Below are 288,358 nucleotides of genomic sequence, written 5' to 3'. Positions count from 1 at the left end.
CTGGGGCCTGATGCTTTCTTTGTAGGATTATTTTAAACTACTAATTCTCTTATGTTAGATATTTCCTCAAAAAGTTTACTTTGTTTTGGTTGTATATATTTTTCTAAAACAGTGTCCATTTCACTGATGTTTTCAAATACGTTGGTGTACAGATGTTCATAATATCATCTTAGAGTTTAAATCTCTGCAACCTCTAGTTTTCATCATTAATTTTGTTGATTTTTTTGTACTTGCTTTATCTCTTGATCCAAGAATGGGAATGCTAGATCATGTGGTATACATATTTTTAACTTTATAAGAACCTTGAGGGTGTCTATACCATTTTGTATTCCCACTAGCAATGAAGAGTTCCAGTTTCTCCATATACTCACTTGGTATTGTCACTAGTATTTATTGTGGCCATTGTAATAGGTGTATAGTGGTATCTCATAGTGATTTTAATTTGTATTTATTTCCCTAATGGCTGATGTGCTTATTACCATTTGTATATCCTCTTTGGTGAAGTGTCTGTTCAAGTACTTTGTCTGCTTTTAGATTGGGTTGTTTTCTGACTCTTGAGCTTCAAGAGTTCTCTATACATTCTGAACACAAGCCTTTGTTGGACATGTGATTTACGAACATTTTCTCCAAGTCTGTAGCTTTTCATAGTGTTTTAATAACGTCTTTCACAGAACAAACTTTTTTTATATTGGTGAAATCTAATAACTTACTTTTTTTTTCCTTTTATGGAGCATACTTTCGGTGTCATATCTAAGAACTCTTCGCCTAACCCCAGACAATGAAATTTTTTTTCTTACATTTTCTCCTAAAAGTTGTATAGTTCTGTTTTATACTTAGACCTATGACTCATTTTGAGTTGATTTTATATAAGGTTTGAGGAATAGGTCAAGGTTCACATTTTTGGGAAGGGATATCCAATTATTCCAATGCCAGTTTTGAAAAGACTATTTTTTTTTTCTCCCTTGAATGAACTCTACACTTTTGCTTAAATCTATTGGCCATATTTGTGTGGATATATTTCTGGAATCTTTATTGTGTTCCACTGACCTATGTGTCTATCCCTTTGCTAATGCCATATGGTCTTGATTACTGTAGTTTTACGACAAGTATTAAAATTGGGTGGTGTACTTCCTTCAAGTTAATTCTTCATTTTCAAAACTGGTTTTGGTTATCCAAATTCCTTTGCCCACATATATTTTAGAATTAGCTGTATACATCTATAAAAGCTTCTGATGGCATATTGGTTAGAATTATATTAATCTGTAAGCCAATTTAGACAAAATTGACATCTTTATTATGTGAAAATTTCCAACCAATGAACAAAATAATGTCTCTCCCTTTACTTAGGTCATCTTTAATTTCTTTCTTTAGCCTTTCTTATGATCTATTCTATAATAGCTTTGCTCTCTGTCTGATTAATTTCGACTCATCTTTATTAATCCCTTTGTATTACTTACTTTGTGTTTACCCTATTGCATTTTTCTAACTTCTTCAGTTGGACATATAATATGGCAGTTTTAAAATATGTCCAGCAGTTTCTTGAAACTTTTCCCTTCAAAAGGCAGAGTTCTCCCTGTGATTGTGGACTGGACTTATTAAATCACTTCTAATGAATGGATTATAGCAGAGTGATGATGTGTGACTTCTGAGGCAAGGTCATAAAATACACTGTGGCCTACTTCTTGCCAGTCTTTAGATTACTCCCTCTGGAATAAGTCGAGCAGCCCTGTAGAAAGTTTAGGGTGAGCAGGTCTTCTGGTTTGTGTGGGAGTTTCCCAGTTCAGCATTGAAAGTCCTGTGTTCCTGATATTTCAGCCCTGAAGAAACTGGGATGATTGGTCACTAAAGAACAGGATCTCATGGAAAAATATCGAGGCTTCCAGTCACTGGCCACATGACTGAGCCATCTTGGAAAGTAAATCCTTCAGCCCCAGTCAAGCCTTCAGATGACTGGAGCCCTGGCCACTAACTTGACTGAGGTCTCATGAGGGAGCCTGAGCAAGGACTACCAAGCCAAGCCACTCCACACTCCTGACCCACGGAATGGTAAAATCATTGTTATTTTTAAGCCACTAAGTTTTGGGGTAATTTGTTATCTATCTACAGTTATTTCTTTCTTTTTAACATGAGCATTTATGAGTATGTATTTCTCTCCAAATTTTATTTAAGTTGAATCGTACAGTTTTGATATATTTTCATTATTATTCAGAAGTAAGCACTTTCTTATTTCTTTTGTGATTCTTTCTTTGCTCCATAGATATTTGGGAAGTAGTTTTACATTTCTAAGTATGTGGGATTTTCTAAGTTATCTTTGAGTCATTAATTTCTAAAATAATTTTATTATGACCATAATTTTAGAAATTGTTCTATATGATGCGGATTCTTTGATGTTTATTAAACCTTTTTTTATAGCCCAAGCACATGGTCAATTTTGATACATATTAGCATCTGTACTTGAAAAGAATAAAAATTGGGGGAGTTACAGTATTCTGTATATGCCAATTGGATCAATTAGATCAAGTTTCTTAATTGTGCTATTCCAATCTTCTATACTCATAATATATTTGTGTACTAATTCCTGAGAAAGCTATATTAAATTTCCTTCTATAACTTTAGGTTTGGCAAGTTTTCTTTCTATTTCTGTTAATATTTTGATTTATGCCTGAAACTATGCTGTTATGTACAAATAGTTTTGGAATTATGTCTTAAGAATGTAATATTTTATCAATATGCAATGATTCTCATTATCCTTACTAGTCCTTTTTTGTCATAGGAACTACTTTTTCTGGAAAATAAATCCATACTACTGATTATGCTTAGTACCTACCTGACCTATAATTTTTCATCCCTTTACTTTTAATCTTTTGGTGTCCTTCTATTTTAGTTATATTTCTTTTTAAAGAATAAATAAATGGATTTTTTTAAAAATCAAGATTGAATTTTAATCTTGTCTAACAATCTTTGTTTTGAACTGGAAAATTTAGTTTATTTACATTGATTATGATAACCAATATATTTGGATGCATGCCTTTCAACTTATTTATACTTGTTATCTTCCTTCTTTTCATTGTGGTAAAAAAATTACATAACATAAAATTTACCATCAGTATAGTTTTTTAAATATACAGTTCAGTAGTTTTAAAAATATTCATACTGTTATGAATCCGATCTCCAGAGCTTTTTCATCTTGCAAAACCAAAACTTTACACCCATTAACCCACAACTCCCCATTTCCTCCCACCCCAGCCTCTGGTAACTGCTATTCTACTTTTTGTGTCTACAAATTTGACTATTTTAGATATTTCACATCAGTAGAATCATACAGTATTTATTTTTTTGTGACTCGTTTATTTCACTTAGCATTATGTCCCGAAGACTCATCTGTACTGTAGAGTGTGATAGGATTTACCTCCATTTTAAGGCTGAATAATACTCCATCATATGCATATACCATATTTTGTTTATCTGTTCATCAGTCAATGGACATTTGGGTAGCTTCCACCTTTTGACTACTGAGAAAAGTGCTGCTATAAATATGGGTGTGTAAATATCTCTCTGAGACTCTGTTTTCATTTCTTTTGGCTATATACACAAAAGGGGGATTGCTAAGTCATATGGTAGTTCTATTTTTGATTTGGAGAAGCCATGTTAAATTTATATAGACCTAATAACATAGCTTCAATATATTTAAGAAAAATTGACAAAACTAAATGGAAACTAACATTAGCTTCATAAAAACACCAACAGTAATGTCTACTTAGTGGGGTTTAAAAAAAATCGAGGTATAATTAAAATCCCCCCAAATCTGCCTTATTGTTTTTCACAGAAGTTGCACCATTTTACAATTCCACCAACAGTGCACTAAGGGTCCAATTTTTCTGCATCCTTGCCAATACCTATTATTTCCTATTTTTTATAGTAGCCATCATAATAGATGTGAGGATTCCCCCCTTTACTATTATATTTTCCTTTTGTTTTTAACTTTCAAATTGATTGAAGTCCCCTCCCTTTTCTTTCTATTTTATCCTTCTCTTGGTTTGGAAGTTCTACTCAATTTAGTCTGTCCTTCTAGAAATTACTCCAGAAATTTTAACTTATATATTAACGCATGAAAGTGTTAAATTTATCAATATATTTATTTTCCCCTTTAAGCCATGTAAGAATTCAGAATACTGTAACTGTAAATGTCATTAGACTTTTTTCTTTTTGAGAGAAAGAGAGAGAGAGTGTATGGGGGGTGGAGGGGAGAGAGAGGGAGAAGAAGAGAGAGAATCCTAAGCAGGCTCCACTCCTAGTGTGGCCCGATGTGGGGCTTGATCTCACCACCCTGAGACCATGACCTGAGTCAAAATCAAGCGTCAGATGCTTAACCAACTGAGACACTCAGGAGCCCCTCCACTCATTGGATTTTAACTATACCTTGTTGTTTTTTTTGTAATCCCACTAACTAGACATTATTGTTGTTGTTTTTATGAAGCTAATGTTAGTTTTCATTTAGTTCTGTCAATTTTTCTTAAATATATTGAAGCTATGTTGTCAGGTCCATATAAATTTAGAATTATTTTATCTTTCTTGTAGATTGATCCCTACATATTTATAAACAGAGATATTTATTTCTAATTATCCTTCTTGCTATAAATTCCCTCCCTGGACATTTCTTCTTATTGCCTTATTTTGTATTAATCAAGTAATTTTTATTCCACCTCCTGTTAGCTTATTAGTTGTACTTTCTTTTAGTTAACCTAGAAATTACAACATGTGTCTTTGACTTATTAGAGTTTAATTTAAATAATTACTTTTACCACTTCCAGGGCAATGCAAAGGCATTAAAATATATCTTTCAATTTTTGCACTATTATTATCATATGTGTTCATTCTGCATATACTTAAATTCCTTCAGAATATTATTGATACTATTGTGTGTATCTAGTTTATGGAGTTAAAAAAAATCAAAGTATAATTAAAATCCACTGACTGGAGTTAGAGTATTCTGAAGTTCTTGTATGGTCTAAAGGGGAAAGTAAATATATTGATAAATCAAAATTCATTTAGATTTGTACATATATTTTATTATTTTTTTCTCTTCATTTCTTCTTTATTTTCCTTTCTACCATTAGGATGATTTTCTTCCGCTTGAGGAATTCACTTTAGATTGTATATTTTTTTTCTTTTTTTTTAGTGTGTATCTGCTGATGACAATTTTTTTTTTTTTTTTTTTATCAGCAACATTTTTGCTGGTATTGAATTTCAGGTCATCTCTGAAAAGGGTTTTGCTTGGTATAAAATTCTAAGTTTGCAGTAATTTTTTTAGTCAACACTTCAACTGTGTTTCGGGTTCCATAACTTCCATTAAGGAATCAGTTCCATTTTTGTGGCCTTAAACATAATGAAAATATTGTATTATTGAAAGTAATAGGTCCTTGGGGCCCCTCGGTGGCTCAGTCTGCTAAGCGGCTGCCTTCAGCTCAAGCCATGATCCCGGGGTCCTGGGATTGAGCCCCACATTGGGCTCCCTACTCAGCAGGGTGCCTGCTTCTCCCTCTCCCTCTGCTGCTCCTTCTGCTTCTGCTCTCTCACTCGCACTCTCCCTCTAATAAATAAATAAAATCTTAAAAAAAAAGAAAGAAAGTAATATGTCCTTAATATTATCCAATCGTAAAAAAGAATGAAAGCTTGCCATTTGCAATGACATGGATGGAACTAGAGGGTATTATGTGAAGTGAAATAAGTCAGTCAGAGAAAGACAAATACCATATGATGTCATGCATATGTGGAATTTAAGAAGCAAAACAAACAAAGGGAAAAGAGAGAGAGAGAAAGACAAATCAAGAAGCAGTCTCTTAACTATAGAGAATAAACTGGTGGTCACCAGAGGGGAGGAGGATGGGAGGATGCATTAAATAGGTGATGGGGATTAAGGAGTGCACTTGTCATGAGGAGCACATGGTGTTGTATGGATGTGTTGAATCACTATATTGTACACCTGAAACTAATATAACACTGTATGTTAACTATAATGGAATTATAATTTTTAAAAAATAATTAATTTTTTTTTAAAAAGAAAGTAATGTGTCTTTTTTCCCTGCCTGGCTGCTTTAAAGATTTTTCTCATTGGCTTCGATTTCCATGAGATTTACAATGATATGCCTTGGTTTAGTTTGCTTTGTTTATTTTCTGTTGCTTTGTTTTATTATATTTGGCTTTGTAATACTATTTGGACATACAATTTAATTTATCAGTATTAAAAAATTCTTAGTATCACTTCAGAAATGGTCACATTCTCCTACTCTGCTTCTGAGATTTCCATGCTCCTACCAGACTTTTCCACCATCTCACATCTTTTGGGATGAGTTTTAGATTTCTATTAGTTTGCTTGTTTTTGTTTATCTTGCTTTTCATATACATCTGTATTTCCCTTCTTCAGTTTGGATATTTTCTACTGTCCTATCTCCCCATTCATTAATCCTCAGTTTAGTTGAGTCTGTTTTGCTCTTAATTTGTCTACTGAGTTCTTACTTGCATATTTACATTTTCTTATTTTTCTCTTCTAGAATTCTCTTCTAGGATTTCCATTTTACTCATTCTCTAGGGTTTACTTATCTACTAAATTCCCCACCTATGTCCTTGAACATACAATAATCATTATATTAAAATCTGTATCTATTTATTCCAATATGTCAGTTGATCTGGATTTGATTCTGCTTTGTCTATTTTTGTTTAGTTTTTATTCGATCATTTTGTCCATGGAATGCATGGTAGTTTTTTAATGGAAAGTCAAACACTGTGATAAAAATTAAAAAGAGAAATTTAAGCTCTTGATAATGTAATTTCCATCTGAAAAACGATGTGTTTTGGTTACTGCATATGTCAGGATAAAAGCAGATCACCCCATGTAGTCTGGTACTGAGCTACTTTGGAATGAGTTTTGTTAGTCGTAAAGGCTAGTCTACTTCCATCTAGTCATTACTCCTATGGGATAGCCCTTCAGGCTCCTTACTGCAAAATCTGGGATATTTGCTGGGGTTCCCTTCTTGTTGGGGAGCCCCCTTGAACTGCTAAAAGCTCTGCTCAGCCTCTTGGGCCTCCAGGCCTCTGTTTTCTCCACCACCTCTAAGAGTTTCCTAGTCCTCACACATGTTTGATTTTAGCTTCTCACTTCTATACTCATGTATACATGAGTATATGCTTGTGTATACACACGAATATACATGAGTATATGCTTGTGATCAGGAATTCTCAGGAAATAATTTTCCTTTTTTTTTCCTCCTAAGTCTAAGAAAAACACGTATCCCTACTATTAAATTTTCAATGAGTTTTGTTGCTGTCATTCATTTATGAGGAGCATCGGTTTTCAGATCTGTCTTCTATCTTCCACCTTGCTTTAGCCTCAGGCTTTGTGTCCTGTCCCCAACTTGTACAGACCAATAAAACACAAGTTCTAGGCCATCAGGCCTTGGCAGATATCCCCAGGGTCAATACCAAGCAGCTCTGGACTTTACTTACCTTTCCGGATTAATGATTTCTATTCTCTGAGGGGTTCCCTCAATTATTTTTAATCACTTTAGTCCTAATTTGGACACATTTTAATGTCAATCCAGTATTTTAGGTATATTGTGCCAGCAGGTGTATTTCTGAACATCTGGTTTGCCATCCTGCCTTAAGTAGAGATCTAATCATGCTGTTTCTAAGTCACACTAAGAACATATCCCACATTTTCCCCACTTCCAGACCTTGATTCTACTAATTCTTCTTTATTTAAGAGTCATTGCTGTGTGGCAGTTAAGAACTTGGTCTTTGGATTTGCACATTCTGTGTTCAACTATTTGCTCTGCTGCTCTCCACATATATGATCAGGGGCCATTTACTTACATTTCAAGACCTCCATTTCTGCATCTATAAAACGGGGCTATTAATAGTATGCCTCTTACAGAGTTGTTGCAAAAAATTGAATGAGAAAATGCATGTAAATTGTTGACACGATGTCTGACATAGTGTATAAGCACGTCAAAGCCAAAGACAATAGCGGATAAATAAATGTTAGTTACTATTATAATTGCCTAGAATTTCCTTTCTTTGGATATTTATTTATTGAATTCCTATTCTCCCTAAGGACCAATACATATTCTACCTCCTTCAAAAGTTCACTCAGATTTCTCTAGAAATCAGTATTTTATCTTATATTTCCTTAGCGCATTTATTGCTTATAAATCTCTTTTCCCCAGATCCACCTGCCCTGGAGTTATACCAGTATTTACATGACTGTCCCCTCTACCAATTTGTGAGTTTCTCTAGTATGAAGACTCCCACAGGGAATACGTGTTAGATTTCACTGAATTGATTTGTACCCTGTACTCTAAACAGTTCAATGAGGTAGCATACATGTGAGTTTGAGAATAAAGAAAAGCAGAAAAGAAGAACACAAAATGTGGTAAGGTTTTGTTTGAAAGCTGTTTCACATATATTATTCAAATAATTCTTACAACTAATCCTGGGTGAGGCTTTCATGGAATCTTATAAGTCTGGTAGATTTCTTGGGAATTTATTATTTTATTTTTATTTTCTTGATAGGAAGATATACATATCCATGAGTTAATGGTTTTTCAATATGATCTAGAATGCATATTTTCTGATATCATTATACAAAGTATGATTATAAAGTAAGAAGTGAGGTAGAAATGGCTTGATACAGGAAGTTTGGGGGAAGATTGCTAGATCTTACCCCAGAGGAAGGTGAACTTCAAGGATAGAAATCAGAAAAGTGAGTGAGTAGGACAAGAGATTGAAGAAATTCATGGTTGCATTAGTCAAGGTTCCCAGGAAAACAGCATACAGGATAGATAGATAGATAGATAGATAGATAGATAGATAGATAGATAATAGATGATAGGGAAGTAGAAATAGAGATATAGATTTATTTATATTTCTTTATCTTTATCTCTATCTCTTATTGAGAAAAAGATTTGAAAAACTGGCTCATATGATTTTGGAGGCTAGAATCTAGGGAGCAAGCCAGCAAGCTGGAGACCCAGGGGGAAGTTGACATTGCACTCTCAAGACTGAAGTCAATGGAAGACGAATTCCTTCTTCCTGAGGGGCGGGGAGGGGGGAACCGGTTTAAGGCCTTCTACTGATTAGATTAGGCTCACCCACATTATGGAGGGAAGTCTACTTTATTCAGAGTCTACTAATTTAAATGTTAATCTTATCCTTAAAAATACCTTCACAGCAACGTCTAGACTGGTGTTGACCAAAAACCAGTATCAACACTAAGTTGACACATAAAATTAACCAATACAGTGGCTAAGAGAAAACTTACTTATTTACAAATTCAATCTCTTAAGTCATTTCTCTTCTTTCATTTAATTATGTTCCTTCTCAAATCTTGATTTTCCTAAATACAATTCTGTAAACTGACTCTCTTGATATTCTCAGCATCACTCTCAGAGATAGCTTAGTGTAGCCTTTTCCAGGAAGACCCTGAATCAAAATTCAAAGCATCCTTTTCCCCTTTCTCTAACCTCTTTCTTTCTACTTTTTCTTTTGATTTGGGGGAAAAAAAGGTTTTATATATTATCTTGAGTATAAGAGATCTTTTACAATTGAAATGAAGAGCAATAGAATGAAACAAGTAAAGTAGAAAGAGAGAGATGAAAGTGGTAACCCGGAGAAGAACTAACAGGGTTTTTGAAAGGTGAAAGCGGATTTATAGATCTAAGAATGTTAACAAAGTCTTTGCTGGGCTGAACTAGTTTGGCAATGCTTTAGGGCTTACTGGCCACAGGGAAGTTCACAGCTGGGAACTTGTGATAGTTTGATAGAAGGGGCAGGGCTAGAGATTCTGAAAGGAGCACTTGGCATGTCTGAGAGAATCAGTTACCATTACAATATGAGTAGAGAGTATTTGTCATTTAGTTCCCTTCTTTTCCTCTATAATTAAACAGTGAGACTGTAGTCAGCTCTTCTGAGGACCTAGCTCCTCATGAATTTAGCATCTTCATTTTTACAGCAAGTACCAATAGCAATAAGAGCTACAATGAGACTAAATAAATCTTGCGAAATTCCCTAAAACATAACGTTTTCAATCCTTTTCTAGGAAAGTTTGTCATGTTGTAGCAATCAGGAGCTTGATATAATACGCTTTGCTATTACTAAGATACAGACTTACTACCCAACAAATGAATCTTGCTCTTGTAAAGACTAAATTAAGCCTGATGGAGTAACCACTTCTCATGATAATCCTTAGATATAGCATCAGGAACTGTAAGGTAATTTGACCTATATTTTCTTTCACTGTTTGAATGAATTTTACAACATTATCAAGTTGTGCTTTAGTTTGAATTCAGATGTATCCATTGATGGGAACATTCTTTAAGCAGCCCATCTGAATTTTAGACAACTTTGACCATAACTTCTCTATCTTAAGCTGAAATCTATCATCCTGTGACTTCTATTCACTGATCCTCGGTAGAACTTTGAACCCCATTAGAATAGACCCAACACCTTTGACTCATAGGTTCTTAAAATATTTGATGAGAACTATTCTTCCCTTTTCACCTTGAATTAGGAGCTGTCTCTTTTCAAGATAAATATCCCCAATATCTTCAACTATGTTCTATTACTAAGTATGAAGCATATTTGCTTTACTGATTCCTATCACAGATCCAAAATTAGACAATTACCTAATATGATCTGACCAGCAGGCAATTGGAAAAAACTTTTTTTGAAATGTTTAGCACTTCTATTATTTCATTATAATATCTCTTTAACTTTTTGGTTTATTAAAACTCGACAGTCATTTTATCACATGCTGCTAGGCTACATCACTTCCAACTGCATTTGGGCAGTTGGGTTTTTGGACCCAAGTGTAGGATCTTATGTTAATCCCTGTTAACTTCTATCTTTTTAGAGATTCATCCCATTGCTACAGACTGACAAGATTTTTTTTGTTGTTTCAATTCTGGTTCTGACATACAATGTGTTCGTTCTCTTGCCAGGCTTCATGTCATCTACATATTTGATAAGCATGCCTTCTGTGGCTTCATACAATTCAATCTATAGGATTATACAGTCATAATTACATCGTTTGAGAACTTTCCAACCTTCTAAAGTTATATTTCCTTTCAAAACTTTATGTTATGGAGTAATGCAAACTTTTCACTAAACTTTTAGAAGTTCTGCTTCCCAAACCTCAGAGTATGTTCTTCCCTTCTTTGGATACCACACATTCTTGGATGACAGGTTCTCAAAAATTATTCATTCCATTAATCCCTAATTGGGATGGTTAAATTTATGTGTTGAGCCTACTGGACTAAGGGATGCCCAGACAGCTGGTAAAGTTTGTTTCTGGGGTGTGTGTGTCTATGAGGATGTCTTCAGAAGAGTTTAGCATTTGAATTGGTAGACCAGTAAAGATGACCACTCTCCCCAGTGTGGTTGGTCATCATGCAATCTGTTCAGGGCCTGAACAGAACAAAACATCAGAGGAAGGGCTAATCTGCTCCCTCTGCTTGAGCTGAGATGTCCATCTTCTCTTGCCCTTGGGAATAGGCACTCCTGGTTTTCAGGCTTTCAGGCTCAGACCAAAACTTACCTCATCTGCCCCTTCAATTCACAGGGTGATTCTCAGGTCTTAGGACATGGACCAAATTATACCACTGGCTTTCCTGGTTCTCCCGCTTATGGAGAGTAAGTCATGCGACTCCTCAGCCACCATAACTCTATGAACCAATTCCCATAATAAATCTCTTCTTATCTAGATCTAGATCTAGATGTATTTATATCTCCTATCTCTGGAGAACCCTGACTAATACACTAGTTTTTCTTTCACAATCATTGTTGATGCATAGCTTTATTTCCATTGTAGGTAAGACTTTGTTTAAAATTGTATTCATTTCCTATTGCTGCTATAACAAATTTAATGGTTTAAGACAGTATACATTCATTGTCTTATATCCCTAGAGGTCAAAGTCTGAAATGTGTCACTGGGCTAAAACCAAGGTGTTGGCAGGGCTGCATTTCTTCTGAAGGCTCTGGGAGATAATATGTTTCCATGTCCTTTCCAGCTTCTGGAGGCTGCCTACATTCTTTGGCTGCAGCTTCTTCCTCTGTCTTTAATCCAGCAGAATAGCATCTTCAGACTTCTCTCTGAATCTGACCGTTTCTCTCCCTCCATTCTGAAGTACCCCTGTGATTACATGGGGACTACCTAGATAATCCAGGAAGGTTTCCCTACAGTAAAGTCAGCTGATTGTCAACCTTAATTCCACCTGCTACCTTAATGCCCCTTGGCCACGTGACATGACATATTCACAGTTACTGGGGATTAGTATGAGGACATCCTCGAGGGTCATTAATTTTGCCTACCACAAAAATGTAGGCCAAGAATTTATTAGATGCTCTGTTTGCACTAAATAAATAATTAAGCATTTGTGCAAATAGTCAAAGTCACTAGTCATGACTTTATTTTGTTGCAGGATTAGACTTTCCTTATTTGGCTAAAAAATAGTACCATAAGCTCCTCTTCTTTTAGTCAAATAAACATAAGACTCTAACTGATGGTTTGTAAATGTTCCTGAAGACATACATTTTCTAAAATAGTGTATCATTTACCCTAGAGAAATACTCTTCACCATTTCCCAGCCTTTGCTAGTCCCCATCACACTTTCACCAACTCATAACAGATTGTTACAGTTTACTATCTGAATGAAATTAACATGAAATTTAAAATAAAATTCAATAACCATAATGAAAGCTTCATTAGAACAAAATAGAAGACACTGGTCCGAAAGTAAGCTCTGTGAAAAAGACAGGTTAAAGTTTTTAAAACACAACGGGAACTCCGGTTCTTATTTGTCTCTGAGATGAAACTTCTAATTTGAATTTGTCATGGTCACCTCAACGGTGACATTACGAAGTGAAATTTAGTTCATCAACCTCAGAAGGATGATGGAAAAATTATTGCATAGTATTCATCTGTGTCTGTGTACATATATGTCTAAACTTATCACTCAGGTGGGAAAGCTCGCTTTGAGGATGAAGAAGAATTTAAGTTTTTTCTGTTTTGTTTTACCCCTAGGGATCTTAATGATCTTCCATCTCATTAAACACCAGCAGGATGAATGAGCCTATCTTTGGGGAATGTATGATTGTCGTTCACCAAATACAGTATATGAGAAAGAGTTGCAATGTTTCCACCATCCAAAGGCTTTAGCCTAGGGCAAATATCTACTTTTAAATTTTATCCCCAAAGCAGTTCATTTTACCATTAACAGAGCTCTCTTTGTTTATTGTCTAATTTGGGTTCTGTCCATTTTAGAACCTGAAACAATCCTGCCTCCTTCAGCATTGCGGTGAAGCTGAGAGAAAGCTCAAGGGGTTCCAAACACAACTTCAGTCCCTCATTTAGCCACCACTAGCTCTGTCATGTTGGAAAACTCATTTAACTCTCAGCCCCACTTTGGTTATGTGTGAAATGTATCTGCAAAATGAGGGCATTGGACTCCTGTAATGTCAACTGTTTACCAATAGTGTTCCGTAGACCCTTAGGTCCATAGAAATGCCTCAGGCAGTGTTGAGGTGAAGCAGAGCAGGTGAGGGAAAGAGATGGAGAAGATGGGGTCCCTTGCAGCTCATCTTGTGGTATAGACATCAGAAGTCTTATTATTCATTTGTATTTACAAGTCATCTCTAAGCCTCATGTTAGATTTTTACCAAATTTAACAATTAAAAAAGCCAAATTAAAAAATAAACATTATAAAAATTTGGATTCTTTCTGATTCCTGAACTATTTGTCTTTGTCATAGTAGGTCAATCAGCATTCCAATAGCTTAAATATGGTTGCAAATATGGAGAAAAAAATAAACCCACAATTTGTAGAGTATTTAAGCAAATAAAATTAACCACATCTTTCTTTGGATAAATGGTCAATCCTAGGGCTAGGTCATGAAAGAGACAAGAAGAACTTGCAGGGCCTTGTGGTATCAGAAGCCAAGGAGGTGCTCCAGAGGATGGCAGCATTTCAAAAGGCAAAAGATTCAACCAAGAGGAGCTCTTAATGGCCAAAGCTGGAACAATACAGAAACAAAATAAAAAACAGTAGTATTGGATCCAAACACTAAAATAAATATCCATGAATTCTTACCGTGACAAATAAATAATGGAACGAGTAAATTGGAAAGAAGGAACAACTCCTTCTCACAGAAGAAGTCCAATCAATAAATGTAGAAGGAATGAGAGAAATTGCCATTAGGACACCACAGTAATAATTGTTGCAGATGAGATCCACCAATGAATGCTAAAATTATTCAATGAAAGGCTGAAGAGAAACAGGATGTTTTCATAGTATCAATGTTTTGCTCCCCCAAATACTTACTAATGACAAAGGGAAAAACATAGTAACTTTACAGCAGAGAAACACGACAGACCATACCTTCACCAAATGATCATCTTATATTAGAACACCAAATATTGGGGCTCCTGGGTGGCTCAGTTGGTTAAGCATCTGCCTTTGTCTCAGGTCATGATCCCAGGGTCCTGGGATCAAGCCCCACGTTGGGCTCCCTGCTTAGCAGGAAGCCTGCTTTGCCCTCTCCCGCTCCCCCTGCTTGTGTTCCCTCTCTTGCTGTCTCTCTCTCTCTATCAAATAAATAAATAAAAATCTTTTAAAAAAAAGAACACTGAATATTGTAATGAGCTGCACTATTACTCTACTTAATAATGATAGCCAATATATTTTAAGGCAAACTCTTAATACTACCATTTTAGAACTTTGCTAACATAATTCTAGAACTAGCCTTAAAATTTAAAAGTAAACAAAATTGAAGAAATGTTAAGAACAATATTGAAACACCATCACAAAGTTGTAATAATTTAAAAAGTATCTTAAGAGAACGTGGAATAGAGTAAATAACCTAGAATCATCTATGAATAGAAAGGTAATGATAGACCAAATAAGTACTGGATGAATTAGTCAATAATCCTAATCAATATGTTACACAGAGCAAATTTTTCTTCAGAAAATAATCTATTTAGATTCGCTCACATAAACAATGAATTCCATATATATTCAAAGGTTAAAAGCAAAAAATTAAGCCCTAAAATACTTGCAGAAAAACATAGGTGTGTCTTTAACAGATGTTTGGGTCAGGGAGGAATTTTTCAGGTAAGTGCAGTTACAAAGGAGAAGACAGAATTAATTACCTAAAAAGTAATTGCTGCTTTACATTAAAATACCATAAAAAATTATAAGATGTGAAACTAGGAAAAATATTTGTAATAACTGTAACAGGAAAGAGTAGTAACTAAAAAACCCATGCAAGACCATTTATTTGTTCATCCATCCAACCAGTATTTATTGAGCAACTCATCCGTGCCAGGCTAGAACACAGTAGCAACCAACCAAACCAAATCGTTCCTTACACAAGGCTTACACACTAGCAGAGTGGGGTGGGGTAAGGGGGTGGGGAGGCAGAAGCAGGAAACCAATAAATAGACAATATGTAAGATCATGGTGTAACGTAGAAAGAAAAAGAAAAAAAAGAACACGTTGGCTAAGGGGGACGGGAAGAGTGTAGTGGGAACAATGTTATTTTGTGTCACATGGTCAGGGAAGGCGCCAATGCCCTGTCTTTTGAGCAGATACCTGAGGAACAGGAGAGAGAAAGCTGGGGACAGGTCTGCAAAAAGGAGCTTCCTAGAAGCAGGGGAGAGAGGGTCAAAGCCCGAGGCAGGAGCTGCCCCCCAGCATGCCCAAGATTTCAGAGGGCCCCTTGTCAGAGCTGAGTGAGCCAGGGAGAAGGAAGAGAGAGCAGCTTGGGACGGAGAGGTGGATCACACAGGACTTCAAAGGCCATTACCAGGACTTTTGTTTGTATCTGGAATGAAGTTGGAAGGCTTTGGAGGGTTCTGAATAGAAAAAAAAATATTTTCATTTGTTCAACAAATATTTATTTTGCAATGTGTGCTAGGCCCTGGTCTGAGAGGTGCTGATACAGAAGTAAATAAATCCCTAATCTCACAGGCTTCTATCCTACTGAGGGTAGGCATGGAAGAATGTTTGAGTGTTAATTTTGAAGTGTGTATTTAGACAGCCACAAGATGTAAAAGAAGAGCAGGCACTGGAATCTAAGTTTTTAATGTGAGTGAGAAATCAGATATCAGTAACCTGTTTTCCCTGCTAGGGAAACACAGACACTCTGGATCATCTGGGTGCGGAGTCACGTGGTCCTGCCTCCTCCAATCATTAGACCATTTTCTCCTCAGGATAGATGTAAATGAGAGGAATGGGAACATTATACAGAGCATGAGAATGAACAAGCCTCTCTGAAAATGTTCAAAGTTGAGGTGGAGGCTCTAATTTTACCTCAGCTCTGCCATTTAGTAGTTCTGGGATCTTTGCTAAGTCTGCTCAGGGTCTGTCTCTCATTGATTTTTTTTTTCCTCTTTTTTCCCTCCCTCATTCCCTCCTTCCTTCCTTCCTCCCTTCCTTCTTTCTTTCTTTCCTCCCTTCCTCCCTTCCTTCCTCCCTTCCTTCCTTCCTTCTTTCCTTCCTTCCTTCCCTCCTCCCTTCCTTCCTTCCTTCCCTTCTTCCTTCCCTTCATCCTTCCTTCTTTCCTTCCTTCCTCCCTTCCTCCCTTCCTCCCTTCCTTCCTTCCTTCCTTCCCTCCTTCCTTCTTTCCTTCCTTCCTTCCCTTCTTCCTTCCCTTCGTCCTTCCTTCTTTCCTTCCTTCCTCCCTTCCTCCCTTCCTTCTTTCCTTCCTTCCTTCCTTCCCTCCTTCCTCCCTTCCTTCCTTCCTCCCTTCCTTCCTTCCTTCCTTCCCTCCTTCCTTCCTTCCTCCCTTCCTCCCTTCCTCCCTTCCTTCCTTCCTTCCCTTCTTCCTTCCCTTCATCCTTCCTTCTTTCCTTCCTTCCTCCCTCCCTCCCTTCCTTCTTTCCTTCCTTCCTCCCTTCCTCCCTTCCTCCCTTCCTTCCTTCCTTCCTCCCTCCCTTCCTTCCCTCCTTCCTTCCTTCTTTGCTTCCCTCCCTCCCTCCCTCTGTCCTTTCTTCCTCCCTCCCTCCCTCCTTTCTTTCCCTCCCTCCCCCTGCCCTCTTTTTTTCTTTCAACGGGACAAGTAAGACACTTCACTACAGGACCTTCAGCATCCCTGGAGAGCCATCCTAGGTGGCCAGGTGAGAGAAGCAGTTAGGCCAGGAATGAGAACTCAAGTGTTCCTCTTCTGTGTTTGCTTTATTTCTCCTCGTTATTTCTGAATAATCAGAAGGATGGCAGATTTTGATCAAAAGCTTTTCCTCAGGAAAAATGGCACCCAATTTTCAGGAGTATGTGACCTTCCGTTTCTTAACCTTATAGGGTGACCAACCATCCTTGTCTGCCCTGGACCACCCTGTTTTTAACACTGAACGTTCACAACCAAAAAACTCCTTAGTCTCCAGAAATTGAGGAGAGTTGGTCATCCTGCTACTTGTCACTAGCCAACACCATGAGAGAGAAAAAAAAAGGGAGGGAGGGAAGAAGGAAAAAAAGGAAAGAAGAAAGATAAAAACCTTTCCTTTCTTTTTTTTTTTAATTAGAAAGTATATCAGCTTGGACGTGCTTGGCTTCATTTAGTAGACCTTATAATAAATTTTGCGTTTTTTTTGTGTGTGTGAAATTTACTATTTCACCTAACAGGAGTTCAGAGATAGGGGTCAGTTTCAGGGTGGGGTGCACCAGTGCCCAGACAATGATGCATTTCTTTCTGGTTCTTTCCTCTGCTCACTGGGCATGAGTTTGGTCCTTTTACTGGTTCCCGTGTGGTCCTAAGTGGCTGCCAGTAGCAATGGAGGGATGTGATTTCTTGCTCTCATGGTGGGGAGGGGTGTAGAGAGAAGCGTAGAGTAGAATCCCTTTCCTATAGGTCCAGGGTAAAAGCCTCTCTTTACACCTCTCTGTCCCCAAAATCGGGGGTGGGGGGATGCAATGTCCTGATGGGCTTGCACCATCAGTGAAGCGATGGCAACCCTTCGGAGGGGAGAGGAGGTGAACATGGGATGACCCTAAACTAGAGGAGGTCAGCGAGTCAATATTTCTCCTCAGACAGACAGACAGACACCTTGGGGCAGTTAGGTGATAAAATAAATAATTGAGTTTTTATGATTCAAAGGGGATGGAGGCAGCATGATAACTTCTTTGTGGTCCATTGCTGCCCAAACGGAGTCAAGTGTGGGATGGGTGAGTGAGTGGAGTCCAGCTCTGCGTATTCAATAGGGTGCCCGGCCTCCAGGGGGCACCTCTCATCTAAGCAGGATCAGACCCTGTGGTGTGTGACTTTGGACATGCCATTTTATTTCATTTTATTCATTTTATTTCCTGTGGAAAAGGGTTGGGAGAGGCTTTCACCCATGTCCCTGCAAGTGCAAATAGTTCTCAGTTTGTTTCTTTACATTTTCTTATAAAATAGCCGCATCGCTCTTTATTCTGCGCGGTGTAACGGGTGTTCTGAGTGATGTAACAGTCACAGGAAATGGGAAAGGTTAAAAGAAACCAAGCAAAGGGACAAAAGAAAGGAGGGAAGGAGGAGGGTAGGGAGGAAGGGGAGGCGGCACTAGAAGAAAATGCTCCGGAGTTCTGAGACCACTGAAAAGTCCTGGAGGAGGACAAGACCCAGGTCTCCTTACTCCGCTGGTTGCCTCGCAGCCTTCCAGACAGAGTAGCAGCTAGAAATGCACGGTGTCCAGCTCCAGAGTGGAAACGGACTGTTGTCTCGTCCAGGTTAAACCGAGAAGTCCCTTGCTATTTTTTAAAGCGTCACCTCCTAAAACACCCAGAGAGAATTTTGGGGGCTGCTCAGGGTCTCTGTGATGGGAGATGGATTGTTATTAGCCCCCCCACCCCTCCCTTAGAGATGCCTCCTTGTTCAAAGAAAAGCCCTGAACAGTCACGGGCAAGAGGGAGCTGGGTGAACCGGGCTTTTTGGAAGTGTTTAACGTGGAAAATGCTGTGTGGCCAACTCCTCTGTAGACAAAATACTTTCATGTCTGTTATAAATTGGTTTCAAATGGTTAAAATATATAATGACATTAAAAAGGGGCTAACTTTTGCAGTGCTCTAAGGAATTTCAGACACACAACTCCTATTTATTTGCGGGAGTAGGGTGACTTGCTTGCCTCGGACCCCTTTGAAAATGAGCCCCTGAGTGTTAATATAATATTGAGATGGAGAGAATTCATAACAGATTGTATCATACAGCCCACTTGGCGTAAACGTCCTTCTCCAAAGGACAGAGAAAGCGCGCATGCCTCCTGTTCTTCAGGGCTTTCTCTTTAATGACCAACAGCATGTCCCCCCTTCATAATGTTAATTCCTGTAGTTTAAGTCACTTTCAAGTAATTTTTAGTTTTTTTAAGTTTCTCTTTTGAGGTTCATCTCCTTTCTTATCTTTTTCTTCTGTGGCCCTTTTGTACCATCTCCCTCCCTCCCCCTGCACCTGTCACTTGTAGGTTCCTGCACCCCAAGTAGGGCAGACTTGATCTCCCTTCTATGTCAAAAGTGGCCCTGGCTTTAGCCCCAGGTCCCTCGCACCTCTGTTTATTCTAGAAGTATATAAAGGGAAACGTGAAAACAAACGTTTGCTCAAGAAAAAAGTCAAAATAAAACAAAACAAAAAAACATGTGCACTGTTCACTTTTGACCACGTGGGAGGCTGCGCTCAGAAATCTGTTTCCACTATTAGGAAGAAGCCCTGACTGTTTGGATTCAGTAGCAGTTCTAATTTCAAAACTCCATGCTGCCGCAACCTAGCTTTATCGAGAAAGGCGGTTTCTCTCTCCTTTGTTTGAGCCTCCCCCACTTAGAAATTTATTTTTATGTAGCACCTAGAATTCATGGTCAAATCTACTAGCTTATATACTCATATGATGGAAAGTCCCCAGGAGGCTGTCTTTTTGTTGTTATTATTATAACTTATTTTCTTAATCTTTAGAATCTGTCATCTGCCAGACACACAGTACGTATCTAACAAATATTCGCTAAATCAATGAGTGATTTCGTCAAGCAAGTCAAAAGTAATAGGGCTCAAGGGCAAAACTGGGGGCCTCCTCTTGAGAAACTTTGTAATGGTCTTCACTTTTGTCTTAGGGCTTTTATGGTGAAACTTACAAACATTGATCCATTGATGCTGCAACTTGCACAAATCATTCCTTTTCTACTGTGTTTTTCATGATGTTTCTGCTTTGGATGGTAACTATTTATCTTTTGTGCATTAGCTTAAGTGTTTCGAATACACACAATATATAAAGTAATTATACACATAAGAATTATACTTAGATACAAATACAAAAGGAAAGGGTAATGTTAACACTTAGGTCCTCCTAGCTGCTAGTTCAAGCTCCTAGATGTTGCTAAATGTGTTCATTTTTCCAGTGAGAGTCCATTTCTTTCTAAGGAGACAGAAGTTCTTTGCAGCTACAAGTCTGCCATTAGCCAAAGGACCTCTCACATATTATATATAGCATATATAATATATATAATAATATATATTTATAACATGTATATAAATATATACTAATACATATTTAAATCACCAATCTGGGTGGTCGATTCTGTCATGGGGCTTTTTAATTTCAGGGCAAAATTAGTGAAATTAGCACTTTGCCTCATCAGAACAAGCAAGGAGATCACAATGCCCATGGTGGCTAACCCATCTGGGAGAAGCTTCTTTCTGCCACTGTTCTGTAAGGAGGAATAAAGGGACTCTCACTTCAATGAGAAGAAAATTGCAAATCGTTTGCTCAGTGTCTTGTTTTTGTTTTTGTTTGTCGAGCATGACCAAGTCATATTTGGTGACTGTCTACTTGTCGGCTGCCAGGGACAAGGGGCAAGAGTGAGAGACAACACGGCCCGGCTGAGTCACAGGGGACTCGTCAGTTTATCAAACCTCACAGACCAAGCACAGGCTGACTGAGAAGACAGTTTTGTGACTTTAGAAATGGCTGCTTTGATGACACATCTTTAAAAGATAAAATAATGAGTTAATAGGTCCTCGGGGAGTCACTTGGCTAAGGATTAAGGACCCAACCAAACAACTATCAGAAAAGTAGAAGTCTGACTGAATTAACCAATTGCTTTTGTGTGCCCAGAACTCATTTTCTCATCCCCTTTTTTCTTTCTCCCTTCCCTCCCTCTCATCACACCCACACCAGTTCGGTCCTCAAGTGACCGAAAGGAACATGATCACAGGTCCCTTCCTCTCAAGCTTATTTGTGCTCACGCTGCAGGCGCCAACATGACAACATCTCCACCCAATTTCAGCAAGCCACCAAAGCATACCCCCGCCCCCACCCCTGCCTGTAACCAGAAACAGTGACAGGATTATCTTGAAAATGAAGTAGCTGCCAGATACTGTTAAAATTTCCAGACCTTGAAAAAAAAAAAAAAAAAGGCATCTTCTCTCCAGATTGTGCCTTCGGTTAACAGAAGCCTCCATGTGACCATTTCCATGTGCTCACTCCAGTTTTGTGACATCTGGATGATGCCTGCAAGTTTGTGGTGCAAAGTGCCCATTTATTCATCATAAAAACAAATTGACCATGTTATAAACCAAAGGCAGAGCCCTTCATTAAGGTCAGACCAGACAATGAATTAAAGGAACTAATTTTTACTTCCCTAGGTATAGGTTTGGGGGCGGGTCACAGAATCCTCATAAGACGTCAAAGTGAGTTAAAAACTTCCAGCGGACTAAAAATTGCTTTTCCCAAAGAAAAGCTACCAAAATGAGACTCTAGGCTGAGATATAAAGAACTCGAGGCTTTGAAACAAAGGGGTAAAACTGGTTCCAGTTGCTTCCTGTAATATGTTCATTTTCCCTTGTGGAAAACAATGATTTCCAAATACAACAGTCTTTTAATCCAAGAACCTGTCTGAATATTTGTTCAACTGTTGTCTGAAAAGAGTTTGGCTTTCACACATCACTTACCACCCCTGGATTCAGGAGAGACTAAACAGGCTATTCAAACATAGTCCAACTTATGAAGGAAGAGATTTCAACTGGGTGACTTTCAATCCATCTTCCATCTAACAGTTGATATTCTGTAAGAATCTTTGCTAAAGATATATTCCCTTTCTACAACTTCAAAAGAAGTTCACATCTACATGCTCCAAAATCTATATTAATATATACGGTATTTTCAAAGTTTACTCTGAAGATAATCTAGTTTTTTTTTTTTTTTCCTTTTTCTGATTGTGAACACCCCTGCTGTTTCCAACGATTTGGGGCCATATCCTGTGATACCTAAAAATCAATATTAGGAACAAACAGTCAACTACTTTTCCTGAAATCTACTCTGAAAACTGAAAGTTAAAGAAAAGAACTAAACACTTATCCTGCCTTTTTACAAGAAACTGTAGTCGATGTCTGATTGATAAAAGAAGGCACTTTTCTCATAGAAGAATTCCAGCTACCAAGCAGAAATTATGAAATTTAAAAATTATTTTCTTCATGGTCAGTGGAATAGATTTCGACTTGGTGACCTTCAGTCCATCTTTGCATGTAGCAATTCATAGCCCACCAAGGATCCATGTTAATTCATAACATCCATAACTGAAGAAAGAGAAATGTTTGAAACCTCCAGTTTTCTAGATTTAGGCACGGAAACTCAATGGACGCCCAAACTACTAGGTGAAATTTGTTGGGGATTAGGATATTCTCAGATGCTAAAAAATTATCCCAAAGAGTATTTGCTAATCACAAAGAGGGATTAAAATGAGTGAGGTCAGTGCCTGAGCCAAGTGATTGAACATAGCAACACTGCTAGACAGGAAACCAGGTATTATGTAGCTCCTGCTTGCTATGAGGCAACATAAGGTGCACAGTGTCACTGTAAATATTCTTGCCAAAAATGAACAAGTTAAGCAATTTTTTAAAAAGCCAATCCAATCAAAGCCAAAATATGAAAAAACTGAATTGATCTGAAAAAAACTGAAAAGAAACACCGAAAAAGTTCAGAAGACTGATCTAGATTTTTAAAGACTAAAAAAAATAAGACAAATGCAACACACAAATCTTCATTGGATTGTGGTTCAAAAAAAAAACCAAAAAAAATTTTAAAAAACCGCTTATGGTACAATTAAGAAAATTTAAATAGAGACTCACTATTAGAAAATATTAAGGAATCATTGATTGTCCTTTTTCTTTCTTTCTTTCTTTCTTTCTTTCTTTCTTTCTTTCTTTCTTTCTTTCTTTCTTTCTTTCTTTCTTTCTTTCTTTCTTTCTTTCTTTCTTTCTTTCTTTCTTTCTTTCCTTCTTTCTTTTTTTTTTTAAGTAAGCTCCCTGCCTAGCATGGAGCCCAGCATGGGGCTTGAACTCATGACCATGAGCTGAGATCAAGAGTCAGACGGACACTTAACTGACTGAGCCCCCCAGGTGCCCCACTTTGATCATCCTTTTAAGTGTGATATTGACATTATCGGTTACCTGGGAGAACATCGTTTTTTGAGATGCTGAAATATTCAGCAGTGAAAAGTGAAGAGGTCTTCAAGATACAACTGGTTCAGTGTTAATCATATTTAATCAGGGAGTCTCAAGCTTGCCATTATTGACATTCTGGGTTGGACAATTCTTTGCTGTGGAGAATTGTCCAGTGCATGACAGATTTAACAGAATCCCTGGCTATGACCTATGAGCCTATGTGAGATAATCAGTCTCACATACAGCTCCCCTGCCTGGTTGTGACAACGAAAATGTCTTCAGACCTTGCTACATGTTCCCTAGAGGCCTAACCTGACCCTGGTTTGGAACCACTGACTTAGATAAAGCAAAACTGTATAGTTAAACAATTTAAAGGTAGCAAAATGTCAACAAGTGTTGGATCTAGGTATATGGATAATCATTAAACCAATCTTTTACCTATGGTGGATAATCAATATACGATTCTTTCAACTTTTCTGTAAATTTGAAAGTTTCTTAATAAAAAGATGGGGAGAAAAATCACATCTTGGCCTCACTCCAGAAATTCTTAGTTAGCTTTGAACAGGGGCTGGGCATTTTTAATTTTTGAAAGGTCTCCAAGTGATTGTAATATGCAGCTTGGGTTGGGGACAATCAGATTCAAATGATTTTGTAATATGTCCTCAGAGTTTTGATACGGCTGTAGGAAATATAAAAGGACTTTGAGACAATGAAAAATAATGAAACATAACATTTAATTCATACCTTGTGTATATTAAACAAGGAAAATATCTTTTACTAGTTGGTATCCATGGAAGAAAGTGGGATTAAGAGCAGGCAGTAATGTAATACCTTGCCACTGAAAATGTGGCCCAGGGCACATCAGCATCACGTGGAAGCTTTTCAGAAATGCAGACTCTCAGACCCCATCCCCACACTGACTGATTCAGAATCTGCCATTTGGCAAAATCTCTATGGGTGATCCTATGCACATTCAAATTTGAAAAGTGCTTTGTAATCCACCCAGAGAGAGCTGAGCTAATTGTGTCTTTAAGTAGGGAACGTCACTGAGAGTTAAAGTACAAGCCCAACGACCCGTTAAATGTAAAAAATATTTAGTCAAATAAATATCGCGTATAAAACCTCACTTGAACTCACTGAGAGTTTTGGTGTTTGTACAGGCCTGGGTCATGAAGCCAACACTTGCTTCCTCCCTCTGGAATGGTACCTTCTTGTTAGACGACTCTTTTCTCCTGACCAAAGATACCCCCAATCACTTTCATTCTCGAAACTTCATGAGTGCTGTTCCTTTATGTTCCATAAATTATCTGCGCTTGATATCATATCAATAAACTAAAAATGTACTGCTGATTTTTCTAGAACTAGAAATACCTTTAGCATTTGCAGTAGAATGATCTACTAACGGAAAGTAAGTAGCAGAAAAAGTCAAGAACACTTGTTTTTTCACTACACAAGACGCAGAAAGAAGGTTTCTCTCCACCTCCTCACACCTGAAGATTTGATCTCTTCTGATGATGGAGTTTCTGGTGTCCAGGCCATCATTCCATCCACCCTATTGGGTGAGCAGAAATAAAGGCCGGGAAGATGGACGATCTCCGCACTTACCCCACAGAAAATAGCTCTAAGATACACTTTCTATTCCTGCATCCCTTTCTCTGTTAAATGTTTCAAGAGATGAAATATTCATTGCATCCCTTTGACTACTTCAGAGCACAACAGGCTTCTCGTTAGGAAATATTTTTGGTAACTCTAACAAATTTTTTCCGTGTACAATTCCATCTAATTATCCTGTACTACAACCATTTAGAGTACCCAAGCCAGCCCTTCTTCTCTGTCTCTGCAGCCTCCAAATATAGCTAGAGGAGTCAGGCTCAGCTACCAGGGCCCCTCTTAGTCATAACCCAGGTGCCCAAGCCAAGGAGAAGGCAAAGACAAGAGGCATACTGAGTAGGTGAAATACTCCTCTTGTCTTTGTACCTCCCACATTGCATCTGAAAGATGAGGGGGAGAAGAATTCAGTGCGATTTCTCAAGTAGAGAAGGAATTTACCTTTCACATTGCTTGACATGCTTCAATATCTCATCTGCTCTTCCTTCTTAGGAATGTAAGGAATTTTTTTTTTTTTGGATAAAAGCAGCATTATTTGAATCTAGATTTTGCTCTCTACCTCCCAGTTTTCCAAGGAGCACTGTCTATTGCATATAAATTGCTCTGCTATTGTTGTCATTCAAAATAGTGGCCATCTTACTAAGCAGGACTTGAATATGTGCAGTGAGTAGAGAACTTCACTTCGTATTTTTTTTTCCAAATTTGTCTGTTTCTTCAAAGGGATGCCCTCCTAGGCCTAAAGGGTTAATTTGCTTTTAAAATCGAAAGAAATGCAAATGACGCAAAGCAAACAGAAGTAAACATTTAAATCTTCTGGTTGGAAAGGCTGTGTAGTTAATTAAAAAAAGAGGAAGCCACCACTGGTTTGCATGAGAATTTGTGGGAAGGCTGCCCATTGTTAAATTAGGATCATCCATTCATTGCTGAATTTGATTTCACCACACTCCTTGCTTTAGTTCTTGAGTGGGAGCTAAGCCAGTTCCGAGATTTACAGTCTTCCCCATCTGCTGGTGCCAACACATGGATCTTGAGAAGGTGTTCAGTGGTGTTTAAGATGTTTTCAATAAGAAAAACCTGTTTGTAGGGTAAGTTCACTTTTTGTCCCCTCCTTTTAACTTTCGTTTGGCTATGAACTTGGCTTCTTTGTTCTTTCATGACTAATATTACCATCTGTGACATTACATATCAACATAGCAATGTAACATATTAAGCACAGGAAAACCCAGAATGCTTGAGTTCATCCAAGCATTTGTTATACTTAAAGTTCCAGGCCTGCTTTCTAGCCACCTGAAGCACTTCCCAAGTTCCCACCAACATAATATCATATAATTAAGCAAAACAATTTTGTCTCATTAGGAATTGGAACCACAAAGTCTCCAGCACAACAATTGCTCCATCGTAAGTCTTTAACAGCAACGCCTAACCAGTAATAGCTTTTGCCACCATTGGTCATCTCAGCAGGAAACACTTTCTGGGGATCTACCCACTCCAATGAGAAGAGGTTACTGACAGAATCATCTTGATTCCCTTTTACTGCTGAATCTGAAGGGTTATGCAATGATTGCTCATCATGAGTCCAAACCGATTACATCCTTCTCCATGGATCATGGGTCTATCCAAAGGAGGCCTTGAGACCGAGGCCAGGAATTCAGTAGGAAACACTGTACTGCCTGGGGAGGAAAGACACACAGGGAGTTAAAGATAGAGAGCTTGAAAAATTATGTATTACAATGGACTGATCTTCAAGTATATGATTAAAATGAATAACCCACCTTGTGCTTAGTTTATATCTACCCCTCAAAATAATGTCATCCATTTGTACTTATGTGACCTAAACCAATAAAGAAATGAATGTTCTTTTTCATATCATACATTTCAATAAGTGTGAAATATGCCCTAGATTCTGCTGGGTTCTGCAAAGGCGCTATATAGCTCAGAGCACAAGTAGCAACCTATATTCTTATACTAACGATTTTCTAAAGTGGTTTTGGTTGCAGTTGACTTGTAGGTGAAAACATGCCACGAAAAGTTGGTTGCCATTTTGGGGAGTTCCCGAGTTGGAGAATCACTGCTTGCTCTTATTTTAAGAGTAGGTGGATTACACACATATCATGAGACAAAGTCCTATCAGGTTTGGAACATTCTTAAGCAGGACAGAGACTTATCAAAATTTACTGCATTGGCAAAGATGGAAAATTGCAGAGCTAACTCTGTCAGGCTAACATTTTCTATGACTAGACTAAATATTGTTGGTGCTTTCTTTTTATTATTTGTTTCTTAAATGTTTTTATACATTTAATTTCTATGAATTTGTTTATTTACTGTTCAGACTAAAGTGATATATTTGAATAGAAGTCATAAATGACATTTTCTCATTCTACCAGAAGAACATTTTCTAGTTTGTGAGTTTTGACTCATGGGTGGGTCATGAAATCAGTTTAAAGACCCTTGAACATCACTTTATAGTGAAGTAGAATAGGATAAAAAATATCAGTATGCATTGCACACAATGAAGGTGCGTAATATTTTATGCAAATGTTTCATTTTTATCTATATAGCCACTTTTTAAATATACATGCATATACTGAGTCATGCTTAAAAAATGTATTTCTTATGTTAAATCTTGGTCCAAAGTTCAAAAGCTACTGGTTTAAATTATAACTCCTCATTTTTCTTATTATGAGAAAATTTCTCTTAATATATGTGTGGGCGCACTTTACTATTACTTTTACTTTTGTAGAAAAGTAACCATAATCCGAACTGAGAGATGGGCTAGGAAGTCCTGCTAACATAGCCCAGCTTGTTCTATGGCCTTTGAAACAAAACTCCTAGTCCCAAACCTAAGGAGAGACCATAGAGTGTGGAAAATAGCATAGTCGAACCACTTTCGTCAACTAGGTCATTACCAAATGCCCACCGTGTGCTCAGCGGTGGGCCTTGTGACACCCAGACGAATATACCAGTTCCGCCAGCCCTGCTCACGGCTGTCAGTCCTCAATTTCTCACTGGAGTGAGAAGCCCCAACATCTTAATCAGTGTCCCTGTATCCAGGTTACCTCTAACTCCCAAACTCCATGCCGAGTCTTTTTAAGGGGCAAATCTGGTCATTTCACTGCTGCCTCTAAATCCTTTGAATGTCCATTCTAGAGGGAAAGTGGCTGTCCAGAGTCACACGACAAACCACAGTGAGGTGAAGTCTCTACTCTCCTAGTTTTTTATTCTCACCTCACAGTCTCCCCAACCCAAATGCTTCCTTGTCTGTCAGAGTCCACTTGTAGGGCATTTTCCCCTCCCATTGGAGGAAGAGTTGTTCTCTCCAAGTAGGCTGGAAAACCTCTAAGAGCACTGCCATCTGCTGCCTAATCTGTGTGTGTGTGTGTGTGCGTGTGTGTGTGTGTGTGTGTGGCTTGAAAATGGAGTCCATCATCAGTAAAGTCCGCGTTCTTTGCTCTTCCACCTTGTTTTACATTATGAGTATGGAAAGGGTTCCCAGGACCTCTTGCTCATGTTACTGTCATTATTCTATCACTGGCATGCTGGTAAACACTTAGCTGTCGGTGGAGGGTAGGGTAGGGTCAGGCAGACCTGACTGGTAGCATTTGCCAATTTCCAAGCTGTCAATGCCCCCAGGGTGGCTGATTTTAAGCTGCCAACATGATGTCACTGAACGTGGAGTTAGGAAGACATGCATGGTTAGCACACCATTAGGCCACATATCCACCCTACAGATAAAACGCACAATAGTAAAAGGTAATAAAATAGTCAGCGATACACTTTGTGCATTTATTACCCTTGTTTCTATTTAGTTCTAGTTGTATATCATTGAATTTTCAATAATGGCTGTGTTTAACAGCTAGCTTACAAAACTCCCTAAGTTTTAATAAGTCAAACTCAGTGCACCACTACACAATCATCGCAATTAATGTTACTCAGCCTTATGTTGGACTCTTCCCACAGAAATAGAAGTATCCTTAAAGGCAGCCATTTAGATTGGTCCTGCCAATTTATTTTTTTATATGAAAGTAAGAGTTGGAAGAATTTGATAACCTCTGAAAAAAAAAAACAACTACCTTTGTACAATTTCTGCTCTATCTCCTCTCATCTCACAACTTTTTTTTGTTTGTTTTAGTTTAAGGGCACTACGGAAAATATGCTTTCTAATATTAAAAAAACAGAAATCTTTATGCAAAGAGTACAAATCAAGTTAATTTGAATATTTAAAACTAAATATGCACATCATCCTTGCATTTGTAATTTCCTACCCGAAATCTTTTAGCTCCTGTTCTAATGTAGGATGAAATTTTAAAGGCAATTATAATTCCCGAGGGTGGTTCATTTCAGCTGCTGCCTGAGAAGAGGGAGAGGATTAATGAGATGAGCCTGCAAACTCTGGGTTTGAGGTGCGGGATTAATGAATGAACTGGGCTGTTTGTTCACTATGGCTCCGATAAACACCTGTCCAAATGCAAGCAGTTGAAAATCCTGTGCAGTTGAAAATCAGAGATGAAACAGTCAAGATACTTGCAGCAATCTGGAAATGTTCTAGAAGCTTGGTCTCCCCTAACCTTGGTTCCTGTCTACCACTGCATATAAAACCCCAGAGCAAGCAGCATTTGGAAACCACTCGTCAGTAAATAAGTAATCCAGAAGAATGACTCGAACTGCAGTGCCAACTTCGAACTTTATTCTGAAATGGTTTACAAAACGTGTCCAGCAAATTTTGTAGATCCAGTAATGGCACACTCTACTCAGATTCTGAATAAATTCCTAGAGAACAGAAAAAAAAAAATCCCTCCATTTCTCTCTCTCTTACTCTTAGTTTGACATCATATTTTTCTAGTCTTGGTGGGAAAAGGAGGATGTGTGGGAAGGAGGGACTCTGTCCTTCCTTGATGTTTCTCCAAAATATTTTGTTTGCTCCTGAGTTTCCTAAATTCTGCTGAGGCAAGGTTTCTCAGCCTTGGCACTACTGACCTCTCTGGCTGGATACCTCTTGGTTGTGGGGCACCCTGTTCCTGGGATGAGGTTTGGCAGCAACCCCAGCCTCTGCCCACTAGATGCTAGGAGCACTACGCCCTCCTTCAGTCATGCCATCCAGTGCTCCCCTTCCACCCCTGCCCCAACACGTGGGCTTTGGGAATGCCAAGGATGGAGAGAACTCTGTCCTGTCATATCCATCTCACAAGGCAGTGGGCTTAGTACGAGCCACCCCCATCAAATAAAGGGAGCGAAAGAGACGGCACAGAAATGGAGAAGCACTTCAGAGTGATTCTTGTAATATTTTTATTGTGCCATTTGTTGTGTAATTCAATTTAGGTCCAATCAAAAGCACTAACATTTGACCATTTTGACTCAAGAAAAGCAGTTTCACCTGGTTGAAACTGGTATTTTATAAGTGCACACAACTATGGACAAGTGATTATCCTGCTTCCTTCCCAAGCTAGCCCTGGGGGGTGGCCAAAGACAAGGGGAAAAAAAACAAAAAACATAATATCACCATAACAAAGATTATCAGACCAACAGGAGTCCTCAGAGATGAGAAGTGACAAAAATGGAATAGTCATTAACATCCAAATAAATTCCACAAGGGCCTCTTTGAAAAGATCAGTATGCCTTTCCCCACTCTTAAAGCTGGACCCTGTCTGAACAGTGAGGGCAGCAGAAACACTGGGTGGAACAGAAGGCGGACACTCCATGGCCACTTCCTGGACTTAGCCTGGGAGTAGCTGCGTGGCAGGACTGCAGAGACGTCTTCCATGAGAGCTTACTCTCAACCCTGCAAAGCTGTGGCATTGGGATCTCAGGAAGGTGGTCCGAGCACCCCGTCAGCCTCCTGTTTGCAAAGGCCGTCCTCCCTCATGGTCCAGCCATCTCCACAGACTCTGCTAGGGACGCTGAGCACCAAGGCTCTCTCTCAAGGACCCACCACCTCTCACAGTTTTGTCACACCCTGACAACAGGATAAATTCAGGGTGCAGTGTCTGCGGTGCTGACCCTACCCCCCAAGGGCTGGCAGCCCTCTAGAGCATGCTGGGCAGTGTCCAGGTCAGCAGGGCTTGAACAGAGCCCCTGCCTACTCGCCCCACCGTGACCCTGCACTGGAGCTGAGAGCAAGGGGGGTAGGGGGGGAGGATGCTTGAAAAAATAGCCATCTTTCCAGAAGAAGCACCTTTTCCTAATTTGTACAAAGTCCTAGTGGTGTCCTGCTCCCCCCCACCCCCACCACCTAAAGTCTTGGAGGGACTTTGGAACATAAGCACATACCTGGAGGACAACGATGAGGAAGCCCCAGATGAATTGTGCTGCCACCAGCCGATTGGATGCACAAAAGAGAAATAGAATTGTGGAAAAATAAAGGTATAGCACCTAAACTCAGGATTTTGCCGTCCAAGACTTCCATTCGCTGCAAGCCCTAGAGCCAAAAGGGAACTTTAATTGACTCCCACTCCCTCATTTTACACACAAGGAAACTGGACATCAGGAGACAAAAACTGACTTCCCCATCTAATATAGCAATAGCATCAGGGAGACCAAGGCACAAGCCAAAGCCCAGTCTTCCTGACTGCTTCATTTCGAATCCCAACACATTTAAGTGTGGTATCATGATTCAGAAAGCTTTTTCATCTCTCACAATCTGGTCACGATGCAAATATCCCAGACAGGAGTTCAGCCTGAAGGTGTATGATAGAACCTTTGCACCAGGTTTAGCGGTAATAACGCGGGGGTAAAGTATTCGGGGAGAGGTGTCCACGGTGGTGGTATCTGGAGACGGGAGCTGGTTGCAGGAGGAATGGAATGGAGAATCTACGCAGAGCCTTCTTCCATCCACAGGAGTTGGAAACCAGCAGCTCCTCCAGAACCAAGATGCTGTCACCTACCTGGTCATCTGGATGACCTTGGTATGGCATCTTCAGGGCAAGGAGTGGCCAAGGCACTAGGGCATAGTCTGAGGTAGCAACGTTTCCCGGAGGATATCTGAATAACTGAGGACTTGTAATGTGCCTCCAAAAATGAAATCTGTCCACTTTTTCTGAGGTCTGATTCAATTACAATCAAATCCGACTGGGATTTATTTCATGGAATATGTAAAATTATTCTAAATTACCCTAAAATGCATCTGGAAGATATCACAGGTGAGATTTACTAAGAACATTTGATAAAGAAAAATAATAATGGGGGAGATCTTATTCTTAAAACCACAAAACATATTTTAAAAATAAAATTAAAATACTACGCACTCATGTAGAAAATGAAAAATTGAAAAAGAACAGTCAATCCAGTCAGCCCCAAACAACCTATAGAAACACAAAATCATGTTCACACACATATTTTGTGCAGACTGTACAAAGCAATTGCAGTGAACTCTGCACAATCCAATACTCTCCATTCCTTCCAGAAAACAAAATGTCCAATGCCCAGAACACAGAGCACTCAGGGATTGAAATAAATAAATAAACTATATGTTTACTGCTTAAATAAATGTATAAATCGATATGTAATGTTAATACATTGAAGTAAATATATATATTGCTGAAATAAATATATAAATATATACAATTTATCGAAATGATATATAAATCATACATATCTGATGCCACTGATGGAGTTATTTGCTTCCCAAACCAGTGATGTCTCTCCACAACCTATTCATACTATTGTTTTCCTATTATAATGACTTTATTTCATTATTGTGTGGGACCAATGAAATGTGGGTAAGAAAGTAGCATTCTTGCTGTCCTGAACACTGTGCTGAGTGCTCTAGGAAGACTAGAGAAAACTAAGCCACCAGAAATAAAAGCATAAAGAAAATACAAAGCTTCTGACCTTGGTTTGTTTTCATAAGTTCTTTTTCCACCTTAAAGAAACTAAATGCAGAAAACATAAATGATGCAGTATCAGTGTAGCTTACCCAAGAAAAGGGGTTGAGAACTCCAATCAAATGGACACGTATCAAAAAGACCCTGGAACCACATTAGAAGATTGACAAATACATTTTATTAATATATATAATATTCAAGGAAGGTAAGAACCACATTTTATCATACTGTCCTTTACTTGGCTTGCCTGATTTACCAATTAACTGGGGGTATCAATAGATTCAGATAAACAATTTATCTCTCTCAAAACACACATATTTCTTATACAGTAGATTAAATATCACCAAATAACGAAGAAGAAATGAATTACTTACTAAATTGTTGAAGGGAATATAGCTCTTTGGAAAAAAAAATCACACAAAATCTCATTTTAGACTTTATGCAAAACTCAATTCCCAATCAATTTAATAAAATAAAGGTAAATGTACTTAGGGAGCAATAAAAGGATGCTGGACAAAGTTTTTCATTATAGAAGAGAAAATTTTTAGAATTTCAAATGTCTAAGTAAGTCTTAATAAACAAAATTAAATAATAAAATGACAAGCCAGATGGAAAATTGTAACAAATGAGCAGGCGAAGGGGTAATATCTTTAATAATAAAATGCTCTTACAGGTCAATAACATAAGTATCAACTTCTCAATAAAAACCATGGATATGAAGTTATCAAATGGAAAGCATTTGGGTGAGAAGAAAAACCAAAGACAAAAAACCTATTCAATCAATAGTAATTGTACATATTCAAATAAAGCCAATATAATAATAATTTTTCCCATAAAATTGAGAAGGAAGAAAAATAATAAATGCTATCAGGGAACAGTAAGATAGCTACTCTCCTAATCTGTTAGTGACAGTAAACTAGTATTACCAGTCAGAAAATTAATTTGTTAATATTTATCCAGAACTTTCAAAAATGTCACATACTTTGATTCTGTAATTCCACATCAAAAATTATCTTAGGGGGTGCAAGGGTGGCTCAGTCGTTAAGCGTCTGCCTTCAGCTCAGGTCATGATCCTGGGATCCTGGGATCAAGCTCCACATCGGGCTCCCTGCTCAGCAGGAAGCCTGCTTCTCCCTCTCCCACTCCCCCTGCTTGTGTTCCCTCTCTCGCTGTGTCTCTGTCAAATAAATAAATAAAATCTTAAAAAAAAATTATCTTAGAAAATAATTGGTTGTATGGATAATCTGTTTATGGATGTGTTCATTACATATTTATTTATGAAAAAGAAACTGTACATAGCTTAAATGTCCAATCAAAAGGGAGATCATTTAATGATCTAATACATCATCAAATGGATTAATCATCACTAATGTATATCCATCTGATAGATTATGCAGTCATTTAAAAAGTCACAATTTTAAAATAAAAAATGCTCTCTACTCATGTTATTTTTTAAAGGGCACAAAATATATAGACATATGACCCCAATTGCGCTAAGAAGTGTATGTGTGTGTGTGAACAGAAAAAAAAAAAACAAAACTAGCAGGAAATACATCAAAATAATATTAACTATCATCTCAGCAGAATTATTGTTTTTTCTTTTATATTTATTTTTTTAAGAATTTATTGTTTTAGAGCAGTTTTAGGTTCCCATCAATATTGAGAGCAAGGTACAGAAATTTCCCATATGCCCCCTGTTCCCACACATGAATAACCTCCTGATTATCAACATTCCCCACCAGAGTGATATATTTGTTACCACTGATGATTCTACACAGACACATTATTATCATCCAAAGTCCATGGGTTCACTCTTGGTGTGTGGGTTTGGACAAATGTATAATGACATGTATCTATCATTATAGTATCATACAAAGTATATTCACTGTTCTTCCTCCCCCTCCCCCAGGGAAGGGGAGGAGCAGAAGGAGAGGAAGAGAGAGAATCTTAAGCAGGCACCACACCCAACGTAGAGCCGGAAGCAGGGCTCTATCTCGTGACCTGAGATCATGACATGAGCGGAAATCAAGAGTCAGACGCTTAACCAGTACCCTCGGAGTATATACTGTTCTAAAAGTCCTCTATGCTGTGTGTATTCATCCCTCTCCCCACCCTGCTCCAGCAACCACTGATCTTTTTATTGTCTCCATGGTGTTGCCTTTTCCAGAATGTTATCTACTTGGAATCATATAGTATGTACCCTTTTCAGATTTGTTTCTTTCACTTAGTAACATGCATTTAACTGTCCTCCATGTTTCCCTGTAGCCTAATAGCTCACTTATTTATTTTTTCTTTCAAGATTTTACTTAAATTCAAGATAGTTCACATATAATATAATATTAGTTTCAAGTGTAGAATTTAGAGATTCATCAGTTGTATATAACACCCAGTGCTCATTACATCAAGTGACCTCCTTAATGCCCATCACCCTGTTACCCCACCCCCCACCCATCTCCTCTCCAGCAACCCTCAGTTTGTTCCCTATGGTCAAGAGTCTCTTATAGTTTGCCTCTCTCTCTGTTTTTATCTTATTTTATTTTTCCTTCCCTTCCCCTATGTTCATTGTTCTGTTTCTTATGTTATTTGTCTTTCTTTGACTGACTTATTTTGCTTAGCATAATACCCTCTAGTTCCATCCACATGTTGCAAATTGCAAATGGCAAGATTTCATTCTTTTTGATGGTTGAGTAATATTCCTTTGTATCTCTCTCCCCCCCCTCTCTCCTTTATCCATTCATCAGTTGATGAACATCTGGGCTTTTTCCATGTTTTGGCTATTGTGGATAATGCTGCTATAAATATTGGGGTGCATGTACCCCTTCAAATTACTATTTTTGTGTCCTTTGGATGAATACTGAGTAGTACAAATGCTGGGTCATAGGGTAGTTCTATTTTTCACTTTTTGAGGAACCTCCAAACTGTTTTCCAGACTGTACCAGTTTGTATTCCCACCAACAGTTTAAGAGGGTTCCCCTTTCTCCACATCATCACCAACATCTGTTGTTTCCTGAGTTGTTAATTTTAGCCATTCTGACTGGTGTGAGGTGGTATCTCATTGTGGTTCTGATTTGTATTTCCTTGATTCTGAGTGATGTTGAGCATTTTTCCATGTGTCTGTTGGCCATTTGTATGTCTTCTTTAGCGAAATGTCTGTTCATGTCTTCTGCCAGTTTCTTAATTGGATTTTTTATTTTTTGGGTGTTGAGTTTGATAAGTTCTTTATAGATTTTGGATACTAGCCCTTTATTCCGATATGTCATTTGCAAATATTTTGTCCCATTCCATGGGCTGTCTTTTATCTTGTAATGAAGTCCCAAGAGTTCAGTTTTGCTTTTGTTTTCCTTGCCTGGTTCACTTATTTTCATGCTGAATAATATTCCACTGACCAGATGTACCAACTTATCCATTCACCTATTCAAGGACATCTTGATTGGTTCCAAGGTTTGTCAATCATGAATAAAGCTGCTATAAATATCTGTGTGTAGATTTTTGTGCGGTCATGTTTTCAACTCCATTGAGTAAGTACCAAGGAATGTGATTGCTGGATCATACTGTGAGTATGTTTTGTTTTGTAAGAAATTGTCTTCAGGATCATTGTACCATTTTACATTCTCACCATCAATGGCTGAGAGTCCCTGCTGCTCCACATCCCTCCAGTATTTGGTGTTGTCAGTTATCTGGATTTTGGTCATTCTAATAGGTATGTAGTGGCATCTTGTTGTTTTAATTTGCATTTTCCTGGTGATATATGATGTGGAGAATTTTTCATATACTTATTTGCCATGTGTATATATTCTTCGGTGAGGTGTCTGTTAAGGTCTTTGGCCCATTTTTTAAGCAGGCTGTTTTCTTATTGAGTTTTACAACAATAAGACTGTTATTTGTCAGCTTTTTATCAGATGTATCTTTTATCAGATGTGCCTCTTACAAATATTTCCTCCCAGTCTGTGACTTATCTTCTCATTCTCGTGACATTATCTTTCATACAGAAGTCTTTAATTTTAATGAAGTCCAGGTTATTAATTATTACTCTAATGGATTCTGCATGTAGTTTGTATCTAAAAAGTCACTGCCAGGGCACCTGAGTGGCTCAGTTGCTTAAGTGTCCAACTTTTGGTTTCAGCTCAGGTCATAATCTCAGGGTCATGGGATCAAGCCCTGTGTCAAGCTCTGCGCTCAGCACTGGGCTCTGCGCTTAGCATGGAGTCTGCTTCAGGTTCTCTCTCCCCCTCCCTCCTGCTCGCTCTCTCTCTCTCTCTCAAATAAAAAAAGAAAGAAAGAAAGAAAAAGTCATTACCATACCAAAGGTCATCTAGGTTTTCTCCTGTGTTATCTTCTAGGAGTTTTATAGTTTTACATTTTACGTTTAAGTTTTTGATCCATTTTGAGTTAATTTTCGTGAGGGTGTAAGGCCTTTTTTTGCATGTGGATATCTAGTTGTTCCAGCACCGTTTTGAAGAAACTATCTTTTCTCCATTATTGCCTCTCTCCTTTGCTCCTACAAAGGGGCACTTTGTCAAAATCTGTTGTCTATATTTATGGGGGTCTATTTCTGATCTCTCTATTCTAATCCATTGTTCTATTTGTCTATTCTTTTGTCAATGCAACACTGTCTTGATTAATGTAGGTACATAGTAGGTCTTGAAGTCAGGTAGTGTCCATCCTTTGACTTTGTCTCCTTCACTGCTGTGTTGGCTGCTCTGGGTACTTTGCCTTTGCATATACATTTTAGAATTAATTTGCCAATATCCACAATAACTTTCTGGGATTTTTACTGAGATTACATTAAATCTGTAGATTAAATTGGTAAGAACTGACAGCTTGGCAAATTGAATCTTTCTATCCATGAACATAAAATATCTCTCCATTTATTTACTTTTTCTTTGATTTCATTCATCAGAGTTTTGTAGTTTTCCTCTGTAGATCTTATACATATTTTGTTAGACTTATATCTCGGTATTTCATTTTGGGAGGTGCTAATGTGAATGGTATTGTATTTTTAATTTCAAATTCCACCTGTTCATTGTTGGTGTATAGGAAAAGTGAATGACTTTGTATATTAACCTTGTAGCTTACCATCTTGCTATAATTATTTATCAGTTCCAGGACTTTTGTGTGTCCTTTTTTTTTTTTGTCTTATTGCATTAGTTAATACTTCCAGTATGATGTTGAAAAGGAGTAATAATAGGGGACATCCTTGTTTTGTTCCTGATCTTAGTGGGAAAGCTTTAAGTTTCTTACCATTAAGTATGATGTCGGCTGTAGGATTTTTATAGATATTCTTTACCAAGTTGAGGAAGTTCTGTTCCCAGTTTACTGAGAGTTTTTAACATAACTGTTGTATTTTCTTAAATGCTTTTTCTGCATCTATTAAATGGATCATGTGATTGTTTTTTCTTAGCCTTATTACATTACATTACATTTACATTACATTACATTTACATTAATTTATTTTCAAGTGTTGAACCAGCTTGGCATACCTGAAATAAATCCCACTTGATCATATGTATAATTCTTTTTATACAGTATTGGATTTGAGTTGTTAATATTTTATTGAGGGTTTTTGCATCTATGTGCTCTCATATTGGTATATAATATTCTTTTCTTGTAATGTCTTTATATGGTTTTGAAACTAGGGTAACACTGGTCTCATAGAATGCATTGGGAAGTATTCCTCCTTCTCTATTCTGAAAGAGATTGTAAAGAATTGGTATAATTTCTTTGTTAAATGTTTGGTAGAAGTCACCAATGAACCCATATGGGCCTGATGCTTTCTGTTTTGAAAGGTGATTATTTATTGATTCAATTCCTCTAATAGATATAGGCCTAGTCATATCATCTATTTTTACTTGTGTGAGTTTTGGTAAAGTGTGTCTTTCATGGAATTGATCCACTTCATCTAGATCATCAAATGTGTGGGCATGGACTTGTTCATGGTATTCCTTTACATCTTTTTAATGTCCGTAGATCTGTAGTTATGTCCCCTCTTTCATTTCCAGTATGAGTGAGGTATGTCCTCTCTCTTTTTTAATTAGTTAGCTGGGCTAGAGGCTTATTATTTTCATTGTTCTTTTCAAAGAACCAGCTCTTGGTTTTGTTTATTTTCTCTATTGACTTCCTGTTTTCAATTCCATTGATTTCTGCTCTAATTACTATTTTTTTCTTCTGCTTATTTGGATTTAATTTGCTGGGTTTTTTTTTTCCTAGCTTCCTAAGGTGGATTTTTATTTATTTTTAAAACTTTCTTATTTTAAAAGCATGGCTTCTAATATAAGGAAAATACAATTAATATTGTATATTAATTAATGACTTTATTAAATGAAAGCACATTTACGAAGAAAGCACAATCATGAAAGTAGTTATGAGAGACCTCGGGAAATCATCAACTTCAGCAATGCTAACGGAGATAGTTTTATATAGTTATAATACCAATAACATCTTTGAGTGATTATGTATGATGCATTGTGCTCATTTGATTTTGGGGTTATACCCATGGGGTTCACTAATTTTCATATAGAAGAAGGTTAAGTGAGTAGTCCATTCACATGGTTAGGTTTTAAGCAGAAGGACCAGGCCATGTGCCTCCAGAGGCCATTCCCTTTACTACTGTCATATTTTTCTGCCGCTCTCCCAAAGTGCCATAGCCAAGCCAGGAGAACTGGGAACCAGGAGACCACATGGTGAGAAAAGCCACAGAGGGGACCCAAACCCAGGTCTCTCATGTTTCTGTCAATTGTCTAACCCCTTCTTGATTATACTTTGGACTACCTTCCTAGTCAGTGTTCCAGGGTGCAGAAGCTCATTCTTTGGTCACATAAACAAAGTTTTGAAGCTAATATAGCACAGGGTCCTGCCAGAGTTTCCTGTGTCCAGGGTAATTTGCCTTTCTTGGATAGATACTGGGTCTGAAAGCAAGTTTATCTTTTTTCTATATGCTCTGAGATCAGCTCTTCCATATATGCTTTGTCATGAATGCCCACCCAACTAAAACTCCAGCCCTCCACCCGTACAGTGTGGATTTCCCCCAGCCATTCCCGGTATTGTCTGCCCAGCAGCCACTTCATCACCACCAATGAGTCTCCTTGGTGTGCATCAAGGTCAAATTTGAAAATGAAACAAAATCTCAAACTATGAATCTCTGGTAAGAAAAACAAATAGAATTCCATGCTGCTCTCAGCATTTTCTTACTGTGTATGTGTATAGAAGTGGGGTTGGGTGGTCAAGTAAAGGTAAAGGATTTATTTTAAGGTGTCTTGTAATTGCCTGAGAATTAAACAATAATGGAGATACATTAGCTCCTTTGTTAAAAAGTCAAACATTTCAACTGACTATACACTGCCAGGGGTTCCTACATTGACATTTTCCTGAAGTGATGTTGGTTTGCAATAGCATGACATATTAAGCTCCTAGTGCAGCAAGATGAATAGGTTCATCGGCCTGGCAGTCTGGCCATGTAATAAATCTGTTAGAAAGTGTGTGTGAGGGTCATACCCCCTCCTTTAGGGTGTGTAATGCAACATTAACGTGGTATGGTAGCTGTTAGCAGAAATAGAGTGCAAAAGCCATAAAAACTGATTTATACCTATTACCAAAGCAGCTAATAATGACAGGGTTGAATGGGGAGACTGGGAGAGACAATGGTGAGGGCAGAAAAAAACAAGAAAAATGTGTGGTACAACATATATATTCATGAAATATGGGTACTGCGGAATGTTGAACCTGACTTTGGGTATCCATTAATAAAGGAGTTAATTGGTGATGATAGCTGTGGACAATCAGAATTTCCTAAATGGCACATCGACTTCAGCAAAGTATAAGAGGGCACGTAAAAAGGTCTTAAGGAGTGTGCACACATCTCCTTTCCTTGCTCCCTGCTCCCTAACAGAGTCCTTGCTTTAAATGACAGAAGAAGAGTGGTCTGCCTGTGGGGAAGGATTGGATACCAGTGGTAGAGCTGCCTTAAACAGAGAAGTCCATAACTATGAGGCCTAATGTTCACGGCACATAAATTCAGCAGGAATTGTGGATGGGCTATATTGACTTCCTTTGCCAAAATTCATATGTTCCTGAATTTCAGGCTCAGTTTTCTTATGTGGGAGGGTGATCCAGGCAGCCTAAACCCATTCTCTTACACAGATGTTTTTCTTTTTCTTATTCATCTCTCACCTGTCTGCTTTTGACAATTTGTTTCCCCAGTTTTCCCTTTACATTGCTGCTATGGGTACAGACTGGATGTCAAAGATGAAAGACAACACCCTGGGACATGAGAAGGAAATTATTTGCATAGCAGTCAAGGCCATGTCCATGTGTCCATGAGGTCACAACTATTTTCAAAATAACATCAAAATATTATTTGTAAGAATAAGCACTGGGTAAGAGTGATGGCACCTTAGCATGAATTAAGCATGAACTCTACTCTTCACCACATGCACAAAGAAATGCCAATTTAGAATGTCCTTATGATGCAATAAAAATGATTAATTTTATGTATCTTAACATTTGAATGCATTTTTTTAAAATATATTCTGTATGATGAAGTGGGAAACATGCGTGAGAAGTCCTTTGGCGTATACTAAAGTACAATGGTGTCTCAAGGAAAAGAACTTGTTTGAATGGGTTCCCAGCTGAAGCAGCTACTTTTGTTCATGAAACACCATTTTTATTTGAAAGCACACCTGAAAGAGAAAAAGCATTTATTCAGATTTGTGTATGTGGCGTACATGTTCTCGAGGATAAACTTGTCACTTCAAGGAAAATAATTGACAAATTTGTTCATGAAACAATTTGAGTTTTACGCACCAATGAGAAATTTTGGAAAATGTGTATCTGCCCAAATGAACTAGACGGTTTCTGATTACATAAAGTGTTTTCAAGTGAGATTTGATGGTAATATTAATAGATATGACTTTTTGATATTGTTTAATGAAATGTACCAACATTGTTTGGAAATAAATATTTTCCAAATGACCAGTGCATGGTACCATAAAATCACAAATAGCTAAAAATCTACTGACTATATCAGTTAGATGAATGGATTTTAATCTCACAGAAAATAAAATTTTATTGTTATAATTTCAGATACTACATAAGTTGCAGATTCTGCAGCTAACATTTAAGAAATGACCACTTAACCAAGTTTTGGTAAAACAACAAAGAATAGCCATTACTATCTGTAAAGGCCATTAAAACACTCTTCTTTTCCAACTATATATCTGTGTGAGGCTGGAATTTCTTTATATACTTCAACCAAAACAACATATCACAGCAGATTAAGTACAGAAGCAGATGACCGCTTTCAGCTGTTTTCTATTAAGCCAGACATGAGCTTTGCAAAAATGTAAAATAGTGCCTCTCTTCTCACTGTTCTTTTTGTTTCATAAAATACAGTTACTTTTTATAATATATATATATATAATTGAAATACAATCACCATATAGCATTATATTAGTTTCAGATGCATGACATAATAACTAAATATTTGTATATATTGTGAAATGATTACCACAATAAAAGGTTGTTTTTGTTAGCATTGTTATATTAGCTAAATTAATAAATATTTTTAAGGTTTTATTTTTTAATTTCTAATTTGGTACATTTTGATAGATGTTGCCCATACACATGAACATTCTTTAGGGCCCTCAAAAGTTCTTAGAAGTATAAAGGGATGGGACCAAAAATTTGAGAATCACTAGACTGGATGAATAAAAAATGAAAATTAAAACTTGATTTGCTATTATTTTTACTTCAGCTATCACCTGAATAAAATGCTTAGGTGAACCTAATATGACTTTTCTTTTAATTTTCAATTTTTTCAACTTCCAATTTTTTTTTAAATTTTAATAATTAAGTAATAAAAATAATAAAAGTTCATTGAACACTTATTTTGTGGCAGCTCTTAGCTAACAACTTTGTTTACATTGCGGGTGTATGATTGCTATAGACTAGGAGTCTGTGTCTTATCCCCCTCTCCTACCTGCCAAAACTTAGGTTACATCTTAATCCCTAACATAAGAGCATGACAAGGTGGATCCTCTGGGAGGTGATTAGGTCATGAAGGTGGAGCCCTCCTGGATGGGATTAGTACCCTTATAAAAGAGTCCCCAGAGACCTCCCTCACCCCTCTTTCCACCATATGAGGACACAGAGAAAAGACAAGTCATCCATGAACCAGGAAGCAGGCTCTCACCAGACACGGAATCTGCTGGTGCCTTGAGGTTGGACCTCCCAGCCTCTAGGACCGTGAGAAATAAATTTCTGCATTTTATAAGCCACGTCTGTGGTATCTTTGTTATAGTAGCCCAAACGCACTAAGAGGGATCTACGCAACATAACTGAAAACTTGTTATTCTATGCCTGTCGTCTAGAGAACAGACCTGAACCTCAAGGCAGATCAAAAACCAGGACTAGCTCACATCTGGCAGAGCCAGTTCTGAAAGCTGCAGGCCTGTCTGGTGCCAAAGACTCTGACCTAAACCCACAAGTCACATGGGCAGCCTCCCAGTGGCTGACACACACTGGTGCTGACCATGTTCCAGAACAGGGCCAAGAGCTCACTGTACTTTATTTCATTTAATCCTAAATTAAAATAATAAGGCAGTTATTTCATCACCTCTTTCAGATCAGCAAATGAAAGCTGCATAAGGTTAAGTGATTTAGCCGTGAAGAACACAGCTGTGGAGCTCCAAGTATGTGATTGGGGTTCATCATACCACTGAGTCGGTGGGATGCTAATGATCAGTTTAGCAAGACCCCTCCTGTGCTTTACTTCATAATTTTTTCAACATTTCCCGATCCCCAGTGCTATTAATCTCTCCCATGAAGCCACCATTTTAAAGTGCTTCCGATAGCTTCTTGGATATTTACTTTTCCTCAAAAACATCACTCCCTAATGTAGGTTTTAAATTGGTCTAGGTGCAACTATATGATAGATGAAGTTCTGGATTTTTTTTTTTTTTAACCCCACACTGGCTTCGTGGTCTATCCATGAGGCTGTAAATTGTTAACAACTTCTGACTGTTACACAGTTTTCTTTCACATGTGCCACTACTCCTTTACCAGACATTCCCAGTTTTCTCCACATCACCGCTATCACCCTAACACAACAACCCCACACGTAACATATTATAGACCACAGTTTTTTAAAGATCTATTTTCAGGAAAAGATTTCTGAATCGCAAGATACAACATTATCAATTTTATTAGGTACTGCTAAAGAGTTTTCCAGAATGGACATAAAAGGACAGACTCTCACCAACTGAGCATGAAATTAACAATTTCCCATTTGTCAGCGACACTTGGTATTGTACAACTGTCTAATTTTACAACTGTGATAGATCTAAGGTTTTAGTTATGGTCTTAACTTGTGTTTTGCTAATTATTACAGATCTTTGCACATATCTTCATCCACCTGCTAGCCATTTGGATTCCTCCTTTGCATTGCCTACATTTGAATTGTACCCATTTCTCTATGGAGCTTTCTTTTTCTTGTTGGTTTGCAATTGTTACTTTTACATTGCGGTATTAATCTTTTATTTATATTAAACTTTTCTTTTAGTCTGTTATCCATTTGATACCTTTATCTAAGACAGCTTCCTTGGAGAATAATCCTTATCTTAAATGTAGTGAAATTTATCAATATTTCATGATGATAAATTCATGATTTTTGGATCTGGATTACAAATTTTCATCCAAAAGACGTGAAGATATTCTTCTGCCTTTTCTTCTATTAAGTTTTGTATTTTTCCTTTCACATTTAATTCACCTGGATTTCACTTCTATATGTGATGAGTTCTATTCTTCTCCATACAGTGAGCTAGTTTCCCTGAGACTTTTCACTAAGCAATCCATTTTTTATGTACCGAATTGTGGTGTCACTTTTATATCAGTTCTGGTATATATCAGGTCCTATACTTTATTTCATGGGTTCTATTTATTCTTGTGCCAAAAGCACGTTATTTTTTAATCCTTTTGATTTTGTAGTAGTTCTTAATAACTTGTAGAACAAATATGTTGCCCACATCATCTCCATATTCTGGACTGTTTTGTTTCTGTTTTTTAATTTGGGTACTAAACTGGCACATTTATTTTTATTTATCAATTTTGGAGTCACTTTTACAAATTCCATAAGAAAAAAAATCTGCTTAAATTTTGCCTAGAATTGCATGGATGTATAGACTAATTGGGGAAGAATTAATATCAAAACATGTGAAGTTGTCCCATTCATGGACGTGGTCATAATTATTCAAGTCTTCTTTTAGGCCTTTTATTAAGGCATTACATTTTTCTCCATGTTGTAAAAATTCTCTTGTGCTTTTTTAATAAGTTAATACCTAGGTATTTTAGAGTTTGCTATTGTTATTGTGAAGCAAGTCTTATTTTCTGGTAAGTTTCCTAATCAATTATTAGTAGCATAAAAATGGCTATTGATTTTTATAAGTTGATCTTATAATTGGCAACTGGATTTACACTCATAAAATCCAATAAATGTATTAATTCTGACAGGGTTTAGGGGTGCCTAGGTGGCTCAGTTGGTTAGGTGTCAGATTTTTGATTTTGGCTCAGATCATGATCTCGGGGTTGTGGGATCAAGCCCCGCGTTGGGCTCTGCACTGGGCATGGAGCTTGCTTAAGATTCTCTCTCCCTCTCCCTCTGCCCGTCCTCCGCACTCTCCACTACTCTCTCTCTATATATATATATAAAAATGTACATTTAAGTCTGCCAGGGTTTCTATGTACATAATTATATTATCTGGAAATAATAAAATGCTTCTGTCTTTCCTCCCAATGATTAAATTTACTTCTTTTTCATGTCTTTTGTTTTGGTGGGACCTTCAGGATTTATAGAAGGACAAGAATGACAGCAGATATTGTTGTCTTGCCCCCTACCTAAAAAAAAATGTGTCTACTATTTTAATTAACAAAAACTGGTATTTATCATAGCTTTTTTGAATAAATAGATTTTGTTAGGTTTGGAAAATATCTACCTGGTTCTTTACTGAGAATTTTATCATAAATAAGCATTGAACTTTAACAATTTTTTTCTATAATTACTGAGATAATAATGTGATTTTTTTTCCATTGGCCCATTTTTCTACCTTTAATAAGGTAGATGAAGTTAACAGATTTTCTGATATTAAACTATTTCAAAATATTGTGATAACCCCTTCTCTTTTCTAATTAACAAACTTTATTTTTTTTATAGCGGTTTTAGGTTCACAGCAAAATTGACTGGAAAGTACAGCGTTCCCATAACCTTCATCCCTACACACATACAACCTCCCCCACCACGGACATCCTGCACTACGGTGGTACATTTGTTACAATCAATGACACTGACACATTATTACCCCCCAAAGTCCATAGCTTACATCAGGGCTCGCTCTTGGTGCTGTAAATTCTGTGGGTTTTCACAAAGGTCTAATGACATGTATCTACCATTGTAGTATCACACAGAGTAGTTTCATTGTGGGGGTGTAGGTCGGGGGAAACTCAGGCCCACCCTCTCCTGACCCCTAGAGCACCTCCAATTTACACCAATTGGCCCAAGAAAGATTGGCCTTTCTGTGTTATAAGAACCTTCTCCAGGGTGTGAGGTGCAAATACTCGGAGTGACCTCAGCCAGAGCTGCTGGTTTGCACCCCTCAGAAGTAAAACTCCTGCTAATGTGCCTTCCCTCAGATACTTGGTCCACTTCTGCTCCTGCTTACTGTTTCTCTTCCCTTTCATATTTGTCTCCCCATGAGTTTTTCACACTTCTTAAGATCTGAGAGCAATCAACTCCTGTCCTGTTTTTGTTTCATCTCCAGAGTTGGTTTTGGCATCAAAAGCCAGCGTCTTATATTAGTTCCCTTCTTGTCAGCCAAAGCAGAGATTTAAACCTTAGTTTGTTTGACTCCAAAACCCATGCTCTATGAGGTAATAAATAGAGAGGACTCAGGGCATTAGAACAATTAGAATTCCAGATGCTATCTTGAAACGAGAAGCAAATAAACAATCGACTTTCCTAGAGAAATTCAAGGACACATATTTTTGTTCTCTGACCCAGATGTAATAAAACTTCATTGCCGAAATTTTGGAAACATGTTATTATAAGCTATAGATAACTACTATTTTACTATATTGTAGTATATTTCCTTCCAGTGTATTTGTATAAATTTTTTAAGGCATAAGGAAAATCAATTTACATTTTTCCTTTTGAGAAAAAGACAGCATAAAGGCAAAAATAAAAAACCCGAGGACAGTTCAAAGGGAGCCTCACTTCAACCCCACATACAGAGCCATATCCCACTGAGATCCTGGCGAGCATAATATCTAGCTCCTCGGAAAAGTCCCATCTTGTGCCAGTGATTGAAAAAGTCATTCAAGATCCACGTCCTAGGACCGTTCAAAACAAATTTAAAAGAACCCAAAAAGTTTGTCTACTGTTATAAGGACCTTCTACTTTGTTCCAGGGCTCTTAGATTATACCGAGTTTATATCCACAGTCCACTGTTTTGTGTTTGGGAGGTGATTTCTCCCATCAGGACCTGATTTCCTAGTATTTGCACCGCCTAGCATTGTACTCAGTTGCTTAATAAACAAGCTGTCTCTTAAAAGACTTAATAGTGGCCTGAGGAACTTTTTTTTTCTACTTTAGAAGAAACTTACTCAAAATTTAATTAAAATATAGAAGCAGCCACTGTTGTTTGCTCGTCACTTCTATGGCAGTCACTAACTAAACAAGACCCAAGAGAAAATTCAGGAAGTTTCGCTGACAACCTAAAGCTGCTGACCATCTTCTGAAAGTTTAATGTAGATTATCATTCAGTGTACACCTTCATACCTTTTAAAATTATGTCTCTCCACCTTTGTCCACCCTGTGGCTGTGGTATAACATAAGCAGATAATGAGGGAGAAACGTGTTAGAAACCGGGCTCATGGTCATTGGTTTTATGTTAGGCTCATCTGTATTTTTTTCATAGCCAAAAATGACATGTAAGAAAGTGACTTGACTTCATTAACTTTATTCTCATTTTTCCACAGGAAAAGGAGTTTCCAGGGAGACCAAGGCAGAGGAAACCAACCTCTGCTACTTTTCCACAGGCCTCCACTAATGGACTTCTGTTTGAATGCTGAATCTCCCAGCATCACTCCTTTCTCTTTTTTCCTTTTTAATATAACAGTGTTACTGAGATTCATAAGCCATAAAATTCATCCATTCAAACTGTTAAATTCAAATGTTTTTAATATATTTACAGTGTTGTGCAAACGATCCCCACCATCAATTTGAGGACATTTTCATCACCCTCAAAAAGAAGCCTTATATCCATTAGCAGCACCTCTCATTTTTCCCCAACCTCCTCACCCAAGCCCAGTAGGTCTGTCTACTTTGCACACTCTATACACTCTGCAGCCTTCATGTCTGGCTCCTTTCACTGAGCGCCGTGTCTTCAAGGCTCATGCCTGGTGGAGCACCCGTCAGAACTGTATTACCTTTAATTGCCAGATAACATTGCATTGTGTGGACATACCATATTTTATTGACCCATTCCTCAGTTGATGGGCATTTGAGTTCCTTCCGCTTTTTGGCTGTGATGAATAAGACCACTATGAGCCTTTGGGTAGAAGATTCTGTGTGGGTGCATGCTTTCATTTCTCTTGGGTATATAGCCAGGAGGGGAATTGCTGGGTCATACAGAAATTCTATGTTTAAACTTTGGTGGGGCCGCCAGAACTCCCATTTTTTGTTTGATCTGGTTAATTCCTCATATTTCAAAAGACACTCAGAGAAGATGTTCCCACCCCCATTTACTAGTTTCTCTGTTATACCCTAGCATAGCACACAGTATTTCATCGCAACCGTTGAGTTTGTGATTTCCCTAGTTGTTTGAATGGGCGCTCCATAAAGGCAGGGATCTCTGTGTAGTTCATCACTGGCTTCCCAGCCTGTGGCACAGTGCCATAGACATTGAGTAGACACTCAATACACACCTATTGAATGAACGAACGAATGAATGAATGGATGAATGAATGGGAGTTACCAAACCTAAGGAGCTGATATGCCAAGACATTTTATTTTTTTAACACATCTGAATGCCCCTTTTTTTTAGCCTGAAATTTCCCAATAATGACTTTTTCTAATTAAACTTTCTTAATAACTTTGAGGCACATTTTCTAGGAACCATCAACTGTATTGCCCTAGAAAACCAGGATACATAAGGAAAATATCACAGAACTGAAGACTGCAAATCATGGAAGATAGAAGGCTCAGCTCCAGCCTACGCCTGCCTTTAAAAGCACTTGCCCCGCCCCCGCCCCATCCCCATACCACGTGCCTACTTCTAGGATGCGGGCATACAGACCACCCCAAGTCAGTCCTAAAGTGGAAGTAACCAGATACTATTGCCTCACATGTCACAGTTGCACATGGTAGACAGTTATTCAATGTTATTTTGCCTGAACATGATTTATCCATGAAATCTATTTCTCTCTCTTAAAAAATTGAAGTTTATTTGATGTTTTTTGTATAGATTGGTGCAATATTCCTGGAGGGTAATTTGACTAAATATATACATTGCTTTTTTTAATGTACCCTTGATCTGACAAATCCACTTCTAAGACTTGAATTTTGAGAGATAAACCAAAAATTGTATGTTTGTGCATGAATATACATACACACAAAGATGTTTCTGCAATATTATTTTTAATAAGGGAAAATTCAAAATAAGCTCTCATTGTAATAATAAATTAATAAAATAAATGCTAACTCACCTCTATAAGGAGATAGCCTCAAGTTCTATGATTGATACTTCAGAAATGTATTGGCATGGAAATACTCCCCATATTGTTACGTGAAAAACCCAAGTTACAATGAGGCATGTAACATTTATCCTCACAGTATATAACAATTTTAACTTTTCAAAATCACGTAAGAATTTTACTAGGAAAACTGTAGCCACAACATTCCTTTATTAAAATGACTTTAGGAACTGCATGGTTTTATTAGGAAAATAAATCACGTGAAAAATGAGCGTGAATTTAAAAATGTAACGGCATATTGTTACATAGGCAGAGCAGAGCGGTTTGGTTCTTAAAGCATTTCTCCATCCCAATTATATCAGCACATTTTCGGAAACTTTTGGAGATGCTTCCCTGGCTGCTTATAAAATTCATCTTTGATCCTGGTGTTTTGTTTCCTGGAAAAAAAAATGTGTTTTTATTCAAGATAAATGTTACTAGTAAGAATGGAAGAAGGAATTTGTGTACTTTGATAATTTTAAGTCTCTGAATCATGAGGGGAAAGAATCAGAATATGTTATATTAAGAACTCAGTTGAGATTTTTCTGCCTGGATTATAGCTACATGTGGTGGCGTGGTACAGAAACCAAAGACCTTGTCAAGGCTCCATTGCCCCAACTCCCTAATTTCCTCACCCTCCAGCAAAGCGTGAGGGTTTAGCTGGGCTGACCTGCAAGAGATTTGCTGCAGTCGGACTCTCTGACCATCAGACTCCTGGTCAGTTAGTAGGAAGCAGAGAGGACATGAACCCTCAAATACCAACCTGGAAAGCAGAAAATCGGTTTGAAACGAGGCACCATACCTCAAGATTATTTAGACGAATAGGAGAAAATAGAATATTGACAGAATCGGGACCAGTCTGAGCTCTCACCTGTACCTGGAATCCACGGAAGCCACCTGAATGCCTCCGATGTAGATTTGGTTGGAAAATGGAAATGTAAGCTTCGATGATTTGGGGACTCACTGATTTGGGCTTAAGTTGCCATTTAAATGGACACTTTACCCCTAAGCTATCAGAATAGCGCAGCCAACAAATTTGTCTGTGAGGGGGAAGCAGAGGAAATGTATTGGGTCATTTGAAATTGAATCTCTTGCAGCTGACCCATGAGAGGTGCTGATGGCTTCCAGATGGAGCTTTGTCCAGTTCCCATTGGCCAGATGTTTGGGTCTGTCCAGCAGGATTGTTTTGTATGTAGAGTGGGGAACCATGGAAATAGCATCAGGATTGACCAAGGGTTTACCCTTGAAATAAGAAAATTCCAGTCAGAGGTGTGGTCTATAGCTTGAAGCTTATTCAGTGCACTGACTTGCTTTAAACTCCAGCTCTATCTCATCAGCGCTCTGTGCCTTTGGGTAAATTATTTAAACTCTCTGAGAATTAGTTACTTCATCTATAAGATGGGGGTAAAAAGAAAACTGCTGCACAGCAATGTTGTGAGGCATACAAGAGAGTAAAAACATATGATCCACGTGACAGGCTGACTCAATAGCACTTAATAAATGCTAGTCATTTATAATTATGAATATCACATCATCATCCTTCCACAAACATTGATTGAGTACCTGTTATGCACCTAGAACTGGGTTAGGTGCTGGAAATACAAAAATGCATAGAACATCATTTGGGCCTTCTGGAACCTCAGTCAGTTATGGGAGACAGGTAGATAAATAAGTAATTGCCCAGGGGCACCAGGGTGGCTCAGTCCTTAAGCATCTGCCTTCAGCTTGGGTCATGATCCCAGGGTCCTCGGATCGAGCCGGCATCGGGCTCCCCTGCTCGGCAGGAAGCCTGCTTCTCCCTCTCCCACTCCCCCCTGCTTGTGTTCCCTCTCTCACTGTGTCTCTCTCTGTCAAATAAATAAAATCTTAACAAAAAAAAAAAGTAATTGCCCAAAGCAAGTGAGTGCTGTTAAGGATGTGCACACAGTGGTCCGGGAGGGGAGAAGAAAATGGCGAGCACACGCACCCATCACTGCCACGCCCTTGGCGCCATGCTTGACGACGCCATCTTAGTAAGCTTAACACGACCCCATGAGAGCCACGATTTCCCCTACTCAACAGGTGAGAAACTGAGGCAAAACTAACTTAGTGGTGCTCCTCCGACTCGGCTCCGGCTGCGAGCGGCAGCCCTGCCCGCGCCCAGCGCCAAGCCGCCGGGCTCCCCGCGCCCGACCCAGCAGCTCGGCTCCCCGGGGCCGGACTGAGGCCGCAAGCAGCGCCGCGGGGTGTGGGGCGGACCCAGGAGATGAAATGACAACGTCAACCCTCCAGAAAGCCATTGATCTGGTGACGAAAGCCACTGAGGAGGATAAAGCCAAGAATTACGAGGAGGCACTCCGGCTCTACCAGCATGCTGTGGAGTATTTCCTACACGCTATCAAATATGAGGCACACAGCGACAAGGCCAAGGAGAGCATTCGAGCCAAGTGCATGCAGTACCTAGACCGGGCGGAGAAGCTGAAGGATTACTTACGAAGCAAAGAGAAGCATGGCAAGAAGCCAGTCAAAGAAAATCAGAGTGAGAGCAAGGGCAGTGATAGTGACAGTGAAGGGGATAATCCAGAGAAAAAGAAATTGCAAGAACAACTGATGGGTGCTGTTGTGATGGAGAAGCCCAACATTCGGTGGAGTGATGTGGCTGGGCTGGAGGGGGCCAAGGAGGCCCTCAAAGAAGCTGTCATTTTGCCAATTAAATTCCCACACTTGTTCACGGGCAAGCGTACACCTTGGCGAGGGATACTGCTCTTTGGACCCCCTGGCACAGGGAAATCCTACCTGGCCAAAGCGGTGGCCACAGAGGCCAACAACTCCACCTTTTTCTCAGTGTCCTCCTCAGACTTGATGTCTAAGTGGTTGGGGGAGAGTGAGAAGCTCGTCAAGAACCTGTTTGAGCTGGCCAGGCAGCACAAGCCCTCCATCATCTTCATCGATGAGGTGGATTCCCTCTGCGGGTCACGCAATGAAAATGAGAGCGAGGCTGCCCGAAGGATCAAAACGGAGTTCTTGGTCCAGATGCAGGGGGTGGGGAATAACAACGATGGGACTCTGGTTCTTGGTGCCACAAATATCCCCTGGGTGTTGGATTCAGCCATTAGAAGGAGGTTTGAAAAGCGGATTTACATTCCGCTGCCTGAGGAGGCTGCCCGTGCCCAGATGTTCCGGTTGCATCTGGGGAGCACTCCCCACAACCTCACAGATGCCAACATCCACGAGCTGGCCCGGAAGACGGAAGGCTACTCAGGTGCTGACATCAGCATCATTGTGCGGGGACTCCCTCATGCAGCCTGTTAGAAAAGTTCAGTCAGCAACACACTTCAAAAAGGTCTGTGGCCCTTCCCGCACCAACCCTAGCGTTATGATCGATGACCTCCTGACCCCATGCTCACCAGGGGACCCAGGGGCCATGGAGATGACTTGGATGGATGTCCCTGGTGACAAACTCTTAGAGCCTGTGGTTTGCATGTCGGACATGCTCCGGTCTCTGGCCACCACTCGGCCCACCGTGAATGCAGACGATCTCCTGAAAGTGAAGAAATTCTCAGAGGACTTCGGACAGGAGAGTTAAAAATTTCTTCACTTGGTGACGGTGAAGTTGGGGGGTCGATTGGGGTAATAAATCCACGGCACTCCCCAAGTCAGTGGCCAGACAGCGCTCCAGGGCTCGTCTTCACTTCACTGCAGCGTCCCCTCTGCTGTCTGGCTGCCGGCCAGGGAGCAGGCAGGAAGGGCCTCCCTGGCCGCAGAGACACAAGCACATTCAGCACTGGGTGGAGTACTGGTCCTTCCTCCTTCCTCTCCTTCTCCTCTTCTGGATGCTCACCAACTCCTTGTCCTGCCCCTCTGTGGTTTTTGGTTTTTTTTTTTTTTTTAAACCTTTCTTTGTTCCCCTAAATTAATGCTGCTTGGATTTTTGTCTTGTTTATAAATAAAGTTCAGATCTCCCAGAAAAAAAAAAAAAAAAAAAAAAAAAAAAAAAAAAAAAACTAACTTAGTGGTGCTCATGTAGCTGATAAATGGCAAGGTTTGGTTTGTCTCACCTTGTCTTCTCTCTGCTCCAGCAGGCTTGGTGCCTTGAAGCACCAAGGATGCCCAGACGGCAGGAAGTGCTAAAGACGAGTCAGAAAGTGCTTCACAAGCAAGGTGAAATTTTTTACTCCAGATGAATAAATAAGAGTTGTCTAAATGGGCAAAAGTTGAGTCTATTTGCTATGGTATGTGCCTTTCATCTAATTATCCCCTGGGCTTGGCACAAGGCATGGGGCAAACATTCAGTGAATCTCACTTCATGGCAGAATGGAGGCAGGAGCTGAGTTAACGGGAATTATGCAAACTTGAAGATCTCTAACACCTGCCCCAGGGGCAAAGAAGAGTGCTCCAGCCCATGCATTTGAATGCAATCCTTCGTAAATGCAGCCAATCCTGCAAAGAGTTATTGAACACTTCCTATGCAGCATGCATGTTAAGTGTCAGAGGTCTGTAGGCACGAACAGAACACGCAGGTTTCCTGCGTGTTCTGGGAGCTCACATCTTAGTCGGGAGAGTCAGAAACTAAATGTCCCAAATACATAAATTGCATAGGATTGTGATGAGAACCACTGGAAAAAGAGAGCAGAGTATGCGGAGTGCCTAGGGCCAGAGGCGGCAGCATTTGCAATTTTAGATGGGGTGGGTGGGGAACCCTCGCTGAGGAGATCACTGGAGCAAAACTTGGGGAATGGGAGGGAACGAGGCATATCTGAAAAAAGACAATGCCAGCCTGAGAACGATCTATGTGAGGCCTGGGGCCCCATGAGCTTACGGGACAGAAAGGAGGTGAATATGGCTATGTCAGAGAGAGTGAGGGGGAGTGGGCCACCCAAGGGTCAGAGAGGTACCTCCGGCTTCCCTGGAGAAGGCGCGGTGGGCTTCTGAGCAAATGAGTAGCATGATCTGACCTGGGTTTGAAAAGGCCCGTTCTGGCTGCTGCGGTTAGAATGGACATAAGTACAAATGTAAGCCAGAAGTTAGTACAAATGTCCAAATCAATGGCTCTCAAGCTTTTGGACCGTGATCCACGGGAAGATACACATTTTATATGATGACCAGTGTAAATGCCAGTCTGACAAAGAGAAAATGATAGGCTGAGATCCATTAATTTTAATGAAACTAAAATAATATTAAAGTTAAATCTAAATGATGACAATATTTCCCTCCAGTAATGCATGGAAGCAGAGCCCCAAACTATGGATTAAACTACCATACTAGACTAACTGTGGTGGTCTACTAAGTGGGAAATAAAATAATAAAGTACTAGTGCACATTAGAAATCATGTGTGATAATCTTTGAAAGTTGAATTACAGAATGAAATTTTAGAGGTGACTGCGTGGTTCAGTTGAGCATAGGACTCTTTGTTTTAGCTCAGGTCATGATCTCAGGGTCATGATCTCAGTGTTCTGAGATGGAGTCCCATTATGGGCTTGGAGTTCAGCAGGGAATCTGCTTGAGATTCTCTCTCTCTCCCTCTGCCCTCTCCTCACTCGTAAGCATTCACACATGTGCTCTCTCTCTCCCTCTCTCTGTGTCTCTAAAATAAATAAATAAATCTTTAAAAAAAAAAAGAATGAAATTCTAACTTTTCCTACTACTAGATACATATTTGTACTCAACTTAGTTGCTGGACGCTCTTTCTCTTTTTCCTTCTTTTTCTTTTGTCATGCAATGTTTTCAATTACAGATGACATTTTCTGTAGCCTTAGAGCATGCTTATTGAACTGAGCACACACCAGCTCGGTGCTACTGGAGACAGTCCGGCAATAGGAAAAGTCGCTGCTTACATGGCTGGACCTGTAATCAGTCACTTTTTAATTTATCCTAGGAGTACGTTATTTATGTAATGCTGAATGACCCTTTTTCAGGCTCTTAGCCACCCTTTGAAACTTTGCCCATGTATATTATCAACCTTCAGTTGATATGCTGAAATATTTGGATGCAGAGTTTATAGCAGGGACTAAAGCTGGGGGTGTCAAAACACGACAAGAAAGGCTTTTTCTTGTTTGATTTCTGGCAGGGATCAGAGTGGAAGTGATAGAAGGCTTGGGAAAGAGCCCAATCCTGTCAGTGGTTCTAGCCAACTTGGCCGACGCCATAGGTTTAGAGGGTTCAGATGAGCTTTGTGTCCGTAAACCTTTGAATACTTGTAGAGGAACTAATCTTACTGTCTGAACTTTTCCGAGGCTCAACACATCTAATTGCTCTGGAGCCAAACTTCTAGCTCCAAGCAGACACTTTTCCCCCACCACACACACACACACACACACACACACACACACACACACACACACACACACACACACACAAAACCATTGAGCTCCCATCCTATGTGCTAAACCTAAACTCACGGACAATGGCATGGATAGAGTAGATGCTTGTACCTCACCTACATTCCAATTGTTAATACTTGCTCTGCTTTGCAGCATGCATACCCCCAAAATGTTGGGATGCTTTTGTTCGTCTGTTTTTGTTTCATTTTTGTGTTTTTATATGTATTAGAGATATACAAGCTAAAAGAGCTAAAAATGGCCTCTATGGGACATATCTTTTTGAATGCAAATATTTCTACTTTTCCCCTAGAAGATTCAGGCTGATTTTTAGCATTTTTTTTCAGCAGATGAGATTATTTATTGATTTGTATTTTATAAGTGAATTGTGTATGTGTGTGTGTGCACATGTGTGTGTGTGTGTGTGTAAAATAAGCTTATGATCTACATATATTCTAAAGCTTCTTAGTATTTAAAAATATCATGATTCAGTTTTTTATTATCTGTATTATAATTTGTCCTAGGCAAACCTTCAGTAAAAACAAGATCTCCCAAGGGCACCTGGGTGGCTCTGTTGGTTAAGTGTCTGCATTCGGCTCAGGTCATGATCCCAGGGTCCTGGGATCGAGCCCCACATCAGACTCCCTGCTCAGAAGGGAGTCTGCTTCTCCCTCTCACTCTCCCTCTGTGCTCTCTCTCTCGTTCTCAAATAAATAAAACTAAAAAAAAAAAAGCAAACAAACAAACAAAAAAGATCTCCTAGAGAAACCATTGTATCTGGCAGTATTGGAAGATGAGCTTCTTTCTAAATTCATTATTTTTACATTTTGCAGATCTTGGACACCCATTTTGGGGCTTTGCAGAAGTCTGTGCAAGTCTCCCCTTAGATCTAAGTTATCTTCAAGACACACATTTCCTTGAGAGCATTCTTATTGAAACCATATTTCCAACTTGTACATCCCTGATATTACTGTGCCTATGATGCTGGCTCAGAATCAGGAATATGTCTCACATATCCCTGCCACATTTCCTGAGTGAATTCAGGGTTCCAGTTGTAGATGCATATTCTCTGAACTGGAGACACATTCAAGGAAGACCATGTCTGATAGTCAGAGAGTAATCACCAATGTCTTATGCTGGCAGGCGTACTTCCAAGAGGAATGGAAGGTTTTGCATGTCCAATACCACCACAGGGTCCTCTGGGTTTGTGCATCTTCCAGCTCAAGTGGCAGGGCAGTTGTCCTTCATTTCACTACACATACCAAATGTACAAGTAGGTCACCACAAGTGGCCCCTCATGGGTAAAAGCACAAGGCATTTACTAGAGAAGAAAAGTGGGGAGGGTAGACCAGTAGGAGCTACTTCATCTCCCATTTCCACGATCTCTTTCACAATGTCTAGCATTGAACTTCACATTTCAAATATCAGTAATGTGAAAAGTTTATTGGAACACCCAGAAGATATGTACTAGGCTTTAAACACCCAACAGAAATCACACTGAAATTGAGATATACTGCATTTGCTGTATTTCTGCAAAGCTATGGATTTGTTTTTTTTTTAAGCTACTCTATCATCAGTTCAACAGAAGGATGCCTCCATTTTACTTCAGCCGTTCACATTTGTGAATGTTTGTTTGCTTCTGTTTCTGCTGTATCTGAGATAGCTTTCTGATATGTTTATAGACTTTGACAACACTTGGGACCATATCAATAGGAGCTCACACATTTTAATTTCCACCTTGAACTTAAATTCACCATGTAAAACAAAATTGCCAAAATGGTTTTTCAAATAAGAGTTTCCGTACTTTTGAGTGCATTTTGTTGCACTTCATATGTAGATAATTATTAGAAGGTATTTAAGTGCTTTTCCTAAACCTTCACATTTCTAAGAGTTCCAAGAGCCACTTAACATAGAGAATTTAAAAAAAAAAAAACAAAAACAAAACAGAATTTCATGAACATTTTTATTATGGCTGTAGTACAAACAAAAGAAGTACATTAATATCCTGCCTTATAGAATATTGTATTGTATTTTTTATTTTTTTAAAGATTTTGTTTATTTATTTCAGAGAGAGAGATAGAGAGAGAACGCAGGAGCAGGAGGGGAGCAGCAGACTCCCCGCTGAGCGAAGAGCACGATGCAGGACTCCATCCCAGGACCCTGAGATCATGACCTGAGCTGAAGGCAGACGCTTAACAGACTGAGCCACCCAGGCATCCCTGTATTATATTTTAAAATCCATACTTGACTTGATAAACTCAGAACTTTACTAGAAAAAAAAAAGTTTAAAAAATAAACACTCACTTATCCACAATTTAGGAAACCTAAATTCCATTTCCATTGGTCTTTGCTCTCACTGAACTGACCAATTCTAAGAGTATCTACCTATCTACATTCTATTGTGGGGAGGTGGTAATATGGAGTATTTGCAGATTAAAACGGCTTCCAAAGGAATTAGACTAATGGTGCCATTTCTGAAACTGGGGCTGTCAGCTGGGCAGAGATGCTGGCAGCTGGTCCATCTGCCCACTGGAAAGGTCAGCCATGTCTGTTCCTTGGCAGAGAGGACTGTGGCTTTTTCCCTACCCCACCCCCATTCCACGGAACCAGAGCCAGTTCCTAGGAGCATACCAGGCGCTTAATGAACAATTTCTCCATTATTCTTTCAGGAGGGCACTAGCCACAAATCTAAGAAGTTTGGAGAAGAATTTTCCTTGCATCTATTTTAGTCTTTGCAGACTTAAATGTAGATAGACAAGAGGGCCCCCATTCATCCAGGGCATGTGTGTCAAACCACAGTGGAGGATCAGTGTTGCTTTCTGTTCCTATGGGGGAATGCAGATCAGGAAGAGAGTCATACAGGCAGAGACAATCTTGCCTGAGGGAGGCCTGAGGAAAGAGATCTCCCTTCCAGGCTGACATCCATCCTAGGAATGACTGCTTTCCCTACTCGTGGTACTTATTCAACAACATAACCAAACTCAGCTTATGTGATGAGAAAACAGAACGACTCTGGCAGTTTTAATTTGTGGATATGCTTATATAAAACAAAGAAGTCACAGCTATCCAGAAGGAAAATGAGACTGAGGTTCTCTACAAGTAGCAAAAGTGTGTTTTCTTCACCTATAGAACTGCCACAATAACAAGAGACAACACTGTAATAAAGCAGGGCTCAGCTTCAGAAAGAGCCTGGTAGGAATCTGGCTCAATATACACTAGCACTCAATCGTGCTGAGCAGTAAGAGCTTAGGGGTACATAACAGAATATACTAGTGAAACGTTCCTGGACTCCTACTCTTGAGAAACAAGCTTTCTATGGAGACATAGTAGGCAACCTTGTATGATTTACCATTTTTACCACCAAATAGTGACTGAAAGCAAAAGAGTTAGAAGGAGGGAAACACTGACCATGCAAGCTACCTGTTAATGTCTTACATTTATTTGGGGCTAGGTTTCTTGGGCACTCCTCACCTTATTTGATTTTTTAAGAATTTTAATTTTAAAAAGATTAACTAATAAATAATAACCAGTAGGTTTTCTGCATCAGATTCTATAACAATGATTAGGGAGACAGAAGAAGAGAGAGATCTCTAGAATAGTCATAATCAAACAGAGAAGGATCTCCTCATTCAAAGTTCTCTTTCCACAATAAATATCTCCCCCACCATGAGGTTATGGATAAGTTGGGGTGGGCGGATGTGTGGACAATCTCAATGCTATGATGCCACTCCATCAAGCGTCAGCATTCACTGAGCTGGTCTGGTGGGCCAGGCAGGTGCCCTTGACATTTCAAGATGGAGAAGTGCAGGAGAATTACCTGGCTTGAGAGAGATGTCTGCTCCCTAGAAAAGGGGTCCAGGTGGCCAGGAGGAAGGTAAACCCAAGGGCATGAGCAGGGTAACAATGGGTCTTAATTTCAGTAAATCAGAGAGGAAAGACTATCTTACGTAAATGGGCTAGGAAGTCCTCATCGTCAAGGCACAGAAAATTGGTTTTACAGTGGGAAAAAATGAGGTTGAAGAGGTGATAATGGGTTATGGGGCAAGCTCTCTGATGACGTAAATTGTGGGTGGATATACAACAAAAACATGAAACTATTTCTCCCAAGGGTGAGGCTGAGCTAACCTTAATAGTAGAGTCATTATGATTATGTAATTTAGGGGAAAATGACACACAAAACCTGTAAAATGAAAGTGTGAAAACAAACACACAACAAAGAAAAAGTAAAAGGAAGACAGCAGGACAGCAGAACAATGAAAAAAAAAAAAGGATATGAAATCAGTTCCTGGGTCTAAGGCAACATTTCCCCAATGTTCAAGTTAGATGAGTGATTTTTCAAAATGTTTCAAACAATTGCTTCATGTAGTGTTAAAAATTTTGCCTCAGGAAACCCCAAGGGAGGTAGAGCTAGGGTGAAGGATGAATGGAATAGGTTTCTAGGTCTGGGGCTCCACTGCCTCTCAAAAACAAGTTCCCACTGTGTATGTAAATGGTTACCATATAATTATTTGGCTTCTGGAGCATAAAACAACTTTCTAAATGATGGTACCTCATGGTGGCCATTTAACCCAATTCTTGAGATAATATCCATGATGGGGCTTCCTTGACATCCCTACAAGTCAACTGAAAAAAAGTTCAAATGGCTTAACTCGCCAACCAACTTGACTCTCTCATCCCCTCCTAACACTCAGTTACAAGAGTATATTTACACTGGCAACCAGCCCATGTCAGTTTTTTGCTTACTGTGAAGGGGCAGGCGCATAACTGTTAGTGGAAATTATTTTAGTTATTCAACTTTGCCCAGAAAAGTATAAGAACCAGTGAATCCAAACCCCTGGAGTTCTACCCTTGCCTCAGACATCAACTTGCTTTCTCAGAGGATGTTCTACGGTCCATTTTTATTTGTCTGGTTACTGAAGGAATCCTGCCACCACCACCAATTTTCCACCTTTGCAACTTCTTTGGAATCTTTGGCCAACTCCACTTTATCATCTGAATTCTAAATAAAAGGAAAACCGGTAGGTGTCTTTCTTTTGTACTTATGTGGTAAATTCCAGCCAGTGCCACAAGGATTCGGTTACTAAACTTGGTTTAAATGAAAACAGTTTTCACTGTAACTCTGACCTAAATTGGAATTGGCTTACAGACCTGTCAATACTATTGGTCAGAATTAATTCATGTGGAATGGGACAGGAATACTCCAAATTTCCTTGTTTCTTGAACTCCATAGCTTTCCAGTCCCTTGTAGAACATTCCTGATCCACTAGGTCTAAGTGTCATTGAGATGTCTCAAAATCCTACACATTTTGCCATTTCTAATTCTTAATAGATTTATAACTCGGTTCTGCACTATAGTTCGAGTATTATACTTCTAAATCAAAAACATTCATCAATTTTCATGTCCTTGTACCAGAATGTCTACATATAATAGAATTTCTTAGAAACCCCTAGATCTTTGCTAATCACATTAGTAAATTCTTCCTTGGTACCCTATCTTATTATGGCAACAACATGTGCTTCAAATTTTGGCCACTCAGAAGTTATTTCTTACAGAAGAAGGAGTACATTGCCCTCGACTAAATGATGAGCATATGTTAGCACGCAGACACACATATGAACATACTTTGAGTCAAAGTCTGCTATTGGGACCGTAATCCATCTGGCCAATGAAAGTTATAGATGTGCATTTGAGGGCTCGCTGTACTAATTCACATAATTAATAAAACTTGTTCAAAATGTCAGGCTCATATTGCTATATTTACTTAGAGTATCTCTACCTTAACTAATAGAGCCATTTACTGTTCCTCAATTCAAGCTGTGGCTTCTGTCCCTTGGAGGCTTTCTGTCTGAATCGATTGCAGTTTGCGGTCATCATGCCCTTGCATGCTCTAGCCACCATGTGCCCAGTTGCAATCTTTCTTTGAAGTACTGAAGACATCTCACCATACAATATTTACCTTCTAGGGTGCTTCGTCATTCCTTTGGACACCTGCTAAACCTGACCACACTTGAAATTTCAAGTGTTTTCTGCTCTTAAAAACAGGAAACATAAAAAGGTGAGGCTAAGCAGGAGTTGTGTATCATTCTTAAGTGAACTACTTCGCACATTGTATGCCCCTGGTTTATAATTTTACAGCAAAGAAGGAATACTTGTGTTTGGCGTAGGATGATTTAAATGCTTAACGAAGAGCAGACCCACACCACAACTTCTTCTCCTAGAACCCACTGAAGTCTGTTTCTTCCTAACCTTCACATTGGTAACGTCATTTTTGATAACCTGCAGCCATGATGGTAACAAAGACCTCTGAGGAGAGAACATTCCTTCCCCAGTGACCAAGTGTAGTGAGTTGAATTGTGGCCTCCAAAGAGATATGTCCAAGTCCTAATCCCTTAAACTTATTAACATGACTGTATTTGGAAAAAGGATCTTTGTAAATCTAATTAAGTTAAGGACCTCGGGATGAATTCATCCTGGGTTATCTGGGTTGGCCCTAAATCCAATGACAAGTGTCCTATAAGAGAATGGTAGAAGGAGATTAGAAATATGGACATAGGGGCCCCTGGGTGGCTCAGTTGGTTAAGCCTCAGGTCATGATGGCAGGGTCCTGGGATCGAGCCCCTTGTTGGGGTCTCTGCTCAGCAGGGAATCTGCTTCTCCCTCTCCCTCTCCCTCTCTCCCCAGCTTGTACTCACTCTATCTCTCCCTCTCTCTCTCTTTCTCAAATAATAAATAAAATCTTTAAAAAAAAGAAAAAAGAAAGAAATATAGACACAGACCCAGAGCAGAAGGCCATGTGAAGATGCAGCCAAAGGCTGAAGCAATGCTCCACAAACCAAGGAACACCAGAAGCCACCAGAGGCTGCCAGAGACAGGAAGCATTCTACTCCTGAATCTTCAGAGGAAGCACAGCCCTGTTGACACCTTGATTTTGGACATCTGGCCTCCAGAACTATGAAAGAATAAATCTGTTATTTTAAGACTCTAAGTTTGTGGTAAATTGTTATGGCAGCCCTAGGAAACTAATACACCATGACTTGCTATCCCTCTGATACAACAAACAAAATTATAGGATTATTGAGCATCAGCAAATGTTACCTTTCAGTATAGGAGAGGAAAAGCAAAACCTGGGTATAGGTATAGGGCTGGAAAGTGGAAAATTTTGTTGCATGATATAGAGCTGATGGTATGATAGGCTGTTCCATTTCAAAATAAGAGGAATTGACATAGTGACACCTGAACAGGAAAATCAAAGAAAGATCGTTGACTTGGAAGGCAGTTTAACATAGTCAATGATCAGGTCAGAATATTTTTTTTTAAAGATTTTATTTATTTATTTGACAGAGAGATAGAGCCAGAGAGCACAAGCAGAGAAAATGGCAGAGGGAGAGGGAGAAGCAGGCTCTGCACTGAGCAGGGAGCCCGATGCGGGACTCGATCCCAGGACGCTGGGATCACGACCTGAGCCGAAGGCAGACGCTCAACCATCTGAGCCACCCAGGCGCCCCCAGAATATTTTTTTTATAGATCTTGGGCTATAACAAAAAAAAAAAAAAACACTGCAAAAAGCAAAACCTTATAAAATCCCCCAGATACGAGACTGAATAAATAGCACATCTCCAGGAAAGTATAGAGAATAAAGGGGCCTCCAGTGTGTCTTGATTTTGGAAGAGTCAAGGGACTCTCAGTTTGTTATGATCTTGTCCTCAGATAGGATTTCATGAGATGGACACATATGCTTCCTGTAGCTTGATCCCAAGTGCATCCACTCACAGAATGCACTCTTGTGTGGTCTACCAATGTCAGCATGAAACTCCAAACTCACCATATATTTTAGTGTTTTTATTGTTCCTATTAATTTTTAGAAATACTGAATTTTTTTTTAGCTCAAGCTGTTCTATTTTTGGTTACATGTGATTATTTCTCATTAGTTGTAAAATAGGTCAGATGTCCCCCTGACTGCACTGGTCTCTGAGAACTCACCAGAAGATAGCAGAGACAAGGCTCTCACTGTGGGAGAAGTGGTCTGGGGTCATTTGGTCAGAGAATTCCTCTTCAGGGTACTCATCTTGCAATAGATGTTGGGGGAGGGAAGATGGGGGCTCTGCATGGTCACCTGTTTTTGGCTCTAAGACTGGTACTAGAGAAGGCTTAGAGGGCTCTGAGCAGAGTCATGAAATAACAGGACCTAAATGGTAAAAGAATCTCAGTAAACTACTCAGTGGAGAATATAGTAGCCTCCCTTATCTGTGGGAGATATGTTCCAAGACCCCCAGTGGATGCCTGAAATCATGGAGAGTATCAAATCCTATATATATATACTATGCTTTTCCCTATACATGCATACAAATGGTAAAGTTTAATTTATGAATGAGACACAGTAAGGGATTAACAACAAAAACTAACAATATTAATAAAGCAATTACTGTAATAAAAGTTACATGAATGCGGTCTCTCTTTCAGACCACTTCTCCCGCAGTGAGAGCCTCATCTCTGCTATCTTCTCGAGGTTAAAGTGCGGAGGACCTATGGACACCCCTAAGCCAAGAGGTGGGGTCAGGGTGTGACTATGGGCTTCCATTTGTCCTCTCACCCTGGCCCCAGAACTGTTAGAGACTGGTTTGTGCTTCCCATGTCACTCAGAGAAAAGTTTCAAGTCTTGTAAAATCCCTCAAGGGTAGATGATACCTCCCTCCCCTGCCTTGTATCTCCAACCTCATCTGCTCTGGGCTCCTGAGCCTTCTAATGGTCCCTGGGGCACTTAAAGGGCTTTGCATCTTGGGTCTTTGCATTGGTGATTGTCTCTGCCTGGAATTCTCCTCCCTTCTTCTCCTTTTCCTGCATTATTATTCTTCGCAGCACATATCACCTTATCATATGCCATATTATATACTACATAATATTGTATATAAATATATATGCAGATAATGCTAATATATTATTTTCAAAAAGGTAAAATTATGACTCTTCTATAAATATAAATAAAAACAAGTCAAAGATTTTATTTAGTTCAACAGTAAGTTGTTCCAACAGCTCACTGAGAATTCTTGAAGAGATTTATACTCTTTACTTAACAAAATTCATTTGCATTGCCATGCACAAGAAACATTTGCATTGCTATAGGTAGGAAACTTCTACATTCTGATAAGAATTTATAAGCTTCTACAAATTAAATTCTATCCTAACGGAATTGTAGAATAACCTCATCAATCAAAGGCAAGCAAGGTGCACACCTTATAGATTCAGATACCCACTTGAAGATCTTCCAAACAAGACATTCCACTGAAAAGACACCAAGTGATCTATTTTCCCATTCCTAAGTCTTGGACACATTCAATCCTACCGATAATTATATACTCATATTCTACACTAATATACTAACTAGCATATACTATATATGCTAGTTATAGTCATATATATATGACTCTCTTCCCATACTAGAATGTTCCTTGAAAAGCAAAGATTCTTATAATTTCTTTCACTATTGTATCTCTTGTTTCTAGAATAATGGCTAATCCATAGTATGCATTTAATGATTTTTTTGTTAAGAGTGAATACATGACTCCAAAAGTATATGCAATAACTGTATGGGCATAGAGGAGTCTAAATCTACATAGAGACAAATAATGGTTATCCCATCAAAGTACTATAGTCTGCAGAGATGTCATTCTCATAAAATTTGCCCTAAGTTTATATTGTTAAGTAGAATGCTTAACTACAGATCTTCAGCCCTCTTCAGAGCTTCAGTCAATCCCCCAAACAGTGGCTTCTCACATTACATTTACTTAATAAATATACCCTAGTGTTAATATGTATATAGGTATATATAAATACACACACACACACCCCAAAGGTAAACTTAAATTTTTACCCATTGGAAGCAGAAACTGACTTGGTTATTTCTCCACATCTTAAAAAATCTTGGGATCTAGAAGGCTAGGGTGCTTAATTACATTTGGTAGTCCCCCCTTATCCATGGAGGATACCTTCCAAGACTCCCAGCAGATGCCTGAAACCACGGATGGTACTGAACACTACATATGCTATGTTTTTTCCTATGCATGCATATCTATGATAAAGTTTAATTTATAAATAGGGCACAGTAAGAGATTAATGACAATAAGTAATAATAAAATGGAAGTTATTACAATATGTAATAAAGTTATGTGAATGTGGTCACTCTCTCTCGAAGTATCTTGTTGTAGTGTACTCACCTTCTTCTTGTGATGATGTGTGGTAGTGATAAAATGCTATGAGATGAGATGAAGTGAGGTGGATGATGAAGGCACTGTGATGTAGCTACTACTGACCTTCTGATGATACACCACAAGGAAGGTCATCTGCTTCTGGACTGTGGTTGACCATGGGTAACTAAAACTGTGGGTAAGAGGGTACTACTCTATATGCTTCTTATAAACTTTGAAGGATAACATTTAAGGACATGAAATGTTTTCTATAAGGACTTTTTGATTTTTGACTTTTGATTTTTGTTGCCCCTTCTTAAGAAATTATTGGCTATTCCAGAGGTAGGGCCATACCCCACCATGTCCCCCCACCTCCATAAAAGCATGAAGAAACAACCATTCTAGCTTTTGACATATTTGGTTTCTTACCAAAAGGGCTCTTCAAATCAGCTATTTGGATTCCAGGTCAGACTTTTTTTCAGTGGGCCTTTTTTTCCATTTTGGGGATGTCTCTATGATAGACCAGCTGCCTTTACAAATCTTATTAACTAGTATTAAAAACAACAACAACAACAACAAAGCAACAAACTAAGCCCTCTCTCCAAAAAGCTCATAAACACTCTAGAAACCTCAAAAATTTTAAAGATATTCTTATAAGCAATTGTCACAGAAAATTCTTCACTCAGGTAACTGCTAGTGCCTTGAGTGCAAGACTTAGAGGTCTAATTAAAATCCTACTTCATAAGGAGGAAATCCAAGATTTCTAAGAATTACCAAAAGGGGGAGTAAGTCTATTGATTTCAGCCCAAGAAAGATATACAGAAGAAAATATGTGGGAGGAAAGAAAATAAATGTTGATTAATTGTTTATTATGTCCAGTATGCTAGCCACTTTCAAACACTGTTTCATTTACTTTTCAGAATATTCCTAAGAGGTAGTTATCAGCCTCCTCCTCAACCTCATCAGCATCTTATAAATTAGGAAATGGGGACTCATAAGGTTGATATCTTGGCCAAGGTCATGGAGCTGGGGGGTAGCAAAGGCAGGATGCAGAACAGGTGTCTGGCGCTCCCGGTCCTTTGCTTCATGGGGGCAGGCAGGCTACAGCCAAGGTGATTTAACTCTGTTCTGCTTTGATGTGGGCATTTACAAATTAGTAGCAAGGCTTAAAATCCTGCAGAAAGAAGAATTATAGAAGGGACAGATTTTAATCATATTCATACTTAAAGGATATATTTTCAAGGATTTTACAGTGACCCATTGTAGATGTGTAGAAATGGTATCCAGTGAACTTCACATTAGGACTACAAAGGGTTTAATGGATGCCATTAATCAAAGGTTTCTCGCCTGGGAATTTCTTAACTTCTCTTGTTCAATCGAAAAGGGCATTGCTAGTAGAATTTGCCATTCCACTGAACTTAACCACTGTATATACACTATAAAGAAGGTTCTTGACTTGGCTCTAAACAAAATAGCAATGTGGCTTTGGGCCACACTTTTCTGTATATGTAATATTTTGCTCCAGTCACAAGGGAATGATCACAATTCTCTTACCTGGACTCACCGGGCAATTAAAGATACAAATGAGGTAGATGAGAAAATGTTTTTGAAAAGCTGATGATACATTTATTGAATGAAAGTATGGTAAGAAGTGATAGAATACAAAAATCAAGGTTTTGAATTTGCCCTTCTCTTCAATGGCCTAGCCTTGACAGCAAGTCCCCTATTGCTTAGGCTGTCCCTACCTGCAATAATAAGGAGAGTCATAAATGTGCACAGACCTGCATCAATTAATCCTCACAAAAATAAAGAATCCAGTATTACTTCCATTTTTTAGGTGAGACCATTAAAGACCCCAAATTTCAAATAACTGATTCAAAATCATCTAGGAGAGATTCAATCTTTTATCACTTAGCTCTAAAGGGTAGGCTTGCTTATCCATACCGTATCCCATAACTCTCGAGATTATTGTGGTTTAGTGCACACATCCGTACATAGAAAGCCTCATTCAATGATAGGGTTTGGACAGTGCCCCCGACAGGGTGACCAGCCTCCACTGCAGCCATGCTTAGAAGGGAGAGACCCCCCAGGGTCTGGGAAGAAGAATTTCTTGCGTTTGGGAGAGACAGCGTGTTAAGTCTCTCAGCTGCTCTTTAGCTGCTTAGCTCAATTGGCTTGTCTCATTAGCTTGTTGCTTCCCCCTATCTCAAAGGACAGGAAATGGAATGCTTAGTTTTTATCAGCAAGGAGTTGGGAAAGGCCAGCATTTGGAATAAACTCTGAACCTCACCCAACCCCTTCTGTTCACACAAGAGCCTGTGTTCAGTCCCGAAGCTTATTAGTTCATGATGGTGAAAGATGAATTTATAGGAAGATCAGTGGAAAAAGAAGTCTCTGCATTGAACACTTAGCTGGGAATCACTTAGCATAGACTCTGAAGGAAGTTTAGAAAGTTGGTTTGGATGAAATCAGTATCAAGTGCCTCTTTCCTCCATTTTAACGAATAAATCACATGACTCGACAAGGCAAGAATGTCTCTAGTCCTGTTGGATATGATGAAGGGCAGTAAGACAAAAGAAAAGACACTATGAGTTGAGAGAAACGTTTTTCCCCTTTCATAAAAAGCAGTAGAAACAGAGAAATGAATGAAAAAGAGTGGTGGCCATTTGAAAATCTGGTTTTGGCTATCATGCTTGTGTGTCTAGATCGACATTTTAAAATAAACCTGAACATTCTCTCAAGCCTAAATTTAGGTCCCCTATTATTTGTTCTGCCTGTCTTTATCATGATTCAGGCTTCATATTTCACTGTGTGGAAGGAGCATGTCGCAGGCTAATGGTCTAAATACCTACGTCTCATTTTATAAATATTTATTGCCAGCTGATGTGTTCCTATCTTTGAAGTCGCGGGCATGGCCCACTGTGGGCCTGCCCTTCCCTCCTCAGCCTGTGGAGAGTAACTACCCGGCACTCTTGTTTACATGAGGATCACTTCAACACAGAGTTAATTTTTTTTATCTACATCTTCTCACATCACTCATCTTTGTTTTGTTACATTTTTCTCCCTTCTTCACCTCACATCTTATGCAGCGAAGGCCAGAAGTAATAAACCAAGCAACATGATCTGTGCTGTTGTTGAGTTAAAGTAGTGGTTCACACTGAGCTGATCATTCATAACCTCTCCTGGGGTTGCTACAGGTACCAGCCAGGTCCAGGGGAGAGGAATAAACAAAACTCAGGGAAGAAACTCAGAATAAAACAGAGTGTGGAGGATCTTGACTATCAAACTAAAACCCCCGGACACAATCCTACTGGCCACAGACAGTCGTTGGAGATTTTGAAGCAGGGAAAGCAAGTGAAAAAACAGTGCTTTGGGAAAATTAACCAGATATTGCACAAGAAGCGTTGCCATAGTTTGGAGGAAGAGAGAGCAATTAGGAGGTAACTGTAAAAATATAAATGAGAGCGGATGAAGACCTGGACATAAATATAGTTCCATTAATATTTAGGCACTGGATTTGGACAGTGGAAATAGATAGGCATGCTGATGGGAAAGATGCAGCATCATAGAACTGATAAAATTTGGGACTGTTGGAAATAGGGCAAAGGTGAGTGAAAAATCTAGTAACAATTTTGACAATAGGGAATAGGGAAATGAGAGTGATATTAACTAAAACAAGGAAGAGAAGCGTGATTAGAACAGAGGTTGATATGACTTATTCATTTGGGGACATTATAAATTTTAAGTGTGACTAGAGCCTGAATAAAGAGTCATCCACAGAGGTAATGGGTGGGAAAGGCAGGCAGGAGTTAAGTGTTTGGATGGCTAAGACATGGCGGGTGAGGAAAGAAAAGCACGAGGATTAACTTCTGGATTCTGGCTCGGATGGCCATATGGTGATGCCAGAGTGAAGGGAAGAGTGTTGAAGAACAAGGGAGGGCGCCCACATATTCTTGTTGAATTTAAGTCTCTTGGGAGACCTCCAGGTGAACGTTCAGAAAGGTGAATTCACCTGCCTTGAGCTCAGTGGATGGTGTAATTGAGCAATCTAGATTTGGAAGAAGTGACAAGAATTTAAAACACCCTTTGGGGAGCAGAATTCCCTTCCGGAAAGATGGAGTAGACATAACTTTTTCTATTCCTCCTACTAAGTAAAGTGAAAAGCTTGGACATTATGTATAAAACAAACCTAAGAAAGTTCTTAGAGGTAGAAAGAAGACCTCAGGATGAGAGGGAAAATATGGTAGGCAGTTTCCTGGGTTTTCTTCTTTCTCCTCTATCTCAGACTTGGAGCTCAAGAAGTTGACAACCTGGAAGCAGCAACAGATGCAGATAGAGGAGCCCAAGAAAACCTGCTCTTCCTCATTAAAAGACCAGGACAAGGGCAGCCTGGCAAGTCAGAAAACTTAAGTTTAGACAATGACTGCTCTATTCCTTCCAGCAGAGCATCACAGAAAAAAACTGTAGCCTGGCCCCAACCCACATTAGCTAAGGCCAAGTGGGAAGCCCAGGCTTTTACCTGCATGAGGCTGTAACAAGGTGCCTCAATATCCTTGATTCCCACCAACCAATAATGAGCTCCATCCAGGCTCGTGGTATCTGAGAACAGCACCTGGGGAGCTGGGACAGCCAGCCCCACCTGGCAGTCATGAGACACCCCTCCCGTCTGCCTCCCTGCTGGGGGTGGTGGCACGGGAAGCCTAGTGGAGAGTGAGGACTGTCACCGTTGCCCAGCAGTAACAAAGCCATCCCAACCACAGTATCAATGAATATGTGGAAAATGAAATTAAAAAGGCGAAACCATTTACAGTCACTCAAAAAATGAAATACTTGGGTCTAAATCTAACAAAACCTGCCTAGGACTTGTATGTCAAAAGCAATCGAAGGGGGTTTAAATAAATGGGGAGACATATTGTGTTCATGGATTGGAAGACTCATCACCGTAAAGATGCCAACTGTCTACAAATTGATATACAAGCTCTTCATTTTCCATTAATTTCTTAAGTCAGAATAATCTGATTTCTGCCTCCACTGCTCCAATAAAACGGCTCTCCCAAAAGTTACAGGTGACCTCCTTGTTGCTAAATCCAACAGATAGTTTTTGGTCAATATCTTCCTTGGTCTTTTTATTTTTGTGGCATCTGTTTCTTTGGAGCACTCCTTTCTGGTAGACATGATCTCGCTACATTCTTTCCTAGATTCTTATCACTTGTAGAGACACATTCTTGAGCTTCCTTGAAAACTCCAATTCCTTGAATTTTTATGCTGCTCTAGGTCCCTCATCTTTCATTCTCTCCTTGGAAATGTGTCCAAACCCTTGGTTTAATTACTCCCACATCTATACAGGACCAAGACCTCTCTCATGTATGCAGAGCCACATATCCAGCTTCATATTTCACAGATTCATAAGATGTGCCATTTGTTCATTCATTCATTCATTTGCTCGTTCATTTAAATATTTATTGTGCTTTTTGTGTCAGACCTTTGTTGGTGTTAGGGCCAGAGCTCTAACCCAGAGCTCCTGCCATCAGGAGGCTCATACTCTGGAGTCAATACATTTCTTTGCACATCATTTCTGCTTCTCACTTGGGCTTATGAAAATGTCTGCTTTTCTTCTTCTTTCTCCACACGTCCTCAAGGTGTGTCCCTGCTACTGCTACTACCAGGCCCTCCCAGAGAGGACCATCCTCAGCTGGTACAGCTGTCCTGCACTGTGGGTTGGCCTCTCACCCTCAGGACACCAAAGTGAACCATAGCTGATGATTCCATAGAGGGGAAGAAAGATAGTCCTCTCTTAAATTCTGTACTGCTGATGTCAGATGCCTCTGCCCCAAGTCTTGAGCATCTCATTCCACCCAGCTCATCTAATAATTTAAGTGCCCAACCAGTTTGTGCCACATTTTAAGGTATATATAAAACTGAAATGGAACAAACCAGTCTCCTGATACTCAACTCACAAGACCAAGTATAATCTTCTAGCAGCTCCTCTAGGTGCCCCTGCTGTACCCCTCCACTACTTTCAGGCTTTTTCCCAATCTCTCACTTTTGGGTCCTCTGCCATCTTGCTGGAGTCACCTCATTTCCACCTCCCAGCTAAGAGGAGCTCTTCCGACATCCTACCAAACTTGCCATGTGTTTTTGGCTCCATTTTAACAACTTTCTTAGCCCTGACTGGCCTCACTGGCCGCCTCCTGGCTCTGGGTTCAAATCCACATGAAGTTCCTGGTTGGTCTTTCTCCTAGTGATGTTCATCAAGATCTCTGTCCATACTGCTGATCAGAAATACCCTCCATGCCCACACACACATGGTTTCTCTCCCCTTGCAACCATCCTTCTGCTCCCATAGCCCCCCACTTCTGTCTTTCTAGCATGGTGCCTCCACCCTTCACTTCACTCAGAGTCCATATGCCCCACATTTACTCTTTTCTTTCTCTATCACTTCCTGTAAATATGCCATTCCATACAGCCTGCCTCTGGTAAGTTGCCTTATGTTGGCATGCATCCCTTTGACCCAGCTGGAGGTTCCTTCCCTGCAGCGGTCACTGGAGGAGAATTATGGAGATTCCTGTAATCTATACAAATATATAACAAAAAAAGGAGGAAACTTGATTCAAATTTCCCATAGACATCTGTGCACACTAGTGGACAGTGGGCAGGCAATGGGTTAAGATGCAGACAGATCTGTTCTGGAATCCTATCTCTGCCACATACAAGCTGAATGACTTTGGCAAGGTTAATAAATAGATCAATAGTAATAGTGTCAGCTCTGATTCAGGGTCGATTTCTTATCCTGAACTTTATATATTTTACATCTAAATTCCACAATAACTCAAAGGAAGGTGCAGTTCTCTAAAAATTATAAATAAGATGTAAGACTTAAAGAATTTGGCAGGATTGAGTTCCTCATCACGTGTGCTTCATAGGGCTTCTCATGACACAGCAGCCGGCTTCCCAGGGAGTGTGTGGTGAGAGAGAGAGAGAGACAGAAATAGAGACAGAAACCAAAGGCTCTTTTATAACTTGTCTCAGATGTGACACACCATCACTTCTGCAGCATCCTATTGGTCACACAGATCAACCCTGAGACAATGTGGAATGTGGGATCACACCAGCGTGTGAATATCAGGAAGCAAGGTTCACTGGGGGTTATGTTAAAAGCTGGCTGCCACACCACAAAATCAGGACTGGTTAATATTTTATATTTATAAGAGTAAAACTTGCACCCCATTAAAAAATCAAGAGTAGCAAGCATATAATACAAAAAACAATCCCTCATATGCATTCCCTACTCCGTAACAGTCCCACTTCCCAAAGATAAAGGCTTTTTAAGCTTCAGCTTTTTGCTTTTGAGTCACTATTCTAAAGTGGTAAACAATACACATTTATATGATCTTTGATTAACTTTAAAAATTGTCTTACTCTGAATGAGGACTTAGCATTCTGAACTCCTATAACCCAACAACTGCCTTCCCCGCCATGAACATGCACAATGAACACCCTTCCACTCTTTCATCCTTCCAATAGATCATAAAGCCTTCTTGCCTAATGTGGAGGGGGTTGGTTAATAGAAGCAGCTGGTTAAAGAGGGTAATTATACTAGAGGATGAATAGTTTTAACATTTGGTTTTAACTTAGAGTATGTCAATGTATGTTCATTCAACAAGCTCTAGATACAGGACCATGGCCCTTTCTTTGAGAGTGGATCTGCTGATTGAAGGTTGTCATCGTTTTCCTGTATGAATCACAAGAATAATGCATCTTCTATCATTTCCAGTTTGGGATTCTTTAAAGTAGAAGAAGAATTTAAAGACCCCTGCAAAATTTTATGAAAGTAGAATCTTTCTCTATTTTGCCCTTTTTCTTCACTCTTTTGCAATCATTTCTCCCATGGCTAATTTAGCCACCAATGTTTTTAGTGATTTTTTTCCCTTACCTCTATAGAAACAATTCATTTGATTGTTAGTTTGCTTTTTTGTGTTTTGCTTTACTCGTATTTCAAGTTTTTATGCAACATAATCACAAATACAACTGGCATGTACAGATTTGGGAACAAACACAACTGAGCCTTAGTAACCATACAACTCAACCAGTGAGAGAAAAATTGCACAGGTATTGTACAGAGTGACCCACTAGCAATACATGTTGAATATTCTGAGAGCATCAGACAATGTATTTTACTCAGGAAATGGGAATCATCCACCAATCCTAGAGTCAGTTCAGTGGGATCCATTAAGAGATTTTCTGTGTTCCTTCCTGTCATAGCAAAGTAAAGTTGAGAAGAGGATTGTTATCTATCACAAGAACTTAAATTGTTAGCATCACAACAATTGAGGGGACAAAGTATTCAGAAGAAGCCATCATAAAAATCAAGCAGAGCCAGGAACTATTTAGTTTAGGTGCAAACAGCTCTGCCCCCTAAACGGTAGCTACTGAGATTATCACTGAATAATAATCCCTATATCATCATTCCCACCACCCCCCAAAAAAGCCTAAATTATAATCAGTGTTGTCCATTTAAGGATGTAGAAAGTGGAGACACTGTATAAAGATTTCCTTCAAGAATATTGAAACGTGAGTTTGGTACTTGTATTTCTGACTCTCCACCTTTCACCCTGCCTAATCCCAGGTACTCGCAGCAATGTGATTTAGGGAACTGACCCTTCTCAGGAAGTTGGTTCTGATTTGTCTTAGTCAACCATGGTCTTCTGTCCTTCTGATTGGCCTGGGCCAACTTGAGCCAGAAAGTCACTAGGAAAGATTTACTCTCTCTGTGAAAGGTCCTCACCGTTTTTAAGAGAAAACCATGGGGGAAGCAATCTATACTGGATGCGAATGAAGATGAATAATGCCTAGGTTTTTGCTAAGGGTTTTGTAGAGATCATGAGCCTGATGACAAAGGCAAAATGAGAGGAATGATCAGAGAATTTTAAAGAAATAGAGCTGGTGCCATGATTTCACTGTGCCCGGAAACTTGGTTCAAATTACATGAATGACAAATGTCTTTATTATTTCAACCTGTTTGGTCACATTTCTACTTCTTATAGTCACACATACACTAATTTCTTTTTCAATGTTTAAAGATTCTTCTTTAATTATGAAAAAAAAAGTTCTTTATATGGGACATGTCAGTTTCCATCAATTCAAAGAAATTAGATGCTACTTTAACTTATATATTAGACTAATAGAATTTGTTACCTCAAGAGATGGACTAGGCTGAAAAGGATGGTGATAACAGGATTACGTAAGAAAGCTGTTTGGATTAAAAACAAGACCCCTCCCTGATTGATACCACAGAAAGCAAGCAACAACATCTACTCACAAGACATCCTGTGGGGGCCACTGTCAGAACTTGAGTCCTAAAATGCATGGGCCAAGGGTCCAACAGAAGGAAGTGTTTCCAATAATTCTTGGAGGGTGGGACCATAAAAATATAATTGGATATTTCTAGCAGGGGTCAATGGTAAACTCACCATGTCAGACACTGAGCTCTGCCATTTAGATGTCTTTTCACTTTTGGATATTTTCCAAAAAATCCTATCAGGTAGATATCATTTTTATCCTAAATTTAAAGAAGAGAAGGAAACATAGTTATTGAATTTAAATAATTTGCCAGTGTCACAGTGCCACTAAGTAGCTGACCTCAAGTTTGTATTACCTACCCTAGAAGCTATTCTCTTCACTGTTTTATAAGCTTCATGTAATTTAATTATTTAATTCATAGGCTAAAAAAAGGAAGATTAAAACTCAGAAGCCCAATATCACAGGGCAGGCATAACTATAATGATTAGAAATATCTTCTAGCACTTTCCTCTACTGACCCTTAACTCAGCTTCACTTGTTCCCTTTTTTTTTTTTAAGATTCTATTTATTTATTTGACAGAGAGAGAGAAAGAGAGAGAGGAAACACAAGCAGGGAGCAGCAGAGGGAGAAGTAGGCTTCCAGCAGACCAGGGAGCCTGATGCGGGTCTCAATTCCAGGACCCTGGGACCATGACCTGAGCCAAATGCAGACGCTTAACTACTGAGCCACCCAGGTGCCCCTCAGCTTCACCTGTTCTAATAGCGTGTACCCTCTCAGTGGGCCAAAGGGGCTCTTCTGACTTTTCAAAGAGAGGAGTTTTCTGCTGTGGGTCTCTGGAAAGTGATAACCTACAATAGATGCATTTCCAATGACTTTACATTGGAGTGAGATGGCAAATGTGTAGGTATTTGGGGATTGGTTCTACTTGAAAATTTTTTGGAGGACTAACCTCCAAAGTTTAAAAAAGTACTTTTGATCAAGGTTGTGTTACATGGCCACCATCATTCTTTAAATACGATACTCAAACAGACTGTGCTTCTTTATCATAAACCTCATCTTGAAGTGGTATCCCAAGTAGTTTGGATACAATGGTAACTAAACAATAAATTATTGAATTTAAAAAAATGTTAGAAACAAATGAATGACCTGGGAGATTGTGTTTATGGATTAAAAAAGAAAGGAAGGTTATCTTCATTGTGTTTTTGATTCTTCAGTCACTAAAGCACTTTGACGTGGATATTTCTAGCAGGGGTCAATGGTAAACTCACCATGTCAGACACTGAGCTCTGTGCCTCAGGGACATACCCTCCCAGGTACTGCGGGCTCCATCCTGCAGAAGAATAAATCTAGAATCAAAGCATCTAGTTCAAGGTCACCAAATTCAAGAACAGCCTGGACCAAATATGTTTAGCACTCACTCCATGACCAACTCATCTTCAGTGTCTCCGTGCATACCCAATTTCCAGTAGGGTTAATGCATACATCATCCATTCATGAGAAACCAAGTTGACTTTTCTCAAAAGTGAGTTCATATAATTACTAAAATCACCTTCATAGTAAATCTCATGTGAAAACAAGGAGGCAGGGTTATGACAATAAGCCCTATTGATACAGTTTAAAACCACATCCTTCTCTACAGTATCAAAGATGGAATTTAGTTGACCATGTAGGCCATTTTTACACTTCATCCAGTTATGTCTGGGAAACCTCGGGTGTGCCCATAAACTGCCCAGTCAGCTTCAGTTCCTACGAGGCCTCTCTCAGGTTGTTCCTCACCTCTAATGGGGATCCATCACTTGGCCACCACTTCTAGAGGCCACCACAAAAATGCTGAAATCTGGTGAAGGTCCTGTGTCTCATGGATCCCCAAACTTGTTGGCCCACTTTCTTTGCAGCACCCATGGTGCTGCCTTCAACACATTACCGGGGAAAATGGTCGTCTCTCCCATGTAGTATCACAACTTGTTATTTGGGAACCACAGTGTCCTTGATGTTAAGGGTCCTTCCATTTCTGCCTGCAGCTGCCTCTTTCCACTGGTCTAGACCCAAGTCTTTGAAGGTGGAGGATGCAACCTTCTTCATCCTATTTTCCCCAGGGCATGTACTCTTCCCTCAGGAAAAACAAAACAAAACAAAACAAAAATAAAAACCTCAAGCAATTTGATTCTTCAAGGCCAGCTCATGCATTTATCACAGTTTACTCCTGCTAAGTAAGTCACAACTGAAGCTGGAGAGAAGCATCTGACCTCACCCTCACCACCCATGGGTGTCATCCACATCTGTGGTGTTTTTTTGTTTGTTTTTTTACAGTGATTAATTTTCATTGAATTTACTTCCAGGGCTTAATCCATATACTCCCAATTCTGTGTTGACTACTTTGAAAGTCAGTTTCCCAGATGATGGATGGGTCTAGTTAGAATCTTAATTGGGTACTTGTTCAATATAAAATGGGTTACGATTTCATTTTCTGTTTTGTGAAACATTTAAAGCCTAAAGATAAAAGCTGTTCACCATCACCCTATAAAGCCTGGTCTCAGGAGTGAGCTAGATCTAGTGGCCACAGGTATCGGCATGCTTGTCTTGCCACTCCATACCCGTTGACACTTGGCTTGCTGGGACACTTGATGGGGCCATCTAGCATTTGCTATCCACTCCTCTTTCAAGGAGTCACAGGGGCATACTACTTACTAGGCAATGTCAAGTTCAGAAAAAACTCTTGAGTCCTCTGCCCAGAGTGGTTTGTAAAGTGGCTAAATGAATGATCGATGCAACCCAATTATCTAGAATTTTCTATGTAATTCAAATCCTATTATCCCAAGCCCAAAAGGAAGGGGCTATATTTGCTTGTTCCATGCTTTCAATCTGAGGCCATTAGTAGTAACTTCATAGCAAGTTGGGCCGGTCCATGATCTTATGAAGACTAGTGAAAACTCACTGCTCTGAGAACACAAGGGTTAGTTGATTTCAGAATTGTGAAACCCCGTCATACTTGGAATAATAAAAGCTACTAAATATATCATTGCAATACCATCTCAAACCATTTCATCCAGTTAGCAAATTGATTGTGTTTAGGATATGATTACTCAGATGGAAAATTAGTTTTATCTTTAAAAATATCCTATTTAATAACAATTTTACTTCTTTGTCTTTGAGGAATAAATAAATTGACCATGAAACACAAACATTTGTTGTTGAGATCAATGGCAAGAAGCCTCCCTGGTTCCATTTAGAAGGGTTTGATGATCGTCTTCAAAGTGCTTGGAAGCCCTAGCACAATAAGCACTTTGAAGGGCAATGCTTTGTCATCCCCCTGCCTTAGGCCTGCAGTTTCTGGCATAGATTAGCAGCATTTTTCTTTTTTTTTTTTTTTTCTTTCTTTCTTCTTTCTTTCTCTTTCTTTCTTTCTTTCTTTCTTTTTCTTTCTTTCTTTCTCTTTCTTTCTTTCTTTTTCTTTCTTTCTTTCTTTCTTTCTTTCTTTCTTCTTTCTCTTTCTTTCTTTCTTTCTCTTTCTTTCTTTCTTTTTCTTTCTTTCTTTCTTTCTTTCTTTCTTTCTTCTTTCTTTCTTTCTTTTTCTTTCTTTCTTTCTTTCACAATGGATGAGTTCCCCCATAATGACTGCCTTTATCCCATGTGAGTAGCAAGGTTTTCAAAACGACTTAGGCTGTGGTGCTTGACTGTGTTGGAACAACTTCATTAATGAAAAGCGTATATATTTGATGGGATCTTTGTTGCCACATTATAGTATTTGTCTTAGAACACTGTGTCCCACATAACAATAGTGCAGGCCCTGCTACCACCACGACAGTAGGAATTACAGCAGCACATTAACTCCTACCCTGGGTGGCTTTTTTTTCTCAATGTTCTTTTCTGTCACTGACTGGACCTTCCCTCATTACTTCCTCTGACTCCTTCCTGAACCGTTTTTAAAAAGGAAGATCCTCCTCATTTTTATTCAGTCAGTTGGCCTAATAATTCTTGAAACCACTTTTGGATTTTAACGGCCAAGTTTTCTGTGAGAAAGGGACTTCTCCAGTGTCCCCCTAGTGACTTCAGGTCCTGCTGGACCCCTAGGATTTCAGGCTCTTCTCAAAGTGCACACAGGCAAGTGGGGCAATTGTCGATTTCCAAAAAGTCTTGAAACAGCTCTGTGGTTGTTTTTTGGGTTTTTGGTTTTTTTTTGGTTTTTTTTTTTTTTTGCTTGTGGATAAACAGTTTCCTCCCTTTTTTTCTTACTGTTAATTACATGACAATTGAAGAAAGCCTCAAAGGGTGTAATGGAGAATTTCTAAAGAATCCTGCCTTTTCATGGACCAAAGGGAAGACTTAACATTGGATAAATGCAGAAACAACAGAACTCTTTCAAAGGAGCCAACCCCATATTTGATGCGAGAAGGAATTAATGCGGCACTCTGTTCCCTTTCTTTTGGATACCTCTTCAGACAACTGTTTTCTGAGAAAGCATCAAACCTCATAGGAAATGGATTTAGATGTTTCTTTTAAATGATGACACATTCTCTTTCTGTGCCTCATATATATGTATCTTCATCACATAGGTTAGATGTGTAATATATACATATATATTTTTCTATATCTGATTTTTGCTTTCTTTCAGTCATTTTTGCCTTAATTTATAATAACATCTGTATAAATTTCCTAATAACGTTTGTAATTCACTGGGGTTTTTACTTAGTTACTAAAATGCATTCATTATTAAACCTGGTGGGAATTGAATGTTAATGCATCTGCTCTTGTGTGCACGTGTGTGTGTGCACACACACATATATCACTGGGCCCATAAAGTAAAATACCTCGGGTCAAAGGTTTCATCCAGCAAAATAAAAGAATAGAAAAATAAGACATATTCGTAAATATAAAGCAAAACTGTAACAACTCTTATTTTTTTGATTTTCAGGAAATGTAACTTTCCTACCTAAAACAAATAAAAAGGATTTCATATGAATTTACATGAACCTGGCATTTTACTTGGAGATAAGTAAACTGTCTGGTGGGTATAAAGTGTCTGTGGTAAGAAGTTAGAAGTGTCTTCAACACTCAACCCCCACCCTACCCCCTCCTTTTTTTTTCCCTCAGGACATAAGGACCCTAACACCAAAATGGAGTATGGAGCAGCAAAATAATAATAATGATAAACTTTAAACTTGAATATAGACCTGGCTTGGAATCTTCGTTCCCATTAATGTTACTTGAGGCCTCTGATTCATCTGTAAAAGGGAAAACATCTACCGGGTGGTCACATGGGGACCTGCTTGGTTCACATGGGCATTTACAGGTGTTCCTGCCTCCATGTAACCCCTTAGATGGACACAGATACTAGAGCAAAACCTATAGAAAGAAAGATCGGTCAGTTCATCCTTGACTAGACTTCTGTGAGGCCGTATTGGTCCTGTTGGTCCCTGTTCTTCCCTAAGTTATATCTTTTTCTAGCCCTACTTGCTCCCTGCAATTCCAATTTTCTAGCCAGAAGGGAAAGGAGGAAGAAAGGAGGAAGAAGGGGGGGAGGGACAGGGGGAGGGACAGAAGGAGAGAGGGAAGAAGAGAAGGAGGGAGGGAATGAGAGAAGAAGGGAGGGAAGAAAGGAATATTCCTTTATTTCATGTTATTCGCCACTACAATTTGAGAAATGGGAAATTAACAAAATGAATAAAATATATCTATTGCGGGTCCAAGCATCTGCAGCCTATTACAAAGCCTTGCCACAGCAATATTTATTCTTTTCCTCTCTGAGTTCTCTCGTTTCAGCTTTTGTCTTCTCTCTCCCATTCAGTCTGTATTCTCATGCTTGTCCCGATAATTAGAGGCGAAACGAAATTATCACCCAGCAAAGGGTGTACCCATATGTGTGCAAAATTGATCTTGGAAAACCAGTAAGACATAAAATAAAAATAAAAAATAAATCCCAAACAGGTTTTTTATTTAACATAAGGCCAAAGAAGCTATCAGGCGTTGCTGAATACTGTCCACTAACTGTACAAAATATTGACTGCATGCCTCGCAAACACCAAAATATCCGCTGGAATGCCATAGAAATAAATAACTTCTGCTATAAACACATGAAAACATATCAAACTGTTATCTCTTTAAACATATTGTAAATAAAAAAATTACCAGTACTTCTACACAATAAATATTAAGAAACCATTGACATAGTTGAAATGCACTCATATAAATTAACAACTTTAATTACATTAGCCAAACAGACGTCGGTTAAAGAACTGCATGTAGTATGCCAAAAAAAAAAATAATAATAATAAAAATAAAAAAATAAAAACAAACAAACAAACAAACAACATCAACCACAGAACATAAAAAGTTTTAAAACAAAACAGGCTTCAGATTATCTTGGCTTTCATAATCATATTTTTCTTTTAAAGAAAAATATCAACCCATTGTCAATGCACTGTTTTTCAAAGCATTTAAATAGAGGGTAAAACTCATTGGAAATTAATACAGAAGAAATGATTCACTTTATGCATAAAAAATAAATAATGTAGTTGAGACATGTGGTTTGCTTCTGCTCTTGAAGATGTGAACAGCTTCTAAGCATTCATTTTCTCTGACCCATACAACAGCTTCTCAGTGAAAAAGGGTTTAATTTAAACACACACAATGTCCACCCCCAAACCTTCTGCCCACATCTACAAGTTCCAATTTATTGTGTAGGGTTTCAGGGTGACTAAGTTCTTCTCTACACTGAAAAGGGAAGTTGCCAAAAGGCCCCCAGGAAATCATTTTTTTCAAGTGAACATAATAATTTGAATCTAAGCTTAATACAACTGAGGCATTTGTGTTCTCTGTTTTTTAAAGTTACTTTTTGAGGTCCAATCCCATGGGGGGTGAAAAACAAAATTCACTTGCTCTTCCTTAGAGGAGAATGCAGGCATTCTCCTTGAAAACAAAGTGTGGAATCAATCTTAAATATCTATGAAATTGATTGGTCTTTAGGGACAAGAAAATCCCAACTCAGTGTGCTGGAATTTGCCATGCTTTTTTTGAAAAAAATAAAAAGAAAGAAGGAAGGAAAGAAGGAAAGAAGGAAAGAGAAAGGAAGAAAGAAAAGAAAGAAAGAAAGAGAGAGAGAGAGAGAAAGAAAAAAAAAAGAATCCAAACTACCAAATATTTATCATTCTCAAAAAATACTTGGGGACAAATACTTTTCAGAGCTTTTAAGATTGGTATGAGTAGGTTCTAAGAGCCTAGAGATCAGCCCTAGAGAAAGAGTAGAGAGATGCTAAGATCAGATAGAGCCACCCTGTTTTAAGGGAAACCTACTGTGAGGAACCCAATATGGTAGAATTTAAAAGCTTTTTCTTTTGGCCTCGTGCTGCTACATGAAAAGTGTGGTTGTTTACAAACCTGCATATCTTCCAAGATTATTAAAGATAGCAGCAATTTATAATTCTAGTTCAAGGCCACATAAATTTAATGAAATAATGTCAAAGTTTGGGGACGTTTGACAATCTAATCATTTAATTTCAATTAACACATCCCATTAAAATATTGTCATATGGAATTTCATTTTGCTCCGCTTCCAATCACTATGGCCACCAATCAAACTCCTTCTTATCCCCACGGTGTGGCACACTCTTTTAAACAAGATGGTGCACACACTTGAGATGAATGGGAGCCACAAACAGGTATCAGCTGTCTTTCAAGCATCGTGCTTTTCCCACTGCCCTGGCCATCTCTGCTAGTACACTGTGAACTAGGACTTGGCTCCCCACACTATTTTCATGGGTTCCATTATTAGTGCCACTACCAAATAAGAAGCAGTCCAAAAGGCCCTTTAAGTTTTTCATGCAAATTCCTAAAGTTGAACATCGCCATCCCCCTCTCCTTGAAACTTCCCTCACCATTGCCCACCTTCCCCACCTGAATGATTTCCTGGTCAATGGTTAAGAGTGAGGAAGCAAGTACCAACTTTGCACGCTCTCCCTCTTAAATTTAGAGTCCACTCTCATGGAGTACATGTTGTATTTCGGCATAAGAAAGGGTGGACCTCAAGATGTAGTAAGTATATCTACCCAGTAACAACATTAAAATAATTTACCTACATACAGCCTAGTGTTATAGTACACCAATTTAGTATATATATTTCAAGAAGAGCTAAACCACCTTTAGTAATGTTTGGTTTCTCACTATTTTATTTTCCTACAGCTAATTTTTTAAAAAAAATCTATGAATTGACATAGGGCTGAAAGCTTCAGCATTTTACAAAATACTAATGAATGCAATTTTTCCAAATTATTAGTTTTTTCAATTTTTGCAAACTTCAAACAAGTCAGTAAAAATAAGGCTCTGTATTTTTAAAAGCATATAAATGAATAACTTATTAGCTATTCTAGGCAAGCTAAATACTGTGGAATAAATTAGTAGAAATTTAGCTTTAAGCATGTACTTTGATATTTATAAAACAAAGTGTTTTTTTTTCTTTTTTGCATCTGAGTCAATACATACAAACTTATATATCAAGAGTTTTGGCTGTAAATTAAAATATTAGGGATTTTTGCCACTGATGCCACCCTGCAGTTCTTTCTTCTTCTCAATCTCTTAAGACCTTCCCCCCAAGTTATTTATCTTTTAATTAGTGACAACAACATTATTTAGCCCAGCCAGTCATATTTCTCAGAATTAGGCCTTAATCATCAAAAAAAAAAAAGTACCCAACTCTTATTTTGGCCTAAAGATGAATTTTTTTTTCTTTCTGAAAAAGCTTTCTGATTTAAGATTGATTCCAATAGATAATAAATATGTCACAACACACACAAAAAAAATCAGCCTAGAACCTTGAAGAACATGAGTTTCCTGTTTTCCCTGCAGGGATAGAGGTGGGGGGGGTTGGGGGGGGCAAGAAAGAGGACGGAGCTGGGTCCCTGCACAATGAAAGAGGGTCTTGATGAATAGTCACTGGAGTTTCCAGGCTTCTTCCCATCCACATTTTTTGAAATGTGCCCACCTAGTTCGGAGGAAAAGCAAAAACTATAGCCTATCCTTCTTAAAAATACTGTGTTTTGCACACAAACATTCATTGCTTTAAGAACATTACAAAATGACAGCCTGACGTGCTTAAAATGTGCATGGGCATGATGCGATCCATGTATATATACACACAGGTATGCATATGCACAAGCCATGTACATATACACAGACAAGCATGTAGTGTTCTATGATAGCTAACAGTGTACAACTACTGTACATCCAGTATGAAATGTCCCGTTTCATGGATGTCAAAGGAGTCAAAAACCAAACTTCTCAGGTCTTTTCAGCCTGAACACAATCCACCCTCCTCCGCCTTGAATCCCAACCCCTGACTCACTGATGGTGAATGATACCAACCACAGACAGACTGTTTTAAAGGCTCACACAAATGTCTTTGGTGTATGTGTCTATTTTTTAAGGTACAAAATAATAATAATAATTATAATTATAATAATAAAAATAGCTATTTTGTGTGCTGTAGCAGTTCTCTTATAGCTCACATTAAGTGCAGCTCTTAAACCCCCCCCACCCCCACCCAAAGAAAATACTTGTTAAATAAGGATTAGACAGGTCAAACACCATTGTAGTGCAAATAGTAAACGATAAAAAAAAAACAACATTTACAAAATATAGAAATGTTTGGATCCAACAGATGGACAAACATATTCCTTTCAAGTATCTCTCCTTGAAGAAAATAAAAATTAATCAGGTTACTTCCAATACAAAAAAGTCTCTCATTTTGTTCTCTCTCAGGTAAACAGTTTCAAACCTATTAGGTTGCATAGTACTAAGATCATAAGCACCTTAACGAAATGTAACTTGGTATTCTTTGTTCCTTGATTTTGCTCTCTTCCCATTCTTGTTCTCAAATTTTTGTTTTGTTTTGTTTTGTTTTTAGGTTGTTTTTTTGTTTTGTTTTGCTTTGTTGCAAAACTGGTACAGAAAAAGAAGTGTGACCACCTGCACACTATTGTTCCCTTACCAGTATGTGTATGCATGTGTCATGTGGAAATGCCTCTGTGTGTGTGTGTGTGTGTGTGTGTGTGTGTGTGTCTGTGTGCGTGTGCGCACGGGCTGATATACACAGAGAGAGGGTCACACAGACATACCTTACAACCTGGGTAACTGGGTGGGAAAGTGCCTGTAACTGGCTCTTTCAAACTCATGGCTTTCTAGATGCTATTTGGGTTGTGCCAGCCCACGTTATTGCAGACTAGACAAGTCGACTTCGAGGCTCACACTGAAAGGGGGACTGAAAAGGAGGGGACAATACTCCCGTGTAAGCAACTGATGTCATCACCTTGATATCAGAAGAAATGAAGGGGGTGCTGTTCTCCCTCTCCCTCCCAATTCCCATCTTGTTCACTGCTTCATCTCTGAGCCCTGGCTAAGGAATTTTTCCACATCTTCCTTCATCTGTTTCAGGTTTTGTTTTTAGTTTATTTTTTTTTTAATTTCTATTTTTTTTTTTTTTTCTGCTTGTTTAACTCAGAAACCTTAAACATTTCTTCATTTTGCCACTGTCTTCTCTGGACAACTCTGGCTCCCGTCCCCCCTGGGCGGGGCGCTCTATGAGCACCCACACTCCTCCACTATCATGTTCTGAATGTCCTTCTTGATGATGTTCTGCCCATCATCATAGTACAGCATGGACATGGGTCTCAGCTTGGTGGGCACACAGCACGACTTGAGGTTGGCGAAGGGGCTGTGCCCCCGCATGCGGTAGTGGTTGATGACCGTCGAGTGGAAGGAGAGCGAGGACCCCGACGTGCCTGCTATGTGGCTCGGGCACTCACCCTCGCAGTAGTTGGCGTGATAGCCGGAGGGAGCGATGATCCAGTCGTTCCAGCCGATGTCCTTGAAACTGACGAAGAACTGTTTCTTACAGCAGATGTTGACCTTGCCGTCGCACTCCAAGCCCCGCCGCCGTCGCCGATGAGGGTGGTCTTCGGACTGGCGGGCCTGCAGCATGAGGAAAGGTCTGTGGGACTGCTCCTTGTCCTCCTCCCCCCCTGCCCCTCCGTCTCCTCCGGTCTTCTTCCCTTCCCCCTCCTCCTCCTTCTTCTTCTTCTTGCCCAGGAGCACCAGGCTGGCGCCGGTCTCGTGGCACTGCTCACAGGCAATCCGAACGTCCAGGGAGCTCCTGCCCTGGTCCAGCAACCGCTGGATGCTGCTGGACACCGGGAAGATGTGCCAGGTGCTCTTGCTCGCATCCACCACCTTTTCCGATATCAACACTTCGTTCCTTTCCTTCGTGAAGCCCCTCTCCTCGGCCTCCTCCCCTGCGTCTCCGCTGCCCTGGGGCTGCTTCTGCAAGAGCTGGATGGTGACTTTGGTCCTGGTCCTATTGGCCTTGGGGACTTTGAGGAAGAGCCAGACTTCGGCCCGCTCCACCACCGACAGGTCACTGCCTTCTTTGGAAATCTCAAAGTGCAGCGTTTTCCTGGCGGTGCCTGCAGACGAAACACAGCGCGAGAGAGAGAGAGAGAGCAGGGACACTCGTTAGTTGTGCTGGGGGTCACCACCCACTCGTTTCAGGCACGCGCGGCGCCTCTGCCGCGGGCCAGCTGCGGCAGGGGTCAGCGAGTTACGGCCCGCGGGCGGGCAGGGCCGTGTGGACATTTTTAAATGGTCGCGGAAAAAGAGTATTTTTGTGACATGTGAAAATTATAGGAAATTTACACTTCAGTGCCCATAAATGAAGTTTTATGGGACCACAGTTATGCTCATTTCTTTCTAGGTCGTCTACGGCTGCTTTTGCATTAGATCGTGGAGTTGGATAGCCACGACGGAGACAGGCCCACAAAGCTTAAAATGTTTGCTCTCCGGCCCTTTCCGGAGAAAATCTGTCAACTCCTGGCTCTAAAAAGAAGAGAGCCTAGATCTCAGCCAGTGTCCGGGAGCCTGGGGCGGCGGGGGTGGGGGTGGGGGGCAGTCTGCGTCTGTTCACTGCTTAACCTCAGTTTCATCTTCTATAAAATGGGAATGGCATAATGACATTGGACCCACTCAACTGTAGGCTTGGCCTAACCCGGATGAAAACCCACTGTGAGCTCTAGCAAGTTGTGAAAGTGGTGCTATTCCCACAGAAATACACAGAAACCCCCCTCCCCCACGTAAGTACGTGGGGCCAGTGCCCACCGAGCTAGCCTCCTCCTCCCTGGCCACGACCTTCCCCACCCCTCCATCCGTTCTTTCCTGGGTCGCTGCAACAGCTTTTTCTTGCATTTGGCTCTCCAGCATGGAGCCAGGCCCCTCTCCAATCATTGCTCCACTAAGCAAGTATAAAACAGAAACGACCCATCCTCCACAGCTTCGCCTTCAACTCCAGCTCTCTCCCAGTGCCCCGTCCTCTGTGGTGGAGCCACAGGGTGTTTGTTCGAGGTCAGGTGCATCCCATACACTCTCTCACCTCCAGGCGGTGACCCCTGCCTAGATTATTCCTGCTCCCAACACATCACCCTCAGTGGCTGCCCTTGATAAGGGTTCAGTTCCTGACCCCCTTGCCCCCCCCCACCCCCGTCAGTCTGATTTTGGACGCCCCCAGTCTGAGACAACTAGACAGTCTGAGATCCTATCTATCTCATTCACTGTCATGGCCCAGTGTTTACCAGGAACGAGGCAATCACATCTTTAGCATCCAGTCAAGTTACATTAAGCGATCCACTTCCCACTGCTGCGTCCCCCGTTTTTGCTCCTTCCCTTCTGAATGCAGCTTAATGAGCCCCGATTACAGCAACTGCTACTAACGGAAAGGAAATCCCCACACTGGCGACAGTTGGATTCAGAGACCATTCAGTTCTTGCCTAACTTAAACCGTTCCCTTCTCTTTTTCCATAAGCACCTGTATGTCTATACATGCGGCAACGATTACTGTAAGGAGCAGGTGTCCAGACTGGAATTCTCTGATTGAGGAAACATCGTCCCTCGGTTGCACTTGCACCACTCGGTGGTCTATGAAACATGTGCTCTTTGCCCAATCGCCTCCTGCGTGCGTGTACCCGCTTACCACTGTCCAGTGTGCGCACATTCCGTACACAAATCTGAGAACAATGTTAGGGAAGGTCATCTTAGAACTCGCAACTCCCTAGGAGGGTCTCCCTGCCTGGATTTCTATAGCAAACGGAAATCCAGCCATACTTATCACTCTCAGCCCTGAGATGTTTACGGTACTATAAATTTTCGGCACAGTTTCAAGTTCTCTGCAGCAGAAGGCAGGCTTTTCTGTGCATTGCACACTGTAGATTCTGTTCTTAATTTAACACACTCTGCACACTGTGATTCTGATAGTGGTAAATTCACTGAGGCCAGGGCTAGGAAAGGCTACATATGTATACAAAAGATTCTCTGGCATCTTGGTGTAAAGTTGCTAGCACGCTGGGCTGGGCTGGGCTCGGTGGTGGTGGTGGTGGTGTGGGGGGTGGGGTGGGGTGGGGTCCTTTTCCTCCAGCCTTGGGTCTCGGACAGGAGTTAAAGTGAATGATAAAGCTAGGTTTAGAATTAGATCACCAGAGTAGAGAGCAGTTAGAAGAAGGGGAGACTGTCTTTTTTTAGGGAGCATGATTTCTTTTCAAAACATGAATGCCTTTGTATTCCCCTTTGCTAAAACCTGGTGGGTTTTCTGTTGCTGGTTTTTGTCGGGGCGGGGGGGGTGGGGTGGGGGGAGGTGGGAAGCCAGAGAGAAGATTCCAGAAAGGAGAGCTTAATGATTTAAATTTAAAAAGACGCACTCTGCAGCAGATTTGAAGTGGTAGGGTCTTTCCGGAAGCTACCCAAGGCCCCCCTACCCCAGGAGTGTGCAGGCACCTCCTACCCTGCCCCGCAGAGAACAGTAACAAGCTACCTGCTGTTCTCCCTTCTGCCTCTACGCAGGCCAGCTTCTGAAACCTTAAACTGTGCAGGGTGCCACTGTAAAGACAGAGAGATAGTAGCTGCTAAATTAGAGAAGCCAGAGGGCACAAGGTTGTGTTTTGTTTTTCTAGGAAAGAGTGTGAAACTGGAGAATCTGACTCGTCCTCAGGATGGGAAAGCTCTCTGGGTTTCAGGTAACTCATTCCCACAGGCTCCTCTGGGCTTTTACCCAGGCTTGGCAGGAGGGGCCGGGGTGAAGGCAGACGGTCCTTCGGTAAAGAGAGGGTCCGGATGGCAGTGCAGAGCAGCCCACTTCGGACTTTCCGTGAAGAGAGTCCAGAGCAGTCTACAGATGCTGGGAGTGGGGGCGGGAGTCAGGGTGGGCTAACTGGCCGACTTGACACAAGGAGTGAGGGACAGCACATGTAAATTGCTTTTGTAGGGCCAGGTGGGGCTGAGGTCCCTTGCTTCCAGCAACAGCCTACAGGACAGCCTCTCATTCCACAGGAGCAGGTTTCTAAGGCATGATAAAGCCCCACCCTTCTTCACAGGCAGCTGTACTTGGAAGCAAATGATTTAGTGTTCCTGAGAGAGGATCGTACAAAGAGAGTACTCATTAGAGGGGGCTCGGTCTGTCAGGTGCTGTTATATTAGGATCAGAGAGGCATCATAAAATGACTTTCAACCTGGTCCTGGCTGATAATTAAGTGTATGGCATCGCCTGCGTATTGTGGAGAAGGCGCAACGCTGACTTATGCATCGGTTTAATTATCTGAGCTTGAAAGGCTCTGGTCCCTGTATTCGCCTCCATTGCCTGCGTGCTGTATCTCTCCCCCATATTTCTGACATTTGGATTTTCCCCCTGCTAACTGACATGCTGTCGCCTCCTTCTCCTGGTGTCCATTTCTGGAACTGCTATTTGTATATTGCATGATATTTTATCAGGGAAAAAAATAAAACAGATCCAATTTCATGAAAATGCTGTTGCCATAAAGCTCAGGAGACCAGGGGGAAGAGAGAGATGCAAGTCTTCCTAATGTCTACCTTATATGCAGGTACATTTTAAAAGTTCTATTGTATTTGACTTATTAAGCAGTGCAATATTTTTTTCTTCCTTTTACATTTAGCTTTCATTGCAGAAGGGGGTGGAGAGAATGAGACAGCTAGAAGCTGAGATGATTAATATTTATCAGGGCTGTAGGTTTCAGAAAGATATTACAACCCTCAAATTTCTTAGGTATGAAAAATAGAACCAGTCACTTGATTCTATTCCCTTTATCTGTATTTTACCTAAGAGAGATTGTTATACCACAGCGATGCTGTGAGGATGCTCCAGCCTTCAAATCTCTGAGCATAACAATTTGAAAAATGGAAGGAGGTTGCCTGAGGCTGAGGTGTTTAGGATCAATTACTAATCAGTTTCAGGTTTGACTTAACTAGCTCCTGCATCAAATCCTGAAATGGAAGCCTTCCCACAATGCTTTGTGAGCAGGTACAGTATTACTTTATACAGGTGCGCACTGGGTTCCTGCATTATTACCTATCTACCTAGATATAGCTGCTGGCTTTGCTAACCTTTCATTACCTACTCTCTGATAATATTCTTTTCATCCTCTGTGCTATTTTTTCCCTCCCGAGGCTCGTGAGCAAGGCTTGTATCACAGCCTGCTCTGCCTGAGTAATTCACTAAGAAAGTCCCACGCAAACCCATGTGGGTGATAATATTTCATCACTTAAACCTCTATGAGTCCGGTGGACACAAAATCAAGGGGAAGGAGAAAGATGCATAAAAATGAGTAGGAGGGATAAAAATGGCACCTTACAGGGAAGACCTTTGAAACGTTGCTGGGCAGGGGGAGCTTGGACAGAGGGAAGGCCGGAAGCTGGAAGGAAGAATACTCCAAAGCACCTTTTTCCTTTGCTTTCAGAGATTTTCAAATGTTTTTAATAACTCAATCATGAAAGCAGGCCTGCCAAGGGTTAAGCAACCAAGCCCCTTGCTGTTCCCAACCCCCACACCAGGACTCAAAATTCTCTCCTTCAAGCCCTGCACCTCAGATCTGTGGGCCTATGAACATTTCCAGAGAAATAAGCAACACGCGCACGCACGCGCGCGCGCGCACACACACACACACACGCACACACACACACACACACGCAGTGTTTCGTTTGTGTTCCGTTTTGTTTTCCTCACCAGGGTCCTGCCTAAAGCATGCTGCGCTCGTACATATGGGTAATAATTATGTCTCTAATGTGAATGTGGAAAATCTTGTTGTTTATAGAGGATTTTAACTCGCCATAGGGGAAAAGCCTTGTGGTAAAATGCGGCTGTTACTTGAATTTTCCATTCTGCACCCAGATTTCACTGTGCCTAGATTAGGTGCAGTCACTGGTAGGAGCATACGGGGTGACCAGGTACGCATGTGTGTTCTCTGAAGCACTAACTTTGCATTTGGACTGTTTCCAGGGGTTTCTGCAGAAGGCATCAGGTGAGATCTTAGAAGTTATGCTTCCCTTCACCTACAGTCCAAGGTTTTGCCTGTAGCAGGCAGAACTACAAGTCTGGTCATAAATTATCTGGATTGATTTTGTTAGCCTTCATATTTTTTTTCTTAGGCTCTGCTATTGAATTGTAAATGCTCGGCCACATTCGGGTGTCTTCCGTTTCAATGATGGTGAAATCGAGACAGAGAGAGAGAGAGAGAGAGAGGGAGAGAGAGAGAGAGAGAGATCAAGGATTTAGGTTCCGAAAAGAAGTAGAAAAAATTCTTAAGCTTCAACCCACAGAAATTTCAGAGACTTCTTCCAAAGTTCCTGAGAACTTTTGCACTTTTGATTTTGGATCTAGGAACCAGTGGAGTATGAGGAATTCTGATCTACAGCTCACGCTCGAGTATACTGTAGCCGAAGAGGGGCCAAGACAAATACGTGTTTTCCCTAAAAGTGCCTGGGAAGGTATGACTCCCAGTTCCCCAAATACGAAAGCGGACTTTCTGCCCTCTGAGGGCCCCCCCACCCCAACTCTGACCCACCTACGTCACAGGCCCAAACCACTAGGCATCTCGCTTCTTGTCTCTCCTCCCCCATTTGGCTCCACACTCAGCTCAGAAACAAACGCATGCTCCGAAGCTGTACCCAATTTCTCACAAGGTGGCCAGCAAACGGCCCTTTCCTCCCTGTTGGAAGTCACTTGTCATTTGTCGCTGGTGAAAAGCATTGATAAGACAGGCAAACCAGGCAACGAAATGAGGGGAGATGGAAGGCGTTTTGGTAAAATCCAGGCAGCCAGCCGTCTTAGGGAGAGATGTGTGAGCAGATCAGTGCTGCTGATGATTCATGGTCACATTTCTCCACGCTCTGCTTTGTTTGCTTCTGAAATTTATCATTCCTCTGTCTTCCATAGAGCTCCGGAATGTTCACATGTATCACTAGAATCCCCATTTCCTTTCCTCTGTCACATTTATTGTGTCACAGGTAGTCATGTTTCTCCCATCCCATAAAATCCTAACTTTTTCTGGAGGATGAGAGGAAGCAGGGGGCAACTGATAAGCACCAAGATTTGGGCGCTACAGAATGGGGCTTCCAGGAGCTGAAAATGCCTTTCCCTAGATTAACTGCTAAGGAGCAAAAGTCTTTGGAATGCGCCCTCTTGTGGCCGACTGCTTCGCATTATTCAGAGAAGAAAGTGTGTAACCCCTAAAAGCACCCTTCCGTGAGGGGTAATTCTCAGGAAAGTTCCTTGGGCTGGTATGGAATCGGTGGGAGTCACCTCCACCTTGAGATGGCTTTCTTGGGCTGGGGGGAAAACAGTCATCCAAGCAAGCCTTCTTAGACCCCTGCTTGTGAAGTGTATATGTCTAATTCAACTCTTCTGTAACCGGAATCCTCCAAGAGGGGGAGATTTATGTGTTACTTTCAACAACACCTGGGCTTTAGTGAGCAATTTCCCATTTCCTGGAGCTTCATTTGTCTTTCTGCCCCTATCTGTTCTTCCACAAGTGCTATCGATTGCTAAGTTGATGACGATAATCAGCATATACATCTGGTTGCATATGGAGACTCAGTGATATGCTGTTATTGTACACTGACCAGATATTCTCATGGATCACAGCAAGATAAAATAAGATAGAACCATCAAGAGGGCCACTGATTGTAGCTCCACGGACAATTACACAGAGACCTGACTTGACCCTCCCCATCCATCCCTTCTTTAAGGTCTTAAGGTAGCATTCTGTACCAGCTGTCCGGCTATAATCTTGGTGAGCAATCTTGGGTGACATGCGTTAAAAAGCATAATTTTTATTTGTTGGGAGAAATTTCAGAGGGCCCGAGTGCAATTCCTCACCACTTAGTTAATAACAACTTGTATCAGCTTTACAAAGATGGGGCACCTTCCACCTGAGCCCAAATGGGACAAACTCAGTTCCGAGAGTTCTAGACACTTGAACTTTTTGTAGTCCCTCAGCTCCTGGGCCACAGCATGGGTTTTATTTAACCGTCAAGAAGGGTCGAGGCAAAAATTAAACATGAATCCCCCCAACTGGGGAATCTTAAGTTTGAAAGATACATCTACGGGGATGCATCTGTGGTATGGGCCTCGGTGACAGTGACTCACTGGATTCCATGCAGTACAAAATAGTTTGGGAAGGAAAGAAAGATGAATACCCTCCGCTCTTCTCCAAATTCTTACATTTGACATAGTTTGAATATTATTAAGGTTGAGTTATTCCAAAAGCAACAAGACATTTTTGTATATTCAGAGGATAAAGCCCTTTCCTGGTTGGCAAAATCAGCTACAAAATACTCATCTGGTACTCCACTTGGAGAGTAGATTGTCCAGATAGCAATCATTAATTCCGCGAAATCACAGTAAATCAACTTGAAGTTGAAGTGTGAAACTTCTCAGAGGAGAAAAATAAGTAAGTGTGTCATAAACCTTTTCTGTGACTCCAGCAGCTCACCCAAAGTCAAGTTGTAAACTCAACCAGGAGGAGTTTTCCATTACAAACCTTAAACTGGAGTCAACGTGTGAGTCAAATGAATCACCTTTTAAAAAAGTCACTCAATTTCTTTTAAACTAAACACCTAACAGAAAAGTAAAAAAAAAAAAAAAAAAAAAGACAAGATTTCATATAAATGAGAAAAAGACGGCCACTAAGATGAAGGCCATAAGTAAGAAAGAATGTAAAAGGTCAAATTCTTTCACTGCAAAACCTCTCAATGCCAAGAGCGTGATTTGCTAGACAAGTCAGCTAGGTCAGGAAGAGAGGCTGTTGCTTACATCAGGTGTATATTAAAAGTGGTCACAGGCATAGGTATACTTAGTCCTCTGACGCGGGTAAGGCCAATTGAGTAGGACCTGCAATTAAAGCCATCATGTGTGGTAATTGGTATATAAAAACCAATACAGGGTCCCTTTGCACAGGGAGCAGACAGACCTCTAGACCACTGGAACCCATTGGCCTCCCCTGGACTCAATGTCAGTAAGCACTTTCTTTCCTACGAGTGGCAAGGTGAAACCGCCAACATGACTTTGTTTCCTCAAGAAGCTTCAAAAGATAAAGTCATAATGATCATGTCCTTTGGGGGCTGCGTCAAGAAAGAGCTTAGAGAAAGAAAGACCTTCTTTGAAAAGAAGCTTCTGGTGAGAGAGAGAGAGAGAGAGAGAGAGAGAGAGAGACTGTCCTGCCGGCAAGCTTGTAGGACATCAGGGCTTCTCTTACCAGGGAAGCCGGGAAGCCAGCAGGCTATCTGCTCCCCCAAAAGGATGCCCAGGTCTGGCATGGTTTTCTTGAAAACAGAACATCTGAGTCAACAGGTTTTCAGGATTGGAAATTCTGAGTGTTGCCTTAATTGTTTATACTGCTGCGGCAAACTTTTAAACAGAAATGCTGGGAGTCCCTGCACGTACTTTACTGGCCATATGCTCCACCAAACAAAACAATGGCATTCCTTTCAAATGGATCTGGCAAGGGATACAATTCTTTAGGCTGGCATTACCATGAAAGTAACAGGGCATTAACACATCTGTGGGCCGGGGCGTGCATGGGCTTGCAGCATGCGAAGGGTCTGCGTCCCATAACTGTAAAAATAACCTGGCTCCAGGTCTATGGCCACACTCCTGACAGGTATTTTTCTATTCAGCAACAGGTTAGTGTGGTCCTGAGCCAATGATTAGAATCTATTAAAGTTCTTCCTCTTAAGGATTGAGTGAGAGTTCAGTGTAGTATTTGAGAGCACTTTGTCAAGGTTGCATTCCTTGGCAGAGAGCTCTTAGTAACTTTGCAGAGAACAAAACTCTTTTTTGTTGTTGTTGTTGTTGTTGAGAGAGCAAAAGTCAGTGTTCCAAAAGTGACTGCTGGTTCAATGTCAACTGTCCCCCAAAGTCCCTCTTTACTGCCTAGAATGTGATGCCTGTGCTCTTAGAAGACAGAGTTTCTGAAGGTAAAAAGGACTGTCACTAATAAGTATGCCCTGCTTCTCTGGTGTGGCCCCTGACTGGACTTTTAAAGGGAAGGTTTGTTTTAAGACAATGACTTCATCTGTGCCGGTCCACCCCGACCCCACACTCCACGCCTCCCCCCCATAAAAACTTTGGATGGGGGCTCCGGAAGCCTCCTGGGCTCCCCCAGCACCCGAAAATGCCCTGGCTTTCCTCGGGGCTGTGGGGATCTGGTTTCAGAGGCAGGACGAGGGAACCTCTCACAGCCCGGCTTCCAGCTCCAGATTGGCCCTTGGAGCTTCCTCCGGGGTGACCGGCTGAGTTGGGCAAGTGTGAGCGAGCCATCTCCAGCCAGGGCTCAACCTATAATTCCGTTTCTGTGAAGTCCTCTCCCCCCCGCGCCCCCCCCCCCCCGCCTCCCCTCCGGCCGCCACCGGTGCCCAATACCGAATGACCTCCACCACCACCCCCTCCCGCCCCCGGCGGCGCCCCGCGGCTGGGGGCTAGAAGTTCGTCCCCGGACGGTCAGAGCCACGCAGCCCCCACCCCCAAATGCCCCGCACAGACCTGCTTCTGCGAACGTGATGATCTCCGAGGTCTGCTCCATGAGTTCATTCATTTCTGCCCTCCTGCCGATGTCATCCTCTATCTCTACGTACCCGTTCTCCCCCACTTTGCCCACATGAAGCTTTCGGATAGCGTTCAGAAGCGCCGCCTTGGGCACCGGCTGGGTGACTTCGGGTCTCTTCTTCAAGTGCAGCATGTTTAAAATGTGCTTCTTGACGGCCTCCACCATCTCCGGCTGAGAGTTGGGTACATCCTTTGGGAGGGTGGCCAGCGCACAGGACGGGCAGTCGGGGGCTGCGCCGTGCCCCTCGGATCCTGGGGTGGGGGAACTCCTCACTATAATCCAGCAACTCGCCAACAGAAATCCTCTCAGCCAAAGCAAGGGCATCCTGGCAGCAAAAGTTGTTGTGATTGCCTTTTTTTAAAAGGCCCTGCTTTTCCTCCCCCCTCACGCACAGGTTTTTTTTTTTTTTTCCTTTCTTTTTTTTTTTTCTTTTTTTTTTTTTTCTTCTCCTCTTCAGCAAATTCTCTGGAACAAGAACAAAAAGTTTTCTGTGAAGTTTTGTTTGCAGGTTCCCTCTCTGAAGGCAGTCAGTGCTGTAGGTTTGTGGTTGTCAGGGAGGAGAGTTCTGACTGTCTCCGAGTAAGAGAGAAGGAGGGAGGGAGGGAGGGAGAGAGGGAGGGAGGGAGGGAGAGACAGGGTGGGGGGGGAGACAGACAGAGACAGAGAGAGGATGGGAGGGAGAGAGACAGGGAGAGAGGGAGAGAGAGGAGAGAAGGGGGAGAGGGAGAGAGAGGGAGGGAGGGAGGGAGGGAGGGAGGAGGGAGGGAGAGACAGGGAGAGAGAGACAGGGAGAGGGAGAGAGAGGGGGAGAGAGGGAGAGAGGGAGAGAGAGGGAGAGAGAGGAGAGAGAGAACGATTGGTCCTAAGTGAGTGCGTGAATGGGCGAGGGAGGGAGTTTGTCTGTGAGTAGAGGCTGTGATTAGGAAGGGGAGGGACAGCCCGTTTTCTGACAGGCTGCTTTCCTTCTGCTCACTGTTCCCTCACACACACCTCTCTTCAGATATCACCATTCTCGGGAGTTCTACTTTCCCTTCTGAAAGAAATCCTCCTAATTTTGTTCTACTTCCCCCCCTCCTTTTTTTTTTCTTTCTCTGCCCAGTCCCCTTGCTTCACCTTCTTCCTCTTTTGGAGGGGAAAGAAAACCCCACTGGGAGGCACTGTCCCAATCTCCTGGGATGACTAGGTTGAAACGGTCTGCCCCCAGGGCCCTCCACCCCTCCGTGGCCGCAGCTCTAGGTGACCCCCGCCCGGCCGCGGGAGGCGAGGTTTCTGGGAGCTGGGCGCACAGGTAGTGGGGGTGGGTGTCCGGGCAGAGGGCCGGGAGCCGCCGGGGCCGGTCAGCGGGGCCGGGCCACAGGGAGTCCCGGAGGTTGCCGGCTTCCCATTCATTCATATTTAAATGTTCAGGATCACCCGCTCTGGCAGGGGATCTGAGGGGAACGGAGTGGAACTTCTGTTTGGGGTCATCTCAGACACTCTACTTTTCCCAACTGCAAAATGCAGCCGGGCACTGAAGGATGCCTGGGCAATATTCTACCTGCTCCTGTCACCTGAAACTCTCTCCCTTCTCCCTGGCCGCCGCCCCCTTTCTGCCCTGCAGCGCGCGCGCGCGCCCGCGAGCGAGCGCGCGCGCGCACACACACACACACACACACACACACACACACTCACAGATTCACAAATTACAGCTTACCACCTCCTGCCCCGACTTCACAGATAAAGTGCAAAGTTCCTTTGGCCTTTCCCACATCATTTCCTACAAACAGTGTGCTCCTAGGGCTTGGATAACTGGTCCCAGGGGAAAAGAATCTCTAAAATATATTGGCCAATGATCTCCTCTGCTATGCGAGAGTTTTTCAGCCTGCCCCCTACCCTGTCCTGGACCAACGGGTTCCTGGACTGGCCCCTTGATGGCTCCTTTTTCCCCTCAAAGGAACAGCACAAATGAAATCATCACGGATTTCAATGTTCACAGAAAAAGAAAAATGTGAATTTTTAAACAATGCCTCTCTGAGTTTTTTTTATTCTCCCCCCCACCCTTTTTTCATTTTCTGTCTTATTGCTTTTATCATGCAGAAGTATCTTTAAGAGGTCCATCTGTTAAAGCTTTCCTTCTCTCTCGGTTTCTTTCCCACACATAAGCCCTCAGTTTCTGTAGATACAGTCGGCTTATATCTGACACCTAGTGTGTTCAGAGTATTATAGCTAAGCAATGCGCTCTGGGTGGAAAAAGTTAATAAGTATCATTCCTACAAACCTAGGATCTGAGGGCAACGGGGGGGGGAGGGTGAAGAAATTGTGGCATTAAGGTAAAATTACAGTTTGCACAGATAACAATGCTTCTCTGAATCTGACACACTGTCCCCCTTTTCCAAAACAATTACTTGCAAGACTTTGTCTGTTCCAAGCCATCTATCACAGTTTGGGATTTCTCCTTCAGGAACATCAATTACTCTGCTCTTCTTCTTATGACTTGGTGGACATTCCCTAAAGAGTCTAATTTTTTTTTTTTTTTTTTTTTGGAGGGGATGGTGAAAGAGAATGGGGAGGGGGCATCTGCATTATAACCGGTTAATAAAACATCTTTGAAATCCAAAACTTAACATAATCTACCGTATTTGGCGTCACATATACAGTACCCAAAGCATGCTGTAGTCCAATTAAATTTTACAAGAGAGTCTGAAATAAAACTCAAAGTTTAATGACTCCAAACAACTCAGAGAGTCTTAATAGCCAAATGTAGATAAGGGCAGTTTATCAATATTTGGATCCCCTCTGTCTGTGAGTGTGTGTGTGTGTGTTCCCTGAATTTACTGTTGGTGAATGTAAGTCTTAAAAACAGCTTTTTCTGTGGCATATGTACTTGTATATAAGTGGGCTGTATACACACGCCATCTATTTGCATGCTCCACTATTAAAAGCTGCATTAACCTGCCTGAATCATATCAAAAGGTACAAATCAACAACGTGCATGGAAGTGCAGTAATTAAATTCCTTCTAACCTTTCTGACTCTGCATGTGTCAAGACCTCCTAAGTAAGAGTTAAAAAGCATTACCTTTCCGGTCCTCTCTCTTTCACCAGCAGACTCTTGTATCATGTGGTAAGAGCTGTCTGAGGAGTTCCTCTTCATGGTATTGGCACTCTGAAGTTTTATACTGTACTACTTCTTTGCACACTCACACATTGGTACCACTCAAACAGAGGAGGGCTGGGGCTTTGTTTGGGATTGGTTAGAATCAGCATGACATCAGCAGATGACTGGTTTTTCCAGTGTAAGACATATTTCATAATTCATTATCTAATGGAAAGCCTTTCTTGGCTGCTGGGATACTACTTGGTGATCACTGAGCCAGTTAAACCTCTGACTGACTAGACTACCTTTTAGAAAAACCCTGGCATTGAACAGCTATAGCTCACTGAGTGTCCAGCTTCCAACTTTTACTGCTTGAGCACACACTTCTCATTATATTCAGGTTCGGTTTTATGTCTTCACATAAAACATCTGTTACTTCATGAAGTTGCCTCTATTTACAAAGTATTTTATTGTTTCTTACAGGGAAGAAAATTTGCAGTGCTCTTTATAGGGATTCTGATTTTACTTTCTAAAATAAGATCCTTCACTGAGGACAAAATAGGAAAATATGTATACCTATAGGATGATGGTCTGCCTTCCCCTGACTTACACTGTTATTTTACATCTTGACATTGAAAGTCTGCTTCATAAATCATGTATCACCAAGAAGTTTGAAAATACTCATTCTCTGCTAGTGAACTTTATAAATATCCTCCCCAAGCCTTTAGAATCACAATCCAACTAGCAGAGAAAGAAAGCAAGCTCACACATCATTCTTTTTTATCAGAACTTCAAGTCCTATGATTTCTAAATTGTTACAAATATAACATGAGATTAATGAAAAGAAACAAACTTTCTTTGGAATAGGAGTTAAGATGGCTAGAGTTTTCGTTGGGGGAGAGGGCGGCTAGCAAGGCTAAGAAATAACACAGTTGGAAGGAATCTTCAGAGAAGCATAGTGGGGAAGGGTTGTTTGAAGGAGTATATCTGAAGCATAAGCCGGGTACTCATGACAAGTTGAATAAAATGTGCAAAATTGGGAGCTAATGAAAGCCATATGACCAGATATGTTGTTTTGTATGCAGGATTTAACATGCATAAAATAAACTTTTCACTGTGCCCACAAGCAAAATATAGAGGCTCTGGCCTCCTGATGTGTAGTTTAAGGAGGTTCCTTTAGGACACCAGAAGTTTGCTGTGTAGGAGGGTCTGCCTTGGCTAAACACAGAGAGAGTGTGGATGGTGAGCTGTACATTGGGGTGGGGGGGTATTCTAAGAACTGCATAAGCAGAAATAAAGTAAGAAATTAAATCATTAGGCTGTAGAAGAACAGAGGGAGTCTGGGAAGGAAAGACAGAAACAAGATCAGTGCTGGTTAACTCCAAAACTGCCTGCCCATCAGTTTGGAATCAGAGGGAGGGACTCAACCCCTATGTAAGAAAGGAACTTCACCAGCCTTTTTGATGAGCACTCCTGGACAGCCCTGGCCTGCAGGGCCTCTGAACCCACCCCTCTCCCAGGCATGAGCCCCGGTGTCCTGGAAATACCATCGTGTTTATGACTTTGGGGGTGCAAAACAAACCCAGATCAGACCCTGGCTCCGCTGCTCACTAACCATATAACCTCGGAACTCCGTGTCCTCGTCTATAAAGTGGGAAGGGCAATACTCAACTGCAGGGTCAAAGGCGTGCTCAGAAAACAATTGGTGATATTCTTTGTGAGCTGCCTGGTGGCTCCTTGTCCACATTTGTGTCCCAGAAATTTGCAGAGCCCCGACTAGAGGCGGAACCCTATACGTGTGTGACTCAGATCGAGTTGGCCACCGGATGCCACTGAGGTGCCCACCTACCAGGTCAGCCCACCAGCAGTGATGTCAGTCTCTACCTGAATCCCCAGCCTCAGGGCTGAGCCACACTGGAAATGCCTCCTCACTCAGTGGAAATTAAGGTGGGGGTGGTAGAGGAAGCAGGCAGGTTAAAATAACTTCTGTCGAATATCGTGGACTGGGAATGATCTCTTCCCTTCCGAACTCAAGGGCCCAGGGGTAAGCTGGTCAGCCCAACTCCTGACCAGCCTCTACTTCTCCTGCCTCGGTTTGGTTTCTCTTTCACTTCCGGCCCCCTCCCCCAGCAGCGTCCCCACGCCCGGCCCTGCGGTCCCGCTGCTCGGCCTGCTACTGTACCTTGAGCAACACCTGCTGGCAGCTCCCGGGGATCACGCCGGAACGCGGCCGCGGCTCGAGCCCGGCTCGCGGTGCTGGAGTCCGGGCCAAGCCACTCCGAGCGGCCGCCTCTATTTTTACCCCGAGCACCAGCAAGGGCAACTTCTTTTAAGAGCAGCTCTTGAATTTTTCCCCCCTTTTGGCAGCTAAAGAATTCAGAGAGGGGGAGAAAAAAAAAAAATCACTATTCAGTGAGTGCCGCTGGGAATCTCTGAACCCAGCCCTCGGTGCCAGGGTCGAAAACACGGCCAGTGTCAGGGACCGGGACGCGGACCCGCGGGGCCGGCTCCAGCGCGGACAGAGGCGCGCCAGGAGCGCTCACGCCCCACGAGCTGTCCCCTTGCCGAGTGTGGAGTTGGGTCCTACCCGCTTCTGCGCTAGCACGGTGGCCCGCTGCCACCGCGTTTTTCACCTAGTGCAGGCGGCCTGATTTACTGGCGACTTCACAAAGCTCCCAACTACTCGCTGGAGCGTTTGCAGGGCTCTGTTCTCGCCTCGAGGAGCAGCCCCTGGAGAACCCGGTGGAGCAGCTTGCTGCGAGAAGGAGCCGGGAGGGAAACTGTGGTACCTTATTTTACTGTAATTGCAAAAGGCACGATGTGCCAGAGATTTATATTTAGACGTTGTATGTTTCTACTTTTATGTAAATGGAGCAATTAGGGCCTGTCTTGCTGCTGCGAACTCCAGGGCTTGTGCCTTGCTGGGGAGCTGGTGTTTTCAATCACAATTAGTGAGCTGGTCAAAAAACAAAGTTCATTTAAGGATAAGAGCTCAGGGGTGGGAAGGGAGGAGAGACCAGCGTCGCCGTGCCTCCCTGTGGCCTGTGGTGACACACACCTTAAGGCACGGCTAACTTATAGCGGTGTTTACCCGTGGCAGCAGCTGTCCCCGTACAAAGTTGGCATAGATCAAGAAGCAAGAATGTTCATTTTTCTTCTCAGGCAAACCGTATGTCCTTCGGCTTTCATCCATGCTATTAATTGGTCTCTTCGCTCACTACTCCTGGAACAAGGAGACAGGCCTAGAAAAGGGGGCCGTTGTTCATGGCCCTCTTATTTTCACTGAGGCTCTTGCATTGCTGTTATGCAGTGAAAAATACAGGCCAGGGGACGTGAACGCCCCAAGCAGGTGACCGGCAAGTTGTCGGTCGCCTGATTCAGCTGAAATGGCACGAGGCTGGGGGTTCGGAGCACGGACTCTGCTGCTGACGACTCAGGGTGTTTTAGTTCCTTCTTATGAAAAATCTGTTTCCAAAAAAGCATGATTTCTGGTTCATCCCGTCTGGGAAAGGGAACATAAAACGTGACTACGGAGAGAAATCAAAAGGACTCGAGGTGTTCTCAGCAGCTGCCGTGTTATTCTGGGCTCAAGGCAGGAAAGCCTTGCCTCCGTGGGGAGCGGTGACTCCCTCGAGAGGCAGCTCGGAATCCAGAAAACGTGGGCAGGATCCAGAGTGATATTTGCTGCAGTGAGATCAGGAGTCTCATCAAATGGTTGAGATGGGTTACAGGATTGGCAAGCCCTGCCTGTTTCCTGGCCAGCCAGAGCCTGCCCATGGCCTGGGCTGCAGGTAGGTTAGCTAGAGAGATTGGCGACAAAGAAGGATCAGCACTCCGCATTCACAGTTGAACTGGGAAGCTGTTTGCTTTTAAGTTAAATCAAACAGCCAACACAGCCAAGCAGAGAGGGAGAAGGAAACATTAAAATTCCTCCAAAACTCATTAGAAAACAACAGGGTCAGAAATAGTTAATCCCAAACCCAATTCCTAAACCTCACGTTTCTCTGAGAACCACCAGAATATCCCACAAAGCCTTGTGCTGGGTATAGCTGCTCTATTTGCAGAGTATTTGGAAATGCCTTATCTAAACCGAGGGAACCCTGATGCTACAACTAAAATGATTAAGGAAATAAAAGAAGAAGAAGGAAAAAAAAAAAAGTAAACTGTTATCCTTCAGTCTACAGCAGTGGTTCTCAACTGGGATGATTTTCCTCCCCAGGAGACATTTGGCAATGTTTGAACACATTTTTGCCTGACGTAATTGGGAAGGAAAGTTCTACTGGCATCTAGTGGGTAGAGACCAGGGATGCTGCTCAACATCCTGCAATGCAGAGATCAGCCCCCAATAACGGAGAAGTTACCTGGCCCCAAATGGTAATTGTTCTGCAAGTAAGAAACACTGATCCAGAGTTATAATTTTCCATTTTCACCTAATTCCCTTCCTACGCATGCTCTAAGGGGCCTTGGCAACTATGCAAAATCTTAATTTCAGTGATTCTGCCTCCTCATGTGTCTTGTGCTTCCCAATTAATGGAGGCCCACACCCCACAGAGATACTGACACAGAAAGAGTACCTCTGGGGCAATGTTGTTGCCACCCCAACTAACTGTCCAGTGTGGCCTCTAGACATTTCCTGCTGCCTTTGTGTTTGAACCAAAAACAGAACCTTGGTGACCAGCAGCGAAATGAGATGGAGCTGGCCCACGCCCAACCTGTTAGGAGGCAAGAGACTCCTGGAGAAGAGTTAAGTGAACGAAGAATGAGTTGTTCATTTTAGCAATTCAGTATCAGATAAATCCACGCAATAGAGAATTCCCTGAAGTAAAATTCACACAAGTGAGATTACTGTGCCTTTCTCCCCGAGCAAACAAATATGATGGAGCTTGGTTTTATTTGTTTAATACCTTAGGGGAATGACACACAGTCAATATCCAAAGAGATAAAACAGAATGCCTTCCTAAATCCTAACTCATGTTCCAAGCAAGCTTATATTCTCTGAACTTCCCTATCAAAAGGAAGTGGTATTGACTATTTAAGGAAGTCCATGCATGACCCTTCAGGTGGAGCTTTCCTTAAGGCCCAGAGGGAATGGGGTGCAGGATCCCATGTCTCGGAAAATCATCATCATCATCATCATCATCATCATCATCATCAACAACAACAACAAATGTTGCTGAGACCCACAAGAGGGAACTTGCCCAGATCAAACTTGCTTAGAAGTGAAATGCTATTCTCCACATGATGAGGCCAACTTCCCTGGCTCATGTCTTAGTCCCGGAGCGACTGGGATCATCCAGAAAGAAGAGGGTCAGTCAGAGATTGTTTTAAGATGAAGAGACACCCTTGAGCGGAATATCTTAGACACCCCGATGCCATTTCATCAAATCCAACATGTGAATCACAGTCTCCTCAGGTAGACGGTTATTTTGGAACCAGAGGCCCCAATCCAAATGATTCAGAAATGCCTGGATTTCTTCCCAAAAAGTAACCATTTAGTACTTAGGAAAAACTCAATATATAGAGAGAAATAATCAGTTATAACCCCTACCAAAAAAAAAATATATTGAAAAAAAAACCACTCTCATTAATACAAACTGAATAAATATGCATGCAAAGTCCTTCCCGACCAACATATATTTCCAAATTGTTTAGCATAACTCAGTTCTAATCCAAATGGAAAACCTCTTCTACAGTGGTAGGTCTTCCTATTGCCCCAGAAGAGTATGAAAAATAGTCACAAGAGACCATGTAATGGATTGTTGAAGTCATTTCTCTCACCTGGATCCCCTCGGGGAGTAACTTCCATGGTGCTATCTTGAGGACATATACGTTTAGCATAGAAATTCCACTGGACCCATCAGAGCAGGAAACTTGGTTCTAATCCAGCTTCACCTATCCACAAAGATATCCCCACAACCTGTTCCCAAATTGTAGCTTCAGAGGGGAAGAAGCAGAAAAGGCTGGGGACAGTTTTTTGTGTGTATTTTTTTTTTTTTTTTAATCAGTGAATTGCTGCATCCCTCGTGTGCTGATAGAAATAGTCCAAAGGTTCTGCGCCTCTGTGGGAGCACCTCCGTGGCACGTCCACACCCGCACGACAGGAGCGCCGCTGTTCCGGTCACTGTGTACTTTCGTGCACACTGACAGTGCGTTCTGGCACTGGTTCAGCGCGGTTAGTAAATATTTCCAGATGCCTCGCTCTCATTTTAGGAAGGTCAAGTTTGCAAAGGTGAGCTAGCAAGCAGGACCTCTGTAAGCCTTTATCAGCTTGGAAAAGCAAACCGTAAGCACAATGTTCTGACAGTTGAGAACCTCTGGATTCTACAACTCATCCTTAACTTTCAAAAATAACAGATGACCACCGTCCTTTTCTGAATACTCACAGAGTTCCTTCTTAGGGGTGAGATAGAATGATGCAGGAAGGAAGAGCCATTATACTAGAAGGAAAACAGCTTCAGAAACCCTCTCTCCCAAAGAGCAGGGGTCAATTTGGGATCACTTAATGAACAGGGGCAGCCAGCCAATCATGTCATGTGGCCAAATCCAACATGATTTAACTGTGAAATGAGAAAAATTAAAATGGTGCTCCCTGTAGAAAAGAGTTCACCCAGTAAGTTCCCCAAATTTCAAGGAACTTTTGTTTTATTAGATGCTCTTAGCTTCATGTTAGTCACAGGGAAAAAAAAAATGCCCACATACACACGCACGACTAAATGTAGTCAGTTTGCTCAGCTGTTGCTGACGTCACTGCTGCCCACTAGGAATGAGTTACTGTAATAATCCCCCTTTTATTAATCATAGGCTGGAGGAAGCAGAAAGTGGGTGACATCATTAGGCAAAAGACCGGCCTAACTCATGCTCCAATTTACTCAGCTTTATTATAACATTTCTCAAGTGTCATATGAAAGCGATTACCATTTCACACTTTCCCCCTCTGAGCCATCATCCCTAACCTTCAATCCAAACTCCCATAGAAGAGCTTAGCTTGCAGATGGCGGCACGTAAAGGCCAAATCTCACCAAGGGTCCTTGTTCCAAGAAGGAAGGTCCTCCCCAGAAACAGCTTCTTCCTTGGTTTAAGAGGGAGGCGGTCTCTGGAACCACAGCATCCCAAATGACCCTTGGCTTACACTGGCCCGGTGGCATCTGACTCAGGACAGCCCATCGTGAAGAGGACCCGAATGATCGAGGTGGATGCAGCTACCCATAGCCTCCTGGTAACCAAAGGCACAGGCTCTGCACCTCCAGGGATCTGAAATAGGAAAAACTCCATCTGAAGATGTGCCGAAAGGTCCCACTTAAGGGAGTTGGTCCTGCAGCTAGGCTGCCTGGGTTCAAATTCGGCTTCCACCACTTTCAAGCTGAAGGATGCTGGGCAAATGACCCATTGGGAGCTCAGTTCCTGACCAATGAACTCAGGTAATAATGGCACCCCCTTCAGAGGATTGCGGTGATGACTCATGAGCTAAGCCCTACAAAGCACAGAGAGCATGCCTGCTACATAGTAGGTGTTACTTCTCCTTTCTCTAAAAAGTTCTGCAAATTGAACTGAACTGTCGGGGTGTCCTGCTCTGTGGAGCACAGAGAGAGGGGCAGACGAGCTATGAAAAGCCATCAGGGCAGACCGGTCCTGGGGGGACCCGGCCACACACTGGCTCCGTTGCTGGCTGGAACTCACTGGTCAGTCTACCTCTCTCTGCTCCTGTGTCCCCACCTCCGGCGTTTGTCAGATGAAGAGCCACTGACAACTCATAAGGTGACGAAACCAAAGTGACTAAAACCAAAAGAAGACTTTGGCTCAAGGATGCTCACAAGCTCAGCATCAAGCCACTGTTGCTTGTAAGACATTTTGAACAAAATGGTCAGGCTGGTCAGCGGTCCCCACCCCTCTCTCTCTAACACACGTTCTTTGTATGAAATGTGGAAAGTAGAGATAAATATGAGATGTAAATCCCCTATAAGCATCCCTCCCAGAAATAATCATTGTTAAAAGAAAAGCATCTGCATAATGCGTATGCATCAGAGCAAACATGTTTTTACTATGGGCGGAGCAATACTTCATTCTCTTAAACTCGGGGCCCTTGAAGAAACAATATTTTTAAAGATTTGATTTATTTATTTGACAGCGAGAGAGGGAACACAGGCAGGGGGGGTGGGAGAGGGAGAAGCACGCTTCCCGCGGAGCAGGGAGCCCGATGCGGGGCTCAATCCCAGGACCCTGAGATCATGACCTGAGCTGAAGGCAGACGCTTAACAACTGAGCCACCCAGGCGTCCCTTGCAGAAATAATTTTATAGATGTCTTCACTCATCCTTTCCTTGCAGCACCGTCCTGAGGGTATTTTAAGGCGTCAAAATAAAGCTTACTTAGGCGTGTGTGAGAGACAGAACCATAGGCCAAAAGAGAAGTTTGGGGCTTTGTAATACTTAGATGGTGACGAAACTGGCTCAGCTGAGGCCCAGTGCAATAATTATCCAGGACAATTTATTACTCAGATTCACCTTTGCTCAGTATTGAGTTACAAGCGCTCTTACTAGGTGAAAGGTTTAGGCTCCCAAAATGGTCAGCTAATGCAGGAAGTTGCTGCCAGGCCACGTTACAGGGTAAGTAAAATAGTCATACAATATATAGCAACTTGAGGATCTCCAAATTGGAAGTTTCCTTTAGCCCGCAAGAAGATGCCAGGATATCTGCTGCCCCCTAACTGATACCAAGGAGAATAGCATGTACTTTTTAAGAAGCAAGGTAGGGCTCGGGGACAGTTGGTGGCTGGGTCAGCCTGTTAGGTTGTAGGTGTGAACTGGGCCACTTCCATAAACCCGTGTGTGGCCAGTAAGGCAAAGCCATTGAATAGAATCCTGTTTTGCCTCAGCCTTCTGCTGGTAAGGGGCACCCCTGGCTTCTAGCAGCCGGGGCCAGAGGGGTGACCAAACACAAGCCGTCCACACAGGGGTTTGTTAACAGTGTGACCAGAGGGAACTCTTACGGGACATTCAAAACTATATATCCTCCTTCTGGACAAATTTCTGGGAGACCCGGAAAAGGAATGTGACCACCAGGGAAGTGAGACTTTTCAAGTTAGGATCCTACTGACTTGTGGAGGGAGCATCCCTGATCCCTGATAGGTAATTGAGCTATCCAGCGTGTGGGGAGAGGCTGAGGCGCCCTCTTCTGGTGCAGGCTTTCTCATGAAAACCTAAAGGCAGCATGAAGGGGGGTGCCTTCTCTCTGATCCAGCCACTCTCAATGCAAACTTACTGCTTTTTAAAGGGCATCTATCTTGATTTTTAAAAAAACACACATTCTTGTAGAAACTGTAGAAAATATAGATGAAGACAAAAGTATAAATCTCACTCATCTTCCCCAGGAATAATTAAAATTTTGATATATATATCATTTACATATACCATGTACCTACCATACATATACATATACCATATATACACCATGCTTTACATGAATATATAAAATGAAATTGCAGTCATACTGTAAACATAATTTTGTATAGTAATTTTCATTTATCATTATATGGTGATGATTTTCAACGGACCAAGTCCTTGAAACTATTAATGACTGAAGAGTAATCTCTCACATAGATGTGCCTTTATTTTTAAACCTGTCTACTATTGTTGTACATTGAATTTGTTTCCAAAATTTTACAAATTATAGTACTGCAGATAGATTTTTACTCTTTACAGCATTTCTGACCAAAAGAGAATTTACATTTTTCTGTAGACTAATCTAGGAATCTTTTACTTTATGCTGAAGCTTCTTCTCCATCAGGGAATTAAATAGATATCCATTTACATGTTTCTCTAAATGATTTTTGACATTTTATTCTTGAATCCAAAATATCTGGGCTGTATTTTGGCATGCAGAACAAGGGAGAGCTATAACGTCAATTTTTTTTCAAAGCTTTAATCAGAATCATTTATTGATTTCCTTTTATGGAATGCCATTTTTACAACCTGTTGACTGTGTACAAATATAAACAGTACACTTCATTCCATCAATCTAGCTGTGGCTGAGCTTTCTATTCCATTCCATTCACATCTCTTTCCGATTTTAATGTTGTTTTTTTAACTTTATTTTATTTTTATGTTTATGTTGTACACTACACCCCCAGGACTTATTTATCTTGTAACTGGGAGTTTGTACCTTTTAACCATCTTTACCCACCTTATGCACTCCCTACCCTCCACCTCTGACAACCACCAGTCTCTGTTCTCTGTATCTGTGAGTTAATATTTTTTAGATTCCACGTATAAGTGAGATCATACGGTACTTGTCTTCCTCCGTCTGATTTACTTTGCGTTGCATGATGTCCTCAAGGTTCATCCATGGTTTTTGCAAATGGCAGAATTTCCTTCTTTTTCATGGCTGAATAATATTCCATTTTATCTATAGACTGCATTTTCTTTGCCCATTTATCAGTCAGTGAACACTTAGGTTGTTTCTATGTCGAGGCTATTGTGAAGAATGATACAACGAACACAGAGGTGCGATATCTTTTTGAGATAGTTGATTTTTATTTCCTTCAGTTTTATACCCAGAAGTGGGACTGCTGGATCATATGGTAGTTCTACTTTTAATTTTTTGAGGAACCTCCATACTATTTTCCACGTTGGCTGCACCAATTTACATTCCCACCCACAGTGAAGGGTTCCTTTTTTGCCACATCTTGGCCAACACTTGTTATCTTTTGTCCTTTTGATAATAGCCAATCTAACAGGTGTGAGGTGATGTCCCATTGTGGTTTTGATTTGCTCTTCCCTGATGACTAGTGATATTGAGCACCTTTTCATATACCTGTTGGACATCTGGATGTCTTTGGAAAAATGTCTATTCAGCTCTTCTGCCCATTTTTTAATCAGATTGGTCTTTGTTATTACTGAGTTGTATGGCTTCTTTACATATTTTGCTTATTAACCCTTATCAGATATGTGGTTTGCAAATATTTTGTCTCATTCATTTAGTTGATTGTTTCCTTTGCTGTGCAGAAGCTTTTTAGTTTGATGTGGCCCCACTCATTTATTTTTGCTTCTGTTGACTTTGCTTTTGATGTCAGATCCAAAAATTCATCACCAAAAGTGATGTCAAGGAGCTTACCATCTATGTTTTCTTCTAGGAGTTTTATAATTTCAAGTCTTCTGTTCAAGTCTTTAGTTCATTTTGAGTTGACTTTTGCCTATGGGGTAAGACAGGCGTCCAGTTTCATTCTCTTGCATACAACTGTTCAGTTTTCCCAACACCATTTATTGAAGAGACTGTCTTTCCTCATTGTCTATCCTTGGGGCCTTTGTCCCAAGTTAATTGACCGCATATGCATGGGTTTATTCCTGAGGTCTCCATTCCGGTCCACTGGTCAACGGGTCTGTTTTCCTGCCAGTACCACACTGTTCTGATTACTACAGCTTTGCAATTTGTAAGATAGCGTGATCATCAGGAAATGTGATGTCTCCAGCTTCGTTCTTCTTTCTCAAGACTGCTTTGGCTATTCGGGTCTTTTGTGGTTCCATTCAAAATAGTAGATAACCTTTCTACTTTTCCAAACACCATTAACATCTTAGTCCCAGACCTTTTGCTGGAGGGGTGAGTGCTGGTGGTCTCTGGGGAGAAGAACTGAAACCATGAGCAGGGGCTATCAACGCGCCCCTGTGGCCACTGCCACGCTGCCAACTTGGGAGCATGTCCCTTTCTCTCAGAGGAATTCCCTTTAGGTTTTCTGTTACCTGGCTTTGGAATTAAGGGTGTTAGAAAGTTGTCACACCCTGTGTCGTCTATCTATTGTGCTGCTGCAAGTATTTGACTCTTTATCGCCTCCCACCTTTACTGCTCTTATGTCTTTAACAAACCCTCCACCCCCCACCCATCTCCAGAGCTGAGCCTGTGCCACCACTAACAAAACTTAGCAAGAGAAAACAAAACCGGCCTCATGCCCTCTGGGCCTGGCATGTGCTCACAGCTGACTCGTTCTCTGGAGGGAGCTCTCAGGCCATCTTTGAGTCCATCCACCTGCGGCCACCATGGGGTGGGCCACAGACCTCTTGCGGCTGGCTGCTGGCCCCTTGCTTGTCCCTTCTTCTGTACTAGCCCAGGTATAGTCTATGACCCTCTTTTGACTGATTTAAAAATAGGCCCATTTGTGGGGCACCTGGGTGGCACAGTCTGGTGAGCATCCAACTCTTGGTTTCAACTCAGGTCTGATCTCAGTGTTGTGAGATTGAGTCCCGCGTCGGGCTCTGTGCTCACTGAGGAGTCTGCTTGTGTTTCTGTCTCCCTCTGCCCCTCCCTACCCTGCTTGCACTCTCTTTAAAATAAATAAATAAATAAATCTTTAAAAAATATAGGCCCATTTGCAGGTCACTTCTTACCAACCCATCACTGCCACTTGGGTGAACCTACCATCCCAACTGACCAAAATTTGTCACTGCACCTGAATTATTGCAATAACCTCCTAGCAAATATCCCTAGTTCCATCCTTTCCTCTATAGGATGATCAGAACTCAACACTCAAAATGACCCTTTAAAAAAATGTAAGTCAGATGAGGTCCCTCCCCTACTCATACCATTCCATGGCTTCTTAACCCACTCAGAGTCCTTACTGCACCAGAAAGGAGTGACATGATCTGGCTATGCCCCTGACCACATCTTCTCTGTTATCTTTGGCCCTACAGTCCACCCATGTCGGCCCCTTTGCGATCCCTACAATATACGGAGCCCATTCCTGCCCCAGAGCCTTTGCACTTATCCCTCCTGCTGCCAGGAATTTCCTCATTTTCTCTACCAGATGGCTCCTTAGCTCACTTCCCGACTTTCCTGTCAGTTGTCCCAGTTCAATAAGGCCTTTCTTGACTGCTTACTATAAAGTAGCAACTGACTCCACCCTGACACTCCCTAATACCCAGCCTGTTTTGTTGTTGTTGTTGTTTTCCATTATATTTATGACCATTTGAGATCTTTCTTTGTTGTCTGCCCGACAACATAAGAATGAGGCTAGAGACACTGTTTTGTTAACAGCTAAATCTCAGAAACTAACACTGTGCCTGACATTTAGTAGCTGCTCAATACATATTTGTGGGCTGATGAGGGAATCCTAAGCACAGGTGGAAGGATTCTCTGTAAATAGGAAGAAGAACTAAAGTGTGGGCATAGACAGATGGGGTTATAACTGACAGAGAAGGGAATTAAGAGAATTCTCATTAATCATAATTGATTTTTGCAGTGAAAAGGAAGGCCAGTTTATCTGCTAGGGGTGATGAACCTTTAGGTGGTGGAGGTGGTGTGTTGGAAGGTTTGGGGAAACAGTTGAAATTTTGTAATGGGGGCAGAAGGAAGTAGGAGGCAGAGCTAATTCAGAAGAGCTTCCGGCATCCTTAAGGACCACTGAGGTTGAACACACTGAAGTTACAAGGGGTACCAACCTTATAGCTATTCTGTATAACCCAACAGTGTTCTGAACCACAGGTGTAGATGAGAAAAAGTTCAATGTTTGGATAAGGCATTGCTGTCCAGTAGAACTTTCTGTGATGACAAAAGTGTTCCGTAACTGGTGCTGCTCAATAGAGGGACCACTGGTCACCACATTGGACAGCGTGTGGGGAGGGAGCTAGACTCAGATTCTGGCAGGGCAGAAGCCACAAAAGGACAGTAAAGAGTGGGGCCAAAAGGAAACGTCAATAATGAAATGGTAGGCGGACTTGGGGATCTGAGCTTGGTGAAGAAAGAAGTGAAGACAGAAAGCGACTGATAGTTTGTGGAAAATCTAACTGTCCAGGAATCAGAGGCATGGGTGATGTGAAATGGTATGTTTGGAGCCAGATGGAGAAAGTTGACAGGAAGTGTTTCTCAGAGAGTGGAATATCAAAGTTTAAGATTTCAAAAGGCAAACAATTGTAAACAGTGAAAAAATGCAAGGTGTGGCCACGGGAAAGGGTTTCTTCTGTGGAGCAAGTGAGGAAGTCCTTGGCATTAAGGAATTCGAAGGTCTATGAGAGAGGGTAGAATGAATGTAAAAGCTGAGGGGAGGTCAGGCACAGAACATGGGCAACTGGATACCCAATGCCTCAAAGCTGATTTTATACGAGTGTGAAAATATGATAAAGGTATTGCCGTTGTTAGTTATTATTTGTCAAGCACTCACCTCTGCTGGGCATGGATCAATATGCTTTACATATGTGTGATCTCCTTCAACCTTCGAATCAGCCTGCTCAAGTAGGTTTTCATAATATTGCCATTTACAAATGAGGCCACTGAGGCTCTGAAAGACCAAATGACTTGTCCAAGGATGTGCTCTGGTGGAGCAAGGATTTCAATCCCACTAAAGTCCAAGCACGCTACCTCTAAACTCAATTGCCTTCTTACTTAGAGCAATAGTGGGTAGCAAGAAGAATCCTGAGTGGCTCTCCCCCACCCCCAGGCTCTGAAGGATCTGGGAGCTACAGGAAAGTAGGCATGCTTGATTGGGAGGAGAATGTCCACGAGAACTCAGTGTCAGTGTCTAGATGGTGGAGCAAGCTTTTAGGGTGAAAACAGAGTGATTGGTAACTTATCCACAACTAAGCAAAGTGGGTGGGTGCAGGGCAAGGGGGAAAGGTGGGAGCACAGAGCCCTTTGGATGGGATTACAGGGAAGGATGATTCTCTGAAGGCCTTGATTTGGGATGGGGAGAAAGGCTGATGAACATTAATTGACCTTAAACTTTCCTACTTAAAATACAATATATATGGGTATCCATATATTCATTTCTCAGAATATGAGAAAACTTTTAAGTGTGATGATTATCTGTATTAACAGATACTGAAAGAGAACTAAAGATGAAAAAAATAATAATTTATGAGTCCCTGGTTAGCATAGTAACATTCAATTAGTTTTTGCCATACCTGCTTTCATGAGGATAGTATACAAGGTAGAAATTTCCAGAAGCATTGAACTAAGAGTGGGAATGAATCTTAATCTACATACATTGGTGGTCAGGATAGGGAACTTACTTTGTTTTTCTGTAATTGCACTGAATTTCTACCATGAGCCTTCCTTCAATTTTCCATATGCCAGTGAATGAACCTCACTCTATTTGTTGTCTCCCAGTTGTCCCCTGCACCTAAATTTTAAGATGGCAGGAGCAGCGAGGGGTGAGAGAGATCACCTAGTTTCCCATAATGGGCTTGAATGCATCATCTATCTTGCCTATGTCCCCCTCAGATGTCTTGGTCTGGCAGGTCATGGCTAAATTGTTCCTCTCTTTTTTTTTAGAGAGGGAGAGAAACTGGGGAGGGAGGGGGAGAGGGAGAGGGAGAGAGGGTCTCAAGCAGACCCTGCAAGGAGCATGGAGTCGAATGTGGGTCTTGATCTCACAATCCTGAGATGATGATCTGAGCCGAAATCAAGAGTCAGATGCTTAACTGACTGAGTCCCCCAGACACCCCTAAATTGTTCCTCATTCTTAACTTGTGGCCTCTTCATTATTTTGCAAGTTCTGGTCAGAATAATAACAAGGCAAGGAATAATAATAAGGCAAGAAATAAAAATAATGGGAAAATCTCAGGAAAATAAAAATTAATATGTATGTCTTGGTAGATAGTATGAGTATGCTGCAGGTACAGTTTTCCAGTGCACAAACTCATGTGCAAGACACGGTCCATTTCTTTAGTTCTCAAATCAACACAAATCAATGGCAAATTGAATCTCCATTATGATTTTTTGCCTTCCCCTCGTTCCAATGTTTCCTGGGTCTTCACCAAAGGAAAATCCCTCTGTTTATAGGTCCCCAGCTGGCTGGTGCTGGGACACTATTGTGTTGGCTACAAGGTCCTACAGGAACTGAGACCTTGCCACTGTCTCGGGACACTGTCCAGCCTCCTGCAAGTCTCCACTGCTCCTCATGGTAGGTGCCCATCTCCATCCATCTCTCCTTCTCTGCCCTGGGCCATGTCTTCTCCTCCCTTCCTATTCCAGATACCCACCATGGCCTTTTCCAAATTTAGCAGGAGTATGCCCTGTGGAAATACCCAGGGCAGAGATGTACAAAAGACCTGGCTTTCTGCCTTTCCTTTGGGGAAAAGAGAATGCTAGGGAGAACAAACTCAAACCAGCGTTAAACCAAACTGTATTCACCATTACATAACCAGACAAACCCTGACTATATGAATTCACATACTCATATGAGAGTTCAGCCTGAGGACAAAACAAATATTCAGAAATTAGTATACCATTCATAATAGGGAAAAAAATGGATAATACCTAGAAATCATTTTAGAAGGTAGATACTTCTCCACCCCATTTTATAGATGAAAAAAGAGACACAGAAACAAAATGACCCGTCCAAATTTACACGAGTACACAGTGGCAAAATTAAACAAATTCAAGTCTATCCAGATCCAAAATGTATACACCCAAGCACTATAACACACTGGTTTAAAAAAGTAATACATGTGTATATGTGTACAACTCCAGCATTTGTTGAGCCTGTATTATATGCCAGGCACCTTGCTAAATACTCTGCAGACATTATCATTTAACCCTATAATATCTACTGATAGAAGCCTTATTCATTCAATTCACACATGAAGCTGGCAAAGAACTTGATGAATTCGTTTCTCATTCATTCTTCAGCTGTTATCTGGCTTGTTCCCAGAATGACATTAAAATTGTTCTGACAAATACCACCTACCAATCATCCTTTATGCAGAAAATTCCAGCGCACTGGTGCCCATCCCTGACCACTTCCTCCCCAGGCCTCTCTTGTCCCGTGGCCATTTGACACTCTGGTCCCAGGATCCCCACTCATGGAGTGCTCCTTCCTAATCTCTCTCCCTCAAGCTGCCTTAGCCTTGGCCTTCAGCTCTTTTCTGTCTACACTCAGACTTCCTCTGAGTGGCTGGATCTGCTCTGGCTTCAGCTGATAGGTGGGTGATTTCTAAGTCTCTCTCTGGCCCGGACTTTCTCTGAACCTCAGGCTCATTAAGCCAACTATCTACTGATCTTATTCCTTCTGATATCCTTCAGGCACCTTCAACTCAACATGTTAAAACTGAATGTATCTTCTTCCCCCCAAAAGTCTGCTCCTAATTTTGCATTTCTGATCTCAGTTGTTGTCATCCAATCACCCGAGAGTCACCCCTTGACGATTTTCTCTTCCCCACAACTAAATACACTCAGTAACCACATCGTAATCATTTACCTTCCAAAGATTCTTCTGATCTAGCCCCATGGTTCCATTGAAAAAACTGGTAGGATAATAAAGCAAGACATTGCGGGTTAGGACCTTAGCCCAGATTCCGGTACAATGAAAACATTCAACAAATGTTAGCTATTATTTGTACTAATACATAAACAATAACAACCACTAGCACCACAACAGAAGCAGACCGTGCTACCACAGCCCCTGACTATTAATCAGACGTTGGCACTTTGGGATTAATGCTCCCATTGTTTCCTTCTTTCTTTATTCTTTCATATTTTTTTCGTATCTCTGCTCTGTGTTTTGAGAAACATCTTCAACTTTACCTTCCAGCCCTTCCTTTATTTCCAGCCATTCCTTTATTCCTTTATTATTCCTACATAATTGTCATCAAAATTATTGTAGGAAGAATACTTTTCTGCTGAATGTCAAATATTATGGGTACTTTCTGTTTTCAACTTAGTTCTTATGTCGGTCTTTTTTTTCTTCCTCTTCATCTTCAGTTGGATTTTTTTAAGATTTTACTTATTTCTGTGTCAGAGAGAGAGAGCACAAGCAGGGGGAACAGCAGGCAGAGGGAGAAGCAGACTCCCCGCTGAGCAGGGAGCCTGACGTGGGACTTGATCCCAGGACCCCTGGATCATGACGCAAGCCGAAGGCAGATGCTTAACCAACTGAGCCACCCAGGCATCCCCGACATCTTCAGCTGGAAAGAAAGCTATTACTATTTGATATCTGCAATTAGATAGGGTATGTGGATTCTTTGGTTCTGTTCTCTGACTTCTGTGATGTGGTTCAATACTCTGAAAGGAAGGTCATTAGTAACTCCTAGAATCTGACAAGTGTTCTTCTGAAGATGACTGATTCTATGATACTCTGCACCAATGCTGTGTATGAAAACCTATAATTCTCAAGGCCCCTTTACGGAGGTACTTCCATTTCTACCTCGGCAGGAGGGTTTTATCAAGGGGATGATATTTCAAGGGCGTTACCAACAGGATAATGATTCCAGTGTTAGTATCTGTCCCCTTATTTTCTGGAAGTAGCAGTCACACAATTGATGCAGAAAGGTTAAAGGGACAGAAAAGGAAAGGAAAGATAGGAAAAGGGACCTATGTTAGCCCCACTGGAAAGGCCCGTCAATGCAGAAAAAGGGGATGCTCAGTTGACTAGCCAGAAGTCACAACTTGGGGAGGATAACATAATATCCTTTCTTCTGTCTGATGACAAGTGCTGCTTTGTTTCATGGGTCAACGTCTGGGCCTGGTCAACCAGACCCCAGTGGAATGCTAGTTAATGAAACTATCTCCCCAGTTCTTGGTTTGGTTGTCAGTATTGAAGGTAACCAAAACATGAATCAAGAGTATGGCTTCTCTGTGAAACAATGAACCAATTCAAACCGTGTTCCTATTTTTCATCAGTAAAGTGATTCTAAGGAAAGTCAGATCTTTCTGCAAGGCTTTTATGGTGGTTTTGACCAACCAATTTCCCCCCTTCAGTATTACAATAAGATTAGTCTGATATATAATCAGATTCTGGACAAGAACAAAAGCTTCTCTAGACTTTACCTTTCTCTCTGTCTCATATATGCCTTTCTACCACGTATCCCTGTATTCATACCCTTTTCTGTTAACCAGCCTGTTTCTATTCAAAAATGACATCATGACTTAGTTGCTATTACCAATCACAATTTATCAAACACCTGAGAGAGATGATTTCTCTGATTAGCGAGGTTTTAAAACATGATAACAAGTAAGATAACACATAGAACCCTAAGTGCATTAATTATTTGAACTACCATTAACGATCACAATAATTAATGTTTCTGTGTTCATCAGCAACCCAAGACACAGTCTCCTGAGCAGGAGGCATCTTAAGAGTTTGTGAACTTGCCACAGCCAGCCAGTAGGGTCATGAGTCATGGGTTCCACCACAGCCGGGAGATGCCAACATGCAGCTCTTCCCCACACTTTTCCACAGGAACTAGGGGTGCCTCTGCATTTGGAAAGCTACCTCGTACCCTGTCCACACTCAATAAACACTGCTTAATCATGACAATGGGAATGTGTGTGTTCCATCTCAGTTTTCTCCTGAACGTTTCTATTTAGGGAGCCCCAAATGTTTCCCCAAGTAATTTATTCCATTGCTTGATTTGCTGCACAGTCAAAAAAAAAAAAAAAAATGTTCCTACTGCCTCCTTTAAATGTTTCCATTTTCTTTTCGAGCGCCAGCCTGGTGCTTGTCCTGTGCACATACACTCCCTGAGCTGGGCCCCGGGTTAGGAAGTCATGCCGAGAAGCCCCTGCTTCAGATGTCTTATGTCCGGGTTGTCAGATCCAAAAATACCTTCCTGGAGTCTAGGTAGAAGCTGATTTTGCTTTGCATCTATTCTTTATGAGAAAATAATTTTTTCCACTCATTTTTTTTTCCCTAAATTTTTGAAACAATCCTGAGTCAGAGGACTGCAGATCCAGAGGGCTGGATCCAGAGACAGCCCGAGTCTGTGGTTGCATGGTGGCTACCATCCCCACAGGATCTGCAAGATGTTTAGCTGGCTTTCCAAAGTCGACCTTCTTCCCCAAGAATGCTCTTTGAAGGTTCCCTGTGCAATGGCATGTGTTTGTGCACGTGAGCCCACCTCAAGGAGTGCAAGTGTGCATGTCCTTTTGTGTGTGAGTAAGTGCGGTATCCATGCAGGTCGTGTTCTAGGGAGGCACGAAAGTGCCCATCAGTTAGGATCTATTTATCCAGCAGTTCTGTGCTTACTTTTCCAGCATTGATTCTTGCTCTAACAGCCATGTGTAAGATCAGCTGTGTGAGATGTCTGAGTCAAAAACTGTTTCCCTTTGACATAACCCCCAAAGCCCTCCCTTTCCAGAGGAACTACCCCTGTGGCATGTAATACAGGCTAAGAGAGATTCACTCCTTCAGACTTCAGGAATTGTTGAAGTGACCGCTCAACATGGCAACGTCGCTGACGTTGATGTTGGTACACAATAAGCCACCAGTGTGGTGGGTGCTGGGAATGGGAGACGGAGGGTTCTTGGTGTCTCCTAAACAAGCGAACCGGTGCCTGAAAAGTAATGTTGTGTTTTCTCCGGAACGACAACATGAGATCCCAGTAATAAATAAATAAGACAACACATGGAATGTGATTGAAGCTTATGCTTCTTCCAAGGAGTGTACCACAGTGGACCCCGTTTGAGCTTTATGGCAATCCATTCCTCCCACCACCCCTGCCTCCAAGTGACTGGGACACTGTCATCACCCTCTGTCCCTGAATGAGCAAACCCAGCTTCAGGAGGCTTCAGTGAATTACTCGAGGTCACACAGCTCTTGAGTCAAAGAGCAGAAAGTGGCGAGCAAGCCTTCTAATTCCAAGCCCAGGAATCTTCCTAGAACAGCCTTCAGAGAAATTGGTTGAGGAGCAGAGAGAACAGTGCAGAAGGAGAAGGGCTAAGCTTCAGATGTCCAGCTCTGACAGTGGACCTCGGGTTTATGAATACATGCACGTCCTTTAAAGTGGCATCACGGACGGGCCTGGACTGCAGAGTCAGATCCACGCTCGAAACCTAGCTGTGCCAATGACTGGGCTGAACTGTGGGCACATGACAAGCCTGGTTGAACCTCAGCCTCCCACCTATAATACACGGCTCTTTCCAAGCCAGCAGGAAGATTGAAGGAGCCACAGGGAGACACACAGCCAGGCCCTGACACTTTGGAAATCCTCAGTTTCTAAATCTCCCTCCTTTCTCCTTTAACCCAAGAAAGAAAATAACCAAAAATGTGTATTAACTGAATAACAATAATCAAATGTCCCTGAACAGGAGAAGCACTGAAAAAAAACACTCCAAGTGGCCGAGTCACCGTGGAGACCTCAGTCCCAAGAAGCGGCTGCGGTAAGGGAGGGAGGAGGTCACCCATGGATGGATACCCGCTTTTCCCACAGATGGTGCTCCAGGACCCGGGAGAGCTCATTCCCACTACAACTGAAGGAGACCTAGTAGGGTCTCTTTTAGGGGGAACATAAGGCTAAAGAGATAGAGTAAAGGCAAATTTTGGGTTTACCCATACTATCTGTTTACCTCAACGAGGGATGAATTTTTAGTCAAATTCCTGCTTCCAATTTGCTCTCATCTTTATTCCTTTTTTAAAATTTTTCTCCCAGTTTTGTTGAGAAATAATTAACCAAAAAAAAAAAAAAACCCAACACTGTATACGTTTAAGGTATATGGCATGATGGTTTGATTTGCGTTCATTGTGAAAGCGATCACCATGAAAGTTTCAGCTAATCAGCCTTTATTCCTTTGCTCCAATTTTCACTTGTGTTACTTTGTAGTAATTTATATACCTTTAAAAGATTTCTGAAATTCTTTTGTGAAAATGTAGGTATAACTAAAGAAAAATAGGAAGGCAAAGGAGTAAATAAATTAGATTTATTTTTTTAAAAGATTTTATTTATTTATTTGAGAGAGAGAGTGCACGAGCAGGAGGAAGGGCAGAGGGAGAAGCAGGCTCCCTGCTGAGCAAGGAGTCTGATGTGGGGCTTGATCCCAAGACCCTGGGATCACGACCTGAGCCGAAGGCAGACGCTTAACCGACTGAGCCACCCAGGCACCCCACAAATAAATTAAATTTAGAAAATTGTTTATATCATTCATACTTGCCAGCTCTCAGACTGTTCAATTCAGTCTGTGAAACCTTAGGCTTCTCCTGTTTTTCCGGGCTGTTGCGTTATGTCAGACAAAGTTTCATTTAGATAAGAACTTGCCTTTAGATTTTAATATCGTCCCTCTGTGGGACTTTGACTGTAGCAGGGTGTGCCAGTCGAGCTTGGCCGGTTGGCTCCAAGTTCATCCCTAACCCCATTTGCCTTAGGCCACCTCCTCAATGAAGCCTAGGAGAATTAAACACACGCTTTTCCAGCTTTCTTTGCAGCTAGCAATGTCCGTGTGACTCCGTTCTGGCCAATGAAGCCTATCCTTTCCTGAGAAAGGGATAAGTGGTACCAGTGATTTCCTTTACCTCTGGCATAGAACGCAGATGAGATGGTTAGGGCCGAAGCAGCCATCTATCGACACCGAGGTAGCATGGCATCATGCTGAGAATGGCAGCGCAGAAAGATAAAAAGGCAGTTCTCGGGCTGTCTGTTTCCAGAGGCATTAACTGAAAAATACAAGTTTCTTTCTGGTTAAGTCCCTATTAGTCAAGGTTTCTCTTAGCTGAAACCACAAACCTTCTCCAAATTCATAGATATATATTTAGTATATTTATATATTTTATAAGTATATATTTATAAAATATGATGCAATTCAAATGTAATATAATAATTATTGTATAATATACATATAATCTGTTGAAAATGATCTGATTCTTTTCAGTCCTAGCACATAAACGATAATACAGTTTCATTGTTCTATATAATGTGAATCTGTAGACTGAATTCTCATCTGTACTCAAACCTATATGCGTAGTGACTCAGGGCTACTTCTTTGTGATGCTCTGTAAAAAAGCGCACCTAAATCTGTAGCAATAACAGGAAGGCAGACACAACAAATTCCACATCAGTGAGTTCTTCTCAAAGATAAAGTTCAACTGCATGTGAGCAATTATCTTCAAATCTAGAAAGAATCTGGAGTAAGTTGAGGTTAAAATATCAGGAAAAGGGAGCGGACAGAACCTCATGTGACGCTGAGAATAAACAGCTTTGGATCCCAAAGCAACCACTCTGAAATTTCCCCCCAACATTAGAAATACATTCTTATTTTCATCACTTACAGTCTCAAAGTTGCAATAAATGGATAGTATAAATGATATGGAAGACCGTTTTTATCCAAACTGCTCCTGGTTGAGCCAGGCCGACTGATCAGCATATACGTCAGTTGCTCAGTCCCCTTCTCTCTCTCTCTGTTCCCTTGATCCTCTGTGCTTCCTCTTGCTCACACTGCCCTGATTCTGAATTTTTGGATCCATTTCCTAGTTGACATCCACCTCTGTCCTGCTTCTCTGACTGCTGAAAACATCCTGATTCACCCTCCGATATTTGGCTCCTCAACTCTTATAATTTATGAATGCATTTCTTCTTCTAGAATGCCTGTCCCCTCAAACTCTACATTGCAGCCCCAGTTCATTGACTGAGATGAGAAGGACTCTAGCCTCATGCCAACAGAAAACCCCATTTTTCTCTCCCTCGCCAGTAACAACAGGATTTCAGACAATATAATGATGCCTGAGATTAAAGGACAGAGTGGGAGCCACATGACATGTCTCCTGGTCATGAATTATTTTATCTGTGTCCCCATTCCCGCAAAGGAAGGGAAGACAGCATTATGTTGGTCACAGGCAAAAAACCATCTTGAATTGAAGAAGCCCCCTGAAAAATGGAAAGGCGGGGATAGCTGGTATGGGGAGACTTCTGGATCTTTTTGCAAGGAAATCATGCAACCACAAGGGCAGTGAAAACTGATTATCAGAAGTTTACAATTTGACCATGATGAGTTCTAGAAGCAACACGGCCTCTTCTTCCCTCCCCCACCATCACCCCTGAGTAAGGCTTAAACAGTAACGATGGAACAGATTTCCCCCCGTAATCTACATCATGGAGTATCGTGCTTTTTATTCATTACTAGTTCCCGGGATCAGGATTTAAATACATTTGGTAGATTTAGGAGATGCTGCTTGTGGAATTCAACATGTGCTCCCAAGTGCTTTGAGCCAACTGGGAATATGTTCCAAAGGGGATAATTTTCAAATTGCGAAATAAAGAGGGCAGTCTCTACCCAATGGAACTGTGTTACTTGGCTAGAAAGATTTGTCATCTGGGGTACGTCCTGTGCCTCTGGACCACTCTGAAACCTACCAGTGAGTCTTGTGTGCACGTTTACACCACACATCGCCTACTGAACCACCACTGGCCATCACCTTCACCTCACTGAGCGCAGACTTGTTCACACCCTCCTCGTATCCCTGAGCCCACTGCAGAGCGAGGATGATGACTGGCCCAGGCTAACTTCGTCGTTCCTCTCTGTGAATGTCACAGTGTGAGGATGTGATACCAGGAGCAGTCATCTTGTGACCCTGGAGACAAGACTTGTGCAGGCCAGCTGACATCACTGAGCTACCAAGCAAATGTCCCTGGAATTACCCTGTGCACTGACTTCCTGTTAGGTATTATCAAACATGCCTTTATTATTAAGCCATTTTTAGCTGGGTCTTTTGTTTCTTACACTTACAGCGGAACGTGTCCTAAGTGCTACAAAAAAATCATCCCTAGAGGCACAGAATCTTGAGACTGGTTGGTTGGATTGGAGAAGGAGTAACTTACAGACTCACAGAGACGATGTGGCTTGCTTAAATTATAGAAGCCAGACTTGCTGACGGGACTGCTGTGTGTTTTCCACTCTACCATGCTGCCACATGGGGTGTGGCTGGTTCATTTCAAGACCGTTGGCATTCACTTTCGTTTGAATGATTTTCCTTTAGTACGATTTTGATGTTATTTTAAGTGCAATATTTAGCTCGCCTAACCAGGTAATGGGAAATCTTCAGCTAGAGGGTTAGAAACTAGATTCAACCGTGTAATTTATCGCCAACAACTATAAATCAAGCCAATGTCAGAAAGCTGAGAAAAAGCATAAACAATGGGACAGCTGCCGCCTGATCTGTCAACAATATATGGCAAGGCTAGACATGCCCAACAATTACAACTAAGCCATAAATATATATTCTATATTTAACCCCACAAGCTTAAAGTTGTTTGATTTTCATTATTGTTGTTTCCACACCCTCAGGGTCTTAAATTATAAATCCTTTATCTTGTACTGTCATGTTATTAGGAAGAAGAGAAAGTGCTTTTTAAAAAATTCCATTTTGCATAGCTTCTCAGACCTTTGCCCTACTGGCATTTGCATCCTGAGCATAAGGGAGTTAGCGCACGGATATGACTTCAGGATCCCAGCACTAAGGTATCCAGAGGAGACAGGACTGAGTTAATGAGTGCTGGGAAGGCTGTGTCTAGTGGGGGGGGGGGAGGGCGGCCAGATAAGGGGAGTTGTTTAAATCGTAAAGTTTCAGAGTCTTGTAACAGTGCCTTAGAAAAATCTGTTATAAATAAGTCATAAAGCCATAACATACTCTTTGTAATGCCAGGTCCACGATCTCTGCCAGGAAGACTTTTTTGGGGAGAGTCCTCTCTTCTCTTTAAGCGGCCTGCATACTACCTAAGAAGCTAATTCATATTGATAGATCATCACTATTACAGGAAGCTCCAAGTGATTCCCATTCGCTGCCTGCAAGCAATCCTTACTCCGACGTAAGATGTAAAGCCAAACCGAATTATGTTTGGCGAAGCTGCTGTACTTGGATCATGGCAGCCCCTTTTGTGGCAAAGACCATAGCTGCAGAATCACTTGACCCCGGGGTCTAACTCCTCCAGGAGAATCTTTGACAGAATACTGACAACCACATTACCACTGTTCACATCTTCCACTGTAATTTTGCCAAATTGGCAACCATAGCCACGCAAGGCTAATCTTGTGCTTGGAAGATGGTCTTCGCTCGAGTACTAACAATACTTGGCTTTTCACAGCTCTCTGAAACACAAGGTCTTCTAGAAGCTTCCTTAAGGACCCCTCCATGGGCTGTGAGCAGTGGCCTCAACCTCCCTCCCTCATTTGTGGCACAGTTTCACCAGCAAGGAGTTTTCTCTCCTCGGAGTCACTTCTGTCTCACTGGCACTTTCTCATCACTGAAGGATGTTTGTCCAGGAGCCCACAGGATAATTTCCGGATTCTTTGAGACTCCTCTCAAAGAAGTCAGATGGGAATGAAGATGACAGCCGAGGGTCATATGTCCATTGTGGACGTGCATTTAGAAAGCCCACCTTGTCTTACAGGCAAGAGACGTTCCCTCCTACTTTTAGTGTGTGCAGAGAGAAAATAATGAGAGTGTCCGGGGAGGCATGTAAATCACTTACAGGATCTCATTTCATGTGAGTGAAATTTCCACGTGTGACTAGTAATTAAGTCTCATTGAGTCAGATTTTCTCTTTTTCATTAAAATATGAGCTTTAATTATATAAAACAATTGCTATTAAAATGATTGCATGCATTTATTTGAGCTTTGAGTGCCCTCTACTGGAACAAGAAAAAAGTAAAAAATCAATAGCAGGGAGGCGGGCTTGTGTGGATGGGTCCTAAGGACTAAAATGCCATTGTTATTGTCGGGAAAATAATAATAATTATAAGCATATTCACAATTACCTGACAGTGATCAAAACTTTTTCTAAAAATTACTCCTTAAACGGACCTAATAGTGCATATCTTCCAGGTTTTATATTTACAAAAATTCCTGAAGGATACCAATGAGAGAAGCATCTTCTTAGCCTCTTGGCTTTCTGTCTTATTTCCAGTGACTACGTGTCTCCATACTATTGTGTTTGGTTTCCCCCCATGGCCTCTGAAACGAGCTGGCCCCTGGACCAATTTTCTTCTTAAAACCTGTTCCTTCCAAAACCATGGGTGATATGGACTTCAATCTGACACCGCATTCGCATCTCAGCTTCATGGGCATTTGAGCCTGTGTGCTCTTACCACCCCCCGCTGCTGCCCCGCTTTAGCTCCTTTGTCATTCGGCCCTTGGGCTGAACTGTGCCTTTGACTGTCCCCATCGCCCCTGGGGACCTCCCAGCTCCCTCCTTCTGCCACCACCACACCTCCCCTCAGGCCCACACTCCTCTGTCAGCAGGACTGCACCTGAACTCCCTTCCCTGTGTCCAGGTCTCCATCCAACCAGGCTCTCCACCCTCCTTGTTTCAATTCCTTTGCTACCTTGTCTGTGATTCAAGGCTTGTTATTTCAACCACACTGTCATCAACACACTCATTTCCATCAACTCTTGGAGCGTCTGCTGTATAAGCCTTGAAGTCGATTCCACAGCAGCCTCATGATCCATTCAAGCCGATTCTAATTTACGAGTTGCCGAGCGCCGCCTTTGCCCCTGGGTGAAGCTCCGTCCTCTAGGCCAGTCTCAGGTGGGACCTCAGGAAGGCTCAGCAGTGTTCATTCTTATCTTCTCATTTTTCTCATCCCTCAAGGATTTTTCGAATCTTGACTACTCTCCGTGTCAAGACTTGATTTGCTTCTTCATTTCCAGAAAACAGCTGATCATAGGAGACTAGCCTCTTCTCCATTTGTTTTGGATTCTATTCCCTCCCAAGCGCTCCTTTCTGTTCTCCCTTTTCACAGGTACTTTTCTCTTGGCCTCAGACTATAAACATTCCAGATTCTCCAGTGTTCTGCTCCCACCCAGAAAAGGCATGACCCTCTCCCAAACTTGACTCTTCCACAAACTGCTGCCCCGTGTCTCTGTGGCTTTACTGTGAGGCATCTTGAAAGCGTAGACTCTCTCCTTGCTTCCAGTTTCCATCACCCATTCCCTCCTCCATACAAGCCACTTTGGTTTCAATTTTTTCTATCCCTATCAGGAACTGTTCTCTCAAAGGTAATCAAAGGCAATCAAAGGCCTCTGTAACATCAGGTTTCCAGGATTAGCTACCTTGTTGCTCAGCCATCCACAGTAGCTGATGCACCAGAGCTCAAGATGGCCATTTGCGTTCCTGTGCCTTGCCCAGCCAGTAGAAAGAAGGAAGTGATGCAGAGAGACGCGCTCTTCCGCTGAAGGTTACCTACTGGCAGCCCTGTCCACTGCTTCAGCTCACATCTCAATGGCCTGAATGCAGTCACAGGTCTAGACCTTGCCACAAGGGAAGGTGGGAGAAATAGTCCACTCTGGTTGGTTAAATATCCCACTAAAATTTAGGATTCCATTCCTAAGGAAGAAGGAAAAACTGATATTTGGACATTTTAAATTTTGTATGCCAAATGTTAGCCCAAGCACAAATGCATACACACATACACGCAAATGAGATTGGGGTTTAAAAATGCAATAAACTACACTTTTTTTTTTCTAGTATGACTTTCTGGAATTCCCATCTGATACTTTGTGCAGTATCTATTGTTTGCAAAGTATTGAAATTCTAAATCCTAATATGTGCTTCATGTTTTCTAAAAGTCTTCTGAATATATAAAAAGAGGACATAACTTTATTTTGAGGTTAAAAGTTAATAAATACGTACTAATTTATCCTTATGGATATTATATACACTTTTTGTGTATAAGATTTTTTAAAAGTTAATCTTTAACAGACTGCAACACTCTTACGTTTCCCCACATATTTTTCCTATATCAGCAAATGATTTTTTTTTGCAAAATGAAAGGTTTTTTTTTTTCAGATCACAAAGACTCTTGACAGTTATATTGACATTAAGATCTTTATTTTCTATTCTATTGTGATTTTCAAGTTGTAATTTTTTTTATTCCACTGAGGTCATCTTTTAGAGTAGCAAGCTACATATGTAAAGCCACATGCTCTAATTCTCAGCAACACTGAGTCTGACAATATTCATTGTAAGGAGTTCAATGCATTTTACTTCATCTATTCCTCTCTGTTCTACTTAACTGCTGTTAATTGACCGAGAGTAATAGATCCATATCATTAAATGATGAATGTCATAATATGCCACTGTATTTTTATAAAACAAAATAGATGAATGTAAGGGAAGGGAAGGAAAACTAAAAAATAAAATAAAATATAATATAATATAAGAGTCTCCTGACTGTAGGAAACAAACAAGCGTTGCTGGAAGGGAGGTGGGTGGGGGATGGGGTAACTGGGTGATGGGCATTAAGGAGGGCATGTGATGTGATGAGCACTGGGTGTTGTATGTAACTGATGAATCACTAAATTCTACCCCTGAAACTAATAATACACTATATCTTATCTAATTTTAACTTAAATTTAAATAAATAAAAAAATAAAAACTGCTTTGCCTTGCACACTTGTTTCTTTTATTTATTTTTTAAATTGTTTTTATTTTTCAGGTAGGCTCCATGCCCAAGGTGGGGCTTGAATTCACAACCCTGAGATTAAGAGTCACATGCTCTACTGACTGAGCTGGCCAGGTGCTCCTGCACATTTATGTTTCCAATCCATATTTACAAGTATTGCACATCACTCCTAAACTTCACTGATCTTTTTTTTTTTTTTTTTTTTGACACAGAGAGACAGCCAGAGAGGGAACACAAGCAGGGTGAGTGGGAGAGGGAGAAGCAGGCTTCCAGCGGAGCAGGGAGCCCGACGCGAGGCTCGATCCTAGGATCCCGGGATCATGACCTGAGCCGAAGGCAGACGCTTAACGACTGAGCCGCCCAGGCGCCCCTAAACTTCATTGATCTTAATGTTTACCTTCAGTCCTTTTTTTTAATTTTAAAAAAATTTTAAAAAAATGTTAAAGGTTTTATTTATCATTTGAGACAGAGAGATACAGAGAGAGAGAGAGAGAGAGCATGAGCAGGGTGAGAGGCAGAAGCAGGCTCCCTGCTGAGTCAGGCGCCAGACATGGGGCTCGGACCCAGGACCCTGGGATCACAACCTGAGCTGAAGGCAGACGCTTAACCATCCGAGCCACCCAGACGCCCCTACCTTGAGTCCTTTTATGTAGGACTTTTCCATTCTTGAATTGTTATTATCATTTCAAATTTCCAAATTCATCAGTTGCCGTGCATCTTTAAGTTAATCTTGTTTTGTTTTAGTAAAGGCACACAAGGGTTGCATTTTCTGACTGCTTGCATTTTGACAACTTTTCATGGCCTTACACACAATGCTACTCAATTGGGATACGTTATTCTTGTAATATGCCCCAGATACATAGACAACTTAAAATAATCAATTGGAATATAATTAGAGCCAACACGGAAGCTTTGCAACATGGTTGGCGCTGATATGTGTGCATCAGTGGTGTTCCCTAAACCACAGGAACTGGCTTGTTGAGAAGTGTCAACTTAAAGCACTATAAAGATAAAATGTTTTGTTCTATTTTTTCGGAATCTTCCCCCTCCCCAAACTTTGCCTTCAACAATGCTATGGTGAATTTTCTAACCATCTCTCTCTCTTTTTTTTTTAAGATTTTATTTATTCATGAAAGACAGAGAGAGAGAGAGAGAGAGAGAGAGAGGCAGAGGGAGAAACAGGCTCCCGCTGAGCAGGGAGCCCGATGCGGGACTCGATCCCAGGACTCTGGGATCATGACCTGAGCCAAAGGCAGACGCTTAACCATCTGAGCCACCCAGGCGCCCTCTATCCATATCTCTTAACAACATCTTGGATGGATTCTGTAATATTTTAATTATTAAAATGTATCTAGAGGGAAGATTCAACCATGCTGTTGATTTAAATACCTTGTCTCTTTTTCCCAGCATAAGTTTGATCCATGGCACTAAGAATCTGAAGGCTGAAGAAAGACCTGATTACCTCTTTTAATTATACTCTCCCTTCTTCCCCCTGGAGAACTTTTTGAGTCAGCTATGCTGAAACTGCAAAAGGCAGCTCCAGGCTGAAGGGACGAGCAAATAAATAATAAAGAAATAAATAAAATATATAAAAATGTTCTAGTGAGGTGAAGAATTAGGTGTGTTCTAGGAACTATTAAAAGGCCAAAGTGACTTCAGATTCGTCAAAGAAAGGTCCAAAAAGGCATGAGTTGTTTAAGGGTTGAGCAGTGGCCAGATTATGGGGGGTTCTGAAAGCCATCAAGGGGCTTGAGGTTTTATTCTCGCCACAAAATCAGAAACTTTTGGACAAAGGAGGTACATGATCTGATTTCTATCTTTAAAAGGCATCTCTGGGGATACCCAGGTGGCTCAGTTGGTTAAGCAACTGCCTTCAGCTCAGGTCATAATCCCGGGGTCCTGGGATCAAGCCCCACATCAGGCTCCTTGCTCAGTGGGGAATCTGCTTGTCCCTCTCCCTCTACCTGCTTCTCCCCCTGCTTGTGCTCTCTGTCTCTGTCAAATGAATAAATAAAAAATCCTTAAAAAAAATTTAAGAAAATAAAAGGCATCTTTGACCACTATGAGAAGGATGGTCTATAGGAGGCAAGAGTAGAAAAAGGAAGACCAGTTAGGGAACAACGGCAGTGGTCTAAGCAAGAGATACCCACGGCCTGGAGCAGGGTCATGTCCAGAGATGATGAGAAGGCCCCAGACTGTGCATGTATTTTGGATATCCAGATAACAGGATATGCTGATGAATTCGATCTGGTGTGGGAGAGAAAGAGGGTAAAAATGACTTCATATTTTTGACCTGAGCAACTGGGGGAATGGAGGTGATACCGACAGAGATAAAATGTGCTGGAGGAAGAGCAAGGTGATGGAAATAGGGAATCAAGAATCCAGTTTTAAAATCATGCAACATATGTTAAGAAAAAAGAAAAAGAAGAAGATAGCAGGAGGGGAAGAATGAAGGGGAGTAAGTCGGAGGGGGAGACGAACCATGAGAGACAATGGACCCTGAAAAATAAACTGAGGGTTCTAGAGGGGAGGGGGGTGGGGGGATGGGTTAGCCCAGTGATGGGTATTAAAGAGGGCACGTTCTGCATGGAGCACTGGGTGTTATGCACAAACAACGAATCATGGAACACTACATCCAAAACTAATGATGGAATGTATGGTGATTAACATAACAATAAAAAAAATTTTAAAAAAAGAATCCAGTTTTAGACACGTTTGCTCAAGATGCCTATCACATCAAATGGAAATGTTACATAGGTAATTGGTTTTATGAGTCTGGAGCTCCCAGAGGAGCTGTTGGCTATGGATATAAATGCAGAACCATCAGGGTATATATGGCATATAAAGCATAGGAGTGGAAGAGGTCACTGAGTGAGAGTATGTTTAGGAGAGAAGAAATCCAAAATCTAAGGCATGTGGGGTCCCAACATTTCGAGGTTGGGATGATGAAGAGGAAGAAGCAAAAAACCTGAGAAGGAGTGACCAGGAGAGTAGGAGAACTGGTGTGGTGCCCTCCCTAGAAGCCAGATTTAGAAACACTTCAGAAAGTGTTGCAAGAATCAGGTCAATGTCTTCTTTAGCTCCAGTGGCTTCATCTTAGACTAGCAGTTTTTCGAGAACACCAGAAAAAATTCCCTGCTTCAACACCAAAGTATGTTTTTAGAAGTATGCTTTTCCTTTGCACTTCCTGGCCAGCAATTTCTTTTTCTTGTGTGTTCTTACTTTTTCAAGACCTCGCATGTAGAAGGCCACCCTTGCCACTGAGACTGTAGTCACATCACTGCACATTTAACTCATGTGATTTGAATTACATGCAGTTGAAGAAAAGAGAGAACATAACCAGGATGATTCCACCTGGCACTCTACTCAGTGCATATGCCCAAGAACAGGGGATATAGATGTGCATCTGAAGTTCTTCTGGGGTTGTACTCACAAATCAATACATTATGAACCTATGGTAGACTGTGGGACTTTTCAAGATAATTTCATACACACACACACACACACACACACACACACACACACATATATATATATATATACATATACATATATATACCTCCTATGTGCTTATCTTAGAATCTAGCATTATGTTAGATGTGATCCCACCCTACCTGAACTGGAATGGGGTGCAAACTGTCCAGGATAAGTTCATCAACAAAAAAGGTATATGGAATGTTCTGAGCTCCAATTGGCTTGGGTCCTGGCAAGTCATCTGCACATCCATCTCCTCATTGTACAGCAGTTAGGCATCCTTTGGGCTCTGCAGGACTGAGATGGAGTTTTCCTCAGCCAACACTCAGGCTTCCTGGCTCTGTTAGATTCCATGGACTTTTCCTTGGTCCCTAACATAGTCAGAACCCCTATGCTGGTGGAACATCGCTTTTATCAGAAATCCTCCACCTTCTCCCTCAGCAACAGTACTTCTATTGAGGTGACTACATAGCCCACAGCAGTACCGTTTGGTGGGGTGAATCTGTTTAATTTGTTTTATTTAGTTAGATTTTTTTGAAAACTGGCATTAAACAGCACCAGTTATTTCTAGTTTTAACAGCATAGCAGACCCCCGCCCCTGTTTGTTTGTTTTGTTTTTGTTTTTTTTTTTACAGAGAAAAAGCAGTTAGGTAGCCATTTAAAGTCTGTCTTTTGAGACAAGCACATAATGTTTTTGTGGTTGGCAAGGCAGGTTGTGAGGCATAGCTTCCATAGGTGGATAAATCTTGGCATGGTCCCTTTCCTTGCCATCTATCTGCATCAGTAGATTCATATAAAGGGCCAGATAGCCACCAAGAAGGAAAAGAATTAAAGATTTGAGGTTCTTATTTATTAGAGGATGTCTGATGGCCTGGGGGTGCCCAGGATGTGGCCAGCAGATGAGAGAAGGGGCTTCCAGGGAAGCTGAATGGAAGCTCGAAATCAGGGCCTGTGTTAATGAAGAGGATGAGGAGAGCTCATTTTCTTCTTCTTCTTCTTCTTCTTCTTCTTCTTCTTCTTCTTCTTCTTCTTCTAAGATTTTATTTATTTATTTGTCAGAAAGAGAGAGCAAGCACGAGCATGAGGAGTGTCAGGCAGAGGGAGAAGCAGGCTCCCCGCTGAGCAGGGAGCCCGATGCGGGGCTCGATCCCAGGACCCTGAGATCATGACCTGAGCCGAAGGCAGACGCTTAACAACTGAGCCACCCAGGCATCCCGAGGAGAGCTCTTCTGACAGAGCATGTGCTGTGACCCCTCTGGAACCAGTGTCCAGGTACGATGGCATCTGTGTCCTAGGGAAGCGTCTGTGCATGAATGTAAAGTGACAGGATACATCTTGGAATTTGTGTCTAGTTCAGTGTGAAGCGACCATAGATGAGAATCTGCCCAAGAGCAGAAGCATTTTCCTGCATAGCCTGGATCCAGAGGTGAAGCTGGGGTGCTCTTCCGTGCCCTGGGGCTTTCTTGAGCAGATGAGGCCTTGCCCTGGGATGCTTGGCAGCCTATCTTGGTAGCAACACCAGGATGTGGCAGTCACAGAAGGAGTCTCCTCAGAGGAAATTGCCACACATCCCCATTTCCTCCTCTAAATAAAGGGTTACTCATTGATTCCCTTCCAGTCAGAAGACATTTGTTAGAGCCCCTGGAGGCATGACAAAGGCTTGCAGTCAATAATGATTTGGATATAAAGAGAAATGACACCTGATTTTGCACCGCGAGCTGGTGAAGTGGGTCATATCTTCATGAGAATTTTGAAGTAAAATTTGAAAATTGCCTATCACAGAAAGCTATGTGACCCCACAGGCAGTGATATTTTCCTTAGCAGTGAGGAGGTAGAGCTTATGGGAAGCAGAATGTAATTAAAAGTCATATCCAATATTCTGCTGCTCAACTGATGTCTTATTAAAAATGTGTGCTTGTGGCCAAGGAAGTAGGAGGTGCACTCTCAGCTGTCAGGCCGAGAAAAGAGTGCTGTGCCCAGGATCCATCCTGAAAGGCCTGCTCACTCAGATCCCCGGTCCACGAGGAGGGAGTCGCTTCCATCGCCTTCCCACATGACAATCAAAATCACACCACAGACTTCACTTTTCTCACTTCTCCTACACAAGGGCTCATGGTTGGGCATAAGATAATGAGGACAGGCTCTGTCACCCACAATGTGGCAAGATAAGATGTAGCACAGTCAGGAGAAATTATTTTAGGGCCCCCTCCCCCAGAGTTCACACCGGTGACTCAATTCATCCCCTTTCTGGCTAATGGGTGAGAGCAGATACAGGATCCTCAGATGCCCTAAGTTTTAATTCTGGCTCCACCACTGACTTCATTTCTGTACTAGGTATACTATAAGCATCTCCTGCATATGGCTCCTGGAAGACAGTATTCAACTGTAACTCACCTTACCAAATTATAAGGAACACCAAATTATATTGTGAAGTCCTCTGTGAAGCTTGGTCAAAAGTTCCATCCTTCTCCAGCCTGCCCGGCGTCAGTCTCCCTGATGCTTTGTGAACAGTCACCGCCTATAAATTGAGATTTACCTAAACATAATTGCAACAATGTTATCAAATCATACTCATTTTTAGTGGTGTTTGTAATTATGGTCACTAGCCCTCCACTGACACTTGACTCTGCCAAGTAATGGGTTTCTTAGATTGACCAGTAGAATCCATCCTCTGCCTCATATGCTTTTTACAGCCTTTAATTCTGTCTCTAAGAAGATAATCCCTGATCCCAAACACACTGTGTATGTTTTACATGAAAACTGAAAAATTCTTGGTGCCAGTGAAGATAATAGAAACGCTAAGTAAACGAAAGAATCAACTAATGGCATTGAACTGCAGAAGAAAGAAGCAGAGGAGGAGCAGAGGAAGAAAGAGGAGGAAGATGGGGGGGGCACAGGAATTAATGAGTTACTCTCCGGACCAAGAGTAAACTTAAAAGTGGGTGAAGGACATTTCCTTTACTCCTGTGCCTCAGTTTGTTTATCTGGAAAATGGGGGTAACAGCTCACTTCCGGCTTACTTAGTATTTATATTTCTGCCCTATTTATAACCACAGTTAGTATTCACTCACTAGCTACAAAACTATAAATGCCCGTCAGGCACATTACACGTAACTTTCCATAGAAAATAAAATATTATCATTGGTCCCTGAATAATTCTACCTGTAGATTGTGTTTGAGGGTTGTATTTTCTTCCTTTGCTTGTTTCCAATGAGGTTTGAAATGTTTGTTGATTATAGTAATGTCATATTTTTTAAAACAGGAGCCTCTTTATTATGGTACTTCAATATAGGTTTCCTAAGTCATAAAACTCTAATAAATCTATGAGAAATTCATTGCTAAAGTTTTAAGACTTAAATATTAAAACTCCATAGTCAACAAATGTTCCCAAAGAAATGAAAATACCTAGGAAGCATATGACCATGTTTATTTGGCCTTTATTTAAATATTAAAGAAAGATATACCTTATATACCCATTTAATTACATTCCCAGAGAGAATGTGTATGAATCAAGTGATAATAGATTAACGTTGACTAGTGCAAACTGCTTCCCAAAGCGTATGTTAATATCATATCATGGTCCTTGAACCACAACCCATGCAGGCTAGACTTCAGAATTTATTGTATTTCAGAAAGGTAACATGAGTACATGCCATATATTGTGTAGCATCCCCATCGGGGGCCAGAGGAAGCACTCAAACCCATTAAATTTTCTATAGGGAAACATATAAATATTCACACAAAGTGGGATAATCACTATTAAATATTCTCATATTGGTTCAAATAACTGACCGAAAATAACAAGTTTTCAGAGTTGTCCCCTCACCCACCCCTGGAATTCTAGAATTGTGCATAAGCAATTGTTGATGCGTATTCTTTAAAGTATTTGAGATGCTCTGCAGCCACCTGTGGGAAAGTCTTTGCAAATTTAATGAGCACCCACGGGAGGATATAATATCACATATAAATAATAGCCATAGGTTCACATTTTCAGGAACTCACCAAATATGGAAGCCGGGGAAGTTTCCTGCCTTGGGTCCCAGGATTGCAAATAACTGAATTCCAGATAGTGCTGCTAAAAAGATGGGAAGAGGAACCATCAAAGGAGAGAGAAGAGGACCTATAGAGAGGGCGTGCCATGTAATATGTCTCAGGAAATTATCTGGTATTTAATAGAAGAAAATCAATAATGGGCAGGTTTGCAGAGATATTTTATAAGATGAGAATCGAAGCTTCTACTCAAACCTCAGCCTGGTTGGCAGCAGGGCTCTCCGTGGGTTCATCACTGGGCTCTAATACATGGCCCTGAACTTGAAAGGACCCACCCTTGGTCAATGCTCTGCTCTTAGTGTTGGATTCATAATCATTGTTGAACTGGGACACCCCCCAACTTAATTTTGCAATGGGACCACACATTATATGGTCAGTCCTGTCCACAGGCAAGCCTGTCCCTAGAATGGAGTGGGGAACAATCTTTGCTTTCTCTTTTTGCCTGAGTAGGAAAATCTGGTGCTCCAGGAAAGGTGAGTCTCACCAAGGGGAGAAGGCTTGCTTTGCTGGTTCCTCTTGGGTCTCCTCCTGGCACAAACTACTTGCACACAAACTTGTAGATAAGTGATGCACAATGTCCCCCCTCTCTTTAAGAGGACAGACAACTGCTTCCCTGTAAACTCTCTATAAGCAATGGCATAGCAGAGGATGCACAGTCCCTGTGAAAGGGGGACTAATGGGGAAGACCACTGGAGCAAGTGCCTTTACTAGTTCAGCATAAGGTGAGGTTTTGGAAGGCACAATCTTCCCAAGCAGGTTAATGGGCATTATTGGATTTTACTGATTCATTAATTCATTCAACACACAAACCCCCCCATACATCCATGTACCTTTCCACATACACACCCTCCATATACACCCCCACGTATGTACCACATCACACACACATACATGCATACCGCCCTCCACTTACACACCCCTGCAAACACACTGTACCTCCACATACACACATTTTTACTGTCTAGTTCAAGCCAAAGAGATGGATTCTCTCCCACCTTAACAAAGAAATCTTTCCTCACTTCTTTCTTACTCGTCACTGTCCTGTTTCCCTCTTTCCCCTCACGGGCAACTAGCTAATGGCAATTGTTGTCTATTCCCAGGTTCTCCACCACCTTCCCTTTAGTCCTTATCCATGGGCTAGCTTCTGCCACCATCATCCCATTGACAAGGTGCTCATCATGGTCTTCACCACTATCAAGAAAACTTGTCTCTCCCTCCTCAAGACCATAGTCCAGCCATGGAGATGTCCAACTGATAAGCATTTTCTAGAGCACTCCCTGCCTGACCATTGGTTGAGTTTGGACCTGCTGACCACTGCCTTATTTGGGTAGGCTCTCCTTCGGTTTCTAGAACACAGTTCCTTTCCTGGTTTCCTCTTCCTGCTCTGATATTACTCTCAGTCTTCATTAGAGATTCTCTTTCTTTCCACAATGGTTGGGGTCACTGAGGATTTCCTCTTTGTCCTTCTCTCTTTTTTTATTTTCACTCCACCCTTCTTCCTGGAGAAAGGGATGGTAACTTCCTGTGGTTTCAGTGGTCATTTATGCTAATGGCAGTATGGAGTGTGGTTAAGCGCCTAACTTCTGGAACCATGGAGACTCGGGTGTAAATCCTGGAACTTCTACCAACTGGACATTTGACCTGGGACAATATGCATAATCCCTCAAGCCTGTTTTTACATACATAAAATAGGAAAAAAGTAATTATCTCTAAGTGCTACTGTTATCATGAAGATTCATTCATTTACCAAGATGTTTTGTGTAGCTACTATGTGCTATGCACTGGATATACAATGATAAGCAAAACATAAAAATCCTTGTCCTTGTGGCACTTACACTATAGTGTGAGACAGACACTGAAGAAATGAGAAATGGGCCATTGGATATGCAACTCCTATTCTTCTAGGAGCTCTGAAGAATAAAGCAGGATGAGAATTAACAACCTAATAAATGGGAAAATCAGTACAGTGCCTAGCATGGAGGGGATGCCCAGTAAATGCTTGCCACCAACATCTCCCTTGTCATCATCCTTCAAATCTGTCTCCAGCCTGGACTTCTCTCTTGATGCCCATAGAGACCTCAAATTAATATGTCTAGAGCTATATTCATCTCATTTCCCTACCTCTTATATTCCCTTATTTTTTATTCCCCACCTTGGTCAATAGCACCCAAATCTCAGCTGACTATCAGTTCTATCACCTTGATATGTATTTTAGCTCTGCCACCTTCTCCAGCTCTCCTACCTCTGACCTGATTTCAGCCTTCAGCATTTCTCACCTGATCTAGTGTAAGAGCTGAGTTTGCCTTCTTCAGGATGTTCTGGTCAGTTCTCCACACAACTGCTGTGATGGTGGGTTGCTTCTCTGGTTAAATTCATGATGGCTTTCTATCACCATTGTCAGGTATAGCCCAAGTTCCTTAATCTGCTCACCACTCCAGACTCCTACTGCTCCTGCTCAGCTCTTTCCCACCCCCTCCTTCCAGCACTGTAGACTCCAAGACACTGAAGTGAGGAGCTCTTGACTTTCACTAGACTGTCTTACCCCAGGACTTTCTCCCCACCACTGCTATTTTCTCTACCTGCAATGCCTTCCCCATGCCCTTTCTCCTGGACAACTACTGCTCACCACCAAAGACTCAGCACAGACATCACCTCCTTTATGCTCTTCCCTAGTCTTCACCTTACCCCTGCCTTCTTCCAACCATTCCTGCACTGGGTATTTCCTAGAAGGTTCCCAAAGACGCTGCTTGAATCTCTCTTTCACCGAACTCACCAGGTTCCTCTGGATTTTATTTTTGTGTGTGGTCCTACCAGATGCTACTGCAAGACAGGATTGAGTCTCACTTATTTTTCCAGGCTCTTTCAGGAGCACCTCCAACCCCATCCTACCCCCAAGCTGTGTGCTCCACGGCCTATAACTGTCAATACTGAATTTGCCAAAGTCTGGATTTGTCAACTTTACAAAATACCCTATGGGAAATACCAATGGTTCATTCTAAAACTGAATATATGGAAAACTTGCCTCTAACCTTTCAAGGCCACAGTTCAGCACTGAAGGTACCCAATTTACATGATTAAACAGACCCCTTAACTTCTCAGGTTATGGCATCTATATTCATATTTATAATGACTTTAATTTTTTCTCCAATTACTTCTACGTAACTGGAGAGAATTTTGCAAAACAAGAAGAATCTCTGGTACAGGGAACTTCTAGGCTCTGAATGGTGATGCTTCTACTAAATTGTTGAGATCCCTTTCTGTTGGGTGCCTTATGGTAGTCTGAAGCACCTAGCACAGCTCTTAGCATCTAGAATAAAAACAATTTTCTCTTCCCTTTTCCTTCCCTCCACTATATTCTCTCTTGAGTCCCAATCTCTACTGTGATAACCACCTGGAAACTCATATTCTGTTATGTTCGAAACTAAACTAAGTTCCTACATTGCCCTGACCCATCCTTTTCCTTCTCTCAAATTCACATCTTGGTTAATGGCACTGAAGTTTACACAAGGGTCCAGGTCAAAATCTTCTCAATGACACTTAGCTCTTCTCTGCCCCTCTCTCAACACACCTCAGCAGTCTTCAGATGGTGCACTTTGCCTTCTTCAGTTGTGCAGTCTGTTCAGTGCCTGGTCACATGAGTTTGCACTCCCATCTCCACCCCCAAAGTCCTGTAATCTCTTGCCTAAGCTACTTACATGGTTTCCCCTGTGCCAGGAAACTCTTTCCTTCAACAGATCTTCAAACTGCTTCCAGACCTCAGGCCAACTGAGACTTTAAAGTCTTCAATATCTTATCATCACCTGCAAGATGAATGGAAATGCAGTAGTATTACATATAAGGAGTTTTGCCCTCTGGGCCCCATAGACATTTTCACCCTCATCTCTCTTTGTACTCCAAAGCACAATCCCTACTACAGCCAACACTGGTTTTTTCTCAAAATGTCATGGTTTTCCATGTCTCCTTACCTTCCTACTTGCTGCCTTTTTTTTTTTTTCTTTCTTGTATTCTCCCCCTACCTGTGTGCCCTGCCTGGAAAATCTCTGTTCTTTCAAAACCTTGCTCAAACATCCTGTGGGATATTGTATGATTCCCTCTTCTGTCCTGTAGTCCTTTCTTATAACCAATCTCCCAACAGAAGGCAAACGTGCTGTCAGAGGACTTCCTTCTAACCTTATTAGTAATTCTCACTGTATTACATTTGCTTAAATATTTATAGCACCCACTAGACTGGGAACTTCCAGCAGCCAGGGGGTGGGTATCATCCCCATTTTTTATTCCAAGTATCTACAACTGTGCCTGGCACATAGTCAGCACTCAATAAATGGTTTTCAGTAAACAATCAAATGATAAATATAGCAACGTCAGAAAAGCAAAGCATTCATCTAACAGCCCATAAATTTTTTTTCTTTTTATAAGAGGAAATGTGCTGCTCAAAAGATAATGAGAAACTGTAGTTTCTTATTGCCAAAATGATCAGGAGCTTATAAATATGCCCATAAAATTCATCCTTTACACAGTGGAGAAGATAGACATGAATTTGCAGATAATGACTTTAAAAAGAGTTACTCCTAAGAGTTCTTTTGAGGTTTTATAGAACTGCTGAAATAAAGAAAAAGCCAACTGTAGAGACCACAAAGAAAGTCTCTAGGGGGCTATGGACAGAGCAGTTATTTGGAGTAAACTATAAAGTTCTCCTTTCATAGGAGGACATTGGTGAGAAAATGAAAGACTGGCAATGAGCATGAGAGCAATAAGGAAGTAGGAGGGGATAAAAGGCACCAGAAAGGGAAAACAAGTTCAGTAATGACGTTAGAAGAGATATAAATAAAGGGAATACAAATAATCATGTGAATGGGAAGTTATCATTCTAAGATTTACTTCCTTAAAAATATTTTAAAAATAATGAGAGAAACATTAATGAGATTTTTAAATGGAATCAGGAATTCCCTGCTCTTGACCGTGGTCTTTGAAGAGCACGTATTGAAATCCATGTTTACAATAAAAATACTTAACTGAGATGTGCACATAAAATGTATCAGAGTGCTATATTCTCATGGGGAAAGCCAACTTGAATTGAGAAGTGTGGTCAATGAAGACCGATGTTGACAAGTCATAAATCTTCAGATGTAATTATGGATCAAATGATGCAGCCATTAGACCTCCTAGTTATTAAAGATGTATTTAAGTGAGAACTGTCTTGGGCATCCAACTTGCTATGCTTTGGATTCACATAGCCACTTCCCCAGAGCACTGGCCTTCCAGAAGATTTGTTTGGGAACAATCTCCACACCCCTCTCTATTAGGAAGCAAGAATCCCCATTCTCCTTTGACAAATGTTTTCTTTTGTATTAGGGTTTGCAGCAAGTGGGGTGGTCCTCCCATGAAGAAGCATTGTAGCCCATGCAGACACTGGTCTGCATCAGTATCGTGTTTGAGGAACTGCAACCTCAAGAGCCAGGACCTCTCCTCCCTTCCTCACTCTCATACACATGGAGCAATTACTACAAAACCAACAGTGGCATCTCAAGAGTGGCAAGGAATTGCATCAGACTGGGCAGGACCATCTGTGTCCATGAATGATTCTGAGTCATAATGACAGAAGGCAAAACAGCAGAAAATAGGCTAGTAGATTTTTCAGATTCTCCAGTTATCACTGAGGGACATTGCAACATCTTACTGGTTCCCTCATTAATTAATGAGTTAAATAAAGTCCTCGGTGGGGTTTATTTTAGATCTTATCTAGAGTAAAGATGAACCCTCTTTTCAAATGTATCCTTTAACACAAATAAATAAGATGAGATATTAATGCAGTGGAGACCTACCCCAAAGCATGCATTTTAGTTTCTGCTGCAGGAAATGATTCCACTCCCAGTTCTGTGACTATATCAAAGAAATGTTCATAGAGAAATTAGTTTAATGTCAGTCTCTGGATACAAAATCTTTTTAAATTCATGTTATTAAAATGATTTTGGTTTATGGAAATGAGTTAAAGGATCTAATCTTTCCTGTTATTGAGTGCCTGACCCTTTACTAAGTAAATTTGCCATAATGTGAAAGTAAACTGAAATAAAGCAGAGATTTCTATCACCAACAATACAGAGGACAAGATCCATACGTGGCTCTGTTGCTACATATTCTGCATTTTTTATAAATTGGCATCGCAGGGCTGACAGATTGTAAAAATACCTCTAAGATGAAAACAAAACAAAACAGAACACCCTGGGCTGGAAACTGGCCTTGGCTCTGAAGCACTCTGATGAAGCCTGGGACCCACGGGAGGCGAAGAGCTGTGAGGAGCAGTAGTGTCCCCAGCTGAATTAAGCACAAATCCTCTCTCGAAAACAGAATCCTCAGTTTAGGCCTCCAAGCTTTCCATACATTTAGATCAACCAAATAAACAAGTGAAAAGAAAAATTGGGGCATGAAAGTTGACTGAAATTGTATACAACCCCAAGAAATGTGAGAAAGGCAATTTCTATTGTCTTTCAGATTGATTTACCCTAGGAAAGAATAAACAAACCAGGATAAGCGTATATGTCTGTGTTATAGTCAGAAAATACCCACTATCTACCCTATTACCCCTCAAACACTTATTCACTGCTGGAGGAAAAAAAATCCCCCACCAGACCTTTAATTTTGAAGTGGGATATATGTATGTGCATTCACATCAAACTATACTCAAAGTGTGAGCATACAACAAGGGAGAAGGTGAAAATGTTGCTTTATCTTAAGGGAATATTTATATAAATATGTTTTTCCATATTTTATCTTCATCAAGATTAAATGAGTAATAGACATTCCAATTTTTTTAACCTTTCAAGAGACAAAGGAGCACACACATTAAAAATTCTTTCCTGTTTTTCCAACTTTATCATTAGGAAAGTGGGTTTTTGTTTTTGTTTTGTTTTTTTAGATTTTATTTATTTATTTGACAGAGAGAGACACAGTGAGAGAGGGAACACAAGCAGGGAGCGAGGGAGAGGGAGAAGCAGGCTTCCCACGGAGCAGGGAGCCCGATGCGGGGCTCGATCCCAGGACCCTGGGATCACGACCTGAGCCGAAGGCAGACACTTAAAGACTGAGCCACCCAGGTGCCCCGGAAAGTGTTTTTTAAGTACCTGGAGACAAAGAAGAGCAGGAGTCCTCACCTGAATGTCCAACTCAGGAACAGGGGGACCCAGAGTACTGTATTGGGAGTCGTGTCTGCACGTGACCCTGATAGGCCTTCTTGGAGAATGAATGAAAGGAAATTAAAGTCAGATTCTTGGACACCAAAATGTAGATTCCTGAATAAAAAGAGGACTCTGACTTTGGGGTAGAGTGCCCAAGTCAACAGGGAACATGCCTCAAGACAGCAGAACCTTATGGTCCCTGGATACTGTCTTTGGATCCCATTAGACATGAGCAGAAAGGAGAGACTTGAATCAGTTTCATTAAAATGTTCCCTGGTTGTCCTGGAGAGAATGTGACACAACTAGCTCTGGGCTTGGGCTATTACAATAGAAAGTGCTACAATTCCCTTTTGAAGAGACTGCACACACACACCAAACAAATTTCAAATGTCACCACTGGTGGAAGAGGGAATTATTTCATTGAGAAGACTTGTAGGCTTGGAAACAATAATAGGAACTAGGGGAGTATTGAATGAAATCATGAAATGGAGGATAACATGGCTTTGTCCCCATAGGGAGCCACAAAGTACCATGGAGGACAATCTCTGAGAATTCACTAGGACCTTGTAGGGAAATGACAGAGACTTGAGGGGAGTTTCAGTGACTCTACAGGGTGGGGCCTGGAAACACCAGATTGAAGAGATTATTTCCTGATCTTGGAATCCCCTCCTTCTTAGGGTCTGAGCCTCTGGGAGCACCAAAGCGGTTTGCATTACCCTGTGACAGTTAGCTAATCCTTAACTTTCCACCTTCACTAAGGCTGGTGTTGCCTGGGGGAGCAAAAGTTACAAATATGTGACCAAGATTGTAGCAGAGAGTCAAGATAGCATTCTACAAACATGCATCTAAGGGAAGATTTCAGGTCAATGGAAAATTTAGCACTCCATTAAGATTTAAAAAGAAAGAATAGTCACTTTTCTTTTTACTCTCCACTATTTTTTCTTTTTTTTTTTTAAAGATTTTATTTATTTATTTGAGAGAGAGAATGAGATAGAGAGAGAGAGCATGAGAGGGGGGAGGGTCCGAGGGAGAAGCTGACTCACTGCTGAGCAGGGAGCCCGATGTGGGACTCGATCCCGGGACTCCAGGATCATGACCTGAGCCGAAGGCAGTCGCTGAACCAACTGAGCCACCCAGGCGCCCTCCACTATTTTTTCTTAATTTAAAGTTATCTATAACTCTATCTATCTATCTATCTATCTATCTATCTATCTATCTATCTATCATCTATCTATCGCTATGGATGAATGTTTGTATCCCTCCAAAATTGGTATGTTGAAACCCGAATCCTTGTTGGGATGATATTTGGAGGTGGAGACTTTGGGAGGTTGGTTAGGTTTAGCTGGGGTCATGAAGGTGGAGCTCCCATGATGGGATTAGTGCCCCTTCAAGAAGAGAAAGGGACCAGAATCCTCTCTCCACACTCATACACACAGAAAAGGCATGTGAGCACACAGTAGGAAGGTGGCTGTCTACAAGCCAGGAAGAGAACTCTCACCAGACACTGAATCTGTGGCACCTTTATCTTGCACTTTCCAGGCTCCAGAACTGTGAGAAATAAATGTTTGCTATTTAAGCCACCCAGTTTATGGTATTTTGTTATAGCAGCCAGAACTGACTAAGATAAGAATTATTTTTGTTACAAAATAAAGCCACCCTTGAATCCTATCCAATCTCATTCCCCTTCCAGAAAATAATCTTGTTATCACTTTTATGTATACCCTTCTTGGGCTTTCTCTATGTATATTCATATACTTACTTAGTGACTCTTGGACATGTTACTTAACCTCTGTGCCTCAGTTGCTTCATCTGTATTGTGGATAATAATATTATACATCTTATGGAGTTATTGTGAATTTTAAATGAGATGGTTTATATAAGGCCATTAATACAGTGACTGGCACATGGGAAGTTTTCAAACATTCTTATAACTCTATTTATTTTTTATATTTCTATATATAGTTCAGTTTTATATATCTTTATTTACACAAATGGAATCATTCTATATGTATCTTTACGAAACCTGATTTTTCATTTAGCAAGATATCCATGATGCCTTCTTTGTCTAAATATATAGCTCTACCTCCTTCTTTATAACTACTGTGCAATATTTCATGGTATGAATATACCACAGATAATCTAACCATTCCATTGTGTTAAGGTTGTTATCAATTAATGACAGTGACAGATAATGCTTTAGTGAACCCTACTGGATAAACATGTAGATTCTACTCCTGTAATAGCCCTAGCCCAGACAGATAGATACCTGGAGGAGAAATTTGTGTGTGGAAGGTAATAATCATTACTAATTTTAGTAGACACTGCGGTTCCTTAAAACAAAACAAAAAAAAAAAACAAAAATCCACTAATTTGTACAAGAACAAAGTGTGTCTTTCCCAACCATATGAACTTAAGTTTTTCCACTTTTGTTTTGATTAGGTCTAAGGATTCAGCTTGTAATACTTAATGCGAAGCATGTGAACCTGATTGGTGAAATGTGTATGGTCCATTTGTCGCTGACAGTTTTCACCCACACTGCATTTACGACAGTAACATGGGGTCACATTCCTTCCTCCTTGGAGACATAGCTCTTGGCCCCTTCAAGATTCTCTATCTCAGAAAGAGGGCACAGTTCAACATAGAATATAAAATTGGAGATCATGTGGATTACTGAGAGGATTCCTAAAAATTCCCAGGAGTTAAGAACATAGTCATAGCAACCAGGGTTGTTATTACAAGAAAACAGAATAAAATCTGCTGGGGGCACTTAGGCTGCCTTCTCCCCGCCTTCTTCCAACTCACTCTGCTCTCCTGTAGCAGCTGGTAACATTCTGAACAGAACTGTGGGACAGAAAGTCACACAAGCCATCCCTTCACGCGTGCTTTCCCCAAGTCTGCACCAAGCCATCAAAGTGAGAACGTTCCTCTAGCAACAACTGTCTGTATTGAACTCTCCAGCCTCTGTTGAGAATTCATTCTTATATGAATGTGTCAGGAAGCCATTCCTTTTCTAGAAGAAAATTTAATTATGATAACGAAAGAGAAAGAGACCACGACACATTATTTCCTCAGTAAAACCCTTTAAACATTTAAAGACATTTATTTTATTGCCAGTCAGAACTTCCCTCTTTAAAACCTTCTTATCTTTCCATTTTTTTCAAGCCCTCAACCATATTTTACATTCATTATATGGCTTCTTTCCAAATTTTCTATTTGGCATACAACTAAGAATTTTTAAAGCATCCAATCAGTTTTGTAAAAATGTTTGGTTTTCATTTTTGTTTTTGTTTTTGCTTTTGTTTTAGTTTATTGCTTTGAAGTACTTTGGGAGATTACGTTAAGTTTTTAAATTTTAAGAGTATGGTGATACCATACTTATTGATTTATTGAAAACTTACTTTCAATTCTAAATGGTGTTTTGCTTTCACGGTCCTATACTACTTCCTGTAAGTCATACTCTCCAAATAAGGGTGACACGCAGTAGAGGAGAAAGTGGAGAGAGGAATGAAGAAACACAGGCAATGAGCAAGAGGCTGAAATGTTTTTTTCTAAATGTTTCTCTAATTTTAGCTAGCTTATAATGAATAAATCACACGGAGTCATCCAACCTATTTGATTATATAAAGCACAATTTACAAGTTTAGCTTGGAGGCCACATCAGAAAGTTTCATTGCTCAAAGATAGATGTTCTTTGATATTTTTCTGGCTTGATTTTTTTTTTTTAACGGTCAAGGTGAGTGTTTGCTTGCACGTACTTTAAGAAGTTTAGAGGTTAATTGTGGCCATGCACAATGGTTTAGAACTAGGGGTCTATTGGGGTTTTTGGGGGAGAGGGATTTTGGAGGGAGGTGTCCCTCTTCCCACCTAACTTAAACTTAAAATTTTATACCCAGAGAGATAGATGAAGAAGCATATGAGACCAAAAAGTCAGCTTTTTTATTTATAAGTTAGTCTGGATGACGTGGGTTAGATACGGAGAAGTGGTCTCTTGCTAAGACTTTTTCCCTGAATGAGGTCAACTTAGCCAATCATGGGCCAGACCAGGCAAGAGCAAGTCTGCACCACATAGGAGCCTACCCTGATGAACATCTCCCTTAGGGCAGGGCAATCCCAAAGAGAGAGGGAGGAAGCGATTGAACCAAGACTGAGGGGCCAGGACCACAACTCAGGAAATTCCCTCATCTGATAACAGGAGGAATGGAAAATATGTGTAATTGTCTCACTATAGCTTTTGGCTTACTGTTCTTTTTAATCGTGGTAAAATACATGATATTGAAATTCATCATTTCAATTATATTGGAGTGCATAATTCAGTGTCATGCAGTACATTCACAAAGTTATGCAACCATCGTCATATTACCAGAACACTTTCATCATCCCTAAAGGAAGCCTCATACCCATTAAGCAGTGACTCCCCAGTCTTCCTTCCTCCCAGACTCTGGTGACCCCCAATCTGTGTTCTGTCTGTATGGACTTCTCTATTCTGGATGGCTCATAGGAATGGAATCATATAATGTGTGGCTTTTTGTGTCTGGCCTCCTTCACTGAGCATAATGTCTTCAAGGTTCATTCTTATTATAGCATGTATAAGTACTTTATTCCTTTTAGCGCTGCATAACCTTCCATTATACAGCTATACTGCATTTCATTTATCTATTCATCTGATGATGGACATTTGGATTGCTTCCACCTTTTGGCTATTGCAAATAGTCTTGCCATGAACATTTGTGTACAAGTTTTAGTTTGAATACCCGCTCTCAATTCTTTTGTGTATATGCCAGGAATAGAATTACTGGGCTATATAAAATAATTCTATAATTATCCTTTTGAGAATTACCAAACTGTTTTCCACAGTGGCTTCACCATCTTCCATTTCGACCAGCAATGTCAAAGGGTTCTAATTTTCCACGTCCTGGCCAACACTTGTTTTCTTTTTCTTTTTTGTTTTTTTAATTATAGCAATCCTAGTGGGTATGAAGTAGCATCTTATTGTGGTTTTGCTTTGCATTTCCCTAATGACTAATGACGTGGAGGTTTTCATGTGTTTATTGGTCATTTGGGCATCTTCATCGGAGAAATGTCTATTCAAGTCCTTTTGTTAACGGGTAGTAGATTGTGAAGTTGCTAGATTCTTGTCTTCCACAAGAAGAGAATTCAATAGAGAGTTAAAGCAGCAAAGAGAGTTATCATACTACCCTCTGAGTCTGCCCTGGTTCCCCTCCCCCAAACTTTTGTGCATGTTTGTGTCTGCCACCTTCCCATGAGCACCTGTGCAAAACCCACGGGGGGGGGGGGCAAAATCTGCAATGCAAATGATATTATAATGACATTATAACAGCCTTGAGGTTACTAGCTGACAAGGTTTTCCTTAGGTGGGCATGCTCCAAAGTTGGAAAAGTCCCTGCAGCCTGTACATTTTACTTATCAGACTGTGCTAAACCACAAAAGGGGTTGTTCTAAGGGAGACAGGAAGTCTTTGGGCAGAGTCTTTGGTACCTGGCATTTTCCCATCTGCTATCCTCCTCTCTCCCCTACTGCTCATGTCTAAACTATTGCACTTTGACCGCATTTAGTTTAGTTGTCTTTTCATTGTTGAGTTGTAAATACTCTTTATATATTCTAGGTTATAGACCCTTGTCAGATATATGATTTGCAGATATTTTCTTAGGGATTCTCTGGGCTGTCTTTTCACTCTTTTTATAGTGTGTTTTGATGAACAAAATTTTTAATTTTTATAAAACCCATTTATCTGTTTTTCTTTTATTGCTTGTGCTTTTGGTATCAGAGCTAAGAAAATGTTGCCAAATCTAAGTTCATGAAGATTTATCCCTGTGTTTTCTTCTAAAGAGTTTTACAGCTTTAGCTCTCATAGCTCACTAATAAAAACAAACAAACAAAAACCTCTTTTTAAACATCAACTTTATTTAGGTATGATTTACTTAAAATAAAATGCAACCATTCTAAATGTACAATTCAGTAAGTATAAACAGATGTCTACCCCAGTTTAACCACTACCACAATAAAGATATAAGACATTTCCATAAAATCAGAAAATTTTCTTGTGCCCCCTTGCAGTCTTCCCTACCTTTCAATCTATGTAATCACTGATTTTATTTCCATCACTTTAGATGAGCTTTATATGTTCTAGAACCTCAAATAAATAAAATCATACATATATTCTTCTGTGTCAGATTTCTTTTGGTCAGCATAATATTTTTTGATTCATCCATGCTGTGTTTGGTGTGAGTGCTTTGTTCCATTTTATTACTTTTACTATTGCGATGCATGGATATATCCTAATTTATTTATCCCTTTACCTATTGCATGAACATTTGATTTTTAAAATATAAATACCATTTACTTTTCCCCTTCATTATAAATGCAAAGCAGGTTTTGGGAAGAAAACCTAGAACATATAAGCAAAAAGAAGGCTGAAAAGTATAAAAACCACAATTTTACTATCTAAATGTTGTTAACACTGATGTATAACCTTTCTGAGCTCCTTCTGGGAGTGTGTATGGGTATGTACTTATTTATAAAAAACCTTGATTGGGACTTTTTCCATCATCCTTAAAACTTACCTAAAGCCCCAAAGCTGAAATCAAGGGGTGCTAAGGTCCCCATGCGAAATAAGGAGCCAGTCATGGGGCTAGACGTGTTATCCCAGGGCTGAATAAGGGGTGACAAAATCAGTCCCAACATCCCCAGCCAGCCAATATCCCAACTGTCCTTCCTTTAGAGTTTGTGTAAGAAGAGAAAGGGGGATTGTTGAAGTCATTGACCTTGTAGAGTATTTAGATTTAAGGTAAAAATAAAATTTTTCACCTTTTCCTCTAATAAAGATGTCTGTGCTCTTCCCTCTTCAAGGGCAAGTGAGGACAGAGCCAAGGGAATCACCAAAGCAAACTGGGGGTACTTGCAATGACAGGTGACTGACAAACACTCTCCAGTTGGATGTCTACTTAGGTGATGGACTTGCTTAAATGACTGCCTGATTAGCAAAGGAAATGACCATAAGAAAGAGGCCAGGGTGGCAAGAGACAGTGTCAGTGGAGTGGTACAATTTGGCATGTGCTAGGGGCACGAGTTTCCTGCATGCTCAAATGGAAGCCACAGAAGTTACCTGGGTTCAGCCCATCTCGCCCTGCTGCCCACTTTAGCGAGGGAATCCCGGGAGGAAAATGCGTGTGATTGTGTGTGGCAGGAACTGAGAGTGGACACGTTACCCGGCACGGCAGGAAAATGTAAAGCGGGGAGGCTTTGTGAGGCTCCTTTGGAAGCTCTGGAAGAGTCTGCATTTAGATGGCCACCTCACTGGGGGCCGTGCTTTCAGCTGCTGTGAACCAAAGTAGCAGAGATCAGAAGGGTACGGCCCGTGGCCATATCCTGAAGAAGACGTTTCCCTGAGAGGAGGGGAGCAGACTCTCCTTCCACCTTCCGCATTCCTCTTGCTGACACCCAGGACCTGGGTGATGACATCGGACCCAGGTTTGAGATTGAAAATTTAAACCGGAGAGTACTTGTAATAACTCAAAGTGACTAGAAATGGATGGGATCGTCTGTCTTTAAGGAGAAAGAAAATGGGAGCCCAAAGGGCTTAGTGGGAAGAAGTATGTGGAGAGAAAAAGTTATTTCAGATTGAAAATATCTATTACACATGCACATAGAACATCGGCACCATTTTTCATAAAAATGAGACCACACCTCATACTCTTCAGTAAACCACTTCATATAAAATTTACCCACGTATAACATACACTGACTGTGCCCATAAATATTCACCAGAGACATCATTTTAAATAGCAGAATAATATTCCGTGACATGCTGGAAGCACAGTTTAGAGCTGGACATGTAGAGTGTTCCCATTCTTTTCTCATTAACCTACACAGTGATAGGACAAATACCGTATTTGCCCACATTCTGAAATAATTCCTCAGGAAGTAATCTAGGAATAGAACTGCTGGATCAAAGGGTGTACATATGTTTGTCTGTCATTAATATGCTTACCAACAATATTGTGCTAACTTATGTGGCCACCAGCTCGAAGAGTACCTTACTTATTTTTAGACATCTTTGTGAACTGCCCTGTGAGGTTATTGCATTGTATTTGCATGAAGACTGGCTAACCTCACTTAAAGAGTCTATATGGCTCTACGTTTAACTAGCCACATGGAACATCTGTTTGGTAAAGGAGACACTCTCTAATTCACTGCTGCCCTATGCCTTTCGAAAACTTGGCCAGACAAATAGCAGTTCATGGAGAGATGGTCTTTCCCTTATAGATAGCTTGAAACTTGTCCTTGGATCAGTCAGCTGATTCATGAGCAGACTTCCAGGGTAGCCTAATTCCATGACTCCATTCTGCCCCACCACCCATGGGTTGTTTTGCCAAGTGAAATCCAGTATGATGTCATCATTCCATACCAAGGGAAATTATAAGTGACCACTCTGTGAAATCTGTCACATGTTTACAGAGAGGATTTTGTTATTACTTCATATGGTCTCCTTTGTATGAGGAGTCTTGGCGGGGTCGGGGGAGGAAGTTGTCTGTCTTACTATAAGAAACCGTTGATCTTTTCCTGAGCTAATTTGGCTTAACCCTGTGGACGCAGTGAAACTTTAATGACCTTTTAAGAAAAAAATCAGATTTTAGCCTATATTTAGCAGGAGAAAAAGATTTCAAGCTATCCTTATTTCATTCTGGTTCTGGGCTACATTGTTTAACCTCTTACGTATTTTATTTCTTATCTTGAAATATAAACATGCCTTTCTTGTCCTTCTTGGGTCCTCTTTTAAGTCAGTTTGGAGTAAATAAAGTGGCAAAAAAGATAAATCCATTAGAAACAAGAAAAGTGTGCCTAGGTAGCAGGCGTCCTCTTTCTAGGGACTGAAGTAGATGGGTGGGTCCCTGGAGGAAGGGGTTAGTAATCTGGGATAATTAAAGGCATTTCGATGCTATAACATTTCAGTTAGGGACTTTTTAACTCAAAAGATGAGTAGCTTTGCTTTGATACTTTGGTTAAAGAAATCATAGGCTGTGTGATGACGGAGCAGCAGCTTAAAAATGCCTATGTGCCTCTTGGCTAGAAAAGCCATGTGGGGCCCAGATGAGAAGCGACAGAGGGCTGATTGCTCAGGATCAACTATCTCTAAATTCCATATCCCAAAAATGGAGCCATTGGAGCCCCCCAGGTTTCATCTGCAGGGCTCTGTGGGGATCTGAGAAGGGAGAGGGCAGCATGAGAAGCAGGGCGGCAGGTGCAGGATGTCAAGAGGTGCTGCTCAAGGCAATGTGTGTCCCTGCACAGAGCACCCCTTGCTCCACACTTGTTAGCCAGTGTGATGGTGAACAGCAAGCTGGAGTGCACAGCCAACCAACCTCATGCTCCTTCATTGCTTGAAGTTGTTCATTTCCTTCCAGTCCCTGTTTGAGACCATTTCTTCAACAGATAGGAGTGGTTTTCGACTTATAATCGGTTTTCTAAAAGGATGAATTCATCATTCGACAAAAATAAAATGATCAAAATGAGGGAGAGAAAGCAAAGGAAACATGTGCTTGAGTTGGGTGGGAGGTGTGGGCAGCATCCTGGCCACCTACGCACAAATTCTTCACTGTACTTGGGATGGTTATGATGGGAGACATTTAGCTACCCCAAATCCCAGAGGCTTAAAACCATGTAGATTTGTTTCTCATTCATGTCACAGACACTAATGGTTGTGTGGGGGTTCTACTACAGATGTTCTCAATCCAGGACTTCAGCGGACAGAGCAGCCACCACCCAGAACATTGCCCCGTGTCCTGGCACAGGATACCAAGGCCATGGTGAAGCTCAAACGGGCTCCTAAGGGGCTGGCCAGAACTGGCCCTCACATAGCATCGGCCAAAGCAAATCTTATGGCCACAACTAACTTCCAGCAGATGAAGGAGATTCCTTCCACCCGGAAGAGTCAGAATATTGGTGAACAGCTCCCAATAAACGTCGTGTCCTTTTGTTCTAATCCAAATATTAAATCCTACTATAGTGGCTACAGCCTTTGAGGAATTCTTACGAGTGTCCCCGATATTGCCACAGGGGAATTTGTCTTATAGAGTTGGGACACTCAAGGAGACCTCTTTGCCCACACAGTGTTCCAGATCTAATATAAGAAACTTTTTTCCCATGACCGTAAATCTCCCAAATATTTCATCTGAAAGAGTAAGCGGATAAAAACAGCCAAAAATATTTGAAAAGAGAAGAACAATTAACAAAAATTAATTTGTAATAAGGACAACGAGATGAATGCTTCGTGAGTTAGGTCCCCTTATGTGTGAGATTCCCATCGGCTAAGCAGGAGTCAGGAAAGGAGAGGGAAATCCCAGGCAGACATGGAAGGGAGTATACATAAATTTGCGCCTGACAGCCACAGATATTCTGGGAGAAAAAATGGAGCAAAAGGCAGGAGAAGCGGGAGCTGGGAAACCAGAGGAAAGCTGTGCAGATCGTGGGGAAAACTGTGCACGGGGTGTACTTGTTCAATTTTATTAGAACTCAGAGGAGGTCATCTTGTGAGCTGCCTCTGCACCTACCCAAGTGAGACCCCATTAAACAAAGTGACAATCCGACATGCCATGCCCTATTATACTTTGGCGAGCTACACTCAATTTCTCATGGTGAGGTCGAGTTGGCACGGGCCCAGAGAGGAGCACTCCAAGGCCAGGGGACTGCTATGGGTTCCCTGTGATGCGGGGGTGCAGAGTCCTGGCATTGATCTCCTGGCCCAGAGGAGGAGGACTAGAGGGCGTGGCACTCCCATGACGCAGGCTGGGACAAGGTCACAGAGGCTGTCAGACATGTCAAATCATGTTCCACTTGGGACCAGCTTGAGTTGCAAGTGACCAGGAGGACACATGATGTCATCCAGAGGACAAAGCGAAATCACCCAGCCATGAGACACAGTCAGCCACCTTCACCCATCCAGACACCATCACACGGAACTGAAAGAGGAAGGGAGGAGCCACAAAATAAGGGGTTTTTATGCAAAAGGAACTGAGTTATTTAGAAAATGATCAACTTTGGGGGTCGAATTGAGATTACTGAGTGGAAAAAGAGTATCACAAAGATCAGCTCACTTAAGAGTGCTCATCTTTAACTCTGACTGCACATTGTCTGTTGGAAGCACTGGGAGCTTTCAATGCTGTCAACCCAAGCCCCCCACCCCCAACTCTTACATCAGAATTGCTGGCGGGGGCTTGGGTGTGGGTTTGGGTATGTACACATGCAAGGTCACATCTGCATGCAATTGCCCAGTGTTTATAATGTGTAAGTATGAACTGTCTAATCAACATAAACCGTGTCATTAAAGGGCATGGCCTGGCAGACACTTGGGGTTTGAGGAATCTGCTCCAGAATTGTTGCTGTCCACTCCCGATCACCAACCAGAGGGGTCCAGTACCTGACTTCCTGGCTCTGGACTTGGGCCCCAGGCTGTGAATCCAGACCCCTTCTTTCTCTCGTTGACTCGGTCTCCAGTGTCGCCACCACTGTTTGCTTTGGCCCGGCCCCGGCACCTTCCTCACCTTGTGTGGCCCCACAGGCAGCTCACCCTAGACCCACCAGTGCTTTGGATGGAAAATAGAGAGATGTTGCCAAGAGATCCAGATGCCCATGGTGACCAAGACCACGGGGAGCTGGTGAAGGCATGAGCATATGCTCAGCAGACTGGTTGATTCTCACTGTGACAGGTACCAAAATGCGGGCCCATTGTCAGTTCTGTGGAGGGGAAGCTAGAATTCTAGACTCTTATCTGAAATTTTCTGGTATTTAAATATTAATTCATTTTTTTAAAACAGTGTCTATGCTGGAGGAAAAAAAAAAAAAGCTATGGAAGGGCCAGTGCTTGTCAGCGGGAGATGGGGAGCAGGGTTCCACTACAGAAAACTTCTGGAGCAGCAGAGTTGCTGGAGGAAGGTTCCAGAAGCCAGGGTTCTGCCCGCCTTTTGTGGTCACGTGGGGCACAACGCACAGTTAATTGTTGGAGCTGCGACTTCACTAAAAGTTAGGCTTCCCAAGGGCCAGTTTTACAATAACGATAATGAAAACCAACAGCAAAAACAATAGTGGTGATTACAGTTTGGGTTTGCATACCTGCTTTAGAGAGGCCCCCTCCGAAAGCTTGATGCGAGCGCTTTAACCCCTTCAACATCTCTATGGGGGTGGGGGTGGGGATGGCAAGTCAGATTTTTATTTTATAGCTGGAGAAACACATCTGGGGCAAAAAGAGCTACTGATTTGACCAAAAATTCCCCATTCTTCTCAGAGGTGGAGAAAAATCTGCACTTCAGGACAGTACTTTGTTCATGATCTTGAATCTGTATTAAAAACACTTATCATGTGGCATATTTGCTCATATTATCTCTGTGACTCTCATATCCGTGCCAACCCATCCACATTGCGCCCATCCTTCTGGGCCAAGTTCAGGGTCAGCTACTCTCCCTGGAAACCTCCCAGGCTGCTCCAGGCCCCCCACCCCCGCCTTCCTCCACACCACGGCGTTTGGATGAGCACAGTTCATCTAACAATATCCCTGTCTGCACAGAGATCTTACTGCCTTGTGTTTTTATTTAGCTTTTTAAATGCTACTTAACTCCTAGTGATTCTTTCAGGGCTGGGATGGAATCCTATCCAACTGACTTGAGGTACCTCTCAGGGCCCCAGACAGAGCAGGCCTCACAACACACTTGTTCACTGGTTTCTTGATCTTAGCACTGACTTTCAGTTCTCCACAACAATGGAGAGAACAGAGCTGGGTGTGAGCAGGGTGTGGGCCCCAGCTTTGCCCCTTACCCATTACCCAGCCTCCAGCTACTCTGGGAAACTGAGGTTTCCCTATTCGTAAACTAGGAATAACCATACCTACCTCCTGTGGCTGTGTTGAGGATATGACTGAATGTAGATAGTGCTGGAACATTACCCAGCACTCTGTGTTACCTACACGCTAGCAGCATTTTTATTGTTATAAGTTATTATTACATCAGTATAAAGAGGTTCTAAGGTGCCCTGGTTAAATCACAGTAGTAAATTTCTTCATTTTAGATGCCATACTTATATTGTGGAACCTCTCATTTAATGGGACATAATCTGGTTTTGGTTTACATTTATCAATCTATTCTTTAAATATGTATATCATATTTAATATATATTAAATTTATATTTATACTTATATTTATATATATTTCTGTAGATCCAGCACATGGGGAAATAACAGCAAATAAGATGGGCAGGACCCATGTGCACACAAGGCCCAGTCAGTGTGGCAGGGAATAAGGATGCAAACCAACTATTAAAAATGGGATATGTTTTAAACTGAGTGTTGCTGGAGTGGTGGGGGGTGGGGGGGATGGGGTGGCTGGGTGATAGACATTGGGTAGGGTATGTGCTATGGTGAGCGCTGTGAATTGTGCAAGACTGTTGAATCACAGATCTGTACTTCTGAAACAAATAATGCAATATATGTTAAGAAAAAAGAAAAAGAAGTAGATAGCAGGAGGGGAAGAATGAAGGGGAGTAAGTCGGATGGGGAGACGAACCATGAGAGACGATGGACTCTGAAAAACAAACTGAGGTTTCTAGAGGGGAGGAGGTTGGGGGGATGGGTTAGCCTGGTGATGGGTATTAAAGAGGGCACGTTCTGCGTGGAGCCCTGGGTGTTATGTACAAACAATGAATCATGGAACACTACATCCAAAACTAATGATGTAATGTATGGTGATTAACATAACAATAAAAAAATTTAAAAAATAATAAAAAATAAAATAAAATAATAAAATAAAATAAAATAAAAATGGGATATGTTCTGTGAACAGAGAAAGAGAAGTGCTATGGAGGGCATGATAGAGGGGCCTAACCTAAACCAAAAGATCTGGAAAGACCTCCTTTAACCTTCAAAAATTATCATAAAATTTCCATCATAATAAATGGGCAATGGATACTGGTACTTGTAGAAACGCTCACCTTAAGTCTTGAAGTCATCAGTGGTTGAAACAAATTGACCCACACTGAAAACAGTAAAAATTCCAACAGTTTTTTTCACTCTTGCTGGTGGACTTGAGAAGCAGATAGAGAAGGGATTAATGGGCTCTCAACCCCCGTATAAGACATGCCAACCATCTCCAGCCACGTCCCCACTAACCCGACCTACTGACTACTGCAGTATTGGCCACGTATTCCAGAAGATACCTAGAAGCATCAGAAGACCTGGGAATCCCCATCCTGGGTAGCTATCTAGTACAAAAACTTCTACTGGGGGCTGGGTGCCCTCCAGCAGCTCTTCTAGCTCCAGCCCACACTCTCCTGACAGTTACCTGTTCCCCTCAGTGGTAACCTCTGGGCTCTGACCAGCAGTGAGCAAAAATAAAGTGGAGTGTCAGAACCGCATCAGGCATAGAGAAGGAGGATGCCGTTGGGGTGTCCCCTGGAAATTACACAATACAGTTTTCTGCTCTAGACCCTGGAGTCCTCACTTCTAGGGGCAGCTTGAACTCCTGGCCTCCTGGTGAGTTACTTATCCACCTTCGGATACTTCATTGCCACCAGAGTAACCTGAATCCCAAACTCAATATTTTTTGAGGTTATAAAACATTCCACTACCTTCTTCTGCTATATAACATTTCCAATGTCAGCACTTTTCTAGCTAGACTCTGGCCTAGAAATTGAAGTTCACACATGCTAAGGGAAGGACTGCTGGTCTAATAATTTCAGTCCTACTAGAAATACCAATGTGTCTGGGCCTCGTTCAAATCATAATAATATGTTGGGCTTGTTTTTGACATTTCATCTGAGATGCTCCAAAATTCTGTGGAAAATTCAAACTCACTAAACACCTCCATGCCCCTAGGAAGATAAAGGAAGTTTTGAATTCTTCTCCTCTGGCTATAAATATACAAGTAGATGCAGGAAGAGAAAAGAAACGATTGCTTGGTCAAGACGATCCGGGGGTGGGTGGGTGCTAGGAGCAGGAGGCCAGCATGGGTGAGCGCAGAGGGAGAGTGATCCAGGTCAAAACCAGACAGATAGGCAGGGCTGGACCTCACAGGGCTCGGAGGATGGGACCAACAACCTTGGTCTCACAGCAAGGCTTAGGAAGGGTTTTAAGCAGAAGGTTTGGCTGAGGATAGTGTATTGAAATTGCATTTTTAAGCAATCATTAGCCAGTGGAAAGTGAACTGAGGGGAAGGCTGGATGTAGGAAGACCAGCAGGGAGGCGTTTGCGTATGGGGAGAACTGGGTGGATTTCAGAGGACAGATCTGTTAGGGCTCGATGATGGCTTGGCTTCGGGGAAGCAGGAGAAGACAGTGTCAAAGATGACATTGAACAACTAAGAGAGAAAGATGTGGCACCAAGAAGCCAGAGAAGCCAGGGGGCAGCCATGGGGTGTGGGATGCCATAAAATTCCAAGAGTAGAGACAGAATATTCTCCTGAGAGGTTATAATAATACTCACAAAGTGACTACTTCTGTACACTCTGAGGGTGGTGTCTCACCACCATGCCCTAAGATTAAACCAACTGAATACAGTAAGTTCCAGTTAGGTGCCAGGCGCTATAGAGCTGATATCATCTGATACTCGAAAGGGCAGATGGCTCAGTTAGGCAGGGCTGACTACTGCTCTCACTTTCAGAGGAGGAAACGGGGGCTCTGAGAATGTACAGTTGCAGAAAGCCGCTCAGCTGCTCACAGCAGAGCCTGGCCTCTACTCCAGATCTTTCTGACTATAAAGCCCAAATGCTTCACCACATGATTTTGCGCTCCTTCATAAAGAGTCTAAACATGAAATGCCTAGGAATTTGACTGAAATAAATGATTGAGCTTCACAGAGGGAAAGACATATTATAAACTGTATTTCCAAACCAGGCAGGAACTTTACAAATACACATTATTAGTCACTGGGGTTCTGGATGACGCACCATGCCCCGGATCAGCACAATATCATGTGCTGTTTATTAGAAAAATAACTCCCATTGCAGATCGCCAACTGGTGTGTGTGCAGCCTCTGAGTTATGAAGGACAGCACAAATACCTATGTAAGGAAATGGAAAAGTAATGATCTGCCTCATTGAAAGAGAACAACTTACTTTTTCCCCTAAATGAAATATTATTAGATTTTGAAGGGCATTAACGTAAAGGAAATGCACTGAGGAAATGCTTTTTGCAGTTTCTACATGTGTTGAACATATGACCGGTACCCCCAGGTAGTTCCAGCCCGCATTTTGGCCAGTTCCTGGGGAGGAGTTTTGCTTAAGGGAAGATGAGCTCCAAGGTGTTCGTATGGAGACCCCATGGAAATACAGTGGGGGCAGATGGTGGTAGACACAGCCTTAACAAAAAGAAAAAGAACTCAGTTACCGAGGCAGAAACTCAGGCGTGTGGGAACATACACGTAACAGGGACGATGGTGGTCTTTTCTCAGTCCTTGCTTTCAAGAGATTTTTAGGTTCCATGTGGATAAATGCCAACAGAGACCCAAAGAAGGGACCCAAGGCCCCGGTCTGAATAATGCCTTCCCTGATTGATTACAGACTGAAGATTCCTTGTCACAGAGAGGACTAGGAGACAAAAGGACACTGTATGGGACCACTCGGGGCATTTTCAGGACAGGCTCGAACTGTGAATAGTGAGATGTTCGTAACAAGAACCTTGATTTTCCTTTTAATTTTGCAGAAGTGTAAGTCCGTGAAGTTGATGGAGCAGGAAGTAGAAGGGGCAACGTGGTGAGAGCAGAAGCCACTTTGCTATAGGACCAGAAAGGGAAATAACCCAATGTCCCAGGTCTGCTTCAGAGATTAAGGAAGGAAGTGCCCAAATCCAGCCCCAACTCCAAACTGGTGAACTCAAACCTCTTACGATTGTTACATGTTTGGTTCAGAGAGGACACTGTCCTCCTTTTGTCCTCATCTGCTGTATGGCTCTCCTACACAGAGCACAGTGGGGTGAAGGGGTACCGGCCGCATTGGGGGTGCCATCTGGTGGAGCCACCGGACACACTGCAGATCCAGGCAGAAATCAGCCTCACTAAGCAGAGGGTTGCAAAGGATGCTGCTAATTTTGGTTTTGCCCGCTCTGTACCATAGGCTCTTGGCTTCACACCAGTGAAAGGCTACTGATTCAAATATTTGTATATGACAAAACTGAGACCCTAAACTCGGTAATGAGAATTACAGCCATTTCTAAATCTCCTCAAGATGTAGACATAAAAGCTATGTGCAAATTATACATATATAAACTATATGTTAAAATCCATCTCTAGAAAGGAATAAAGTGGGGACCAAATGAATACTTTTCATAAAAAGGAATACAGTTGTTTCTGAGATTTTGCTCTCTGAATGTATATATTTTCCCAGTGGGTTTTTTTTTTTTTTTATGTTTTAAATCTTAAGTGAGGTCAAACATTGTTAGGAAGATCACAAATGAAAAGAAGCAAGACAATATCACAGTTCCAATTAAAAGGAAGATTCTTAGCTACATTGAAAATGACAAATTAAGTCTGACATTGGCCCTGTGCCTCACCTCAGAGAAGGCCCAGCAGCAGCAGTAAATGATGGTGACATCACTTTGAAAGGCTAGTCTGCACCATCCCTAAAGAGGCTTCTTCAGCAAGAAATTCTAGTACTGGGTAGAGAACAACATCCAAATCCTCTTTGCTGGAACTGTCTCTGCCTCTAACTGGCATTGTTCATGACTTCTTTATTCTACAACAAGTTCTTTTTAATATTCAGTATTCCATGAAATAGTTGATATGGCAAGAAAAAGACAACATACTTTGGGCCATCGATTTTTTTTAATTTAAAAAATCATTTTAAGTGTTTTTTTTTTTTTAAACCCACTATTTTTGTAGGGTTCGAACTTTCACACCAGTCAAGATTTTATCATTATATCCAGTGAACTCTAATGGAGATACGGTGGTTTCTGATGTCTAGTCTCCAGTTCCTTTACACTAAGAAACTGGGGCTAAAAGCAGGATGAAAGGTGAGTTCTTATTTGGTATAGACATTGTATGTCCTCTATTATTCATGACTGTTGGGCTTGGTGTACTGGGAGCTCCCCCTCTCCTTTCAGAGACAGGATGACTTCATCTTTTGCTTCAAGAGGAGTCTCTAGATGGACTTATATGCATGTCTTTGTTGACCTCCATTAAACTTGTCAATTTTAGCTTTAACTCCAATGTGCTGTGGATTTCCTCCTTCAGACTGAGAGGTCTGTGTCTGATTTCTCTCTCTGGGCTTGGAGTGCTGGAGTGAGAACTCTGACGGGTGAGAAAATGTTCTAAAGCACACCACACAGGTGCAGTAATGTACTGCTTGGAGTCAAAACTGCAAATGGATCCTCTATTGCACAGAAACATGGTGGCCAGCCATCATTCATGTAACAATAAACAGCATTTCTGTTTCCGCTCTGCCACAGACAGTAGCTCAGTATACAACTGCTTAATCACTTCATGCTCAGTATTATGTATTACATCATACTAACACCTCCTTCTAGTTTCATCCAAAGATAGTGCAAATTGCAGGAACACTCCATCTTGCCTTCTCACGTGGCATCCCCAAGAACATAGCACTTCCATTTCAGATGACAAACAAGATTGGTCTCCAATCTTCTTTGAATGGCAGGCCTGGCATGGTCACTTCACAAGGGAGCTGTCAGCTCTTAACTGAAAATCACTCCTTGAAGTGATTTATAACTCTGCTATAAAAAGCTTTCATTTCAGCTAAAACTTGTACTTTCTTTCAAGTTTTATGACAAACACACACAGGCAAAAGCAAGGGTGTACGCATGAGCACAATATGCTTGCACACATGCATGCACATGGATGCACACATGCACACACGACACTTCTACCCTTTATTCTCTTATAAAAAAAGAAAAATGAATTTTTCAGAATGTTCTAAGGCAATTTAAAGTAGGTAGAGGCTATTAGCCATAAAGCTTTAAGAACTGCCCCTTGACACCGCCTTTGATTGCCAGCACCCCTATTTGGGATGGCATGTGTTTGATGGTTCTTTTGAGTACTATACTGTTGCAGTGTCTTTTATACTGACCTTAGTGATGGCAGGAAGGTGGCAACCAACTCTAATTCCATAGAAGGCAAAAAAGAAGCCAACTGCACAATCTTGTCAAAATGTCTAGTCAATGTTTGTGTTCGGCCTTCTTCTGCCACTCTTCCACGTAAATAACACTCTTCCCATTATGGTGGCACACTTTCCTGTTCCCAGGGCCATATGATGGAGAGCTAACAGGTAAGCTGGCTTCCACCTATTTGGTCTTGCTGCTATGATACATGCAGGAATTAAAAATAAATGTACTCCTTATGCCAATAGGTTCAGGCTTTCCAGACTAGCCAGATGTAGGGCTGTGGCCTCTTCACTGGTTTCTGAGATGCTGGGTTTCAGTTAGGGTATGCTTCATCCTGGAAAAGAGCCAAAGTTTAGATGAAAGTCCTTAGTAGAATGTAGAGAGAGACCCCACTAGCTGACTTCCCCAAGCATTGTTCTAGGTACCTTGAACACCAAATGCAGAGGGAAAGGCAATGTTCCGAAACAGAGCAGCAAGACACTGAACGGAAGTCAACAGCTCCTGTAGAGTGACATACATTGCAGAGGGGGAGTGAACCACATTCTCCAAGGGGGTATATTAACTCACTGTGAATTAGGGAGTTTGGTAAACTAGACTGACTCATTCAGATGAAGTACTTGACACCACCTGGCAGGAAACAATGAAACCCATTTTGCGTTGATTTCCTAGGTGATCTCTGAGAGAACCTAATTCATGACAAGCAGTTTGGTCAACACTGATGGAAGTGCTCAGGTTCACTACTATGAAATGGGGTATTCCACACCCCTCCTATATGACTTTTCTTTTATCTTGCTTAAACATCACTCCAAATCAAACGTGAGAAGCTCAAATTCAGGACCGATCTCTAGCCGGCTTCAGCTAATTTGTTAGTACCATCTCATTTGATAGCTTTATCTTGCAATATGACTTACACTCCTAACCTGGGAACACGAACTAATTTATATTCTCTTGTATTATTTTATAGTCGCTGCCACCAGGGCTGAGGGTGGGAGGGCACATTACAATGCTAGTAGATTCAGGTACTATTAAAATTATCAGAAGATTTATTAGGCCCCAGGAGCTGTCAGAGTAGCATATCAGTTACCCAGGGCCCTCATCTAAAAAGGAAAAAGAGATTAAAAACAAATTAGAAAAGCATAACTATTTATAGCATGTAAAACTCAGATTTGTGTCTACCATGCTAAGCAATTGTACTCCTCTCAAGGGTTCTGGAGGGGAAAAAAGATTTTATGAGTTTAATTTAGGAGTTAGTGCTAACTCAACTTAGGACAAGTCCCTTAATTGTAACCACCTGTTCCAACACCTTTAGAAAGTGGAAAAGCACATCTAGATCCTTATTTACTCTATGGATATGTCTGTGCCATCTCATAGTAAAATTACATGGGGCTAGTTTTCATGTTCATGTCACCAGTTCTTGTAATAGGAGTGGAATTACGTAGTGCATAGGAAGGTTGTGTTTGAAAAGGACCCCACTTCTCCATCCAGTTTGTTCAATATCTTGACTGGAAGTGTATTTTGTTCAACATAAATTAAAGTGCCTCTTGCAGGTGGCATATAAGATGATAGGAACCTCCTTCACTTAGAGCACAACAAAATCCAAACATAATGTAAATATCTGCAGAAATAAAATTTACAATCCAAGAGTCTCCTAAGATTCATGCAGAACAAACAGGGTGCTACAAAGATAGCTAAAGACAGAATGCTATACCAGGTAGACATGCTCAGCCTCAAGTCTAGAAAAGGGATTCCAAAGTACCAGAACTGAGCAGTGTTGACCCAGGGAAGAGGCATATGGGTCATATTTTGTTATAGGGCAGAAAGGGCAGATGTCTCCTGCTGAGCAGTGCTCATGATGATGCTTTGAGTCTTATTAGGTGCCTACAGAGACAAGAGCATGGTCTTGCACAGTGTCTCTAACACTTTATATCATAGATCTCAATTTGTGTATATTTATTTATAAATTACATTTAATTACTACTGTTATTGGCTAATACGTCCAGGGACAATATATTCTTAGAGCCAGATTATCCTTAGCAAGTTCTGTGAATTCCTATCTAAAAGGTTTTCTTGGTAACTATATATCTTTGGCCAATTTGTTATCAGATTAGAATGTACTGTCATGGTTTTAACTTCATGATGTGGCAGAAGGACTTGGAAGAAATGTAATTGCCATACTTTTTAAATGTTTTTAACTTGGTTTGCATTATTAGAAATATCTTCAACTCATGATTTCTTTGTGGAAATTTTTTAAGACACTTGCAAATACTTGGTTTAGTTTAAATGTGATAATATAATATAATATGATAAGTTTATAAATGCAAGTCTCAGTAAGAGCAAATGAGTGAGGTCGTGCCTATTGTCCCTCTAGCCTCACAGCCACATTTGGAGAAGGTGAATGAGATTCTGATATGCACATCCCTGACACTGCATATTGTAAGTTGGCAAATTTCATCTCTTTCCTATTTTAACATTAAAATGGAAACAGAAATTTCCAGTCTTGTCCTCTCAGCACCCAGTGGGAAGTCTTGCATACCTGTGAGGAGGCATATCTTCTTAATTACGGACATTAGCGTCTCAGTCATCATTATGACAGGTCCCCTACCATCAATTAATAAATCCACACCGGAAGAGAACATGATGATAAGGATTGTGAATAATCTGGACAAAGTGATAAGGTGTCGTACTATAAAATAGCAAACTGTTCCAAGATAAAGAGGCAAAGGCAAATCTCTACACCTGAAAACCAGACACAGATCCAGGGGCACAGTGTGGAGATTCAGGGTATACCACTGTCTGCTGGTTGTCCAAACGCCAACTAGCGTCCGTGGGCCCCATTAGATCATCACACTCTCAACTACAACTGGCCACTTTGTCCTTTGGACATGCCATGTGACAGGCTTTTCCATCGATTAGCTGTAAAATGGGGGAATGTAAAAGACCACACAGGTCTTTATATCTGTGTGAGTGAGTATTTCTGCTTAATGCTTTATAAGCATTTCTGGAGGGTGCTACAAACATGAAAAACTTGCTTAAGTCTCATCAGACCAATGGCTGACTCCTGAATTAGCTCATAGTTCCTTCAGTACCCCTGAGGTGGTACCCTAGTCTACTTCTCCCCGTGGGACATCTCTGGCCACTTGGTAGTTCAAAGGCAGTCTTAGCCACAAAGCCTTTCTTATCTCCCATAAAAAGATTTCTTCCACCTCTATACTTTGGTAATACTTTGTACTCAGTATAGCTTTTATTACCTTTTTGTGAGTTTCTTTCTCCTCAGTCAAAGTTAAACTCCTTAAAAGCAAAGATCGTGCTTTATGTTCTTCCAAATATGGGGTGTGGTGCCTTGAAAAGCAGGCACTCTGATTGTATGTAGAAACGTATTACATTGACCCTCATGCTTTGGGATTCCTGGGCACCCTTTTCTAGTACTTTCTTTTTAGGCAGTAGGTTAAATAGGTCATATTTTAGTTGATACCATAAAAGATAAGTTTGCAAAATATATGGCAATCCAAGGTGAGTTCCACATAGGCTTAACGGATTATCTGCGTGGATTGTAATTAGAACTTAAATTCCACTCACACCTGCCAACAAGACAATCTCATAACTCCAAAGGAAAACCCCTTCAAAACATGCTTTTAAAAGTCACCCTAAATATTTTCGCACCAAAATGGACCTTGCAGAAAAACTATTTTGATGCATGAAGGATCAGCTAATCAGAACTATGGAAATACAACTGTCTTACAGACTAAGGAGAAAATATTTGCAGTGTGTGTTGGGTGTGACGAAAATCTAGTTTTAGAAGTTCCAGCAAAATAGAATGTCCCCAGTTTCCAATTCCCTCAGTTCTGGAGCATTCCCGTGCTTCTTCTATTCTATGCCACTTTTTGGTGTTGTAGAAATAGCAGCTTCCCCACAAAGAATGATGTGTGCTCAACATCACCGAAGGCCTTGCAGACCAAGGCAGTAAACTCTGGTCAGGAGTCTGGAGCCCCAGGATCAGTGCCTGACTTCATCCTGGGCAAATTTTTTTGCTCAGTGGTTCTTCACTGTCTCCATTATTCAAAGGAGAGGAATGATCTCTGCCATGGTTAGAGGCCTGGGAGATGGATAGGAAGACACTAAAAAGACTTTCTGAAATCTCTACTAGAAAAGTGTGGTTAAATGATAATTACACACCAGTCCAGTTTCCCAAGGAAATTATGTAAGCAGGGAAAAATGGTACAGTCAAGAAATACCGTCTAATGTCAGTTAGTCTGCAACATATTCTAAGTGGAAAACATAAAATCCCTAGATTTTTCACTTTAATGAGGTCAAGTGAAATTTTAAAAGTGTTTCACAGGCTCAGTGAAATATGAATCTTTTTTTGAAAGGAGACACCAAGGCATATATTTAAGAAGCAACTCAAAAAAGGTCGTAAACAGTTCAGTGTGTGAGGTCTGGACCTAGTCATATGAACCTGCCCGTGTAACATTACCATAATTCCTACAGCAAAGAGTACATAGTAAAGAAAATAATGTCAAAGCAGTGGTAGAAGACACACTCATTTGTTTTTGAGATTTTTTAGATCAAGAAGCCAGCAGACATACACAACTCCTTCAACAGAAAATAAGCACTCTTTCTCGCTAAGCATTAGATGACTGCCTTCTGCATGAACCAGTTATTTGCAGTGTGAGTTACTGGTAATCAGGTCCAAAGCTCCTGTGCCTGCACTGTGCTGTCCTTGATCCAACTCTTTGATGTACTAGATATAAATTCACTTTTTCACTGAATCAGCATGTGTTACATGTTGGCTTCTTCTTCCCAAATTGCTTTGGTTTTCTGCACAAGTATGCTGCTTACTTTGGCTACAGTCAAGATGTCCTACCTTCTGGATGGCCTTGTCCAGTCTGCTAGCCCCTGGGAGCCATGATGAAGCGGAGAGGAATCTGGTTCCAAATTGATATTTGTTTGTTATTTTTGGAGCTCTCAAGAAAATTACAGGAAAATTGATTCTCTTTAGTGACCTTCTGCACCTACTCAACCCCTTCTGTTGCTCTAGCATAGTTTTATTTCCTTCTCTGGTTAGGGTTTTTGTATATGTGCCATGAAAGATTAATAGAATTGATGAAAATCATTTTGCCTAATTAGAGGGAGTTTTTGAAGCTTATACAATGAAACTTCATTTCCTATCTAAGATCTACAGATCAAGCATTCCATTTCTTGCTGATGTAGTTATTTGGATATATTCACTTGTCATGAAAACTTGAATTACCTTATCCTATTAAAAAAGGGAATGCTTTCTTTTTGTATCTGATCTTTAGGATGGATGTTTATATATAATGTCTGTCCTTAAATTATTTCTAGTTATTAACCAAGCCAACCAACTGTATTTCACTTTGTATCTCAGATATCCAGTTTTATCATGCCATGACTTCGAAATTAGGTTCATCTTGAGCTCCAACCTTCTTATTAAGGAATTTGCCCTGCCCCACCATGGTGTCACTTTACTCAGGCCTGGGCTCCTCCTGTTTCTTAGCTCCTTGAAGCAATCCTTGGGACACCCCCACACTATGGGGAAGTCCACTTTCCTTGAGAAGTGATCTTGGGCAAGAGCCCTGCTCTCTCCTTGATGACTTAGCTCCAAGCTAGTAACCTTGGTGTCCCAACAAAGATTAAACTCCAACCTTGAACCATATTTCACCAAAAACTCAGGTATTAGAGAAGGAAAGTGTAACTCTGGACTGGAAGTGTGAGTTTCTGAGCCCTCAGTCCTGTCCTGTCTTCAGGGGTCTTCATGCAGTAAGCCCCCTTTCTCAGGCTAGCTCCCAGCTTATGTGCCTCAAACTCCCTGTCACCCTCAGGCCATCCAGGGACTAGTCACCCTCAGAATCCAGGCCCAGCTAGCTCCCTTAGGTCCTGAATACCATACCACTCTGAATACCATCTCCTCCCTCCTTACTTTCCGAGGCTAAATGCCCTATTCCCCGGTAGACTGACATGGAAATATTCCTTTCCTCTGGAGGAAACTCCCAGCAGAAAAATTACATCAGAAAATCTGTGAAACATACCAAGTGCCTGATTGATCTGCTTTTCTATAGGTACTCTCTTCCCTCAGTCCTTGGGTCTCAGCCCTGGAGTTCTGGAAACAAGAGCTGCACACACAGAGCTGCAAGAAAAGGCCACAGTTTGAAGCAAAGTGCCCTCAGAATCAGACAGGCCTAGAAATGCTGGAACATGCACCCCCCCACCCAGCCCACCCCTGCCCAGACAACTATGTCTCCCAGACAGAAGTTTGACCCAATCTTCCCCCAAAATTTATGTTATCAAATAGAACACTTAACTTCTCATTCTCAAACATCTGTGTTCAGGTTAATACTGACTTTACATTTCCCTCTAGAACAGTGGGTGAATATTTGATTTACATTTTTGTAAATAAATGGCAGACTCAAGTGGTTTTCCCAGACCAAAAGCAACAATTTGCCTCTGAGGTAAATTCATGTCACTACCCTTAGAGACTGGAAATTGCTTGCAGCTTTAAATGTTTTCCTTCTTTTCCCAGCTACTAAAGATCAAGTTTCTAACAATATCCTAGGGTGAGTGCCAGCTAGGGTAACCCATTGCATGTCTGTGGAATTATGAGAACCATGGCTATTTTGAAGTCTCTACTGACTATACAATCATATACACCAGGGGTTCTCAAAGTGTGGACCTCAGACAAGCAGTATCACCTGGGAACTTGTTAGACATGTGAATTTTCGGGTTTCATCCAAAACCTACCTACTGAATGAGAAACTCTGGAAGTGAGTTTCAGCAGCCTATATTTTAGCAAGGCCTGTTGGTGAATCTGATCACTGGTATACACCAGCCATAGCAAAATGTTCCAATAGGAATGATCGTTCAGGGGGCAGGCTCACTGGGGAGATCCATATAATATCCTCTAGGTGCACCTTCTGGGTTCTGCTGCTGCCCTTTGGGCCTAGTTAAGAGGGTCACTACCCAGTGCACCCCAGGGATCACGAACTCTATGATAAAAGATGCTTGACTTTTCCTTGTCTATGCCAACAGATTTTAGAAAGTTCAGTAACTACTTGAACAAATAAGGATTATGGGAGAGGATGGTGAGAGCTAAACTGAACCACCAGGGCAGAAAAGCAGGGTTGAGAATGCTTGAGAGTGTGTGTGGGGGGGTGTAGGGTTGGGGAGGGTTGGCCATGATCACAGCCACTGCCCCAAGAGAACAGACATTGTCTGCTGTTTTTTAAGTTGGCTGCCCTCCATGGCCCAAAGTAGATGTCCAGCAGACCAATTCTCCAGATATCTGTTCTCTTGCTCCCCTATATTTAGATGGTGTCATCCTAGAAGGCCCTTAGAGCTACCTAGGAGTCTTGAGTCAGACAAGCTTGAGTGGCATAAGGGGAAGGACCTACCCTAGCCTGTCTCCCAGGGAACCTAAGTTAGTGCTCACCCCAGGTTCCCTCAGGAATAGTTTTCATCTCCCTCTGCTCCAGGAGAACCATGCCCCCTGTCAGGCTGAGGACAGGGGCTGGGCAGGAGGAGAGCACTGCCCTCAAATCATAAAGGCTAATTCAATGAGCAGGGGTAAGAAGATAAGCAAGTGTGTAGACATAGTTTGATATGTAGCCTTCCCATATTTAGGCATGGGCTATATGGGCCTCCATTTGTGCTTTTCTTCCAGGCAGTACTGAAGGTATGTCTTCAAGGTTTAATATAGTTATTAAGAATTTAAAATCAGTTCAATCAATTAAACAGTGCAAGGCCCAGTACTAGGTTTCATGGCTCATGGAAAGATGACTTGAGTCTATCTCTGTCCTCAAGGCTTATATTACTTAGCAGGTAAGGGCAGAGATGTGCACTGCCAACTTATTGCACACCACAACATAGTATCAACCCCAAGATGTCTACCAGGAGAGTCCTATGGAAGAACAACAGAGGGAGAGGTAGTATTGACCTTAAAAAATCTGAGAAGGTACTTGGAAGACATGAGATTTCAGTAGCTCACCAATCTAAACTTTCTTATAGCCTTGGGAACCACCCTGGGAAAATGCCCCATGCCTGTCCTTGCCTGACAATAAATAGTAAGTGGTAGGGGTACCTGGGTGGTATAACTTGTTAAGCATCCTACCCTTGGTTTTTTGGTTCAGGTCTGATCTCAGGGTTATGAGAACAAGCCCAACGTCGGGCTCCGCACTCAGCGAGGAGTCCACTTGGGTTTCTCTCTCTCTCTCTCTCAAATAAGTTAATCTTTAAAAAAAAGAGTAAGTAGAAAAAAAGTGGCTTCTAAAATCCAGCCTTCCCCTGTACAAGACCATCTAGCTCAGGTTCCGGGCGGAGTTTGGAAGGGCGGGCCAAGAGTGAATGCTTCCATTCCGGTGATCAATGCATCTGTGCTGTGACCGTCTGCTGGTAGAAAAAGGAAAGTCTTCTTCCAGGATATATTTGATAAAATTTATCCCCCAGAATGACTTATCATATGTAGTAGTCACCTTGCAATCAAAAAACATGCCTCACCATGAATTCTCCTTTGTAACTGTCTTGGAGAGTAGCACTTTTTGTTCCTTTACTTCAGAGTCATAAACTAAATGAACTAACTCAGAGGTTGGCAAACTGTGACCTGTGGAACCAAATCCAGCCCATTACCTGTTTATATACATAAAGTTGTTTTGGGCCATACCCACACCCATTTGTTTAAAAATGGCAGAATTGGTAGTTGCAACAGAGATGGCTAAGTCCATAAAGCCTAAAATGTTTGCATAAAACTCTTGCCAATCCCTCACCCATCCAAAGTCAATCAATAACCTGGCAGGAGAAAGTCTCCAAGTTCCTCATCAAACCCTAATATCTGCTTTGAATAGCTTTGTTCAGGGTTGAAGAATATTATATCTCCTAACAAATGAAGGCCAGAGAGTGAGGCAGGTAGCACACATATCAAAGTCCTGGAAAACAACACAATTCCCTGCAGATGGTTTGAAATGAAAAGACTTTGATGACAGGTCACTTGTGGAGGTATGACAAACTTAAGGGGACAAACATGGGGCATTCAGGCAGCCAGAGGCGGGCAGTAGAGGCAAACGTACCAGCCCAGGGCTGAAGAAACAAAGCAGGAAAGAGGTATAGAGTCAAGGAAGAGTGTCCTCTTCTGGGAGCTACAGTCATGGATGGGCACAGCTGATTCTAAGGCAAAAGATGTAGTTTCTAAACTGATGGGGATGTTGAAGAAACACCTTCATGTCTTCTTCTGTCCTCCCATATGTTATGGGTGCCTGCCTCCAACTCGTTGAACCTAAACCAGAAGCCAGAAATCACTAGAACCCAGGTGATGCAGTCCAAAATGTTCAACCTTCTGGAGTGCAGAGAAGGGCAGGCAGATTGAGGTGTAAACAAAAGGGTGACTGACCAGCACACAGATGCCCCAAATCCATAAGACGTGAAGTAAATGTCACATATGTCAGGGTATATTGATTAGAATTTCTATTACAAGTAGAGAAACCCAACTCAAACTGGTTTATATAATGAGAAAAAATGCATTAACTCACATCAGAGGAAGCCCAGCATTAAAGGGCTGCAGGGTGGGTTGTTTTAGTAGCTCATGATCACCAACAAGGAGATCTAAGTATCTCCCTACTCTACCCGTCTCAGTAAGGTCGGCTTGATTCTAAGGCTGGTTCACCAGTAGCAGTTAAGAAAACGCCTTCTTGTTCATGACCAGCGATGGCCAGGGCTGAGGAGGCAAGGAGGTGGGTGAACAATGTTCAAATTGTTCTCTCTCCATTCCCACTAGCTTAGAGATTGTGTTTGTGTTGGCAGCTGGATACATATTCATATTCTCTCTCCTTCTTGCTTTCCTCTCTCAACTAGATTTTTTTTAAGTTATCCTAACTCTCCTTACATTTTGCTAGCTCTCATTGATTTAGGCCTGACAATTCCTGAACCAGTCTCTGGCTAGGGGAAAAATTACCTACACTGGGTTAGACTAGCTATCTGAAGAATAGAAGGGATGGGAGAAGGGGGGGGTGTCACCTACAAAGTCTGCTATGTAAGATACTATAGCAAAGCACTACAAGATTGTCTTCTTCTGGGTGTTTCCTCTGTTTGTGTCACTTCATCTATAGGTATCTGCCACCCAGATCTTTATCTGACACATGAGGCTTCTTCCTGCAACAGAGTAGTTTACACTGTGGAATGGTGTTATATGCTTTTGTTCAGACCTGGAACAGAATTCCTTACCCAAGCAGTTCATGAGACCCAAGAAAAGTCACAAGAGAACTTATGGGAAAAGAGAAAGCCACCAAGTCTGAGGTTCTAATTAGATTTTCTCCCCAGTCTTTGGTAAATCACCCACCCTTTGTGCTTTAATTTCCTCCTACATAATGGAGATATATGATGGTTGCAGCCCCACAGCAAGAGAAATTACATAATGTGGGCTCAGAGGGTTTAACAACTGCAATTAATTTGAAGACCTTTTAAGAGTTGCTAGGTGTTTTTCACACCTTTCTTTGTCCCGGTAGGTGTTGGGTCCCATTGCTAACGTCTCCATTTGGTCCTTGATGGATGAGTTTTACATCAATGTTTCAAGGCAATCCCAGAACTTGCCTACATGGGGATTTTTCACCTCATCATGAGCACTCTATTGCCACTGACCTAATCCTAACCTTCATCCCATCCAGAAATGGCCTAAGATTTTAATTTAGTTTGTACAGGAAAGTGTCAACAAAACAACTTACCTATTACTCCCAGATGTTAAGATACTGAATGGAGGCACTCTGAGAGGAGAGTGTAATCATGATCTTGACAGTTACTTGTCACTGGCAGTTGGCTCCCTGGGATCAGTAACCATCAAAAGGCAAAGCCTTCTGTTATATGACATTGAATATATAACAACTAACTTTGGGTAAAGCTGCATTAAAATTGGGAGGCTCTTTATTTTTCCAACATATTTCTAATACTTGGCCAGGCTGACAAAATTGTTGACCCTGGTTTGTGGACCAAAGTAGACTCACCTCAAGGTTTTTAAAATCAAAACACCCATTCTATGGATAGGCACGATGGCAGGAGCCTCAGCAGGTGTTTGGATATCCATTTCTAACAGCAATTGAAGTACATGAACTCAGTATTTCTTAGGACATCAGTAACTAAAGTCCTGGCCAGGATAAATAAGTCAGGATCCCGGCTTCTTTTCAAATCCAAATTTCACTGTGCAAAACCCAGGCACATGTTTATAGTTTCCAAGTCATTTCTTTTACAAAAAATTAATCTAAAACTTTGACATTCCATAGTACTTTCATGAGTTTCCATAGCAGCTTTTCTATCCACAATGCAATAAATTCCTTATGAAAATTATTATTATATTAATCAGCAGTGACTCATTTAAATTATAGTTTGTGATTTCTTATTTTTAAAAAGGTCCAATTTCATTTTTATCACTGAAAGTTTATTAAGTTTATTTTTTACTTAAAATTCACATCACAACTCAGAATGGGAAATGCCACGGAAAAATTGTTTTTTAAACCAAGAATTTTGCTTCCAAAAAGAGAGAATGAGAGAATAAATGAACATGATAATGCCAATAATTATGTGCTACGTGATTTTTATAACCAAGCAGTTTATTTCAACTGCTTTTGTGGGTGGTGCAAAATATTTGAACAAGTTTTCAAACCATTTGGCAATTTATTAAATATTAGTGACTGTTATTACAGGTTGAGTTGTATGATCTATGGTTGATTTATTTGTATGGAAACCAAAAGGATACAACCAGGCTAACATTCTATTTTGAAAGTGTTATGCAGTACCTGACTCACATTTGAGCCACTTAACAGTGTACTTTTGGGCTCCGAAAGGAGGAAGCTGCTGAGGAAGCAAATAGGTTTCAAGGAACTAGGAAAAGCTTTTGAATGGTCTTTGAAAAGCTAGTTAGATATCTATGCACAACCATAAACTGACAGCCTGTGAAGGTAAAAAGAAAAACAAACCTCAGGTGTGTATAGTTACATTGATTTTAGAGTATCTCACCTCACCAACCCTAATAAACACTCTCATCAAATAACAATTAACTCATATATGATGCTAAGAGAACCAAGAATCCCAAAATGGATGGGCTTAATCATTTTCTTCTCCTCATTTAGTAATACCAGCAAAAAAGTAGGTGGAGAGATTAATTTGATGATAGGCTAGGTTAAATTTGCCACTCTCACTAAACAAATACATTCTTGTTTTAATCACAATAAGTAATGAAGAAAAGGATTTCTTTAGCAACTCATAAAATTATTACCAAGTCCAGAACTTAGGACAATGTTCATAAGAATGCATTTAAACAGTAACATGAATTGGTTGACTGCTTTCAATTGCCAATTCTTAAAAATAATCTGACACCATAACTTCGTCCCGGCCACCTTTGGGGATGACCAAGCTGACCACAGACTGGTCAATTTACATCGTATCAAGTGTTGTCTTTAACTAAAAAAGGAATCCTCCCCTCTCTTCCTGAGAGTCTGTAAGTTCTATGGGGGCAGGCATCATGACACTCTTCCCCATGCTAGTAACATCTACTCAAAATAGCTATGCAATAAATATTTATCAAAGACATGACAGAATGACTGCATGAGTGAACAGCAGACAGAAAGTGCCCAGGAGTTCTCTGTCCCTCTGTGTGTCTCTGTGTCTTTGTCTCTCTCTCTCAAGAACTATAGAAGCTGCAAGGTTTACTAAAGGATCACCCCAATAAAATCCAAGGATTTGGGATGCCTGGGTGGCTCAGTCAGTTAAGCATCTGACCCTTGGTTTCAGCTCAGGTTATGATCTCAAGGTCATGGGATCCAGTTCCACATTGGCCTCCTCACTGGGCATGGAGCCTGCTTGAGATTCCCTCTCTCCCTCTCCCTCTGCCCCTCTCCCACCTCCCTCTCTAAAAATAAAAATAAAATAAATACTTTCTGGGTACTTTGTGGAAGGAAGGAAAGGAAGGAGGGAGGGAGAGAGGCAGGAAAGAAGGGACGGAAAAAGGGAGAGAGAGAAGAGAGGAAGGGAGACAAAAACAAAAATAAAACAAAACTGAATTATATCAAGAACAAGGGTAATCTTGCAGTTCAAGTAGCCAACACCTAACTGAGAGAGTAATAAAATCTTTCTTCTACCCAACTACATTTTCGTTTTAATAAGTATAGAAATATTTACTCAACTAGAGTGATATTTAAGCATTAAAACTCATAATTATCCTCTTAGCACAAAATGTAACAAACATTTTATTGTTTTCTAATTAAATTTAACAGTTTATCAATATTTTATTTTCTTATTTTTTTGCCATGCCCAAAAAGGTCTTCCTTTTAACAATATTAGCTAAAAATTCTCTTTCAGTACTTTTGTAGTTTCCCTGTTTATAGTTAGTCTTGCACCCATTTTGTGTTTATTTCAAGGTGGAAAGGGATAAGAACCCAAAGTACTATTTTCCCCTGATAAATTTTCAACTGTTCAACGTCATCAATATTATGCCATGATTGTTTTTTCACATATTCAATCCCCATATGTCTTTGGATCAGTTTCTGGAGTCTTCATGCACTTTATGAATTTATACTGATTTGTTTATTTATACTCCCATGCTATGATATTTAATTACTGTAGATTTATGTTATAAATATACCTCTATACTCCAATTAGTTTCTCTGTTTAGGTTTTTCTGGACTTTCCTCTCACAGTTTCTTTACCCATGAACTTGGAATTTAGTTAATTTGTTCTAAAAATATCACAGTAGTATTTCTGTTGTGCTCACAATAAACTTATAAACTGATTGAGGGAGAACTGACCTCATTAGGATATTGAATCTTGCTACTAAGGGTAGGAGATACCCCTTCCAAGTTTTCAATTTTTCCTTTATGTTTTTCAGTGATTTTACATTTTCCTCACATAGTTTTTGCATAATTCTAATTTTCTTCCTAGACATTTTCTCTTTTTTACTGTCGCTGCATTTTTTTCTTTATCGCATTTTTTAAACATGAGGTACACATTAATCAAAACCATTTAAAACAGAATTCAACAATCATGAAGATAGAGACCTACAGGGGTTTTGCAGCTCTCTGGTAGTAGGCAGGGAGAGATTAAACTGTGAAATGTGTGATTAAGTCATTCCTGAGGAGTTTGTGAATGAGATGAAGAGATGCCATGAATTCCCATGGCCACTATAAATATGGGGGAGTTGTCCAAGAAGAATCAAAACTATTAAGAATCTGAAAGCATATTTTATTCTCCTGAAAAGGGGAAGAGAAGAAAACAATGAGTCAGAACAGAAGGATGAAGTCCTACACAAATAGACTAACCATTTCCCTTGTAATGAACAGCTGCTGTTTTCCAGAAAGAATGAAGGAGCTTAAAATCCTCAAGTGCATGGATCTGGGCTAGAGCATGATACAGGCTCTTCACTAAAATAATAAATGCTAAAATGTTGCAAAAAACAAACAACAATAACAAAAGTAATACTTCTTGGGATGTGTGGGTGGCTCAGGCGGTTAAATGTCTGTCACCTTTGGCTCAGGTCATGATTCCAGGGTCCAGGGATCGAGCCCCATATCGGCCTCCCTGCTCAGCAGGGAGTCTGCTTCTCCCTCTCCTGCTCCCGCTGCTTGTGTTCTCTCTCTCTCTCTCTCTCTCTCTGGAAAATAAATAAATAAAATCTTAAAAAAAATAATACTTCTTACCTAGCTTGATGTAAAGAGGTGACCATTCCAGTGCAGAGTTGCACCAGACATCCAGAAAAGGATCAACAAAGAACCCAGATTATGGATAATGACACAACAAAATGAATGGCATTTAGACAGAGAGCCTTAGCCCTACCATCCATACATATTTCAGCAATCCTACCAGAAGGAATTAGAACTTGTCTTCAGAATAATACTTTGGGTTACTTCTAGTGTGTTGTATTAATATAATGACTATTCATATTATAAATGAGTAATTCGCATATAGTTTCATTCTATAGTATGGATTCAGTCGTTCTTAATCAATTTTTTTGTTGTCTTTATAAAGTTCTGTATTAAGGAATCACTTTTGTATACTAGTATAGACAGATACTAACTTGTTCGAATCCCAAATGGCAATTAATAGAAAGATTCTGGCTTCTATACTGTTTGGTTAAATGGTGAACCACACCCACAAAACAGAATACTTTTTCACAGAATGTTATTGTACCAGGACATATTTCTCCCTAAATCTGCTAAATATACACTTTTATCACATGCAGTCTAAGTACAACTAAAAAGTACAATTGACTTTTGCAGCGATGTCTTGGTGGCTCGATCAGTTAAGCGAAGCGTCTGACTTTGGTTCAGATTATGATCCCAGGGTCCTGGGATCGAGCCCTGCATCGGGCTCCCTGCTCAGCAGGGAGCCTGCTTCTCCCTCTGCCTGCCACTCCCCCTGCTTATGCTCTCTCTCTCTGACAAATAAATAAATAAATAAAGTCTTTAAAAAAGAAGTACAGTTGACTTTTGCATAGTGGTCTTATACCTGGTCAACTTGGTGATTCATTGATTATTTCTAGATAATTTTTCCATAGATACATTTGTGTTTTCTATGTGTACAATGATATTATTTGTAAATAATGACCCTCTTCTCCAAACCTAGCCCCTTTAATATTTTTCTTGTATCATTGTAATAGCTAAGGTCTCCAGTATATTGACTATGGTAGTGATAGGAAACAGTCTTATGCACTACCTAACTTTAAAGGGAATGGTTCCCTACCAACAGTTCTGTAATAATACTTTGAAAATATAATTTTAAAGATAACATTTACAATAGAAAAATCTATAAAGTTTCTAAGGATAAATGTAGCAGAATATGAATAAGACCCATACCCAAAATAACCCTTACTCAAAGATATTAAGGAAAATCTGGATAGGTTAGGAGAAATTTATGGTCAGGAAGGTTTAGTAATGTTCTAAAGAGACTAATTTGACCCTAACTTAGCTGTAGATTTCTTATAACCTTGATTAAAATCTCATGTAGATTGATAGGTTGATTTTAAAATCTAACTGAAAAAACAAAGAACTGGGAATAGCAAAAACGCTTCTGAGGAGAATAATTATGAAAGACTCATTATAAAGTGATAGTAATTAGGCAATGTGGTATTTGTCCAGGGACAAATGAATTAGCCAGTGGAACCGAATAGAGAATCCAGATGCACTGATGTTAATGGACCTTTGATATAGGACAGGGTGTGGCATGGCAGATCATTAGGGAACGGAGGACCTACTCACAAATACATATGGAAAAATTATCGACACATAGATGAAAAAGAAAGGAAATTAGGTTCCTACCTCAGCTAAAAACAAAAATCCACTCCAGATGAATTAAATGCCTAATTGCCAAAAGCAAAACCTTAAAATTTTAGGAAAATATTTAAGTAAATATCTTTTAGATTTTAGGGTAGGGTAGTCTTTCTTAAGCCATCATAAAAGCATAACTACAAAGGAAAATATAGTTAAGTTTTAAATATTGCTACATTTAAAACTGAAAGCTTTTGTTCATCAAATAATGTCATAAATTTGAAATACATATTTAAAACACATCTGTAAAAAACATATCAGATTATATAAAGAACTTCTATAAATAAGTAAGAAAAAAGAAAAACAACCTAACAGGAAAATAGAAAAATAGCAAAATAGCTAGGCTGACATTTCACCTAAGAGAAATACATATAGCGAACAAAAACATGGAACAAGGTGCTCACCTTCACTACTAATCTGGGAAATGCCAAGTATGTGTAAGGATGTGGAAAAATGGATACTTCTGACACAATGCTGATAGAAAAATAAATTCGTACAACTACTTTGGAAAACAGGTTGGTACTACTGATGAAACTGAGATATGAATTCCTATTACCCATCAATTCCACTCCTAGGTATATGTGTGTACTAGAGGCTGTCTTTGTTTTGCACAATGTCGTGTTAACTGAAACTTTTGCATATTAAAACTGTGTCCTCACTTTGGATAGTTCCATAGCAACTGAGGTAGTATTGGTAACAGTTACCACAAATCTGCCAAGCCCAGACACAGTTGGGATATGTACAAGTTTTAGTTAATATGGTTCTGTCCAATGCAAAGACTGCCCATATGTATGGGTGTGTGCAAGTGTGCATGCACACACTTATGTATGAATTCAAAAGAAATTTAGGCATATGTGCACCAGAACAAAGGACAAGAACACTAATTACATTATTGTTAATAATGCCCAAAACTTAGAAAAAAAATCTAAATGTTTGTCCCAAGTAGAATGGGTAAATGAACCGTGGTCTATTTAGACAATGGTGTGTTATGCAGCAGAGAGCAGGGCTGAACTACAGCTATATAATAATGTAAATGGGTCTTATAAGCATAATTTGAACAAAGGCAGGAAGACCTACAAGAGATCATATAGTATAAATCAATGTACATATAATTCAAAAATAAACTCTTGTTTAGGGATTCATACATAGGTGGTAAGACTAAAGAAAAGTCAGAAAGTGATTATCACAAGAGTTAGGATAGTGGTACCTTCTTGGGAGGGAAAATTGTGCTGGGGAACACACAGAGTGATTTCTGTGGCTCTGGGATTGTTTATTCCTTGGCTTCAGTGTTAGTTGTATACTGTACTATTAAGCGTGAATTGTTTTACAATTTTTTTAAACCACAAAATTTTAGAACTTAAGGATCATTAAGTGTAATTTTGGTCAGTCCTCCTTTTCTAGTCTAAATTAACAAACAGGAACCACTGAATTCAGTGATTCCCAAACTTGTATGCCTACTCTAAACACTTGGGAACCATAAACACAGATTCCTCGTTCCCCTCTGGAGATTTAATTTAATGGATACTTGAAAGGGTCCTTGTAATCTAAAATTTAAAAAAAATTTGTAAGTGATTTTGATGCAGCCAGCTCAAGGATGACATTTTAGAATTAATGGTACAGCTGGTGGTTGAACATCTGTAACTTTAGGAAACTCAACAGCCTTTGGACCTTGAAATTTTGAAGCCTTATGACTGAACTCATACATTTAAAAGAGTAAAGGAAAGAAGGGCAACTTTTTAAAGTCTTCCAGAAAAGCTTTATTGTTATTTCAGAAAAATTATCTAATATCAGATCCATGAACTTTTAAGTAATGTTACCTAATTTTCATGACATAGAGTAATACTTTGAACTTAAAAGAAGATATTATTTTTTTAATTGCAGTTTGTTAATTTTTTTCTACTGATTATTTCTTCTAGTAAAGTATCTACATAGAAAATTTGCTCAAGTAACTTTCACCAAAGTTTTGAACATAATTCAAATATAGGAATGAGGATTGACTTAGTTTTGTGCACAAATTAGATGACAGATTTTTTAAAGATCTTCTCTGAGTAATTTTTTTTACTACAATTTTTTAGGAACTGTGTTAGCTTTACAGCAAAACTGAGGGAAGGTACAGAGATTTTCCATATACTCCATGTCCCGACACATGCACAGCTTCCTCCGTTACCAACAACCCCCACCAGAGGGTATATTTTTTGCCACTGATGAACATACATTGACACATCACTAAGGGTTGGCTGTTGGTATTGTACATCCTTGTACATTCTGCCTCTAACTGTGACAGTTGGCTTTGCACAATTATATGTGGCATGGTAAACTGTCTCACAAAAAAATAATTCTAAGACTTTTTCTCACCCACTTTGGAAAAACTAACATGCAGCTCACTCTCTCAGATCAAAGCTGAAAGAGAGTAGGGAGTAGTGAGAGATGTCTGCCCTTCAACATTTAAGAAATTAGATCTTGGGACTCGTGGGTGGCTCAGTTGACTGAGAGACCAACTCTTGATTTCAGCCCACGGGGTCATGGGATCAAGACCCGCATTACGCTCCACACTCAGCAGGGAGTCTGCTTGAGATTCTCTCCCTCTGTCCCTCCCCCCACTCTCGCATGCATGTGCACACAAGCTCTCTCTCTCTCTCTAAAATAAATAAATCATTTTTAAAAATTTAAAAAAAGAAATTAGATCTAAATGCAGCTGTTTTTTCCTTTTTTAAAATTTTTATTGTTATGTTAATCACCATACATTACATCATTAGTTTTTAATGTAGTGTTCCATGATTCATTGTTTGTGCATAATACCCAGTGCTCCACGCAGAACGTGCCCTCCTTAATACCCATCACCAGGCTAACCCATCCCCCCATCCCCCTCCCCTCTAGAACACTCAGTTTGTTTTTCAGAGTCCATCATCTCTCATGGTTCATCAATGCAGCTGTTTTCTGTATCGTGTATATATATGAGTGTGTTTAGAGAAGCCCTTCCTATTGAAATTGTGGCTTATATTTTTATCCAAAGTCAGTTGAGATTTTTATGTATGAGGCCAATTCTTAAAATTTTCATGCTCAAAATATTTCTAATGAGGAACTGTAGCTCCCATGTATTTTTTTTTTTTTTTTTCATTTTGAGAACTCAGGGGCTTACATCCCTATAGTAAGTTAGTGGTTACATTCAAAAATAGGCATCAGGCTGCCAGTGTGGTTCCACGACAGAGCCACTAGACCACATCAACGCCCTCGCTTCCACCTCCTATGCCCAGGCAAACCCCTCTTTCACATCTTCCCATTGACTTCTTTGGAAGCAGGTTTCCAGGAATGGTAGGGCCAGATGGAGAAATCAGCTGGGAACTTTATGCCTCATTGACAGGAGAGGAGGATGGGGAAATCCTCCCAACTGAAATGTTCACTCATTGCCTATTGTGGTTACTTCGGACTGTCGTCAGGAAAGTTTCAACTGGTTAGTAAGGAAGTGGGATGTTTTTCAGCTTTCACGCTTGTGCAATATGATTTCAGAAGAAATAAACAGAGAACACTGATGCGTGTGTATATGGATGTGTGTCTGTATTCAGCACAGAAATAAAAGATCATCTGGAAGTACGCGGGTATGTAAGGAAAAAGTAAGCAATGGATGAACCGTCACAGCATGCTCACGAACATGACCCGGGCTTTTTCTACATGGTTTGTCTTCAACAGTTAGTGTCCAACAGTCAGAGCCCAGACTGAAGCCAGGAGCTGCGCAACGGTGGGGTGGTGACAGGGTGTGGGGTAAGGATGCACTGTAGGTGAATTTAAAGGGAACAATGCTTAGGTACATATGGAAAATTGCACTGAGTTGCCACTGCCAGTCTAGGAAATGAAGAGTCTCTCTGGGGTGGTAGCTGATCTAACCCAGCCTTCCGTTTGCCTCCAAATGATATGTGCACACATGTGCAGACAGAAACTTGAACTGAACAGAAATGAGAGGTGACGAAAGTCCTGCTGACTTTTATTCATTCGAAGTGGGAAGAAGAAGAGGGAGTCCTGGTCATGAAGGGAATTTTGTGAGTTGAAATTACTTATCTTCAGCCTTCTAAGTGGCTTGTATTGTGCAGCACAGAGTGACGACCCGTCTGGATACCTCGGGGCTTTGGGGCCACAGGAACAGGCACAAACCTCATGAAATAACCAGCAAATGAACCTATGTGGGAAAGAGCTTAAATCAAAGGGAACCCAGCTGACTACATCCTGAAGTGGACACTCACATCCCACCTGCTTCTTTTTACCTTCCCCTCCACAGAATTTTAGCAAGTATCCCAGTTAACTAAAATTAAGATTTCTGTCTCATACCTTTCCCTCAATCTTCTCTGGAAAATTCAACGAAGGCAGACACAAAGAAAAAGGACGGGTGAGTTGTAAACTCTCTTGTCCGCTAAGACCCTCACTACTCACAGCTTGAATGGCAATTTTAGGTGTCACGTGGGAGCTTGATAGAAATCCAGCATCGCAGGCTTCATTCCTACTAACTGAGTCAGAATCTGTATCTTAACAGGATCCCCAGGCCATCCCTGCACACTGTAACATTTGAGAATTGTTGTTCCAGTACCTTCTTCCCACTATGCTATGGTCTAAATGTTTGTGTCCCCCCTTCCTCAATTCATATGTTGTAATCCTAGCCCCAAATGCGGCAGTGTTAGGAGATGGGCCTTTGGGAGGTGCTTAGGTCATGGGTGGAGCCCTCCTGGATGGGATTCGTGCCTTAGACAAGAGGCTCCAGAGAGATCTTTAGTCCCTCCCACCGCGTGAAGCCAGGAACAGGAAAGGGGACTTCAGCAGAAGACAGCCATGCTGGTGCCTGATCTTGGTGTTTCCAGCCTCCAGAGCTGTGAACAATAAATTTCTGTGCCTCATAAAGCTATCTGTTCTGTGGTATCACATTACAGCCGCCCAAGCAGACTAGGACTCACTGTCTTTATCAGAATGGCTAATAACTAAAGAAAGAGTTAGCTTCATTTACTTTTGTTCTCATCTTTAATCTCAGAGGTCCTGATGGTGGGCTACATAGCTATATAGAGAAAGCAAAAAAGGGGAAGAGAAGGTAAACATCTCTTAGTTTCAGCTACTCAAATTGTGGTTCTTGAACAGCAACATCTGCTGAAATGCAGAATCTCAGGTGCCACCCCAGACCTACTAACTCAGCATCAGCATTTTAACAAGATCCCAGGTGATATGTATGTATGTGTGTTAGTTTGAGAAGCACTGGCCTGCGAAACAATGACACTAAACATTCCCATTAATTTTACTTCTTGCTTTTCTTGAGTACAACCTCTCTTACAAAGTTAGGTCGAGTACTCATAGCGAGAGCACTCAGATTCTTTCAACTTATTTTCTCTGCTTATCTAGTCCAGTCCTCACAGTTGCTGAGAAGCAAAGAATGAGGAAAGTATTGGCTAATAAACAGAGTAATTGCTGCCACTCAGTTTGCTGTGGGTGCATACAACTGTCATCTGTCACCAGGGTTAGAACCAGGGCTTTGGCAGGACTTGAGAGACAAGCTAAAGATTTCCTCTTTTTCACCAAAACATCTCTGTTATGTACCCTCTGACTCATGTAAGTCTATAGAAATCACAGATGATGCAGAAGAATCTATATAGAAATCAAACAGATTTCCTGATGTCTTCTTCCTTGGACAGCCACTGAGAGTACAGGAGGGAAGTGATCTTACCTACATTAACTTTACAACTAAAGCAGGGGCTTCATTCTGAGAAGATTTGTAACCACCATTAGGATTCCCATAAGTCAAGGCAACTATAGTAACGTTGGTAGCCCTTAGCATCTATATACTCAGGAAAGAAAATGTGTGAGAAGCTTATTTACAGGGAAAGGAGGAGGAGCTGATGTTCCTCAAGCTTTATTTATAAAAGAAATGGAGAAAAGTATATATGAGAAGCAATGATTCTCCAAAGCCCAGGAGACCAAGGAGTGGAAGGAACCCCTGCATTTCTACATAGAATACAACAGGTGTTTTGAGTGTTTAGGTGCCAACATTAAGTGGCTTTAGAAGCAGTACAGACCAATGAAAGGGCCCAGATTGAAAAAAAATATGTGAGAACTATCAGCTAGTTCACAAAAGTTCATCTCCACAGACTTCCTGTAACAACTGGGCAAAAACATTGAAAGGGGACTGAGGAGTCTGCCTTGTGCAAGCCAGGGGAAACTGAATCAGGGGTTAGTGGGAAAGCAGTAGCCACCAAAAACTTATGAAGTCTAGGGTAACTCTTGTAAGAAATCAATTCAGTGCAAGCTGTCCTTCCAGTGCCTCAGGGAATCAATAAGGTTCTCTAGGTAAAGAAGCCATGTGGCCCCTCTGGTGGCTTATAGCCTTTTAAGATAGCATGCTTGAATGTAGAATCTTCATGATAAATCAGGGAGAAGAGTTATCATTATCATCATTGTGCCAGCAAAGAAAACAGAACACAGACGTCCTGTAATTTATACCAGCCAGACTATCCTATGTCTTCCGGGCTTGCTTCTCTTGGAAATCCATTTCAGGTAAAATACATTCACCTGAAAAGACCTTCTGTTTGATTACATAAAGTCGGCTACGCATTTTTATTTTATTTCATTTTGAGTCACTGTCAAGAAGGCCAAGTGCTGTTCCCTTTTGAGTGAAGAGGAGGAAAATTGTTCATGGAAATTATAATTGGGGTGAGAGGGAGTAAGAAGAAGTGAGCTTAGTCAAAAGGAGAAAAGAATTTTTCCTGAATCTTCCATCTCTAGATTTCTAGTCCTCAAACTACCTGTATATACTATAATGAACTAGGAAATGTCTTCTGACCTCATAGAAATGAGAACATTCCAGGAGGTGTAAGGTTAGCAACCTACATCAACACCTCACAACTGAGAGCACATGGCTTGATTCTTCATAATGATCCTTGTATGAAGGGGCAATTCCCATTTTTTAAATCTTTCTCAAAGGAGAATAATCTAAGTTCTAGGCCTAATTGAGTCCAAGTAATTCCCAGAAAGCAGGATCCTACTCAACCTCTGGACACTGAAGAATTTCCAGGTAAAGGGATCTGTACTGGACAAGACCAGCCCGGGGGTTTGACCAGCCTACAAAGAGCTACAGATTTCTTGGAATTCAAGGAGTCTTGAGGACCTGCCTATGCCAAGTGCCAGCATATTTCATAAAACCCATGTGATAGCATTCTGAATTTTTCTTTTCCAAATATGTGTTAAATAAGCTTCATTTAGTCATGAGTTACAGTGCTATTGGCCAGGAGTTCAATGTTAATGAGACAGTAACATAGATTAAATAAGGTGTCTTTAAACAGAAACACACTTAAAACCAGGCTCTATTGATGTGTTGATGAAAACATGGTGGCCAGAGGCTTGTAGGAATGCCCTTGCATTTCTCCTGGGAACAATTTGCTAATTCAGCGCATTCAGTGACTTTATAGAACAGTACCTGCCACAGATAAGGAGAATCAACTATACATCTATGTAAAGCAAGAAAGGGAGGAAGAGAAAGATTGAACAAGCACAGCATCCCTCCCCACTTTTTTTCTTTACATTTTTATTGTTGTTCATTGCTTTAGGGAGAAAAGGTTAAAATATTAAAGGAAAGTTGTATCACTAAAGAATACATTTTAATAATTCTACCTAGAAGTAAATTTCAAGCCTCACACCTCTTACAGCTGAGGTTCCACTTTACAATCTCAGTTCCCTTCTGTTGATTAGATCTTCTTTAGGGGCATGAAGAGCAAGGTCTTCCAGTCCAACACACAAAATCCTTGGAGTTATTTATTCTATAATTCATGCCAAGAACACTGGGTGATTGAAAAGTTCCTTTGATTTTCACAGACTTTATAAAACATTTCCTGAAAGATGCATTTGTGAGCTCTTTCAAGCCATGAAGCATTCCTTTCTTCATTTCAGCCATTATTTTTCAGAGGGAAATTTCATTAACACCAAGCATGTTTTTCAAATTAAGTGAGAACTTGTGCTAGGAGAACAATTAAGATTCTTGTTTGGTAATTATCTTTGGTTAAGCTTATAAGGCTGACTGGAGATGAAAAATTAAAAAGAAAGAGAGAGAGAAAAGAGAGAGAGAAGGCATCACTTTTAGCCAGGCCCCAGGACCTGCAAGACTGTGAACAGTGTTTTATATTTAGCTACCCAATATTTTGAGTAGTTCTGAAATTGGAAAGCAATGTTTTTCCACGAATTCCCTGTAATAATTCTTCTTAAGGCAACTCTAACCAAAATACCTTTTGGTTGTGTTTTTCCTTTTCATTGTGTTTTCCCAAGTCTAGAGAGAATTACAGAGCTTCCCCCTGCTACAATTATATCTTCCCTTAGAAGGGTGGAGAAGTCTGCCAAGCAGGGCAACCCTAGTCTAGTCAACCCCAGGACTAAATTCATGATGAGTAGAGGGACACCATAGACAGATTCCCCCTGCTGAGAGCAATAGTGAGCCGCAGGATTGCTCTCCACCCTCCAAAACGCAATGAGTTCCCAGAACTTCCACCAAATCCAACAGATATTTTTTCCTTGGAGATCCATCTTCCCAGGTGGAAATCCATGACATCACCATCACTGACCATCTACATCCTGTGTGACATTTCTGAGCACATCTATTAGTGCCACCTACAAATCCTTCCCCCGCTATACTCCAGGAACTTAAAAAAAAATAGACTGTTTCTCAGATACAGTTTTTGATAGAAGTCTTAATAGTTACACTGAGTATCCTCAATAGCAGTCTTGGAACTGCAAAAACTCAAACAGGTGCTCTTGGATTCTACCCCTCCTCCAGTCTGGAAACTCTGTGCCTTCGATGTATCTGCTATGGACAGGTTGCTTCAACCCCTGGCACCATAGTACTCTATTATATTTCTCCACCCAGGGCTGGATCCCAGGCCAGCCAGCCATACCCACTCTTCATACCTTCACAAGTGGAAAGAGTATATACGCTTCACCTTGATTGTGGGCACTGATGGAAGGTAGCAAAGGAGCATTAGTAAAGCCAATTGCAGAGCTGATGTTATGAAAAAATGATAAGGTAACGGCTTCTTCCAAGACGTGTACTATCAAGCCAATGTAAAAAGCATCTTAAGCCAGGAATGATGAAGCCAGAATGTGATCAAGGAGGTTTTTGTGAGTGTTGGAGGAAAGCAGACTCCAAGAACTGGAAACTTAGGAGCATGTATGCAGGTCTCTAGGGGTTCTCTGATACAAAGGAGAAAATTGCAGCAAGTGGAAGACCAGTGATTTCAGGGGTGTGGTTTGTTTTGGGGCGGTGGTTTCTGTGTGTGTTTTGTTTTTTGTTTTATCCTAGCTTTATTTTTTATGTTTTTATTCAAATTCCAGTTAGTTAACATACAGTGTAACATTAGTTTCAGGTGTACAGTTTAATGATTCAACATTTGCATAAACACCCAGTGCTCATCACAAGTGCACTTCTTAATCCTCATCACCTATTTCACCTGTCCCCCCTCCCACCTCCACTCTGGTACCAGTTTGTTCTCTATAGTTAAGAGTCTATTTCTTGGTTTGCCTCTCTCTCTCTTTCCCTATGATTATTTGTTTTGTTTCTTAAATTCTACATATGAGTGAAAGCATACTGTATCTATCTTTCTCTGACTTATTTCACTTGGCATAATACTCTTTAGCTCCAACCACGTTGTTGCAAATGGCAAGATTTCATTCTTTTTTATGGCTGAATAATAGTTCACTGTATATATATATACTGCATCTTCTTTATCCATTCAATAGTCGATGGATATTCAGGCTGCTTCCATAATTTGGCTATTGTAGATAATGCTGCTATAAACATTGAGGTGCATGTATCCCTTTGAATTAGTATTTTTTATTCTTTGGGTAAATACCTAGTAGTATAACTGCTGAATTGTAGGCTTGTTCTATTTTTAACTTTCTGAGGAAATTCCATACTGTTGTCCACAGTGGCTGCACCAGTTTGCATTCCCACCAACAGTGCAGGAGGGTTCCTTTTTCTGGACAGCCTTGCCAACACCTGTTGTTTCTTGTGTTGTTGATGTTAGCCATTCTGAGAGGTGTGAGGTTGTCTTTTAATGTCATGAATCTACTTTAATGAAAATTAGATCTCATCACTCCCTACCTAAGCCCCCTCATGGGTGTCTTATTGCATTCAGAGGAGAATCTAAGTCTCATCTCACTCCATACACTCAAGTCAAATTGGATCCATTCTGTTCCCAGACCATGCCAAGCTCTTGACCACCTCAAAGCATTCCCACCTGGTTCTCTCCACCTGGCATCTCCTCCTCTGGGCTTTCTGCATTGATGGCTCCTTCCCATGCTTTATGGGTCACCCTATAACACAGCCTCCCCTACTCCAATTACCACCACCTCTTACTCCCTCCATTATCACTGTTCACTTCCTCACTAGCACTTCTTGCAACCGAAAGTGTTTTAGTGATGTAGTTCTTAAGTCTGAAGGTTTATTACTGAATCCGCATTGCCTGATAGGAGTAGAAAATCAACAAATATCTCTTGAATGAATAAATGATGAATAGGGACTGCAAAAAAATGAATCAATTTATATCATTAGGGGGAAAGAAGGGGTAAAACTGAATTTCTCAAATAAAACCGAAGAGTACCAGTATTATTCAAGCATCATGCAATTTGGAATATTTAAGAAGAGGCACTCTGTGAAATCTTAGGAAACAAGATCAAGGTGATATTTCCTTGTCACTGGCTCTTTTTACCTTAAAAAACTTCCTTAGAAACTCATAAATTACCAATTTGTTCTGAATCTGACTCCTCCCCACCCAGATTTGAACTGCTTTTTCTTTGAACTTTGCATGTGAATATTGACCTAGGCGATATTTTAACCAGCAAATGTCTTATGACTTCTCAGGTAGACTGTCTGAGCAATGAGGTTGTAATGAATATGAATCACCTGCCATGACTCTGCATGGGACATAGGGCATGAATAAAAAACTCTGCACAGCTCCAAGGAGCTGGCCTCACTCTCCCTTGAATGCAGCTGGTGTGTCAGTGACAGCAGAGAAGTGAAAAGAGAAGTCTGTACAGTAGAGAGAATCCCCCCTTGCCCATTACCAAGCTTGCAAAACTTTGGAAATTCATGTCTTCTGACCATTATCTTTTAAAAAGTAGTGTTCAGGAAATTACTTTTTTAAATTATTTTTTTTATTTTTAAGTTAGAAGGCTAACATTTTGGCCTCGTGACAGGTTTCTGAAAAAGTTATTGCTTAATTTTAATTAATTTCAAAATAATTGTATTTCTAGCCAGTTCATAGAGGATTAAAAAACAGATAGTTATATCCACAGAAAGAAAAAGGCACTGACTGGCATGGACAATCCTCTTGGTTCTCTCAAAGCCCAAATGTGAATGATATTCATGTAAATAATTACAAATTCAAATCTCCCAAGTAAGGAAGAGCTGTCTGAGTCAGTGTATGCAGCAGTACGGAGGGATATGGGTGCACATGTGGAATTGGACACTCATTTCTGTAGACTGATGACAGGATCAATATTAGTCAAGTGAATAGAGAATTTGCAAATGTCACTAGCTTTCCTCCAGGTCCCTACAGTTATGGTAAAGTATGGTGGGTTATTTTTTAAATGTGCTAGTAAATTAAAAGTACTATTTAAATTTATTTAAATAGTTAAATCTTGTATAATGTTAATACAACAGATATAAATCTAATTGAATAAATATAAAGCCAGTCTTTAAGTATTGTTTTTGAAAAAAAATTCCCATCTTTTGGAACTTCCTTATAACACAGGAGCTTCCCTGTGAAAGATACAAAATTTTTTTTGTAACTCCTTGAAATGACTAGTCAAAACTAAGCATTTGGAATTAAAATCTGCAGCTTACAATGAAAGAAACCTGGTGGATTTAATCTAATTTATTGAGATTTAAGGAACGAAGAAGAAATAATTGTTTTTGCAGACTCATCAGGAGCTTATTTCCACAAAACATCCAGAAGACGCTTTCCCACCACATGTTTGTTTCCATTATTAGGCGCTTGGCTGGGTTGTGTTTAGTTTGGCAGCTCACCAAGTAGCGTTCATTGGGTCTCGGTGGTACTGAATTTGACAGAAAGCAAAGCACAGGGGGGAAAAGGTATTTCCAAATCACTATTTTCACGTCAAAAATATAAAACCAAAAACCTCTTGGAAAATAAAAAACTTGACCATGCTTCTTTGCATTCTCCTATGATGGCAAACCCAGGCATCCTGCCTTCACAGACACCTCCAAACACTGGCTGGGTGAAGGAGGTCCCCGACCTGGAGAACAAGAATCCTGCCAACTCACAAAGGCCAGTCTGGTAGAACTGCCACACACTTCTCTTTGCTGTGTCCCCTCGCCACCACAGCGCCTCCCCTTGGTTTCACTCAGCCTCTTCTGCACACTTGGAATCTTCCTTAATGCATCACACAAGTGATTTCTGAATTTAAATTAACTGGTGAAGATGAATTATTGATTTGCCATAGCCCTGACATGGATATCTGCTGCAAAAGATTGCAATCTTGCAGCTGCTTTATCGTTCATACTCATTCACATGCCTCTGCCTGTAAATGGACACATCACTGTCACTTTCTCTGGGCTTGAAGACTAATGTGCTTCTGTGAGCAGATATAACTTTTCCCATTACAAGTTTCCATGAGCTCTCTTCCTTTTTCCCTCTGCCATAAGAAGGACATACTCAAATAAGGGCTGAAACTTTAGCATTGGTCCTGGAATGAGAAAATGTGCCGAGGAAAGCCATGACAAACCACTCAGAGCTGCTGACATGTAATGTGAACAAAAAACTCATTTTTATAACCATTGAGTTTTTAGGCTTGTTTGTTACTGAGGCAAAGCTAATCCATACATTTGTTACATCTATAATGTCATTTAGAAGATGCATCCCAAAATATGACAAAATATTTATGCTAAATAATATCATAGTCTCAGGACCACAAAATAAGGAAACTTCAAAGGTAGACTCCGAGACTTCAGGCTCTACAGACAGATCTGAGTTTAAAGTTGACTACCATCTACTCTGTCTTTGAACTTGGGCAGGTGATTCCTGGTTTCTCATCTGTACAGTGTGGATACTGGTAGTAGCTACGTCATAGACCTATTGAGTACGTTTGGAGAGATGGTCTATGCAAAGTGAGGGCACAGCACAGGAACCACCACATTAACAGTGGTGTCATCAGTGAGGTTCTCTGGGAAACGGGTACTAAGATCCATATGAGCTGACAGGACACCTATGGGGCATACGCCGGGGAGAGCAACAGCTGTAGGGGAGTGAAGAGAAGAAGGGAAACTGCAGTCCAGCAAGGCTGCAGAGGACTCCCCGGTGAGCTCTGGAGCTGCAATGGCCCTTCAGAGATGTCCCAAACTGAAGCAAGGGGCCAGGCTTTGTACCTTCACGTCAGACCAGTCATTACATGTGGGTTGTCCCCAGAGAGGAAGGTAATAGCCGTGAGTGAGGCTGCTCTGTCAGCCAAGGGCCATTCCTAGAGAGACTTGGCTGCTAGCCAAGGCAGGCAATGCTCCAGCAGCTAGAGGAATGAAGGCCTCCATCCAGGAGGGGCTGTGTGTCTGGGATGCACCCTGCATCCAACACAGCCCACCACTGTGTGACCCAGGGGCACTTCCTTCATGTGGTAAATGGACCCCAACTGGGTAAAGCTCCTGAAGAATCCTAGGTGGTTGTTTTTCCAGAGAGAATTATACACAGATTTCCATGGGATGGAAGACAATCCTGCTTCAGTATCTGGTCTCAGGACCCACACTGGGCTTATCATCTCCCTCCTCTATAGCTATTCTAGATTCCCCTAACCCATGGCTAGTACCTTCCAACTCTAGGTGACTTTACCTGGGTGGTATTTTTCAGACCCTAAGGCTACAGTTGCTACAATTGTGCATTGACTGACAAAATTGGGCAGGACACTATCAAGAAATGGCCCAGTGGGTCATGTGCTTATTCTTATCCCCACTCAGTAACAACCACCCCTTCTTACCTCATAACCAGGCTAACTTCCCTGGGCCAAGTTGCCGGCTCCTTCCCTCGCCCTCTGATCTACTGACGCAAGGGCCAACAGAGACTGGGCAGGAGCTGTAGCTTACAGCTTCATGCCTCCTGGTGAAAATGTTCCCATTTAGGAACTACAACATCTAAACCCACAGATTTTTTAGTTACAATGATAAGAAGATGTTTACAAGTGTTTTAACAACCATCCCTCCAAAAGGTGGACCCAGGGTCCCCTCCCCTTGAATGTGGACCAGTAGTGGTGACTTACTTCCAACAACTAGGCTGTTGTGGCAGTGACAGCTGAGGTCAGGTCACTAAAAGGGTAGCCTCCCCTTGGGATACCCTCCCTCCTCTCTCTCACGTTCTGTAGGAAGGCCAGCGCCATGTCATGAGGATATGCAAGCAGACACTTTGCTTCTGACAGTTGAGCCCCACCACCTATCCTCTTATTATTTCAAGATCCCACCATCGTTCTGTAGCAGCATGGCCCCTGGTACTTCTTTGAGATATTGTACAGTTCTTGCCAGCATACTCCCTTTTGTTTTGGGAAATGAACTTCAAGTTGTCCTGAGGAACAGAATGGGTGGCTTCACTCAAGAGAAATGAAAACCTATGCCCACACAAAGACCTGCAGACAAATGTTCAGACTAACTGCATTCACAACAACCTCAAGCCAGAAATGACTCAAATGTCCATAGACAGGTGACTGGACAAACACATTGCGGTACCATCCTACAATGAAATACCACATGGATGAATCTCACAATCATTAAGCTGAGTTAAAGAAATCAGGCATAAAAGGATACATACATAAGAGGTTGCATCTACACAAGACTCTAGAAAAGACCAATGTAACATATAGTAATGAAAAGCACATTAGGTGTTGCCAGGAGCTGACAGCAGGGGGAGAATTCCTGGGAAGGGCAAAAGGAGACTTTTGGGGGGTCTTCGAAGAACGGATTCTATCTCTTGAGTGTGGCAGTAGTTACACAGGTATATACATTCGTCAAAATTCCTCCAATTGCACACTTAAAATGGGTACAATCAAATTGATTTTTTAAAGAAACTGATCCCATAGAAGCCTCTTGCCCCTTGTTCTGGAAACAACTGGAAATATGGGTGGGGGCCAGATGACTACTCTTTTCTTAGCTCCCACAGTGATCCCAGAGTTACACATCAAAGGCTCTCTCCTCCTCCCCACAAAGCAAAATGACAGGGCTGTCTGCTGCAGCAATTATAACTCCCCAGACTAAAGAAGCCACAGAAGGTCACAAGCACTCTCAATTCCAGGATCATCATGTATTTACCTAGGAGACCTCATGGCCAGCTTGATCATGTTACTTTTTCCCACTGCTTCTTTCCATGTGGGTTCATTCACTAAGATACCAAAAGGTCAAAAGTCTTACTCAGAGTTGGTGACAATGAGTCAATGGCCATCTTTCCTCCACTTCCAGCCTGCAGTCTGAGCACTAATCCGAAGTTAGGCCCACTGACAAAGAGCAGTATTTTGAATTTCCACCCCCCACCCCCTCTCCCCCATTCTTTTTCTTCCTTTCTTCCATATTCCCGTCCTGCTGCCAAACACCCAAGGACACCCTAACATAAATTTACTAAAGAAAAGTTAGCAAATGTATTTTCATGCCACAAATAGCTGCCATGAAAATGGACTGACTGGTGGCCTCAGAGAAGTTGCTGAACTGCCTTGTTTTATAAATGTTTAGGATAATGTTCACCTGAAAAAGGGGACATATTTGCATGTGAATTCACCATATGGAGGCTGACCTGGTGAAAAATACCAATAGAATCAATGTGGCATCTTTGTTCAAGCAACCCTCCAAATTGCATCTAGCAGACAGCCAGCTGTGTAAATTCCAGAGTTATTAGAGAGATCTGGTGATCCACATATCAGGAGAAATCATCCAACTCAGTATGGAAGACGTCATTTCCATTGCCAAAGAAAGACATGATGATCCCTGACTGAGGAAGTTCTTATTGGGAATCATACTTAGAATATATTCAGCAAGTAGAGGCAGGAAAGAGAAGACGCTTCATTCCACTCTGCACAGTGCTAGTTCAGACACACAAAAAAAGGTTTCAAAAATACAGATTCCTACGTCTCACTACAAAGTTCCTACTTAAGGGTCCTGGGGTAAATCCCAAGACTGTATTTTTTAAATGTTTCCAGGTGATTCTGATGTGCAGATACATTTAGTCTAACCTTGACTTCTCTGTGACTTTCTTCTTTTTGAGCACTGTGCTCAGAGAAACCCTGTTATATGCCTTAGTCTGCAGGAGCAGTACCCAAATGTTTGGGGAATTGCTCCCCTAGAACCAAGTACACACCGCCAATATGAGGATATTTAATTGCAAATGTATGAATAAATACATCTCATTTTTAAAGGAATCATGCTTAAATCCAGAACTGACTCCCAAAAGCAAGAAAATAATTCAGCTGGTCTTCAGATGTGGGTGATGCTTAGAGTCAACATCAGCAATCTGTATTTCCCTATGACACCACATGTTGTTTCCTTGTACAGCACATCTCTTTCCTTTTGAAATGGCATTATTTCCAAGTAAAATGTAAATATTGCTACTTAAGTAAAACATGAATCCAAGTAAGTTTGGGGATCTTTAAACTTCTTCCCCAAGAGACTTTTGTATTTCTTTTTTTTTTGAGATTTTTGTGTTTTAATCAAACCATAGAATGATATATAAAAATACTTAATTTTTTACTTAGTGACATGTTCCCAAACAAGTGAGACAAGAATGAAGCAAGACAAACCATGAATGCATGCCTTTGTGCAGCACTGGAGAAGTCCAGATCATGGGCCCATCGGACTTGGAGTCTTACATCATCTCTGGGTATGAGGCAAGGATGAGGAGTGTCCATCTACATTTACAGAGACTCCAGAGCATGTGCTCTCTGGAAGGGTTTAAGTGTCTCAGAGTGAAGCAACCAGATCACGAATTCCCCAAATCGGAACGAGAGCAGCCCCAGCCCAGCCACAGGCCACTGAACACAGCCCTCTGGACACAGCCCTTCTCAGAGAGTCTCTCCAGAGACAATGCAGAGTTCCCTAGCTCCATTCTAAATTTCCTCTTGCTTCTTTTCCTTTCTGTTACCAAAATACAATTCCATATTAAAAATAAACAGGGCTGTTTTGCCACAGATCTCTGTTCTCCTTTAAACATTCTGAGCAGCTCTGATGAGTCAAGATCTCCAACCACTTGACACCCCAGAACAGATCACCATGCCCTCTTCTGACCTTCCTTCCTTTCTGGTTTCCTGTTGTCTTCTTGGGGCCGCAGCTTCTATCCCATCTCATTTCTCTCCCCCCAGTGCCTCCCTGGGTCTCTCTCATAACTCCCTTGGCCTTACTTTTTCCATGTATCTCTGCTTCTCTTTTGCCATCAAACACTAAGCATCCCTTTGTTGCTTCTACACATAAACACAAAAACAAGCTGAAAAAGTGAAGCCCAGGAAGAGACAACCATTGTGTTAGAGCATTATGTCGTGCAACCCCGGAAAGAGCTGCTGGCCTATCCCGGCCCTGTCAGCACCTTCTGTCATGGAGACCCTTTGCAGCTGCCCCTGGAGACCCACTTTCTGTCCACAGTACTTGCTTCCTTAATGCACGTGGAAGACAGGTTCCTGGCGCACATGCAAGAGCAGTCTGTGCTGTGGAAGATATGGTCTCTAACCTCAGGTTGAACTAAAAAGTGCTGGAAATTTTAAGAGGCTGTCTTGACCTTTCAGGGTCACTTAGGACGGGGATCTGCCTGGCAGTTGTTAATGGCGGTTTGATTGGGCTCCAATACTGTTTTTAAGTCTAAAAAACAGAGTTTTAGAGTCTTGCCAAGTTAAACACACTTTCTTTTCATCTCTGGTTGCAAGGCCAGCCTCAGCCCCAGGTCTTCAGTCATTCCTTGGTTCTTCTCTGGATTCCCTCCAGTTTGTTGACAAATCCTTCCAGTCTTCATTCAAAATTACTTTTTAGCTTCTCCCCGATAGCATCTCATGGCGTTTCCTCAAGATCAGCATTTTATTCTGCTTCTGCCCACACATCGAGTTGACTGTGGGAGCAAGAGCATGGGGAGAGCAGCGCAGAGCTGCTCGGGGCAGGCAAGACTGATGCAGTGCCTTTCCAAAAAGTATACTCATGCTCTCCTGGGCCTGGCAGGATTCTTTGTCTGTTCTTTTTTGAAAATGAATGCCCTTTCTTGATTTCAAAATCCATACCAATCATTGCTGAAATCTTACAAAATACAAATCTGCAGATGAATATGAAACTCATGGGCAAGGCACAAACTACAGATAATTTCTGTTAATATTTTGTGTTTTCTTTCATTTGCTTTCACAGATTTTTTTTAACAGATTTTTTAATATACACAGTTTTTTAAAACAGATTTAACTGTGTATTAAGGACATTTTTTCTTTTTCCGTGTTTCTCTTCCAGCTTCCACCTTATGCATCAGAGTAAAACTACCTTCCTTATTGTAATTGTTCAAAGCACCGTGTGATCGTCACTGGTGGGCTGAGTAAATCCCCAACCACTTCTGTTTCTTTTTCAACATTTTCTGGGCTATTCCTTTGTTTATTTTTTTCTTTCCAGATGAATGTTGGGATCACTTTGCTGGCATTTAGAATAGAATTTCATTCAACAGGAAAGTTAATACAAAATTCTTTTTTAAAAGAGATGGCAAATCAGGGAAATGCAAATCAAAACCACATTGAGATACTACCTTACACCAGTTAGAATGGCAAAAATTGACAAGGCCAGAAACAACAAATGTTGGAGAGGTTGTGGAGAAAGGGGAACCCTCTTACACCATTGGTGGGAATGCAAGTTGGTATAGCCACTTTGGAAAACAGTGTGGAGGTTCCTCAAAATATTAAAAATAGAGCTACCCTATGATCCAGCAATTGCACTACTGGGTATTTACCCCAAAGACACAGATATAGTGAAAAGAAGGGCCATATGCACCCCAATGTTCATAGCAGCAAAGTCCACAATAGCCAAACTGTGGAAAGAGCCAAGATGTGCTTCAACAGATGAATGGATAAAGAAGATGTGGTCCATATATACAAGGGAATATTACTCAACCATCAGAAAGGATGAATACCCAACTTTCACATCAACATGGATGGGACTGGAGGAGATGATGGTAAGTGAAATAAGTCAAGCAGAGAAAGTCAATTATCATATGGTTTCACTTATTTGTGGAACATAAGGAATAGCATGGAGGACATTAGGAGAAGGAAGGGAAAAAGGAAGGGGGGGAAACAGAGGAGGAGAGAAGCCATGAGAGACGATGGGCTCTGGGAAACAACCTGAGGGTTTCAGAGGGGAGGGGGTGGGGGGATGGGTTAGCCCAGTGATGGGTATTAAGGAGGGAACATATTGCATGGAGCACTGGGTGTTATATGCAAACAATGAATCATGGTGTTAACACTACATCAAAAACTAATGATGTACTGTATGGTGACTAACATAACCTAATAAAATAAAATTTAAAAAAATAATAAAGTGTTGAGAGAAAAAAACTGCTAACTTAGAATTCTGTATTCTGAGAAATTAATTCTTCAATGGTGAAAGGAAAACTTTCTCAGACAAACACTGAGAGGATTTGTTGCCAGTAGACTTGCCTTGCAAGAGATGTTAAAAGAATTTCTTTAGAAAGAAGAAAAATGGTATAGGTCAGAAGCTTGGATCTATATAAAAGAGGAAAGAGCATTAGAAGAGGAATATATAAAGGTAATTAAACATTTTTTGAATTCTTATTTGATTCAACAGATAATAGTTTGTTCAAAATATTAAGAGCAATGATGTTTTTGATTATACATGTATATATTTACTTATGTTTATATATAAGAGAAATGAATAAAAACAATAATACAAGGAGTAGGAGAAAAGAATTAGGAATATTTTGTAGGAAACAGTCAACAAAACCAAAAGACAACCAACAGAATGGGAGAAGATATTTGCAAATGACATATCAGATAAAGAGCTAGTATCCAAAATCTATAAAGAACTTATCAAACTCAACACCCAAAAAACAAATAATCCAATCAAGAAATGGGCAGAAGACATGAACAGACATTTCTGCAAAGAAGACATCCAAATGGCCAACAGACACATGAAAAAGTGCTCAACATCACTTGGCATCAGGGAAATCCAAATCAAAACCTCAATGAGATACCACCTCACAATGTATAAAATTAACAAGTCAGGAAACAACAGATGTTGGTGAGGATGCAGAGAAAGGGGAACCCTCCTACACTGCTGGTGGGAATGCAGGCTGGTGCAGCCACTCTGGAAAACAGTATGGAGGTTCCTCAAAAAGTTGAAAATAGAGCTACCCTACGACCCAGCAATTGCACTACTGGGTATTTACCCCAAAGATATAAATGTAGTGATCCAAAGGGTCACATGCACCCCAATGTTTATAGCAGCAATGTCCACAATAGCCACACTATGGAAAGAGCCTAGATGTCCATCAACAGATGAATGGATAAAGAAGATGTGGTATATCTATATACAATGGAATATTATGCAGCCATAAAAAATATGAAATCTTGCCATCTGCAACAACGTGGATGGAATTAGAGGGTATTATGCTAAGCAAAATAAGTCAATCAGAGAAAGACAAGTATCATATGATCTCATTGATATGAGGAATTTGAGAAACAAGACAAAGGATCATAGGGGAAGGGAGGGAAAAATGAAATAAGATGAAACCAGAGAGGGAGACAAACCATAAGAGACTCTTAATCTCAGGAAACAAACTGAGGGTTGCTGGAGTGGTGGAGGGTGGGAGGGATGGGGTGGCTGGGTGATGGACATTGGGGAGGGTATGTACTATGGTGAGTGCTGTGAATTGTGTAAGACGGATGTACATAGGCTACCCATGAAGTAGTATAATGTTATTTAAAATGGACTAGATTAGTTGTAAATGTTTATTAGAAACTCTAGGGACGCGTGGGTGGCTCAGTTGCTTAAGCAGCTGCTTTGACTCAGTCATGATCCCAGGGTCCTGGGATCAAATCCTGCATCAGGCTCCCCACTCAGCAGGGAGCCTGCTTCTCCCTCTGAATGCCACGCCTCCTGCTTGTGCTCTCTCTCTCTCTCTCTGACAAATAAATAAATAAAATCTTTAAAAAAAAAAGAAACTCTAAGGCAGCACCAAAAAATGTAAAAAAAAGTATAATTTATATACTATGAAAGGAGAGAAAATTGAATCATTTAAAATGCTCATTTAAAATCACAAATGGCAGAAAAGTAGTGGAAGACAAAAATAGGAGCAAAAAAAAAGACAATGAATAGAAACAATTACAAATATGGTAGATGTTTATCCAAATATATCTCAAATCACCTTAAAAATCAATGTTCTAAATACACACACTAAAAGAAAAAGGTTGTAAGAATGGATCAAAACCCAAAATATTTGGAAATTAAGCAATGCACTTTTAAAGAACAAATGGCTCAAAGAAGAAATATTAGAGAAAGTTAAAAAGTTTTTTTAATCTAAATGAAAATGAAAATATAACATGAAAATTTGTGGGATACAGTGAAAGCAATGGCAAGAGAAATTTATAGCATTATATGCATATATGATAAAATAAGTCTACCAAAGATTTAAGGAAGAAATGATACCAATTCTCTACAATCTTTTTCAGATGATAGAAACAGAGAAAATACATCCTAAGTCATTCTATTAAGCCAGCATTAGTCTAAAGCCAAACTAGATAAAAACATTATAGGAAAAGAAAACTTTAGACCAAAATCTTTCATGAACATAGATGCAAAAAATTCTCAACAAAATATTAGCAGATTGAATCCAGTAATGTAAAAATAATTATACACCATGACCAAGTGGGATTTATTCCAGTATGAAAGTCAAGTTAAACATTTGAAAATCCCATTAGTAGATTAAAAAAGAAAAATTATGTGACCACATCAATAAGATGCAGAAAAAGTATTTAATAAAATCCAACACCCATTCAAGATCAAAACTCTTAGACAACTACATATAGAGGAGAATTTTATCAGCTTAATAAAGAATGTCTCCAAAAAAACCTACACAGAATATTATACTTTTTTTAAAAACATTTTATTTATTTATTTATTTATTTATTTGAGAGGGAGAGAAAGCGAGAGACAGAGCAGGAGTGGAGGGGGAGGGGCAGAGGGAGAAGCAGATTCCCCACTGAGCAAGGAGCCTGATGTGGGGCTTGATCCCAGATCCTGGGATCATGAGCTGAGCTGAAGGCAGATGCTCAACTGACAGAGCCACCCAGGCACCTCCAGATAATACTATACTTAATGGTGAGCATCTTCAAGCTTTTCTACTAAGATCAGGTGCAAGGCAAGAATGTCCCCTCTCAGCACTCTTTTTTAACATAGTACTGGAAGTTCTAGCTAATGCGCTAAGATAAGAAAAGGAAATAAAAGGTATATGTTTGGGAAGAAAGATATAAAACTATCTTTGTTCACAGGAAACATGATCACATATATAGAAAATTCAAAAGAATCAAGAAAAAAACTATCTTGGAACAAATAAGTGATTATAGCAAGGCTGCAGGATACATGGTTAATATGCAAAATTCAATTGTTTTCTTATACCCTGGCAATGAAGAAGCAGAACACATTACCATTTACATTAGCACCCCATAAAATGAAATACTCTGGTATAAATCTAGCAAAATATGTATAAGATCTACAGAAGAAAAACCACAAAACTTTGGTGAATGAAATCACAGGAGAACTAAAGGAATGAAGAGATATTCTATGTGTATGGATAGGAAGACTCAATATTGTAAAGACACCAGTTCTTCCAAACTTGATCTATAGATTCAATGCAATCCCAACCAAAATCCTAGCTAGCTATTTTGTGAACATCAACAAACTGATTCCAAAATATATATGAAGAGGCAAAAGCCCAAAAGAGTCAACACAATACTGAAATAGAAGAACAAAGATGGAAGACTGACACTACCCAATGTGAAGACTCACTATAAAGTTACAGTAATCAGGCCAGTGTGGTATTGGCAAAAGAACAGACAAATAGATCAATGGAACAGAACAGAGAGCCAGAAATAGACCCACATAAATACAGTCAACTCATCTTCAACAAAGGAGTAAAGGCAGTACAATGGAGCAAAGATAGTCTTTTCAACAAATGATGCTGGAACAACTGGAAATCCACTTGCAAAAGAGTGAATCTAGACACAGACTTTACACCCTTCACAAAAATTAACTCAAAATGGATCACAGATCTAAATATAAAATGGAAAACTATAAAACTTCTTGATGATAACATTGGAGAAGACCTAGATGACCTTAAATGTGGTGATGTCATTTTAGATACAACATCAAAGGCACACTCCACAAAAGAAAAAACTAATTAACTGAACTTCATTAAAATTAAAAACCTCTTTTCTGGAAAAGACAATATCAAGAGAATAAGAAATTAAGCCACAGACTGGGAAAAAATATTTACAGAAGACACATCTCTTAAGGACTGTTATCCAAAATATACAAAGAACTTTTAAAACTCAACAATATGAAAACAAAAACCTGATTAGCAAACTGGTCAAAGATCTTAACAAACATCTCACCGAAAAAAATATACAGATGGCAAATAAGTACAAGAAAAATTGCTCAACATCGCTAACCATTAGGGAAATGCAAATAAAAACCATAATGAGATACTGTTACATACCCATTATGTTAAACTATTTTCAAAAAACAAAAGAGGAAATTACAAGTGTTGGTGAAGATGTGGAGAAATTGGAACTTTATGCATTGCTGTTGGCAGCATAAAATGGTACAGCTGCTGTGCAAAATGGTATGGCAGTTCCTCAAACAAACACAGAATATCATATGAGTCAGCAATTCCACTTCTAGGTATATACCTAAGAGAATTGAAAAAAGGGACTCAAACAAATATTTGTCCACTCATGTTCATAGCAGCATTGTTCATAATAGCCTAAATGTGGAAGCAACTAAGTGTCCATTGATGGGTGAATGGATGAACAAAAAGTGATAGATACAAGCAGTATGCTATTACTCAGCCTTGAAAAGAAAGGAAATTCTAACATGCTACATGGATGCATCTTGAAGACAGTGTGCTAAGGGAAATAAGCCAGTTAGAAAAAGATAAATATTGTACAATTCCACTTATGTAATGTACCTAACACAGTCAGAATCATAGAAACAGAAAGTAGAATGGTGGGTGGTTTCTAGGAGTTGGGGAGAGGGGGAGATTGGAGACTAGCGTTTCATGGGCACAGAGGTTCAGTTTTTGGGAGATTAGGAAGTTCTGGAGGTAGATGTTGTTGGTGATGATGGTCAAGATGATGGTCAAGCAATTCATAGAAATCTCTTTCATGCTACAGAATTATATACTTAAAATGGTGAATTCTATTATGTATATTTTACCACAATAAAGATAAATCCAAAGATAGAGGAGAATAGAAAAATGGCATCCAGTCACACACACAGGCACATGCATGAAAACAAAGGCTTAAAAAAATCCTAGAAATGTTAAGTTAAAAATCTGAAGATCTCATCACTAACACTGTACTGACACACCAAATAAGCAGGATGAACAAGTGAAGATATATCCATGTTCTAGGACTGGAAGAAACACTATTGCAAAAGCCAGCTGTTTTTTTTATTTTATTTTATTGCTTTATTTATAAAAATTATTTATTTTTTTGCCAGCTCTTTTTATTTTTATTATGTTATGTTAGTCACCGTACATTACATCATTAGTTTTTGATGTAGTGTTCCATGATTCATTGTTTGCATATAACACCCAGTGCTCCATTCAGTACATGCCCTCATTAGTACCCATCACCAGGCTAACCCATCCCCCCACCCCCTCCCCTCTGAAACTCTCAATTTGTTTCTTGGAGTCCATAGTCTCTCATGGTCCATCTCCCCCTCCGATTTCCCTCCCTTCATTTTTCCCTTCCTTCTCCTAATGTCCTCCGTGCTACTCCTTATGTTCCACAAATAAGTGAAACCATATGATAATTGACTTTCTCTGCTTGACTTATTTCACTTAGCATAATCTCCTCCAGTCCCATCCATGTTGATGTAAAAGTTGGGTATTCAACTTTTCTGATGGCTGAGCAATATTCCATTGTATATACGGACCACATCTTCTTTATCCATTCATCTGTTGAAGGGCATCTAGGCTCTTTCCATAGTTTGGCTATTGTGAACATTGCTGCTATGAACACTGGGGTGCATGTGGCCCTTCTTTTCACTACATCTGTGTCTTTAGGGTAAATACCCAGTAGTGCAATTGCTGGATCATAGGGTAGCTCTATTTTTAATATTTTGAGGAACCTCCACACTGTTTTCCAAAGTGCCTGTACCAACTTGCATTCCCACCAACGGTGTAAGAGGGTTCCCCTTTCTCCACAACCTCTCCAACATTTGTTGTTTCTGGCCTTGTCAATTTTTGCCATTCTAACTGGTTTAAGGTCTCGATGGGGTTATAAAGCCGTGATCACCAAGACAGCATGGTACTGGCACAAAAACAGACACATAGACCAATGGAACAGAATAGAGAGCTCAGATATGGACCCTCAACTCTATGGTCAAATAATATTTGACAAAGCAGGAAAAAAATATGCAATGGAAAAAAGACAGTCTCTTCAATAAATGGTGCTAGGAAAATTGGGCAGCTATATATGGAAGACTGAAACTCGACATTTTCTTTTTTTTTAAAGATTTTTTTATTTATTTATTTGACAGAGAGAGAGAGACAGACACAGCGAGAGAGGGAACACAAGCAGGGGGAGTGGGAGAAGGAGAAGCAAGCTTCCCACGGAGCAGGGAGCCCAACGCGGGACTCAATCCCAGGCCCCTGGGATCATGACCTGAGCCGAAGGCAGATGCTTAACCGACTGAGCCACCCAGGCGCCCAAAACTCGACATTCCCTTAAACCATACACAAAGATAAACTCAAAATGAGTGAAAGACCTCAATGTGAGACAGAAATCCATCAAAATCCTAGAGGAGAACATAGGCAGTAACCTCTTCGACATCGGCCACAGCAACTTCTTTCAAGACACATCCCCAAAGGCAAGGGAAACAAAGCAAAAATGAACTTTTCGGACTTAATCAAGATAAAAAGCTTCTGCACAGCAAAGGAAACAGTCAACAAAACAAAAAGGCAAACCACGGAATGGGAGAAGATTTTTGCAAATGTACTGCAGACAAAGGGCAGATATCCAAGATCTATAAAGAACTTCTCAAACTCAACACCCAAGAAACAATCAAGTCAATAAATGAGCAGAAGACATGAACAGACACCTCTCAAAAGAAGACATACAAATGGCTAATAGACACATAAGAAAATTCATCATCATTAGCTATCAGGGAAATTCAAATTTCTCAACACTTTAAATATTTCACTCTATTCTCTTCTTTTTTTTTTTTTTAAAGATTATTTATTTATTTATTTATTTGAGAGAGAGAGAGAATGAGAGATAGAGAGCACGAGAGGGAAGAGGGTCAGAGGGAGAAGCAGACTCCCTGCTGAGCAGGGAGCCCGATGTGGGACTCGATCCCGGGACTCCAGGATCATGACCTGAGCCGAAGGCAGTCGCTTAACCAACTGAGCCACCCAGGCGCCCTCACTCTATTCTCTTCTTGCTTACATCGTTTCTTTTCTTTTTTAAGATTTTTATTTATTTATATGAGAGAGAAAGAACACAAGAAAGGGGAGGGTCAGAGGGAGAAGCAGACTCCTTGCTGAGCAGGGAACCTGATGCGGAACTCGATCCTGGTACTCCAGGATCATGACCAGAGCCGAAGGCAGTTGCTTGACCAACAGAGCCACCCAGCCTCCCCACTTACATGGTTTCTAAAAAGAAGTTGAATGTAATTTTTATCTTTGCTTCTCTATAAGTAAGGTGCCCCCACCCAGCCACTTTGGGCTTTTTTTCAAGATTTTTCCTTTATCTTGATTTTCTGCAGTTTGTATATGATATGCCTAGGTGTAATTTTTTTGGCATTTAGTCTACCTGATGTTCTCTGAATTTCCTGGATCTGTGGTTTGGTGTTTGTATTAGTCTGCTCAGGCCGCTGCAACAAAATATACAGACTGGGTAGCTCAAACAAGAAAGATTTGTTTTCTCACAGTTCTGATGCTAGGATTCCAAGATCAACGTGCCATCAGAGTTGCTTTCTGGTGAGACCTCTATTTCCATCATGTAGATGGCTGCTTTCTCTATATATACTCATATGGACTCATCTCTGTGCAAGCATGAAGAAAGAAAGATAGGATCTCTAGGGTCTATTCCTCTCTTACAAGGACACACATCCCATCAGGTTATGTCCCACCCTCATGAGTTCTCTTAACTTTTCTTTACTTCATTATACGCCTTATCACATTAGTTTAGTGCTTCAATATATGAACTTGGAGAAGGACACAATTCGGTCCATAACAGTGCCGGATAGCAATCTGGTAAATTCTTGGTCATTATTCCTTCAAATATTGTTTTCATTTCTTTCTGTCTTTCTTCTCCTCCTAGTATTAGCATTATGCATATGTTCTACTCTTTGTAGTTGTCCTACAGTTCTTGAATATTCAGTTTCATTTTTTTCAGGTTTTTTTTTTCCTTTTGCTTTTCAATTTTGGAAGTTTCGAATGATATATCCTCAAACTCAGAGATTCTTTCCTTAGGTGTTTTCTGTCTAATAATGAGCCTTTCAAAGGCATTCTTCATTTCTTTCACAGCATTTTTGATCTTTAGTATTTTTTTATTCTTTTTTAGGAGTTCCACCTCTCTGCTTCCATTACCCATCTGTTCTTGTATCTTGTCTAATTTTTCCAATAGAGCTCTTAGGATATTAATCACAATTGTTTTAAATTTATAGTCTGACAATTCCAACATCCCTGCCATATCTGAGTCTGGTTCTGATGCTTTTTCCATATCTTCAAACTGTGTTTTTTGCCTTATTGTATGACTTGTTTTGTTGTTGTTGTTATTGTTGTTGTTGTTGAAAGCAGAATATGATGTACCATGTGAAAAGAACTCAGGTAAATAAGACTTTAGTAATGTGATGATAAAGTGAGGGAGAGGGGAAGTATTTTATAGTCTTGTGATTCAGTGAAATGACTAACTCTAGTCACTCAGCCTTTTAGTGAGTGTGTGCCCCTGGGCTGTAAACCCCAAAGGTAACATTCAATTTTTCCCTGCCTTGGGTAGGACAAAATGTCTGGAAGAGGCTGAACTTGGGTATCCCCCTCCCAAATTTGGGAGGCTGGTGGGGGCTGGAATGCAAGATTTCTCTCCCCTCCTTTTGTGGAAGGCCAGAATAAGCTGGAGTTGGGTATTTCCCTTTCTCCAGGGTGGGTAGGCTCTGATAAATCCCAATAGTTTAGACTCTGGTCAAATAGATTCTTTTGAGGGCAGCCCTCTTTCCAAAGAAAAGAACACTCTGGTATGTTTTTAAATGGCATGTTTTCTCTGATACTCACCATGAGAACCTGGTAGAGCTCCAGGAGGTAAAAAAAAAAAAAAGCACCCACCCCCCAGAGTTTTAACTCACAGACTTGTCTACGTTGAACCTCCAGCAATTGACCAGTTGCAGTTTAGGTTTTCCTACCCTGGTACTATTTCCAACAGAGATTTCTGCGTATGGGTTTCTGTTCTGGTGAGTTGTGATTTTCTGTTTCCCCTGTCTGTCCAATTTTAGGAGCAGCAGTCTGCCCTGTGACCGCACTGCTCTGATGGATCTAAGAAGAGCTGGTTTTTCAGTTTCTTCAACTTTTTAGTTATTATTAATACAAAGTACTGACCTTCAAATTCTTACATGTCAGACTGGAAGTTTTAAATCCTCTTTACCCATTTTTTAATCAGGTTATTGTTCTGTTATTGTTGTTCAGTTATAGAGTTCTTTATTACCCTGGATATCATCTGGATATTATCCTCAGATATATGGTATGCAAATATTTTTTTCTCCCATTCTGTGGACTACATTTTCACTTTGTTGATGATCTTTTGATGCATAAAGTTTTAAATTTTGATGAAATCCAATTTATTTATCTATGTTTTTCTTTTGTTGCCTGTAGGTTTCAGTGTCATATCCAACAAATCATTGCCAAATCAGATTTCATGAATTTTCCCCCTTTGTTTTCTTCTAAGCATTTCACAGTTTTAGCTCCTATGTTTAGGTCTTTGATTCACTTTAAATTAATTTTTGTATAAAGTGTAAGGTAAGGAGCCAGCTTCATTTCCTTACATGTGTATATCCAGTCTTCCCAGCACCATTTACTGAAAGGGCTATCTGCCCTTTTGCCATTGAATGGTCTTTGCACCCTTGTCAAAAATCATGTAACCATATATGCAAAGACTTATTTGGGGGCTTTTTGTTCTATTATTCTGTTGGTCTAGGTGTCTGTCTTTATGCCAGTACTGTACTGTTTGGGTTGCTGTAGTTTTGTAGTAAGTTTTGAAGGGAGGAAATGTGAGACTTCCAACTTTGTTTTCCTTTTTCAAGATTGTTTTGGCTATTTGGAGTCCCCTGAGATTTCATATTAATTTTAGGATGAATTTTCTCTTTCTGCAAATTGGGATTTTGATAAGAATTGCACTGAATCATTTGATTACTTTGGGTCGTCTTGACATCTTAACAGTATTAATTTTTCCAATTTGTGAACATGAACATGTTTTTCCATTTATTTGTGTCTTTAATTTCTTTCAGCAACATATTGTAGTTTTCAATGTATAAGGTTTTCACCTCATTGGTTAAGTCTATTCTTGAGTTTTTTATTCTTTTTGATGCTATTATAAATAGAATTGGTTTCTAAACTTCTTCTTTTGAAATTTTCATTGTTAGTGTATACAAATAACTGGGGTGGTTTTGTTCTCTCATCCTATTTTACCACAATTTGGGTGAACTTGAAGAAACCAATTAATCTCTCTGAGCCTCAGTTTCATCATTTAAACAATACAGGTTAGATAGATGGTTTCTAAAAATTTTCCCTCTATGAAATGCAATGATTCTATTCATTTTCTTTAATCTTCCATGTAAGGAAATCAGCTCAACTTTGATGGCCTAACTCAGAGGTCATGCTTTCTGTGAGGGTCTCTCCAACTCCCCCTCCATTCTCACATGAATTCTATCTCTCAGGGCAGTGTTCCACTTACTTTTCATCCATAGCAACTAGAATAGACCCTGATTATAGTAAGCAACACATAGGAGTCAATGAATAAACAAATAAATATGGCTGGTTGTCCTATAGCCAAAACCACTGGTGAGACCTCTGTAACAGATATATTAAAAGCATTTTAAAAATCCCTTCATACAAGAGAATGGGCTTAAACTTTTCTTTTACATTAGAAGGTGAATCCTCCATTGAGAATTGAGAACTAATATTCAAACTATATATATATATATATATATATATATATATATATATATATATAAAACTCAGGTTAGTATGTAAATACCAACTTTAAAAAAAAAGGAAAAAACTCTTTATATCTTATTTATAGGAGAACAATGGAAATAATAAAACTGGGACATTAGATAGCCCTTAGATTTTCTTAATCTAATTGAAATGATTTGCAAGGTGATATATCCAAACGGAATTTTAAAGTATTATATTTGGCTCATTCTCTACTGTTCTGGGAGTCTTCCTATTTAACATGATAGGCTTTTGTTACATATTAATTTCACATGTACTTTCTGTTATCCATTCAAAATATCAAAATCATATAAGTAATGCAGGTATTGGAGAAGAGTCAGAGAAAACAAAGCTTGGAGATAACCTGCAGACAGTCAGTTTAACAGGGTAAAAGAACCAATTTCAAACATTTTAAAGACTGTCACTTAGCATGGGTACTAGGAGTATTAAATGGATAGAAGAGAACAAGTCCAGTGAGTGATAATGAATGTAATGAAACAGTCTTGGTTCAATGTAAAGGAAAACTTTCTGAGGATTAGAACTATTCTGACAAGGAGCTGATGAGTTTCCTGTCACCAGAAGTTTTCATAAAGAAGCTGAACACTCACTGACCAAAAAAACAAGACTTGGGACACAAATTAATTAGATTGTCTCTGAACTTCCTTCCAACTCTGAAAGTATATGATTCTATGGTTCTAATACCTCTTCAGAGGGAGGCCACTGGAATATCTGAATTCAGCTTACACATTGCCCTCATTATTTGGTCAAAAACTACAGGTTCCTTCAAGCAGTCCTCATCAAAGATATCCTTTCTTGGTCTTGTTCCTCAGACTAGTTTTGGTCTTTCCTTTTTTTAAAATTTTTTATTGTTATGTTAATCACCATACATGACATCGTTAGTTTTTAATGTAGTGTTCCATGATTCACTGTTTGTGCATAATACAGTGCTCCACGCAGAACGTGCCCTCTTTAATACCCATCACCAGGCTAACCCATTCCCCCACCCCCCTCCCCTCTAGAACCCTCAGTTTGTTTTTCAGAGTCCATCGTCTCTCATGGTTCCTCTCCCCCTCTGATTTTCCCCCCTTCATTCTTCCCCTCCTGCTATCTTCTGCTTTTTTTTTTCTTAACATATATTGCATTATTTGTTTCAGAGGTACAGATCTATGATTCAACAGTCTTGCACAATTCACAGCGCTCACCATAGCACATACCCTCCCCAATGTCTATCACCCAGCCACCCCCTCCCTCCCACCCCCCACCACTCCAGCAACCCTCAGTTTGTTTCCTGAGATTAAGAAGTCCTCATATCAGTGAGGTCATATGATACATGTTTTTCTCTGATTGACTTATTTCACGCAGCATAACACCCTCCAGTTCCATCCATGTCATTGCAAATGGCAAGATCTCATTCCTTTTGATGGCTGCATAATATTCCATTGTGTATATATACCCCATCTTCTTTAGCCATTCATCTGTCGATGGACATCTTGGCTCTTTCCACAGTTTGGCTATTGTGGACATTGCTGCTATAAACATTGGGGTGCACATGACCCTTCGGATCCCTACATTTGTATCTTTGGGGTAAATACCCAGTAGTGCAATCGCTGGATCGGATGGTAGCTCTATTTTCAACTGTTTGAGGAACTTCCATACTGTTTTCCAGAGTGGGTGCACCAGCTTGCATTCCCACCAACAGTGTAGGAGGGTTCCCCTTTCTCCACATCCCCGCCAACATCTGTCGTTTCCTGACTTGCTAATTCTAGCCATTCTGACTGGTGTGAGGTGGTATCTCATTGAGGTTTTGATTTGGATTTCCCTGATGCCGAGCGATGTTGAGCACTTTTTCATGTGTCTGTTGGCCATTGGATGTCTTCTTTGGAAAAACGTCTGTTCATGTCTTCTGACCATTTCTTGTTTGGATTATTTGTTCTTTGGGTGTTGAGTTTGATAAGTTCTTTATAGATTTTGGATACTAGCCCTTTATCTGATATGTCATTTGCAAATATTTTTTCCCATTCTGTCGGTTGTCTTTTGGTTTTGTGGACTGTTTCTTTTGCTGTGAAAAAGCTTTTTATCTTGATGAAATCCCAAGAGTTAATTTTTGCCCTGGCTTCCCTTGCCTTTGGCGATGTTTCTAGGAAGAAGTTGCTGCGGCTGAGGTGGAAGAGGTTGCTGCCTGTGTTCTCCTTTAGCATTTTGATGGACTCCTGTCTCACGTTTGGGTCTTTCAACCATTTGGAGTCTATTTTTGTGTGTGGTGTAAGGAAATGATCCAGTTTCATTCTTCTGCATGTGGCTGTCCAATTGTCCCAACACCATTTGTTGAAGAGACTGTCTTTTTTCCACTGGACATTCTTTCCTGCTTTGTCAAAGATGAGTTGACCATAGAGTTGAGGGTCCATTTGTGGGCTCTCTGTTCTGTTCCATTGATCTATGTGTCTGTTTTTGTGCCAGTACCATACTGTCTTGCTGATGACAGCTTTGTAATAGAGCCAGAAGTCTAGAACTGTGATGCCGCAAGCTTTGTTTTTCTTTTTCAATATTCCTCTGGCTATACGGGGTCTCTTCTGGTTCCATACAAATTTTAGGATTATTTGTTCCATTTCTTTGAAAAAAGTGGATGGTATTTGGATGGGGATTGCATTGAATGTGTAGATTGCTCTAGGTAGCATTGACATCTTCACAATGTTTGTTCTTCCAATCCATGAGCATGGAACGTTTTTCCATTTCTTTGTGTCTTCCTCAATTTCTTTCAGGAGTATTTTATAGTTTTCTGAGTACAGGTCACTTGCCTCTTTGGTTAGATTTATTCCTAGGTATCTTATCGTTTTGGGTGCAATTGTAAATGGAATCAACTCCTTAATTTCTCTCTCTTCTGTCTTGTTGTTGTTGTATAGGAATGACCCTGGTTTCTGTGCACTGATTTTATATCCTGCCATGTGACTGAATTCCTGTATGAGTTCTAGCAGTTTTGGGGGGGAGTCTTTTGGGTTTTCCACATAAAGTATCATATCATCTGCAAAGAGTGAGACTTTGACTTCCTCCTTACCGATTTGGATGCCTTTGATTTCTTTTTGTTGTCTGATTGCTGTGGCTAGTACTTCTAATACTATGTTGAATAGCAGTGGTGATAGTGGACATCCCTGCCGCGTTCCTGACCTTAGGGGAAAAGCTCTCAGCTTTTCCCCATTGAGAATGATATTCGCTGTAGGTTTTTCATAGATGGCTTTTATGATATTGAGGTATGTACCCTCTATCCCTATATTCTGAAGAGTTTTGATCAAGAAAGGATGATGTACTTTGTCAAATGCTTTCTCTGCATCTATTGAGAGGATCATATGATTCTTGTTCTTTCTTTTGTTAATGTACTGTATCACGTTGATTGATTTGCGGATGTTGAACCAGCCTTGCAGCCCAGGGATAAATCCCACTTGGTCATGGTGAATAATCCTTTTAATGTACTGTTGGATCCTATTGGCTAGTATTTTGGTGAGAATTTTTGCATCCATGTTCATCAAGGATATTGGTCTGTAATTCTCCTTTTGGATGAGGTCTTGGTCTTGTTTGGGGAACAAGGTAATGGTGGCCTCATAGAATAAGTTTGGAAGTTTTCCTTCCATTTCTAGTTTTTGGAACAGTTTCAGGAGAATAGGTATTAATTCTTCTCGAAATGTTTGGTAGAATTCCCCTAGGAAGCCATCTGGCCCTGGGCTTTTGTTTGTTGGGAGATTTTTGATGACTGCTTCAATTTCCTTAGTGGTTATAGGTCTGTTCAGGTTTTCTATTTCTTCCTGGTTCAATTTTGATAGTTGATACATCTCTAGGAATGCACCCATTTCTTCCAGGTTATCTAATTTGCTGGCATAGAGTTGCTCATCATATGTTCTTATAATTGTTTGTATTTCTTTGGTGTTGGTTGTGATCTCTCCTCTTTCATTCATGACTTTGTTGATTTGGGTCATTTCTCTTTTCTTTTGGATAACTCTGGCCGGGGGTTTATCAATCTTGTTGATTCTTTCAAAGAACCATCTCCTCGTTTCGTTGATCTGTTCTACTGTTCTTTTGGTTTCTAGTTCATTGATTTCTGCTCTGATCTTTATTATTTTTCTTCTCCTGCTGGGTTTAGGCTTTATTTGCTGTTCTTTCTCTAGCTCCTTTAGGTGTAGGGTTAGGTTGTGTATTTGAGACCTTTCTTGTTTCTTGAGAAAGGCTTGTTGCTATATACTTTCCTCTCAGGACTGCCTTTGCTGCATCCCAAAGATTTTGACCAGTTGTGTTTTCATGTTCATTGGTTTCCATGAATTTTTTTAATTCTTCTTTAATTTCCTGGTTGACCCATTCATTCTTTAGTAGGATGCTCTTTAGCCTCTATGTATTTGAGTTCTTTCTGACTTTCCTCTTGTGATTGAATTCTAGTTTCAAAGCTTTGTGGTCTGAAAATATGCAGGGAATGATCCCAATCTTTTGGTACCAGTTGAGACCTGATTTGTGACCTAGGATATGATCTATTCTGGAGAATGTTCCATGGGCACTAGAGAAGAATGTGTATTCCATTGCTTTGGGATGGAATGTTCTGAATATGCCTGTGAAGTCCATTTGGTCCAATGTGTCGTTTAAAGTCTTTATTTCCTTGTTGATCTTTTGCTTAGATGATCTGTCCATTTCAGTTAGGGGGGTGTTAAAGTCCCCCACTATTATTTATTGTTGTCAATGTGTTTCTTTGCTTTTGTTATTAATTGCCTTATATACTTGGCTGTTCCCATGTTAGGGGCATAGATATTTACAATTTTTAGATCTTCTTGTTAGATAGACCCTTTAAGTATGATATAGTGTCCTTCCTCATCTCTTATTACAGTCTTTGGTTTAAAATCTAAAATGTCTGATATAAGGATTACCACCCCAGCTTTCTTTTGGTGTCCATTAGCACACTAAATGGTTTTCCAGCCCTTCACTTTCAATGTGGGGGTGTCTTTGGGTCTAAAATGAGTCTCTTGCAAACAGCATATCGATGGGTCTTGTTTTTTAATCCAATCTGATAGCCTGTGTCTTTTGATTGGGGCATTTAGCCCATTTGCATTCAGGGTAACTATTGAAAGATATGAATTTAGTGCCATTGTATTTCCTGTAAAGTGACTGTTACTGTATATTGTCTGTGTTCCTTTCTGGTCCATGCTGCTTTTAGGCTCTCTCTTTGCTTAGAGGACCCCTCTCAATATTTTTTGTAGGGCTGGTTTCGTGTTTGCAAATTCCTTTAGTTTTTGTTTGTCCTGGAAGATTTTTATCTCTCCTTCTATTTTCAATGACAGCCTAGCTGGATATAGTATTCTTGGCTGCATATTTTTCTTGTTCAGTGCTCTGAATATATCCTTTCTGGCCTGCCAGTTCTCTGTGGATAGGTTTGTTTCCAATCTAATCTTTCTATCATTGTAGGTTACAGATCTCTTCTCCTGAACTGCTTTCAGAATTTTCTCTTTGTCTCTGAGACTCGTAAGTTTTACTATTAGATGTCAGGGTGTTGACCTATGTTTATTGATTTGAGAGGGGTTCTCTGTGCTTCCTGGATTTTGATGCCCGTTTCCTTCCCCACATTAGGGAAGTTCTCTGCTATAATTTGCTCCAATATACCTTCTTCCCCTCTCTCTCTTTCTTCTTCTTCTGGGATCCCAATTATTCTAATGTTGTTTCATCTTAGCTTATTGCTTATCTCTCTAATTCTGCCCTCGTGATCCCGTAGTTGTTTCTCTCTCTTTTTCTCAGCTTCTTTATTTTCGATCATTTTGTCTTCTATATCGCTGATTCTCTCTTCTGCTTCATTTATCCTAGCAGTTAGTGCCCTCATTTTTTATTGCACCTCATTAATAGCCTTTTTGATTTCGACTTGGTTAGATTTTAGTTCTTTTATTTCTCCAGAAAGGGTTTCTCTAATAACTTCCATGCTTTTTTCAATCCCAGCTAGTATCTTTAAGTCATGATTCTGAACTCTAGGTCCGACATCGTATTAATGTCCATATTGAGTAGGTCCCTGGCCGAGAGTACTACCTCTTGTTCTTTTTGTTGAGGTGATTTATTTCATCTTGTCATTTTGTCCAGAGGAGAATAGATGAATGAGAGAACAAAATGCTAACAGGTTTACAACGTCCCCAGCAAATATACTCCAATCAAATCAGAAAATACTTGAAACCAGGGGAAGAGAACGGGAAAGAAAGAAAAAGGAAAGAGAAAAAAGAAAAAGAAAAAGATAAAAACAAACAAAAACAGAACAAAACAAAAAAAACAGAATATGATCAAATATGATCAGGCTGGTGCATAGATCAGTGCCACACACTAGATTTTAGGTGTATTTTAGTCTGTTAGAAGAAAGTGTGTCCTAAAATTTTAAAGAAAGAAAGACTTATATATGTACAAAATAAGGGTTGATACAATGAAGGGATGGAATATGACTGTAAAGATGAAAATTATAAAAAATTTTAAAAAAGGAATTGATAAGAAGATGTTTGGAAAAGAAAGAAGAGGATTTTAAAAAAGGAAAGAAAGAAAGAAAAGAAAAAAAGGGGGGAGAGAATGTGATCAGGCAGATGACTAGAACAAAGCCATACACTAGAGATTTAGGGTATATTTTGATATGTTAGAAGAAACTGTATCTCAAAATTTTAAAGAGAGAACAACTTTATATATATATATATATATATATATATATATATATATATATATATATATATCTGCCAAAAATAAGGGTAACTACTATGAAGGGATAGAATATGACTCTAAAAATGAAAAGTAAAAATGTTTTTTTAAAAAAAGGGATTGATAAGATGTTGGTTGAAAAGGGGAAAAAAAAATTCAAAAAAAAAAACAGCTAAAAACAATTAACTTTGAAAGACTAATGAATCATGGTAAAAACGCCATGAATTTTATGTGCAGTATTCCCCTAGCGCTGGAGTTCTCCCGTTCTCATTGATCACTAAACTTGGTCTTGACTGGCTGTTCATGCTGATCTTCTGGGGGAGGGGCCTGTTGCCTGGTTCCCAAATATCTTTGCCAGAAGTGGAATTGCCCTGCCCTTGCTGGTCCCGGCTAAGCAATCTGCTCAGGTTTGCTCTCGGGAGCTTTTGTTCCCTGTACACTTTCCGTACAGCATTGGAGGATGACAGTGAAAATGGCGGCCTCCCAATCTCTGCCCTGGAGGAGTCAAGAACTCAGGGCCCCGCTCCTCAGTGCACCCCCAGAGAAAAGCAATCAGTCACTCCCGTCTCCCCGGTCTCTGGCCGCACTCCTTGCTCACCCGGCCTGTGACCGAGCGTTTCTATCTCTGGCACCCAACCCCGTGCGGAGTCTCCAAACCCAGCAGATCCCTGCAGTGCGCTCCCACACTGCTCCTCCTGGGGGAGGAAGGGGAGTCTCCCCGGATCTGCTGCTTGTTGGGTCCCTGCTGGAGGAGCAGTGGTCCAACTGTGCCGTGGATCACAGTTTATGGCGACCCCGAGCTGAGAGACTTCACCTCGGCTCCGTCTCTGCAGCCAGCTTTCCCGCTCCGATACCTGAGAGCTCTGCCGCACTCAGGCACCCCCCGTCTTCCTGTGACCTCGAGGATCCTGAGACCACACTGTCCTGTGAGGGTTCCACCCCTAGCTTAGCCACTGGAGCGACGTCCTTCAGTGGAGTCAACTTCTAAAAGTTCTGATTTTGTGCTCCACTGCTCTATCAGTTGCCTGAAGCAGCCAATGGAGGCCCCCTCCCCCACCATCTATCTTCCCGAATATTGCCTCGGATTCACTTCTCCGCACATCCTACCTTCCAGAAAGTGGTTGCTTTTCTGTTCAGAGAGTTGTTGCTATTCTTTTCTTCGATCTCCTGTTGAGTTCGTAGGTGTTCAGAATGGTTTGATCCCTATCCAGCTGAATTCCTGAGACCAGATGAAATCCAGGTCTCCTACTCCTCCGTCATCTTGCTCCGCCCCCCATAGTTTTGGCTATTCTAATTCTAATAATTCAGTCCAAGTCCATTTTTAGTTTTTTCTGCAGCTACATGATCCTGGTTTAATCCTATTGAACTAAAAATTCCAGTTTTGTTCACACGATAGTAGAGAGAACACAGGCATTTGCGTGCAAAGAGTTGACACTTACTGTTAAACATGGCTAAATCTCTTAGTTTCTCTCACCATGAGTGTAAAGGATACTGTTACATGCCACCAAGATCCAAGATCCCAACTTGAAGACCACAACACTGCCAGCAGCAGTTCCCAGCCATCATTCCTGTGGAATTCCTCCCAAGCATAGAGGGTTATCCAGATTATTTTCCTTACCAGGAGATAGTTTACATACAATGAATGGACACTGGAAGTCCAAAGGCTGGACCCTCTTACATCATGCAGAATATTTCTAATAAACCATCTCAGCTCCAGAAAACCCCGTATGGGATTACCTGAAGCCTCTGTCACAATAGCACTGCTGTTCAAATTCTCTCTCTGCCAATCTTACCCCTTCATTGCTTTATAGGTTTTGTTCCTAGGAGCATTCCCAAGTAAATAACCTGCACTTAAATCTGTCTCAGAGTCTCTTTCCTGGGGAACCTAACCTAAGAATTATCAGTCTTTGAAATGAGATTAACACTGCCTATTTTTTCATACCCAGAGGATCAAATGAAATTACAAAGATGAAATTATTGAGCATGATAAGAAATAGCTCTATGTACAGTCAAGTTCTACTCATTTTCTTCTTTGAACCACACTTTCTCTACTAGACCCTTTAATAGCTATATTTAAAAAACTCAAAAGGTAATTGAGGCACCTGGGTGGCAGCACAGTCAGTTGAGTGCCGGACTCTTGGTTTCAGCTCAGGTCATGATCTCAGGGTCATGCGATCAAACCCCATGTTGGGCTCCATGCTCAGTGCAGAGTCTACTTAAGGCTCACTCCCTTTCTCTCTGCCCTCCCCTACCAATCTTTTCTAACAATTCAAAAGGTTATTATATAGAGGAACAAGGTTTGTACTATATTGTTCTATGAAGGAGAACTTCAACAATGGCAAAATTTTAGGTGCCAAGAAATGCTTGGTGCATAGTTGGCACTCAGTAAATTCTTGTGAGCAAAGGATGATGGATGGATAGACAGGTGAATGGAAATATTAGCATAATCTTAGAAAATTCTATTATTGTTCTTGCAAAACACAGTGGATTGCTACAATAACCACTTAAACATAACTATTTAGCCTTCTATGTTTCAGTTTTCTCATCTGTTAAATGGGAATAATAATGGCACCATAAACTTCTATAGATTAAACAGGATAATTTACATTAAGTATGTAAAATTGTATCTCCTCACATAGTAAGCAAAGAATAAATATTACTTATTACTGAACACTAATTTCATGCTAGGTACTGAATAGGGCTTTTTATAAATATTGGATCAATTCCTCCTTATACCAACACCATAACAGATTTTTTTAATTAAGTTTTTAGTTTTAATTCCAATATAGTTAACATATTTTGTTATACTAGTTTCAGGTGTACAATGTAGTGATTCAATAATTCTATACATAATGCTCATCATGATAAGTGTACTCACCCCTTCACCTATTTCACCCATCCCCCCACTACCCCTCTAGTAACCCTCGGTTTGATCTTTACAGTTAAGGGTCTCTTTTTAGGTTTGTGTGTCTTTTTTTCCCTTTGCTCATTTGTTTCTTAAATTCCACATAACAGTAAAATGATATGGTATTTGTCTTTCTCTGACTTATTTTGCTTGGCATTATACTCTCTAGCTCCATCCATGTTGTTGCAAATGGCAAGATTTCATTCTTTTTTATAGCTGAATAATATTCCATTGTATTATATATATCACATTTTCTTTATCCATTCATCTGTCAATGGACACTTGAGCTGCTTCCATAATTTGGTTATTGTAAATAATGCTGCAATAAACAGAAGAGTGCACATATCCTTTCAAATTAGTGTTTTTGTATTCTTTAGGTAAATACCAAGTGGTGTGATTGCTGAATCATAGGGTAGTTCTATTTTTAATTTTTTGAAGAATCTCCATACTGTTTTCCACAGTGGCTGCACCAGTTTGCATTCCCACCAACAGTGCATGAGTGTTCCTTTTTCTCCATACATCCTTGCCAACACTTGTTTCTTGTGTTTGGGTTTTTTAAGTTATTATTTAAATTCCAGTTAGTTAACATACAGTGTACTATTACCTTCCAAGAGGTGTGAGGTGATATCTCATTGTAGTTTTGATTTGCATTTCCCTGATTATGAGTAATGTTGAGCATCTTTTCCTGTGTCTGTTGGCCATCTGGATGTCTTCTTTGGAGAAATGTCTGTTCATGTCTTTTGCCCATTTTTAAATTGGATTATTTGTTTTTTGGGAATTGAGTTGTATCAGTTCTTCATATATTTTGGATACTAACCCTTTATCAGGTATGTCAGTAAGATATCTAGTTTTATTGTTTGTTTCCTTTGTTGTACAGAAGTGTGTGTGTGTGTGTGTGTGTGTGTGTGTGTGTGTGTGTGTGTGTGTGTGTTTTATTGTGATGTAGTCCCAATAGTTTATTTTAGCTTTTATTTCCCTTGCCTCAGGAGACATATCTAGAAAAATGTTGCTATGGCCAATGTCAGAAATTATTGTATGTGCTCTCTTCTAGGATTTTTATGGCTTCTGGTCTAACAATTAGGACCTTAATCCATTTTGAGTTTATTTTTATGTAACATGTGAGGGAGTGGTTGCGGTCCAGTTTTCCCTTTACCATTTGTTGAAGAGACTGTCTTTTTCCCATTGCATATTCTTGCCTCTTTGGTCAAAGATTAATCGACTATATAATCATGGGTTTGTTTTCGGCCTTTTTGTCCTGCTCCGTTGATCTATGTGTCTATTTTTGTGCCAGTACCATACTGTTTTGATGACTACAGCTTTGTAGTATAACTTGAAGTCTGGAGTTGTGATACTTCCAGTTTTGTTTTTCTTTTTCAAGTCTGTGTTAGCTATTCAGGGTCTTTTGTGATTTCATGCAAATTATTTGTTCTAGTTCTGTGAAGAAAGCTGTTGGTATTTGATAGGGATTGCATTAAATCTGTAGATTTTCTTGGGTAGTATAGACATTTTAACAATATTTGTTCTTCCAATCCATGAGTGTGGAATATCTTTCCATTTGTTTGTGTCATCTTCAGTTTCTTTCATCAGCATTTTATAGTTTTCAGAACACAGGTCTTTCATCTCTTTGGTTAAGCTTATTCTTAGGTATTTTATTATTTTTGGCAGAATTGTAAGTGAGATTGCTTTCTTAATTTCTCTTTCTGCCTCCTCGTTATTAGTGTATAGAAATGCAATAGATTTCTGTGCATTGATTTTATATCCTATGTCCTTACTGATTTTATTTTTCAGTTATAGTAGCTTTTTGGTGGAGTCTTTAGGGTTTTCCACATACAGTAAAATGTCATCTGCAAATAGTGAATATACAGGTAACTTTATATTTCAAAAATAGAACTTAAAACTCACAGGGCTTAAGAAACTTTCCAAATTCATTTTTTTATCCTCAATCTTCTACTCTTCCTTACTCTCATTCAGGACTTAATTAAAATTAATTTTCTTCTGGTTACTCCCATGAGAAATTTGAAAATTATTTTAGACTATTCCCTCTCCTTTATCTCCTGCATCCAACTCTTCATTTTTTTAAAGATTTTATTTATTTAACACAGAGAGAGAAAGAGCACAAGCAAGGGGAGCAGCAGGCAGAGGGAGAGGGAAATCCCCTGCTGAGACATCATGACCTGAGCTGAAGGCAGATGCTTAACTGACTGAGCCACCCAGGTGCCCTGAGTCCAGTGCTTTATTTATTCTGCCTCTTAGCTTGTCACCTCCTTTTGCAGACACTGTTGATGCCCTGCCTGTATCTCCTTGACACTTATTGCTGAGCACATCGATGGCTTCTGGTTTCAAGCACTCACAATTCCCTGCCTAAAGTCTCCTATCTCTTCAGAAGTTTCCTCTGCATATGTGTAGGACGGGCCTAAAGTATCAGCGAGCTAATGCCCTCAGGAGAGCTTCCCACCAATGACAAATGAGAATTAGTGAGTAAATACCCCCCCCATGGGACAACAGTTAACACACTCTGCACAGGTTCTCAGTAGAATTCAGCCTCAAGTCCATAGTGGTAACTGCATCATTTTTGCTTTGTGTCTTGGCTTCCTTCTTTCTGCCACTTCTTCAGCTTACTATCTTATTTCTATATTCTCCCAAATAAATGACTTGCATTCAAACCCTTGTCTCTAGAGCTGCTACTCTGGGTACCTAACTTCACACTTCTCCCCTCTATTCCCACTTCAGTTTAGCAATTTGCCTTCTCTCACCCAAACTGTTGCAATAATATCCTAACTTTCCTCTTGGTTTCAATCTCTCCCTTCAAATACTTCATTCAGAGAAATATTTCTAAAATATTAATATGATCATGGCTTTTCCCTGCATGAAACTCTTTAGTGGTTTTTGTTGTATGTAGGGTAACTATAAACTCCTTAGCATGGCTTATAAGGCCCCCCACAATCTCATGATCTTGCCCATGTCTGCCTTTCCACCCTTATCTCCCACCTCTTCTCATTACCACCCTGTGCTAAGAATAGGAAATTCACACACCTTCAGAATCACCATGTCTTTCCAATCCTCCATCAATTAACAAACACCTAGTGTCCTCCACTCAGCCCAATGTCCAACTGTAAGCTCACATTCATTCTCTACTTCTGTCTCAGTGAAGGGCATTTCTTCCTCATGTGGATAATAGGAAGACCTCCATATATTTCAGTTTTTGTGCTAGTCACACTGCAGTCTACTTGTCACAATGTCCATCTCCTTCACTACGCTAAAGTTGCTTGAGGACAAGCACTCATTTCCTAGAGCAATGTGGCGTCAGTATCTCTCCAGCACTCCCCACACAGTAGGTCCTTTGATAAAGTGTACCGTAGTAATAAATGGCTAAGTGCATAAATGTACAAAATCTAACTGCTGTCAGAATTGGAATTCAAGCATACACATGTCCAATCCCAAAGCTTGTGCTCTTCCTACCACAGTGTGCTTTCTAAGGAAGCGAGCCTATGCCGTGACACCCTGGGGCTGGTGATACACAGCCTCAACAGATTTGCAGTTGTCACACATTTTAATGTATAAGATCCTACAACCCCTTTCTATGCTAAAGAAGAATGTGATAGAATTTGAAGTGCCTCATTCCTAGAAGCTTTATTAGATTTATTTCCTCTTTTCTCTAGTGTTTAGCACATAAAACTCCTACTCCTTCTTTCTCCTTGATGTAAGTCAGAAGGAAAGGTTGTCTGGAGAGAGTAGAGCCAGGACACAAGATTATTCTAAGACAGGTATCAGAATGGAGCGGCTCTCTAAAGATGGCAGGCAGTGAGGAGTGAGGAAGCTGGGAAGGAAGACCGGCTTAATTGCTGCCACTGTGAGCAAGAGTGAAGGAGGAAGGGATTCACATGATTTTCCAGGTAACTCAGGAAACAGTGCCTTTGTATCTCAACCACCCTCTTGTTGATGTGCCCTGTGTTAACCTGAACCAGATATTAAAACTACTATAAAGGCTTCCTGGGGCTGGGTAAGGGGGGCTGGAAGGGAGCAGACAGAGGAAGCTTAGCTAACATTTATAGTGGTAGTGAGAATACCATGCCCTCTCCCCTAGTCTCCTTCTTTGGGTGCAAACAATCCGCTTTTTGGTTCCTGAGTTCACCCTCCATAAGTCTAGAGATGCCATAGTCCCTCAAGACAGCTGCTTCCATGGAGAATATTAAGTGGCTCAAGCCTGCTCGTCAATAGGCTTTACAGTTCCCCACCTTCCCCCACTGATGCTTCTCTCCACATGCAGACCTTGCCTTGTCATGAATGGGTCTTCAGTTATGCTGCCAAGATAGATTTGACTGGTATTTGAACAAGCACAACTGTGATGTAATCAAATGCAACTTAATATTGTGCTAATTATTTATCTCCCATTATGCCATTACAATTATTTCAGGAGATTACCCTCCATTGCCCCTTTATGAAAACTTCAGTAGGCTGAAGAATTTTCTGCCTATCCCTAGGTAATAGACAGGTAATAGCTCTTATAATAACTTTAAGAAGTCTTGATTCTGAAGTCAGAATATCCAGACCAAGATTTAATCAAAAGGCCAAACTTTTTCAATATCAGATCTCCCCTCCCTCATCTTGAGAGCTGCAGTCTTAAGGAAGATGGTAGGTACTTCTTCCTTTTTCCTTCTGACCTTTCCTTCCCTATTGTCTTGTACTTCTTAGATGTTTTCTGATCAGGTCAGAACAGGCAGAGGATGGAATGGAAAGAGAAAGTGAAAGGTCATATTGACAGGTATTGAAGAGGGTTGACTGCATGCTGGGGCCTGGAAGATGAATGAGGCTTACTCCTTCTTTTCCCTTCTCTTGTTGACACCTTCTTTGTTCTCAGGAGTTTCCATCACCAAAGACTATTTGTGTTGTTACTTTGATCCTAAAAGTCACACCCTAGTCCAAGTGGGGAACCCCTAGGGATCTCATGTTAGCCTTCTTACTGCTGGATTTCTTTACTTTCTTCTGTACAGCACCCAAGATGGTCATGTGCCTGGCCTTCCTCTCCCTCTGTCTGTGTGTGTGTGTGTGTCTGGCTGTCCCTCTATCTCCCCACTCTGCTCCATGAGAAATGGACCCAACAAAACTGGGAGCACAGACAGGTTGCTGCAAACTACATTTGTCATGACAGGCTTATGTAGTGTTCTAGGTATCAGACTCAAGTCTTCCATGTCTCCCAAATGCAGGAGATGCATTGCATGTACTCCAGTTGGCCCATGGAAAACTCTCGCTGGGCTTATGATGAAAAGGCAGCACCCCAACCCTACTGGAGGAGTGAGGGATAATGCAACATGGTACTGCAACACCTCTTTACAAAGATATCTCCTTCCAAAACCTCCCTTCTTTTCTGTTCTCAATTCTTGTTTTATTTGAAGTCAGTGAGGGGATCAAAAAAACAGGTAACTACTGTATAAACAATTTCTGTAACTGTTGCAGGCGGGCATCTCCACCATATCCACTTTGGTATGACATCTTTTAAATTTGCACCCAGGTCCAAACTTCAGTAGAAAGAGAGTTCTTTTAACACCTTGATCCTGATGCCAAGTTGTAAGAGGGCTTAGTCCCTTCCAGTATCTAAGCTACTTTTTGATATTCTCTCTTTTTACAAACAAGGAAATGGAGGCTCTGAGAGGTTAAGAAACTGCTCAAGGTTGCCCAGCCATTAGACAAAAGAGCTGAAATTTGAACCCAAGACTTTATTTCCAGTCCTGGTGCTTTTAACTTCTTGGCCATGAGGTCCACTGTGCATCACAAGCAAACTGCTTCCTTTCTGACTTTGAGGAAAGTACAGAAACACAGACTTTCCCCAATGGTATAAATGTTAGCTGTGTCCCACGCTCCCATCAGGAACCGAGACCAACTTTGCTACAAGGTATCAATGATAGTGTCCCATGGCCAACTCAACGCCAGAGTCTTCAATACTTTGCTACTCAGAGGGTGATCCAAGGACCAGCGACAGTGTCTAAGAACTTGTTTGAAATGTGTTCTCAGTGCCTCTCCATTAACATCCCTATGAGAATTTGCATTTTAGCAAGCACATTAAGATGGAAGAAGCACTGGTCCCCACCATGACTCCAAGGAGACTTAATGAACCTTCTAGCACATCTACAATCTACCTCCTATAACTTCCCAGGTGTCCTCTAAGAGACCTGGAGATCAGGCTACTCCTCATAATGGTCACCACATCTGTTATTTTATCATATCAGGTTAAGATATTAATAGATCTTTATCCTGAAATGTAACTTTGTTAACCTAATCTCTCAGTTTTCATAGTCTAATTCTCAAAATGAATTCTGTTCTTTATCTTGAAGACTGTAAACTGAATCTCTAGATTAAAAATAAATCTCCAACTGGCTAGTTGATATAGCCCAGCAGGGCAAGGAGCACTAAGGATAAAGAGTCAAGCCTAACTGAAACTAGAAAATGAGCTGGTTCTTCCATTCTCATCATCACAGCTTGCCTGCTTCACCCTCTGTGTGTTCATGCCAGTGCATTGCACACCCATTTCCTACATTCATTTATTAAATGAGTCAGTAAATGTGTAGTAAGCAACTACTGGACACCAGGCACTGTGACAAGAGTAATAAATTAAAAGATGGGTCACACACAGATTCTGTAAGGACCTTATACTGTAATTAAGAAGAAAATACACATATACAAACATTGATCATTTAAGGCAGAATATGAAATCTCTTGTATAAATCATCTTTTGATGGACTACATTTTGATAATACAACCACAAACTCTCAGTGGCTCCCAATAATTCTTGCTTAGAAGAGTCATTCATAGGTCAGCTGCATTTCTGCTCCATGCTCTTGACATTCTTGGAATCAGGCAGAAGGAACAGCTCTTCTTGGGACATGTTGGCCCCATGGCCACACCACGTGGAGCTCCTTAGAGCTTTTGCACAGAAGTAGCAAGTCACTCCCTCTCATGTTCTGTGAGGCTGAGGAAGTCACTGACCATGCCCAGTGCCAGTGGGACTCCAGGGAGGAGCTGCAGGGTTGGGCACGGCTGTGAAGGCAGCAAATATGTGGAAAATATAACAAAATCTATCATACATGTCATAAGAGAGGAAGAGATGAGGTGCTTTGGGAATTTGGAAACGGGAAGAACATCACTAACCGAGAGAAAAAAGGAGGACCTCCTGAAGAGGTGGTTTTGAAACATGGGCCATGGTGAGGAGAAGTGTGAAGGGAGTAGGGTTGGCTTCCTGGAGCTATGGTAGCAAAGACCTGGGAGACATTATACATATGGAGCAGAGAATGAGATGGGGGAGGGCAGTAACAGGAATAAAACTGAGGTACATTCATGGGAGGTCTTAAATTCCAGGTGATGGGACCTCACTGTGGAAGCAATGGGTGGCTAATCAAGGCAGACAGTGATGTTTTATAAGCAGAGGAGATGGTTAGAGCAGTGCTACAGGTAGATTAATCTGGTCTGAATGCAGTGTTTCTAGGATGGGTCATGGATTTCAGAGCCCTAGCTTTGTCTTTTCTCTCTCTCTTTCACTTTCTTCCCCTCTTTCCCTCTCTCCACTCCCCCTCTGTCTCTCCCTCTCTCTCTGTTTCTCTCTCTGTCTCTGTCTCTCTTCTTTCTTTCTCTCTACTCTGTCTCTCTCTCATTCTTTCTCTTCCTTTCTTTCTCACACTTGCACACTTTCTAAGACCAGCTCAAATATTCCCTCATTTTTCCCTGAAGACTGATCTGACCCTCTGAAGAAAAATTAATTGATTTTTTTATAGCCATGGTCCTTTTAAATTTACTTTTTATCCTTAAATTGTGTGTGTGTGTGTGTGTGTGTGTGTGTGTGTGTGTGTTTCCCTTATAAAAACATGAGTTCTTGAAGACAGAAGTCTTGTATTCTTCATTTTTGTGGCTTCAATTCCAGGTCAGGCCTGCATATCTCTTATTTATTGAAAGGACAGGTTGAATGAGGAAAGATACAAAGGCCTAGTTTGAAAATTACTGTAATAGGTTATTAATAGACTGCACACTAGAATGGAAGAGTCAAATGAAGCATATGGATCAGCATTAATATAATTGTGTATGTGCTTTTTACTTCCATTCTGAGATTTATTTATATTTTCATATGCTGCCCTTTGTATTCCAATATAACAGTGTACAAGTGAAGCCAGACCCTTAACAAGTCTGGACATTATGTGCTTAATCCAAGATTAACTGAAAAGTCTTGTGGGAGCAAAATGCTCCTGTGAACAGAAATCCATTTCTCCAATTCTGTCTTATGTGCAACCAGGATAGAAGGGGTCAAGGCAGAAGCTCAGATAGGGAAGTTCCAAATCCTAAAGCCCACTTTAATATCCCCAAGGTCAATTAGCCATGAATATTTTCTTGCCTGAAATTCCCAGTTGTCATAGATTGTCCCCTTATGGTATTTCTCCAAGGCCTTCTGGATTTTGCATTTCTCTGCTTCATTAGGAATGGAAACCTATCTGATCTCAGAGAGAGCCTGAGTGGTGAGGCTCAATGGGAGAAAATAAGTCTGTACTCCTTAGAAAGGATACTAGAGGTGACTAGTTTTCAACAGTCTCCCTGAACAGGAATGATGCAGATTTTAGAAGTCCAAGTCCTACCCTTAGGCCCAAATGAGGGTTACTAGAGAGTTGCTGCCCAATTGGTACAACACAGAGGATGGTTTACATAATCATTGGCAAACATCCATGACCTTTGCATTTCCTGGGGCTGCCGAAACAAATGACCAAAAACTGGATGGCCCCAAACAAGAGAAAGGCATTCTCTTTCAATTCTGCAGACTAGAAGTCTGAGAATAAGGAGTCAGCAGGGCCATGGTCTCTCCGAGGACTCTAGGGGAAGATCCTTGCCTCATCTGGTGGTTGCCTACAGGCCTTGTCATTCATTCCTTGGTTTATGGCAGATGCAGATGTCTATCTTCAAACTCTGTCTCCAGCCTCCCATGTCCATCTTCCCTTCCCATCTGTGTCTCTGTTTTCTCTTATGAGAACAATAATCATACTGGATTCAGTGCCCACGCTGATGCACAATAACTTCCTCTTAACTTGATTACATCTGCAGAGACCTTATTTCCAAATAAGGTCATATTCATAAGTTGTAGGTAGATGTGAATTTGGGGGGATGTCATTCCACCCAATAGAGTAAGTCTTTGAAGGAAGAACTCAAGTACAGGGAGGTGATTGTTGGGCTCTTTGTTATCCAATAAAACTGAAAACCAACCTCATTAAGGTTGACACACAAAGGGCTGGAGACCTGAAATCATGTGGCCATTTTGACAAGGCCAAGGGAAAGTAAAAATAATTGAATGCACATTTTCAAACACTGTCCTAGAATTTATCCCTGAGCACTTTGTGTATCCATGAATTCATGCCCTGTTTTATGCAAAAAGGATTTGAGATAGTCAGTCATAGAGATTGATTAGAAAGATTTTCATATTCCTCAAGGAATACTATTCCTCAAAGAAACCAACATTCGCTGGGTGTATACTATGCTCCTGGCACAATTCTGAATGTCTTGCTCATGTTGTCTCATTGAAATACGATATCATTCATGACAAGTATGAGTTAGTTCTCCCATAATACAGGTAAAGAAACTGAACTAAACAGATGGTCTCCTTTTCCTAAGATTATTCATGCACATAGTTAATTACTTTTGGTATTCAAATGGAAGTAAATATAAAACTCTATTTAAAAATTCATTTATAATATTTTCTGCAAAATATTATCTAAAGTCACACTTTCTATGGGTGACGGACCCAGATAATCATATTGTGTTTAGGGCACACATACTTTAGAGCAGAAATTCTCTTACCCTTCTTTGTAACCTCCATGATATCTCAGTACTCAGAGAGTACCCAGATGGTCTCTGAGGGTGGAACTGTAAATTATTTTCATAAATCCTCAAATCAGAATTCACGCTTTAATCCCAAATAATCTGGAAAAGACTATTGGAAGTCATAAATTTCTAATTCTGCTCTGAAATCTGCCATGTAACGATCATGCCATTTGGGGAAACTCAATTCTTTTGTTTTCAACTCACTTGTTTGAAAAACAAATGATGTACTGCTCTATTAAGGACCCTTTTGCCTTATTGTTTTATGATAGTAAGCATTTTCAAATCATAATATCTTTCTTAAGCTTCCATGCAAAATGCCATAGTTAGTGAGAAACACATCTTACAGCATTTTAAATTCAAATTCTTATTTGACCACAGTCTGATTTCTTTCAGGCCCATGTTAATTTGTGGGAATGTGTGGCACCATATTGAGAATAGAGAAATATTATATTGTCTCAGTGCCATCTATCATTATATCTTCACTCTTCATACTTATTTTCTTCTGAATATTGTCTTCCTAGATATTTAAAATCTTGAACTGTGTATACCTGAGGAGAAGGTGCTTGCCGAAGGGTATTTTTTGCTCCTTGTGGGTAAAGTTATTCTCTTAGACTGCCAATAAGATCTCCTCCCTTTGGAGGAAAACTTTGGGTCCATGTGTTTGGCAGATGATGAAAGCAAGCTCTGTTTACAGGTTTTTCTCTTGACCCAGTAAAATCAGAAAAAGAGAAAGAGCATATTAGTGACTTTCCTCTCTGCAGGGATTTTTCAACCTTAAGAACGTGGACATGATGTCTCCTGAAAATGAGTACTTTGGATTCATGTTGGCAAGCATGCCAGTAAACAGCAGAACTGGGGAATATGCCTTTAATAAGGCTGTCTTTTATTTGCAGCCTTTGAATAGACCTGCTTTTTAGATGTAGGATAAGATTTTTACAAGGGCTGAGGTTGCAAGGAGTAACCTTTACCTAGAGAGGCTGAGAAGTCATTGCTCACTGATAAACAGACATGTGGATTCCCTTGTCTTGCCTTAAGATTGTCAGGTATCACTTTAGAGCCTCTGTGTTAACTTATTTCAAACCTTGAATCTGAGCCTTCAGCACCATTGGCTACCTGGAAATCCCAACAGAAAGTTTACCATATTTACAATGCATGGATTTAAGTAATTCAAAACAGACTATCAATTTTCTATCAGCAATTTTAAAGAGATCCCATGAATTTTTATAAAAATATAAATTTTGACTATCTAATTATCTAATAATTATGTGTTAGCTTCATGTGCATGTCTTTGGGCAAGTATATTGCCCAAGCAATTACTTCAAAATATGTTTTGGATTGAAAACTAAATATTTTAAACAGAGAAACTATCTCATCTGTTTTGAAACAGGTTTATTGGGGTTAGGATGTGGTGGTTACAAAAAAAAAATGATCCAATGATGATAAGCCTTCAGACTGGAAGATAAGTTTTGGGATTCACAATGTAATACACTGACACTTGTTTCTCATGAACAGGGTTAGTCAGTTACAGAAATTGTTTTATCATTTAAGGATCCCAGCATCTCAGGAGAAGCCATGAATAAATTATGTATAGAAAATAATAGTACGTTTTGAATGTGAAATCTGAAAGTTACGATACTATACTTGATTCCACAGACAAATAATTTAAGAATAAAATAATTTTTTAAACCAATGAAAATGTGGAGGTCACAATCCCCATATTGATGAAAAGAGGAATCAAAAGAACAAACCGTAGATTAGTTGGTAGAGTGGCCATTTGGGGAATTACTAGTTTGCAGTAGGTAGCCCCCTGCTAGATAGACACCATCTGGGCACCTGCTCAGCCGTATTTTCTTTTCTGTGATTTGCCCGATCCATCCATAGCACCGGGCTTCTACCAGCCTCTTTTGGCCATATGTCTTAGGGAACTAGATTTACAACTTTTCCTTGAATTCCAAGAAGGACCTTGATATCCTGCCAATAAAAATATTTTTAAACTAGCTAACCAGAATTTGTTTCCAATACTTTCGATAAAAAGAAATTGGACAGGAAAGTCAGCTATCAGCCGGAATCAATTGCAGGCTCGGTTACGTCTGCTCTGTTGTCAATCAGTGGTCATGGGTGGGAACGTCCTTCTGCCACTTGTGACAGGCAGCTTCTTCACAGCACTTCACTTCTAGGAGGAGAAACTCACTCCGGAAGGCAGAGTGCTCCCAGATAGGACTCGTCAGTGGTGACACTTGTCTCTGGAGAAAGATGCTGTCCTAGAATCAACAAAGTGGGAGTGAGGATGCAAGGTACTCTTTTCTGAGCATGAGCACTGATGCCACTGGACTCAAACCATCTTCTTCGCTCCGGGCCCTTGGTTCTCATTTTGGTCACAACATTCTACGGATAATGGGCAGTTCAGATCAGTATCACTTGGAACTCATTTGGAATTTATGGCTTCCCCCAAATCCTGTTTTCTGGATTCAGACTCAATTTATGGCTTGGAAAACAGTGTTTCCTACAGGAAAAACTTTGAAATGTGCAGAAGAAAAAAAAGGGCTCTTGGAGAATATTAAATATCTTACAACACATCATGCTGATGAATAAATGAGAGTGTAAATGAATCCAGATAAAAAGTATTGTGTTTCCATTGAAATACTCAGGGGCTTAAGAGTTAAGGGAACAAGTTTTGTGGGGAAATGTGTTTTAGGTTATGCCAAATGTAAAACGTGTGCAAAAGCGTTTGAGATGTTTTTCCTCGATTAAGATGCCGCCACATTTCTCCCTCCCAGTAATTAGTAAATTAGACAAGTAAAATTTATGTGTAAATTCAATGCAATTCATGAGCATGAATAATGATCTCAAACTACAAACTGCAATTAAATACAGAATATTGGCAGAGTTGCCCTGGAGTAAATTCCAGATTCTAAAGAAGTTGTGAATTAGGCCATGAAGAAAAAGATGAAGGCATGGACTTGTGGATTTTTATTTTATTTTTAATGTGGCTTTGAAATTATTTTGAATTTAGTCATTTTAGGAACGCCAATGGGAGAATAAAACTGAGTAAACTATTTTAAGTGGGAACACAGGTTAAATTCTCATCCTGTATAAGCCCAGGATGGGGCAAAAGCAATTTGACTTTGGTAGAGTGCAAAGCAGGATCAGATGGTGCTGAGTCACACATGCAGACCCGCCCTCCCCTCTGCCTCCTCTTTGACACTATGGAGCACAACACATTTTTTGTACCTTGTTTTCTTTTCTATGTCATTACACTGAGCACTTTTGCCCAGTGCGTATAAGAAAGTAACAGCAGGATAGTTCTCACTTTCTCTTCAACTACCAGGCACGGAAATCTCTGTAGCAGACACTATCTGCTACAGAGATCCAGTGATGGGCAGCCATGGCTTCTGACCTCCAGAAGGTGATGATGTCAGCAAACAGAGAAGACAAATACAAAATAAGACAGGGCTGAAGGTATCAAAACAAAGAAATAAAGCAACATGAGGGGCTGGTATAAAAAAAAAAAACCACTTACCTATTTTACTTCTCTGATGAACTTTCTCAGAGAACTTTAATCCACACTGATATTTTTCTTTTTCTGAATTCCTCATTTCCTTGCCACTGAAATAACCACGCGTCATCCATTCACTGTCAGGTTCCATGTGGAGGCCTTTGTCCTGTACACATGCTTGTCTCAGCTGAAGCTTCTTAGCTGTGATGTGAATTTCAAGTATTCTCCTTCTTTGAAACCCCGTCCATTGTTTGCATATCATAATATGTAATAATTGTTTGTTATTTTTTTAAATAAAGCAAAAGGCTATTGTGAAACTTATTCATTGAGGTTCATAAATTGTTTTTATTAAGTTAAATGCATAATCTACAATGTAATAAATTCACATTTTAAGAAGACTATTGGGTAGAATGCTCTCAAAGAAAGATGGATTTTGCCCAACTGAGGTCAACTTAGTTCTGTGGGGATCTAAACAGAATTGTGCGTGCTTTTATTTGGCTAGTAAAGATAATCCCAATTCAAATCATCAGTGAAGCAGGGTGATTCTCCTGGGAAGACAAACCTTCAATGAATATCGTACCCCTCACATTTTCATTATGGCAAACACCAACTATGACCATAATTTACTTGCAGTGTTTCCAAGCAAACCACAATTCTATGGAGGGAATTGCAGTGCAGGGAGGAGGTTCCTGTGAAGGCTTCTGAGGAGCACAGACTTCGCAGTTGGACCATCTTGCTTCAAGTTCTTATTCTAAACATAATCTAGTTATTTAGTCAGAGGGGTGGATAAAGTCAAAACGAGAGCAATTTTAGTCTAATACCATCAGCAAGAAGAAAGAGGTACCGAGATCATGTGGGTGGGCTTCCAAATTGCCTTTTCAAATTGTTTCCCTGACAAATGGCTGGAGTCCAAGTGAATACGCATGGAAGAGGTATCAAAATAGCACTTCCAAAAAGCTCCCAAATGGGGCCTATTTATGGGGCATTCTGAAATGCTGTAGCTGACAGAAATTACAAAGACGCTGTGCTTTTGAGAGTTGGCAGGAAAATAGAATATCAACCTTAATGTGAATTGTTGGGGGCTGAGAAAAGTACAATGAGGTAGAAGCTACTTGTCCCGAGGCAGAAGGTACCTCCCAACATGGCATTACTGGTAAGGTTACGCACCCTTGGAAAGAAATCCCTTTGGAGTGGAAAAAGTGGAGAGTTGCCATTTCTTTGAAATTGGGCAAGTTTTTTGAGCTTACATTTCAGTTTGAGTTTATATGTCATGATGGAGCAAGTCATATCTTTATTTTTCATAATCCCTTAAAGAATGATCACTACTTAGCACTTCTGCAGTGCGTCATTTCTTTCTTCTTGGAGCATCTTGCCCATGCCAGACATTGTGCTAGACAGTGGGATTGCAAAGATGATGAAAATACAGTCCCTGGCATCAAGGAGCTTATTGTCTAATGGAATAAACAGATGGCCCCCAGATGACTATTCCAAACTCTGAGTTCTGCTAAGCAGTGTTTTTCAACCTTGGCACTACTGATATCCAGTCAGATATTTCTTTGCTGTGAGGGACCACCCTGGGTAGTGTGGAATGTTCAGCAACATCCCTGACCCTCACGCAGCAGATGCCAGCAGCATACCCTCAGTGTGCCAACCAAAACTGTCTCCAGACATTGTCAAATGTTCCTGGGAGGCCAAATCATGCCTGGATATGAACCACTGTGTCAAAAGCACAGTCAAAGAATTGTGGATGTACAGAGAATAGAGTCCTTCCACCTTGGGAAATTAGAGAAATGATGTTGGAGTTGAGTTTGGAATTTATTCCTTCCACAAATATACTGAGCACCTACTGGATGCTAAGTGATTGCTTATGCATGAGGGTAAATAGGAGTTTCCTTAATGGTGGGAAGTGTATGTACATGGAACAGTACAATGTGTTCGGGGAACTGTCAGGCATTTGATATTTTGACCTGTGGCATGTGGGATGGGCATCAAGAAAATGAAGCCAGAGAGCTAAAGATGACCGGTTGTAAAAAAAGGCTTGGGCCTCCTGCCAAGGGAATTAGGGGTTTGGAATTTACCCTGTGGGTGTCGAGAGGCTACAGAAAGATTTTAAGCAAGAGATTCTTATGCTCAAATCACACTGACTGTGTGTACAGTTGGCAAAACAGCCTATTGAAAAGTCAAACATCCTGTCAACTCCTGTCTGCCCCACAACAAATGACCATTGTGTCTGGGGCTCCTCGCTGAATGAATCCCACAGATGATGGCTCAGTGCTGAGCTCCCGGAGTTTACAACTCCTTAAGGAAAATTCATCTCTGCCCCTTTCTCTGGAAGTTTCGCCTTTGCAATAGCTGTGAGGTAAGAGATCATTGCTGTGTACCAGCAGCTGGAAGAGAAGAAGACAGAGATGGAGGAAAAATAAAATGGATAAATGGATAAAGCAATTTGCAGAGCTCTTTTCTCCCAATGCTCTAATTTCTGACTTCCAGCATATAAATTTTTCTTTTCGAAAAAGAAACTCAGCCACTTGGATCTAGGTGGTTTGCGGCAGCTTGCCAGGCTCCCAGATTAAGTGAAAGTCATTACAAAATGTTTTACACACATGGGAAGAACAAGGCTGGTTTGGTGTTAGTTTGGCCCTCCAACATTAATTCTCATTATCTCAAAATGCAAACATGCTCAAATTTCCAGCAGATGACATTACTTTCTCCCTGATATCAGACATAAAAGAAAGAAAAATAAACATGGGACAGTGACAGCATTAAGCTGGTAGTCATTTTTCTTTAATATTTCAAATTCAATTCCAGACCAGATTCTCTGTTTTGTCCTGGAGATTAGGATAGGAAGATTGTTGTTTTGGTCTGATGAAAGCCTTTCCTTTCCAGTTAGCTTAATTAAGGGGAAACGGGAGGGAGCCAGGAGCAAAAGTCTGGTTTAGATCAGGGTGAGAGTCTTCGTTTTTTACAAACACACCACAGATTTTTTGTTGTTTCCGACATTTTTCTGGTTCTTGGTAGAAAGTCCAATTCCTTTTTCAAAATAAACTAACCCCATGGGTTCGGTGACTTGGCACTTTTGGCAAATGTTTGGTATTTCTCATGCCAGTAGACTAGAGTCTATAGGTTCCAACATGGTCTCATAAACCCAAGTGATGATGGGTAATCACTATGGCACCCTTGTCCTCACAGTCTGTAAGTATTACCAGTGATGCAAAATTAGACCATTTATCCAAACAATCCTAACACCATTTTAAAAAATCACTTACTATGTAAATTCTATCTGCTGTGGAGACTATGCTATAGTAAGTTCGTAACGTATTCTCTAAAATCCCAACTTAATTCTGGCTCTCATTACCTCTCATTGCTAGGTAGTATATGCTGTTTCCTGTGTGTGATATAAAACATGTTATGTATGTTCCTGTATGTATGTTATGTATGTATTTAAGGTAGCTAGCTCATCCCAGTTCATGTGGGACTTTCCTGGTTGCCTAAGACTTTTCTGATTTTAGCAATGAAAGCCCCTCATCCTGGGAAATCCCTCAGTCCCTTGTAAACCAGGATAGTCAGTCACCCTATTACACATGACATTGCAAATTATAATTTGTAGGGAGAGGATGATGGTATACTAAGTGTACTAAAGCTCCATCTCCAGAGACTAAGTATGATTCTTCTTTGACATTAGATATTACAGTTATTTTGTTTTTTAATTTTCCCCCATTTGCACACTTTGTGAAACTGACACCCTATCTAGTCAATGTTGGGCCCGATGAAAGTTTCCATTCACTGCTAGTACTAAGGTGACAAGCAACAAACTGAGACCAAGGCAATCATATACATCTTACCTCTGATGTTTTGCCAATACAATGGGAGCGTCCTTTTCTCATGAATAATTTTCATCCATTCCATAAGCCCACATGCAGTACTATAGTGAACTTGCTATTTGAATGAGGAGAAACCCACTATCAATCCAAAGGTGGTACATTATGAATATATACATTACATAGTTGGTGTTTGAGAAGGGCTAATTAATCACATATGTCTCTTTTCTAATTATTCATTTATTCAAATATTTATTGAGTACCTGGTCTGGGGAAGACGGGGAGGATCAGAGAAATTACTAGGTACTTTCTTCCTCGGGAAAATCAGTGAGACTGCCTAATTCTTGACATTGATGATCAGAGGAATCAGGTGGGGTTTTCTTCTTTTCTTTTGATTTTATATTTCTATATAAAGTGAAATGATTACTACAGTAAGTTAGTTAACATCCGTCACTATACATAGTTAGAAAAGTTTTTTCTTGTGATGAGAACATCTAAGATCTATACTTAGCAACTTTCAAATATGCAATATATTATTAATAATGATAGTTGCCATGCTGTACATTACATCCCCATGACTTATTTCTCTTATCACTGGAATTTTGTACCTTTTGATTCCTTCACCTGTTCTGCTCACCTTCCTGTGTCTGACAACCACCAATCCATTCTCTATATCTATGAGCTTATTTATTCCCCCCTTAGATTCTACATATGAGTGAGATTATATGGTGTTTGATTTATTTCACTTAGCATAAGGCTCTCAAAGTCCATCCATGTTGTCACAAATGGCAAAATTCCTTTTTATGGCTGAATAATATTCCACTGTATACATATAACACATTTTCTTTATCCATTCATCTAGTGATGGACACTTAGATTGTTTCCATGTCTTGGCTATTATAAATGATGTATAATGAACATGGGGCACAGATATCTTTAGGTGTTTTTTTTGCTTTACCTTGAATGGATATCTTAGTAGAACTGAAAACTGAGTTCATACCTTCTAATTATCTAATGAAAAATTATACAAGAAAACTATGCATGAAGGGGAGTAGAAGATCCAGCTCTGGAATGAATAAGTCACAGGGATGAAAGGTGCAGCATAAGGATGAGTAAGTGGCACTGTAACAGTGTTGTATGGGGACAGATGGTAGCTACATCTGTGGTGAGCCCACATAAAGTGTACAGATGTGGAATCATTACATTTTACACCTGAAACGAATGTAACATTGTGTGTCAACTACACTTCAATAAAGAAAGAAAACAATGCACACAAGAGCTAGAAACAAAAGAAGCAGCACAGAAACCTTAAAAAAAAGAAAGGAAAAAACATGATAGAAAATGAAAGTGGTAAGATGACAGCGCTCTTCTGAGGCCATAAATGAAGGCTGAAATTACAACCATATTGAATAAATGACAGACACATTGAAAATAACTAAATATAGGTTTTTTAAAGAAATCAACTTTATTGATGTATAGTTTGTATACAGTAAAAGGCACTGATTTTAAGTGCAAATTTTAATGACTTTTGACAGATTTATACCCCACACAAGCATTACCATAAACAAGATAGAAAACATTTCCATGATTTCAGAAAAGTGCTCCTTCCCAGTCGATTCCCCACTCTCCCACCCTTGGCATAATGCTGTTGAATTTTATGCTAATAGTTTTAAAAATCTCAACTGGAGAAACAATTCTCTAAGCCTATAATTACTAAGTAATTGAGTCAGAAATAAGTAGGAAAACTAAATAAACCAAAAACTGTGGAATACATTTTAAAAGTTGGCAAACAATGTCAGATGATTTCAAGGAACATATCATTTCCAGGCTGTTTGAACTATTATAATACATAGAAAAGGGTGAGAGCATTCTCAATTCGTTTTCTCAAGTTCATAGTAAAATCTGACAATGGTATAAAAAGGGAGAGAAAGGAGAGATGGAGACAGAGACTAAGACTAGACGCCCATCTCATTTGTCAACTACATGTAAAAATTCTAAATCAAATCATATCCATTCAATTTCAACAGTATATTAAATGAATAACACAGAGTGATCTAGGACATTTAATTCCAGGAATTAGAAAGTTATTTAATTTTAGTAAATCTATTAGTGTAATATCTTTTATCAATTTGTCACTTTTACCTCCAAAAATCTATTAACTCAATGCAATTTAAATAAAATACAAATGGAATATTTATTTCTTGGAATTTGACAAACGAATTCTAAAATCAATCTGAAAGAACAAATGAGCAGGGTGGCTCAGTCAGTTAAGTGTCTAACTCTTGATTTCAGCCCAGGTCATGATCTCAGGGTGGTGACATTGAGCCCCGTGTTGGGCTCTACGCTGGGCAAGGAGCCAGCTTAGGATTCTCTCTCTCTTTTTTTTAAAGATTTTATTTATTTATTTGACAGAGAGAGAGAGATAGCGAGAGCAGGAACACAAGCAGGGGGAGTGGGAGAAGAAGAAGCAGACTTCCCGCTGAGCAGGGAGCCCGATGCGGGGCTCGATCCCAGGACACTGGGATCATGACCTGAGCCGAAGGCAGATGCTTAATGACTGAGCCACCCAAGCGCCCCTGGATTCTCTCTCCTTCTCTCTCCCTCTGCCCCCTCCCAAAAATTTTAAAAAATAAAATAAACATAAAAATAAAACACAAATGAGCGGAGATAGCAAAGAAAATATTGGGGAATTTGATCTAAAATATGAGGTTATAGTAATAAGAATATTTAGTACTGGTACCAGAATGTACAAATCCCTGCAATAGAACTGAATGTCCCAAAGGAGATCAACCAATATTGAGAAATGAACAGGCTGAGTTAAGGCCCCAAGGTTGTTTTTTTGTTTTTTTATTTTTTGTAGCAACTAGTTAGTGTTATCCTAACTACTATGCCATATACATAGCCCAATACTTAGAAAAATGTAAGCAATCTATTTCACTTTAGTGTAGCTGTTATATCAAAATTTGACAATGTAATGGAGAGAAGGAAACAAACTTTCCTTTGTAAACACAGACAATATATAATTGTCTTACATAATTTTCAACATCTTAATCGAAACCCAATTAATTAAGAAACAACCAACGGATAAGTGTGTGAGCAAGTTGAATTTATTATAAGAATGTAAGAATGGTTTAGGGTTAGAAACTCCACAAATTTTGGGGCACCTGAGTGGCTCAGTCGTTAAGCATCTGCCTTTGTCTCAGGTCATGATCCTGGATTCCTGGGATTGGGCCAGCATCTGGCTCCCTGCTCAGTGGGAAGCCTGCTTCTCCCTCTCCCACTCCTCCTGCTTTGTGTTCCCTCTCTCGCTGTGGCTCTCTGTCAAATAAAGAAATAAAATCTTAAAAAAAAAAAAAAGAAAAGAAACCAAATTTTATCACAGTAGGTGCAAGTAGGTGCAATCTTATTGGCATTGTAGTAGATCCTGAAAAAGCATTCTGTAGCATTCAACACCCATCCCTCATGTTCAAACAAAACCGGCAAAACCTGTACTAAGTGGATATTTCCATAACATAAGAATGAATAGGGATACTTAAACCAACAGCCAGTATCATATTCACACTGTAATGCAAGAATTCAGGAACAAGACAAGAAAGCCCATCCTTTCTTATTTTATTTAATATTGCTCTGAAGTCTTGGCTATGCAAATGAACAAGAAATGAAAACTAACATGTAGCTCTTGGGAAGGAGGAAGAAAAAAATTCCTTGTACTTAAATTTGTGCATCCAGAAACCGAAAGATCAATGGAAAATTTATTAGAAAACAATGTATAAGGGGGGAAAAAGCACAGATAGCTGTTATATCTTGCCCAGTAACTTTTAGACCTGGATTGGAATTTGAGGACACAAGATGCTTCTACACATGCCTGCAGAAAATGCAGTAAGAAACCATAATAATTAAATAAATCGCATCTCTCTTTCCAGCCTGTGCATCTTAGCGTTTTATTCTATTCTATTCTCTCTCTCTCTCTCTCTCAGTCTCTCTCTCTCACACACACACAGCCCTTGAACACCTGCGAGAGAGGAGAATAAAATTTTCAATAGTTTTCTTTTCCTTATGGAGAAGGGTGAAGATGGAGACCTAATATTTTTATTTGAATGGAAATACTGTAAAGGGGGAGGAAAGCTAATTTTGAAGCTTCATTTGGTGGATTTTGGATGGAGCCTTTTACGTTTAGCAGATTTCTCTTCTGCGTGTGATACCAGGAAAGGACGTGGTGACCTGTTGAGGAGAAGCAGTGCAAAGGGAGACTCAGAGTCTGATTTGGTCAGAGAACAAAAGTCCTTAGCATGAAGGAAGAACAGATATTTTGGAGCAATTGACCAGACTCCAGGCAAGAGGAAAAGGGAGGGGGTGAGTCCCACAACACAGTGGGAAGTCAGGTAGGTCAAGGGAAGGAGCTAGACTTCTACCTATTTCCCTTCTCTCTTTCACAGCTAAGCTGTCTTGAAGGTTATCCTTACAAGTGTCTACTTTCTCACCTCCACTTCCATCTTCAGAGAATTCCAATCTCACTTCCTCCCCAAAAACGTCTCTGATCTGCCTTTGTCCAGAGTAACTACATCCATATCTCCAAACACAACAGTAATTTTTCTGCCATTATATCTGACCTCTCTGCAGCATTCAAGACAGTTAACAGGGCAGTTGGCTATTCACACTTTCTTGCAAATCTTTCTTGCTTGATTTCTCTGCTTTTCTCTCTGTTTCACTGCCTGTTCCCTCTTGCCACAGTTTGCTGGGCATTGATAATCCCTGATGTACATACAAAGTATCTGGAATTAGAGGTACAGTAAAAATTATAGGAAATAATAACCTTAAAAGGAGGTGGCACTATATATAGATAGTGGGGCTCTGGTAGTGATCTAAAATGGTCCTACGGGCACCTGGGTGGCTCAGATGGTTAAGCGTCTGCCTTTGGCTCAGGTCATGATCCCAGGGTTCTGGGATCGAGTCCCGCATCGGGCTCCCTGCTCTGCGGGGAGCCTGCTTCTCCCTCTGCCTTTCTCTCTCTCTCTCTCTCTCTGACTCTCATGGATAAATAAATAAAACATTAAAAAAAGAATCTAGCAACATTTAAAATAAATAAATAAATAAATAAATAAATAAATAAAATGGTCCTAGACTTCAGATTGGACAAGGCTTATTTCACACACAAAAAAAGTATACTTTAATAGAGTTTGATTTAAATGATAATGATGCTAAATTATATAACATCCCTCATTGGAGTGGTCTGTGTTCTTATCTGCATGAGAGAAAGGGTCAGGTGGAATATGGTTCAACATCTACAGTGCATCTTCATTTGGGTGAAATGCAGCAGATGAGAGGGGAAAAAATGCTCTCAGGAGGGAAGATAGCAGTTTCAGGCTGCCTCATGTTGTCTTACCAGATGCACCCAAAGACTCTTGAGTTCTTGCAATGCAGTGGACACACAGATAAGTGTCCTTCCTTGCCCCCACCACTGCACACAACCACCCCCTCCATGAAGCTTGCCTCTCAAGTTCTTTCTGCTGTGACCCTGTCAACCCCTTTCTCCTCCTTCTTCCAGAGTCCAAGGGTTCATTTTCTATTCAGCTAAAACATTTACCCAAAAACTATTCAGTGTGGCCACATGGGAACACTTTAGGGCTCAGGAGGCTCAGGGAGCTACACAGCCTTCGGTATGGTCACTTACTGAAGGTTCTATGCTAGGTGTTGTGAAGAAACCAAAGTTGTACAGAAACAACCCTTTTCCTGGAGAACATAACCACGTAACTGGGGGAGACCAGACAAATATCTATAAAAAGGAGAATAACAATGCAAGAATACTTCAGTGAAACTTCATAGACTGTAAGTGTCTAGGGCAGAGGGATGAGCAGGGGTGCCACATGGACAGAGGGGACCAAGGAAAGCTCCCCTGAAAGATGGGGCTTGAGCTGGACTTGGAGGGGTCCATAGGTTTTATACACATGGTGAGAAAGGAGAAGGTGCAGGTGACAAAGACAGGGTCTGAGCTGACTGCTGCTTCCACATCTATCCAAACAGCTCCTCTCCTCATCATATTGACCACACTTAGCCATTTTCATTTCCTGGAGAGAAGGCTCATAGCTCACTCCACACGAGATCCAAATGTCAACACTGCGGGATCAGGGAGGGTGTAAGTCCAAGAGTGGCCTGTAGCTGGTCTCCTAACCATGATAAAACTGGATCTCCCTTCTCTAATTTTTCTTCTCTCTCATAACTTCCCTTGGTGTGACTACTGCCATATCCTCTCTGTAACATTCTTCTGGTAGAAGACACATGTTTCATATTAGAACTCATCAGAAGAATCCTCTGTTTGTCACTGCTCTGGAACCCCAAATATGCTTTTATAAGCTTGTATATAAGATGGGATTACAAAGTTTAAAGCAAAAGAGAAAGCTAAAAAATAATTAACCACTGACACAGCATGGGTAATACCCAATCAGAATGGACTCCAGCTGTAGTAATACATACTGGCTGCATATTAGATCTGTCAGGGCAGACACAGCTCAGCCCCAGTTTCCACTCCAATTCTGCAAAGACACAGTATCAAATGCTGGTTGTTTGGGATGCCATGACTGTACACATCAGTCTGTAAAAAAAATAAAATAAAATAAAATTCAGCCAAGTAAATTTGAAGATCTAACGGCTTTATTAAATAATTCATGAATTGGGCAGCACCACATCTAGCAAGTAGAAAGGACCTCCAAGGTGGGGCAAGAAGTTACTAGAAAAAGAAAAGGTTGTTTCAGACAACGTCACTTTCCCTGAAAGGGAAGGGCAGGGGGTCTTATTAGGTGGATTACCTCATCTTCCTTTGAGGGATGGAGAGGGCCCATGTGACAGATTACCTCACTGGTGCTGACCAGAAAATTCCTGACTGACTGATTAAGCGATGTTTACACTAAAAAAAAAAAAAAAAAAAAAAAGACTGCATTTCAGGGAGGGGGTGTAAAACTGCAATTAGGTTAGATATTAAGTCTGGTGACACAGCCTAGCATAAGTGATCCCATTTTGGACCTGTGGTTTTTCTTTTTGACAGCAGCAGTAGAGACGGGTTTCTCCAGAGCTCTCAGAACATTTGCTACCCCATCTCTTGCTCCTGAAGTTAATTTCTTGTCTGCAGCCTTTCAGTCAGTCTAGACATCTCAACGCCCAGTTAACACTCCACTCCATGTCCAGTTTCCCCTTTTGAGCACAATAAGAGCTATTAAAACTATTCTCTTCACTTCTCTTATGATGGCCTGGAATGGAAACTCCAGCCCCCACTTCGATTGTCTACACATCATTTCCACAGGTGGCTCCACTTACAGTGACTCCATCCCCAAAGACCTCCTTCCATACACTTTCCCCACTTTTGCCACCATCCAGTTCTGTCAGCTATTTCACGGATGTGTATGTGTGTGTCTAATAACTTCCCCAAGATGACTTCTTATGAGGAATTGAGACGATTGGGTCTGGGATTCTCCACATTTCTGTTAATGTTAATGTTCAGGGATTACCATAACGGGTTGAAACTCTAGAGCCAGGCTTCCCTCCCCACCCCATTTCACCCTACCCTGTAGGTGCACTTTGCTTTCCAGGTACACAGAGTCCTAATTAAATTTTTTCCTGTGGGGTTGCAATAACCAAGTCCACTCTGAACGATTGCTTCATGGGGGTGAAAAAATACCTTTGAGCTAATCTAGGCCTTGAACTGAAACCACACATTGTCGTATTGAAGTTAATTTATAGCTTGCCAAAGGCTACTTCCAGGTTCAAGGAAGAATGTTTTTAAAGTACCATGAAAAAGTTCGTAAGACTTCTTGAACATCAAATAAGTCTTACAACACAAGGTTCTGAGGAGTTACTGTAATCGCAAATGAACCAGAAACAGAGGGACTAAATTTCTTTTACAATACACAAGGGATTAAAAATTTAGAGAAAAAAGTGATTGGCCAAATACAATTTGAGGCCTGCCAAAGGCCAGCCATTTGGAAAAATCATATGGAGTATGTGCCACATCCAAAGTGTAGCCAGGTCAGCTGCAAGATGCTCTTTGGAAATCCAGGGCTGAGTGGCAGATGCAGGTGGGGCCTGGGCCTATAGTGGAGAAATTCTGGAACACAGATGGAAACCAAGAACAGGGGGAGGGAGAGGAAAGAAGTGGAGAGGGTAGGAGAGAGCAGTGGAATGCTTTAGAGAAGGCCCCAGAGGAGAAAGTGTGACAGAGGCAGCTGACTTGTAGAAGTACTGGGAGAGTAGAAGCCCCACCTCCCCATCCCACAATGCCCCCCACATGCCAGAGGTGATAAAGAGCTTGTGCCTTGAAAGGGGCTCCTAGCCTAGAGCCTACAGATGGGCTGAGCATGCAGGCGTGGGTGTAAATACAGCGACTGATTATAAGATGTTTGGTTGGGGAGACTTGCCTTAAAAAGTGGACAGAATAATTTTTATTTTTATTTATTTTATTCATTTTTGAATAAAAATGAATTCAGACAAAATGAATATCGGGTATGAAATATGGAAAAATGGTTTTGTTCAAGCTTTTCTCCAAGCTAAAGCACACACCAGCACGAACACACACACAATTTTCGGAAGCAAGATTTACAGGAAGAAGAAATCATTGAATTTTATTGACTACATTAGCACCAAGGAGGTTAGCCCAAGAGCAAGGGAAACAAGAGGAGCCTGATCCACCTCTAGGAGGAAGTGGCTTAGTGCATGCTTTGATACCTCAGCTGGTAGAATGGAGGACTGTAGACTGGATATGTGTAGTGGAAAGTGGCTTAAAGTCCAAGCCAGGTTACTGCAGAATTTGGAAGTAGGCAGGACTTCCCTGTGCCTTTCTTTAGGCCTTCCTTCCCCTCACAGATAGAATGGCAAGAAATTCTCAGGTTAAGGCCAACCTGCCTGCTTCTCTTGGGCCACCTCTTCTCTGGCTTCTTATTGATTCTCAGCCCTTTAGCACCCAGGACAACGACTAGATAACAAAAGCAAACTTATGGGGATCCACTCAAACCACATGCCAACAAGCACCTATATGTATTCAGCTTTTTAAAGCACCACACACACCTTAGCCTCACAATATCCATCTCATGGGTATGTGCCAGTCCCTTCATCTCACAGAGAATAAACACTTGTAGAACTTGGAAGAGTGGACAAACAGAAGAAAGTAAAAGAGTAACATCAGCTCTATTCACAGGAATGGTGGATAAATAAGAAATAAATGAGATGGTCACTTCCTGAATATTTTGCAGTGACTCTGCCTTTCTGCAATTCATTTTTGGCACAGATTTCAGAATCTCTGAGGCCACTGTATTTGGATTACATTTTATAATGTCATAACCTTATAATTAGTATATTGAACATGCTCTTGCTTTTCTTCTGCTCTGCCTAGCAGCAGAGTTTGGACAAGGGAAATATAGATAAGAAACTATTAATTATCTGCCAGAAAAGAAAAAAAAGGCTACTTATCTTTTGGGGCAAAATAGATCTGCTGAGCACATATAAGAGTTATAACTATTTTTGCATAAAATAAATAGTCTCCTTTCTGTATTCTCTAGAAGGCGTGGTGAATTGTCATTTATCTTCTACTCCCAGCCTGTGTTCTTGATCCTACTGTAACCCTTATTACTTACAAGAGATGACAGCAAGATCAGAATTCTGTGGAGCTGAAAACTGGACCGTAGTTTGGTTGGAACAACAGTAAGTGTCCTTGAAAACATCTCACTCTTGATGACTGTCTGGGTTATGATTATCTGGTATTTAACATTTGGTATCAAGTCCAACTGGGAAATGCCATATTTGGGAAATGGTCATCTATCTCATGTCAGTCCCCCAGTGGCTCCAAAGCCCCAGTCACCTGGTAGGCCTGCAAGTCCCAGGGACTTCTCAGCCCTGACTGAGCACGGTACACTTCAGGGGGTCCCACTTCCAACCTGGTCTTATTTGTCAAGCTCCAAACCTGGAGAAAGAGAAGCCAGGAGATGGCACTCCTACCTTATTCACCCACCATGGTCAAGTTGACACAACAATAGTGAACTTCTGCTTTCTTTGAAGACAGGTGCATACCAGGATCTGTCCTTAGAACTCCTCTCCCAGCTTATCCAAAGGAAGTAATATTGGAGACAGCATATTTGAGAGCAGATTTATCTATGCAGATTCACAGCCCTGGGGATTTAGGGGAGGTTGCAGCATTTTTTTGCCCTGTCCAGGCAGAGAGACTTGGGAAGGAGGGGAATCATACTGGCCACTTGAACATCGAGAAGAAGAAATAAAGTGCATAAACTTGAAGATGCAAAGGAAACTCTCATCCCCCCCCACCAAACAGCTAATCACAGGAGAGTTTTACAGAATTGTCCAAGAGCTGGGGCATCTGGTGGCTCAGTCAGTTAAGAGTCTGCCTTCAGCTCAGGTCATGATCTCAGAGTCCTGGGATTGAGCCCTACATCAGGCTCTTTCTCAGCGGGGAGTCTGCTTCTCCCTCTCAGTCTCCCTCTGTTCTCTCTTGCTCACAAATAAATAAAATCTTTAAAAAAATTATCAAGAGTATGCTTAAAGAATGATAGATTTGATGTTTGCTGTCTTTGGCCTAGAAGTTTCTCAGAATCTCCCTATAGCCCTTCTTGATACATAGTGTGCATTCTAAAGTGTGCAGGGAGGGGTGGATTGCAACTTGGCATGATCTTCCTTACATGTAAATCCTTAAACTAAAGGGAAAGCTGGACAATACACTCAGACAAACTATAGGAAAGGAAATAAAGGGGAAAAAAATCATCTGTTAATGTCAATAAAACTCTGACTTAATTTGGTATAACCATGCTGTGCCTAATTAAAACACACACTTGATAGTAAAGAAGTGCTTGCCTAAAAAGACTTTCAGTAAATGTAGTAAACAATAATCAGCTTTGCTTTATTATCATAAATGTTGCTGCTAATAACACTCCCTTGAAATCAGAGAACATCTAAGACTGCTCCTCTGGCTGTTTTGCCACATGTAGTTGGACCATTTAGTCACAGATATAAGACGAAGGCTATTTATAGATACCATTTTCCTGGCAGGCTAATGAAGAATGGGTAAAGTAGTGAGTGACCTTGATAAATGAAGAAAAGGGGTGGGGGACGAATGACTCTCTCCAGGGTATTCCCAGAGCTCTGGCCTTGAAAGAAGGAGCAAAGCAGGAATGTCAGGCAGCGTGGGCAGGAGGGTGAAGGTGACAAGGAGGGGAGTTGAACCTGCCCCATATTCAGACCAGAGAGAATGCCATGGGACACAGACTGGGGAAAAACCAGAAGATCAGAAAAGGGAGGAAAGGCACAGTCCTTCCTGCTGTAGCCCTTTAGGGGGTAGGATGCTGCGTGGGCTCGTCTCACACCCTGGGTTCGGCACCAGCTCGGTGCCAAGCCAGGAGCCAGCCACAAGGACAAGTAGCATGCTTCCTGCTCGCCACCGTGCCCGGCTCCCAAGCTTACCAAGGCCAGCTCCCAAAAGCCTGTATGGACACCGAGAGCCCATTAGGCCATCCTACCCCAGCTCTAGTCCTGCCAGGTTTCCCACTCACCTTCCTGATTTTCTGCCTGCCTGTATTTTGAAGGACAAGTAGAAGGTTATCAAACAAATGCTGAAGTACTCATTGTGATTAGAGGAAATCATGTGGTCAAAGAAACTAATGAGGCAGTGTGTTCCAGGAGCCACAGGTGTGTGGTATCTCTGGTGTCCAGAATGGGTGAGGCATAAGGACAGAGGATAGGGCAGTGTGTGCCAGTTTAGGAAAATGTGAAAATCATCAAATTAGGGAAATGTCACCTGGCCAGACTTCTGCTTTAAGAAGGCCAGCTTAGGGGCACCTGGGTGGCTCCGTCAGTTGTGTCCAGCTCGTGATTTCTACTCAGGTCATGATCTCAGGGTCATATGAGATCGAGCCCTGCTTTTGGCTCCAAGCTGGGTGTGGAGCCTGCTTAAGATTCTCTCTCCCAGAGCGCCCGGGTGCCTCAGTCGTTAAGCGTCTGCCTTCGGCTCAGGTCATGATCCCAGGGTCCTGGGATCGAGCCCCGCATCAGGGTCCTTGCTCTGCAGGAAGCCTGCTTCTCCCTCTCCCACTCCCCCTGCTTGTGTTCCCTCTCTTGCTGTGTCTCTCTCTGTCAAATAAATAAAATCTTTAAAAAAATAAAAATAAAAAAAAAGATTCTCTCTTCCTCTCCCTCTGTTCCTCCCCTGCTGGTGCCCCCCCCCCCCTAAAAGAAAAAAGGAGGAAAAAAAAAAAAAGAAGAAGAAGAAGAAGACCAGCTTAACTATAGTCTGGAGGACAGTCAGTGGCCTACCCAGATTTTGGATATGGCTAAAGATTATAGAGTTTGGAGAGCTCTCATTAAACAAAGGAATTTAAATAATTAGGTAGAAACGCAAAAATGTATTTAGAATGAGAAAATAAACCAAAACTAAAGAAAAAATTTAGAATGGTAATAAACACCACAAACACAGGTTGAAAACCTAGAAATTCCAATAAATTTATTTTGTAGAATTCTCATCGAGAGAGAGAGAAAGTATGGTACCTTTATAATCAAATACACAGCATACTCCCCAAAGAGAGAACTTCTGTTGTGATTAGTTGTTGTTGAAAACAAAGCCTTCTGTTTACAATTTTATATATCTGACATTTGGAAGACTCTTCCACAGACTAGCTCCTGCTTTGTGCATTTCAAACTTTGCTTCTCATTGAGTCCTATGGTGTCAACACCATAGGACACGCCCGTCATGACGTGAGTGCTGGCCTTCTGCTTGGTGTCACAGACAAAGCTGGGTGCGTTGGTGCAGTGAGCCAAAGGAATATTCCTAGAAGTCATTCCTACACCAGGAATTATTCAGGCAAGATGGCTTGCAATAACCTCGCTGCATTTAGAAACAGATGCCACCCACAGAAGCATCCTCTATGAAACCTGAACCAAATGTATTTCCAGCTCGACTTCCCTTTAGCTAGAGCCCCCCAACTGCCCATGACTATGCTAACACTCCAACAGTGGAGGTGGGGGAATCTGGGATGGAAAGAGAAAACAGTTTTAACCAATTATGGTTAAATATATCATATTTTAATACATTTAATATGTATATATAATATTTTAATACACATATGTATATATGTATTAACACATTGTTAGGGCTCCTCTGTCTCTTGGCAAGGACAAGGCGCTGAAGCTGAAGCCTGTCTGTGTTCACTAGCTACAAGGCGCATCCTCCTCTGAGGGTACTGAATGTGGTCTGGTGCTGCAGAAGACACCCTCTGGACTGACCATAAATGATCCAAGGCAGAGAACAGATGTGAATGGCAACGGGCAGGTAGAACCAGAGAGACGTGACGATGATTCAACATGGGAGATGCCAGAGAAAAGAGTGTGGCACCATCTAGTCTGGTGCTTGCCCCTCTCGACTTGTCCAGAAAATTCATCAACACCCAATTATGACGTGCCAGGCAGAGTTCACTGCCAAGCAGAGTGGGGTATGTCCCCAGCACGCCGGCAGCTTTTGCCAACCTCAGCCACAGTGTCTGTTTCTGGGGCCACTTAGCAAGTATGAGAGCTTTCTCTCTGTTCCCGTGAGTGAGGCCACCCAGTAAGATGTGTCTAGATCTGTTGCCATCCAGGACACACCCACCTGCTGGCTCTTTGTGATGCAAGGTATACTTTTTCCTCCCAACCTAGCCAAATCCCAGTCTCATACCTAACTTCAATTTGCAGAGGCCAAATGAGCATGACACTGTTTTGCATTTTTGAAATATCTTTAGTCTAATTTCCCCCCTGGAACCCCCCCACCTTGCCCCGGTTAGTAAAAACACAAGCTGAACATAGACAGGAAGGAGAAAACCCATCCACTAGCCCCTGCACATGATCTTGGTACGCTGGAGGGGTATGGGAAAGCATTTTTCCATCATGATAAGCTACACTACTGAGGGTTCTATGCCCCTGAGAACGTGGAAGCCAACAATCGGGGAAACCCCACCGAAAATTTTCGATAGGTGATACAGGGATGACTCCCACAGGCACTCAATCTTTGCACAAAGTCTACAGCAAGCATGCTCTTTTCACAAGAAGACTTTGCTGCTTCTCAAATAATCCCCAGAGGAGACTTGCTGGATGTCCCATAACGAATAAAACTGCTGATAGGGATGGAAAAAGTTTATGAAGGATTTTGAAACCCAAAATACCACATGTAGAGTCAGAACATTTTATTTATACCTTTGCCTGATGCTTCGCCCACGCACACAGGATTAAGGAAGAAATATATGACCGCCTGCTTGGCCCAGAAGTCTCTCAGGCAGTCGCCACTGGTCTGAAGGGAGCGCCGCTGACCCAGGGCCAAACGTCGATCTGTAGCACAAGACTCCTTTTCAAGTTGAAAGGGAAAGTAAGAGAGAATAAAATCTTCAATAGTAAACATCGTCCCATATATTTTGTTTTTGTTTCAGTCTACAAATAAAAATAAGCCTAAGTGGCCTCTTCTGGCGTAAGATTACAGGTTAAAAAATAAATCCACAAACTATTATATAATAAGAAGATAAGAATAATTAAGAATAATATATTTCTTTTTAAAAACCTTGACGGATAACCTTTAAGATGTTCTGAGGGTTGTGTTCAGGCCACACACATGATGGCCAATATTTTTTCTTCCCTTTTTATAAAAAAAAAGAGAGAGAGAGAGAGCTAATTTTGCTTAAAATAGAAGGAGGTCTATGGGTCTTGCATTGAAGCATTTTTTCTAATCACACAAAATTATCACTATTTCAAGGAAATAAAACAAAAGCCAAATGGACAGCAGCATGTACACACATACAGTAGTAATGCATGTGGACAAAGAGAAGTTGCTCGGGGGCCCTCCATGGAAACAAAATCTTATGTTCTGACCTTCTGTGATTCCAGAGCCTGGGCGGAACCAGAGCCTTGACAGGGACCACAAAATCTACTAGGTGCCAAGCTAGGTTTCCTTTACCCTTCCTTCCCCTCAGGAGGCCATATGCAACTCCGACCCCAGCAACTGTCATCCCTTCAATCCCCTTTTCCACAAGGGATGGAAAGAGAATGAAGGAGCCTCACTCAGTCTGCCTGTGGGAACAAGGAAAAGAGTGTCCTTCTCAGGAGCACACCCCTTCACGGAGACTGGTGTGGAGGGAGCAGAAAATGTCTGGCCCTTAAATCTCACCTTCCTTCCGTGTGGCCCTGCCTGTGGGGCAAAGCATGCTTGGAATGAGAGGAAGGGGAGAAGGGGAGACCCTTGCCTACTAGGAGCCCAGCAACATCATGGCCTCTTATCAGACGTGACTCCTCTGGTTTTCACCACAACTGTGCAGGGTGGGCACCGCGTCGGCCCTATCAGTGTGAAATAGATGGAGGCTAGGTCTCCCACATGATGCTTCCTTCTATGTGTCAACTTGGCTGGGCTCTGCTATCCAGACCAATCTGGATGTTGCCATGAACGTGTTTTATAGACGTGGTTAGCACTGACATCAAGAGATTTTGAGTAAGGCAGATTACCTGCCATTATGGGAGGGGGCCTCATCTAGCCGGTTGAAGGTCTTCAGAGGAGAGAGACTGAAGTCCCAGAGGAAGAGGGAATTCTGCCTGCAGGCGGCCTTCAGACCCAAGCAGCAGCCTCACCCTTGGGTCTCCAGCAGAAGTCAGACGTGGCGGCCTCCACAATCATGGAGGAGTAATTCCTTACACTAAATCTCAGTCTCTCCCTCTGCGTTTCCCTCTCTGTCTCCCCCTTTCCTATATATCTCCTACTGATCCTGGTTTTCTGGAGAAAGCTGACTAACACATCCTGCCGCTACTGGGCCTAGTACAGGCTCTTGCTCTTCAAATGGCACCCGATCGCCAGAAGGGTGATTGAATGCTGCATTTAATCCTCTTCCTGAATCACTCAGGACACACTTAGAAAGCATCTGCTATGTGTTTCGTCCTGTATTAGGTTCTAGAAGTCCCCCAGAACAACAGAAGCCTGATCCCTGCCCTCCCAGAGCTTAGGCATGACTGCCAAGTACATGTGCAATTACAAGCAGCAGTTGAGGATGCCAAAGGAACAAGAGAGAGAGTCAGCAAATTGGTAGTTGGGAGATTAGGAAGGGCCTCCTAGAGGAAGTAGATATCTAAGTGGAGACCCAGAGAATGAATTTGAAATCGCCAAATAAGAAAGAAGATTATTCAGGCAGAACCAACTGTGCAGGCAGATTCAGAGGTAAGAGGACAAGCAATGGAAGGTGGCCCCGAAGCCAGAAGCAGAGATGGGCCCACCCTCCTTCTGCAGCCTGTGAGGCCTGTGAGGGCTTTAGACCTTACCTGGTTGGTAAGCGGCAACATGGAAGCTCTTTCTATAGAGTCACAGTTAAAGACAACTGAATGTGGCTTAGGGTAAGATCGAGGGAGGGGACACCAAGCAGGTGGAGGTGAGAGTGGGCGCAGATGAGACGGAGAGCAGTAAACTCAGCCAGACCTGGTGATTGGATTACTGGACTGGGGACAGGAACCAGGGGTCAGAGGGAAAGATGAGCCATTTGGGGAATGAGGACACCAAAGGAAATCTGGGTTTATTGTGTTAAGAGATTTCTACATGTCACCAGGAGACAGATGCCGAGCTATCCTTCCTTCATCTTCACTTCTCTCTCCTGGTCCTCTCATCCCTAAGTCCTGCCCCAGGGTGCTGCGGGCAGCATCGCTGCGCACACGCGCGCACGCACACGCACACACGGGATGCCGGGAGCATTGAATCCCCTTTGGCCTGAGAAGAAGCAAGGCTAGGATGCCTACCACCTCCTAAATCTCCACCTGCTGAATGCAAATGAACTCTTCTCCCAAATCTTCAGCTTTCGCTTTGGCTAAAGATTTAGTCAGCTGGGACGTCCATGTTACACAGAAATACACATACAGGATCTCCCTGCCTCAATTTGAGTCGAGAGTGCTCCTAAGGGGGCCCAAAGCCCAGGCAGGTCCCTCCCGCACAGGGCTGAAGGCGGGGACTAAGAAACCCACCACGTGCAGGGTGGATCTGTCAATGGCCCAGCAGGGCCCTGACCCAGCGGCTTCTGGCTCTCTGCTCCCTACCGGCCTGCGCCTACCACGGAGCACAGGGTTTCACCCCTGCAATCTGCATCACGCTCCCAGAACCTACAGGCCCCCTCCTGACTCCTGACGCAGGCTCAAAGACCGGGAGAGAACGTTGCCCTAAAGGATGACGGAGCTTGTTTGTGAAAGCCCCGTGCTGGGCTGGGTCTGAGCGCTTTTGGCAGTGGCCAAGGGAAGCTGAGAAGCTCCTTGGGAAACGCGCAATGGGCTTCCCCCGGGGCCCCAGACGCAGCGTTTGAACCCTCTTGGGGGCGCCCTCTGTGGACCCTTCTACCCAGACTGCGTCTAAGGGGCGCTATTCCCGCTTCACCCATCAAGAGCGGTGGGGTGTGTGCGCGCGCGCCTTACGGGGCAGGAAGGTGGTGACTGGAAAACACAAAGGGAGTGGAGAGCGCAAGGCAAGCATTTCCTCCTCCTTCCCCGCCACCTTCAATCGCAGCGAGCCATTCAGTGAGCTTCCAACAGGGAATTAAAGGCGGGCAGCCGAGGCGTCTTTTTCTAATTGCAGGTGCGGAGCCCTTGCCGCTCCGGGTCGGTGGGCCTCGGCGCCGGGGTGGGCTCCGCTTCCGCGGCTCGGGTCCCCGGCGAGCCCCAGCCCCACCCCCGCACAGCGGCCGAGCGGACACCGACCGCCCCGGAGTGGCCGCCGCCGGGCCCGCGCGCTGGCTCCGGGCCGCGAGGACGCGGCCGCCGCAAGCAGGGCCGGGAAGGCTCCCGCGGGGGCCGCGAGCGGGGCTGCCCGGGCGGGCGCTGCCGGGAAGGCCTCCCCGGGGGCGCCGCGATCCCTCCCCAGCCCCCACCCGGCGGGCTGGGTCCGGCCGCGCGCTGCCGGGCGGCTGTGGGCGGCGGGACTGCCCGGCCGCGTTGAGGGGTGGGGGGGGGCGCGTACTGCGGCCGCCTCCGAGGCCCCGCCGCCCCCCACCCCCCCACTCTCCACCCTGGGCCGCCCGCCAGGTGCCCCGAGCCTGGCCCCTGGGCCGCCTTCCCGGAAGCTGCGGCGGAGATAAGGACTCGGTCGGACCCTCGTGGCTTTCTAGAGAAACCAGCCCTGTCCTCTGGCTCTAGCTTTGCCACCAGCCTTACAGTGAGTCTTCTCGCTGCTGCCTTTGTCACCCACGGATGCCCCCGATCCTGCGACTGGTTTTGCTTCCCTGTTCACACGGGGTAGAGCCGGGTGTATGGCACCCGACCCAGCAAAGGTATAGGAAATTACAGGAGGCATTTTGTCAGACGCCCTCCCTTCCGGACTCCTCTTGCTTCTCTGTACCTTCGCTTCGCCTCATTTCCGCCCTTCTTTTAATGGTATCCTGCTGCTTCGTGTCCTCTGGCTTCTCCGAGTTCTTTTGAGCAGCCAGGCGGGAAACAGGCCCTCCGGGTCCTCAGGCATGGGTCCGGCCTGCTGCCCTCCAGCCCTTGGGCCGAAAGCTCCGGGATCTGTCTTCTCCCAGCTTCTTTACACCCCCCCTCTGCCAGAGCCAAGCAGAAGGTAGCAAATCGAGTTTTCAGGCCCGGAGCTGGTTGAACTTGGGCTCTGTCTGACTGGGAGCGTGAAACTTCCTCACACGCCAAGGGGAAAGAGCCATAGGCCTGGTCGACCACATCTTTTGACAAGCTGCTCACTTTGGCTCCCCGCTATTCTCATGTGTGGGAAATGGAGACCAGCTTCTCAAGTTGGATGTAGGGAGAGCCCCCGTCTCTCCTGACCATGCTCTACCTGCCTCCCAGCAGCACCCATGTACCCCCTCCCCCCCACACACACACCTGTAAGGCTCTTCCTCATCCCTCGCCACCTGTGTCGCCTCCTTTGTAAAATCTTCTCTAGCCAAGGGTGAACTTCGGCATCTACATAGGGTTTCACAGTTTACAAAGTGCTTTATGTACACAGCCCCTTGGGATCTTCGTGGGATTTTCTCCATCAATGCAGACAGGTAGACAGATTTAAGAAAACTCTCATGCGAATCAAATACCCCACGCTGGATTCCTTATTTTCCTTACTGCTCTCAGGGGATGTGTGCCAACAATATTCCAAACTTTTTTTCTTTTTTTTTAGGTAAAGATCACATTATCGATTAGTTTCCCCATGCTATTAATATCCTCATCCAGAAATATACAGACACACGTGTGGTTTGCCGCATACTTCCCACTCAACATGCAACACATGTCCTTAGTTATCCCCATTTTTAACATTGGGGCGTCTGGTGGATGGTGTACCTCTTCCCAGCATGAATGGCAAGATTAAAAGTCCGGAAGAGGCCAGAGTTTGTTAGTTTTGTTAGTTTTCCTGAGCTTGAGATCCTTGTCACAGAGGCAGGAAGTAATACACTGTTACAGATCACCTGTGGTTGGTAATTCCCTAACCCAATAAAACCCAGAGTGCAATTTTCTGAAAACCGCATATAAGGCTCTCTCCCAAGGTTTCTCTCCTACTCTTCAGCTTTTGTGTCTGAAAAAAAAAATGCCAGGCCAAGTGACAGAATGTACTGTTACTCTCTTTTCACAGATGAAAGACAGCAAGACGTGGTAAGCCGCACCAAATGTGTCGTGACCAGCCATGGGCTGAGCCATGCCCTAAACTGAGGCTCTGGGCCCCAAATGCAAGGGCCTCCTCAGGGAAAAACTTCTGCTGTGCTCAGTTTATGGTTAGAGAAAGAAACTGGGAACATTTTCCCATGCAGAACCCAGCCAGAGCCAGCATGACGGGCTCTCCCTTCCACTCGTGAGTCCCACCACCCACCTGCGGTGGGTGTGAAGGCTCCTCTGTGTGGACTCAACACCACTGACCGGGACAGGTGCAGTGCTGTGGGCCAGAGCTACAGAGCTTGGCCCGCTTTGGGCTCGAATGTGGCCCCTGCATATTTGGTGCACATCAGCACGCATGGCCGGCCCTCACGAGAGAAACGCCATGAACCAGCTAACCCACTCTACCACCTTCCTGTCCTAATGGTGACCTCTAGGGTTTGCACAGCAAGCAAAGCAAGTCTCCTGATCCTCTGCAAGCCAGGCGCCATGCATTTAGTTAGCAAGCAGTTTGCGACTTAGGTATTCTTTAGCTGGAGAGATTGAGATCCTTGCAGGGACTTAAGAAAGAACATGGCCTTCTGGAAGCGATGTTTCATCATCATGGCACAAATCAGCAAAGTGACTCAAATGGAAGGACTTCAGGGCCAAGGAGAGGATCCTAACACTGGAATCAAGCAGGGGAGAGACAGTTTTGGGCCAATCTCATTTTGTTCTTTGACTCCTCAGATATTAGCAAAGGGTATGGTGCAGAACTGAGGAGGAAGTGGAAACTTATCATAGTTCCCTTATACTTACTGAGCACCCACTGTGTGCCAGATGCTTTGCTCTATGTTGAGGTATACTTCACTGTAATAACCTGCTATGGTATGTAATGTTATTATCACCAATTTACAGATAAGGAAACTGAGGCACAGAGAGGCTGAGTAATCGCCCAAAGCTAGTGGCTGGTGAGGCTGGGATTTGAATCCAAGAAGGCTGACTTCAAAGCTCCTTTTCTGTGGTGGGCTCTGTGTGTGGCCCTCCGTTATCCATTGCTTCTTAGTAACAGAACACCCATTGCTTCTTAGAGTGAAAGACATTTTTCAGCTTCCTTACAACTCGATGTCTCTATATGAATAAGTTTTGCCCTCTGCAGTATAAGTGGTACAGTTTTGCAGGAACACTAGAAAGTTTCTTGAACAAGGAGGGACTTATTTTTCCTTCTCCATGTTCCTTTTTGGAACATGGATGTGATTGTTGGAGCTCCAGAAGCCATTTTGGACCAAGAGGTAGCCTTGGGAAAGCCAGATTGGAGAGTTGGAAAGAGCCCAGGTCACTGATGACATCACAGATCTGCCTTTCCAGCTTTGATTAGTGTACCTCCTGGGACTTGGGATAGAAATAAACTCTCATCTTATTTAAACCGTTGCAATCTAGTTTCTCTCATAAGTGGGTAAATCTTTCCTAACAAACTTTATATCCAGATACCATGCTTTCATGATTACCTGCTTTAATCCTTACAACCATATTGTTAGGTGGGGGGCATCTGTTTTTTTTGTTTGTTTGTTTGTTTGTTGGCATCTGTCTTATACATGGGAAAATGGAAGCAGAGGGAGATTAAGTACCTCCACCCAAGTCACCCAGCTGGAAGTGGCAAATGAGAGCACTCTGATGCCCAGGACAGTGGATGCCAGGTGAATAAGCTCAGACTGAGGCAAGGCTCACTACGTAAGAACCAGCAGAAGGAGATGCTGATCCAAGAGCTCTGGGTGGGGTCTGGGCACCTGGACTGGAAACAGCATCCCACAAGATTTTAACACAAAGCTATAATCGCTGCCCCTTTCCATGTTGAACGATCATAATTCAGGAAAAGGGTAGATGGAAAAGTGAGATAAAAGCAGGAAGAACGGGAGCAAGAGGAAGAATCCCTGTGGATCCGACATATTCTGATGACAGGGAGGGAGAGAGAGGGGTGAGCTTGCAGGCCAGACACTCCCATCAGCTCCAGAGAATTAGCAGCCAATACCCCCAGCAGGGAGGTGGGTGCCCTGGGCGGTTGAGGGGATCCAGGCTGGGAAGCAATGGCACTAACACATACATGAAGTATGTTAATAAGTACAAGGTCCAGGAGAAGTGTGAGAGGACGTTGTTACAGTTACTCTCAGATTAAGGAGCCACCGCTCACCTAGTTCATAAGGTCCATGGGGTCCAGCTCATAGCTATGGTGTGTCTGTGGCCTTGGCCATTGGCTCCATCCTCCTCTGCTTCTGTAGATCTGCTGTTATCCTGGTGACTGAAGGGGGTTGACAGATGGAGTGAGAAAGGTAATATTGACTTTCCTGTTTTCTGTGTCTCCCTACGGCTTGTTCAGGCAGTGATTAGCAATTCAACTGGTCAACAATTGACAGACTGAAAGTACAGGTATGTCATGAATTGAGACTAGCTGCAAGGAAACATAAAATACAGAACTTTTAAAACGATGTTTTATTAATTAGCAGCACATAAAGTGATGTACAGTCTGTGAGACATTTTGAAATGGTGGTGGTGGGATCCAGAACCTTCTATACATCTTATTCTGCCTTAACCACATCTCCCCTTCTGACTCTTTCCCTTCCCTTGCACAAGTTCCCCATAGAGATTTGCCTACAGGTGAGCACCCATCTCTTTTACTCCTGTAGTCAGTCAGTGTTACTTGAGCTCCCACCGTGAGCCAAGCACTGTTCTAGGCTTTCAGATACACTGTTAATCATAAGCTTAGGATGCTGTAAGGAAGATTCACATTAAACAAAACCCAGAGTGGTCCTCTATGGACTGGGCGCCATAAGGGTAGAGGGTTCTTGTCTCTTTTGCTCAGCTTTCTCACCATGCAAACACCACCGCTAGGTCAAACCTCCAAGAGGGACGTGCTGTGTCCCACACACCCCAGACTTTTCCACAGCAGAGCAATTACCTATTAGAGCAGCCCAGGCCCTCTTGCCATACCAGGCTTATGAGAGAGAAAGAGAGAGAGAGAGAGAGACAGAGAGAGAGAGAAATGAACATAGAGAGGAAGGGGGGAGTGGTGTGATTTATAATGAGAAATACATATTTAGTCTTCAGCCTTTCCTAGGCACAAAGCTTTTAAAACCCTTGGAATTTCCTATGAGATGAGAACCATAAAGGTGTGTTTTGTTATGTTAATAAGGTGACTTTTGGAAAGCCCCTAGGTTACCAAGGGATAAGAGCTGGTTGCTAGAGGAACCAACCACTTGATTGGAAGACCCCTGGCCTCGAGGGAGGGGCTAACCGCTAGAGATTGAGTTCAATCACCAGTGGCCAATGATTTAATCAACCATGTCTATCGGTAATAAAGCCTCTATAAAAATCCAAAAGGACATGGTTTGGAGAGCTTCTGGGTTGGTGAACACGTGGAGGTTGGGGAAAGAGTGCATATGGAGAGGCTATGGAAGCTCCACTCCCCTCCCCACAAACCTTGGTCTCTGCATCTGTTCCATCTGGCTGTTCCTGAGTTACATCCTTTTATAATAAATTGGAAATCTAAAATGTTTTTCTGAGTTCTGTAAGCCACTCTAGCAAATTAATCAAACCCAAGAAGGGAATCATGGGAACCTCCAATCTGTGTAGTATATTGATCAGAAGCACAGGTAACAGCTTGGACTTGTGATTGGCCTCTGAAATGGGGGTGGAGGGTGTGTGCAGTCTTGTTGAACTGAGCCCTTACCCTGTAGAATCTGACACTATGTCCAGATAGATAATGTCAGAATTGAGTTCAATTGTAGGGCACCCAGCTGGTATCAGAGTTTTGCTTGATGTGGAAAAAACAATAGACACACACATTGGAATCAGCATCACAATTATTGGGAACAGGGGGAGAGAAATAAGAAATCAAAGCCCACGATCAAGACCAAGTAATATTCCCACCAGCCCATTTCCACAAATTAGCTTTCTGGGTTGGTATGAGGGAAGGGGTAGGACTTGAAGAGGAGAAGAGTCTGGCACTCTTCCCTGGGGACCGATACCACTAATCGTGGATCCTATGGAAATAGAAGACATCATTTGTGGACACAATACAACAGTACTAGGTACCCCAAATTGCAATAAATGTAAAGAACAAAACCCAGTAAAACATGACCTTTACCCTCCAAAAGCCCACAGCAGGGGATCTTATGAACTGTTTATACCCCAATATCAAAATCAGAAAAAGACACTACTACAGAACTACAGTCCAAGACCCTGATGAATGTAGAGGCAAAAATTCTCATAAAACACTAGCAAACCAAATTTAGCAGCACACTAAAAGCATCATTCACCATGATCGAATGAGATTTATTCCTGGGATGCAAGGATGGTTCCACATAAGCAAATCAATCAGTGCGATATATCACATTAATAGAATGAAAGAAAAAAAATAGATGATTTCTCAATGGATGCCAAAAAGAGAATTTGACAAAAACCAACATCCATCCATGATAAAGACTTTTAATGATTAGGCATAGAAGGAACATATCTCAACATAATAAAGGCCACATATGACAAGCCTACAGCTAATATCATACTCAGTGGTGAAAGATTAAAAGCTTTCCCTTTAAGATCAGGAACAAAACAAGGGTACCCACTCTTATCACTTCTTTTCAACATGGTACTAGAAGACCTAGCTAGAGTGATCAGGCAAGAAAAAGAAATAAAAGATAATCAGAGTTGGAATGGAAGAAGTAAAGTTGTCTCTATCTGGAGATAATATGATTTTATATATTTAAAAAAAAAGTCCTAATGACTCAAACAACCAAAAAAAACCTGCCATATCTAATCAGTGAATTCAGTAAAGTTTCAGGATACAAAATTAACACACACAAATCGTAGCATTTTTATTCATTAGCAACAAATTTTCTGAAAAAGAAAAAAAGAAATAGATCTCACAATAGCATCAAAAACAGTAAAATACTTAGGAATGAATTTCACTATGAAGGTGAAAAGTCTCTACTCTGAAAACTGTAAGACATTGATAAAAAAAATTGAAAAAGCAAATAAATGGAAAGTATCCCATGTTCAAGGAGTGGAAAAATTAATATTGTAAAAATGTCAATACCACCAAAAGCCATCTATAGATTCAGTAGAATCCCTATCAAGTTTCCAGTGGCATTTTTTACAGAAATAGAAAAAGAAAACCACTCCTAAAATTTATGTGGAACCACAGAATACCCCAAATAGCCAAAGAAATCCTGAGAAAGAAGAACAAATTAGGAGGTATCACACTTTCTGATTTCATGCTATACTATAAAGCTATCACCATCAAAAACAGTATGGTACTGAAATAAAAACAGACAAATAGACCAATAGAACAGAATCAAAAGCCCAGAAATAAACCAGGGCATATACAGTTAACTAATATTTGACAAGGGGGCCAAGAATACTAAGAGGAGAAAAGACAGTTTCTTCAACAAATGACTCTGGAATAATTAGATATTCACATGTAAAAGAATGGAAGTGGACTCATATCTTGCACTGCTCACAAAAAATAACTCAAAATAAATTAAAGACTTCATGTAAGATCTGAAACCCTGAAACAAGTAAACATAGGAATAAAGCTCCTTGACTTGAGTCTTGGTAATGATGTTCTGAATCATTTGGACACTAAAGCACAAGCAACAAAATAAAAAATAAACATGTGGGACTACATCAAATTGAAAAGCTTCTGTACAGCAAAAGAAAACAACAAAGTGAAAAGACAATCTTACAGAATGGGGAAAAATATTTAGAAAGCATATATCTGCTAAGGGGTTAATATCCAAAATATATAAAGAACTCATGCAACTCAAAAGCAGAGAACCAATTAACATAATTTTAAAAATGGATGAAGGACCTGAATAGACATTTCTCCAAAGAAGACATCCAGATGGCCAACAGACAGGTGAAAAGATGCTCAACATCACTTATCATCCAGGAAATGCAAATGCAAAAAAACCAGAATGAGATATCACCTCAGACCTGTCAGAAGGGCCATCATAAAAAAGACAAGATACAACAAATGCTGGTGAGGATGTGGAGAAAAGGGAACCCTCGGAAACTGTTCATGGGAATGTAAATTGGTGGAGCCACTCTGGAAAACAGTTTGGAGATTCCTCAAAAAATTAAAAATAAAACTATATGATCCAGCAATTCCGCTTCTGGGAATATATCTGAAGGAAACGAAATCACTATCTTGAAAAGATATCTGCACCACCCCGTTTGTAGCAGCATTATTTACAATGGCCATGATATGGAAGCAACCTAAGTGTCCATCAGTGAGGAATGGATAACATTGTGAGTTATAGATGTATATACCTACACGTGCATATACGATGGAATAGTATTCGGCGATTTAAAAAAATCCTACCTTTTGTGACCACGTGGATGGAACTTGAAGGCATTATGCTAAGTGAAATAAGTCAGACAGAGAAACACAAATACTGTATGATCTTACTTATATGAGGAATCTAAAAGAAAAAAGAAAAAAACTCATAGCAAAAAGAGAGCAGAAGATCAAACTTGTGATTACCAGAGGCAGAGAGGTGGAGAGTTCAGTGAGGAGGAGTTGGAGGAAGGTTGTCAAAAATAACAAAGTTGTAAATAAAAAAGTACTAGGGATATAATGTACAACATGATGACTGTAGTGAACACTGCTATATGACATATAAGAAATTTCTTAAGAGAGTAAATCCAAAGAGTTCTCTTCACAAGGAGAAATCTTGTTTCCTTTTTCTCTTTTCTTTTTTTTTCTTTTTATTGTAATTATATGATAAGATGGCTGTTAGCTGAACCTATTGTAATCATCATTTCACAATATATGTAAATCAAATCATTATGCTATATGTATTAAAATTATACAGTGGTATATGTCAATTATTTCTCAGTAAAACTAGAAAAAGGGATTCATTTCAATAAATATGAACTTGTAATCCAAAGGTTGTCTGATTACTATGGTTATAGATGTGGTCAGATTCACGTTTCTACCCAAATTCCAATGGGTCCAAGTCTTCCTCCATCTGACACCTCCCCACACACCCCTGCTCTTGGTGAGAACTTATCTTGTAATGGTTACTTCTGGGAGCCCCCAAATGATGCCTGAGATATATATACACCCTTTGGGTCACCTGCTGTGGCTTCATGCAGTGACCCCTTCTTTTCCATCTCAACTCGGGCTGTCAACACTCAGCCTCTGCAGCCTTCAACCTGTCTGAAGGAGCCTCCTCACTCTCCTGGAAGCATCAGCTCACAGATGGTTTCATTAGAATGGGACAGTGGCCTCCCTGAACTCACCTTTACCACCATCACCACCCACTCCCCCGCCCCTGTTTTCCTCCTCAGTCCAGGGAGGTGATTTTTATTCCCAAAGCCTCACAAAAGAATGTACTTGTAAAACAGTTCTATCAGCTTCTAAGTCCCCCCAAGCCCACCTCTCCCCATCTCTGCAAAAAAATTCAGCATGGTTGAGAAACCTCTATCTGCCTCATTCTCCTCTCATTCAGCCTGTGTAGAACGTCACTTCTTGCTCCTTTCCAGGTACAAGAATAAAACCTCCTGTGTATGAATGAAAGCAAATGAACTGAGGAAGGGGGGGTTACCAGATGGCTTCACCAGCCATGTCTCAGCACCAGGTCCAGCAGCCAACACGCCTGGGAGGTGCTTCCGTCCCTACTTTGGTCTAATGCAAAGGAAGGCAAAATAGGGGCTCTTCTCTCTGGATCCAGCAAAGGAGCTGGCACGGAACGCATGCAGGTGTGAAGACAGCGAAAGTGAACCTTACACAGGAAACAACCACGATGGGTTACAAGCTGGCCAACTATTTTACTTTGTATTATTTTACTGCAGAGAGACCAGTGACGGAAGGTGCTTTGTAGAGAATATTCCATTTGTTTGTATTTAATGTTAACTCGTGTGGTTCAGAATTCACAGTGGGTGAGTGAGGATGCCATGAAGTTTCCCATCTCTGTCCCCAAACTTCCTCTCACACACACCCAACGTTGTTTTTGTATATCCTTCAAGATACACATTCAAACAATTGCTGGCATGGATGTTTTCCCTTTTCCTACACAAATGGTGACATATGTACACAAAATTCTACATTGCATTTTTTCCATTCAAGGACGTATCTTGGACATATTCCTGATTGACGGATAAAGGCGTCCTCATTCTCTTTCCTGGCTGCATAGCATGACTCCATAGTATGAATGCCCAGTGGCTTCTTTGACAAGGCCTACTAATGAGCATTTTCTTGTACCCAGTCTCTTGTTATTCAAACAACGCTTCAATGAATAGCTTATACAGACATCATACATACATCAATGCCCTTAGAGAGACCGGTGGAGCTGAGACCTGAGACATGGCTGGGAACAAGGAAGGGGAGCTGGGACTGCCACTATCAGCCCAGCAGTTGGAGCAACCACGTGACCCGCCCTTTGTGGGGGGGAGACCCCACCAGTTCTCATCACTCAAGAAACCAAAGGCCAGCACTGCTGTGCAGACCCCCTACAGAGTTCATCAGCTGTTGCCCCACAGGTAATTTGCATTTGCAAACAATGCCACCTCCCTGTTCCCTCTCTTCCTTCCTCCGCTGGAGCCTGAGATCTGCACCTGCACCAGCAACCAGCCCAGGCCTTCGTGACTGAGTGAGTGCCAAATGCCAGCCTAGATAGCCCCAGTTGAACCCCACTGCCATGCACGTGCTTGGGACTAGCCCCCTCCAGCTGTGCACCTGCGTACACCAGTCTGACTCCAGTAACTGACCTCCACTACTGTGCATCCATGGTGAGACCCTGCAGCCAGAGGAGTGCACACCGACAGCATGGGTCCCGGCTGCCATTTGTGGGCCTGGATTCTGCACTGTCTCCTGTCACTGACCTGCACCACTGGGCGCCCCGGCAGCTAGTCCCTCAGCCATGCACCTGCATGCTCTTGGCCCAACATTCATCACCAGCCTTTACTGCCATGTCCCCACCGTGACACCCTGCAGCCACAAAAGTGCACACTGACAGCCAGGGTCTCTGAAGCTGCCAAGGCAACTGCAGTTGGCCCCAGCACTTGCTGTTGGCCCTGACCTTCATCACTACGAGATTATCTGCAACCGGCCTCTGCCACCACCCCAGTACTTGCGGCTGTCCCCCACAGGAGAGTGGGTACACACACCCCTTTTTGGCCCTCCCCACCCCCTGCCCTGGCACATAGCCATAGGCCCTGGAGGCCCCCCTGCAGCTGCTACACAACCCCTGCAGCACTTGCCAAGAACCATGCAGTTGTCAACGTGGACCCCAGCGAGCTGAGTTGATGAGACCCCATGCCCCCTGGACCCAGCACCACCACACAACCCTGCACGTGGAGCAGATCAAAATTGCAATGCAATACCACCTTACACGTGTTAGAATGGTTATTATCAAAAAGACAAGATATAACAATTGATGGTGAGGTTGTGGAGAGAAGGAAACCCCGTGCACTGTTGGTGGGAACGTACACTGGTACAGTTGCTATGGAAAACAGTATGAGGGTTCCTCAAAAAATTAAATATAAAACTACCAATCCAGTTTTCCACTTCTGGGTACATATCCAAAGAAAATGAAATCACAATATTGAAAAGATATCTGCACTCCCTTGTTCTCTGTGGCCTTATTCACAATAGCCCAGACATGGAAATAACCTAAGTATCCATCATGCGATGAATAAAGAAAATGTTATATAAATGTTATATGGATATATACACACACACATTATGTAAATATTCTATATAAAACATATTATAAATGTTATGTAACATATAACATACATTATATATAATGGGATATTGTTCAGACATAAAAAAAAAAAAGTCCTGCTATTTGCAACAACATGAATGGGACTTAAGGGCATTATGCTGAATGCAATAGGTCAGACTTAGAAAGACAAATACCATATGATCTCACTTATATGTGGAATCTAAAAGCATGGAACTCATACAAACAGAGAGTAGAATGGCGGTTGCCAATGGGTCCAAACTTTCAACAGCAAAATGGTAATTATGTGAGGTGAAGGATGTGTTAATTAACTTCATTGTGGTAGACATTTTGCAGTATATAGATATATATATATATATATATCAAATCATCATTGAACATCTTAAACTCACATAATGTTATATGCCAGTTATCTCAATAAAGCCGGAAAAAATAACTAAAAACCCATATACTTGAAAAAAAAAAGCTTATGATATGATCCCATATGTGTAAAGGAGAAGAGAGAGATGCGTGAATGCATGGCAGGGAAGACGTGTGGAAGGAGAGAAGAGGGAGAACAGAGTGATGAAGCGTGGAAGGATTTACACTATGATAGTAGCAAAGGTACTTTCTGAGATATGAAGCCACAGGATGCTTTAAATATTTTCTCTTGGCTTTTCTATATTTTTTAAATTTTCCTAAAAGACCTTTAAATTTAGATTTTATTTATTTATTTATTTGAGAGATTGAGCACATGAGCAGTGGGGGGTTGGGGGGCAGAGCTGAGGGAGAGGGACAAGGGGGCTCCGTGCTGAGCGCGGGGCTCTATCTCAGGACACTGAGATCATGACCTGAGCTGAAATCAAGAGTCAGACGCTTAACCAACTGAGCCACCCAGGTGCCCCTGAAAGAACTTTAATTTGAAGCCCATCCTTCAGGTGCTCCCTTCCTATAGCAGGTATGTTCTGAGTTCCCCAGATAGAAATGTGCAGGATGACCGCCCCTCCACCGCCACGCCAGCCACGGGGGACAATGTCGACCCCGGAACTGCAACTATAATATTGGTCAGCTCTACCTAGTCTCATGGATCTAACTCGATGAAACAGTGCTCTCAAGGATTTTTAACTTGGAGTTTGGAAGAGGAAACATTGACAGTAACTGTTACCTTTTGTGAATCTGAAACATGAAATATATAGCTGTTAAAGAATTAGTTTAAGGAACTTATAAAGTAAATAAAATACCAAAGTCTCTCTGATGAGGGAGCAGAAGGCAAGCTGAGGACAAAGTACAAGCTGACACCCAGCAGCACTCCCCTCCCCGCTAGCCGCCCCCCCTCCCCCCACCGCTGCCAGGTGGGATCTGTGTTACCTTCCTCAGGCACTCCTCTCTGCCCTAACACTAAGGGAAGGAAAAAAACAAATAGTTAATTCATAGAGATTACAGTCCTGCAAGATGTGAGTCTCCTTTGGTTTACAAATGTCTTAGTGATTTACAAGAAGAAAGCATTCTTACCAATTACCTAACTTCCGGAAGGAAATGTAAATAGAATTAAATGTCCTTACAATCTTCAACCCATTGACAAATACTTGAGGTAGTGGGAGAATCGCATTCCTCCAGGAAGCTCCCTACTGTCTTAATGCTAAGGCCTTGCTAGAGGGAAAACCAACCTTAATTTGACAATGGCAAGGCCTCCAGTATCTTGTAGGTCCTGTTTAGCATATGAAAGTTCTTTTGAAACCTCCTTTTTCCTTATCTCCCCCATCCCCATAGTATATAATCAGCCCCTCCTCACAACCATGGGGCAGCCGCTCTTTCTGTGTGGGTTCTGTCCCAGGGCTTTAACTAAACCACCATTTTGCACCAAAGACGTCTCAAGAATTTTTTCTTGGCTGTAGGCTCCGGACTTCACCCCACCAAACCTCATCCGTATTACTCCTGAGAGCTTTTTCTGTATCCTTGCTTAATAAAACTCTATTGCTTTACTTGCTCTCTTTTGTCCTCGAGATTCATTCTTCGACTCCAGGAAATGAGAATCTCACTCTCCCGCTTCATCTCTATTGAAGTTAGATGAATTTCGGTTGAGGAGCTCTTTCCCCCTCATCTTGAGCCTGCAGCATTTTGTATCGCCCTCTGTTCTGCACTATACAATTGTTTATGTCTTGGATGGTGTCTTTTCTTATATTGGGAAATCTTCCATTACTTGAAGACTTAATTTTAAAGTTCACATTTAACAGGCAGGGACTTGAGTGACTGTTCGTAGATAGGTTTAGCTCTTCCTTCTCAGCTGTGCACAGACCCATGTGTGATGTGGGTGATATTTTTGAGATATTAACCCAATATATTGTCACTCTTGGGATGCAATGGTTCCAGTATCTCGTAGCAACCACCCACCTACCCTCCTATTGAATCAAATGCATTCCTTGCTTCCCACAGAGGAGAGAGCCCCTTTGAGATGTCTTTGGTTCAAAAAAGGTGATTTTATTAAAGCATGGGGACAGGGCAGCATGGGCAGAAAGAGCTGTGGTTAGATTGTGAGGTTGGTGGTTATATACCTACGAGCTGGGAGGCGGTTTAGGACAGCGTAAGTCTCTAAGAAATTTTGGAAAACAAGGTCTTCAGGAGCTTGAGGGGACTTAGCTATTGTTGGGGAAAGGTCATTTATTACCATCGAATAAAACCTGAGTCGTGAGACCTTTCAGATGTATATTGGTGGGCCATATGCTTGGGGGATGATTGCCAACACATATCTTGGTGTGGGGGGTGGTTATAGATAAAGGAAGTTTCCAAAGGAATTTTTATACTTTAAACTAGACTTAGAGGATCCTGGGGGGCTGGGGGTTGTTGAGGGTCAGGCTAGGCATTGCTTTTTGCCCTTAGCAAAGTATTAACTTCGAGGCAGTTGAGTCCCTAGAGGAATGTCACTCTCCCTGTTTCAAGGACTTGTCAATGGGCTCTAGGTAGTAAGGAAATTTAATAATTTTTTCTTCTGCCTTTTTTTCCCACATCAGTAAGAGAGATGATACCATTGGTCAAGTCCCAAAGAAAATTCACCAATAATGCCAGTCCCAAGCCCCACCTAGCATACTCACATCGATGTAGATCCCTCCCCTAAAGTAACACCTCTTTTTTCCCCTCTTACAGACTACCTGTTGATTATTTCAAAGTCAGTAGTCCCTAGATCCAAGACTATTGTAGGTGTTGTGGGAGTGTTTCTCCCTGAGATGGTGTGACAGATTATCGAGGTGATGGTAACTCATTCTCAAGAGTCAACATGGAATCCAGTCCTTTTAATTAACTCTGCTAAGGGATAAACGTGAGGGGAAAGAAAGAGCTCTGCACTCTTACACTCTAACAATGAACACGTCAACTGCCCAGTTATGATTATGCTATGTTGTACTGATTTATCAACTGTTGTTATAAAATTGCACAACCCAATTTTAAACATGAGTCCTATCTTGGACTCTATAAATCCCCCTCTGATATGGACAATCTTTTTCTGACAAATACTTCTGAGATCGAGTGGGAGGAATCCCCAGACAGGTATTTCCATAATCATCCTGCAGTTGTAGATAGATTTAAAATGCCAGAATGTCTGAGATCAGAAGACCAGTGAGGTAAAAACTGAGTCACGTGGTCAAGTATAGAAGTGTAGCAAGACTCAAAGCAGAATCAAAAGGCAGTGATCGGGGGAAACAGAAAACCCGACTGTCTTAAGTCAGAAGCTGTGAGCACTTTCAGTGCTGCTGTGGGACCCATGTCTTTATTACATGGCTGTCTGGATGCCTTATTCCCTCAACGTTCTGCAGGAACATTCCTACCAGGAATGTGACCGTGGGCCCTGCAGGGTTTGGCTTGATATTTAAGATTATGAGCTGCCACCTCTCGTCTGATAGTTGTATGCCAAAGATTAAAACAATATTTTCTCCCTAAATAAAGTATTTTGCTATTTTCTCTGAGGATAGTTTATCAAATGGACCTTCAATAGCTTCTCTTTGCAACCAAGTCCATGGTCCCCACACCATCTCCCATCAGAGCAAAACAGGCAACCGTCCAGGAAGCCTTGTGTCCAAGGCACAGTGAGAATGGTAATGTTCTTCTCTCCTTTTTCAAGTTAGCCTGAAATTTTTATCACAACTCTGTACTTCAAGGACCTTGCCAGAAAAAAATAGTTTTTGCTCTTGGTGTTCACTGAAAATTTAACAAACAGTAGGAGGTGATTTATTGTGCCTGGCATGTGTAGAAAATAAACTACTTTGTTATTTTCATGTCTGAATACAAAAATCCATTGAGGCTATATTTTTCAGACATTCTTGATGCTTACCATTATACAAGAAAAATTATTATCTTTACCTCTCATTCCAACAAAGATCAGAACAAGAGAGCTAAGCCAAGGCTTCTGAAAAACTAGAAACGAAGTCACCAAAACACACTAGCTGGCAACTAAATTGGGGAGGAAGCTGTGAAATGTACAAAATTGCAGATGTCAGCTTTGACAGGAAGCTGGTGATCAAACAATCCACATTTGTTTCTCTTTTATGTTCTCCCTGAGGAATTTGCCTTTTAAGTACTATTTTGTTTTGTTTTTTAACTTAATAGCATACTCTGTCCATGACCCATTATCTCCATCCAAGATGGAACAAAGAGGTTACAGGCACCTTCCCCCCAGTTTTATTGACCTACAAATGACAGGTAACGTGCATTTAGGTGAACAACATAATGATCTGATATCATTTAAGGCGTAAGTTTAATTAATACTTATCACTTCACATAGTTACAATTTTTTGTTGTGAAGAGAACTTTAAAGATCCAGTCTCTTACCAACTTTCACGTACATGATACAGTATTGTTCACTATGGTCACCGTGCTGTATATTATCTCTCCAAAACTTATTCATCTTATAATTGAAAGTTTGGACCCTTTGACTGACATCTCCCATTTCCCGCAACCCTCAGCCCATGGAAACCACCATTCTACATTGTTTCTATGAGTTCCCCGTTTTTTAGATCCCACATATAAGTGAGATTATATGATATTTGTCTTTCTCTGACATTTCACTTAGCCTTACACTCTCAAGGTCCATCCATGGTGTTGTAAATGGCAGGATTTCTTTCTTTTTTATGAATAACATTTCATTTCATATTGTCTTTATCTATCTATCACATTTTCTTCATCCATTCATCTGTTGGGAGGATTGTTTCCATGTCTGGGCTATTGTAAATAATGCTGCAATGAACATGCAGGTTTAGATACCTTGAGATAGTGATTTTGTTTCCTTCAGATATATTCTCAGGAGTGGAATTCCTGGATCATATGGTAGTTCAATTTTTAATCTTCTCAGGAGCCTCCATACCTTTTTACCCAAGGGGCTATACCACTTTGCATTCACATATAGTGATTTTTTTTCTTTCCTTCAGCTCAGATGGTCACTCACTGCCTCCCAATTATGTCATCATATCAACATTCGCCACAGGATGAAATATTCGGAGAGCCAAGAACACAGGAACAGTGAGAGAGCAAAGGCTGTTTCTCCTCACGCTTCAGCTTCAGTTTGAACTTCGCCACACATATATCGATACTCACAAAGATTTTTACCAAATTCACATGAAAATGGGCCAATCAGGAAGGTATAAATGCTATTCCTTCAAAGAGAAGTGTCATGGAAGACATAGTTATTCTTTGAAACTTTACAAAAGGACGTTGTGCTCTGAGAATCGATGTGTGCTTGCTCCCAACCCCAGGTGTTTGCAAGAGGTCGATGCTAGAAGCACAAGGGAAAGGTGAGAGAGGTGGCCTCGTTTTCAAAAACTCATGGGATGGAGAAGGGAGAGCAAATCCTTGCCTTCGTGAAAACTCTGGTACTCGTGATCCAAGAAAGTAACCATTAGTGTATCTGGTTCCAAACGTGCTCAAATGTCTCTCTACTGATGGGCCATGACTCATGACAGAGTCTGCAGTTGTTTGCAATGCAAGGAGAGATAAAATAATGTAATCGCACTTGAAGGCATTTTTAAAGCTGATTGATTTCCTTTAAAAACCATACTTTAAAGCCAGCCAACTAATCTGCTTACCTGAATGTGTTTCTGCAGAAATTTAGAAAATGCTGGCAATAGGAATGTCATGTTACGTGCCTTAAAGACCTTGAAGTCCTTAAGGTCCCTGAAAATAGCTATAAGAAAAACAAACAAACCATACTTTATTCCTTAATAATGTACTTTCTATATTTTAGTGGTAACATATATTTTCAATAAGGTAGTGATGACTGTTGATGATGAGTTTTGTTGGTGTTTTAACATCTGCGCTTTGCAAAATAAAGAAGCTGGTGATGCTGAATTCTGGGAGCCACCCAAGTACATTGCACAATGAGAATTGCATTTTCCATTCTGGAGCCTTTATCCCAAATCAATTCCATAGGCATCTCTTCAGGGGGTGCTCTGCATCACTATTATTTCAAAGCTCCTCAAGGAATCTTAATGTGCAGCCAGTGTTAAGAATTCTAAGCTAGGGGATGCATGGAATGCCATGCTTTCCTCTTTTTTGTCTCTCTCTACTCCAGAGCATTACTAGGCAACTATTTCCTAGGTGTTATGAGATGTCTATTCAACTGAATCCTAAGACTCTAAAATGCAGTTCCTGGTATCCTTTTCATCTCTTATTAAATCCTGTCCAACAACATTGTCTCTAAATGAAGAGCAGGCCTTCAGAAATTGCTGCAGAAAGAAGAGAGAAATATCTTTTTGACAGTAGGAGATTAAAGTTTAAAGGAGGATCCCAAGAAACATTGTTTTGTTTTCACAGAAACCATTTTAAAAGGCCTTGAACTTCCCTGAATATAAGTAAGCCTAAATGAAAAACTGGAGAAAATGTGGAAAGAATTTTTTGGAACATGAAACCTAGGAGAGGGGAAAAAGCAAACAGATAGTCTAACAAGAAATTTAAGACAATATGAAAATTGTTACAATAGAACAATTCACCAAGTGCTACTACAATCCATAATAGAAGGAGTGCTTTGCACGGGTCCTTGGATTCCTCCCAATCACCCCCATCCACTGACCTGATTTTTAACATTCACTTCCTTGATTTTCTTTAAAATTTTAATGTCTAAGCATTTATGTAATAGGCTAAATTATCATGTTTTTTTAGCCCTCCCTGTATCCATGCCCTTCATCAGTCAGTCCCACTAAGGTAGAGTACACTTCCTGGTCCATTGACTCTGGGCCTGGCCATTGGATGAGTGTTGGCCAATGGAATGTGGGTAGAAGTAACAAGGGGCCAGTTCTGAGCCTAGGCCTTAAGAGGTTTCATTTCTCTCTTTCTCTCTTTCTTTCTTTGTTTTTTTTCTTTCTTTCATTCTTTCTTTCTGCTTTAAAGCTTTATTTTCTTAGGAAAAAAGAACACAGAATCTGTAGTTATTTAAAGAAAAAAATATTTCCATAAATAGTCATCATGCCCCAACACACTTTTAGAAGGCAAAATGCATTATTACAATCTGATTTTCCTTTCCTTTTATTTTCTAAAATCCTTTATTGAAATAAAATTCGTATGACATACAATTCACCAATTTAAAAGGTACAATTCAATGATCTTTAGTTTATTTAATGGTATTTAGTTCATTGTACATTCATCATCACATCAATTTTAGAATGTATTCATAACTCTAAAATAAAAAATCCATGCCCATTACTCCTCATTTCTCCCAAGAGGCTCATGTGTTCCTGCTTGCTCTCTTGTACCCTAGGTTGGCACACTAGTTTGAGAAGAAGAGGACACATGTACAGAAAAGAAAAAACCAACCCGCAGCTAGAGCCCTGTAACTCAGAGCCCAGCAGAGATCAGCCAACCCTCAGTGCACCCACAGACGTGCAAGAGAATCATGTTACGTTACAGACTACTAGGACTGTGTGGGGTTTTGTTATGCAGCAATAGCTGATTGATATAGGTAAGCCACAGACAGAAAATATTTACAAACAGAGACCAGAAAAAGCACACTCACAGCTAAAAAATACAGTTTTAAAAACCTAACTTTTGGGAGGCTGGGTGGCTCAGTTGGTTAAGCGACTGCCTTCGGCTCAGGTCATGATCCTGGAGTCTCAGGATCAAGTCCCACATCGGGCTCCCTGCTCAGCGGGGAGTCTGCTGCTCTCTGACCCTTCCCCCTCTCATGCTCTCTCATCTCATTCTCTCTCAAATAAATAAATAAAATCTTAAAAAAAAAACACCTAACTTTTTTTTGAAGATGGAGAAAACACTTAGACAAAGATTTCATCAAGGAAGATAAACAGATGTCGAATCAGCACATGCAGAGATACTCAACGTCATTAATCATGAAGGAAATTACAAACTAAAACCACAATGAGATACTACTACAAACTGATTAGAATGACTACAATATAAACAAACAAATAATTCAACAATACTGACTATTGGAGAGGCTGCGGAATGATGAATTGCTACAACCACTTTGGAAACAGTTTGGCAATTCTTTATAAAGTGAAATATACACGTAGCCTATGAACTGGCAATCCCACTCAGGCATTTCCTTGAGAAAAATGAAAATAAATGTTCTCACAAAAGCCTGTGTATGAGTGTAGCCACTTTATAATCACCAAAAACTGGAAGTAATTCAAAAGCCCATCAACTGGTGAAAGCATTAACAGACCGTAGTACATTCATACAGTGGGATAATATTTGACATTAAAAAGAAATGAACTATGGCGGTGCCTGGGTGGCTCAGTCAGTTAAGCGGCTGCCTTCATCTCAGGTCGTGATCTCAGGGTCCTGGGATCGAGCCCCGCACTGGGGTCCCTGCTCAGCAGTGGATCTGCTTCTCCCTCTCCCTCTGTGATCTCTCTCACTCTCACTCTCAAATCAATAAATAAAAATCTTAAAAAAAAAAAAAGAAACGCCCTACTAATTCATGGATAGCATGGATGAATCTTAAAGACATGCCAAATGAGAGAGGTCAGGCTCAAAGAGCTACATAATTTATGTGAGTGTATTATTAGTTTTTCATTAGTTTAAGAATATTCCTCACCTTTATCCAAATATATATATTCTGCACCACAGTTTTCTCCTCTTTTTCTGGACTCCAATTGCTCATATGTAAGATTTTCTCACTCAGTTCTCCATAAATTTTTATCTTCTACCTTCTGCCCTTTTTTCCCCTCAGTTCTTTCTGAATATTTTTGTCTTTTATCTTCCAGTTCACAAGTTCTCTCTTATTTTGTGTCTAAAATGCTTTGCAACGACGTGGATGGAACTGGACGGTGTTATGCTGAACGAAATAATTCAATCAGAGAAAGACATGTGTCATATGACCTCACTGATATGAGGAATTCTTAATCTCAGGAAACAAACTGAGGGTTGCTGGAGTGGTGGGGGGTGGGAGGGACGGGGTGGCTGGGTGATAGGCATTGGGTAGGGTATGTGCTATGGTGAGCGCTGTGAAGTGTGTAAGACTGTTGAATCACAGATCTATACCTCTGAAACAAATAATACAATATATATTTTAAAAAAAGAAGAAGAAGATAGCAGGAGGGGAAGAATGAAGGGACGGGAAGAATGAAGGGAGGGAAATTGGAGCGGGAGACGAACCATGAGAGACGATGGACTCTGAAAAACAAACTGAGGGTTCTGGAGGGGAGGGGGTTGGGGGGATGGGTTAGCCTGGTGATGGGTATTAAAGAGGGCACGTTCTGCATGGAGCACTGGGTGTTACACGCAAACAATGAATCATGGAACACTACATCACAAACTAATGATGTAATGTATGGGCATTAACATAACATAATAATAAAAAAATAAATAAAATGCTTTGAAATTCACCCTCTGGTTCTAAATTTCAGTTAATATTATTTTTCCAAGTATTTGTTTTCTTTTTAGTAACTTTTATACTTTCCAGTTACCTGCTAAAAATTTCAGCCAAGATTTATCAGAAGCATAGTTATAAAACTTTGGGATTTGGTAGCCACCTTGTCTGTGGTCCTTTATCTTTTCCTACCACCCACAGTCTCTGCTGAGTTTTGTGTGTGTTGTCTTACTTCTGCCTATTCCTTTTTTTTTTCTTTTTTGTCAGAAATTATATTTGCAAATTGTTTTTAAAAAACTAAATTCAGTTCTAGAGAGGATTTACATTTGCTTCTCTCAGGATCACCTGACTGTAGTATCAGTGAGTGAGATGATCTAAGGTTGTAATCTGTGTGAAGACCAAGATACTTCAGTTTACTCTTAGTGCTGCTGTGTGGGGCTGTCCCTCAAGGTTTCTTCATGACCTTATTTGCCCATTCATGCCTTCAAGCATATTTTGTTAATATTTTGTCAAGCTTTAAAAGATGTCTTCAGTGACAGGTTGGTTTGAATTACTTATTCCACTATTAACAGAAGCACAAACGCCCAATAGATTTCTAAATATAAATATGTCCAAAGCAAATCACGTGATGTCCCTGACACCAAAGCCAGCTTCACTGTAGTCTTTCCTGTCACAGTGACTCCATCCTTCTAGATTCTCAGGCCAAGTCTTGGTGTCTTCCATAAGTCACCTTTTTCTCTCACACCCTGACCTGTACGGTTAACAGAGTATTGGATCTACCACCAAAATATATTCAATAATGCTGTGTGACAAGCAGCATCATGACATTTACAGTAGTAAATATGTATTGTCTTGCTCATGGGTCTGCAGATATGCTGTGGCTTGGCTGACTGAGACCGGGCTCGGGGTGGCTCCCCCTTCAAGCTGCAGTGTTGGCTGGGTATGGCTCCTTGCTGTGAGCTGCACATGGGTCTATGACAAACATGCTTATTCTCATGACAAGTTTGAAGGGTCAGCAGATACTTGTGGGAAGTTCTTCTCAAAGTGATGGCAGAAGCACAAGAGGGCAAACAGAAGCATGTGACATCTCTTAGACCCAGACTTGAACTGGTGCATTCAGGTCCATCTACACCCCATTGACCAAAGTCACACAGGGGACCCCAGACTTAGGGAGCAGAGAAGCACATTTGACCTCCAGCTGGAAGGGCAGTAAAGTCACATAGCAAAGGGCTGGGTACAGGATGGGGTAAGTAATTCAATCTACCAAAAGGCCCCTAATAATTATTTCTGTGAGCCACCTCCTTGTACTGTCTCATTCAGTGAATCTGCTTCAGCCACTTTGGCCTCCTTGGTGTTCGCTGAACATACCAAGCTTGCCCCTTGGGTCCTCACACTGGCCCCCTCTGGACCACTATTCCCCATGCAGTCATCTGTATGGCTTTCTTCCTTATTTCTTTCAGGTTGGTATTCAACATTTGACTTCTCCCTATTTAAAATTGCATTCCCTCCATCCTGGCATGTCACTTATCTTGCTTTATCCTCCTGCTCTGAAGCACTTTTACTTTTGGGCAAACTGTGCCTTGTTGTGATTGTTGTCTGCTTCCCTCACTAGAGGATAAGATCCACAAACTTAGGAACTTTTGCTTATTTTGTGTACTGAGGTATTGCTTTTTCCCCCCGGGCACTCAATAGCTACTTAGAAATATTTGTCCATAACTCAAAAGTAATAGAAGACAATGCAAAATGAAAAGCAAAGACCATTAGAAATTCCAAGAGAAGCAAAGAAATTGTACATTATAGAAAATATAATCACTTGGATCTGGAGCAAGTAATATTTTCATAGTCATATTACTATAAATACCATTTATGAATTTAAGTAAAAATAGTAATTTAACTACAATAGATATTCTCTTAACTGGCCTCAATATAATTGACTTGACAGATTAATTGACACCCTCCATTCCATCTGCAAATTATACTGACTAATTCCCATGCACATTGAATGCAAGCCCTTAGCATGTCATTTTCTAGCACTGTGTTTCCTTGGACAAATATTAACCATTTTTACCTTATTATCTTCATCTGTAAAATGAGGATATTAAAGTATAATTTTCAGGAAGACAAAAGCATGAGCCTTGTACAAATATGCAATGAACATGGGTCAAAAATTTTATTGAACTTGTTAAATAAGGAATATAACAGTAAGATATTAAACAAGTTTAAAGAGAATTTGAAGACACACACACACAGTTTAATGACTAGAATAAGATTGCTGGATTAAACACAAAATTGGTAAAGTCCAACACAACCACAAATCATAAACTTTGGGGTTATTTCTTCTTTCAAAAATAAATTATTGGCATCTCTATCAGGCAAAAAAAAAAAAAGCAAAAACAAAATTATAAATTAACGCATGTTTGTAAAATAGCCCACTTAATAGAATGTCAAATCTCAGTGTTGTACTGAAAGAACACCTCATCGTGTCTTCTGGGTATTTTCAAATTTCAGGTTCTTTTTCTGATAGGGATAATAGGAGTTATGTATTAGAACTGTTAAGAGTTTTAAATCAGTAAATATGTCTGAACACTGGGAGCAGGTCCTGGCATGGGGTCAGGTTAGTGCCTGCCCTCCAGGACAGGAAGCGCAGGAGTAGCAAGTGAGTCCCGAGCTGTGTACTTGGGCTCCCACTGGGGACATCTATGCTTTTCCAAAGTCACTGGGTTTATTTCCAAACCTGTTCATTCTAATTGTATTTATAATGGTAATTCTTTGATTTTGCTTCGTGTTACAAAAACTAATGAAATAAGGGTGTTACAAAGAGTTCTTTGTTTCTAACGAAGTAATGTTGAAAAATTTGATAATAACAAATCACTAAAAATATACTTAAAAATCTGAAAGACACTTGTTAATGACTGGGTGGGGGTGGCGGAAACCAACCTCTAGAATAATTCTCTACTCAGTTTGCCTTGCAAATGTTTTTAATTTTTGTACCACTTTAAAGAAACCAAAACTAGAAATCAGTCATAGAAGATGTGTCCTGGGTTTGATTTTTTTGCAAGAACCACACTGAAGGACAAGTCCTTGACCCTGCATCAAAAGATCATTTGCTTTCAGTTAAAATGAAACACTTAAGAAATTCTACATGTAATTTTTATTATGAATACCTGCTTTTTCCAATTAAATGATCAACTACTGGTTCTGATTATGTTGGTAAGAAGATCTCTACAATATAGGGGAAGGACAGAGGAATTAAGTAAGGCTAACATATAAGAGAGCTAGATCCTTATCTGTCACAGCAGTTAATGTATAGAAAATGTCTCAAATTGATAAACCAGAAAATCATAGTAAAGACATACACTTGGGGATGTGGGGTGACGTTATTATAAGGTATCAGCACAAGGACTAAAGTGTTTGCCCATACAGTGTAGGCCTATTGGCTCGAAGGCTAAGAGCAGGAGACTATGGCATTATAATACTTTAGCACTATTTAGTTATTTTAAACATGCACATATATTTAAAAACATTCTTCCATGAAATCATTCTTTACATTAATTTGAAGAAGAAGCCCTGAAAATAGCTTATATAGCCTATACCATCACTTGTAGTCTTTAAATAAAGATACAACTCTTCCTTCATTTCCATCAAATGGCCTGTTCTGCTAATCAAAGCCTGCTCTCTTTTTGTTCTTTTAGTCTATTAAATTAATATTGTTTGTCATCTTTGTATTTCCATGATAATTATCTTTAATATTTACTACCTGCGGTGGTCTTAAAATGTTTCCACAAATTTCTGACACTCCTCTCTTCCAGAGTTGGGGAGCTTAATTCCCCTCCCCCCTTAAAGATGGGCTCATGAGGACAAGACAGTGAGGCAAAAATGAAGGAGAGTGACTTCTGATGATAGATCATGAAAGCAATTTCAGCTTTCTTCTTGCTCTCTCTTGGATCACTCGCTCTGGGGGAAACCAGCTGCCATATTGGGAGGATGCTCTAGCTAACCTGTGGAAAGTCTCACATCAGGAACTGAGGCCTCCTGACAACAGCCTCCTGAGTGAGTTTGGGGGCAGATCCTCCAGCCACATTCAAGTCTTCAGATGATCGGTAGCCTGGAAGACACCTTGACTGTACCACCTACAAAAACCTGGGCCAGAATCACCCAGCTAAGGCATGTCCTAATCCATGATGCACAAAAGCTGTGAGGTGACACATTTGATATTGTACGCTACTTATTTCTGGGATAATATCTTAGCACAGCAGTAAAATAACTAATACACCATGAAAACCACGTGAATATAGTCCAGCTGGCTTTTTCTCAAGAAGTACTCCAATTCAAAAGACATGGATATTAAACACTTTTGATTGAGGAGAGAGGAGCAGTTCCTCTCGGATTGGAATGGAGATCACCCCAGAAACACAGATTATGCAAAAATCACCAGAATAATACTTAACACTTACATAAGATTCATTATAGCTTTTTCGGCCTTAGACTCTATCCTTAAGTCATTGGCAAGTTAAAATATCACAGTGTAACTGCTGGTGTTTTAAAATTTGTCTCTTCACCATTCTTTTTTCTTTTTTTTCTTTTCATTGTTCACTTGCCTAGTTGCCCAAAGTCATTGGCCACACCTGAATTATAACCTCAGAGAGGAAAAATAAGGACCTCTGAGGGGCAGCAAGGCTGTAGGTCAGAAATGCTCCTCAAGTCATATTATGGAAAGCAATACCAAAGCAGAACTCGCTGTTTGCTGTGTGGTTTGTAAATGATTCTCTCTCTCTCTCTCTCACTCTCTTTTGCTAAAATTCCCAATCTCACTCATAGGGATTTCTAATAATTACATGGTCTTTTCAGTCTTTAAAACAAAGGGACCAAAGGATAGACTGCTAGGGGAGGATGGAAGAACAGAGAAAGGTACAGAGAGACGACACAGAAGGGAGATAGAGAAAACACGGCCACATTCATGCAGGAGGCAAGCCAGCTGATTCTGACAAGTGGTCTCCATGGAGGGCTCTGCAGAGTATGCTGAACATGAGAATTTCTTTGACTCACCATACCTTTGACTGTCATCTCTTTCCTACCTCAAAGGTGGTTTTTACTTGCCATTTCATATCTTCGATTCATACGTTATGATTCACTGTCATCTGCCATTCATTGCAACTACTTTGGAATGACTCTCTTCCCTACAAGTCTCTTTCCCATAAACTCAAATATTTTTATCCTGTTTACCCATATGTGTTTGTCTGTGTTTTCCCAAATTTGACCCAGTTATATTTTCCTTGCATTTCTTCCCACAGACGAAGTATTACAAACCCTTTCTATGCAAGACTTGCTGGTAAAATCTTTGATAAGCTGTACACTAACTGCATTAGTCAGGAAGTATTGCATTTCAAGTGACAGAAATCGAACTCCAACTCAATCAAGCCTAAAAAGGACTTTATTTGCTCCCATCACAAGGAAAGGCAGGGGTATCGCTGGGGAGAAGTGGAACAGGGATCTTGACACGGCCACAACTCTGTCTTTGTCGGGCTTTGCTTCTCTGTGGATTTCATTCTCTCCTACTGTCAAAGGGCTCTGTGCCATGTGCAGAACATGAAGAAAGTAGCTCTGGTGTTACATACTGACACGGTTGCCAACAGAGAGGAAAAGGATGTTTAACCTTCAACCAGAGTGAAAAATTCTGCAATGGGTTTTAGTTGGGTCATATGCCCATCCTGGATATGAAGGGGTGGGGCACTGAACAGGAAAGGGAGACTGGCTAGTAACTCATAGATGGAATAGGAAAGGCGAGTGTTGTCAGATAAAGAGGGGGAAAGAAGAAGCATTGTGTAGACAAAAATAATACACATATACTACACTAACTGTCTAGATCCATAATTGTATGTCTAGATCCATAATTGTAAATGATCCATAGCAATGACCATCCACAGAATTAGGAAAAGTATTTGCAAAATGTCTATCTGATAAGGATCTAATATCCAGAATACACAAAAGAAGTCATACAACCACAAATAAAAAGAAAAACAACCCAATTTAAAACTGGGCAAAGGACTTAGGCATTTTTCCAAAAACGGTACACAAATGGCCAATAAGCACATGAAAAGATGTTCACCATCTTTAGTCACTAGGGAAACACAAACTAAACTTTCAGTGAGATACCAGTCAGGAGAGAGCATAAAGAGATACCCACAAGGATGGCTGTCATCTTTTAAAAAGAAAGAACGAAAATAGTAAGTGTTGGTGAGAACGTGGAAAACGAATCTTCATTCACTCCTGGTGGGAACATGAAATGGTGCCACTGCTGTGCAAGACATTTTGGCAATTTTTCAAAAAGCTAAAAAGAGAATTACCACCTGACCTAGCAATTTCACTCCTAGGTGTATACCCAGGAGAAGTGAAACTAGATATCCACACAGAAACTTGTACACAGATGTTCATTAGTGGCATTATACTTAATAGCCCCAAAATGAGACAACCCAAATCCACCAACCAACGAATGGATAAATAAATGTGGTAGATCCATATAATGGAATATTATTCATCCATAAAAAGGGATGAAGTACTGACCCATGCTATAACAAGGATGAGTCTTGAAAACATTATGCTAAGTGAAAGATACCAGACACAAAAGGCTGTATATTGTATGGTTCTATTCATATGAGATATCCAAAATAGGAATATTCATAGAAAAAGAAAGGAGATCACTAGTTGCCAGGGGTTGGGGGAGGGGGCATATGGTATGGCTGCTAATGGGTATCAGGTTTCTTTTTGAGGTAATAACAATGTTCTAGAATTAGAGTAACCTTATGAACTTAGGAACACACTAAACACTACTGAATTATTCACTTTAAAATGGTTAATTGTACAGTAGTTGGATACTTATCAACAAAAACTAATTTAGCAAGTTTTGGAGTCAATTAGGACTATTATTTAATTGGAGTTTGTTTTAGTCATGATATTTTTGTGTCTTTCCCAGTTGGAATGAAATTTTCAAGTCCCAGTACCAAATGATTTTGTTAAAAATACATGAATCAATTGGCTCTTCTTCCTACAAAGAACCCGAAAGAGCTTCTAAGAACTATAGTCTAAATAATATCTAAATCCCTTTATAGGTTTTCATTTAATCCATTCTGGAAGGATTCTTGTCAACACTTTTCTTAAAGGATTTCTTAATCATCTTTGGTCATGAACTGGGGGGTATTTTTTCAAGCTGTAATAATGGCATTATTCCACCAAAAGGGCTTGCTTTGTAATCCTGTTAATGTATTTACAAAGAGAAGCTCAAATACTTTGAATTATCCATCACTCCACTAATGGAGAGGGAACTAGAAATTATAAGTTCTAGGAATTAGGCAGGATAGTCAAGACTGTTGAGCAGTGTGCCTTTTACTGCCCAAAACCAATAGTCAAATATGAGAGGGAGGGAGACAGAGAGAAAGATGAAGGAAATTCTTGGAATTATCTTGGTATAAATTCCTTTTGACCAGAAAATAAGAAATCATCTATGCAAGGGCTGAGTTTAGCTACATATATTTAAAAAGTTCAAATTATAATTTTCTCACTCATTTAGAAGTAATTTTATAATTAATATGTAAGTACTAAATGCTCAAAATGACAATTTATATTATTTAAACTGTTCTCATAGTGAACAAAAGCAGTGATGAGCATTATTTATATATTCTATTGTGACCACTGTTGAAGTATATGGTGGACAGAATGCCTCAGTCTTGGAGTCCAAGTCATGGACTAACTATAGCATCTTTTAGTCACTGAATTCCCTTGAGTCTCAATTTTCTTATCTATGAAGAATATTTGGCCCTATCTTTGCAGAGCTAGCTCATTATCACTATGTCCCATGCTAAAATGTTTCTGCTCCAAGATGCCTTCCTTGACCACTCATCTAAAGTAGCTATTCAGGCTCTCTACCTCACAGCCATGTATTTTAATTCTCTGAATAGCACCTAGGGCTCTTCCATTTTTTTTTTTTTTACTTATATAATTAGTCATTATCTATTCATTCTTTCATTGCCTGCCACCTCTCATACTGCACAAGCTTCATGAGGGCAATGACCATGTCTACCTTGTTTGCTAGTATATTGCCATTGTCTGGCACAAAATAGCCACTCAAACATAGTTAATGAGTGAATGCATATGAAAGGGACTCATACTAGCAGCTCCTCCAGCTTTCAAAGGCTCTTGTGAGGAACAGAAAGAGGGAACAGAGGTGATCAAGGTTTTTGAGTGATGGAGCACTATGCAAATGGAAGATTTTATAACTCTGATATTGGTTTTCCTCAAAGGTTAAACACACATTTCTACCTCTAGATTTTTACATCTAATAAATTCTACACATGGAAAGTAAGATGGCTATGCAATTTTCTGAGGCAATTTCATTTACAAACAGTAAAAGAGAACAAAGTGAAATTCACAACGACAATTTTGACAGGGTCTGTGTCTTTCTGAATTGTGATTTATTACCAAGAGTTAGTTCAAATATCTTTGTTTGTTTCAGTAGTCAATGGAACTGCAGGGATTGAATGTTTTCCCACAGCATTCCATAAGAGGTCACTAATAAAAGGGAAGCAAATAATAGCATGCCTTTATGTGTGCATGTAAGTCCTTGAAGTTTTCTCTCATGGGCTGGCTTTCTGACTCAACTGGTCAAGTGATGACAAAGTAGTAGGTGGTCAGTCACAGACCTAACCTGATGAAGCAACTCTCGCCTCAGTGGTCTTTTCAAAGTTGACTACCAAAGTCCTACCTCTTTCTTAAGGCTTCATGATTTATAGAAGGCTATAGAATAAACAGCAGGCTGGAGCCTTGCTCAACGTGTCAGTGCCTTAGTATGAATTCTTTAGACATTGAGTCACTTGCTTTTCCTACTGGGAGTTGATGATTTGGAACACTTTGAGATGTCAGTGTGGAATCTCCTAAATCCACACAGCTTCCTGAGTATTATGAAAACATAGTGGTTAAGACTAGAAGCTTTGGAGTCAGCCAGACCTGGGTCAGAAAGTCAGCTCCTTCACCTATGAGCTCTATCACTTTGGCCAAGCTCCTTCCTGCTCTGAGTCTCAGCTTTCTTCAGATTCAAATGGTGTGATAATGTCAACCAACTTAAAGAATCGTTGTTAGGATTAATGGAGAAAATGCATACAAAACCCTTCATGAATAACTAGAACATCATGCATGCTTAACTATTGTTAACTTATTCACAAGGAAGAAAATATAGAGCGATACATGAAAAAATTATAGGTTGAAGGAAAAAATAAAGTCTTGTAAAGTACATTTTCTGGTATCCAGAATGTATGCAGCAACGGGAGTTGCTGCTTGAAAATTAGTTTTCAAAAATCTTTTTGTAGAATATTTTTCTCAAGTGTATGGGTTTAATGTTTCAATGAGTAAATAAAAATTAGATATATAATTTTTATTCTATTATATGCATAATAGTTATATATAATGGTATTGTTATATATAAACTTATAGTTATATATAATATATATTATATATATAAACTTATAAAGCAATAAGGACCATTTCACCAAGTACATGGAAATCAGGAATAAAATCTTTAGTCTATATCTGTATCTTCCCTTGGATAAGTCTCTTAGTTTTCACAAGCCTTAGTTTACTCTTTATGACATATAGAGATAAGACTAGATCATTGATTGCCAGAATGTATTCTCTAGAACATTATTCTGGTTAGATAAGTGTTTATTGGTTAACTTTTGTTTGGAAAATCTTGGATAACAGGTGTCTTTACCACAGAATTTCCCAAATGTTTTGAGCTCTAATTTCCCCAGGGGAATATAGTTTTCCACATTTCCCAAACATAATTGATTAGAGCATTTTTTTTTTTTTTTTGTCACTGAGCATCTTGTGAGACAAGAATCCTGAGAAACATTTTATGAAAACTTGGGCTAGATAACACCCAAGATCCCTTCCAGCTCCAAATTCTCAAGCTCTGATTCACTTCTTCCTTCTTCAGGCCTAGACTGGGCTTTGCCAGAACCATGCTCATGGCCTCCTCCTTCATGCTATTTCACCAAGACCCAAGCTGCTAGACATTTCCATAATCATTCTGCACTTTCCACTCTGCTTCATATAATAGATCCTTGTATAGCTTGACAATCAGCAGCACACCAAGCATGCAGGGTGATCATTGCTTCAATCATCATGACTGCAGATGTGGAGAGATGATACCGCTGTCTACACAGCAAGGGTGGAAATGGCAGTCTTGGGGCCTCCCTGAGGATTGCTCTCACTACGTGTCTGTTGGCTTTGGATCACCAGGTAACACTGCACTTTATCTCTTTCTTGGAGGACTGTGCGTGCTGCTAGAGAAGCAAGACCCAAATGATGTCGTCCCCCTCGATGGGTGCTTCCCAACTTTTGTCACATCATGACCCATTTAGAAATTGATACTATTTCTATGGGGTGCCAAGCATGCCTGCAGCCTGAACTGAAAGGTTGATTAAATAAGGACATGAAGGAGGCCTGTGGTTTTATAATGCTTATGTTTAGGAAGAACTTAATCAAAGCTTTTCAGAGTAGTGGGGATGTAGCTTCAGGGATTTGAAGGTCAGGGATTTTTTCTATGACAGAAGATAGTAAAGACTGTTTGATATCAGGAATGATCCCTGACAATACCAGAGACTGAGGGAAAACCTGACAGGCAAGGTCACTGAGATGGTGAGAGGAACCCAGCCCCAGAGAGCAGTGGACTCTGCCTTGGAAAAGGGTCCTTCCTGCACCATAACAAGAGGCAGGAGATGGGTCCACAGGCAGGTGGTTTGTGGTTGGGTGAGAGAGAAACAAGGATGTCCCCATTCCTGTTGGCTGGCTTCAGTTTTTCCAACAATGTAAAATGAGAGAGCACTCTCTGATGGTGCAGCAGAGTGCAGCAAGGTAAATGCTCAGTGAATATCCACTACTGCTTTCATTGTTGTTCTTATTGTGTGACCGTGTCTTTAACCTTGCATGTGGTGGTTCCCATTCCCACATCTCTGATGAGCTGGCCATCAAGAATCTCCTGACCCCCAACCCCGTTTCCATCCTCTTCACCCTCTCTGCAGTGTGAGTGAGCAGCCTGGTAGGAAACTTCTCCTCTTTGCACTCAACTGTCTTGGTTTCCCTTCCTGCCTCTTTGTTTCCTTCCTTCCTTTTTCTAAAGCAACATTCTCAAACTTTTATAAGTTCTGTTAGTTCCCCTTCCCTTTCTCCCATTCTTTCTCTCTCCCCTCAGAAATTTATATTTATTTCAGAGATACCATTCACTTTTCCAGCTTTATTTCTCACCACTGGGCAAGTCCACTTATTCATTAACTTTTCTCCTAAATTCTAATAGAATCTCTAAATACTGGTTTCCTTCTGGATGTCCACCCATTATCTCAAATTCAACATGTTCTCAAACAAGTGTTTCGCCTTTCTATCCAAAGCAGTCCTTCTTTGAAAATATCTCCAGATTCATCTGGAAAGAAGTTCCACTCTCATTACTTCTGTATTCATTTCCAATGGCTGCTGTACCAAATTACCACAAACTGAGCAGCCCAAAACAACACAGATTTGTTATCTGCACCATTCTGGAGGTCAGAAATCTTAAAATCAACATGTCAGAAAAGCTAAATTCCTTCTGAAGGCTCTAAGGGAGTACCCTTTCCTAGCCCTTTCCTGCATCTGAGGCTGTCTGGATTCTTTGGCTCATGGTCCCTTCCTCCATCTTCAAACCCAGCAACAAAGTATCCAAAGCATCTTCAGTTCTCTCTACCTGTTTTTCACCTTTGCTTTCATCATTACATCTCTGACTCTCATCCTTCTGTGTCCCTCCTTCCTTTTTAAGAACCTTGTGATTACATTGAGTCAACCCAGATAATCCAGGATAATCTCATCTCAAAATCTATGACTGAATCACATCTGAAAAATCTCTTCTGCCTTATAAGGTAGCATATTCATAGGTTCTGGGGACCAGGACAGGAACACTTTGGGGGAGCTGTTATTTTGTCTACCACAGTCTCTGTTCTAGGTTAGACTTGTATGAATTCCCACACATAAAATAGCTGTTTAACCAGGTGCCCATTCTCTGTACCCATTCAAATCTCTTCATGTAGTCTTTAATAAAAATGCTCTTGCTCCCAAATAAAATTCTAAATTTTTAATATGTAATTCAAACTTTTAATGTTATTGATAGTCCTTAGCCTTTTCAGCCTGGCTAACATTGAACCTGCATGAGATTTCCCAAACATAATTTATAATCTCCAGTAAAGCCAGTCTCTTCACACCTTGAGTCTCCCCATCCTCATGCCTTGGTTGTTCTCCTATTCCTCAGAGAATAATTATTCTCCACAAGAGCTGTGTGGGCTAAGAAGGAGTAGTGTTTAAGACACACAACATCATGGGAGATCCCAGGACCCAAGTACACATAATGTAGCTGCCTATTGCCACTGGTGTGTTGTATCATGAAAAAAAGACACAGTTACTCCCTACTTAGAAAAGTCTCCTTGCCACATGCCCACCTCTCCGAACCCAACCTTTGTCTAAAAGCACAGTTTCAAGCTTTTCCTTGAGGAAGCCTTTTTCATCCAGCTAGAATTATTTTTTTTTTAATTTCTCCAGATTCTTAGAGCATTTACTGTCTATACAAACATCTCCTCAGTAGGCAAGGTATTGGCATTTTAAGAGGGAAAACATTTCCTTCTGCCCAACTTGTCCCACACAATGGAGATATTTGGCATCGTTGGCCTCTGCCCACTCAGCCCCTGCCAGTCACTGTGATGACCCAAATCACCCATATTTCCAAATGCCCTCCCAAGAAAGCAAGACTGCCTGCCTTTGGGAACCACTGGTTTACACCATCTATTTATCAATCAACAGTTAAATTCTTCAACCCCTACTAGGCTCTAAGTTCCCAGTAAACAGGGATTATGTACTTTGAATATCGTAAACTGTGAGTCACACAGAGCGTCCTCTACAACAGCAATTGAAAGCCGAATGAATTCTAATTTCCCAAATGGCACGTAGTAGAAAAAGCACTGGATTTATAGCATTAAGAAAGTTACTTGACCTCTGTGAGTGGTTGAGTCATCATCTGTAAAATGAGAGAATAACAGGATATCACCTGTACAGAACCTTCCCCAGTACCCAACACAAACTATTCAAGGCACATTCTAGGTTCCTTCACTGCCTGCTTTCTCTCTTTTTTCCTTTATGTCCTTTAACATCATATAAACAAATATTTTTTCTCACCATTAAACTGGAGAAAAGAGGTAAATGGACCACTCATGTCCCATTCACCTATCAGCCACAGGACTCAAATAACAGATTTTGAATAGTTTTCCCATAGTACAGGCCATTATACTGCAAGATGATATCTCAAGAGAATTTTTTTCTCCTTTCTCCTAGACTAAATGAGTTGCATAAGCTGCTTCCATTAAGAAGGATAAAATCCTTGCAC

General features: G+C 41.0%; 2 protein-coding genes, 1 long non-coding RNA gene and 1 other non-coding gene across 6 annotated transcripts; 3 read left to right on the top strand and 1 right to left on the bottom strand.

Annotated features, from left to right (window-relative positions):
• Positions 1-51,739: 51,739 nt before the first annotated feature.
• On the top strand, positions 51,740-53,580 carry LOC113911395 (vacuolar protein sorting-associated protein 4A-like). Its single transcript, XM_027573947.2, is given in 2 exon segments — positions 51,740-52,909; positions 52,911-53,580. Coding segments are annotated over 2 exon segments (1,314 nt in total). The 5' UTR covers positions 51,740-51,892; the 3' UTR covers positions 53,208-53,580.
• Positions 53,581-80,863: 27,283 nt separating this feature from the next.
• INHBA (inhibin subunit beta A) lies at positions 80,864-105,345 on the bottom strand. Of its 2 annotated transcripts, XM_027574853.2 has the most exons (4): positions 105,196-105,345; positions 101,600-101,784; positions 96,280-96,808; positions 80,864-86,872 (listed from the first exon to the last, which is right to left on the bottom strand). In XM_027574853.2, the coding sequence occupies exons 3-4, from the start codon at positions 96,665-96,667 to the stop codon at positions 85,989-85,991; spliced, it is 1,272 nt and encodes a 423-aa protein (XP_027430654.1). In that variant the 5' UTR covers positions 96,668-96,808; positions 101,600-101,784; positions 105,196-105,345; the 3' UTR covers positions 80,864-85,988. The 2 variants fall into 2 exon arrangements, with proteins under 2 accessions (XP_027430654.1, XP_027430655.1); XM_027574854.2 differs by lacking the exons at positions 101,600-101,784; positions 105,196-105,345 and having other exon boundaries at positions 96,280-96,933.
• Positions 89,842-256,907, top strand: LOC113911915. Of its 2 annotated transcripts, XR_003516630.1 has the most exons (5): positions 89,842-90,325; positions 161,070-161,200; positions 164,673-164,737; positions 245,346-245,487; positions 255,392-256,907. It is a non-coding gene; the product is annotated as an uncharacterized LOC113911915 (long non-coding RNA). The 2 variants fall into 2 exon arrangements; XR_003516631.1 differs by lacking the exons at positions 161,070-161,200; positions 164,673-164,737.
• Positions 256,908-271,153: 14,246 nt separating this feature from the next.
• On the top strand, positions 271,154-271,283 carry LOC113912097. The gene has a single exon (XR_003516717.2). It is a non-coding gene; the product is annotated as a small nucleolar RNA SNORA33 (small nucleolar RNA).
• The last annotated feature ends 17,075 nt before the right edge of the window (positions 271,284-288,358 follow it).

Source organism: Zalophus californianus, chromosome 12 (genome assembly GCF_009762305.2).
Source record: "Zalophus californianus isolate mZalCal1 chromosome 12, mZalCal1.pri.v2, whole genome shotgun sequence".
In the NCBI taxonomy this organism is placed as follows: domain Eukaryota; kingdom Metazoa; phylum Chordata; class Mammalia; order Carnivora; family Otariidae; genus Zalophus; species Zalophus californianus.
This window is presented reverse-complemented; position numbering and strand designations above follow the sequence as displayed.

Bases quoted from the DNA above. Each gene is read 5' to 3' on its own strand.
- INHBA (XM_027574853.2), bottom strand. From the start codon at position 96,667: ATGCCCTTGCTTTGGCTGAGAGGATTTCTGTTGGCGAGTTGCTGGATT. The intron at 86,873-96,279 runs GTCTGTGCGGGG...TTTCGTCTGCAG, and splicing joins CATCACGTTCGCAGAAGCAG to GCACCGCCAGGAAAACGCTG.